The sequence below is a fragment of the Amphibalanus amphitrite genome, unplaced genomic scaffold (assembly GCF_019059575.1).
Source record: "Amphibalanus amphitrite isolate SeventyFive unplaced genomic scaffold, NRLGWU_Aamphi_draft 000216F_arrow, whole genome shotgun sequence".
In the NCBI taxonomy this organism is placed as follows: Eukaryota; Metazoa; Arthropoda; class Thecostraca; order Balanomorpha; family Balanidae; genus Amphibalanus; species Amphibalanus amphitrite.
The window spans coordinates 31911-289753 of NW_024881711.1; the positions used below are offsets into that span (position 1 = coordinate 31911).

At 50.0% G+C, this 257843-nt stretch overlaps 4 protein-coding genes and 3 long non-coding RNA genes across 8 annotated transcripts; 4 read left to right on the top strand and 3 right to left on the bottom strand.

The window, feature by feature from the left end:
* Positions 1 to 2017: 2017 nt before the first annotated feature.
* On the top strand, positions 2018 to 115872 carry LOC122385365 (excitatory amino acid transporter 1-like). The gene is made up of 9 exons (XM_043373593.1): positions 2018 to 2251; positions 32670 to 33123; positions 50869 to 50911; positions 87581 to 87656; positions 91025 to 91211; positions 101191 to 101424; positions 102558 to 102752; positions 103469 to 103603; positions 114355 to 115872. Exons 2-9 carry the CDS (start codon positions 32684 to 32686, stop codon positions 114503 to 114505), a joined length of 1461 nt encoding a protein of 486 aa, XP_043229528.1. The 5' UTR covers positions 2018 to 2251; positions 32670 to 32683; the 3' UTR covers positions 114506 to 115872.
* LOC122385368 lies at positions 16248 to 16701 on the bottom strand. Its single transcript, XR_006257190.1, has 2 exons — positions 16511 to 16701; positions 16248 to 16399 (listed from the first exon to the last, which is right to left on the bottom strand). It is a non-coding gene; the product is annotated as an uncharacterized LOC122385368 (long non-coding RNA).
* Positions 57960 to 59877, top strand: LOC122385367. Its single transcript, XR_006257189.1, has 3 exons — positions 57960 to 58254; positions 58494 to 58629; positions 59315 to 59877. It is a non-coding gene; the product is annotated as an uncharacterized LOC122385367 (long non-coding RNA).
* Positions 115873 to 117072: 1200 nt separating the features above from the next.
* Positions 117073 to 177567, bottom strand: LOC122385366 (betaine--homocysteine S-methyltransferase 1-like). The gene is made up of 8 exons (XM_043373594.1): positions 177184 to 177567; positions 143394 to 143526; positions 142346 to 142481; positions 139323 to 139485; positions 131833 to 131992; positions 129197 to 129364; positions 128818 to 128932; positions 117073 to 117824 (listed from the first exon to the last, which is right to left on the bottom strand). The coding sequence occupies exons 1-8, from the start codon at positions 177217 to 177219 to the stop codon at positions 117584 to 117586; spliced, it is 1152 nt and encodes a 383-aa protein (XP_043229529.1). The 5' UTR covers positions 177220 to 177567; the 3' UTR covers positions 117073 to 117583.
* Positions 177568 to 187479: 9912 nt separating this feature from the next.
* Positions 187480 to 188382, top strand: LOC122385376. Its single transcript, XR_006257193.1, has 2 exons — positions 187480 to 187766; positions 188011 to 188382. It is a non-coding gene; the product is annotated as an uncharacterized LOC122385376 (long non-coding RNA).
* Positions 188383 to 211082: 22700 nt separating this feature from the next.
* LOC122385377 lies at positions 211083 to 213209 on the top strand. 2 transcript variants are annotated; one of them, XM_043373601.1, is made up of 2 exons: positions 211083 to 211239; positions 211615 to 213209. In XM_043373601.1, exons 1-2 carry the CDS (start codon positions 211183 to 211185, stop codon positions 212362 to 212364), a joined length of 807 nt encoding a protein of 268 aa, XP_043229536.1. In that variant the 5' UTR covers positions 211083 to 211182; the 3' UTR covers positions 212365 to 213209. Both variants share the same exon structure in this region, with proteins under 2 accessions (XP_043229536.1, XP_043229537.1).
* A 21728-nt stretch (positions 213210 to 234937) lies between these two features.
* Positions 234938 to 235600, bottom strand: LOC122385373. Its single transcript, XM_043373598.1, has 2 exons — positions 235531 to 235600; positions 234938 to 235407 (listed from the first exon to the last, which is right to left on the bottom strand). The coding sequence occupies exons 1-2, from the start codon at positions 235598 to 235600 to the stop codon at positions 234938 to 234940; spliced, it is 540 nt and encodes a 179-aa protein (XP_043229533.1).
* Between the last annotated feature and the right edge of the window lie 22243 nt (positions 235601 to 257843).

A 257843-nucleotide genomic window follows, 5' to 3' on the forward strand; every position in this document is an offset into this window, starting at 1 on the left:
ACCGGTCAAAAGTAGGTCAAATGTTGACCTAGGACCAAAAAATATACCACCAATCGCGAGATCTCGTTGAGAGCAATCCGTTGGTTTTTTCCGCTAAGCTCTACGACCTTCCGTTTCGAAACGCCAGGGGGGGGGTCGTAACAACCCCCCCCCCTGGTCGTTCGTGTTATGAGAAATGGCCTGGTCGTGCGAGGGTTAAGCGGCGCTGCGCGCCGCCGTTTTCTTGTTATTCAAGAAAAACCACAGGGGGGCCAAATTGCCCCCCCCCCTAGCGGGGCGAGGGTTAATAGCTCCCACACCGGTCTTCAAGCGTACTCTCTGAAGGCCCTTCATTGGCGGTCAAGCGTCCACATTGACCGCTAAGAGCCCACGTCGACCTCTGAGGGCCCTTCACTGGCCTTTGAGGATCATAAACCGGCCTCAGGGGCCCCAACTGGCGTCTGGGGACGGGGGACCTCACTACGGTCTCTGAATGACAATCGAACCCGGTTCAGTAGTTTTGGAGTTAGAAGTGGCTATGAATAGCAGCTCCATAAAGGGGCGCGGGATATTGGCGAACAGTGCATTGTAAAATCTTGCATAGCTGCCGAGGTGCACGTTTGCGCACCTTTATACCGTCTGACTATAATGGCGAACTATACTATAACTATAAATGAATTATATGTAGAACTATAAATGGCGCAAGTTTGCGCACTTTTTTATTGCTTGGCCAGTTCAATAGCATTCCAATTTCCAGTGCGTATTGTAATGCACGATTTAGAGCGGGACCTGGTGGTCCTCAAAAGATCGGCTCTAACTTAGCTATCGACATTATGTAGTTTTTAAAATTTGAGACGATGTAATGATATGTTGATCTCTCATGATGCTTAATGACCAACCCTATTTCATTTCTCTTTTTGCTGAATCGATCGTCATATGTCACAGAACAACTCATAAAAACAAAGACCTGGAAAACTCACGCATATAGGATTCACATGGCATATACCTACTTTGACTGTTAAAAGACCCACTTATTAGTCCACGGCCCAAATAAAACTTTGTGTTTGAGGCCCTTTTATTCCTATACCAATAGGTTGCATCATGCATGACCAAGTACTTGTCATGTATGTAATATAAGGAATTTTGTAGTCGATTGGTATGCTTTTTGTTTTCATAACAGCGAGTAACTTTTTTTTTTGGGGGGGGGGGGAGTTCTGATATCTAGACTGGCCCGAACACCTACAGTGCGCCGGCGTCGGGACACCGTCCGATACACTGCCGACGCGTCGGCGGCGCATACCATTACGGGTCACGGGGCCGGGCGACGGACCACTTCAGCGGCCGGCGGAGCCCGGCTTTCCTAACTATGCCAATCAAGACGGGGTGGGATCAGCGCGGCGCCGGCCGGCCCGGCGCCCGCGCGCCAATAGGAAGTGGCCGCAGAGGGGGGCCATAGCCGCCGGCCTCGCCGTCATCGGCGCCACAGAAATGTCGCCTCTGAGTGGCTGTGCAGCGCAGCTCCCGGTCAGTCATCGGGAGTCCCGAGAAGAAGAGAAGATTTCCACCGTACAGGACAGACCAAGGGGGCAAGAAGCTACGGCCGTGGCAGGAAGGTCCGTATAGGACAGACCAAGGGGACAAGAAGGTCCGCAGGGAAACCGTGGAATCAGGAAGGCTCGCAAGGGGGACGTGGGTTCAGAGAAGTTCATAAGGGGGACGGTTGGGCTGCTGAGACCGGAAGTTTTCTTTTCGCCACTGGCACCCGTGAAGGCAGCCAGCCGACCACAGAGCCCCTGAGGTGTGTCGTCCGCTCTAGCTTCCTGGCACACGCCGCAGTCTCCGAGCAGCCTCAGCTGCTGACCTGTAATCGGCCGGCGCGACAGTCGATAGTCGCTGACCGGGCGCAACAGCGTCCGACATCCGGCCCGTCGCCCGGTCCGAGCGGCCCGCCGACCAAAATGGCACGCAGCCCCCCGCCCTGTCGGCTGGGCGTGTCGCCGCCGGAGCGCACGGCTCGGCGCGGCGCGGGACAGGTCGCGGCCCGGGCGCGGCGCCAGGGGTGCGTTTCGTCCGGCGTCTGCCTGTGTCGGCCGGCGGTGGTGCCCTCTGCCGAGCAGGTGCCGCCGCGGCCTCGGCCTCTAGCAGCGCTGGGCGGCGCGGTCCGCCGCCGGCGGCGCAGTGCTCGGTAGTGGCCGGTGCGGAGCGCGGCGGGACGGTCTCGGAACGGCACCCATCGGAGCAGCCCGGAGCAGCGCGTCCACAGAGGGATCAGGTGGGAACACGGGGCCGGGGCAGAGTCAGGCGGCAACTGCAGGCACAATGCTATGTCGTTAATAGGATTCAGCAGCACTGGCCGAATTTAGTTACATAAAACGGCTATCAAATTCTAAAGAGTGATATTGCGCATTGCCGTCCATCGTATATTGACGTACAGCCCACAGCTAAAGTAATGTAGGGTTTTACCAATCTCAACGGTTGGCTTTGACTGGCGATTGTTTAATGCGGAGTGATCGAAAAGAAGATGTCAATAGCTAAAGTCGCAGCTGCAAGGGTGACGATACATATAAGCTACATTTAAAGTTTCATTGTAGTCTAGCTAATCGTTCCTAAGCTTCAGAAGCAGAACATACCCATGACTGAAACCCCACATTACTTCTGCTGTGGACTGTACCTACCCTGGAATCTTTTAGTTGATTCTTATGCTTATTTGCTAACATGTGTCATCATACATGCTACTTTATGCATGAATAGGGACGTAGGGCCTGTATGAGATCGGGCAGGCCGGTTCAGGTTGGTACCGGGTCCAGCGGCGGCGGGTGGGATCGGGGTCGCGCTCGCAGCCCGCCGGCCTCGTTCGGTGCCGATTCAGACAGTGCGCCGTCACGTCGAGCCGCGCCACCGCATCTGGGAAGGCCCTCTATCGCCCGACAGTCTGCTGGATGCAGAACGACGTCTCATAACAGCGACTCAACTCATGACTGAGCTATGTAGAACTACACTATGTCCTGTAGAAACTACTACGATGTCCGGGTAGACTCTTGTTTTTGCCCGTCGAAGCGATCGACACTAGTGATGTCAATTACAGAAAATCGGAATACCGATACTAAACCAAATACCAACCAAAACCGTGAGGAAATACCGAAACCGAACCAACCTAGGAACATGAGGCAAATACCAAATCTATACCAATTTATCAGCCTCTTATACAGGGTGTCTCACAAAAAGTGTACATATTTGTTTTGTAAATAGCTCCGTAAGTTAAAAACATACGTAAAAAACACAAATATCGCTGGAAAGCACAAAGCTTGCAAATTTATTCGCATATCATTTGCACGTCTTTATATTCACATACCGAATCAGTTTCCCATACTCTAGCTATGCGCTCATTTTTTTAGATGCTCAAAATGACAGCCTTTGCGCTCAGCGCACGTGGTGGCGCGCCTCATGGTCTCCTGGGCTACACGGGCGCATGTCTCCATGGTTATCCCGCGTATGGCTCCTCTGATGGCCTTTTTGAGCTCGTCTAGCGTGTGCGGCGTCTTCACGTACACGACATCCTTCAGATACCCCCATAGATAGAAATCCATGGGGGTGAGGTCGGGTGAGTGGGGTGGCCAGCTGTGGGGGGCCCGCCTGGAGATCAGCCGGCTTCCCAGGCGCTCGGTCAGCCAGGCCAGCGTGGCTCTTGACGTGTGCGCTGGAGCGCCGTCCTGCTGGAACCATTGCAGGCAAATGGTGTCCGCGCACTTGCTGTTGAGAGACCGCCAAAAGCGCTTCAACACTGCCAGATAACGGTCTGAAGTCACCGTCACTGGTTCTCCGTCACCGTCTTCAAAGAAGATCGGTCCGATTATGCCCTGGGCGCTAAGCGCGCACCAGACCGTCACTTTTGGAGAATGTAATGGGACTTCCAAAATCTTCTCTGGCGGGTGTTTGCCCCAGTGTCTGTGGTTTTGACGATTAGGTAAGCCGTGAAGGTAAAAGTGTGCCTCGTCGGACCACCAAATGTTGCCGATGAAACTGGGGCAAGACGAGCACTTTCCTAAAAACCAACGGCAAAACTCCAACCGTTGTAGGCAATCAGACTTGGAAAGCTCTTGAGATGTTGATAACCTGTATGCCTTAAGCTTCAGGTCCTTCCTAAGAATCCGATGCGTGGAGCAGCGGCTGAGTCCAACTTGTTGCGCAAGGTGCCGCACGGACACTCCAGGCTTTTCCTCAACTCGCCGAATGACTTGTCCGATTTTCAAAGGTGTTCGGGCAGTTATCTTGCGGCCGCTGTTTCCAGTGTTTTGATTTCCGACTGTTCCGTGAGCCAAGAAATGTTCAGTAAGCCGTTTTATTGTGTTTGCCGGCGGTTTCTCTCTTATTGTAGGGAAATGAGCCCTAAATTTCCTCTGAGTCAATACCAGGGAACCGGTTTGAAGGTAAAATTTCACGATTATTTTCCTTTCCTCTTCACTTAACTGTCTCATGACTCTCACTAACAAATTGTATGTCAAATAAATTTGCACGAGCTAAGCTTCAATATAAGCCTGCATTTGACGTGAGCGCGTGCTTATATGCTGAAATATCTTCATTTTAAATCTGTACACTTTTTGTGAGACACCCTGTATATTAGTGAGGGTTCATTATACCAACAAAATACCAAATATAGGAGGATTGCAATACCAAATACCAAGTTGGTATTGGTTTGGTATCGGTATACCAAAATGTTGGTATCCGATTGACATCTCTAATCGACACCGACTCGGGCTCTGTCTGTTTCGCCCGTTTGCTGGCCTCGATTCGTCAGGCTTGCGTGCTCGGGTGAGCTCACCATGACAGATACAATCGTACCTGGCCGCCGGGCGGCCACTGTTTTCTTTTATCGCCTCGTACCGCGTCCTGTGACTACCCAGGAGTCATGCAGCTATAAATGCCTATTGCCTATGTATTTGTAAAATTGACAAATGTTATATTAAATGATGGTATTTACCTAGACTGCTACAGAAGTCTTAACTGTACCTAAACTGCTTCACTCTTTGCTGACGGTTACCACATAGGTACCAGATACGGACTCTTTCTCGATTTTTCTTCTCGGCATAGTTGCGGTGACGGAGACTGGCTGTGTGTATTTATCGATACTTACCTAGTTATATGCACAAAAGCTGATTGTGATTGCGCCGAAAATGTGTAATTTACTATTTAACCTTCGCCCCAGTGGGGGGGGGGGGCATATGTTACCACCCTGTCGCGTTTTTTGCGTGTAAATAAAAAACCGCGGCGCGTAGCACCGCGCCGCTTGGGGTAGCTTTTGGTACATCAATTTTGGACAATGTGTGAAATTTTTGACCCCAGGTCATGTCAGGTCAGGTCACCAGGTCAAGTTAACTGACCAAGCCTGAAAAAAAGTTTGCGATCATGTCCAGCCTGCAGTGTTTGTCAGAAAGGTTTCAAACTTGGTGGATTGCATGATGTTATAGACGCCTACAATTTGTATATCTCGGATTTTTTATATCTGTGACCTAAGGTCAGGTCAGTGTCGTGATCTTACCATTATAAGGCAATGGAGAAAAATGAAAATGTCTCTAGATCCGTGTGTATGCATAGGAACAGTCCAAATATTTCAGAATCACAATGATTTGGACCACCCGTGATGACCAAGGTGTCATTTTTGCTGATAGCCTCTAGAAAGGTCATCCGAGGTCATTTGAGGCTACCAACAGATTTTTGCCAATAACTCTCGATTGGAAAGAGATAGAACGCTGGGGATGGCTTCATTGTGTTTGTCTTGCCGAGACGCATCGACTGATATGCAACATGACCTTTTCCGGTCAGATCATGACCTTGACCTGAGGTCAAATTTTCAAGTTGACCTTTCAAGGTCAAATTATAGTTCATTCGACGCGTCTCGGCGAGAGGAACACGATTCTGGCAATAGAAATGTCGTGGCTTTTTTTAGTCGAAAGTTATTGTCGAAAAACACTTTTCGTAAAAACAGCTATTTTTTATTTATTTATTTATTTATTTATTTATTTTACATCGTGAGCAATTCCGTCAAAACAAGAGGCTATTACATGCTCGTGTCATCATATAGCAATGGACTGGGGAAACGAGACTACATAACGCACATACTTGACACATGCTAACAGGAACAACACTACATCATCGCAGAATGTAGGGGAAGGAGGGTGAATTGCGCCACCTTAAGGAAAAACGCTAATTGTAAGAAAACCGCTGGAGATATAAGCATGCACTGGTAACCACTTCAAAGAGGAACTCATTAGCTACGATTTAAGAGCCTCCCGATCAATTAAGAATGTTTCGTTTGCTTCCGACAGCTGCTTTTCAGAAACATGCAAAAGGGCGCATTTACCGACAACTGCTGTAAATTGCGCCAGGGGGATGGCGCAATTAGAATCAAATTGCGCCCTATACCTAAACATGGCTAAGCGAATGAGACGGAATGCATACACCCCGGCAGTGTAATGTCAATGCGGCTTACTTATACATTTTTAATGTTAATCAGGCTGGATAAATAATAAATGTAGATATAAATAGCGATGTTTTTTTGCCCAGGTAAATAACTTTACATGTGTCCGTATGTTTGTAAGAGTGCAACGAAAACGTTTTATGTAACCGACTAGATATATGTGAAAGTATGGTTAAATTTTCAATCGTTTCTCTCAAAATTATTAATTTTTATCGTTTCGACAACTTGTTGACATCAGTTTTTACTTTTTGATCATAGCTGTCACCTCTCACGCCCGAGTCCATGTTGAAAATGCCGTATTTTGTCAATTACACCACAAATTGGCAGCCTGAATGGCAGCTGCATTATAAGTTTGACGAGAGAAATAATTTGCAGACTGGCGACAGCGGGCTGCTCCCCTGCCTGGCATTAAACTCCTTCTTTATTGCAATCAGTTAATGGTGCATTCGTACTGTCGTGATACAATAGCTACACCATTATTCTATTTGCGCCCCCATGGCGCAATTACCATGGGCGCAATTAGAATTGAGGTACTTTTTAATAAAAGCGTAGAAGTTATTCATAAATATGCTGAAGGAAGTTGACTGTTTAAGTGAAATATAATGAAAAAATGGGCTTTCTTTCTAAATATCACTCTGAAAATCACACACGTATCACATATTTTTATAGCGAACGGTTCAAAATACTGCAAAAAAGCTAAGAAAACGCCGTAATATCTTTGATGGCGTAACTGAGCCCTGCTGATTGGCTTCGTCGGAGAGCTTGGGCCATAAAATGAACTATCAGGTGGTGAAAATATTGTTTTCGAACACAAAATTATAAACATGCCATTGAATTCGTGGGAATGTTGGTGGGCGCAATTGGTTAGGAGGGCGCAATACACCCACTTTCCCCTAGCATTTTTGGAGTTTTTGCCCTCTGGAGGCTAAACCGTTGACCTGAGGTCAATTTTGATGATGACCTTTTCATAAGAAGAGTTTAAAAGCTATCGATTGCTTTGCCATTCGTTTTTCTAGCTATCATAGTTCCCGAGATAAATGCATGTTTTCTGAGAAATATAATGACATTTGGCAAATTTTGACCTTTGATGACCTCCAGTGACCCCAATATTGTTCTAAGATGAAAATAACCTAAGTACTTTCAAACGTACGCATTGAGAGCTATCGACTGCTTTTTACCGCGTCTTCCTAGCCCTCTTAGTTTTTGAGTTAGAGGTGGGTGGTAACATATGCCCCCCCCCCCCACTAGGGCGAAGTTGGCTGAGACCGCCACTGGGGCGCGGGTTAAAGGGACACTCCCACCTTAGCATTAGTTTTGAGTTGAGATAGCCAAATTGGTGGCCATGGCCTGCAAATACCGGTTTGGGCACTCACAACATCGACAAATGCTTTAATTCGGAGATATGGAATTTCAAACTTGCAGTTTTCGGATTCTAAGGGGCTAGTGCATTGGTATGCCCCCTTAGAATTTGTGACGTCAGCGGAGATCTAACGATTTTTAAATCTTTTACTAAAACGTTTGGTAGCACGCGGTGGTATATGCTGCTTTGCGCGCAACAAATGCCGCACTTTCAAATAAAGTCGCTAGGAACAGCGGAGATCCCAAAAAGTAAACAAAAGTAAAAGTCTAATATCTTGAAAACCGGTGAATATTTTTCGATGAAATTTGGTAGATATTCGTTTTCGCTCTTTCTGAACCGAGCGACATCACTTTCGTGCCAATTCATTAACTTTTTTGAAGGTGGGAGGGTCCCTTTAATGATTGATCAGGAGTATTTCTACCTTCCAACAAATTTAAGATAGTGTGGTGGTAAAACTGGTGCCAAAATTCGCTCTGAATACTTTGCAATTGTCACTGAAACACCGAAACTCTTTTTATTATTTTGTAGCACATTATGACATGTCTCAGTCTTTTGCTTATCCGCTGTCAACCTTCACCTTTTTTAGTACATGTTCCATAACGTTTAAAGTGAGTTGAGTACCTATAGTACATTTCCCATGTAAAATGAAGCGAGTAGCGTAAGCACCCCACCTTTAGTCCGAGCCGTGATAACGCCCTGTCCTTATCAAAAATATTCCTTTTAAAAAACGGTGGGCCTAAATGACTAGCCGGTAGGTAATTGAACTTGGCGGTAATCGACATATTATGGCGCCGTTGTGACCAAATGACTTAATCTGCATTTTTGAACCGAAGAGGGACAGTGTCCAAAATAGGTATATTCATTTTGTAAATAATTTTAAAACCTTTCGTAGTCATTGATCATGTGGTTATCTTGCAATACATGCCATTATGCTGTTCATTCATGTACTTCGTCATTTAACTGCAAACAAGAAAGGGGCATTAAAACGCCCCTTCAAGAAAAAGGGAATTTGGCAAACATATAAAATCTCAGGTAATTAAAAATAATATGGTGAGGTTAATAAAAATACAACGTTAATTGTACCAGACGCGCGGACATAAATGTTGGGTTCAATGATGTCACTATTTATTTGGATTCTCCTGCCACCTTTTTATGAGCCCAGCAGTTCGACTGTTTTGTACAGAGTACCTACCTATACAGTTAACGAGTTGACCACAGAATGATGTTCCACTTTTCACGGGCAATCGGTTGCCTGGAGTGGTGGACTGTGCCGCATCACACGGACCGAGCTCACAGTTTAATGCTGTAACCCAAACCTAACCATCGACAGGCATAACTGCGTGATAAACGGCACAACTTAGCGTTCTAGCCAACTGATGCCGGGCAAAAAAAAAATGATGTGAAAAATATTGGGCATCAGTAACGGCCGCCCCACACCGGACCTCGCATGCGGGTTGCGGGTTTTTGGGTTTTCGGGTTTCTTCCAAATTAAATAATACAATCTATGCTGAGTGACCCATACTACCATGTAACAAGCGAGTCTGCATGTTTTTAGCTTGCAAGCGACCTTGCATCGCATTCCAAAAGTTGATTTTGAGCCAACTTTCGATTCTCCTCGCTGCGAGGTCTGCGAGTTCTGCGAGGTTTGCGGGTTTTTCGTTGGAGTCGAATTTTGGCTCGTTGCGCTGGTATTGCGACGTTTCTGAAGGTGTACCGGCGGCCGGAAGTGTCGGCGGCCCGCTGCGGCTGCCGGTCGGTCGGCTCCACGGCGCACCGGGCCGGCCGAGTCGAGTCCGACCGATCCCCTCACGTCCCGTCCTAATCGCCCCGAGCATCGTCGCGTCGCGGCCGATGGGGCTCGCCCGTCGACGGCGACTGGCCGACCAGTGGGCGGCGGGTCGCGGAGCGGCGGAGCTGGGAGCGGGCCGCGCCGAGACGGCTCGTCCAGCCGCTGCGCGCTGGGGAAGGTCGCCGTGTTGTCGCGGTGAGCGGTGTGGGCGACCGTCGGCTGCTCGCGGACCGCTGCCTGGATCGCGCTCGGAGCGAGCCGTCGGCAGAGGGGACGGCAGTGACCGCCGCGAGCGACAGGATCTCTGCGATGATCCCTGAAATTCGATGTGGACTCTCCCCGAGGCACAGGGGCTCAGATTGATGCGACTGTCCGCCAGCTGAAATAAGATTTCGAGAAGGATCACGCTCGATAAATAAGCCAATGGATATCTGATAAATTGGTTGACGTGATTTCGATGGTTTCGTAGATACAGACTTGAGAAGGAATGGATAATTGAGCTAAAAGTTTAAACTATTATTGTTTTGCTTTCTACCGAGTACACTCAGAGTGAAAATTATAACGGACATACCGACCTGTATCTTGGAGTGTACCTACTCCATTTCCTCAGCCGACCTGTGGTTGGGAATGTGACCTTTGCAGCCGCCCTATAGGGATCGACTGGTGCCGCCCTGCAGGGGTGGGCCCCTAGCGCCCTGAAGGGGTTGGCCCCTGCCGCCCGCTCGCCGGCGGCGCTGCGGTGAGTGGCCGCCGGCGGTGTAGGGTTCAGATGAGGCCGATCTCTGTGTAGGGTTCAGCTGAGGCCGATCTATGTGTAGGGTTCAGATGAGGCCGATCTCTGTGTAGGGTTCAGATGAGGCCGATCTCTGTGTAGGGTTCAGCTGAGGCCGATCTCTGTGTAGGGTTCAGATGAGGCCGATGTCTGTGTAGGGTTCAGATGAGGCCGATCTATGTAGGGTTCAGATGAGGCCGATCTCTGTGTAGGGTTCAGATAAGGCCGATCTCTGTGTAGGGTTCAGCTGAGGCCGATGTCTGTGTAGGGTTCAGATAATTCCGATCTCTATGTAGGGTTCAGATGAGGCCGATCTCTGTGTAGGGTTCAGATGAGACCGATGTCTGCGTAGGGTTCAGCTGAGGCCGATGTCTGTGGGGTTCAGCTGAGGCCGATGTCTGTGTAGGGTTCAGCTGAGGCCGATGTCCGTGTAGGGTTCAGCCGAGGCCGATCTCTGTGTAGGGTTCAGATAACGCCGATCTCTGTGTAGGGTTCAGCTGAGGCCGATGTCTGCGTAGGGTTCAGCTGAGGCCGATGTCTGTGTAGGGTTCAGATGGGGCCGATGTCTGTGTAGGGTTCAGATGGGGCCGATCTCTGTGTAGGGTTCAGCTGAGGCCGATCTCTGTGTAGGGTTCAGATGAGGCCGATGTCTGTGTAGGGTTCAGATGGGGCCGATGTCTGTGCTAACGAGCGCGCCGCGGCCGCCAGCCTCAGCCGGACCTCATCAGAGGCTGGCTGTGGCAGCGCTCTGTGTCGGATGGCAGTCGGCGACCCTCCCTGCCCCTTCACCGGCCCCGCCCGCACCATGCCGACTTAATTAACAGAGCCTTCCAGATTGTGGAAGCTCTCGCGATCCATGTTCCCCAAATGGAAAAGGCGATTGGTCACTGATACGTACTTGTGGTATAGGTACCTATACGTATTTTGATATCTATGTATATGAATTATGAACACTCTATTGAAACTCGCATTGGCTTGACATTCATTTCGTTATTCTGTGAATCGAATGGACGGATGGTCCATAATGGACCATTTGACGGCGAGTGTGGTGGCACAGCGGAATCGACGTAAGGCCGCCATTTCGTCCCGACTCGGTGGAAGTCTTGGCCTGTTTTGGTCTCTCGGTTGGAGGACTCGGTCGTCCCGGCCCGCGCTCCGGGGGGGGGGGGGGGGCGCCCCCTCTCCTTTTCTGTCGATATCTCCTTAAGTGCAGCGGATATCGTCACCAAACTCGCAGGACCGCTCCGGGCATCAGTTTTACACCTTAGGGCCAAACATTTCCCAGAGGCTATGATTGGTTGGCTACAAATGACGTCAGAATGACGTCATGTTCTGCCATTGGCGACCAGAAAAAGTTTTGCGTTCCGCTCTTCCCGTTTCAAACCTAGGTCTCATCCTGATAGTTCCTCGGTGGGGCTATCTAATGCCGTCTGAATTTTGAAAATCGGTCGGTAGCTTTCCGAGATGCTCCCCCCCCCCTTACGTATGACAGGCTCCGCCAATTAGCCCTCCGGGGCGCGGTTTAAAGGGACCCTCCCGACTCCCACCTTCAGAAAAGTAAATGAACGGGCATTAAAAAGATGTCTCTCGGTTCAGCATGAGCAAAAACGAATATCTACCAAATTTCACTGAAACATATTCACTGGTTTTCAAGATATTAGGTACATTTAATATTTGTTTACTTTTTTGGACCTACGCTGTTCCTGTGACGTCATTTGGAAGCAATAATTTGGCATCCTAAAAGTGCGGCAGATGTTGCGCGAAAAGCAGCATATACCACCCCGTTTTACCAAAGGGTTTAGTATACGATTTAACATAGATAACATGAATCGATAGATTCATGTATGGATTTAAAAATCGTTAGATTTGCGCTCACGTCACAAATTCTAAGGGGGCATTCAAATGCATTAGCCCCTTGAGAATCCGAAAACTGCAGACTTTGAAATTAAATATCTCGGAATCAAAGCATTTTTCGATGTTGTGAGTGCTCAAACCGGTAGTGCAAGCCAGGGACCCAAATTTGGCTATCTCAACTCAAACTAACGTTAAGGTGGGATGGAGTTCAAAAGCCTTGTAGCCTTGGGCGGGATGGTCACTTTTAAGTGGGCCTCATAGAAGCCTGCCTTAGCGGGCGCGCCGGGATCCGGAGTCCGGACCTCTCAAACCCCGCCGGGATCCGGAGTCCGGACCTCTGAAACCCCGCAGAATTCCGCTGCAGGCCGAAACTCCGCAAAATGCTAAACAGAACCTCATTCCTCGAGGAGATAAAAATGTCAAATTTTCTTGCTATAGGTAAAAATATGTAATCAATCCGTCATTTTTTCGCAATATTACTGTAAAACAAATCTCAGAAGTCAGACTGTCAAAACTAATTGAGTGTTAAGCGTATTCAACAAACCACTTATGTTCAACGCGAACGACCATTTACGAAGGCCTAACTCCTGCTTGGCTGCTCTGATTATGGTGCACCAGGAACCAAGTCCTGATTTGGATGCCTCAGACCGACTAGAGATTGCATTCGAAAAAGACCTCAGTGTTGACTGTGAGCGAAACCATTGAGAGTTGAGACACACACCCGTCCCACACCGCTGTCTATGTCTATGCCTCAATAGGCCTAGTGGCTGGACAGAACTTTGTGGAGCAAATTATGGCCAAACCACTGCACAGCTGCAGTGCTGAAAACGATACCTTATCAAATATAACTTGTGCGAACGAACCACGTTGTATTATTCACCTCTCAAGATCAGTCCATAATCTATAGGGTGAACTAAATATATTAGGTACAATTAAATGCAGCAATTGCTGCAATGAAAGTAGGTTAAATTACAATTAAGCAAAATATCCTTATAAATATAGCTCATCCATCATTGGTAGGTATTTCGTACCAGGGCATATTAAATTACGTTTCGTACCTAATGCTTGGTTTTCTCTGCAAGACTTTTGCAGTCATTTCATGGAGGAGGATGACGATAATAAGGAGTTTCTACAGGTGTGAGAACTGGAGCAGCAATCAGCTTGGCTTCCAACTGGCTCCGACTGACACTGCCCGCCAGCACGGCCAGCGCGCATTCCCAGCGTGCATTACGCGGGTCTGCATTCTGAAATATCGTAGGTACTATACTTTTCCATACCAATGTTTTTATTGTCTCCTTTTACATTGACTGCAGTAATGGCATCATATACCTATGCAATATGCATTGAGTAAGCCTATTAGCAATGCGAGACAAGCGTGATTTGGACCATGTAACTTGCGGCCTATCAGTCTCGTCGAGTTGGAGCTCTGCAGCCCACATTGACGGGCTAAGTCATCCTAACATTTAGCATATTCAGTCGACTGAAACAACGCCGACACGTTTTCTCGGGACCTTTGACGGTTCGGCTCATGACATTATCGCTGCCTAATCAAACACTACTGTTCGGGTGCGTCGGCAGGATACAGCTATATTTGCCGCTCTTTGCCTCCGCTGGTGCGCTGTGCGACCTTACCACTCCCTGTGTCTCTGCCGCAGCCCCTCTGCCACTCTCTGTGTCTCTGCCGCAGCCCTCTGCCACTCTCTGTGTCTCTGCCGCAGCCCTCTGCCACTCTCTGGGCTTACCTGCAGCCCCTCTGCCAATCTCTGGGCCTCGGCCGCAGCCCTCTGCCACTCTATGGGCTTACCCGCAGCCCCTCTGCCACTCTATGGGCTTACCCGCAGCCCCTCTGCCTCTCTGGGCTTACCCGCAGCCCCTCTGCCACTCTATGGGCTTACCCGCAGCCCCTTTGCCACTCTCTGGGCTTACCCGCAGCCCCTCTGCCACTCTGTGGGCCTCTGCCGCTGCCCTCTGCCAGTCCAGTCACGGACCTGTTTGCTCTATTGCGCCGCGCCCGACGCGGTGCGCCCTGCATGTGATGGTCATTCTCTGGCGTTTCGGCCGGCACCATGCGGACATGCCGAGGCGTTCGGTGCCATGACGACGGATTAATGAGCAGCCGGTCAGAGGTGCTGGCACGGCACTTTAATTGGCACCAGAACGGCACCAGCCCCCACGGCAATTTAATCGCCGAGGGGGCTGGCGCGACGGATGGCAGTTTTTGCTTTGGAATCGTAAGCAGGACGTGTGAACTGAATGTGAGGAGTCGCGGAGGTGGGGTGCATGGCCGCCGACTCTCCGCCGTTCGCTGGTGACGGGCCGCAGCTGACCGGCGCGCGGCGGGGACGTGGTGACTCCGCGCCGCTGCTCGCCGCACAGGGACACCTGCGCCACAACTGGCAGCCAGCCCATCTCTCACCGGCCGACCGGCCGGCGCCGCGTCACGGCGCCCGTGCAGCTCCGAGCAGCGTCAGCGGCCGGCGGCGGCGACATCAGCGGTCAGCGGGCGGCGTCAGCGGTCAGCGGCGGCATCAGCGGGCGGCGGCGGTGTCAGCGGGCAGCGGGCGCCGTCAGCGGTCAGCGGGCGGCGACATCAGCGGTCAGCGGGCGGCGTCAGCGGTCAGCGGTCAGCGGGCGGCGGCATCAGCGGGCGGACGGCGGTGTCAGCGGTCAGCGGGCAGCGACATCAGCGGTCAGCGGTCAGCGGGCAGCGACGTCAGCGGTCAGCGGGCGGCGACATCAGCGGTCAGCGGGCGACATCAGCGGGCAGCGGGCGGCGTCAGCGGTCAGCAGGCAGCGGGCGGCGCGTCGAGGTGGCCACACTCAGCGTCAGCTGAAATGCTGCTCGGGTCCGGTGTATGACCGCGCACAGTTCAGGCGCCGCTCGTTTTCGGTTTTTGGCCGCCGCTGCTTGAGTCCCCCCCCCCTCCCCCCGTGTCGCGCCGGTCCTCCTGGTGTATAGTCTGACTACAGAATGATGTTCCACTTTTCACAGGCAATTATTTGCCTGGAGTGGTAGGCTGTGCCGCCACACGTGCTGAGTTCACAAATGATAGCTTTGTCCCAATGGCCAATGCTCACAATCGACACGCTTGATTGCGTGATAAACGGCACAACTTAGCGCTCCGGTCAACTGATAGCTTCTGAGGAGTGGAACATCATTCTGTAGTCGACTACACCAATGGTCCGCTCGGGTCCGGTCAGTGGCGCAGCCAGGATTTGGTTTCGGGGGGGTCATCGCCTCCAAAGCGGGCCCCCTAGTGTGCGGGCCCCCACCCATTTTTCAGAATTTTTCCATATTTCATACGCATTCTGCTGAGCGGGCCCCCTTTACCTACACGATAACCCTAAGCGAGTTTGAATCGGAAAATTTTGATAGAGCAATAGCTCGGTAATCACCCGACCGGTGTTCAATTTCTACGCGAATTGACCATGACAGAAATATGTTACCATGAGATACGAATTCGTATCTTTCGAGGCCGAAATGTGCCCCTTCCGCAATATGCATAGCATATACGCTAACAGAGCTGTTGCCTGCTTCTATCGGACAATATTTAAGTAGTCCCATGTGCCTGTCCTAAGTCATCTATTGGCTGCTGTGGTAGATTGTTGTAAAAGGTAATCTTTGCCAGATTGCTTTGTATTGCTCGCTCACCCTCACACACCACCGTGCGGTCCCATGGCTCGGACACGACTCCCCCTCTGTCCTATCCGACGCGCCGGCATGGCCCCGAAACTGGGACGAACGGCCGCCGGGACCGCTCCGACACCAGATGTGCCCTCCGTCCACACCGGAGGGGACGGGGCAGACGGCGGCCGGCCGACGCTCCCCGCGGCGCCGAGACGACAGCCTCCAAAACCCAACTCTCACACTACACCTTCCCCTGATTCTCAAGAATCAACCACTGAAATTTTAACACAAACACGCACACAACCAGGCAAGCAATCCTAAGCCATTCTCTTAAACGCTCCTAATCAGCACGCATAATGTCCACGTGCCTTCCCCAATCATTTAAGAATCTTTTTACGTGCAGCGCCCGGCATGAAGAAATGCGCTTGGCCAGGCTCACCAATTTTGTCACGGACCACAGATGCCACGAAACTACCAGCTCTCTCATTCAACCACTTGCCCTCTCCTGTCCATCAACGGCACACACAAAATCAATTGGTCACCTTAAATCAAATGCACACACGGACCACAGATGCCACGAAACTACCAGCTCTCTCATTCAACCACTTGCCCTCTCCTGTCCATCAAAGGCGCACACAAAATCAATTGGTCACCTTAAATCAAATGCACACAAAAACCACGAGCTCACAAACAATCAGACACTTATTCTAAAAAGTCCCGGTCACTGCCACCACACGGCCCTCCTGTGGAATTTCTAGTGCAGTGCCGGCGACTGCCACCACACGGCTCCTGTGGAATTTCCAGTGCAGTGCCGGCGACTGCCACCACACGGCCCTCCTGTGGAATTTCCATTGCAGTGCTGGCGACTGCCACCACACGGCCCTCCTGCGGAATTTCCAGTGCAGTGCCGGCAACTGCCACCACCTCCACAGCCCACCGGCTGCCACCACCTCCACAGCCCCACCGGCTGTCACCTTCACCGCTGCGAGCATCACTCGCCAGCGCACTAACTGCGAGCATCACTCGCCAACACGTTCACTGCGAGCACCACTCGCCACCACCCTCACTGCGAGCATCACTCGCCAGCGCACTCACTGCGAGCATCACTCGCCAGCACCCTCACTGCGAGCATCACTCGCCAGAGCATTGCACAGAGCGGCCCAGCCGCTCAGTGTCCAGTTAGTCCAGCGGCACTAGGTTCTTCTGCCGGTCGCAGTCCACCTCGCCGTATCTGCCGATCCTCCCGGCCGGCTGTGTATGGGCCGGTCCAGCAGCAGCCACCGGGACAGACGAGGTGACGGGCGGGGTCCACGGCAGACGCCACGGCTCCTGGGCGACCCCTGCTTCTCACTGCCTCGACAGCTCCGTTGCAAGTCGTTGCAAACGGTGCCGATCACTGCCGCGTCACTGCACCATCGCTCTCTTCAGGCATGTTGCCGAAATAGCTTGTAAAAGGTAATCTTTGCCAGATTGCTTTGTATTGCTCGCTCACCCTCACACACCACCGTGCGGTCCCATGGCTCGGACACGACTCCCCCTCTGTCCTATCCGACGCGCCGGCATGGCCCCGAAACTGGGACGAACGGCCGCCGGGACCGCTCCGACACCAGATGTGCCCTCCGTCCACACCGGAGGGGACGGGGCAGACGGCGGCCGGCCGACGCTCCCCGCGGCGCCGAGACGACAGCCTCCAAAACCCAACTCTCACACTACAATTGTATCGACAGAAATATGTTACTACCAGTAAAACGCCTTTTGGGCGAAGAACGAGCGAGCGAGATAGTGAGCCCTGCACGTGCGGAAGGGCGAGAGGGTACTTCCAACAGGCTTGTGCATTTGCAAAGCACCCTTCTAACCGGTCGCTAGCGGTGCGCCAAATTTGAACGCGATCGGCCCAGCCGTTCCTGAGATCAGGAAGCGGCATTCTGCACGTGCGCACGTGCGAACGGGGTCCAAACTGACTTTTGCACGGCACCCTACTAACCGATCCCCAACCGTGTACCAAATTTGAGCGCAATCGGCCCAGCCGTTCTCGAGATCTGGAAGCACCCCGCTGCACGTGCGCACGTGCAGTAACACCCTAACCGCAACACATGGGATCGCATTGCCTGTTGGGTGCCTACCTGTATGCCAAGTTTCAGCGAAATCGCCCCAGTAATTACCGAGTTATTGAAATGGGAACAAATTTGGCACCTCTTCTTTTTGTATTTTGCACGTGCAGTGGGGGTCACTCACATAGATCAACAGTACCCGACCTTTGGTAGAAGGGATGCAGCTACCCTACAAAAATTACAGCGAAACAATCGCCCAAGCGGCCCAGTTCTCCCGGGGCCCCGGACCCATCCACGGGAAGCCCGGGCCCTATCTACAAAGGGGGGCCCGGCCCCGTTCTCCCAGGGGCCCGGGCCAGTTCTCCCGGGGGCCGGGGCCCCATCCAACCGGGGTCCGGGCCCCGTCCACCCGGGGCCCGGGGCCCGTTCGCCCGGGGGCCCGGACCCATCCACGGGGGCCCGGGCCCCATCCACCCAGGGGGTCCGGGCTCGTTCTCCCAGGGGCCCGAGCCAGTTCTCCCGGGGGCCCGGGCGCCATCCAACCGGGAGTCCGGACCCCGTCCACCCGAGGCCCGGGGCCCGTTCTCCCGGGGGCCCGGACCCATCCACGGGGGGCCCGGGCCCCATCCACACAGGGGCCCGGACCCGTTCTCCCAGGGGCCCGGGCCAGTTCTCCCGGGGGCCCGGACCCGTTCTCCCAGGGGCCCGGGCCAGTTCTCCCGGGGGCCCGGGCCCGTTCTCCGGGAGGCCCGGGCCCGTTCTCCCGGGGGCCGGGGCCCCATCCAACCGGGGTCCGGGCCCCGTCCACCCGGGGCCCGGGGCCCGTTCGCCCGGGGGCCCGGACCCATCCACGGGGGCCCGGGCCCCATCCACCCAGGGGGTCCGGGCTCGTTCTCCCAGGGGCCCGAGCCAGTTCTCCCGGGGGCCCGGGCGCCATCCAACCGGGAGTCCGGACCCCGTCCACCCGAGGCCCGGGGCCCGTTCTCCCGGGGGCCCGGACCCATCCACGGGGGGCCCGGGCCCCATCCACTCAGTGGGCCCGGGCCAGTTTTCTCGTCCGGTTAGATTAGGACCTCTCTCCTCCCTCCCTCCCTCCCTCTCTCTCTCTCTCTCTCTCTCTCTCTCTCTCTCTCTCTCTCTCTCTCTCTCTCTCTCTCTCTCTCGAGCGGGCCCCTGACAGAAATTTCGGGGGGGTCAGCTGACCCTCTGACCCCCCCCCCCCCTGGCTGCGCCACTGGGTCCGGTCCGCTCGGTGTACTGCCGAGCTTGTGCGGCCGGTCCGCTGCTGGCGATCGGTGCTCTGTTGCCGCTGTGATCCCAGGGGAGACTCTCACAAAGTCGGTCTGCGGGCCGGAGCCTGGCGGTCAGCTGCCGGCCCTGCCCTGCAGATGGCCGGCAGCCGGAGGGCGCGGCACCTATAGCCAGGGGTGCGGAGCTGGCCCTCTCCGGGGCTGGTGCTGCGCGCCGGCCGCAGGCAGGTAGGGCCTGTGGAACACGAGTCGGTGATCAATGCGGTCGCACGCCGCCACCCTGGAGATCAATTTGCCGACACTCTGTCTGGACCGTCCTGCACGGCACTGCCGCGCCGGTCCGGGCAGGGGTAGGGCCGGTCCAGTCCGGCGGTCCGGAGTCCGGGCCAGGGCAGGGTAGGACCAGGCCGGGCATATAGGGTAGGGCCGGTCCGGGCCGGCGCGGCGGTCCGGAGTCCGGACAGGGCATGGCAGGGCAGGGTAAGCTGCAGGGTAGGACCAGACCGGACAGGGCCGGGTAGGGCAGGCGCTGGCTCTCCTGGTGAGCCTCTGTAATTGGCGCAATTGCTTGTATGTACATGTAATTGCGTAGAATATGTGCGCAAATGCACGTTTGCATGTTTTGCACCACCTTTATTCCTAATGGTACAAGTCGCAACTGACTACAATACTACAATGCATTTGGAAGCTGTCAAGCTTTGGTGAAGTCATCAACATCACATATTGATGACTTTTCTTGTGTGTTCTGATGTTCCCGCTTGTTCTATCTTAGAATGTGGGGCGTCGCATAGTTTCCGTTCCGGCGATCATAGAAATCGGCTATTGGTCCTTACCAATGCTATTGACCCTCAGCGATTAATGGAACAAATGACCTCGGCCCTAAAAACCAATGACCTCGCCTGTCAGCATTACCTGCATATAAGATGCGCTCCATCTTACGTGTTGTTGACTAAGGTCAAGCTAGTTTAGCTTGGATGATAATTTTACTGCAGGCGTACCTATTTGTGGCAAAGGTGTACTAGAATTCACTGTCGCTAGGTGTCCTATGCGGCATGCGCTGCATTCAAGATCACTCGGTTAAGGCATAATCTTTTTAAGCGTATTGCAAAGACTTGTTCGCCATGCGGGTGGCTGTGTTTTCAGTCAGGTGGTGTGCTCAGGTACCCGTGCTGCGAACTGGAGCCCGCCGCCGCTGAGCCGGCGTTTCGCCGCGCCCGTCGCCCGTCGGTGCCTTACGGCTCCATTGCCGAGGTCAGCATCGTGTCGTAGAACGTTGTGCCCGTGGCAACGGCTGTGTGAGCATATCGAAGGAGGGCGATCCAATTGAGTCGCCAGCTCGACTCTTCTAAAGCGATATCTTTAACCATTCACCTGTCATTCCCGGACAGTGTATTCATTCAGCAGAGCCCGATCGGGCGTTTTTGCTCCGTGACGGAACTGTTTATTGAGTGGCGCCGGTCCGGTTTCTACCACAGCACTGGCGCTGGGTGCCTCTGGTCCCCTTGCCGCTGGATGGATCTGATATAGCGCTGGGTGCCCCTGGTCTCTGCACTACTGGGTGGACCTGAAAAGTGCGTACGGAAGGACGCTCACGCTTTTAACCCGCGCCCTGCTGGGGGTCCTGGATTTCCACGCCCTGCTGGGGGGGGGGGGGTGTTTGAACACCCCCCCTTGTAACTCGGCTCCTGGGCCACGTAGCGATACGCGGAAGGCGGCGTTCGAAAGAGCGTAAAAAATAATGACGAAATCACTTCGGTCAATTTTTTGGTCAGGTCAAAGGTCAGGTCACCAGAGGTCATTGAAGGCAAAATTTCGCCGATTTCCAGGTCGAATGTCGAAAATTTCCAAGAAGCCAACGCATAACTCGGGAACCAATAGAGCTACAGCGCCGCGGAAAAGCGCATTCGATAGCCCTATTAACGCCCTTTCTGAGTAATTCTCTCAGATTTGACCTAACGTCAACGGTTTTGCCTGCAGGGGGCAAAAACTGCAAAAATAGCCGATTTTTTCGAAAACAGTTTTTCTGCAATAACTTTTGACCCAAGCCTTGTACGAGCTTACTTTTACGGGCATCGTGTTCCTCTCGTCAAGACGCATCGAATGAACTATAACTTGACCTTGAAAGGTCAACTTGAAAATTTGACCTCAGGTCAAGGTCATGACCTGACCGGAAAGGGTCATGTTGCATATCAGTCGATCCGTATCGTCGAGCTGAACACATCTAAGGCGTTTTCATCGCTCTAGCATGCCTCTATCAAAAGTTATTTGCGAAAAACTGATAGATACCATTCGTGACCTAAGATGACCTCAGGGCATAAACAAGGGTCACGGACACCATTTTCAAGTTCAGTGTGTCTAAACCACTTGTAATTCGGTGTTTGGGAGTGTTTATAATGTCTTTCATCCAAAAGAGGCGCATTTCAATTTTCTCCCATTGACTTATAATGGGGAGGTCGCAAAATTGACCTGACCTTAGGTCATCGATATCAAAATTCTGAGATATACATTTTGTACATGCTATTGCTCTTAGCAATCGCTGAAAGTTTCAAAGCGATCGGTCACTCGGTGTAGCTATGACAGACATTGAAAGTTTTTATGAGGTGAGGTCACTTCAAGTGACCTGGTGACCTGACCTTGAATGACCTTGGTCTGAAATTTTCACAACATGTGTAGAATTGATGTGTGATAAGGTATACCAAAAACGGCGGCGCTCCGCGCCGCCGTTTTTGAGATATTCGCGAAAAACCACAAGGGGGGTGTTCAAACACCCCCCAGCAGGGCGCGGGTTAAGTAGGTATCTTACAACCAGGATTCAGGTATCTAGGTATCTATAGTGAAAGGCATCTACAAGGTCTTTGGGTAGGTTGTAGGGATCTACACCAGGCTACCTTCCTTCGGCTGTCTTCTGTCCCATGTCACTGCAGTCACTGTCTACTGTCCCATGTCACTGTAGTCACTGTCTACTGTCCTATGTCATTGCAGTCACTGTCTGCTGTCACTGTCTACTGTCCCATGTCACTGCAGTCACTGTCTACTGTCCCATGTCACTGTAGTCACTGTCTACTGTCCCATGTCACTGCAGTCACTGTCTTCTGTCACTGTCTACTGTCCCATGTCACTGTAGTCATTGTCTACTGTCCCATGTCACTGCAGTCACTGTCTACTGTCACTGTCTACTGTCCCTTGTCACTGCAGTCACTGTCTACTGTCCCATGTCACTGCAGAGTGTCTACTGTCTACTTACTGTCCCATGTCACCGTAGTCCGTCCGTCGACTGTCTACTGTCCCATGTCACCGTAGTCCGTCCGTCGACTGCCCCCGAGTGCCCCGTGTCACCGTGCGTGTTATTAGACTCTTGTCGTATTGGGCACTGGACGGGTGACAGCCCATCGATTCCGGTTACACGTACTGTCAATAATGCACACGCATACACTCATCATGGACACTCATGGATGCGTACACCCACTCACGGATGCACAGAGTCATTCATTCCCGGGTCTGGAGGCGGCCAAAGCGAACCGACGCCCTTTCAGTCGAGCCAGACTGCGTGGAGAGCCGATGGATGACCGGGAGGCGAGGCGCCCTGAGGACAGCTCCCGACAGCGGCGCCCTGAGGACGGCGCCCTGAGGACAGCGCCCTGAGGACAGCGCCCTGAGGACGGCGCCCTGAGGACGGCGCCCTGAGGACGGCGCCCTGAGGACAGCGCCCTGACAGCGCGCCGTCATGTAGCCGTCATAATTTTTGAGTCCCCATGGTCATTCGCACATGTTCTTAAACCGCGCTCCATAGGGCTATTCCCGGACCCTACCGCCCGTAGGGGGAGGAGGGACATTTCTCCCCCAAGATCTCGGAAAGCTACCGACTGCTTTTCAAAATTTAAGCGACGCTCGATAGCCCCACATAACAACAAGCATATGACCCAATTTCATTGACCTTGGTGCAACCGATCAGATCAGGTCAAATATCGCATTTTTTACCATTTGCAGACCTATGAAATGTGACTTCATCAAGTATGTAGGAGGCATGTTATAAAAATCATTGAGAAAACACCGTTTTTCCTAATACATATTTTGCTAAATAAGGTCACTGCTACCAGGTCAGGCCATTTCTGTTGTCAGGTCATTTCAGGTCAGGTCGGCTGTTATTTCTCACTGCGGTTCGGTGGTGCGACCGTGCGGCTGACGCGCGGTCCTGTGCCGCGGTTCGGTGGCGCGGCTGACGCGCGGTCCTGTGCTGCGGCTGACGCGCGGTTCGGTGGCGCGGCTGACGCGCGGTCCTGTGCCGCGGTTCGGTGGCGCGGCTGACGCGCGGTCCTGTGCTGCGGTTCGGTGGCGCGGCTGACGCGCGGTCCTGTGCCGCGGCCGGTTCGGTGGTGCGGCTGACGCGCGGTCCTGTCGGCCGGTCGGCAGCAGCTCTCGAGGTGTCGGACGCACGGCCGCTGACCGGGGCCGGAGGCGTCCACTGGCCCGCCCCATATCACAGCCGGCGCTCAGCCGCAGCCCGTCTGACAGAGCGGCTCACGGCCGCCGAAAAAAAAACGGACCGACCGCGGCCGCCGCGCCTGTCGCCGACGGGCCTTTCCACTGAAAACGACGCGCGTGGGATGATCGGTTTGTTTGGCCTGTCGCCGAACTGGGCTGACGTCTCACTCTGCCTCCGGCGATGGGACAGGGTGGCGTGCTCGGGGGGGGGGGAGGCTGAACACGCAGTCAGCTGTAAAACAGGGCAGCCGCATCGGGCCGGGTGCCGGCTGTGGTGACCCCGCGCTGTCATAGGGCCTGCGGCCGTCACACAGTGTCGGCGTCCGACCGTCACACAGGGCCGGCGTCCGGCCGTCACACAGGGCCGGCGTCCGGCCGCCGACGGCGGACGCACACCCAGCGGTGACCGCTCAGCTGTGCATCACAGCTCTGATCGCAGGTTAACCCGCGCCCTGATGGGGGCCATTTTGGCCCCCCTGTGGTTTTTCTTAAATAGTGAAAAAAACGGCGGCGCGCGCCGCCAAATTTTGGGTACCTTCCCGGGCATCAATTTCACACCTTCACACCAAATTTTAAGTCACAGGTCACCTTGGGTCAAGCGTTATTGAGGTCAAACTGAGGTCATGTTCAAGTAAAAATGAGCAAAAAAACATGACATCTTTAAAGGCTCACCAAATCTACAGTTTACAAGCAATTTTTTAAAGTTATTTATGTGGTTGTGTAGAGAAAAGACGGCGCTACAAAACTGCCATCTCGGATTTTCAAAATTTTGGGTTTTTGACCCCAAATAGAAAAAAAATATATATTTTTTTTAGAAAAACTCGAAAAATTCCCCCAAAAATCGAATTTCGAAAAACCGGAATATATGTGATAGTCCCTGCGCTTTTCGATATACATACCTACCAAATTTTAGATCGATACTTCTTTTTTGGCCAAGTTATAGCGGAAAAACTTCAAAATTGATGACGTCAAATTTTGGAACTCAATTTTTTTTTTAAACAATTCTAGGCCACGTAGCGCAAAACAAAGACCACCATTGAACTCCCCGTGACGAACTGCATCGAAACGATACCCATTTTATGCAAAAATATCAACTTTGAAATTTGACCTCATTTGACCTGACCTTGACCTGACCTTCTCCAACACATAATTTCAACTGACCCCAAGGGCTGCCTGTCCCACATACTCGCATTTGGCATATAAAATGGACCATAAAACATGCATCACATGATATTTTTATATTGTGACCTATGTGACCTGACCTCTGTGACCTGACCTAGTATCAGTGACCTCAAATAGCAAAATATGTGTTTGGCGAACATTTACCCATCGATGATTTTCAATGAAATGCATTTTACTCGATTTTACAACGCATTTCTTGAAATGCCTGTAAACGGTGAAAATTTGACATTTAACCTGACCTGTGACGTCATCGGTTAGACCGAGGTCAATGAAATTGGGTCACATGGTAGTTCCCCGTTGGGGCTATCCAACGCCATTTGCCGCTTGTCGCTATGTTGCGTGGTTCTCGAGATCTTAGGGGGGGGGGCAAATGCCCCCCTATCAGACCGCGTTGCTCGGCAGACCCCATCAGGGCGCGGGTTAAAGGGACCCTCCCACCTTCAAAATAGTTTATTGAATTGGCATAAAAGTGGTGTCCCTTGGTTCGGAAAGATCTAAAACGAATATCTACCAAATTTCACCGAAAAATATTCACTGATTTTCAATATATTAGGCTTTTACTTTTGTTTACTTTTCGGGATCTCCGCTGTTCCTAGCGACTTATTTGGAAGCAATAATTTGGCAGCCTCGAAGTGCGGCAGACGTTGCGCACAAAGCAGTGTATACCATTCAGTGGTATACCACTTCATGTTAGCGATGGTTTTAGTCTAAGATTTAAAGATTGTTAGATCTCCGCTGACGTCACAAATTCTAAGGGGGCATTCCAATGCATTAGCCCATTAGAATCCGAAAACTGCAAGTTTGAAGTTCCATATCTCCGAATTAAAGCATTTTCCGATGTTGTGAGTGCCCAAACCGGTATTTGCAGGCCATGGCCACCAATTTGGCTATCTCAACTCAAAACTAATGTTAAAGGGACCCTCCCACCTTAACATTAGTTTTGAGTTGAGATAGCCAAGTTTGCGGCCAGGCTCAGAAACCACCATTTATCCTGGTCGCAACCCCCGCAGCTTTATGGTGTTCAAGAAATTTCTTCCCTTTACTTGCAGGGTGGGACCAGCGTGGTCCCTATCTCTTAACCATTACGGGAATCTGATGACGTCATCAGGCTTTCGAACGTCCGTTAAATGTTTGACTAAAACGTTTTGTAGCACGCGGTGGTATATGCTGCTTTGCGCGCAACAAATGCCGCACTTTCAAATAAAGTCGCTAGGAACAGCGGAGATCCCAAAAAGTAAACAAAAGTAAAAGTCTAATATCTTGAAAACCGGTGAATATTTTTCGATGAAATTTGGTAGATATTCGTTTTTGCTCTTTCTGAACCGAGTGACATCACTTTCATGTCAATTCATTAACTTTTTTGAAGGTGGGAGGGCAGGGGCGTAGGCAGGGGGGGCCACTGGGCCATGGCCCCCCCCCCTTGGGCGCCGAAGGCGCCCTTTGCGATTGGAGGGCGCCGAAGGCGCCCTCCAATCGCAAATGCAATTGTGATATCGAATCGAAAAACAATCGCGACTGGAGGGCGCCCTCCAATCGCGAATGTGTTTACAGGGAAAATACGGATGGAGGGCGCCCTCGGAGGACGCCCATTCCAAATACGCCCTCCAAATACGGTTGGAGGGCTCCCTCGGGCGCCCTTCAACCACATTTGTAGGCTGTAGCTCTCTAAGCGTAACGGTGGTCGCCTATGTAAGCCGCTGTCCCGTAAATAAGCGCCCTCTCACCCGAAGGCGCCCTCCTGTAGGTCGCCACCCTGCTACATATTGCCGCCCTTCTGCTGATCGGCGTCCTCATAATTATTGGCGCTCTCCTACCTATTGCGCCCTCATGTGAAATTTTCAAGGCCGCCTTTCTCCTTTTTGGCACCCTATTGTTCAGTGCCGCCCTCCTACCTATTGGTTCCCTAGTCCTTCCTGTTGAATGTTAATCGGGGCCCTTCTCTTATTGGCGCCCTCGTGTTGATCGCCGCCCTCCTAACCACTGGCACCCTCCTGTTGATCACCGCCCTCCTATCCACTGGTACCTTCCTGTTGACCAGCGCCCTCCGCACAGACGCCCTCCTGTTCGTGTCATCCTCTTGAGCAAAGGCGCCCTCCTCACCATTGCCACCCCCATTTTAATCGTCACCCTTCCGCTCATTAACGACTTCCAGTTGATGACCGCCCTCCCACCTATTGGCGACCTCTTGTTGATCGCCACCCTCCTATTGGTGCTCTCCTGTTCCTCGCCACCCTCTTACCTGGTGGCACCCTCCTGTTGATTGTTGATCGGGGCCCTCCTACCTATTGGTGCCCTCCTGTTGATCGCTGCCCTTCTATCCATTGGCGCCCTCCTGCTGCTCGCCAACTTCCTACCTATCGGTGCCCTACTATCGAAACTCGGGATGTTGATCGGGGCTCTCCTACCTATTAGCGCCCTCCTGTGGATCGCAGCCCTTCTACCTATTGGCAACATCCGTTGATCGCTGCCCTCTTATCATTTATTTACTCCTTTGGCATGCTTTTCAAATTAGTCGTTCTATTGCACATAGTTGATGTCTTGCCTGTGAAAACTGCCACAAATGAACGTGCATTCAGCACAATGAATGAAGTACCTATACCTACCAAAACTATCTACGCTCTACGATGCATAAAACACGTCTTTGGTCTTAACGGATTGATCCTACTTTACGTGCATCATGGCATCGGTATGGATTACGATTAAGTATTGTCAACAGGTTCGGCCGCAACAGCAGGCATCTGAAGTTTCGGTGATTGAAACTGGTTATGTGGGTACACTGTATGCATCTGTGAGAAGGCTATGAAGGCTGGTCTGAGGTAATTTGGATGATGTTTACGCATCTCGCGCTCCGGTATCAATCCGATACGGTGATCTGGTGCGTAGATATGCCACCGCCAATAAACTTTTATACATCGACACCCATGAGCCAAGCTTTCTATACAGTTTGTGTGGCAGCGGCCCTACCAAACCTTCGGTATTTTTTACACCTTCAAATTTGGTAAAAGAGCGAGAGGAGCTTTGAACGGTGATCGTATAAAAGGCGTGCCTAAAAAGCGGAGGAAAAGGTTGTTTTCAAAAATTTCGCGCGCCTTCGGCGCAGCATTTCAAGAACACTTGACCTTTTGTGACCTGGAGTATAAAGAATACACACGATGCAAAATCAATGCAGCACGACCTATACGAGGTTACGCAAAAAAAAAACTGGTGGCATGGTAAAAAACGCCTCCCAACCCCCCCCCCCCCCTCCACCCCGCTGAGCGATTTTTTATCTCGCGACCGTATGGCGCCCTCCTTGGGTGAGGTGGCGCCCTCCAAACCCTTGGCCCCCCCCTTCGCGATTTTCTAAATACGCCGCTGTGGGAGGGTCCCTTTAAGGTGGGATGGTCACTTTAATTATTGCAAGTTGCACGTGCCGTATGAATTGCACCGATAATGATAGCATACTGAATACTGTTGTTTGTGGGTAATTGATTCGCACGACTGTAGCTGATTATGTGTGACGCAATTTTCACACCATTTATGCTCGTTCCTTCACCTTACGGCCTAAGTCCCTTGGTAGCTGGTATTTTGCTGTTGGCTTTATTATGCCATTCCTGGCAGGTAACAGCCACTAAATGGCTTTTAATGTGGTCAGCTAATCCCTTGTTGCCGGCCGTAATCCCTGTGATGTCTGTCATCACGTGCGTAACCGGGTTCGGCCGCATCGCGCGCCATCAGCCGGAGACTCGGTGCCTGAGACCGGTTTGCCCGCCTGTGCAGCTGTATATGATTCAGCGGCCGGCCGGCCGGACAGCAGGGACTGCGGGGGAATCCCCGGGTCCGCCGCCGAGACGGCTCGGTCCCGTCCCGTGGACGCCGGCTCCCGTTCTCACTCCGGGCCCGGGCCCAGTTCCCCCGTCCATTCCAATGTGCGGGCTCAGTCCGACCCTCCAGCGCCCAGCGCCGGGTGTCCAGGGCTCAGTCCGACCCTCCAGTGTCCAGCGCCGCGTGTCCAGGGCTCAGTCCGACCCTCCAGTGCCGGGTGTCCCGGGCTCAGTCCGACCCTCCAGTGCCGGGTGTCCCGGGCTCAGTCCGACCCTCCAGCGCCGGGTGTCCAGGGCTCAGTCCGACCCTCCAGTGTCCAGCGCCGGGTGTCCAGGGCTCAGTCAGACCCTCCAGTGCCGGGTGTCCCGGGCTCAGTCCGATCCTCCAGTGTCCAGCGCCGGGTGTCCAGGGCTCAGTCAAACCCTCCAGTGCCGGGTGTCCCGGGCTCAGTCCGACCCTCCAGCGCCGGGTGTCCCGGGCTCAGTCCGACCCTCCAGTGCCGGGTGTCCCGGGTTCAGTCCGACCCTCCAGCGCCGGGTGTCCAGGGCCCAGTCCGACCCTCCAGTGTCCAGCGCCGGGGTCCGACCCTCCAGTGCCGGGTGTCCAGGGCTCAGTCCGACCCTCCAGCGCCGGGTGTCCAGGGCTCAGTCCGACCCTCCAGAGCCCAGTGCCGGGTGTCCAGGGCTCAGTCCGACCCTCCAGCGCCGGGTGTCCCGGGCTCAGTCCGACCCTCCAGCGCCGGGTGTCCCGGGCTCAGTCCGACCCTCCAGAGCCCAGTGCCGAGTGTCTCGGGCTCATCCGACCCTCCAGTGTCCAGCGCCGGGGTCCGACCCTCCAGTGCCGGGTGTCCCGGGCTCAGTCCGACCCTCCAGCGCCGGGTGTCCAGGGCTCAGTCCGACCCTCCAGTGCCGGGTGTCCAGGGCTCAGTCCGACCCTCCAGTGCCGGGTGTCCAGGGCTCAGTCCGACCCTCCAGTGCCGGGTGTCCCGGGCTCAGTCCGACCCTCCAGCGCCGGGTGTCCGACTCCCGAGCTGAGCTGGAGCCGGCGCCGCAGCGCCGCCGCTGCTCCCGCTGAATGTAATCGCCGTCCGACGGGGCCGGGGCCGGGCGGCGACTCAGCACCCCTCCCCCAGCTGAAGGCGAGAGATTCGAAGAGCAATTCCCATCGAGGTGTTCGGAAGCCGAGTCGTCGGTGTGGAAATATAAATTGAGGCGTGAGTCCAACAGGGACTGGGCGTCAAACGTGACCGACGAGCTGTCGCAGTCCGACAACTGTGGCGGGGACCGTCGGACGGTCCTTCGGACTCTCGCTGCACACCTTTGGTGGCGGAAATCGGTATGCGCTGCAGGATTAAGAGAAAAAATCGAAAAATAGATGCATTGCGTCCCCAGCGTAACGATGGGAAAGGGCGAAACATATTGCAGTGCGCAAAATTAAAGTTGACTTTGACTTACGACGATGTACCATTTTTTTGTGATATGACGACCTGACTTGGGCCAACGGGATCTGAAACTTGCAGGAAGTGCTTATGGCTTATGAAAATGGTGCCATTGGGTATGCCAGATTTGCTGTCGGTATGCTTTGCATTTTCTTCCTTACATCTTTCGCGAATAATCGTTGGTGTAGCTGCTTCAGCTAATCTTGACCCAGGACCCAATTTCACCAAGTGCGGTAAACTCAATTTGGGGTAAACTACCAAACTACCCCACTACGTAACTACAAAAACTACCCCAAAATTGAGCTTACCGCACTTGGTGAAATTGGACCCAGGCGAGCGAGTTGATTAATGAAAGCATGATTTGCAAGGGCATTCTTGTGGTCATATTTCTCCAGTAGATCTTGTACATTGCATAGGGGTACATATCGTTCGAATTGGGACACTTCAGACAGATGGAGAGTGAAAGGACCAATGCCAGACTCATTATCTAAATGTGGGCATCCCTTTGGCCTTCATTGAAAAGTGCAGCTCACCGGGGATGTGGCGGCTGTCAGAGTCTCGCTCCCCGACCGGGAAACACGTCCGCGAAGAACCCTGGGAGGAAGAGCCGCGTCACGGTGTCCAATGGCGGCGCGGCGCCTTCAGCAAACAGCTGCGACGCGCGTCTTCTTTGTGCCGTCAGGTATTACAGGCGACCCGCTGTCAGCGCTGAACGGCCGCTGGTGCGTGTCGCGCAACTGAATGCGGCCATGTCCTCGTCACTGGATGGCGTAGGCTGCGAGGCGGCAAATGTACAATGAGTTGGCGCAAAATGATACCCGTCAGCGTACCCGGAGACGGCCAGTGGCGTGGCCATTTCGTCATTGTTTGTTGATCAAGGCCTCTGTGGACGGTCTCTTGAGTTCCAATCACTAATCACCATGCATGTGAATGGTGCGTCGTCAGGCTCTATCAGCAGTGCGCTCCGCTCCGCTGGAAACTGCTGGCGCTACATTTGTGATCAGCGGGTGTCATATACTGCGAGCTCACAGCACCGGTATTGGTTCTGCGAGGTGCTGAGCTTTGAGCCGACGTTGGGGCTGCTGCTACGGTCTTATATATGTAGGATAACGTCCAATGTATCTTATAGGCATTTACTGACATTACACCAACTGGCACTGACAAACATAAACACCCGTACCCAACATATAAGTACAGTCCACAGCAGAAGTAATGTGTGGTTTCAGTCATGGGTATGTTCTGCTTCTGAAGCCTAGGAACGATTAGCCAGACCGCAACGAGACTTTAAATGTAGCTTACATGTATCTTCACCCTTGCAGCTACAACTTTATCTATTGACGTCTTCTTTTCAATCAGTCCGCATTTAAAAATTGTCGGTCAAAGCCATCCGTTGAGATTGGTAAAACCACACATTACTTTAGCGGTGGGCTGTACATAGGTACATACGTTACATAAGTAGGATAGCCTCCGGGGCAAGACGTCCCAGATAATATATTTTGCTAAATACCTTTTGTCCTACATCACCTGAATGTGGAATATGAACCTAAATGAGCACAAATTTGTGCTCGGTGCGTTCTTTGGACATCTTACTTCAAATTCCCTCCCTCAAATTCCTTGACTTCTGATCGGACTCCCAGCTAGGGAGTGATTTATTAACCCGCGCCGGGCCGGTGCTCAGAGATTCCTCGCCGGGCCGGGCGGGGTCTATTCTGAGTCCTCTCATGCAAATAAATTGGATCTAGCTTAAAAACTGAGCTGTTGAGAGCCGTAGTTCAATGTTTTGCGTCGAAATCGGCCGAACATGACGTCACTCTGACGTCATTTCCGGCGCCGAGCTATGGTAGCTACGAAGTTCATATTTTGACACAAGGTGTCAATTTAATGCAGCCGAAGGTACTAAAAGTTTTGTGTTGATACGTCAAGCGGTTTGGAAATTATTGCAGAAAACGAGAAGGGTGCTATGAATAACCCCCCCCCCCCCCAGTGGGGCGCGGGATAATGATCATACAGTGTACTTCTTATTGAACAGAGGATGTTTCTTCAGAACCTTGCCTGTTTCAAGAAACATCGGTGGGGCGTTTTGCCTCGGCGGGGCGACTTGCCCGGTATACACGACATTGTGAGGATACTTGTGGGGTAGCGAAATTGCATTCAATCTGTAAATGTCACGTTGGTTCTGTCGTCTATAATGTAAAACATGACATCAGATTTCAACTTTTCCGAGTTTCTGAATCGCGTTCTATAAATAGCGTAGTTTTAGTTGATTTATTGGAATGGAGCTTATCAGCTGATGCAATGCACAACCACTGTCCTTTCAGAACAAACCAGGCTTTTGCCAATTGTTCATGACTGAGCATTATTCGGGGCCATCAGTTGAGAGTCGCGGGCCACGACAGCGCCTCCCCCTCCCCCCCCCCCCAGCTGCCGGGAGGCGGCCCGCTCAGTTACCGGGACACGGCCTCTGACAGCCCCCCCGCCCCAGTCACTGGGGCTCAGCCCCCCAGTTACCGGGACGCGGCCTCTGACAGCCCCCCGCCCCAGTCACTGGGGCTCAGCCCCCTCAGTTGCCCAGACCCGGCCGTCTGACGGCGCCTCCCGCCCGCAGAGTCGCCCGCCAGGATGTCGGGCCGCGTGGTGACCAACATCAAGGGCTGCCTGAAGACGAACGTGCTGACGCTGCTGACGCTGGCCGGCGTGTTCGGCGGCGTCATCCTGGGGATCGCGCTGCGCCCGCCGGGCTCGGAGAAGTGGGCGCAGCGCGATGCCATGTACGTCGGCTTCCTGGGCGAGCTGTTCCTGCGCATGCTGAAGGCGCTCATCCTGCCGCTCATCGTCTCCAGCCTGATCTCGGCCGTCGGAAACCTCGACCTCAGCCTGTCGGGCAAGATCGGCGCGCGGGCTATCGCCTACTACATGGTGACCACGGTGATAGCCGTCATCATCGGTATCATCCTGGTGGTGAGCATCCACCCGGGCCAGGGCAACGACGAGGGCATCCACAAGGACGAGGCGTCCTCGCGAGACACCACCACCGCCGACACTCTCATGGACCTCGTCAGGTGAGTGTCGACACGCTCATGGACCTCGTCAGGTGAGTGCCGACACTCTCACAGACTTCGTCAGGTGAGTGTCGACACGCGCACGGACCTCGTCAGGTGAGTGTCGACACTCTCATAGACTTCGTCAGGTGAGTGTCGACACTCTCATGGACCTCGTCAGGTGAGTGTCGACACCCTCATAGACTTCGTCAGGTGAGTGCCGACGCTCTCCTAGACTTCGTCAGGTGAGTGCCGACACTCTCCTAGACTTCGTCAGGTAAGTGTCGACACGCGCATGGACCTCGTCAGGTGAGTGTCGACACGCGCATGGACCTCGTCAGGTGAGTGTCGACACGCTCATGGACCTCGTCAGGTGAGTGCCGACACTCTCACAGACTTCGTCAGGTGAGTGTCGACACGCGCACGGACCTCGTCAGGTGAGTGTCGACACTCTCATAGACTTCGTCAGGTGAGTGTCGACACTCTCATGGACCTCGTCAGGTGAGTGTCGACACCCTCATAGACTTCGTCAGGTGAGTGCCGACACTCTCATAGACTTCTTCAGGTGAGTGCCGACACCCTCATAGACTTCGTCAGGTGAGTGCCGACACTCTCATAGACTTCGTCAGGTGAGTGTCGACACGCGCATGGACCTCGTCAGGTGAGTGCCGAGTCCCGAATGCCAACTGCAACTGCTGACCCAGTCCTAGATCATGTCGTAGGTGATAGGACTGGGCGTAATTGAAATATTTGAATTTTAGGCTTTTTAGGTGCGTATGTGCTGAATAGATATGATCGGATTTTGTCTTGCCTTATCATTCAACATTTGCGATCATTCTAGAGCCTTCACCTTGCAATCAACTTTGTGGTTGGTATGATTTTTACGAATCACACTTAGGTGGGTGTGTCCAAATTCCAAGGAAAAGGCATCGAGACGCCAAAGAAAACGCAGGGGAGAGTGGGGAAAGCGGCCACCCTAACGCTTTTTACGATGCCGACGCTTGATTTTTAACCTGGGAAAGAATTTTTTATGCCAATGTGATCCCAATTAGATTGCCTTTTATTTCAACTGCGTTTCATTTCCAAAGGCATTCACATATGAGAGATATTGATAAAACTTTAAACCTATGCATTTTGGCCACTTTGCCCCATACTATGTGGCAAAGCGGCCACCGGCGACTTCTAAAGTCCCAATATGAGAAACAGAATAGTTTCCTCATTAACGTCGAGGCTATATATTTGATGGTGACAAGGTTTAATCGAGGATGAATGTTTAATCTGTCATCTTCCCACCCGTAGGTAAACAAAGACAGGATATTCATCGAAAAGCATTTAATTGCATTATTTGGTAACTCATGTAACGGAAAAGTGGCCGAGATGAATGCATGACGACACATTTCAATATCAGCAACGTTTGTTGTCCAGGGGGAAACAACTTATGGCCAATTAGGTGCTGGCCACTTTGCCCCGTCCACTTTGCCCGCGTATACCGGCAAAGACAAAAACATTCCAGCTCAGCTATAAATGAGGCAAAAAGCATTGGAATTGGTAGAAGACATGTACGATAAAGTGCACGAACAAGAACGCTTAACTGAAATTCTAAACGGTTATGGAATACAACAAAAGTAAAGATCGTAAAAATAGTAAGTAACCTGGCAAGAAATGTTTTTCCCGTGTTTCACAGAGCAATGGCAATGGGCCGGAAACCCCGGTCTGGCTCATTCGAACGACCGTGAAGAGAAGTATAATTGGCAACCATAAATTGGAGCTGACGCCAGCTGTGGAGGGCTAAAACGATGGGTGGCCGCTTTGTCCCACTCTTCCCTACATAGTACATAAGTATCTATTAATTATGTGCGATGTGTCGCCATATAAACATTATATGGCCACAGAAATGAAAGATGGCTGCCGAGGATTTGAGGCCGGTGAAAAATGTCCCTGCGCCTGCTCTCTGAATACCTACCGAGACCTTGGTGGCTTGAACAGTTTTGCTATGTCATCCACAATTCAAATATCATCCCATGCAAGCCAACGAGATCTCCTTGGGCTTGTAGGCCTCTCATTTTAAGGCAGCTCTGTGTTTATATGTACCCTAAAGACTCAGGCTTGCTGACTACGAACGCCACATTGTCTCACTGACACAGGCTGGGGCATTCCACGATAGATCGTACCAGGCCCGTGAGTCACCCTCATCTCTCAGATTTTAATGAAAATCGGTCCTATGGGTACCTAATCATAGGCCCCAAAGACGCCTGGCAAAATATCAGACTTCTCAGATCAAAACTTTTTGAGTTATATTGCATTACATTTTTTTTTTTAACTTCGGTATGTAACGGTGCGTTTGATGGCCTATAACTCAAGAACGGGTCAAGCAATCAACAAAAAATAAACAACACTAAGCTTGCGATGAATCAAAAATTAATATTACTATTTAAAAATTCCAAAGAAAAAATTTCATTGTTGAGCAAAAACCTTAATCTTTTTTCATTTGCTTCTAATGACTTTTGGGACCAAAATTTTTCACATTTTTATTTTATCAAAATAAACTTCATGTCATTGCAAATCGACATGCAAGAAATTAGAAAGGTGTTCTTTCTATAAGTTCCTCATTTTCCCGCGAACAAAATGGGTTTCGGAGGGGTTGATACGACCCCAGCACGCCGTTTCACTTCTAATAGAGCTAGAGCCTCGCAGAAAAAACGAGCGTGTGTGCCGTTACAAGTCGCAGCGATTGGTACCCGATTTTAAGGTCTCAGGTTAACCGGTAGCGTCTGAGGTCAGGTCACGTGACTGAAGTCACGGGTTCGGTTTTTAGTAAATAACTTCGCAAAAAATGGCCTCAGAGCCGCGATTTTGGCATCATTGTGTTTCCCTAGCTCAGGTGCATCGAATGGTATACTTTTTTGCTAGGGTGAGGTCAACTTAGTAGTTGACCTCGGGTCAAGGTCAGGTCAGAGCCCCTCAGGTCACGAAGCTGGGCAAAGGGTATCATGTGGCATATCATTCGATTCGAAAGGTCTTCCCGAGTCCATTGGTGGCTTTCCCGACTCTCTAGCTCCATTTGATCGGGAGTTATTGACGAAAAACTCACACGACCCTGTGTGACGTCATAAATGACGTCACACAAGGTTAACAATGCAAAAGTAAAGCATTGGACTTTGCAAGGAGTGCATGAAATCACGATACCATGTACGTGGGATAGTTTTAGATCATTCTCGGCGCCAAAATAACAGTTTTTATATTTCCCCATTGATTTATAACAGTGATGTCACGTGACCGACCTGACCTCATGTAACCTTGAAAAATTCCCAGATATACAAGTTGTGAGACCTCTGGAGGACACCATGTATGCGTCCTGTAACTTTGATCTCGGACAGCTATGGTCATTGGCGTCCAAAACAATGTCAGAACCAAACACCTTTTTCACCCTCGCGCTTATAGGAAAGAGGGTTGGATGAACCCTCTTTTCACTTTTTCGGATGACTCAGACTTAAATTGAAATTTCAGTAACCTGTGATGTCACTAGGCAGCTTTACCACGCCATTTGTAAGCTCCCCTCCCGAAATCACTATTGGAAACCGTTATCGTGACGTAAAATAAATACATTTATAGAAAGAACACCTTCCTATTTTTTTGCATACTTCTTTACAATGAGCCAAATATTTTTTTTTTAAGAAATAAAAATTCAAAAAAAAAATTGGTCCCAAAGTCCAAAAAATACAAATGGAAGAAAATTCGATATGTCATATATAAAAAAGCGTATTTTTCGAAATTTAAAAAATACATATTAATCTCTGTTTCATTGCAAGTTCAATGTTATATAACATTTGGCTTTTGAATAATCCGTCTTAGAGTTACAGCCCGCCAAACTTATCGCTGCAAAGCAAGATCCAAAAAATGTTATACACCATAACTCAAAAAATACTTACCTGATAAGCCTAAAAAAATTGTTACAGGTGGATTCAGAGTCCCTGATTACCCCTCAGACCAATTCTCGTCAAATTCCGAGAGATGAGGGTGTCAAATTGGAAAAAGTGGTACGATCTATCGTGGAATGCCCCACCTGTGCAAAGTATCGTGTTTGGGGCTCAAAGAATCGGACGGCTCGTGATGGCGCGAAAGCATACATTTTTGCTGATGATTTATCGTCATCACTTTTGACATTTGACGACATTAATTCACCAACATGAAGTTTATCAAATTTACAGCTAGCGAACTTTAGTGTGACCATGATAAACAAACTGGCATCGTTTTTTACTTTTGCTCATTTTCAGGATATTGTGAAGCTGCTTGGTGTGATGCACATAAATCATCTAAGTGCCATTGATGATATAACCATTTGATGTATAACTACGTGAATATTAAATGCGTTTTCTCCGTTTGGGACAATGTACGCATTCAATCATATCGCAGTACTGCGTCTGATTTAGCGGCCTGGCGTGGTCTCGTCTGTCGCCGCACAGCGCCGTGCCGCTGATTCACGGCGGTCGCGCTGCGCTGCACCGTGCACCCTCTGCACGTGACCCCGACCCCGCAATCAGCCGGTGACGGGCCAGCCTGCCGAGCAGCTAATGCCATGTTTATACTGCCGCGTCTTGTGCTGCAAACATCCGGCGGCGGAGTTCAGGAGTATCGGCGGTGTCACCCGCGTGCCGCCGAGTTGGACAACTCCGTCACGCCGCTGCAGCCGGGCCGAGCTCAGATGTCAACACACGGCCGATTGCACCGTCTGTCACAGCTCGGCGAGTCGCGGAGAGCCCCCGCGGGGTGCCTGCAGCAGGGCGCGCTCATTAAGCCGTCTGACGGCAGCGGTGGGCCATTCCTCTCCGGCCGCACTTCTAAACAGCATGTGACTGTGAAGTGTTGCACACAGTGCCGTCTGGACAGTGGCTGCCCTGACCGGCAGCGGATGACACCCAGAGCTGGGGGCGCTGGTCACCGATCTGAGAGGTGAATGGGGTCACTAGAGAGAATGTTTCTGGTCCGTCCAACTTGATGATGTCAATCCGAAATCGTCACCTACACGACCTGCAATAATTCATGCATTTGATTAACGTTGGATGTTGTCAACTTCTTCAAAGCCAGTAGCCACCAATTTATAAAGTGCAGTCATCATCTATCATTTTGAAGTTGTTATTCTTCCCATGTTTCTTTAAGGGGCCTGATAATCACCAATTCTGAGTATAAGGAATGATTGACAGCCGGTGCCAGCTCCCAAGTCTGAGCCGCCGACTAGCTCAGCACTGTTCGGCTATCCCTTCCGTCGCGATCGATCCGATCGGGTTTCCGACGGGACACGCTCTCAGAAGCGCGCCGTCTAATCCGCCGGCCAGGTACCGTGCCGGCCGGCATCGAACGGCCGTCCCCGTGCGGAGGACACGGACTGACTCCACGCCCCGTGTGGGGAGCACGGACCGACGGTCCCCGTGCGGAGGACCCGACCAGCGCTCGACCTTCAGCCGGCGACTGGTGCGTCTCGGCGGCAGCTGAACTAACTGCTGTGCAGGACGGCGGCTGGTGCTTCTCGGCGGCAGCTGAACTAACTGCGCCAGAACCGTGGGTGGTGCGTTCTCAGCGGTCTCGTATGTCGCGATGTTACGCCACTGTCAGCTGTGTCATCGGTCCGCTGTCTCTGGAGGCACGGCGTGCAGCCGCGGCGACGCGTCACCACCCGATGGCGTGACTGCACATACACTCTCCTCAGCGCTCCGCCGCGGGGACCTGCACTCCGTCCTCGGCAATGTACGCACCGCTGGCGATCCACCAGCAGTAGCGGATCGGAGCTGTCCGCCAGATGCTCTCCGGCTAACTGGCGGTCGGTATGTAACTGGGGAGAACTCAACCAAAAGTATTGTTTAGGTGCTTATGTGCCGTTTTTCCCATACACATACCTGTTCGGACGAAGTTGTTTGTCTCTTGGATAGGTGCCTATTTTCCATTCAATGGCAAATGCTGGAGCAAACCCCAGAATTCTTTGCCGGTCAGTGTCGGACCTGTTTGACGACCGGCGCCATTTTACCGCGCCGGTAGCCGCGGCGCCGCAGGGGCATCGAACCATGTCGTGGTGTGACGCAAACGGACCGCGGTCAGCGGTGGTCTCTGAGGAGCCCCGCGCCACAGAGCCCGCCGGGAGTCCCGCACTCCCGCGCTACGGAGCGCGGAAGCCCCGCTCACCGCTGGTCGCCAGATGCGTGTCAGTTCCTCTCGGACTCTCGAACTGGAGTGCGCTGGCGGCTGCTACGGTGTGCCCCGGCCACCTTCCGATAAAAGTGCTGACAGCTTTTTAAAACCCAAAGTTCCCACCCTCTTTGTTTGGGTGTTAATTGTTATGCCGACTGCAGGACGCAGGGTTTTGTCAGGCCCTTCACCTTTCCTCGGCGCTCACCATACACCATCACCCCCCCCCCCCTCCCAGCCGTGGAGCACCGCACCCGAACGCCTCTTATTGGTGCTGATCAGCGCGTCGCCGGCATATACGGGTGTGAATTGTGAACCATGGTGCGGCTGTAGTTCATAATTGTGGTTCCTTGAATATGAATTCCTCTTTAATGATGCCGTGAACTAATAAATTTAAATCTATCATAGCAAAACTTCGAAGTTCCATAATAGCAATTGCAATGTCTCCCGCGGTGGCAGCCATGGGAGAGAAGAGCAGGGTATCCGTGTGGATATGCACGGATTTGACGTATGTAAAAGCGACGTGGTCCTGCCTCACACGGTTATACCCTCTCTCACATACCTGTAGCCATTACGCAGTGTACAATTACCTACATCTGATCAGCCCCTGCGCCATCTGACTTGTCCTCCGCGCGTGTATGTTTGAGTGCGTGAGGTGAGTGCAAGTGATGGTCCGTGTGTGGTCCCCCAGGGGTCCGTGCGTGGTCCTGCAGGGGTCCGTGTGTGGTCCCCCAGGGATCCGTGCGTGGTCCTAGAGGTCCGTGCGTGGTCCTAGTGGTCCGTGCGTGGTCCTACAGGGGTCCGTGCGTGGCCCCATTGCTCCACGTCAGTGTCAGTGTCAGTATGCCGGTCTCGGTGTCTGTGTCAGTATATGGCTCTCGGTGTCTGTGTCAGTGTCAGTGTCAGTGTCAGTGTCAGTATGCCGGTCGCAGTTTTGTGTCAGTATGTCTCGGTCGCGGTGTTTGTGTCAGTGTCAGTGTCAGTGTCAGTGTCAGTATGTTGGTCACGGTGTTTGTGTCAGTGTCTGTGTCACTGTCAGTGTCATGGTCAGTTTCGGTGGCGGTCTCGCTGCCTGTGTCAGTATGTCTGTCTTGGTGTCAGTGTCAGTATGTTGGTGTCACTGTCAGTGTCATGGTCAGTGTCGGTGGCGGTCTCGGTGTCTGTGTCAGTATGTCGGTCTTGGTGTCGGTGTCGGTGTCAGTGTCAGTCTCGGTGTCGGTGTCAGTATGCCGGTCTCGGTGTCAGTGTCAGTATATGGCTCTCGGTGTCTGTGTCAGTATGCCGGTGTCTGTGTCAGTGTCAGTGTCAGTATGCCGGTCTCGGTGTCAGTGTCAGTATATGGCTCTCGTTGTATGTGTCTGTATCAGTGTCGGTGTCGGTGTCAGTATGTTGGTCGCGGTTTTTGTGTCAGTATGTCTTAGTCGCGGTGTTTGTGTCAGTGTCAGTGTCAGTGTCAGTGTCAGTATGTCTCGGTCGCGGTGTTTGTGTCAGTATGTCTCGGTCGCGGTGTTTGTGTCAGTGTCAATGTCAGTGTCAGTATGTTGGTCGCGGTGTTTGTGTCAGTGTCTGTGTCAGGGTCAGTGTCATGGTCAGTGTCGGTGGCGGTCTCGGTGTCTGTGTCAGTATGTCGGTCTTGGTGTCAGTGTCGGTGTCAGTGTCAGTCTCGGTGTCGGTGTCACTATGTCGGTCGCGGTTTCAGTGGGGGGAGGGGGCGGAGCGGAGCGCCGGGGACGTGATCCCTGATCAGCACGTGTGTGTGTGGACGCGCGCCGAGTGACTGTATGTACTGTATAGTTGGTATGTTGGCGCCCCCCCCCCCCCGGGCGCCAGCTGCCGTGGCCGTGGCCGTGGCCGGGTGGTCACGCGTCCAGAGGTGCCGGGGCGCACCGACTGGACGTATACAGATGAGCTCAGCGGTGGTCTGTGACGGGCCGGACCACACCAGCGGCGGCGCGCCGACACCGACACGGGCGCCGACACGGACAGGGGCGCCGACACGGACACGGGCGCCGACACGGGCAGGCGCGCCTCGACTCAGCGCGGGGCTTTGATCTCATCTCCCACGTCACTGCTATCGATTTGATGAAATGCATAACTGGTGGGGGGGGGGGGGGAGAGGTATTACTGGACATGAATGATTTTCAATACTTCAAAAGGTCACCTTTTTCGGCAGCGTCACATTGTGGATACAAATTAGGAAGTATAGGACACCCGGTATCCTTACATGATCCGTGTTGCTGTCGGCTAGGTCAGCTGAAGCGCTTCCCCGGGGTAGCTGATAGGGGAAGTGACGCGTGGGCATGTTCAGTTGCAGGCCGCCGGCGCGCCTGTGGCCGCCCGTCTGACGGCCCTGGTGCCGCAGTGTGTGCCGTGCGCGCTGCTATTGCGGCGGCCTGGCCGCAGTGTGCGCGGTGCGCCGCCCGTCTGGGCGCTGCGGGTGGGGGACGGCTGACGTGCAGACGGTCACTGACTGGTAACGCCGCCAGGGAGCTGACCGAGGAACCCGGCTGACTGTGTACAGGTCGACCAATCCGCTGGAAGTCCTCCTCCCAGGTTGGACAGTCCGCTGGAAGTCCTCCTCCCTGGTCGGACAGTCCGCTGGAAGTCCTCCCCCGGCCGGCCGGCCCGCCGGCGCGTGGGTCGCTCTCTGAGAGGCTGGGGTCGTTGGTAGCCGGCGGACGGGCGCCACCGCGGACCGCTCGCGCTGCCGCAGCCGACAGTCGCCGCGTGTCACGCTCAGGTCAACAGCGGATTTCCGTGCCCGCTGTTGATAAAGAGCTCCAGGGCACCTATCAACTATAAACGTGAGCACGCGACGTCTATTTAAACGCCGGCAATTCACCTTTCTGCTTATGGGAACTACTACGGCCAGTGCTGTCGGCTGACCGACATCGACCGGGTGTGCCCGAGCTGAGCACACACCCTGTCTGGGTCCCAGAGCCACCGCGTCCTATCCCGGAGGCCCGCCCTATACCGTACCTCGCCCTACACCCAAATGAACACACAGTTTCAGTTTCAGTTTGTTTTGATTTGGGGCATATGAACACACAGTCCCTGTGTGGGTAACTGGTAAATACAGAATCTTGGGTAAATCCATTCGTCTTACCTATGTATATTTCAAGCTGCCTGATGACGGCGGGCCACTGAACAGCCACTGAACAGCTCCTGAACAGCCACTGAGCAGCCGCTGATCACTGAACAGCCCCCTGAACAGCCCCTGAACAGTGAACAGTCACTGACCGTGAGCAGCCCCTGAACAGCCCCTGAACAGCCATTGTAGAGCCGCTGAACAGCTCCTGAACAGCCACTGAACAGCCACTGAACAGCCACTGAACAGCCACTGAACAGCTCCTGAACAGCCATTGTAGAGCCGCTGAACAGCTCCTGAACAGCCACTGAACAGCCGCTGAACAGCCCCTGAACAGTGAACAGTCACTGACCGTGAGCAGCCACTGAGCAGCCCCTGAACAGCCGCTGAACAGCCACTGAACAGCCACTGAACAGCCGCTGAACAGCCACTGAACAGCCGCTGATCACTGAACAGCCCCCTGAACAGCCCCTGAACAGTGAACAGTCACTGACCGTGAGCAGCCCCTGAACAGCCCCTGAACAGCCCCTGAACAGTGCACAGTCACTGGACGTGAGCAGCCACTGAGCAGCCTGAACAGTCACCGACCCGGCGCGCCCGGTCAGACGCGGAGGCTCTCCACTGATCCAGCATTCCAGCCAACCAGACAGTTCCCAGCCACCACCCCAGCCACCCAGACGAGTCCCAGCCAACCAGACAGAGTTCCCAGCCACCAACCCAGCCAACCAGACAGTTCCCAGCCACCCCACCCAACCAGACGGGTCCCAGCCACCGCAGCCAACCAGACGGGTCCCAGCCAACCAGACGGGTCCTAGCTACCCCAGCCACCCAGACGGGTCCCAGCTACCCCAGCCAACCACAGTTCCCAGCCACCCCAGCCAACCAGACGGGTCCTAGCTACCCCAGCCACCCAGACGGGTCCCAGCCACCCCAGCCAACCAGACGGGCCCCAGCCACAAACCCAGCCAACAGACAGTTCCCAGCCACCACCCCAGCCACCCGGACGGGTCCTAGCCACCGCAGCCAACCAGACGGGTCCCAGCTACCCCAGTCAACCAAACGGGTCCCAGCCTGAGTGAGCCACCCCAGCCAACCAAACGTGTCCCAGCCGCCATGGCCACCCAGCTGCGGCAACTCGCTGGTAAACACTTATCGCCCTGAGGACTGTTTGAGTAGCTAGCTGGCTATTGATCATACCCACCAAGTTCACAGCTCGGGGCTCTAACGCTGAATGGGTAGCGACATGCGCAACGTGGGGTGGGCCGGGGTGACATCAGCCCTTTCCACCACGGAGCATGGGGCACCTATCCCGTCCGTTTGATCCGTTTGGTCTCTGGCAAATTTAAATAGTTTTCTAGTAGGGTTTCCACCTTTTGAATGAATTGTCGATTGCTTTGGCCTTTGTTTCTTAGGTTTTAAATTCAGTCATCAATTGGTGTCCGCGATGTTCCGTCGTGAAAAGGGCTAACGGCAATTGGGAGCGTAGTGGCGCCCCCCCCCCCCCTAACGCCGATATCGCCCAGGCCCCGGACGCACACTCTAGCCCGTCCTGCACCCAAGCGCCTGCCCTACCCTAACCGGTCCCTGCCGATCGCCTACCCTACCCTAACCGGTCCCTGCCAAGCGCCTGCCCTTCCCTAGCCGGTCCCTGCCGATCGCCTACCCTACCCTAACCCGTCCCACCCAGTCGCCTACCCTATCCTAGCCGGTCCCAGTCGAGCGCCTACCCTACCCTAGCCGGTCCGTGCCGGTCGCCTACCCTACCCTAGCCGGTGCCACCCGGTCGCCGGCAGCGCTCCTAGGGAACCCGCTGTTCACTGTTCACGTTGTACCCGGCGCTCGGCCTCGCGTGTCGGTCGCGCCGCGCGCCCGTGACCTTGAGCAGCGGCGGCGCGGTGTAACTGCAGCAGACAGCCTCACGGCCCTGTGCGTATACGTCGCTCACTGCACACTCAGATGCACTCAGTGCCCCGTCACAACACAATGTAGGCACGAATACGTGCTCCGAGCGGCATGGCCATGCATTTACGCCGTAAGCATGCGAGCGTTGGCTGGAACCGTCCCAAAGAATTACCACTGTACCAGAGTCCAGAGTTGCAGGCCGATTTGGCGTGTCCTGAATGGACGGCGCTCCGCCTGTCGGTGATGTCTCCTTTGGCCGCGGGCCATGTGCGCCGCTTTGTGTCGCTCGTCGGCCGGTCTGTGCCTTTGGAGCGCACGCCGCCGAGTGGCACCTAAGGGTGTCGGCGCCGACGGGCTGGTCTGAGGGCGTCACTACCGACAGGCCAGTCGGGCCGCCGGGCGCTCGTTTACCGGCCGGCCATTGAGGCGCGGAACGGTCATTCACGGCTGCGCGTGTGGCGGCCGCGCTCCGCCAGCGTCCGCACTATACAACTGCAGCGGCCAGCCGCCTTTGATTTGGCCCGTGACGCGGGACGGCTATGTGCAGCCGCGTCTGTCCCCGCGAACTGTCACACAGCTGCCAAATGGGACTGTCTGTCCGCCGTACAATTGAGTGTGTTGGACTGCCTGTCCGCTGCACTGTGTGTCTTGGACTGCCTGTCCGCCGTACTGAGTGTGTTGGACTGCCTGTCAGCCGTACTGAGTGTGTTAGACTGTCTGTCCTCCTTACTAAGTGTGTTAGACTGCCTGTCCTCCTTACGGAGTGTGTTGGACTGTCTGTCCGCCGTACAATTGAGTGTGTTGGACTGTCTGTCCGCCGTACAATTGAGTGTGTTGGACTGTCTGTCCGCCGTATTGTGTGTGTTAGACTGTCTGTCCTCCGTACTGAGTGTGTTGGACTGCCTGTCCGCCGTACTGAGTGTGTTGGACTGCCTGTCCGCCGTACAACTGAGTGTCAGTGATGGGCTGACGGACTGACAGACTGACGGACTGACGGACTGACGTACTGACGGACTGCAGACTGACAGACTGATAAACCAATATACTGACGGACTGACGGACTTGCTGGTCGAGTGCGATAGGTTTCTCCAGAAGGCTGTTACGAGTATGTGCGCTGCCGTAATTGCGCAGTGCGCACTGCCGGCTGCCCAGAAACAGTGCGCAATTACGGGCCCTTGGTTACATGAAATTAAGATGGCATTGCTGCGCTGCACGCGGCATATGCACGAGTCTGAACACTCTACCTTCCTGTCGTATCGTGTAAGTAGTCCTCATGCAGGTATGACACTTAACTGTGAGTTTACGAAAACTGTACCTACTCAATGAACAGTGAATTGTCTTTAAAGTCCCTCATATTCGTCAACGCATCATCTCTCGAATTAAAAAAAAAAACACCTCAGTGTGTTCGCGGATTCATTTTCAATAGTGACAGTCGAAAACATTTTTCTGTAGGTATGTTTTGGTTCATGAGAACAGATTTAATTTGTACACGCCTTCTGAAACTGAGCCGCTCAAGGCTAGGTCAGCTAACAGTAGCAAACCAGACACGCTAAAGTGTGTATTTTTGCACTTGTAGGTGCCTATTTCTGCTACACACACTTGACATTGCACAGTAATTGAACAACGCATTACCGGCCTGAGAAAGTTTTGACAAGGTTTGTAGGCAGCTCGGACCGGAGCGGTGCGTGTCCGGTTGTGCCGGGGCGGGGCGGGGCTTGCCGTGGCAGCGCATCACTGCAGCCCCCCCCCCGTCCAGACCCGGCCCCCTCCCCACCGCGCCCCGCGGCGGCCGGCCTGTGTGACCGCGCGTGGACCGGCCGGCCTGTGTGACCGCGCATGGACCGGCTGAGCTGTGTGACCGCGCGTGGACCGGCCGGCCTGTGTGACCGCGCATGGACCGGCTCGTCGAGACCGTGTCGATATGGTCGTGTGGTCCGATCATCCGATCACGTGGCCGTGTGGTCTGGTCCACGGTCGCAGGGTCTGGCCGTGTGGTCTGGCTGCGTGGTCTGGCTGCGTGGTCTGGCCGCGTGGTCTGGCCGCGTGGTCGGGTCGTGCCGTCGTGGACCACACAATCCGACTTCATGGTCAGATGTGCCCTATGCGCCACACTGCAGAATCCTGGGAACACAACTGCTGAGCTGCCGCCCAGAATCCAATACCTACCGCGCCACGTGGGGACGCCGCCGGGGCACCGGCTGCACGCTGGGCCGGCGGACCGGAAAAGCGCTAGAAATACCCCCAAGAGTGACTTTCCACACTATGAACAAAATATGTATCATTCGATCCCAAATTGATCAAAGCCTACGATTCTGATGCCATTTTTGCCCTAAGGTCGAAACTGAGGTGGTCAGTTGTCACCAAACACAAGACTATTTAGACCCGCTAGTGGCCACCACATTCGCCGATTTTAATGCCAATCTTTAGTTGATATTTATTAGTTGACCAGCTGTCGTTTTGAACGCAATTTTCTGTCAGACTAGTTCAGGGCACTGTTGTCCACTGTACCAACAACATTCTTACATATTGCATCGCTTTTCTGCAAGATAACCTAGCTTTTTGCAAGCAGCTGCAAGACCTAAATAAAAATCATATCTAAATTTTTAAATAGACTTTTATAAAAACGTTATTTCGAGCGGCTAAAAATGAACATCTTATACTAGCCTCTGATTACTCATCTTTCGTTCCATATAGGTGCTTTGCTGCTTTTCCCTGCTACTTTTCGAGATATGCGCCAGTCAACCATATGATGTAGGGGCAATTGTCACCTCGCCGCTCTACTGACGGCCCGGCGCTCTTTAAAGCGCCGAAATTAATAAAAACGAATGTTTATAATCTGAATAAAATATATGTCCCTGAGCTCAGAATTGATCAACGCACACAATGCTGTCAAAATTGTTGGGCCAAAGTCAATAATTAAGTCATTATGAACCCCCAAACACAAGTCAGTGATAATCAACAACAACTTGCTCTCTAGTTAGACTTTTTGAGAAATGTGATTTCGAGCCGCTAAAGATGAGCATGTCATGCAAACAACTAGTCAATTGTCTGCCATGCCCTATTGACGATTATTGCCTATATTACTGCTACTTTTCGAGATATCGTCTGCTTAGTCGCCTGAAATAGCTGCTGTAGGGTGGCATAGCAGCTATATCAGGTGACTTAGCAGACGATATCTCGAAAAGTAGCAGTAATAGGCAATAATCGTCAATAGGGCATGGCAGACAATTGACTAGTTGTTTGCATGACATGCTCATCTTTAGCGGCTCCAAATCACATTTCTCAAAAAGTCTAACTAGAGAGCAAATTGTTGTTGATTATCACTGACTTGTGTTTGGGGGTTCATAATGACTTAATTATTGACTTTGGCCCAAAAATTTTGACAGAATTGTGTGCGTTGATCAATTCTGAGCTCAGGGACATATATTTTATTCAGATTATAAACATTCGTTTTTCATAAATTTCGGCGCTTTAAAGAGCGCCGGGCCGTCAGTAGAGCGGCGAGGTGACAATTGCCCCTACATCATATGGTTGACTGGCGCATATCTCGAAAAGTAGCAGGGAAAAGCAGCAAAGCACCTATATGGAACGAAAGATGAGTAATCAGAGGCTAGTATAAGATGTTCATTTTTAGCCGCTCGAAATAACGTTTTTATAAAAGTCTATTTAAAAATTTAGATATGATTTTTATTTAGGTCTTGCAGCTGCTTGCAAAAAGCTAGCTTATCTTGCAGAAAAGTGATGCAATATGTAAGAATGTTGTTGGTAGAGTGAACAACAGTGCCCTGAACTAGTCTGACAGAAAATTGCGTTCAAAACGACAACTGGTCAACTAATAAATATCAACTAAAGATTGGCATTAAAATCGGCGAATGTGGTGGCCACTAGCGGGTCTAAATAGTCTTGTGTTTGGTGACAACTGACCACCTCAATTTCGACCTTAGGGCAAAAATGGCATCAGAATCGTAGGCTTTGATCAATTTGGGATCGAATGATACATATTTTGTTCATAGTGTGGAAAGTCACTCTTGGGGTATTTCTAGCGCTTTTCCGGTCCGCCGGCCCAGCGTGGGCTGGGTGCTGAGCGGTCGCCGCCGCGCCGGCGGCCGCTCTGTTCCGTCACTGAGGTGTCCGTGTGTGGCGAAGTGGATGATGTTAGCCGTATGATTGGCCTCCAGTCTCCACCTAATATAAACAAGCTCCTACCGCGCTGTAGCTCGCCAAACCAGAACATATACATTATACACATTACGTAGCACCTACGCTTAAGTTTTTTTTTTGTATCATCGATGGCAGGAAAGAGGCATTTTGCTTGTCGTATGTTTATGAGTATTTATGTATTTGACAGTGACGACGAATATTCAAAAGGTATTCTTCGATTGTCGATGATCATGCAGTCTCAGCGAGTTGGATGTTCTTATTTGGATCGGCCCTCGTAAGCAGTTGAAACACAGAATCCGTATTTGGCAGTGATGCTTTATAGTTAGATTGATTTATCGATTTACAGACCCTTGAGCAGTGTATAGTCGGTCAAATATGTATCTTTCCCGGCCGCCAAGTGGCGCTACGGTCTGGATTCGATAGTTGGCTGAGCCCACACCCCAGCTGCCCTGGCGGCTCTGGCGGCCCTGTGACGTCACGCGCGGGGGGCGGAGCTACACAGCGGCCGGCTGGAGAGTGACCGCAGACCAGCACTGGACGGCCTCGCCGCCGGGTGCTCCGGCGGGTCTGGCCGGGAGAGGCGAGCAAGCGGATGCGTTAGGAATCTAACGAATGTGAGGGCAGCGCGATGGTCTAATGATGGCTGTGCTTTCATGCGCCGTGTAAATTGTAGACTGAGTGCTATGAGATATCAAAGGATTATCTGGTGTTTCAACAGGGGTCGCTGACCTAAAAATTAAGATGGTTGCTCTTGATACGATCGAATGCTTGGTGATATGATGATTAGCGCAAGAGAAATATTTAATCGAATTATGACCGGTTATTTTTTGATAAAGCAAAAACTTTTTTCATTTTTTTTTTTGGCATTAACGGGAAAGCGTTAAGCCATATCTACTGAAAATCTTAACCTGCGCCGGGCCGGGGGGGGGGGGGGCGATTTGCGCCCCCCCCAGGTTTTTCGCAGATAGCCGAAAAACGGCGGCGTGCAGCGCCACCAAATTTTGCATACCTGTTTTTCCATCTATTGCGCATACTGTGTGCGAATTTTGACCTTATATGACTTAAGGTCAGGTCAACAGGTCGGTTTGAGTGACCTAACGTCACAAAAAGTTTGAACTTGCACCAAAGCTACAACTGTTAACCGATCGATATGAAACTTTCAGGAGTTAGTAAGGGTGACAATATCCACAAAATGTATGTCTCGGATTTTTTATCTATGACCTGAGGTCAGGTCAATCTCACAACCTCCCCATTATAAGTCAATGGGATAAATTTCAACTTCATCTGAATGCCACCCGATCCACACAATATATTCAGGATCATGGTGTTGCAGGTCCCTGGTGGTCATTCTACCGAAAGATGTCACCGGTGACCTTTGGAAGGTGTCGCTAGGTCATCCGAGGTCACCTGAGGTCACCAGCGGGGGTTTTCTGCAATAACTTTTGAGTGAATAGAAATAGAGACTCCGTTCGACGTTTATCATGTTTGTCTGATCAATGCGGATCGAATGATATGCAACATGACCTATTTCAGTCAGGTCATGACCTTGACCTTAGGTCAAATTTTCAACTTGACCTTTCGAGGTCACATGATATAGCTTTCGATGCGCTTTGACAAGCTAAGAACGATGACGTTTGAATCGATCCTTTATCTTGTCTGGATCAAAAGCTATTTAAGAAAAAGTATCAGAAGTAAAAACGTTTTTTATCGCTCTTTCGAACGCCGCCTACCGCTTGTCTCTACGACGCTCAGGAGTCGAGTTAGACGGGGGGGGGCGTAAAACCGCCCCCTCCTAAAACCGCCTGTTGTGTTACAGATAGAGCACCGGCCCGGCGCAGATTAAACGTTTTCCTTGATTTTTTTGTCGTTTCATAATGATATATTTTATAAAATTTTAATATCATTATATCAAAAATAGGTAAATGTATTAATAGCGCTATGGCATCGCGAGAAATCTGCAAGGCCAGCCTAGTCATGACGACCAGCCGGCCACTCGCTAAAGAATAACTCTCCCCTTTTCAAAAACGGTGCAGTGATACGGCATCTCAAACCTAGAGCGACTACACTCAAGTTCAAGCTAACGGTCTCCACTCTCCAATTCAGATACCTATCGAAACCTTTCCGCGACCCGGTGCTGTGGCTCAATCAGTGGGCCAGCTGGCCGCAGACCATACCCGCAGGGCATGAACCTTTGACCATATTAGGTCAACACGCCGTGGCCCCAGCCCGCTCGCCAGGTCCGCGCTCATTGGCCGACGCGGCAACCGCACAACCTGTCCCCTCCCCTCCGTAGTACTCGCAGCGGCCGGCGGATTCAGCCAAGTTACCGACCTGCCCAGCGTGGGGAGGGCCGGCCGGGAAAGATACATATTTGACCGACTATACATCCCATTAGAAATATGTTCGTCAGTAACAGACGATGTTTTTGCTTGTTTCAGAAACATGTTCCCGCCAAACCTGGTGCAGGCTGCTGGTTTCCAGGTACGTAGTATACAACCATATATGAACATTTGTAGGTATGCGTGGGTCTGAGATCTCTGCCGATCGGCCTGTTCCCGCTCATACGAGCTCATGCCATGGGTCCCTGCACGTAGACATAGACATACATACACTGGCGGATCCAGGGGGGGGGGGGCGGCAGGGGCTAAAGCCCCCCCCCCCCCCCATTCGAAACTCGACAGGGGCGGCAATATAAATTAGCCCCCCCAAATACACCGGGATTGGTCATTAAAATGATTTATTACTGGTAAGTTACAGCCTTCGATAGTGAAGTTCCTTTAGAAATTCCTTTCCGCTGTTAAATTGGTAGCGATTTGGCAGTTATTCAAGGATGGAAAAGTGGCGCCCAACTGACTTTCAGCGTCGGAGATTTATCCTAGGTAAACTTTTTTGGGACACCCTGTCAGTGGCGCGGGAACTTCTTCCAGACTGGGGGGGGGGGGGGGGGCTGAACCATCATAGAGATCAACCTAGGGTACCCCCAAATCTAGTTTTCTCATCGGTTTTAGGCCACTTATTTTTCAGACCTTGGCCTTTTCAACGAAAAAAAGAGAAAATATTTGCAAAAAAAGTGAGGTATTTCGTCTCAGCTGAGTGAAGAAACTTCCGTTTTGGCAACCTGGAATAAAGGTTTTAAGCTGCCAAATGAGCTGCCGAGTCAGTAAAATAGGTAGATTTTTCACTCACATGCTTTCTTCCTTTGTGACTCACAACCCATAATTTGGGGACGACAAGCTGCCCCAACGGTTCCTGGCCTCATGAAAAGTTGTGAGGCACCGCCCCCACGGCCCCAGAGTTGTGAGGGCAAGCTTCCCCCACTGCCCTCTCCCCCGGTTCCCGCGCCTATGTATGAATCTATGAAATTGTGTTGGTAGATTTCCGATTTCGATTCCTCCAGCTGGGGGGCTCAAATACATTACGAGCCCCCCCCCCCCAGCCGAAAAGTTGGAGGGGCTCAGCCCCCCCTAGCCCCCCCGGTTCCCGCGCCACTGCACCCTGTACAATTGTGACAGATTGCAGGATGTAAAACGACCAATGACCATCGACGCAAATGCTTACTGTCAGTAAAATTGGAAGTGGGAAATAGCTCTTAAAAAATGGGGATGAGAGTGCAAAATGATTTTCATTTGGATGTCAGTTCGCACCCAAATCGACAAATTTTGGGATACTGCTGTGACCTGGACTGGAAGGTCAACCAATGACCACGAACCCTAAAATCGGGTATCATCGGCTTCCTCTCGTTACTCACGGGCGACACGCTTGTTTTTTCCGCGAAGCTCTAGCTTGATCAGGGGCCGAACGGCATGGGGGTGTCCAACCGTCACCTCCCGGCCCGCGAAGGCTGCGCCAAACACCGACCCGGAGTGGGCTAACTGGTCAACAAAAGCAATTTGAAGTGTTTTTAAAGTAATATAAAGGCACGGGTCGGGTGGGCTACCATTTCTATATTTTTTATTTATTTATTTATTTCTAGTTTAAAAAATATCGTTTCAGGGCTGTGACGAAAAGTAAATCTGGCCTAAATCCGATGAGAAAACAGGATTTGGGGGTACCCTAGGTTTGGCTCCTGGCATGAGTTGCCCCCTCCCCCCCAAAAAAACGCAGGTCTGGATCCGCCAGTGTAGACTGGCGGATCGTATACATAGACATGAAAATAGACATAGACATATATTGTGACATTCCGAACAAAACATACAAGAATTAAGGTACGGATTAAGGTAGTTAGGATGGTCCCTTTAACCCGCGCCCCGCTGGGCTATTCAGCCATACGCGCCCTGCTGGGGGGGGGGGGGGGGCAGATTCTGCCCCCCCCTGTCTAACTTCCGAACCGATGGTCGTAGAAAGACGGGGAAAACGGCAATCGAAAGCTCTCAACAAGGCGGATCTTAAGAGCCCAAATTTTTTTGCTTAAGTAGGTCAGAGGTCAGGTCAAGGTCAGGTCAAGGGTACAAAATGCAAGTTTCTACAGTATCGGCCTTGCACCGTAGTTGCCGAAGAATGGACTGAGACTGATTGCCCAAAACGTGTTCTTAGACTACCAAGACAATATTCGTTGCACAAAATGTCATTCAAAGGTCAAGGTCAAGGTCAGGTCAGGTCAGGTCAGGTCACCAAAAACAAAATATAGAAAAGGGCATGTGCGACACATGTTTTATGGGTCATTTTACTCATGGAATTCAATAGGCACACTCAATAAGTGATATGGACCACCCCTGGATGAATTTCAGGTCGAGGTCAGGTCAAGGTCAGGTCAAGTGAGGTCAAATTTTGAAGGTGGTTGTTAAGGCCTAAAAAGGTGTCTATCCGATGCAGTTTTTCACGGCAAATCGAATGGTGCTATTTTCGTTTCCGTACGAGGTCTAGAACTTGCAAAAAAATCATTTTTCAAAAAAGTTGTGTGTCGTGACGTCATAACATTTTGAATAACTCCCACATTTTTAAACCGATTCTTCTAAAAATTGGTATGTAGGTGCACATAGACCACTTCTTTGACATATATTCCGGTTTTTTAGATAAACTCAAAATTTTGGATTTTATAAATATTTTCCCAAAAAAGTCAGTTTTTTGGAAAATTTTGGCCAAAATCCAAAATTTTCAAAAAACCGAGATAGCCATTTGATAGACAAAGTAGAATCACGTATAACATTTTTTGTTACGTCTTGATTCCTTTAAAAATGAAGATGTTAGCGGCGTTTGAAATTTTGCCGTTTTTGAGGCGAAAATGGCGAACATGACGTCACTAAAACGTCAATTTCTCAAAAAATTTCCGACGGATTTCGCTCAAATTTTCAGGGAACGTGTCAAATTGATTTGTAATAAGGTAATGAAAGTTTGACGTTGCTGGCGTAACGCGTTTAGAAGTTATTGGCGAAAAACGGGAGGGGGGCAGATTCTGCCCCCCCCCCCAGCGGGGCGCGGGTTAAGTGACCCCGTCCTACTTGCCGGCCGAGGGGGGTGCCTCCCATAAGTTTTTTCGCGATAGCTCCGAACACGCCGGCGATAGAAAGCTGAAACTTAGCATACCTGACCTTTGATTCAAGCCGGATCTTTTGACACCATCTGCATTTTCGTATCTGGTCAGGTCACTAACCTATGACGTTATAAGTGAACCTCTGCACGGTCTTCAGATGTCGCAACTTCGCAACGCCCTCACTGCCAGAGGAGCTTTCACAGGGAAATGGAACTTGCAGAACTTAGTATCCATTAGGAGTCTCACAACTTCAATATCTCGGATTTTTTTTCCTAAAGGTCATATGAGGTCAGATCATTTTCGTGGCCTCACCATTACCTAAGTCTATGGGGATAAATGAAAACTACTATTCTGACGCCGGGAACGATCTCCAACTATCACAACTAACTATCCAACTATCACAACTAGCACACAGAATCGTGATTTCATGCACTCCTTGTAAGCTTCGATGCGTCACTTTTGCAATTTTGACCTTGCGTGACGTCATTTATGACGTCATTAGGGTCATATTAGATTTTCGTCAGTAACTCCCGATCAAATTGAGCTAGCGAGTCGGGAAAGCCACCAATGGACTCAGGAAAGACCTGCTGAATCGAATGATATGCAACATGACCTTTTCCGGTCAGGTCATGACCTTGACCTGAGGTCAAATAATAGTTCATTCTCGACGCGTCTCGACGAGAGGAACACGATGCTGGCAAAAGTAATGTCGTGGCTTTTGTGAGTCAGAAGTTATTGCCGAAAAACACTTTTCGTAAAAACAGCTATTTTGGAGTTTTTGCCCTCTGGAGGCTAAACCAGTGACCTGATGTCAATTTTGAGGATATGTTGGCGAAAGAGCATTAAAAGAGCTATCGAATGCGATTTTCCGCAGCGCTATAGCTCCATCGGTTCCCGAGTTAGCAGTCGGCAGTTTCAAAAATGTTGAAATAGCCAACATTTATCTTCGGTGACCTCTGGTGACCTGACCTTTGACCTGATCCAAAAATGACCCGAAGTCGTTTTCTTTAACCTTCGCCCCAGTGGGGGGGGGGGGGGGCATATGTTACCACCCTGTCGCGTTTTTTTTGCGTGTGAATAAAACCGCGGCGCTACACCGCTCGGGTTAGCTTTTGGTACATCAATTTTGGACAATGTGTGAAATTTTTGACCCCAGGTCATGTCAGGTCAGGTCACCAGGTCAAGTTAACTGACCAAGCCTAACAAAGTTTGCAATGATGTCCAGCCTGCAGTGTTTGTCAGAAAGGTTTTAAACTTGGTGGATTGCATGCTGTTATGGGTGCCTACAATTTGTGTATCTCGGATTTTTTATATCCGTGACCTAAGGTCAGGTCAGTGGCGTGACCTTTCCATTACAAGTCAATGGAGAAAAATGAGCTAGTTCCGTGTGTACGCATAGGAACAGTCCAAATATTTCAGAATAACAATGATTTAGACCACCCGTGATGACCTAGGTGTCATTTTTGCTGATAGCCTCTAGAAAGGTCATCCGAGGTCATTTGAGGCTACAAACAGATTTTTGCCAATGACTCGCGATTGGAAAGAGATAGAACGCTGGGGGATGGTCTCATTGTGTTCGTCTTGTTGAGACGCATCGACTGATATGCAACATGACCTTTTCCGGTCAGGTCATGACCTTGACCTGAGGTCAAATTTTCAAGTTGACCTTTCAAGGTCAAATTATAGTTCATTCGACGCGTCTCGGCGAGAGGAACACGATTCTGGCAATAGAAATGTCGTGGCTTTTTGTAGTCGAAAGTTATTGTCGAAAAACCCTTTTGTAAGAACAGCTATTTTTGGAGTTTTTGCCCTCTGGAGGCTAAACCGTTGACCTGAGGTCAATTTTGATTATGACTTTATCAAAAGAAGAGTTCAAAAGCTATCGACTGCTGTTCCATGCGTTTTTCTAGCTACCATAGTTCCTGAGATAACGGCATGTTTTCTGAAAATAAAATGACAATTGGCAAATATTGACCTTTGATGACCTCTGGTGACCCCAATATTGCTCTAAGATGAAAAATGACTAAAATGCTTTCAAACGTACGCATTGAGAGCTATCGACTGCTTTTTACCGCGTCTTTCTAGCCCTCTTAGTTTTTGAGTTAAAGGTGGGTGGTAACATATGCCCCCCCCCCACTAGGGTGAAGTTGGCTGAGACCGCCACTGGGGCGCGGGTTAACATTTGAACATCATTTTCCTTAACCCTCGCATGTGTAGGGGGGGGGCCGGATGGACCCCCCCATGGTTTTTCGCGAATAACTCGCGTAAAAAGCGGCCGATCGCGACGAAACTTTCAGTACCCTCGCATTGATCAATTTTACACCTACCCTGAAAATTTCATGACCCTGACCCAAATGACCTTTGACCTGTGACCTCTTTTCCGAGACCATGTTTGGCCGGAATCGCGATTTCGCGTATGTCGGCTCGCACTAGCCACGTGTTTGCAAGCTTTTCGTGGTTTCAAACGTTCAAACATGTGATTTGATGTTACTCCCGTGTGTGTCAAGGTCACCTGAAGGTCAGGTCAGGTCATTGACCTTTGGTGACCTCGGGTGACCTCGGTTCACTTTTTCGAGTTTTACATGTTTCTAGGCTAGTTTTTGGAGCTGAATTCGAATTTAGCAACCATTTGAACATTTACGAAGTAGTTTTGGTGACTTCGTAACATGTTACGAAGCTGTCAGAGGCGGTTGACACGTACTACGAATACCCGTCACGACGCCTACTGGTTGACCTGACCTGACCTGACCCGACCTGGTCTAAATGCTTCAAGACATCATCTTTGATCAAAACTAACACGATATTCGTGATCAGCACCCCGAAAAACCCCTTAGCAGCCACCCCAGCCAGCAATTCGGTTGGGGAAAGTGCGGGGACAGTGTTGGGGAAAGCTTGGGGAGAACGTACAATTCCCCTATCGGATCGGGGAACGGTCCGTGTTCCCCATCCCTTCCCCGACTGTATTGGTAATATGTTCAAAAGACATGGGGAAATTACACCGATCCCCGTACGGGGAAAGAGCAGCATTCCCCAATCAAACCCCACTGTTGGGGTTCGGTCGGGTAAAAGATCAGATTCCCCAAACGGGGAAGGGTGCGTTATCCCCGACCCATTTTCAAGAACAGTTTGATTGGGGAAAAGTAGGGGAACTGTTGAAATTCCCCGCTCGGGATTTTACACTTAATCCCCAGACGAATCCCAACCGCCAGTAGGACGTCTTGAGATCGACTTCCAGCATGTAATTCCACAAGTATTCAATAAAGAAAAATGCATCTTGGGAATGCTAAAAGCAGTCTTAGGAGCAGTTCTAGAGCTATAGGTTCAAGCATCGATTGAAGGGAGATTAATAAAAAAAATTAGCGATATAACGATTTTATAACGATATAACGATAAAACGATACCTATAACGATATAATTTTTTTATAATCGTTTTCATGACAGGTGATCTGGCGAATGCATCAAACCTGACCAAATTTGCACCAAATTTCTTTTTAATATCTTTATATCATATACCTATTTATTTCAGTGTTTTAATCGAAAATAATGTATGATATAATTGATCAAATCGGCACCGCATCTGGACCAAATGCCTACCAATTGTGTACCAGTTACCTATCATGAAAACGGTTATTCGCAGACATTTGATTGAGGCATTTGATGTATGTAATTTCCGACCTAAAAGAGAGGTAAAGCCGTCTTGGTTTACGGGTCCTGCTAAGCCGTGAGGATGAGGACACGCACACGTCATTATTTTGAACGAACGTTGGTGCCCTTATTTCATGAGGTAAAAACAACTTTGACAACTTTCAGGATCTTTGTTTCTTCTCGCACTGCTGTGGCATAAACATTACGTTTTCTTTCTTCTGTCATCACTCATCGCATTGAAATTACAAAAGCATCAAAATTTCAACAACACACTGCCTACGACATACATGTGTCGCCTCAACGCAGCGAGGGGAGGGGAGGGAGGGGTAGCAACGACCGGCCGCCGTCGGTTCCGTTCGCACATCTGGTTGAGGGGCGTCTCCTGTCGCCATCTGTCATCGTGAATGGGGCCGTGACGACGTGTCAGACGGGACGAACGGGGGAAGTCGGTCCAGAGTCACTGCGCCGCGCGGTTGTGTGAGCAAGCCGTGGGCTAGGTACCGCTCCAGGTCAGACCATGGTTGGCACTGAAGAGTGCGGCGACACTACAGAGCTGTGAACGAAGACGGTGAACGGCGAGATGTGGTGACCGCTTGACTGACCTGTGCTCAAAGTCGTGATCTACCGCTGGCCGCTGGGGTCAGTGCGTGAGAAGCTGGACTCGGCAACAACGGAGGACGCAGCTCGACGAGGAAGCTATGCTGTGTTGGTAAGGAACTAAAGCACTTAATTGTAACGAATCCATGACAGATATAAAATGACGATACTAACTCAAGTTTATTGTAAAAGACAAAGCTTTCGATACACACAATATCTTGATAACTGTCTAGGATATGCAGAATATGACGTAAAAATGACTAAGGTCATCAACCTCCGTCTGAGATTATCCTTAAATTGCCCGGACAATATAATGTCATCAGCCTAATGCTTCATCTGCTTCTGTTCTAGAGGGACGTCTGCCGGTTACGACCGGAAGGTTTCCGACGGGACTTGGCAGAACCCACAACAGCAGTATGAACCCGGCGTGGAGTTAATGCGTAATTGCTCGCATGAGCAACCGAAGAGCGACTTCCAGGCGAAGATGGTAAGCAGTTTATGGGGGTGGGGGCTAGTTTAGAGCTGTTGAACAACCTGTCCTTCACCCAAGTCTAAAGGCTGAGACACACTCTTTCTACAGCCAGAAAATCTCATGCGAGAGCCCATTAATTAAACACATGAGATCACGATCGCATCAACCACTTACAGGGATGTGCGAACAATTGACGCGATTGTAATAAATAACATGCATTTGAATAGGCTCTCGCATTCCATTTTCTGTCTTCGGGAAGAGCCTGTTTCAGCGGCTCTACTAGACAGCTCTGCTTGTGAAAGGGATTGTTATCTTGAAAAACTATATAGCAACCGATTTTAATTGTCAAACGGCGTTCATTTATCTGTCAAGTGCTTTCGCGAGGAACTTCGTAAGGCGTAATATAGACGTAAAACATTTATTACCTAATGACTTTTCCTGGAATGAGAAATGTTTAGAAGTACAAATCTAATTATTGAATTTTATTTCCTGATTTAATTAATTATTCTAAGTATATCACATTCAATTTTTAAGCACTTTTCGTGGAAAAAAGTTATAAATAAGTGTAATTTTATAAAATGGCATTCAACATGTTTCAGCGTAAGCTGACGTTTCCATATAAGGACATTTCATGTAGTAGCTAGCTGTAAAACCTGATTGATATACCTACAAGTGCACATATTTTTGTTTTTGTCCACAGCCGCAGAATTCCTGGAGATGCGCTGGGACATGGATCATAGCAAGGTGGCTCTCAGCGGCAGCTGACCGCTGAGATGTGTCTGAAACAGCCAGAAGGAAGACTCGAGTTGTGGATCCAGGGCACTACTGATCGGAAGGCGGGACCAGCTGTAGGGAGACTACAGCAAAGCCGTCGTACTCAATCTGCTGAACAGACTCCTACTGCAGAGGAAAAACTGGGGTTCGACGTGTTAGAACTGGGGTTAGACCGGTTACCAGTGCTCGTGTTCGTCACCTGTTGTTTGTCACTGCTGTGCTGCTGCTGTATGTCATGTTTGCCACCTGCTAAGCGTTCACAATGTATTTTAAGTGAATAATAACCTTTTTAGTGTTTGTCTTGATTTGTAACGAGTATATCAAGTACCTATGTTAACCTTTCATCAAATGAAGGACTCCACATAAAAATAGGATAGGCTGTGGTGGTACATACCATGCTTGGCCGACTGTTGTGTAGTGATCTAGTCGCTGAAGCGTCCTGAAAGTCTGGAAATAAACAGGCATAGCCAATTGGATTGGTTCTAATTATTTTCCTGTGTGGTTTTATCATTTTCCTATTGCGGGGAAACAAGTGGACAATTTTGTTTGTATTTATACAAGTATGTGTATACAAATATTTGTATGTTTACGGACAAAATAAATAGTCATTGTCAATTTTAATGGGACCCGGATGTTTCCCAGTGCGGTTTTTACTGGCTTCTCCGTACGGGGAAAAAAGCAGACAAGGCAGTGGGGCCATTGCCAAGTCGGGGAACGGCCGGGGTTCGCGCGGGGGAAAGGTCTTGGAACGTTAGGGGAAATCACGGTTTCCCCGATCGGGGAAGGTCTCCAGTAAGCATAAACCCGTATAGCCGGGTGGGGGAATGTGCGGGGCTCGCACAGGATCTTCTTGGGGAAAATGTTCGAAAGCCCCGTACGGGGAACCGACCTTAACAACGGGTTTTAACCATAGTCGGCGCGGGGGTAGCTTGGGGGACGTTTGGGGAACGCTTGGGCAGTTATACCGTTTCCCCGTACGAATCCCGCATAAAGTTCCCCGTACAAAGTGTCTCAAATCCCAAGCGAACGCTCCGTTTTCCCCAGGAGAACGGTTGGGGTTTCCCCGAGCCTGCCCCAAGCTCGCCACAGGCCTTCCCCGTACGGGGAAAGCTCCGATTTGCTGGCTGGGACACTTTACGACTTTCTAACAGGTCCCGATTTTCCCGACTTGAGGTCATTGACCTGACCTGGAAGGTCAACCAATGACCTAGGACCTTAAAATTGGGTATCATCGGCTTCCTCTCGTCACGGGCAACACGCTCGTTTTTTTCGCGAAGCTCTAGCTCGATCAGGGGCCAAACGGCAAGGGGGGGTCCAACCGACCCCCCCTACACATTAGAAGCTGGCAAACGCCGCACACATGCGAGGGTTAACCCGCGCCCCACTGGGGGGGGGGGGCTATTTATAGCTCCCCCTCCCGTTTTTCTGCAATAAGTTCCAAACCGCTTGACGTATCAACGCCAAACTTTCAGTACCTTCGGCTGCATCAATTTGACACCTTTTGTCAAAGTTGAACTTCGTACCTAATATAGGTCGGCCGAAAATGACGTCAGAGTGACGTCATGTTCGGCCGATTTCGACGCAAAACATTGAACCACGGCAATCGCTCCCAAGAGCTCAGTTTGTAAGCTAGATCCAATTTCTTTGCATGAGAGGACTCATAATAGACTGCGCTATCAAACTGCTATCTCAGATTTTCGAAATTTTGAAATTTTTGGAAATTTTATAGAATAAAATTCAAAATTTATATTTTTACATTTTTTCAATTTTTTTTTTTACTTTTCGAAAAAAAAACGGAATAAATGTGATAGAACGCATTATTATGACTAACTCTAGCAAGTTTTAGCTAAATGTCTTCAAAAATGGCCAAATTATACGCATTATTGCAAAAAATTAACAATTATTAATTTTTCAAATCAATTTTTCAGCACGAATTTGACATCGTACGCCAATATAAATAGCACCATCGTGTTCCTGAGCGGAGCTCAAACTGCATCCAATAGACACCTTTTTTTGTTGAAAAATTTTAACTTCAAAATTTGACCTTTTTTTGACCTGAAAGTGACCTGACCTAAGCTAAATTTGACTCAAAATGACCTCGAATGACACAGACGACATCAAATTCGAAATGTTTGGCCTAAATGGACCATAAAACATGTGTCACGTGACCGACGGCTGATATAATATTTTCGTGACCTGTGATGACCTGACCTTGACCTGAAAATCAAAGTACAAGTTTGGTACCCTCAGAGTATCTAGAGCATCTGTTCACGAGTGTTTGAACCAAAAATGAGCCTGATCTGACTTGTAAGACGGCGGCCAGAGCCCCAAACGTGAAGAAGCCAAAATGCTAACAATTTTTACTTTGACCTGACCTGTGACGTCATCGGTGACCTCGAGGTCAATGAAATTAGGTTTCTTTCGACAGTTTTTCCGGGGCTATCAGACGCCGTTTGAATTTTGACGATCGGCCCAGTAGTTTCGGAGTTAGGAGGGGGGGCTATGAATAGCCCCCCCCCCCAGTAGGGCGTGTTATACGCAGACCCCAGTGGGGCGCGGGTTAATATCATTTTCCTTAACAAAACGTTCTTATTTTGGGCGTTCTTTCGATTGCCGCTTACCGCGTGTCGCTACGTGGCCCAGGAGCCAAGTTAGGAGGGGGGGGGGGTGTTCAACCCCCCGCCCCCCCGGCCCGGCGCGGAAGTCTCGGGCACCGGCCCGGCGCGGGCTAACACATGGTTTCCCGTGTGTAAATGGTTTTAACGTACGACGTGGATGGGTTGGAGCACGAGTGCGTCAATGCACGAGTGAAACGAGTGCCTTAAAGGGACCCTCCCACCTTCAAAAAAGTTTATGAATTGGCATGAAAGTGATGTCGCTCGGTTCAGAAAGAGCGAAAACGAATATCTACCAAATTTCACCGAAAAATATTCACCGGTTTTCAAGATATTAGACTTTTGCTTTTGTTCACTTTTTGGGATCTCCGCTGTTCCTAGCGACTTTATTTGGAAGCAATAGTTTGGCAGCTGAAAGAGCGGCATTTGTTGCGCGCAAAGCAGCATATACCACCGCGTGCTACAAAACGTTTTAGTCAAACATTTAAAAATCGTTAGATATCTGCGCTGACGTCACACATTCAGAGGGGTATTCCTATGCATTAGCCCTTCTGAATCAAAATGCTGCAATTTTGAAATTCAGTATTTCCGATTTAAAGGGACTATCCCACCTTTAACATGGGGTTTGAGTTGAGATAGCCAAGTTTGCGGCGAGGTTCAGAAACCACTATCTATCTAGGTTGCAACCCCCGCGGCCTCTTGGTGTTGAAGAAATTCGTTCCTTTCATTTGAAAATGGGCCTTGCGCAAGGCCCTATCTTCAACATGGAGCGACCGTTAGTGTGACGTCACCTCGTTTAGTCATTCTGATTTAAATGGGTTTGTTCGTTGAAAAATCGCTTAAAACTTGGTCTGAACTCTGTTGTGGTGCCTACAGAGTAAAAGGAATCAGCTTTATGACAGTAATGTGGCCTGGGGAAGGAGGTAATTTTGGGCTGTGACGTCACATATTTGAAAGTTTGTGTTTGGAATATGGGAAGCCTAAGATGTTTAATGAAAAATGAATGCCAGAACCGTGTTCCTGGTCATCCAATCTATAAAGTCGGGCACAATTTAACTGGTTCTAACAACATTTTAGAAGGTGGGATAGTCCCTTTAAGGCATATCTCGATGTTGTGAGTGCCGAAACCGGTAATTGTGAGCCAGGGACCCCATTTTGGCTATCTCAACTCAAATCTAATGTTAAGGTGGGAGGGTCCCTTTAACGCACAAGTGCTCCAATCCCTCCACGAGTGTGGTATTGCCGCCGTCGGACGGCCCGGTCCGGCCCGGCTCGGAGCGCCGCAGTGGGGGTGACTGCCAGCGGCGGCGCGCCGCTTCCGTCCCGACCCGGAAGGACGGAGGCAGGCGCCCCGGTCGGGCCGCCGCCGCGGTCGTCAACAGAGCTGTGCGAATTCCTCTGGTCGGCGGACAGCGTGGCGGCCGGCGGCTCGACGAGCCGGGACACATTTTCCGCGCCGTCGCCCAGGGTATTATAGAACAACGGATACACCAACGACGCGGAAAGCGCCCATTTTACCTGGATGAGTTACATGGTAGGTGATATATTTTTTGAATATGGAAAAAAATGGAGTATATTCTATTCTGACGAGTAAAGCCAAATTCATAAAACAGTTATTTTTAAATTATATGTACCAGAAATAACATACTAACCATACATTAACCCTCGCATGTGTAGGGGGTCGGATGGACCCCCCACCCCCCATGGTTTTTCGCGAATAACTTGCGTAAAAGGGGCAGATCGCAACGAAACTTTGAGTACCCTCGCACTGATCAATTTTACACCTACCTTGAAAATTTCATGACCCTGACCCCAATGACCTTTGACCTGTGACCTCTTTTCCGAGACCATGTTTGGCCGGAATCGCGATTCCGCGTATGTCGGCTCGCATTAGCCGCGCGTTTGCAAGCTTTTCGTGGTTTCAAACGTTCAAACATGTGATTTGATGTTGCTCCCATGCATTAGGGTGGGTGTCAAGGTCACCTGAAGGTCAGGTCAGGTCACTGACCTTTGGTGACCTCGGCTCACTTTTTCGAGTTTTACATGTTTCCAGGCTAGTTTTGGGCAGTGGCGGCGGAATAGGGGGTGCAGGGGGTGCAGCTGCACCCCCATCGAAAAACATGGGGGTGCAAACATATCTTTTTGCACCCCCAAAATCCGTACAAGGGGCCCGTCGCACCATCCAATACATTTCTCCTAAAAACCAGTGATCGGGAAACGAACACTGATGTGGAATCATCCGGGATGTCCAATTATGGCCAGGAGCGCCCCATGCTAGTCTTTGGGGCCCCCACACCGGCTAGAAGTGTCCCGAGCCGCGTTTGGTGCTCCACGCGGCATCTGAGGGCCTCCACGACGGCCTCAGAGGGCCCTTTTATGACGATCTCTGAGGGCTCCCACCTGGGGGCTGTGTCCCCTGGGCCCTACTACGGCCACTAAGGGCCCTCATGACGACCGCTGAGGGCCCCACAGAGACTCCAGGGCCCCAAGGAGACTCCAGGGGCCACGCTGACCTCTGAGGGCCCCTATGACGGCCTCTGAGGGCCCTTACGATGATCTCTGAGGGCTCTCACGACGAACTCTGTCCCCTGGGGCCCTATAACGACCACTAAGGGCCCTCATGACGACCGCTGAGGGTCCCACAGGACTCCAGGGGCCCCACTGACCTCTGAGGGCCTCTACGACAGTCTCTGAGGGCCCTTGTGACGGCCCTAGACCCAACTCAAGTCTGAGGGCCCAGTTGGCTTCAGACGGCCCAGCGACGGCCTGTGAGGGCCTCAACACAACCAGGCTGCAGGGGCTATGCTGGCATCGGAGGGCTCTGCAACGGTCTATTGAGGGCCCTAACAACGATGGCCTCTAGCGGTCTTACCAAGGCCTCTGAGAGCCCTGCAAAGGAATCTGAGGGACCATGAAAACCCTCAATATGGCCAAGGACCCTCATGACGACCTCTGATGATCCTCTCGAAGGCTTCTAAAGGCCCTCACAACAACTTCTGAGGACCCCAGGACGGTCCCAGAGGGGCTGAGGGCCCTGACGACGACCTCTCTGGGCCCTCACGATGGTCTCTAAGACCCAACGCAAGCTCCAAAGGCCGACACTGGCGACTGAGGGCCCCACGACGGCCTCTGAGGGCCTCGATGCAGACAGGCTCCAGGGGCCATGCTGACCTCTGAGGGCCCTCTTGACGGCTGCTAGGGCCTAACGAAGGTTTCAAGGGCCAACGCTGGCCTCTGAAGAACCCTACGACGGCCTCGGAGGGTCTCAACTCAACGCAGGCAGGTGCCAGGAGACATGCTGGCCTCTGAGGGCCCCGCAGAGTTCAGATTCAGAGGAACCAACGACCTTTGTGGACCTTACGAAATACGAAGGTCTCCGAGAGCTCACGCAGGCTCCTAGAATTCCACACTGATTCTCAGGCCCCATGTCCGCTTGTTGAGGCACTTTATCTGCTCATTGGTGCCCCGTCGCCGGCCTCTGAGAGTCTCAATGTCGGAACTTATGCAGGGGCCATGGGCCCTACACCGGCTTTTATGGCCCCTACATCGACTCTTGGGACTCATGACCCATGAAATGTGGGTCTAAGCAGCTTCTAAGAATCCCCATGCTGGTTCTAGTAGCCGCCAGCCAAATATTAGGGCTCACACGCGAGCTCCTGGGACCCCGTGCATACCCCAGGGGTCCAGGGGCGCACCCAGGATTTTCCAGGGGAGGGGGCCCGGGCTCAAAGGGGCCTCCGTGTTCCGCTTGCCAGGGGGCCTTTTCTCTATCGAGGGGGCCTCCAAATGGCTTACTTTTTGACGGCCTCTGTATGTTTGGTGACGTTCTTAGCGTTATTAGTAAAGCTTAACCCTCACCCTGGCAGGGGGGTCGATGCGACCCCCCTAAGGTTTTTCAAAGATAGCGTAAAATTGGCGGCGCGCAACGCCGCTAAATTTGGCACAACCTATGGGGCAACCTTTTTTCATGTGATCTGCAAATTTCAGGTCCGGTCGACCTTGGGTCAGGCCACCATGTCAGAAAAACGGGTACAAGGTTATGGTCAAATTTAATTTATTATGTACCTGTCCAACGCACAGTTTTGGACTGATTTCCTTCAAACTTTCAGGATGTGCTAAGTTCACCGAGCTGTATAATATATAGTTCGTTTTTTATGTCACTGACCTGAGGTCAGTTAGGGGTCATTACGTCGTAATGTTAAGCCTATGGGAAAATATTCAAATAACTCCTATTCGGAAAATATAGAGATGTCCGCTTCGTTGTATCCCTTTTGTTCTTTGATACCACAGTACTTAACATAATGTCACTCGGTGTTTCTTTGTTTGGTGTACTTATCTAAGGTTCAGGTCAAATGAGGTCAACTCAGGTCAAATGACGTTTGTGCCGATAACTTGTCACATAATAGAACAGGTTTCAAAATGGTATCATTCTGTTCCTCTTGAACAGCTGAGTCGAATGATATGCAACATTAAGCATTTCAACCATTCCTAAGACTTAAGTTTTACTTAAGTTGTGCACTTAAGTACACTTTAATACCTACACTTTTAAGTACACTTAAGCAAACAAAAAAAGTATATCATTCGACACGCCTTGACGTGCTGAGTTCACTGGTGCTTTTGTTTTGCTCTATCTTAACCCGCGCCGGGCCGGGGGGTGTTTGAACACCCCCCCCCCCCCCGGCGGCTTTTCGCAGCTCCGCGCCGCCGTTTTTAACACACCTGTTCGTGCATCTTTTCCTGTGAAAATTTCAGACCCAGGTCTCTCAAGGTCAGGTCAGAAACAAATTAGAATGTTCGTCATGGCTACACCGACCGCACGATTGCCTTGAAACTTTCAGCGATTGATGAGAGTAACAGTGTATCTCGTGTATCCTATAAAAGCGTGTATAAAAACCTATTAAACGTGTATCTCGGAATTTCGATATCGGTGACCTAAGGTCAGGTCAATTTTGCGGCCTCTCTATTATAATTCAATGGGAGAAAATTGAAAGGCATCTGTTTTGCACGGACGCCATTCTAGACACTCTCAAACATCGGGATGTAGGTAAAATGGACACACTGAACCCGAAAATTGCACCTGTGACCCGGAGTGTGACCCCTCGTTCTGAGATGTCCCCGAGGTCATCTCAGGTCACGAATAGTATCTAACAGTTTTTTGCTAATAACTTCTGATAGAGGCATGATAGAGCGATGAAAACGCCTTAGATGTGTTCGGCTCGACGATGCGGATCGACTGATATGCAACATGACCTTTTCCGGTCAGGTCCTGAGGTCAAATTTTTAAGTTGACTTTTCAAGGTCAACTTATAGTTCATTCGACGCGTTTTGACAAGAGGAACACGATTCTGGCAAAAGTAATGTCGTGGTTTTTTTGAGTCAGAAGTTATTGCCGAAAAACACTGTTCGTAAAAAACGGCTATTTTTGGAGTTTTTGCCCTCTGGAGGCTAAACCGTTGACCTGAGGTCAAATCTGAGGACATATTGGCGAAAGAGCGTCAAAAGAGCTATCGAATGCGCTTTTCCGCGGCGCTGTAGCTCTATCGGTTCCCGAGTTAGCCGTTGGCAGTTTCCAAAATGTTGAAATAGCCAACATTTTACCTTTGGTGACCTCTGGTAACCTGACCTTTGACCTGACCCAAAAAATGACTGAAGTGTTTTCGTACTTATTTTGGACGCTCTTTTGAATGCCGCTTACCGCGTGTCGCTACGTGACCCAGGAGCCGAGTTAGAAGGGGGGTTTTCAGACACCCCCCCCCCGGCCCGGCGCGGAAGTCGCGGAGCACCTGCCCGGCGCGGGTTAATTAGATCAAAAGTTATCAGCGAAAACTTTTGACCTGTTTTAGCAATTTTTTTACAATTATACCTCCCAAAAACCCCTAAATATTGACCTAGAGCAACCAAATTTGCACAGGGACGAGGATTTTAAGAGGGCCACCTACCTACCAAATTTGGTATTTCTAGGTGCCATAGGATCCAATCGCGAGGGGGGTCGCATCGACCCCCCCCCCTCTGCCAGGCCGCGTTATGAAAAATGCCCTGCCAGGGCGAGGCGCTGCCCGGATAGGACCTCTTGTGAAGAGGGGCCTCCTATCCAGAGATGGCCTCTTTCCCAGAGACGGTCTCCTTCCAGAGGGGATCCAGAGAGAGTCCTGCCAGAAGGGGCCTCTTGTGCAGAGGGAGCCTTCCATCAGGAGAGGGCATAAAGGGTCTCGTTCAAGAGGCCAGAGGGGCCTCCTGACTCCTGCCCAGAAAGGGCCCCTGTGCAGAGGAAGCCTCGGGGTCTCCTGCCCATAAAGGAGCTCCTGCCAGATGGGGCCTCCTGGCTCCTGCCTAGATAGGGCCCTCTGTGCAGAAGGGAGCGTCCCATCCAGAAGGGGCCTCCTAAGCATAAAAGGTCCTCTGCCAGAGGGGACTCCTGCCCATAAAGGGTCTCCTGCCAGAGGGGGCCTCCTGGCTCCTGCCCACAAAGGGCCTCCTGTGCAGAGGGAGTCTCGGGGCCTCCTGCCCATATAGGATCTCCTGCCAGAGGGGGCCTCCTGGCTCCTACCCAGATAGGACATTTTGTGCAGAGGGGGCCTCCTGACTGCTGCCAAGATATGTCCTCTTATGCAGAGAGAGACTCCCATCCAGAGAGGGCCTCCTGCCCAGAAAGGGTCTCCTGCAAGAGGCCAGAGGGGCCCCCTGACTCCGGCCCAGAAAGGGCCCCTAAGTAGAGGAAACCTCGGGGCCTCCTGCCCAGTATAAGATTTCCTGCCAGAGGGGGCCTCCTGCCCAGTATAAGATTTCCTGCCAGAGGGGGCCTCCTGGCTCCCACCCAGATAGGGCCATCTGTGCAGAAGGGAGCCTCCCATGCAGAAGGGGCCTACTAAGCAGAAAAGGTTTCCTGCCAGAGGGGCCTCCTGCCTATAAAGGCTTTCCTGCCAGAGGGGGCCTCCTGCTCCTGTCCAGAAAGGGCCTCCTGTGAAGAGCGAGCCTCGGGGGCCTCCTGCTCATGAATGATCTCCTGCCAGAGGGGGCCTCTTGATTCCTGCCCAGATAGGGCCTCTTGTGAGAGGTGCCTCAAATCCAGAAGGGGCCTCCTGTGCATAAAAGGTCCCCTGCCAGACGGGGCCTCCTGCCCATCAAGGGTCGCTTACCAGAGGGGGCCTCCTGTGCAGAGGGAGCCTCGGGGGCCTCCTGCCCATGAAGGATCTCCTGCCAGAGGGGGCCTCTTGATTCCTGCCCAGATAGGGCCTCCTGTGAGAAGGTGCCTCACATCCAGAAGGGGCCTCCTGCCCATCAAGGGTCGCCTACCAGAGGGGGCCTCCTGGCCTCTGCCCAGATAGTGCATCTTGTGCAGAATTATAGTAGGTTAGGCAGGAAAGTCAAGTGTAAAAGTACCCTAAGCGGTGCTCAGGGGGCCTCCTAATTATGACCGAGCGGGGGGGGCCGGGCCCCAAGGCCCCCCCTTGGGTGCGCCACTGCAGGGGTCTACGTGCCTCTTAGACCCCACACATACTTTTGGGGCTCAAACGCTTGCCCCTGAAGGCCCCACTGAGACACCTTTCCTCTATTCAGTCCTCCATACCGGCTCTTTAGGCTAAACATCGGCTCCTGTGGCCTCCATTCCGGCTTTGGAAAGCCTCCATACAGGCTTTTTTGGGGGTCCGATGCCGGTTTCTGAGAGCCCTCAAAAGACTTTCGAGCCTATACTGCCTTCTGAAACCTTTCAGCAACTTTCAAGGGACCGACCCTGATCGGAGGGCTCATTCAGTCTGGGGAGTCATGTAGGTCTCTGGAGGAGTCCCTATGTGGTCGGTTTCCAAGGGGCTTCTAAACACGGTCTTCTTGGAACGGTCTCGTAGGGCCCTCAATGGTCCTCTGCGGATCCAGAAAAGTGGTTTGGGACGCTGCGGGTGGTGGCTAGACAAAAAAAACTAGCTGCATTTGCTTCCTTATGCTTTCATTATTTGAGACAGGTAGGTACACTGCAATTTCAAACCTTTTACAGAACTTGTGTGTATGGGGATAGTTTTCCAAAATCTTTGTTTTTCATAAATCAATAATAATCACTCAAAAAAAAAACTGAAGGGGGCCCAAAACTTCCAGAAGGGCCTCTTGAGAAAACTTTGCACCCCCATCCAAAATTACCTTCCGCCGCCACTGGTTTTGGGAGCTGAATTCGAATTTAGCTACCATTTCAACATTTACGAAATAGTTTTGGTGACTTAGTAACATGTTACGAAGCTGTCAGAGGCGGTTGACACGTAGGTACTACGAATACCCGTCACGACGCCTACTGGTTGACCTGACCTGACCTGACCCGACCTGGTCTAAATGCTTAAAGACATCATCTGTGATAAAAACTAACACGATATTCGTGATCAGCACCCCGAAAAACCCTCAGCAGCCACACTTTACGACTTTCTAACAGGTCCCGATTTTCCCGAATTTGGGTCATTGACCTGACCTGGAAGGTCAACCAATGACCTAGGACCTTAAAATTGGGTATTATCGGCTTCCTCTTGTCACGGGCAACACGCTCGTTTTTTCCGCGAAGCTCTAGTTCGATCAAGGGCCAAACGGCAAGGGGGGGGGTGTCCAACCGACCCCCCCCCACACACACACATTAGAAGCTGGCAAACGCCGCACACATGCGAGGGTTAAAACTTAGTCCATAGTTGACACTAAGATGGAAGGAATCAATGGAAGGCAGAAATAGCGCAGCTGTTTCATTCTCAAAACGTGTTCGCAAGCAGGATTTACGTGATGCTATCATGCTAGCGACATCTATTAACCCGCGCCCTGCTGGGGGGGGGGGGGGGTGTTTGAACACCCCCCTTGCGGTTTTTCGCGAATATCTCAAAAACGGCGGCGCTCCGCGCCGCCGATTTTGGTACACCTTATCATACATCAATTCTACACATGTTGTGAAAATTTCAGACCAAGGTCATTCAAGGTCAGGTCACCAGGTCACTTGAAGTGACCTCACCTCATAAAAAGTTTCAATGTCTGTCATAGCTACACCGAGTGACTGATCGCTTTGAAACTTTCAGCGATTGCTAACAGCAATAGCATGTACAAAATGTATATCTCAGAATTTTGATATCGATGACCTAAGGTCAGGTCAATTTTGCGACCTCCCCATTATAAGTCAATGGGAGAAAATTGAAATGCGCCTCTTTTGGACGAAAGACATTATAAACACTCCCAAACACTGAATTACAAGTGGTTTAGACACACTGAACATGAAAATGGTCTCCGTGACCCCTGTTTATGCCCTGAGGTCATCTTAGGTCACGAATGGTATCTAGCAGTTTTTCGCAAATAACTTTTGATACAGGCATGCTAGAGCAATAAAAACGCCTTAGATGTGTTCAGCTCGACGATACGGATTGACTGATATGCAACACGACCCTTTCCGGTCAGGTCATGACCTTGACCTGAGGTCAAATTTTCAAGTTGACGTTTCAAGGTCAAGTTATAGTTCATTCGATGCGTCTTGACGAGAGGAACACGATGCCGGTAAAAGTAAGCTCGTACAAGGCTTGGGTCAAAAGTTATTGCAGAAAAACTGTTTCCGAAAAAATCGGCTATTTTTGCAGTTTTTGCCCCCTGTAGGCAAAACCGTTGAAGTTAGGTCAAATCTGAGAAAATTACTCAGAAAGGGCGTTAATAGGGCTATCGAATGCGCTTTTCCGCGGCGCTGTAGCTCTATTGGTTCCCGAGTTATGCGTTGGCTTCTTGGAAATTGTCGACATTCGACCTGGAAATCGGCGAAATTTTGCCTTCAATGACCTCTGGTGACCTGACCTTTGACCTGACTAAAAAATTGACCGAAGTGATTTCCTCATTATTTTTGACGCTCTTTCGAACGCCGCCTTCCGCGTATCGCTACGTGGCCCAGGAGCCGAGTTAGAAGGGGGAGGTGTCCAAACACCCCCCAGCAGGGCGTGGAAATCCAGGACCCCCAGCCGGGCGCGGGTTAATGCAATCGGGGACGCTGATTGGCTGATCGAGTCCGTGAGCAGTGTCACTAACTTACGCCGGTGCAGGGTTGAGGCAATGTGCGCATGCGCAGGAACTTGTGCTCTCATGGGGCGGCTTTTTGCACCTCGGGCAGCGCCCAATGCTTTTTGGCATAGGCGTAGGAACGTTTTCGAAAGTGGGGGGGCCAAGATCCCAGAGGTCCAAAACCTAACCTACCCCCAAAATCCGATTTCTCCTCGGATTTCGGCCACTTTGTTTTCGCAAACATGATCAGAGATAAAAAAAAAATCGAGACAAAAACAAAAACAAAATTGGTTAAAATTTCAGGGAGACTCTCGTCCATAAACTCAAACTGATGGACGGGTTCCCCTGTCCTCCGCAGCCGTTGGCACCCATGCAAATTCCAGAGGCATCCAGCAACTTTTTCATTACGAGCAAGCGTGAAACGTGCAAAGCGAGTCTTTTCAATATACCTATAAAAATCAGCATGAACGGCCCAGCTAGGCTCAGCCAGACCTATAACGTTTTTAAGAGGTTTTATATCAGCGACCACTGCAACTGGGCTGATTGACTATCAGAGGCCGGTGTGGGACTTTTAGAGGTCGGTCTGGGCCATCAGAGGCCAGTTTAACCCTCGCCGGACCGGACCTATAGGTTTTCTACATACGCGCCGGCCGAGGGGGTGGGGGGCGGGTACGACCCCCCTCGCCGTTGCGCTCCAGGTTGAGCTAGCGCGTCGCGGAAAACGAGCGTGTGCGCCGTTACAAGACGCAGAGATCGATACCCGATTTTAAGGTTCTAGGTCAACCGGTGACCTCTGAGGTCAGGTCAAGTGCCTCAAGGCACGGTTCCGGTTTTGGTGAATAACTTCGCAAAAAACGGCCGCAGAGCCGCGATTTTGCCAGCATCGTGTTCGCCTCTCTCAGGCGCGTCGAATGATGTACTTTTTGTTTGGGTGAGGTAAACTGAGGGTGTTGACCACGGGTCACGGTCAGGTCAGCGCCCCTAGGTCACGAAATTGGTCGAAGGAGGTCATGTCGCATATCATTCGATTCGGCAGGTCTTCCTGAGTCCATTGATGGCTTCCCCGACTCGCTAGCTCAATTTGATCGGTAGTTATTGACGACAAACTTATATGACCCTTATAACTTCATAAATGACGTCGCGCAAGGTCAACATTGCAAAAGTGACGCATCGAACCTTGCAAGGAGTGCATGAAAGATTCAGTGTGATTGAGATAGTTGAAGATCGTTTACGGCGCCAGAAAAAGTTTTCAGTTTATCCCCATTGACTTGTACCTAATGGTGAGGTCACGAAAATGACCTTAAGAAAAATCCGAGATGTACAAGTTGTGAGACTCCTAATGGATACTAGGTCCTCCAAGGTTCATTTCCCTGTGAAATCTCCTCTGGCAGTGAGGGCGTTGCGAAGTTGCGACATCTGAAGACCGTGCAGAGGTTCACTTATGACCTCATGGGTCAGTGACCTGATCTGACCCGAAAATGCGGTTGGTGTCAAAAGATCCGGCTTGATTCAAAGGTCAGGTATGCAAAGCTTCAGCTCTCTATCACCGGCGTGTTCGGAGCTATCACGAAAAAAAAACTATGGAGGGGCGGCACCCGCCCCCCCCCCCGCCATCGGCCGGTGAGGGTTGAGGCCCTCAGAGACCAGTACAGGGCCTGCAAAGGGCAGGATGAGACATTTAGATGCCGACTTGGGCCATCAGAGGCTAATGTGGGCCCTTACAGGCCAGCATGGGCCCTCAGAGGTCAGTGTGGGACCCTAAAATGCCGGCATGGGCCGGTGTTGGACCCCAGAGGCCAGCAGAAGGCCCTCAAAAACCAAGATGGGCCTCAGAGGCCAGCATCGGGTCTTCAGAATCCAGTGCAAGGCCCTCAGAGGCTAATGCAGGTCCTTACAGGCCTCATGGGCCCTTAGAGGTCAGTGTGGGGCCGTAACAGACCGGCATGGGCGGGACCTGGAACCTAGAGACCAGCGGAAGGCCCTCATAGGCCAAGGTGGGCCCTCAGAGGCCGATGCGGACCCTTAGAGACCGGCATAGGATCTTCAGAATCCAGTGCGGGGCCCTTAGAGGTCAATGTGGGACCCTAAAATACCAGCATGGGCCGGTGTTGGACCCCAGAGACCAGCAGAAGACCCTCAAAAACAAAGATGGGCCTCAGAGGCCGGCATCAGGTCTTCAGAATCCCGTACAATGCCCTCATAGGCTAATGACGGGTCCTTACAGGCCAGCATGGGCCCTTAGAGGTCAGTGTGGGGCCCTAAAAGACCGGCATGGGCCGGCGTTGGACCTCTAAGGCCAAGATGGACCCTCAGAGGCCGATGCGGACCTTAGAGGCCGGCATTGGGTCTTCAGAAATCAGAATTCAGTGCAGGATCCTCAGAGGCACCTAAAGGTTAGTCTTGGGACCCCAGAGACAGAAATGAGGCCACCAGAGGCCGGTGTGAGGCCCTCAGACGCCGACTGGGTCCTTGAGGCCGGTTTAGGGGCCCTCAAATGAGGTCAATGTGGGTTCTCAGCGGTCAATGTCGGCGCTTGACCGCCACTGAAGTGCCCTCCAAGATCAGTGTAGGACCCTCAAAGACTGGCTTGGGAGCTGTTAATAGCTAGCGTGGGATTCTTGAGCCTCGTGACAATCGAATAAGGGCCAGAGCCCCATACGCCCATGGGGGCCCATTGGTTGTTTGGGGGGGGGCAAATGATATGATGGCCCCCTGATTAGCCTTTGGAGGGGGGAAGGGCATGGCCCTGATCCCCCTCTGCGACCGCCACTGCACTGAAAGTGGAAGGGAAGGGGCAGATACAGACATTGCTGGCCCCCAGCCTGTTTGAGCCGAGGCGGGGGCATGGTCACCCTGGCCCCCAGCTAGTACGCCTTTGACGAACTATGCCGACCCCAAGCAGATCCGGTCAAGCGTTGGTCGCTTGTATACGCATTCTCCTGCACCGTGCTAGTATTGTCTTATACCTTTTCAGTGCTCGCTGTCCCGTGCCTCGTATTCAACAAAATGCTGTCACCAGGACCCACAGTCTTGTCTCTGATATGGTTTCCTTCATTGAGTGAAGGAAATTGCGGTCAATAATGCTGTAGAAACAAAGGGGAATCTTCATTAAAGGGCAAGCTGAATTGTTAAGTTACCGGGTGGTAGCACTGGTACCTAGGTACAGACAGACACTTAAGTCAGCAAAAAGTGGGGGGGGCCAGTTAACATTGCTGGCCCCCCCACCTCCGAAAGTGGGGGGGCCATGGCCCCCCCGGCCCCCCCTGTTCCTACGCCTATGCTTTTTGGACCTGTTATGGCCTCCGCATCGAAAAGCGCTATATAAAAAGGTTGTAGAGGAAGCTTGAGGCTACCTTTCCCCACAATAATATTGGCACTTTATCTTTAGCTTACGTGTGAGGCTCGCTTGAAAAAGGTCGATTTAACATGGAAACTCTATGGGGCAGTACTTTTTGAGCGCCCATTTGGCCTAATGCTACCAACTGTTACTGGCTACCCCTGCCGTCGCCTGCCTGTGGCGGCCTGGCGGGGCCGGGACCGGGGCAGAGGCCGGGGCGCCAGCCGTTCACGAGTTCCAGAGACCGGTACAGCCAGCGCCCGCGCCCGCGGTCGGGACTCTGTCCCACAGAGGCCGCTGACCGTCTGTTTGGGGCCAGTTACAGGAAAAACCTGGACTAGGCGAAATAGAGCTCACCCCTCCCCCATTCAGGTTTTTACGAGAACTTACACGCAATAGCGATCGAGTTCGTAATCCGGCCATTGATGTCTGTGCCCAGCCGGCGCCATCCGGCGGGCTGCTGGCGGCCGCGCGGCGGCGCCGGGCGCCTCGGTCCGCTGTCGCACGGAGCCGTCCCACTAATCGCCGCAGCTGTTTGCAGCCGATCAGCCACTGTTTGCCGCGGCCATACCGGCTCGACTTTCGCCACCGGCAAACAGATCTGTCAGCGAGGCCGGTGGCTGCGCACGGCGCCCCGACCCGGCACCACTACGAGCCACAGGCACCAATACGAGCCACAGGCACAGGCCGGCGGAGACAGGCCGGCGGAGACAGACACAGGCCGGCGGAGATAGCCACAGGCCGGCGGAGACACAAACACAGGCCGGCGGAGACACAGGATGCAGAGGCCTGTGATTGGTCGGAAGGCGGGGAGGGGGAGGGGGAGAGAACGCTCGGCAATTCAATGACGTGTGTGACTATTGATCAACAAAAATCTAACTTGTGCTCGCAGTTATCAGCTGGATATAGCGCCATCTTGCCTGTGGAGATGCTGAGTGCTCGTTAACCCTCGCGGGCCGGGGGTGAGGGGGGGGCGTTTCTCGCCCCCTAGCGAATATTTGCGATAGCTCCCGAACGCTTAGGGATAAGAAAGCGAAACTTTCAGTACCTTTTCTCCCATCAACTTGAAATATTCTGAAGTAAAAAAATTGGACCTAGTCCCCTTGATGACGTCACAGGGTCGATTTTTCTTGACCCCTGTACGGCAAGCTTCGGCGTCACAGACGCAAACTTCAAATACCTGCTAAAAATAGAGTTTTAGAGATAAAGACAAATTTTGCGAGCACGGTTGTGTAGCGTTTGAGCTACAGAAAAAAAGAAAAATATATTTGGTGACCTGAGGTCAGAGGTCAGGTCAACGACCCTGAAATGTAGTTTTAGTTTTTCGCAAATAACTTCGACAAAAATGGCCCTAGAGCTACGGCAGTGGTACCATCGCATTCGCCTTGTCAATACCTGTCGGGACTCAGGAGGCCCGCAACCATACCTTTTAGAGGGGTGTTCACACACCCCTCAGCGGGGGGTGGAAATCCAGGATTAACTGCGCGGGTTAACTTTTATGGATAAGAAAGAAATGTTCCAATTTTAAGGTGACTCAAATCGCCGAAGTTTCCCCTGCCGATTACTCTAGCTGTTCACACGCTCTGTGATCCATTCGGTTACATCGATTACTCTAGCTGTTCACGCACTGTTTTGGCTCTATGACAATTCTCAGTTTATTTTTCATCGTTCTGACCTCTCGAGAATCCATCTTTCCAGGCCTTTAGTGGACCTCCTTCTGGTCCCGCACTCGGCCCTTTTTGTCTTTTCTGCCGGCGGTCGTATTAACCCTCGCCGGCACAGGCCATTTTGAGTCCTTCGACGGCACAGGGGGGGGGGGGGGTGGTACGACCCCCCTCGCGTTTGGCCCCTGATGGAGCTAGAGCTTCACGGAAAAAACGAGCGTGTTGCCCGTCACGAGAGGAAGCCAATGATACCCAATTTTAAGGTCCTAGGTCATCGGTTGACCTTCCAGGTCAGGTCAATGACAAAAAAATCGGGAATATCGGGACCTGCTAGAAAGTCGTAAAGCGTAGCTTATAAGGGGTTTCCCGGGGTGCTGATCACGAATATCGTGTTAGTTTTGATCACAGATGATGTCGTTAAGCGCGTTTAGACCAGGTTGGGTCAGGTCAGGTCAGGTCAGGTCAACCTGTAGGGGTCGTGACGGGTATTTGTAATACGTGTCAACCGCCTCTGACAGCTTCGTAACATGTTACGAAGGCACCAAAATACTTCGTAAATGTTCAAATGGTTGCTAAATTCGAATTCAGCTCCAAAAACTAGCCTAGAAACATGTAAAACTCGAAAAAGTGAACCGAGGTCACCAAAGGTCAATGACCTGACCTGACCTTCAGGTGACCTTGACACCTACCCTAATGCATGGGAGCAACATCAAATCACATGTTTGAACGTTTGAAACCACGAAAAGCTTGCAAACGCGCGGCTAATGCGAGCCGAATATGTACAGTAGGTCTATTTAAAAAGTCCCCAGCACCAGTGGGCGCTGCCTTCGCTGAGCCGAACCCCCGTCTGCCTGTCCCATATCGCGCCGGGCTCAGGTCAGGTAGGGTCAGCGGGACCGCTCGGTCCGGCCCGCGGGCGGTGGACGGGCGGCCGGTAACGCTTTCCGCCAGCCAGCTGTATAATCCAACAAACGGGACGGCCACCGCTCAGCGCAGCGACACCGGTGTTAAAGAATGGCAGTAGATGTGCATGGCCACAAGGATTATGAGATAGTCTTTGTTAGCCCGTGCCCCACAGGAATGCCTAGACTCTCACTCCCTGTTGCAGGGGAAATGGGGATTTAGCATCATTCTTATAACTCGGCTTTGGCATTTAAGTGGTATTCGAAGTAGCGTCAAAAGTAACAAAAAGAAGAAGAAAATACTTCAGTCAATTTTAGATCGGGTCAGAGCCAGAGGTCATGTCACCAGAGGTCATCGATGGTAAAATTTTGCTTGGACAGGGTGCGTAGCGCGCATCGGTGCATTGGGTTTCCCATTTCCATGGAAACGTCAACAGACTCGGAAGCTCGCAACGCTAGCGTGGAGCCGAATTCATATCAACCGCCGCCACAATGCAGCAGCGCAGCGCAGCGTGCTGCAGAGTGCAGCGCGGGACCATGAAACACCGCCCAGGGCTATCCATGTGTCAGGGCAATCCAACCCACGTGATGGGCTCGGCCCCAGCGGAGCATAAAGTCCAGGACTCCCGCCCAGGCCCCCTGTCTCCCCCTAATTTCTGTCATTCTTCCCACTCTGAAATCGACCAAAAGAGCCTAACCTAACACAACAATCAGCTCGTTTACCGCTATGTCTGAATAATATTGTCAGATTTAGGGTAACTGTGGGGAAGACGCACCCCTGGGTTAAACGCCTCCCCTAAAAAATCGTATTTCTTATCGACGAATAGGTGTTTTTTCCTGTCTTTCAGAACAGTCAGCTGCTTGTTTACGTAGGTCTCTATTTCCGGTTCTGCGTCTTGAGGAGCAGCGTGGGTAGGTGCTGATGTTGGTTTTGGGTGTTGTTTTTGTTGTTTTTACAGAAGATTCCTAATATTTTGATGCCCTCTTTATATCACAAAACTTGCTATTGTGCACATCACTCAAAACTGCGTTTTATTGTCATTCTGTTGAATGTATTATGCTGCGGCGTTAGTGGCGCGTTTTTTGTCAATATTTTGTTGACCAGAAATGGAGTGGATGGGGAAAGACGCCTACTCGATGCATGGGGCAAGACGCCCCCAGTTTTCTGAAAGGGGGGCGTTTTGCACGGTGGTGAGAGTGCAGGGTAGCGCCCTGTAGGTTGGGGCCGAAAAGGCCTCTCCCTGTCCTTTTTTTGCTGATATATCCTAAACGACTGCAGATATCGTCACCAAACTTTCAGGACTCCTCCGGGCATCCATTTTACACATTGCAACAAAATTTTATTCCAAAGGCTATGATAGGTTGACCACAAATGACGTCAGAATGACATCAAGTTCTGCCATGTTCATCATGTTCTGTTGATAGATGGGGTGGGGGCGCTTTGCACATGGGTGTGGGCGTATTACCCAGGGTATGGGGCAAAACGCCCTTTTGTAAGGGTATGCGAAAACCTTTTTGGGGGGTTAAATACCACACGCAGGTGTCTTTTCTTGGTCTCAAAGCGTAGTAAAAAGAATGAGCTACATGATGGTGCCCAAAGGTTTGAGTAATCTGTGTTGGGTTGAGTGTCAGAAGGTTTCGCGCTTAAGGGGGGCGTTTTTGACCTATTCACCCTAATTAAGGTCAACGGCTTAGCATGTAAATAACAACAACTGCCACCATCGGTATTATGAGATAACCAATTGTTTTCCCACAAACACTTAAAAGTTTTTAGCTTAAAACTTGCATGCAATTAATTTTATCAGCCTCGTGTTCCTCTTATCAAAACGCTTCGAATGAATCAAAAGTTGATCTTTAGAGGTCATTTGAAAAATTTGGCCGATGTTCAAAGACATGACCTGACCAGAAATGGTCATGATGCATAGCAGGATATTAGATCCGTATCGTGGAACTTTACAAACACTTCAGACGATTTCATGTCTATCAAAAATAATTATTTCATGGCTCATATGTAAGCTGGGTGTGTGATCATGCTTACGAGTATGTTGAACGCAACTGATAATGTTCTGTTGGCCACAATTTCTATATCTAATTTATCCTTCCGGATTTCATATTTTTATTTATGACACCTTGACGATGTCGAGAAAAAAAACACTTAGGAGATTTAACCCGCGCCCCGCTGGGCTATTCAGCCATACGCGCCCTGCTGGGGGGGGGGGCAGATTCTGCCCCCCCTGTCTAACTTCCGAACCGATGGTCGTAGAAAGACGGGGAAAACGGCAATCGAAAGCTCTCAACAAGGCGGATCTTAAGAGCCCAAATTTTTTTGCTTAAGTAGGTCAGAGGTCAGGTCAAGGTCAGGTCAAGGGTACAAAATGCAAGTTTCTACAGTATCGGCCTTGAACCGTAGTTGCCGAAGAATGGACTGAGACTGATTGTCCAAAACGTGTTCTTAGACTACCAAGACAATATTCGTTGCACACAATGTCATTCAAAGGTCAAGGTCAAGGTCAGGTCAGGTCAGGTCAGGTCACCAAAAACAAAATATAGAAAAGGGCATGTGCGACACATGTTTTATGGGTCAGTTTACTCATGGAATTCAATAGGCACACTCAATAAGTGATATGGACCACCTCTGGATGAATTTCAGGTCAAGGTCAGGTCAAGGTCAGGTCAAGGTCAGGTCAAGTGAGGTCAAATTTTGAAGTTGGTTGTTAAGGCCTAAAAAGATGTCTATCCGATGCAGTTTTTCACGGCGAATCGAATGGTGCTATTTTTGTTTCCGTACGAGGTCTAGAACTTCCAAAAAAATCATTTTTTAAAATTTTTGTGTGTCGTGACGTCATAACATTTTGAATAACTCCCACATTTTTGAACCGATTCTTCTAAAAATTGGTATGTAGGTGCACATAGACCACTTCTTTGACATATATTCCGGTTTTTTCGATAAACTCAAAATTTTGGATTTTATAAATATTTTCCCAAAAAAGTCAGTTTTTTGGAAAATGTTTGGCCAAAATCCAAAATTTTCAAAAAACCGAGATAGCCATTTGATAGACAAAGTGAAATCACGTATAACCTTTTTTGTTACGTCTTGATTCCTTTAAAAATGTAGATGTTAGCGGCGTTTGAAATTTTGCCGTTTTTTAGGCGAAAATGGCGAACATGACGTCACTAAAACGTCAATTTCTCAAAAATTTTCCGACGGATTTCGCTCAAATTTTCAGGATACGTGTCAAATTGATGTATGATAAGGTACTGAAAGTTTGACGTCGCTGGCGTAACGCGTTTAGAAGTTATTGGCGAAAAACGGGAGGGGGGGCAGATTCTGCCCCCCCCAGCGGGGCGCGGGTTAACAGCCTGAAATACATTCAATATAAGGAAGGGTCAAGGGTGCTAGATTCCTTCCGTCCTCGCTATCCTCAGGAAAAACCAATCTGCATCGCCCCTAGTCTTCATGCTTCCCTCTCTGGACTGGAGGTCACCCCACTAGTTAACCTGTAGTTGATGTCGGATCCATTCCAGGACACATAATCCTCTTCGGGTGACCGTTTGGGAGACGACTGGACCGTCCCGACAGGGCAATGATCCCACGGGAACAGTCTCGCTTCCGCAGATCACTGTCGCTGGCACGCACAAGCCAATTACTACACCAGAGCATAGTTATGTCATAGCTCTGCAATGGCCTTTTCAGACCGAAAAAGATGGCTCCCAACAAAACAAACAATTTTCTCATTCAGTATTTTATCTCATCAAGCACCACATGTTTTCAGAGTGTTTATTATGCGTTCCGTCCAAAAAGCGCAGTTCAATTTTCTCCCATTGACTTAAGCGATCTCAAAATTGATCCGGCCTTTCTGTCAACAATGTTAAACTTGCAAAGTAAACGTTTCAAATATATATATATATATATATATATATATATATATATATATATATATATATATATATATATATATATATATATATATATATATATATATATATATATATATATATATATATACTGAGTGCCCATTGAAATCGCTGAAAGTTCTAAAGCGATCGGTTAGTCGGTGTATTTAGATATGATGAGCACAGGAACTTTCTTTGAGGTAAGGTCACTTGACGTGACCTGGTGTTATGACCTTGAATTGAAAGACTTGGGCGGGAACAATGGGTCATTTTAAATCTTAAAATGCTAGATTTTAACAACAATTGCACACACTATCTCGCCCAAAGAGCGAGTGAGAACTGAGAAGGGAGCGATTCCCTAACCCCATGTTTAGCTCCTATAATTGAGCTGGGTGCTAGAGCCTCGCGGAAAAAAACGAGCGCTTGCGTCGTTACGTGACGCAGCGACTGGTACCCCATTTTAAAATATCAGTGACCTCTTAGGGCAAGCCAAGGGCCCCAAGGCATTGGATCGGTTTTTGGTAAATAACTTCGCAAAAATGGTCGCATTATCGTTAGTTCGATACAATCGTGTTTTCTGTTCTCAGACGCGTCGATTTATATGCTTTTGTGTTTAGGTGAAGCAATTTATAATGTTTACCTCAGGTCAATGTCATGTTAGGGCATCACAGGTCACGAATCTGTTGAAAGGAGGACATGTTGCATAACATTTGATTCGGCAAGTCTTGCAAAGTCCATTGGTGGCTGTCCAGACTGGCCAGCTCATTTTGATCGGTAGTTATTGACGAAGCACTCCTATGACCCTAGTGACGTCATAAATGACGTCACGCAAGGCAAACAATGCAAAAGTGAAGCATTAGACCTTACCAAGAATGTATGAAGTCACGATTTCATGTGCTTGAGGTATAGTTTCAGATAATTTCCGACGCCAAATTAACAGTTTCCATATTTCCGCATTATGCTTATATGACACTAAGTGCATTGCGAATTTGCATCATTTTATAACCGACAACCGTGCAGAGGCTTACCCATCGTAGTTAAACCTCATAGTTTTACCGTCATAGTTAACCCTCGCCCGCTGGGAGGGGCAATTGGGCCCCCGCCTGTGGTTTTTCCTGAATGGCAAGAAAACGGCGGCGCGCAGCGCCGCCAAATTTTTAGTACCTTTTGGGCATCAATTTGACACCTTCACACAAAATTTCAAGTCTTAAGTCACCTTAGGTCAGGAGTTATTGAGGTCAAACTGAGGTCACGTTCGAGCAAAAATGAGCAAAAAACATGAAATCTTGAAACGCTCCCAAAAGCTACAGTTACCAAGCAATTTCAAAGTTCTTTATATGGTCATGTAGAAAAAAAGGTGGCGCTACAAAACTGCTATCTCAGATTTTCAGAATTGTGGGATTTTGACCCCAAAAATGAAAAAAATTGTGTTTTAAGAAAAACGTAAAAAATACGAAAATTTTCCGAACTTCGAAAAAAAACGGAATATATGTGATAGTCCCTGAGCCTTTCTGTATACATACCAATTTTAAAATCGATACCTCCTTTTTTTGGCCAAGCTATAGCGAAAAAAAACTGTTCAAAATTGATGACGTCAATTTATTTTAACTCAATTGTTAGCAATTCTAGACTACGTAGCGCAAAACAAAGACCACCATTGAACTCCCCGTGACGAGCTGCATCGAATCGATACCCATTTTGTGCAAAAATATCAACTTTGAAATTTGACCCTATTTGACCTGACCTTAACCTGACCTTCACCAGAACATAATCTTAACTGACCCCAAAGGTTGCCTGACCCACATAATCGTATTTGGTAAATAAAATGGACCATAAAACATTCAACACATGATATTTTCATATTGTGACCCTCAGTGACCTGATCTCTGTGACCTGAACTGGTATCAGTGACCTCAAATAGCAAAATATGTGTTTGACGAACATTTCCCCATCAATGATTTTCAATGAAATGCATTTTACTCGATTTTACAACGCATTTCTTGAAATGCCTGTAACCGGTGAAAATTCGACATTGGACCTGACCTTTGACGTCATCAGTTTGACCTAGGTCAATGAAATTGGGTCACAAGGTAGTTCCTTGTTGGGGCTATCTAACACCGTTTGCCGCTTGTCACTATGTTGCGTGGTTCTCGAGATCTTGGGGGGGGGGGCAAATTGCCCCCCCCCCCCCCCCAGTAGGGCGCGTTGCTCGGCAACCCCAACGGGGCGCGGGTTAAGTGACCTGACCTGAAAGCGTGGTTGATTTCAAATGATCCGGCTTGAATCAAATGTAAGGTATAACTATGAAATGTCAGCCTTCTCAGTGTGCTTTGAGCTACCTACCGCAAAAAAATACATGGTGGTGGCATCCACCCCTCCTTCTCGGCCGGCGAGGGTTAAACACCGCTTCGAATTATTGCAGATAATGATGCGACCGAAAACAAAGCATTTATCTGCGTCTAGAACGCCCGCTGACTTGTTGGACAATATCCCCAATCTTAATTCGCTAGATGTGAATAGAATACTCGGTATGTGATGCATATATACCCCTCGATTTGCCCTCGTGCTAAGTCTATTCTCATCATCAATGTCGCTTTTTTATCCGAGATGATGTCGCCGCTAAACGGTTTGCTTTGTTTGCTTGCTTGCGTTGAATGGTCATTACGGATTATTGAAGGATTATGATAAAATAGGAATGGGGCAAGGGAGGATATGCACTGCAGGTGTTTAATTTAGATCACAAAGGCATCATTTCCGGCATCGTGCCGAGTCCCTATCTTCCCATCCTCTGCACTGCGGCATCTCTGCGCCCCACACACGGCGTCCTCACTCCACGGCCGGCCGCCGCCAACTGACCCACTCGCCGGGCGCCGCGACCTGACCCGTGTCGCTGCCGCGGCCTGCGCAATAGAGTCGGGGCTGGAATCCGGGGGTTCGGCCGGCCGGCCGCCTCTGGAGCGGGGGACTTTTTTAGTAGACCTACTGTACGCCGAATCGCGATTTCGGCCAAACATGGTCACGGAAAAGAGGTCACAGGTCAAAGGTCATTGGGGTCAGGGTCATGAAATTTTCAGGGTACGTGTAAAATTGATCAAATCGAGGGTACTGAAAGTTTCGTCGCGATCGGCCGCTTTTTACGCGAGTTATTCGCGAAAAACCTTAGGGGGATTGCATCAACCCCCCCCTGTGCCGGCGAGGGTTAATCACTATCTACACTGGTTAGTCGAGCATGCATCTTTGGGCGCTTGTCCACGCCTTATCGTTAATTTTGCTCAGGGAGGGCCGAGCGCCGATATCGTATTATCCGCGGTATTCATGGCAGGTTTTCGATAAACTGTCTTTTCCAACGTCCAAAAGGGTGGCCACTGGCCAGAGTGGTATAAAAGACATGCATTTATTGACAGAAAATACGAGCAAAGGCGCTCTGTTCATTATTGATGCTAGTAAGGCACGCCACAAAGCATGCAGCCAAAGCCCCTGAATGCCTCCGCGCAGTCAATCAATGGGCTCTGTGCGGGCCGGGCGCGATGGGTGCCACCGTCTCTGGCCAGCGGCGCGGCGCCCATCTCCGCAATATGCCCGCAGGCCGGCGCGTGCCCGAGCCAGATCAGCGGTCGTAATCGGCGCGTATTGCTGGCGGCGGCGGCCGGGCCGGCACTGCCGCGGGCCGGCCCGGCCCCGCCTGCAGGACTGTCCCGGCCCCGGCTCCTGCCAGTGACTGGCCCCCGCCTGCAGGGCAGTCCCGGCTCCGGGCCCGCCTGCAGGATTGCCCGTGACGGCGGCTCATAGACCTGGGAACAAGGGGGCAGCGGTAGCGCTTGCCCCCCCCCCCCAACTTGAGAGCCGAGGGGGCGGCGCCCCCTCAACATTGAGGCAGCGAGAAAGGATCTTCCCTCTCTTTTCTGAACTTCTTTCCTTCTTGTTTCCTTTATACATCTAAACATCAGCACACGGCATTTTCCTTGCCATCTGAATGGTTTCTGCCGATACAATAGCCGTTTTCACGACAGGCTATCCGGCGAATGCACCTGATTTGACCAAATCTGCACCTAATTTCTTTTACAGAAAATATCTTCATTTTATGAATTTATTTCAGTGCTTTAAGCGATGATGCTCTCTGATAATATGACAAAGCAGGCATATAAGCAATTAGTGCAACCCTAGCTGATAACTGCTAAGAGACACACTGAACCTGATTTGACCAAATCTGCACCTAATCTGTACCAGATGTGCACCAAATGTGTACCAGACGGCCGTCGTGAAAACAGCTATTATCGATCTGACACCATCTGCTGTTGTCATCCCGCTTTGGTTTGGGCCTGACCTTGACCATAAGTTTGGCAGGCCAGATTTTATACTGGACCATTTTGAGTCAACTTTGAGAAATACATAATGTACAACGGTGGTAAAATCGTTGCTTATAGGTATAACACAGTTTACCCGCTCCGGGTGTGAGGGAGGGGTGTGGGCCAATGAGTGCACTGACGTGGTGCCCTCGGAAGGCCGATATGGGATTAAAGCTCAGCGACACTAAGGGCTTGTGTGGTGCCTTCGGTTATCGGTAGCACCTCAGAATCACTGGCGTATGGCCCTCAGAGCCGCCGGTAAGGGGCCTTTAGAGGCACCGGTGTGGGGCCGCCATGCATGTGCCGGTGTGGGCGCGCAGAGGTGCTAGTGTGATTCTCGCAGAGGCTCCGGTGAGGGTCCTTACAGGCGTTGCTGTGGGCCCTCATAGACGCTGGTGTGGAGCCGTTACAGACGGGTGTGGGGCCTTTAGAGCTGCTGACGCGAACCCTCTACAAGCCGGCAGGAGGTTCTCAGTGACCGGCAAGGGGCCCTTAGGCTGGCAGAAGAATTCTTGTGGGGTCCTTAGAGCCCATGGGCCATGGGGCCCTTCTGAGTCGAAATATGGCCATCGTTAACCCTCAGCGGTCAAATGGCGCCGCAGGGCCTCTCAGACCCGAGGGTCCCTTTGAACCCGATTGGGGGGGGGGGGGGTACGTGTCCTCTTAGAACCCTAGCATACGCCACTGTTTCATATGCATCATGTCAGGTATTTTAGGCTCGCCCCCCAACTTGAAAATCGTTCCCGGGCCCCTGCGGTGGCTCAATGGAGGGCTGTGCCCCACCCCGCTAGTACGGTTTCACCCGCGGCCGTTTTAATAAAAGGTGAAATTTACGACTGTCGCAGTTTTCCAGCCATTTGATCGCAAACAAAGGTGGGTATAAGGGCCGCGTGAACGGGGGTGCAGGGGCTCGGAGTTCAAGTCCGTGTATTCACATTAACTCGCCTCGCGACTTTTCATCAACGTAATGTCACATGTGTAAAAATGGTACGGATAAAAGAGCAAGCACACTATCGTTCAGACCCTGACCAGACCCGCTGACTGTCGCTCCCTGCGTTCCAGTACCAGGCGCGCTGGCTGTCGCTCGTTGTACCAGACGCTGCTGACTGTCGCTCGTTGTGTTCCAGTACCAGACGCTGCTGACTGTCGCTCGTTGTACCAGACGCTGCTGACTGTCGCTCGTTGTACCAGACGCTGCTGACTGTCGCTCGTTGTACCAGACGCTGCTGACTGTCGCTCGTTGTACCAGACGCTGCTGACTGTCGCTCGTTGTACGAGACGTTGCTGACTGTCGCTCGTTGTGTTCCAGTACCAGACGCTGCTGACTGTCGCTCGTTGTACAAGACGTTGCTGACTGTCGCTGGTTGTGTTCCAGTACCAGACGCTGCTGACTGTCGCTCGTTGTACCAGACGCTGCTGACTGTCGCTCGTTGTGTTCCAGTACCAGACGCTGCTGACCCGACCCACCGACGAGGAGCTGGCCGCCTACCGTGAAAAGGTCGGCAATGACTCCGCTGGTACGTAGCCTCACTTTACCTTTGTTTTTATTTGCACTCGGTTTTGCTCCTGTTCTCTCCCACTCTCTTGTTCTCCTCTTAGTCTCTGCTCTCGCTGTTTGATATTCCTGTAATAAAGCGCCGATGCTTAGCTTGACTGGTAGTTATTTTCAGACCTATTCTCAAAACCTTTGTCCCTTTGCTTTCAATGTCTATGTATTTGCGTTTTTCATCAAAAGTTTTACATATTTAAATAAAAAAATGTGCCAATGGCCTGAATCATTGAATAATTATCACAAGCCTGAAGCCACACCTCGGAGTTGATCGATCGTTATGCATTCGCTTGTAAAAGCTGACAGTTTCGGATTATCTCTATCCCTTATCAAAGCTTTGAAGAAAATGCAGGCAACGAGAGCACGGCATACGAAATTAATGACATGATGATGCTCTTTTTCAAAATGATGACACGCGCACATGACAACAATTCGCGCACACTTGATCAATCGATTCGAAAGCCTAAGTGTGGTTATTTCATTTATATCTACCTATGTACAGTGTTTAGAAAATACCAATAGGTACGAATGGGGCGATTTGATACGGTGTGCGCCGATCTAGCTAAATCGATATAAAATGAGAACCATTCGATATTTTCTTGTCATTTTTGAGCACGTTGGTGTAGAATTGAGCGGAAACTGTTGTTGGGGATAACCTTTTGGATTTTTGTTGGTAGAAAACTTCGACCAACCTTATGTTTTTGGGCCTTGGTCCGTTCTATATGGTGTTTTTGATCTCTGTAATAGCTGCGGTATGCCATCGCTGAACATGTTGCTGGGTGCAACACGGAAAAAAGGGAACTCCTAGTGAAGTTGTCAGCAGAGTGTTACGTACCAGTAAAACGCCTTTTGGGCGAAGAACGAGCGAGCGAGATAGTGAGCCCTGCACGTGCGGAAGGGCGAGAGGGTGCTTCCAACGGGCTTCCGCAAAGCACCCTTCTAACTGGTCGCTAGCGGTGTGCCAAATTTGAACGCAATCGGCCCAGCCGTTCCTGAGATCTGGAAGCGGCATTCTGCACGTGCGCACGTGCAAACGGGGTCCAAAATGACTTTTGCACGGCACCCTACTAACTGGTCCCCAACCGTGTACCAAATTTGAGCGCAATCGGCCCAGCCGTTCTCGAGATCTGGAAACGCCCCCTGCACGTGCGCACGTGCAGTAGCACCCTAACCGCAACACATGGGAATGCATTGCCTGGTGGGTGCCTACCTGTATGCCAAGTTTCAGCGAAATCGCCCCAGTAATTACCAAGTTACTGAAATGGGAACAAATTTGGCACCTCTTATTGTTGTATTTTGCACGTGCACTGGGAGTGACCCACATGCATCGAGAGTATCCTATTTTGGGTAGAAGGGATGCTGCTACCCTATAAAAATTACCGCAAGTCAATCGCCCAAGCGGCTGCTGAGATATGAGCCTCTCAAAATCACTACTTTTGCAAAACAGCTTGAACACCCTTGACTTTTCACGTGGCACGTGCCACGACGGTCACTGAGATGTATCAAAAGTAGTCAATTACGGGGTAGAAGGGATGGGGCTACCCAACAAAAAAGACCGCAGGCCAATCGGTCCAGCGGTTGCTGAGATATAAGCCTCTCAAAAGCGTTACAGGCCGGGCCGGGCCGGGCCGCTCATACTGAGATTTTTCCGTTATAGTGGGTGCCTACCTGTATGCCAAGTTTCAGCGAAATCGCCCCAGTAATTACCAAGTTACTGAAATGGGAACAAATTTGGCACCTCTTATTGTTGTATTTTGCACGTGCACTGGGAGTGACCCACATGCATCGAGAGTATCCTATTTTGGGTAGAAGGGATGCTGCTACCCTATAAAAATTACCGCAAGTCAATCGCCCAAGCGGCTGCTGAGATATGAGCCTCTCAAAATCACTACTTTTGCAAAACAGCTTGAACACCCTTGACTTTTCACGTGGCACGTGCCACGACGGTCACTGAGATGTATCAAAAGTAGTCAATTACGGGGTAGAAGGGATGGGGCTACCCAACAAAAAAGACCGCAGGCCAATCGGTCCAGCGGTTGCTGAGATATAAGCCTCTCAAAAGCGTTACAGGCCGGGCCGGGCCGGGCCGGGCCGGGCCGCTCATACTGAGATTTTTCCGTTATATTGAAAAGACTCACTTCGCTCGCTGCGCTCGCTCGCTCGTAACCATATTGTTAAATGACAAAAATGAGTTTTTGATTTTTTTTCTGATTTAAAAACATATTCAGCTTAGAAACTTGTACTTCCGAAGCATAAAATAGCATCACATTGACACTATATCTGATGAATTTATATGACGTAGGGTCATATAATTAAGGAACGGGAGATGTTAACCCTAGAACGCCTAGGGGGGGGGGGGTTGTATCAACCCCCCCTGAGGTTTTTTCGAAGTGCACGCTAAACGGCTTGTCGTAGCGGGCTGAAATTTTCAATACCCTCTGGGGCAACCTTTGCGCATCTTTTGCCGAAAAAAATGATCGGGTCATGTCAGGTCACGGAGTTATGACGTCATAAGAGGTACAGCCTCCGGCCGGATTTTCACAAACTGAGTGCCAACGCCCGAGGTTTCCTGCCGGTGGTACGGACATCGGTTGATGGATCGTGATGAAACTTCCCATGCATGTTGGGGCAAGTATTGGCTATCATATGGTATAAGAAATTTGACCGGGTCAGGTCAGGTCACGGAGCTATGACGTCACAAGAGGAACAGCGTCCGGTACTATTTTTGAAAAGCGCCCGAACCACTATTTTGCTAATTCTTGTCACCTCAATGGGAATATGCAGCAATATTAGCTTCTATAGGGAGCAAATGGACCTCCCAAATCCAAAAATACAATCAGATTTCAAAAATTTAAATTTTGATTTTTCGAATTTCTGCCGCCGACTGTGACCTTGCCGACTTCCGGCGCTCCCAACGCGCCATTTTCAGAGCTAGGGAAACGAAATACATACCAAACGATAGAGAATTGATCAAGGAACACGATAGTGAAGGTTTCAAGTCGATATCTCCCACCGTTTTGCCGCAATCGCCGCCGAAAGTTGAAAAAGTATATTTTTCCGAAAATTTGACCTTTGACCGGTCAAAAGTAGGTCAAATGTTGACCTAGGACCAAAAAATATACCACCAATCGCGAGATCTCGTTGAGAGCAATCCGTTGGTTTTTTTCCGCTAAGCTCTACGACCTTCCGTTTCGAAACGCCAGGGGGGGGTCGTAACAACCCCCCCCCCTGGTCGTTCGTGTTATGAGAAATGGCCTGGTCGTGCGAGGGTTAAAAATTGCAGTATTTTAAACTTCCTGTATATGATTAACCGGGCTCCGAAATGCTCCCGTTCAGAGATGCCCAAGGAGATGTTCAAGATCTCAGGCAACTACCGCGAGGGCTCCAACATCATCGGACTGGTGGTGTTCGCCATCGTGTTCGGCATCGTCATCAGCATGATGAAGAAGCAGGGCGAGATCCTGCTGCAGTTCTTCACGGCCATGTCGGAGGCGATGATGTACCTGACCCGCATCGTCATCTGGTAAGGGGCCGATGCGCGCACATCCGGCCGACAGCCGCCCTCGTCGTTGGAATGGCGTCAGGTTATTCCGAATGTATGCTCAAGTTACCTGCCCTGTTGGTAGAATGAGGTAGTTATATTATCCTTCTTGTATTGCTTCTGCGATTGTCAATCCGCAATATTTCAGTCTTTATGCCCACGTGCAAAGACTGCGTCAGGGCATGCTGAATGCTCAAGGTACCCTGTGAGTCGAATGGGGAATATTTTCCTCCTTCTACTCCTTCTGCGATTGACAGTACACGACACTTCAGTCTCTGTGCCCGGGTGGGTGTGCTGATATATTTTTCATATGTGAAGAATGAGATTCGCAATTCCAAGTGATAAAATCGCCGGTAAAATCGGCGTCCGTTACCGGGAAGTGTTCGCTGTATTGTTTTTTTTTTCGCATACGCGTCATTGCTGCTCGTCTTATGATGAAAAGGCTCGACTGATGCCCGGCCCGAACAACGCGTCCCCGCATGTGCTGACATCTTTGGGATCGCTGCCTAAGCCTGAGCTTGCATGCCTATAGTCATGTAGGCGATGACATAGGTATTGCTATTTATCTACTTTTTCTTGTCTCCAGTCCTCATGCCTGCGCTGATGATTTTAGTCTTTAACCCTCGCCGAACCTTTGGAGGATGCTTAACCCGCGCCCCACTGGAGGGGGGGGGGGGCTATTCATAGCCCTCCTCCCGTTTTTCTGCAATAACTTCCAAACCGCTTGACGTATCGACGCCAAAATTTTAGTACCTTCGGCTGCATCGATTTGACACCGTGTGTCAAAATACGAACTTCGTAACTACCATAGGTCGGTCGGAAATGACGTCAGAGTGACGTCATGTTCGGCCGATTTCGACGCAAAACATTAAAACACGGCAATCGCTCCCAAGAGCTCAGTTTTTAAGCTAGATCCAATTTCTTTGCATGAGAGGGCTCAGAATAGACTGCGCTATCAAACTTTTTCTCGGATTTTAAAATTTTTGAAATTTAAAAATATATAATTTAAAAAAAAATATATTTCCATTTTTTTGACTTTTCGAAAAACCGGAATGTATGTGATAGTACACATGGTTATGACTTATTCTAGCAAGTTTTAGTTAAGTATCTTAAAAAATGGCCAAGTTACCTATACCTACGCATTATTGCAAAAAATCACAATTATAAGTTTTTCAAATCAATTTTCGGTACGTTTTTGACATCGTCCACCAATATAAATAGCACCATCGTGTTCCTGAGCTCCAACTGCATCCGATAGACATGTTTTTTGTTGAAAAATTTCAACTTTGAAATTTGACCTTTTTTGACCTGAAAGTGACCTGACCTTAGCTATATTCAGATGAAAATGGCCTCAAATGACACAGGTGACACCGAATTCAACATCTATGGCCTAAATGGACCATAAAACATGTGTCACGTGACCGACCTATGACATAAGATTTCCGTGACCTATGATGACCTGACCCTGACCTGAAAATCAAAGTACAAGTTTGGTTCCCTCAGGGTATCTAAAGCATCTGTTCACGAGTGTGTAAACCAAAAATCAGCCTGATCTGACTTGTAAGACTGCAGCCAGAGCCCCAAAAGTGAACAAGCCAAATATCGATAATTTTTACTTTGACCTGACCTACCTGTGACGTCATCGGTGAGCTCGAGGTCAATGAAATTAGGTTTCGCTCGACAGTTTTTCCGGGACTATCAGATGCCGTTTGAATTTTGCGATCGGCCCAGTAGTTTCGGAGCTAGGAGGGGGCTATGAATAGCCCCCCCCCCCGCCCCCCAGTGGGGCGTGTTATACACAGACCCCAGTGGGGCGCGGGTTAGGTCTTGTAAGTTTCATCTCTCTGTGAAAGCTATTCTGGCATTGTGGTCTGTGGGCGTTGCAAAGTTGCGACATTTTAGAATCATGTTCACTTATGACTTCACACTTCATACCTAGGACAGTGACCTGACCTGACCTGAAAAATCAGTTGGTGTTCCAAGATCTGGCTTGAATCAAACGTCATGCGTGCCAGCTTTTAGTCCTCTATCGCCAGAGTGTTCGGAGCAATCGCGAAAACACTACCCTTCCCCTGCGCCGGCAAGACTAATACCTATTTTAGACTAGCTCGCACGCTCTAACCAGTAGCTATTTGTGATAGCTTCCTTAAACCTATTACAAAAGAACACTTGGCGCACTTTAAGCACTTAGAGATAGAAGCGCGAAATATTCAGTACCAATTATATCAGTCACCAATGATCAATGTCACCCCAATCGCAACCCAATCATTAATTTGGCATCATCTGTAGTAAAAAAGATCGAGCCCCCTGATGACGTTACAAGCTCGGTTTACTAGCCGACACGGCAAATTTTGACTTCATCAAACGAAAATTCGAGCGGCTTCCAAAATGCATTTTTAACCCGCGCCCTGCTGGGGCTACTGGATTTTCACGCCCTGTCGGAAGGAAGGGGGGGGGGGCACAATGAACACCCCATTCTAACTTGACTCCTGGACCACGAAGTGACAAGCGGTAGGCGGCGTTCGAAAAAGCGTGAAAAATAATGACGATATTATACCGGTCATTTTTTAGGTTAGATCAAATGTTAGGTAACCAGGGATCATTAAAGGTCAAAGTTCAGCTATTTCAACGTTTTTGACAAATCTCCGTAGAACTCGACAGTGAATAGAGCTACACCGCCGCAGAAAAGCGAACTTGAGGCCATGTTAGCCGTCTTTCAGAGTGATTTTCAGATCTTTCGATTGGGCCAACTTCGTCGCGTGATGCCCTTAAAAGTAATTGTCCACCTAGTCAATGCCCTTGTTCTTCCTCATATTCGCTTTTGCATGGCTCTCTGGGGAAATTGTAATGTGACACAAGGGAAGAGAATAGGAAAAATAGTTAAATTTGCACAGCGTATCGCAGGTCGCGAAGCTCACAGACTGGCTTAGCGTGGAGATCTTGCCTTACAGCATAAAATCGCGGTATTAAAAACAGTTCGTCAATGTCTACTTATCCCTGAATGTATGCCGCCACTAATTGTGTCTCTCTTTAAAGGTAGTGTGCCACCTTTGAAAGATTTCCCATTTTATTTTTCCTAGGATAAGAAGCTTCTGTTTTTACCTAATATCGCAAAAAAAATCAAAAATGGGCCTGGAATAGTGCCTTTTTCGCCTAAAAGTTTATCGGTTTTTCGATATGTATAACAACTGTAGTGGGCTGACCTGCAAACAGGCGTCGGCAACAATCGCGAATGCGGCGCACATGTGACAATAAGCAAGGGTCATTATAGAGTTACGACGTACGGGAATGAGTTATCAGCTGTCTAATCGTAGACAACACAATGTCGAGCCTTAAACTGTAAGCCTGTATTGGTATTGTTTCTTTTATTTGGCTGTCGAACATTATTTGTGGTTTGAAATATGATTTTATGTAAAATAATTGATATGAAAAAGCCGTCTCTTAACCCGGCCGGGCCCGGGGGGTAATCCCAACCACCGCAGCCCGGGGGGGGGCGTTTTTCGCCCCCCCCCCTGTCTAACTCCGTAAATAAAGGGGCTACGGAAACAAAAGCGATACCAAACGAAAGGTCATTACGAGACGATTCTAAAGCACCTAAAATTTTTGACCTCAGGTCAATTTTCAAGGTCAGAGGTCAAGGTCAAAGGCAAAAACCGGCACATGTGTAGTGATCTCAAAGTAAGCCTTCTAGAGGACGGCAGGCTGCATCAAACCGGCAAAATTGAGTGTCAAACGAAAGAAGAAAATCTGAGGATTCCGAAACTATGCTCAAAATCAAAGGTCAAGGTCAAGGTCACGCTCAAAATTGACCTCAAACTTGGCACTTTTTCGCACATCTTGCGTGCTAACTTCCAAGATGTTTTGAAATGTTTTGAGGCTTATCAGTTCCCTATTTGTGGTTCATCTTACGATACAAGGCTGCTCAAAGGTCAAGGTCACAGAAGAGTATCCCTGCTAGAGGCTATTTCTCTAATTCAAGTTACTTATAATAAATAAGACAATTTTGCCATCCGGAAGCTCTAAATGAAGGCTGAGAGGAAAATAGATGCCAGATTCGTGATCAGCGGATACAAATCCATCATAAACGACCTTTCATGTGTCAAGGTCAACCAGAGGTCATTCGAGGTCACATGAGGTCAACATAAAATTTGACCTTTTCCGAACAAAATATATATCATTCGACGCGGCTTGACAAGGCGAATGCGATGGTACCACTGCCGTAGCTCTAGGACCATTTTTGTCGAAGTTATTTGCGAAAAACTAAAACCACATTTCGGGGTCGTTGACCTGACCTCTGACCTCAGGTCACCAAAACTATTTTTCTATTTTTCTCTAGGTCAAACGCTACACAACCGTGCTCGTAATTTGTCTTTATCTCTAAAACTCTATTTTTAGCAGCTATTTGAAGTTTGCGTCTGTGACGCCGAAGTTTGCCGTGCAGGGGTCTAGAAAAATGGATTTTGTGACGTCATCAAGGGGGCTAGGTCCAAATTTTTTACTTCAGAAGATGTCAAATTGATGGGTGAAAAGGTACTGAAAGTTTCGCTTTCCTATCCCTAAGCGTTCGGGAGCTATCGCAAATATTCGCCAGGGGGGGGGGCGAAAAACGCCCCCCCGGGCCCGCGAGGGTTAACCCGCGCCCCGCTGGGGGGGGGGGGGCAGAATCTGCCCCCCTCCCGTTTTTCGCCAATAACTTCTAAACGCGTTACGCCAGCGACGTCAAACTTTCGGTACCTTATCATACATCAATTTGACACGTTCCCTGAAAATTTGAGCGAAATCCGTCGGAAATTTTTTGAGAAATTGACGTTTTAGTGACGTCATGTTCGCCATTTTCGCCTCAAAAACGGCAAAATTTCAAACGCCGCTAACATCTTCATTTTTAAAGGAATCAAGACGTAACAAAAAAGGTTATGCGTGATTCCACTTTGTCTATCAAATGGCCATCTCGGTTTTTCGAAAATTTTGGATTTTGGCACAATTTTTTTTTTAACTGAGTTTTTTGGGAAAATAATAATAAAATCCAAAATTTTGAGTGTATCGAAAAAACCGGAATATATGTCAGAGAAGTGGTCTATGTGCACCTACATACCAATTTTTAGAAGAATCGGTTCAAAAATGTGGGAATTATTCAAAATTTTATGACGTCACGACACACAAAAATTTTGAAAAATGATTTTTTTGGAAGTTCTAGACCTCGTACGGAAACAAAAATAGCACCATTCGATTCGCCGTGAAAAACTGCATCAGATAGACACCTTTTTAGGCCTTAAAAACCAACTTCAAAATTTGACCTCACTCGACCTGACCCTAACCTGACCTCGACCTGAAATTCATCAAGAGGTGGTCCATATCACTTATTGAGTGTGCCTATTGAATTCTATGAGTAAAATGACCCATAAAACATGTGTCGCACATGCCCTTTACTATATTTTGTTTTTGGTGACCTGACCTGACCTGACCTGACCTTGACCTTGACCTTGACCTTTGAATGACATTGTGTGCAACGAATATTGTCTTGGTAGTCTAAGAACACGTTTTGGGCAATCAGTCTCAGTCCATTCTTTGGCAACTACGGTGCAAGGCCGATACTGTAGAAACTTGCATTTTGTACACTTGACCTGACCTTGACCTGACCTCTGACCTACTTAAGCAAAAAAAATGGGCTCTTAAGATCCGCCTTGTTGAGAGCTTTCGATTGCCGTTTTCCCCGTCTTTCTACGACCATCGGTTCGGAAGTTAGACAGGGGGGGGGGCAGAATTCTGCCCCCCCCCCCCCAGCAGGGCGCGTATGGCTGAATAGCCCAGCGGGGCGCGGGTTAAGTTATGACCCCATTTCACCACACACAAGTGGCAGAAATGACAATGATCAGCTAACGCATTTTTCTTGGCCGAAGTCAGAGCGCGCGGCCCGACGCACCACCACCGCACCACAAAGTATGAGCAGAAGCCGCGCCCAAAGCCAGGGCCCCGGTAACGTGAGGTAGCCGAGTCGGGGCAGCGTGCGCTGACCCAAGCCGGGGCCGCAGCTTTGGGCGCGGTCTACCGCATCCCCGCGGGCAGCCCCGGGCTATCACATGACACCGGGAGGACGCGCGGCCCCGGCTTGGGTCAGCGCACGCTGCCCCGACTCGGCTACCTCACGTTACCGGGGACCTGGCTTTGGGCGCGGTCTACCGCACCACCTAACAGGCGTGTTCGAAACCGCAGGAGATGATGATGAACGGGTTTATCGAAACTTGATTGGATGAGCATACATAGGCGTAGGAACAGGGGGGGGGGGCAGGTGGGCAAGTGCCCACCCACTTTTCGAGGTGGGGGGGGGGGCAACCATGTGTTTTGGCCCACCCACTTTTTACTCGAGGCCCCTCTTCTCGATTTGAGAGGACGTCGTCACCTTCCAGAATAAACAAACTCGGTAAAAATAAGTTCCACGAATCCCTACGCACGGACTCCAAGGGGGCGTGATGGATCCAAGCCCCAAGGAGGCCCTCTGTTCATACTTGTCAGTCGAAGCCCCTGAGACTGATGGCCTGAGAGGCCCTAGTGGATCTGAGGAGGCCCCAATATCCACACTGGTCTGGGGAGGCCCCTCTATCCACACTAGTCAGAGGTCTGAGACTGGTGGTCTGGGAGACCCCTCCATCCACACATGATACTGATGGACTGAGAGGCCCTTCTATTTATACTGGCCACAGGAGACACCCAAAACTTTCGGTCCGGGAGGTCCCTCAATCCGGCACCAGTCAGAAGAGTCCCCTGAGACTGATGGCCTGGAAAGCCCTTATAATCACACTAGGCAGAGGAGGCCCCTGAGGCTGATGGTATGAGAGGCCCTCATATTCACACCAGTCAGAAGAGGCCCCCGAGGCTGATGGCTGTGAGGCCCTTCTGTTCATATAACTGGCCACTGGTGGCCCCTGAAACCGGTGATCTGGGAGGGCCCTCAGCCCTGGGAGGTCAGAGAGGTCCACTCCTAATGAATCTGAGGGGGCCCTCTATCCACATTTACACTTTTCTAGGGAGGCCCCCCGAGACTGATGGTCTGAGAAGTGAGAGCCCTTTTATTTATACTGTCCACAGGAGCCCCCTGAGATTAATGGTCTGAGAGGCTCTTCTATTTATACTAACCAGAGGAGGCCCCTAGGATTGATGATCTAACAGGCCCTTCTATTTATACTAGCCAGAGGAGGCCCATGAGGCTGATGGTCTGAGAGGCCCTTCTATTCAAACTAGGCAGATGAGGCCCCTGAGAATGATAGTCCGAAGAGCCATGCGGCGGCAACTGGCCGTGGCCATATTTCGGCTCGGTAGGGCCCCACAGAGCTCACGAGAGCACCTCAAGGGCTCCTAAGTAGACACGCTTATCCCCACGTGCCACGCCGGCTTCTGAAGGCTCCTTGTAGGCATCTAAGGGCCCTTTCCGGCCTCTAACGGCTCCACCCGCCTGTGATGGCTCCACACCAGTGTTTATGAGCGCCACACAGCGGCGCCTTTGAGGGTCATACTAGTGTCTCTTAGGGCCCTATATCGGTTGCTCTGGGGGCCCCACACCGGCGCCTCTGTGGGCCACCACACCTGTGCATCTCAAGGCTCTATAGGTACATCTGAAGGACCCACACCGACACCTCTGAGGGCCCCAGACCAGTATCTTGGAGCTCGGAAGGCCCCACACCGGTGACTCTGAGGACTCACCGGCTCCTGAGAGCACCATGTTGATGTCTAACGGCTCCACAAGGCCACTGAAGGCACCACACAAGCTCTCATTGAGCTCTTATGTCCATGTACCGGCCTCTGAGGGATTTAAGCCAGCGCATTCATAGCTCCACACCAGCAATTGTAAGGGCTTCACACTGAAGTATCTGAGGGTTCCACACCGGTGTCTCTAAGGGCCACATACCGGCATCTCTGAGGGCCCATATCGGCATCTCTGAGGGCCCCATTACCGGCGTCTCCGAGGGTCCACATCTGGCGGGCACCCATCAGCGACTGAAGGTCCCACACTGTCGACTCCGAGAGCCCCATCTGCGTCTGGGAGCACCATGCCGTCTCTAAGAACCACAGCGGCTCCTCCGTACGAAAGATGGGCGTCTCCATGCCAAAGGGGAGCGGTTCTGAGACAGTAGGGCACCTACGTGCAATAGAGGGGCGCCTATGAAGCCCATAGGGGCGCCTCAATGCGAAAGAGGGGCGCCTCTGAGGCCTACATATATGGGCGTCCACATGCAATAGAGGTCTGCAAATTGCAATTGATCAATGCCAATGGGGGTGCATTCATAAGAAACAGGGGCGCCGGCATGGCAAAGAGAGGTGCCTTCAAGTGTCCATAAAAGAGAGACACCTATGATCAGCGCACATTGTATGCGACAATGGGGCGACTGTGGGACATATAGGGATGTCTCTGATGACTATACATAGGGCGCTTATATGCCAAAGAGGGCGCCTATGAAGCTAATGGGGGCACCTGGGAAACGAGGAAGACATTTGTGTAAGGGTTTTCAGGGGTCATGCGCCGTTTGCGGCAAATACATTCTAAAAAAAATCGGAGGGGGAATAAGTTTTAAAAATGGTGCGGACTTTCTGCACTGTTCGCTTAAGCGGTTACGCCCCTGGGTACATCTGCCCGATCTCAGAAGCTAGATTTGGAGGTCATACTTGAAAGCAGCCAGCAGGACGAGGCAAAAGTTGGAGGCCCCTGAAAATAGGAGGCCCCCTGGAAAAGGAGGCCCCTTGACAGGGTGGCCCACCCACTTTTCATGACGTTCCTACGCCCGTGTCGGTAATAGCGATTTCAGTGTGTGCATTTATTGTTCATAGTGGTGTGAAATGTGGTTGGGGTACGACCGACAACCCGTCGGGGCGAATTTCGCACTGGGGTACTCAAAATTTGAAGAATTTAAGACGTTTCCATGAGTTTTTAAGGAATGGATAAGTTCTAAAAATCCGGTTCTCCTTATCTGGGCCATTAACTCCATACGGTCCAGGAAAGCTGGCACACTACCTTTAAAGAGAGACGGTCAGACCGACAAACAAGGCAATCAGGCAATCTTGACCTAGTTATACCTAGGACTGAAATGAAGAAAGCGTCCTTCTCTTACAGTGGTGCAAAACTATGGAATAGCTTGCCCATTCATGTCCGAAACTATTCGAAAGCTGATATTGTGAAATATATTTTGGAAAATCACGCGGTAAAATGATGCATATGTATGTTGTGTTGTTCCGGTGATATCACATTGTTCGTTGTAATAATTGCCGGTTACTCATGAGGCTTCGCTGTCTCATCAAACTTTTTGTTATAGAAAATCGCTTTTGTTCTGCATTTTGATTTCGTTATACGTGCTTATGAATGACAGGGCACTGCGCTGCCTGTATTGTATGTAGGTATATTGTTTATGTGTGTCAATGTGTTTCCCTCTGTAATGCCCACCGAATGGTGGTTAGTGGGAATATGAAATAATAATAATAATAATAATAATAATAATAATAATAATAATAATAATAATAATCTCATGGGCTAGGTTAGGTGAATTTAGGTTAGATTAGGTCAGGTTAGGTCAGGTTGGGTAAGCCTGCAGGGGCAAAAATCTGCTTGACCGCGACCGCGACAAATTTGCTTGACCGCGACTCAAACCGTCTGATTGACATTATATCCCCGGGGATCATTCTTGTAGCGTCGAAAGGATGTCCTGTAGAGGCCGCACCCCGACCCCGTCTGACCGCTGACCCGACCCCGTCTGACCGCTGAGCCGACCCCGTCTGACCTCTGACCCGACCCCGTCTGACCGCTGACCTCTGGCCGCTGCTGACCCGGGCCGCTGCTGACCTCTGGCTGCTGCTGACCTCTGGCCGCTGCTGACCCGGGCCGCTGCTGACCCGGGCCGCTGCTGACCTCTGGCTGCTGCTGTTCCGGGCCGCTGCTGACCTGTGGCTGCTGCTGACCTGTGGCCACCGTCTGCCGCAGGCTCTCCCCTGTCGGCGTGTGCTTCCTGATCGCGGCCAAGATTCTGGAGCTGGAGTCGTTCTCGGTGCTGCTCGGCCAGCTGGGAATGTACTTCCTGACCGTGCTCATCGGGCTGACCGTGCACGGCTTTGTCGTGCTGCTGCTGCTCTACACGCTCGTGGTGCGCAAGCTGCCGTTCGGCTTCGTGGCCAACATCGTCCAGCCGCTGGCCACCGCCTTCGGCACCTCCTCCAGGTCAGTGGCCTGACCTGTGCCCAGCTCTGTGACCTGGCCTGTGCCCTGCACGGCTCCCCAGCTCTGTGACCTGACCTGCGTCCCGCCCGCTCCCCAGCTCTGTGACCTGACCTGCGTCCCGCCCACTCCCTAGCTCTGTGACCTGACCTGTGTCCCGCCCGCTCCCCAGCACTGTGACCTGACCTGTGTCCCGCCCGCTCCCCAGCTCTGTGACCTGACTTGCGTCCCGCCCGCTCCCCAGCTCTGTGACCTGACCTGTGTCCCGCCCGCTCCCCAGCTCTGTGACCTGACCTGTGTCCCGCCCGCTCCCTAGCTCTGTGACCTGACCTGTGCCCCGCCCGCTCCCCAGCTCTGTGACCTGACCTGTGTCCCGCCCACTCCCCAGCTCTGTGACCTGACCCGTGTCCCGCCCGCTCCCCAGCTCTGTGACCTGACCTGTGTCCCGCCCGCTCCCCAGGTCTGTGACCTGACCTGTGCCCCGCCCGCTCCCCAGCTCTGTGACCTGACTTGCGTCCCGCCCGCTCCCCAGCTCTGTGACCTGACCTGTGTCCCGCCCGCTCCCCAGCTCTGTGACCTGACCTGTGTCCCGCCCGCTCCCCAGCTCTGTGACCTGACCTGCGTCCCGCCCGCTCCCCAGCTCTGTGACCTGACCTGCCGCTCCCCAGCTCTGTGACCTGACCTGTGTCCCGCCCACTCCTCAGCTCTGTGACCTGACCTGTGTCCCGTCCGCTCCCCAGCTCTGTGACCTAACCTGTGTCCCGCCCGCTCCCCAGCTCTGTGACCTGACCTGCGTCCCGCCCGCTACCCAGCTCTGTGACCTGACCTGCGTCCCGCCCGCTACCCAGCTCTGTGACCTGACCTGTGCCCCGCCCGCTCCCCAGCTCTGTGACCTGACCTGTGTCCCGCCCGCTCCCCAGCTCTGTGACCTGACCTGCGTCCCGCCCGCTCCCCAGCTCTGTGACCTGACCTGCGTCCCGCCCGCTCCCCAGCTCTGTGACCTGACCTGTGTCCCGCCCGCTCCCCAGCTCTGTGACCTGACCTGTGTCCCGCCCGCTCCCTAGCTCTGTGACCTGACCTGTGCCCCGCCCGCTCCCCAGCTCTGTGACCTGACCTGTGTCCCGCCCGCTCCCCAGCTCGGCCACGCTGCCACTGACAATCGCCGCGCTGGAGGAGAAGAACGGCGTCGACCCGCGCATCGCCCGGTTCGTGCTGCCCATCGGCGCCACCATCAACATGGACGGCACGGCGCTGTACGAGGCCGTGGCGGCCATCTTCATCGCCCAGGTGCGCGGCGTCACGCTCGGACTCGGCCAGATCATCGCCATCAGGTGAGGATGACGGCGCTGACACGCGGGCTGGCTACTGCCATCAGGTGAGGGTGACGGCGCTGACACGCGGGCTGGCTACTGCTAGGTCCTGACGCCGGGAAGAGGGGGCTCGACTCGGTGTGGGAGTGACGCCCTTTTGCAGTACCTATTGTGATCGATGTTACTACATATCGATACTTGTAACCAATACTCCACACTCCATTGGGCATTGATGCTCAATCAATGAGAGACACTGCTCACATCGGATACTGCTCATGATACTGCTCCTTATGGTTGTTTTCATGCATACCTTCACTCGGGCCATCCATCCTACATTAACATTATTTATAAATTTGTCTGCAGCTGCAGCCTTGCTTAGCTATCATTTATGCTACCTTGGCTCTTCTATCCATCATCTATTGGACCGCAGTTTCTCTAGTTATGATTTGCACACTCGACCATTACAACTTATAACGATTTGGAAATGCTTCCTGTCTGACATCCACACACAGTACCTATTGTGGTACTCACACGTCTGACACACACACACAGTTGGTCTTACACACACGTGAGCCTTACACCATGTGCCGGTGTTGTGTGCCGTGCACTGTGTGCCGGTGTTGTGTGCCGTACACCATGTGCCGGTGTTGTGAGCCGTACACTGTGTGCCGGTGTTGTGAGCCGTACACTGTGTGCCGGTGTGGTGTGTCGGCGGCTGACGCGTGCCTCTGTTGCAGCATCACGGCGACGGCGGCCAGTATCGGCGCGGCCGGCATCCCGCAGGCGGGTCTGGTCACCATGGTGATGGTTCTGGACACGGTCGGACTGCCCGCCGGCGACGTGTCGCTCATCCTGGCCGTCGACTGGCTGCTGTGAGTCGGCCGGCAGCGCGGCCAGCGCCACCGGCCAGCGGGCACGGGTGGTGAATGGCGCCGTCAGCCGCGCCTATGGACTGTCCATATCCCGGTGGCACGGGACCGATTGATGGTCTCGGTGAGGACGGACCGTGCCGGCCGGCGCGGCGCCAATCAGCATCTGTCTCGCGGCTGGCACCGCCACAAGCATAGGCGCGGGAGCCGGGGGGGGGGGGGCAGTGGGGGCAGCTTGCCCCCCCCCCCTACCCAACTCTGGGGCCGTGGGGGCGATGCCCCCACAGCTTTGAGACGGAAAACCACACTTTTTTACTTTTTTTCTTTTTGTTGAAAAAGCCAAGGAATGAAAAATAAGTGGCCTAAAACCGGTGAGAAAACTAGATTTGGGGGTACCCTAGGTTGATCTCTATTATGGTGTGCCCCCCCCCCCCCCAGTCTGAACGTAATTCCCGAGCCCCTGGCCACAAGGTTTGACGTTCTCGATGGCGGTGACTGTGCGTGTTGCCATGGAAACCACGGCTAGAGATCGGAGGGCGGAATGCCCTTATTTTGGGAAATGTCTGATTAGCCGATCGGGCATTGACCAGCGGCTGGACAGAGACGTGGAGCCGATCGGGCATTGACCAGCGGCTGGACAGAGACGCGCTGTTTGCCGGTGCGTGTTCCAGGGATTACGAGCGGCCAGTGATCCGGCCTAGTACCTAATGGTGGCAGACGTGCCCCCCCCCCCCCTGCCGCTGCGCCATTGGCAGCTCTATCGGAACACGTTATTGCTAACTGTGTTGCCGAGCTCAGGATGTATAATCAGTCAACACAGATGCGGATAATACTATGTGAGAATGTGCCTGTTTTACCACGTCAAAGGTCAGGTCTCTAAAAATCATCATAGGTTAACAGAGTTTCACCTACCTGATCTTACTGGCATTGGAAATTGAGTTTTATTTATTTCTCTTACATGTGCCTACCTAGCAGCTAGGTAGGATTTGTTGTCCATTGCGGTCCAGAAGAGACGTTAAAGGGATGGCTGATGAGTTCTATTTAAAAAAGGGGGTTCAAAAATGGTTCATATTTCTTATAGCATATACCTAAATCGCAAAAACGTTGTTTGCAATAACACCTTTCAGGTAGGCGCATTTTGGTGCAGCTAGTGACAGTGATGAAAGTTAGTTTGTTAGGAGAAGCCTTTATAAAATAGTCCCCTAGGGTGGAGCTATTTTATATTGTTTTAGCTGCAAAGAAATGGAAGAATAACGGTCATGTTAAGGATTTTGCATCGCCATTTGATTTGTAATTAAATTTGGATCGTTCTGGCAAAAATCAGTTTTCCAAATCGGCTTACTATACAGGGTGAGTTTTTCAACTGGTAAAAAGTAAACATCAATGGTGGTCTTAAAATCGAAAAACGCGTGGACAAAAACAATGCACGTGTCGAATGCCTCTGGAACATTTTGTATGGTATCATGACTGGTCCGTTTTTACCGACGGTCTTGACCCCACGGGGGGTCTGAAAATGCCCAACCAAACGGGCTCGCCCAGTCCATTGCCGTTCAATAAAGAACAATACGAGTGGGTGATTATGGAGTATGGGGCAGTTCGAAACATGACGATCGTGAGGAGAAACATTAGAAAGACGTAAAATGTAGCTCCAAGAAGTTTAACGCCATACATAACCTTCAAACGGCCCGGCCCATATCAAGCTTGGATGCAGTCCACTGAAGAGGCAGTCTCCAGGGAGAAAAAAGCAGCGAATCAGACTCGCCACCAGGGTCAGCAGGGTATCGAAATCCCCTGATCTGCCCTGCCTAGACTACTGGTTTGTGGACGTCGCCATGACAGAGATAACAAGGAAACAGCGGAAATCCCTGGCAGAGCTGAAAATGGGCCAGCCTTTGCAGCCTGCCCAACAAGTCAGGGAGTGGTTGGTGCTCTCCAACACATACTCAGGCGAGCTGATGATGGCTGATGGCGGGCTGCGTGTCGGCGAGAAAGGGGGTGTCGCCGCCGTAGCGGCTCCAGTGTTTTATGGCACGCGCCATTTTGCATATTTTCACGCAGTCGGAATTTCGTCGGTGCTATTGTTGTCGTGTGAATGAACTCGTTGAAATTAGAAGGAGAAAATGGCGGACAATATAGATTGCAAGGCCCTAAATACAAGGTTGCACGGACTTATTTCTACTAAACCTACCAGAATATAGTTTCACGGTTGATTATTTAAATAATTATTCAATCAAAATTTCTTTATTATTATCTCGTCATCATTTATAAGCAATTTTATAAATCAACTTTTAATTTGCTTGCCTTTTACTAGCAAAATAACTTTTCTAGTATTGGGTCAACATAGTGGTGTAGCAGTAGGAACCACATCTGGCAAAACCCCAATGCCTACATACAGCAGAAAAGCAGCCACCAGGTGTCGCCACAGTCGCCACTTGGTCGCCACACAGATGTCGCGCGCGTCGCCAATCGCCACACTACCGATTTCCATAAGGACGCATATGTACGGATATGTATAGGAAAGTCGCCCTTAAGGATTACGCTTACATCCTTTGCTTATGAGGTCGGTGGTTGGAAATTGGGAGGGGCTCAGCTATTTTCGACCACGGATATGCCTTTATCACATGATGAGGAACATGCTGATAAGCGTTTTATGCGTCATAACAGCACAAAAGTATTTTTAATCATTTTTCAAAAATAGCCGTTCTGCCGTATCTTTCAGTGCAAGGTGCCGTCGGTCATCCCCGACGTGACGTCACGCAGGGAATTTGCCAGATTTTCCTACTAGACTTCGACACCCCCTGATAGATTGATCGATTCGGAACAAGTTTAATTCGACTTTCGTATTATTCGGATTTTGCCTATTCGTAACTTAACCGGTCGATCGGGTCGGAATTCGATTCGTTCGCAACATTTTTTGGTCCTCCGGGCCGGATAACGTAATTTGTGTTGTGTGTCGTCTCGTTCGCTCTAACGTAATGTTCACGAATAACGTAGCCTTTGAGCGTTATATCGTCGTTCGCTCTAACGTCATTATCGTGAATTGAATTACGTTTTTGAGTTTCGCATCGTTCGCACTTAGCGTAATGGCCACAGATAACGTAACGTTCCGCGCATTGGATGGCTTCTAAGCATAACAACGTATGCTCTGAATGATCGTGCTGCTCAACATCAGCAAATAATCAACATGGATCAATCACCCGAAGCAGCAAGATTGAAGCGGATCCGAGCAAACAAGAAGTCGTGTTTGACACGCATCTGCAATCGAGCCGAGAATCTGATGGCAGTTCGAGGCAGTCGTACCATTCTCCAAGAGCTGCTCGGTGATATTGACCGTGCAATGGACACAGTGACTGACTCCAATGAGTCATACTTGCTGGTATTGACGGACGAGGAAGAGAAATCGAAGGCAAACGAATACATGATTGAAATCGAAGCTCAGCGGAACAGTATCGTTCAAAAGATAATGACTTACCTTCAATCGAGATCTGACGAGGCCGCTTCTGAAGCTGGTGTAGCAGCGTCCCATCGTTCGACGGCAGCTGTGGCTCAGTCACATGAGGCTGTGATTCAGGCCCGTCTGACCGCCTTGAAGAGTCGCCAGGAAGAAAAACGACTTCAGTGCGAAAAGGAATTTAACCTGAAGATTCAGGCGGCTAGAGAAGCGGCTGAAACAGCCGAACTTGAAGCTCGACTGCGGCAAGAAGCCACTGAGTCAGGGACAGTCAATCTGGATAGAACTGATGACATCAGAGACGAAGCTGCTGTTGCCGATTGTGAAGTTGAACATGAACGCGCGAACGTTGGTGACAGCAACCTGAGAACAGCAGACTGGATCAGGAGGCTGAACAGTCCTGAGGCCTCACCAGCTCAACAGAGAGAGACGACAGCGCGTCACACCGAGCTCCACAGCGTGCCGCGCATAGCACTGCCGAAGTTCTCGGGTGAGCCTCTGGAGTGGCCAAAGTGGATTGGACTTTTCGAGGCGCTGATTCACAAGCAACCAGGGCTGTCAAACGCAGAAAAAATCGTTCATCTACAGTCGGCAGTCACTGGTCTGGCGCAGAAAACAATCGAAGGCATGCTTTACGATGGCGAGCTCTACCCGCAGGCGCTACAAGCTCTCCAAAGTCGATTCGGCAGGAGTGACGATATCGTTTTTGCACACCTGAGGGCTGTTTTCGAGAGCCAGCCTCTGAAGCACCTCGACGCAGCAGCCCTAGAACAGTTTCAAGCTCGTCTCCATTCCGCGGTTACGACTCTCCAATCGCTCGGCTATCATGGTGACGTCACGAGCCGCGAGAACTTGCGACGAGCAGTCGTGAAGCTGCCGATTCAACTCCGTCACGAGTGGGGAAAACGAGCAGTAGAGCTGGAGCCAAGGCAAGTCACACTGTCGGATTTGGATGACTGGCTAGCTCTACAAGTCCGGATATTGCTCAGCAGCTTAATGTCTGAGCGTGAAGGACACAGCGGCATCAGCGCAGCGGCAGACAGTCAGCGCCGACCGCCGGCATCGCGTCAGAGGCATGGATCGAGTGCGCGTTCGGCTCTCGCCACGGTGGCCACTCAGCATGGCTCCCAGCCGGCGTGCCCCCTCTGCAATCGCCGACACGACTTGGCTCGCTGCAATGCATTTGCCCAAAAGTCGGTGTCGGAACGAGCTCGATACATCGCTGACAATGACAGATGTTTTCGCTGCTTGGAGACGGGACACATCTCGAGAAGGTGCCCGTCCACATCTGTCCAACAGTGCAGTTCTGCCGGCTGTGGAGGCAGACACCACCAGCTACTACATGGCAGCCAGCGTGTTTTCGAGCGTCGTGGAACGGAGCAGGCTGCCGCGCTCGAGCAAACCCAACAAGATATGGATCCAGCAGAGCAGCACTCAACTAATCGCACGATCGGAGCCGCGCTGAATGCGACCAGAACGTCTACACTTCTTCAAGTCGTACCAGTGCGTGTGTACGGGCCAGACGGCGAGTGCAGTGACACGCACGCACTACTGGACGCCGGAGCACAAACCTCTCTCTGCACCGATCGGCTGAGGCAGCGCCTGGGTATCATCGGAGAACGCCAGGAGCTGCAACTCAACAACGTCGAAGGGGCCGGCGAGAAGAGAACTGTGCACCGATTTGAACTGCAGGTATCGCCAATGTCGGATGGAAACGGAAGAGCGGATATTACCGTACAAGAGGTATATTCCGTTCCTAAGCTGAACGTGCAGCCGCAAACAATCGACTGGAGTCGACGACACGAGTGGCTACATCTCTCCGATCTCGATATTCCAGACACTAGTGACAAGCCGATCGAACTACTGTTAGGCGCTAACGTCACTGAAGCAATAGTGCAGCACGAGGCACGCGTTGGTAGGCCAGGCCAGCCAGTGGCCGTTCGTACAGCCTTTGGTTGGTGTCTAAGCGGCAACATCACACAGCTGGTCTCGCCTGGTGCTCGTCACGTCATGCACATGGCACGAGTTGACACTCGAGAAGAAGAGCTGAGCTCTTTGGTGAAGGAATGGTGGTCCACCGAGTCCTTCGGCACCAAATTCAGCGAGAACGTCGCCTCATCAGCTGAAGATAGGCGCGCGGAGAAGCTGCTCGCTGAGACGACGAAATGGCGCGGGGACAGGTACGAGACCGGTCTACTGTGGAGATCAGACGACGTCTCCATGCCAGAGAACTACACAGCAGCACTGAATCGGCTTGAGAGCACGGAAAAAAGACTTCTCCGCCAACCAGGGACGGCAGCTGCATACCAAGATACCTTTCGACAGTATCTGGACAAGGGATACGCTCGAATGCTCTGCCCAGAAGAATTCGAGAGAGCAGACAAGAAACGATGGTTCCTGCCGCACCATGCAGTGGTCAACCAAAACAAGCCAGGAAAGATCCGTGTGGTATTCGATACTGCAGCCAGCTACAGAGGAACCTCGCTGAACAGTCAGCTTCTCACTGGCCCTGACTTCCTTCAGACGATTCCCGGCGTTCTTCTGAGATTCAGGGAGCAGCAAGTCGGTGTTTCGGCCGACATCGAACAGATGTACCATCAGGTGGCGGCAGTGAAGGATGATCAGCCGGCACTCAGCTTTCTTTGGCGAGATCTGGACACCGCCCGGCCTCCTGATGTGTACCAAATGGACCGTATTATCTTTGGAGCCCGGTGCTCACCGGCTTCGGCATCGTATGCTCTTCGCAAGACCGCCAATGACATGGCGGCTGACACTGACTCGGACAGAGCGGCGACAGAAGCGGTCCTCTGCAACTTCTATATGGACGACTTCCTCAGCTCGGAGCCAAACAGCGACTCGGCTATTACTAGCCTCACAGCAGTGACAGCACTCGTATCTCGAGGGGGCTTCAGACTCACCAAATGGCTCAGCAATTCTCGTGACGTCCTCGCCGCTGTGCCAGAGTCCGAACGTACACCATCAGCGGCAGATCTGACCGTGCAGCTGCCGACAGAACGCGTCCTCGGTTTGCTGTGGGACGCAGAGACTGACCTGCTAAGGCTGCATGTTCATCACGGAACTGTGCCTCCTACAAAACGGGGTATCCTTCAGATAGCCGCCTCCATCTACGATCCACTCGGATTCGCCTCTCCATTCACTCTTCTCGCAAGAATCGTGATGCAGAAGCTGTGGGCACTGAAACTCGACTGGGACTGTGAGCTCGCAGGAACGACGGCGGAAGAATGGACTCGTTGGACGGGAGAATTGGCGTGCCTAGAAGCACTCACAGTTCTTCGGAGCTTCAAAGCATGCGACTCACCTGCACATGATCGGCAGCTTCACATAATTTGTGATGCTTTCGAGCTCGCCTTCGGGGCCGTGGCCTACCTCAGAGAGACATCGGCTGACGGCACTATGTCTGTCTCTTTCGTCATGAGCAAGACTCGAGTCGCTCCATTAAAGAAGATGACTATCGTTCGGCTTGAAACTCAAGCGGCTGTGCTAGCCGTTCGACTGGCAGACGCCATCAGAAGAGAACTGAAGCTCGCAATTGATGGAGTCAACTTTTGGAGCGACAGTATGGTGGTTCTCCAATACATCAACAACGAAAGCAGACGCTTCCACACGTTCATCGCCAACCGAATAGCGGAGATTCGCCAAGGCTCAGAACCATCGCGGTGGCGGCACGTCCCAGGATACCTAAACCCGGCGGACGACTGCTCGCGGGGTCTGCCGGCTTCTCAGTTGACACCGGATAGCCGCTGGATTCAAGGACCTGCCTTCCTTCGCCAGCCGCCGGATCAATGGCCTTCAGAGGTTCGCCAAAAGGCCATAAACGATGGTGATCCCGAGGTCAGGGTCGTGAATCTCACCTCCACTGATCTCAGCACAGGGATTGTTCTCCCTGACCCCAGCAGATTCTCAAGCTGGACTCGCTACAAACGCTCCGTCGCCTGGCTGATGCGGTTTCTCTGCAACTTCGTGGCCAGACGCGGCTCTCAAGAAGAGCAAGAATGGCGCCGTGCTGGCACGCTCTCGGTGACAGAGTTGAACGATGCAGAAAACCTTATTCTGCGCAAGATGCAAAATGATCAGTATCATCAGGAACTGATCGACCTGAAGAACGGCAGATCGGTCTCTAGCAAGAGTAGTCTGCTGGCACTCTCACCCTGGCTGGATGAAGACGGTGTCATTCGGGTCGGTGGTCGGCTCCTCAACGCACCACTCCCAGCCACGGCTCGCCATCCAGTGATCCTGTCTCGCAGCAGTGAAGTGACTCGATTAGTAGTCACGCACTTCCACAGCCAGCTTCTGCACGCTGGCGCCGAACACGTCATCAATGAAGCCAGACAGCTGTACTGGATCCCCAGGGCACGGGCGACAGTGCGGAAGATCCTGTCAGCCTGCCCGCTCTGTCGACGAAGACGAGCCCAGCCTCAAACGCCAAGAATGGCTGCGCTTCCGAAAGCGCGCTTAGCTGTGACACACCCATTCTGCAACGTCGGCATCGATTACTTCGGCCCGATACTCACCAAAGTAGGCAGGAAGACGGAGAAGCGATACTGTCTGCTGGTGACATGTATGTCTACCAGAGCAGTCCACCTCGAAATATCGACATCTTTAAGCACCGAATCGTTCCTCATGGCCTTCCAGCGTTTCGTCGCTCGTCGCGGTAGGCCAGCATCGGTGTACTCGGATAACGGAACCAACTTCCGCCGAGGGGAAGCTGAACTCCGACGTCTTCTAACCGACCTAAATCAAGGCTGCATCAGTGATCGGCTCGCCCAAGACAACATCCGCTGGTTTTTCAATCCTCCCACCGCATGCCATATGGGAGGTATTTGGGAGCGAATGGTAGCAACCGTGAAACGAGCACTCCGAGTAGTCCTTGGAAACTTCATCGTTCATGAAGAAGCTCTACTGACCGCTACCGCAGAAGTAGAGGCAGTCATCAACAGTCGACCTTTGACGCATGTCAGCTCAGAGGCCAGTGACTTTGAAGCGCTCACTCCCAGCCACATCCTTCTCGGCAGACCGGCGTGTCTCCTGCCGTCTCAGCTCAGTGACTCATCACGAATGAATGTCAGGAGTCACTGGCGGCAAGCACGAGCCATAGCCACACAGTTCTGGCGAAGATGGCTCAGGGAATACGTCCCCACCCTCGTTCAGCGCACCAAATGGACATCAGACGTTCGGAACCTGCGCGTCGGAGACTTGGTGCTGCTAGCCGGCGACGACACGCCAAAGGGATTGTGGCCGCTGGCTCGAGTCGCTCAGGTGTACCCTGGACCCGATGGTCGTGTCCGTTCTGTGGATATAGTGACCGCTAGAGGACGTCTCCGCCGTCCTGCTAGCAAAGTGTGTCTCCTCGAGGGGAGTGATGATGATGGTGATTAGTGGTGCAACTGCGCTCTGCCCAGTGTGTGTATCGATGGGCATGGTGCCAAGGGTGACGACGGGTCACTCTTGGGGGGGGGGGGGGAGGATGTCGCCGCCGTAGCGGCTCCAGTGTTTTATGGCACGCGCCATTTTGCATATTTTCACGCAGTCGGAATTTCGTCGGTGCTATTGTTGTCGTGTGAATGAACTCGTTGAAATTAGAAGGAGAAAATGGCGGACAATATAGATTGATCGATTCGGAACAAGTTTAATTCGACTTTCGTATTATTCGGATTTTGCTTATTCGTAACTTTACCGGTCGATCGGGTCGGAATTCGATTCGTTCGCAACAGGGGGTACCTAACTGTAACCCGCGCCGTGCTGGGGGGGGGGGCGTTTTTACGCCCTCTCCCTAAGGTTTTTCGCGAATATTAAAAAAACGGCGGCGCGGCACACATATTCATACATCCTTTCCACTCATGTGAAAATTTCAGACTTGGGTCGTTCAAGGTCAAGTCACCAGGTCACGTCAAGTGACCTTACCTCAGAAAAAGTTTGAAGGCTCGCTATAGCTAAACTGACTGAACGATCACTTTGAAACTTTCAGCGATTGATAGGAGTAACAATATGTATAAACTGTTTATCTCAATTTTTTTTATCTGTCACCTAAGGTCAGGTCAATTTTGAGACGTCTCCATTAGTCCATGGGAGAAAATTGAAATCCGCCTCTTTTGGACAAATGTCGTTCAGAACGTTCTCAAACATTGTTTCATTGGTAAAATGACATACTGAATCGAAGAAATGCACCTGTGACCCCTCTGTACATATGCCCCGGAGGTCATCTCAGGTCATGAACGGTCACCAGCAGTTTTTTTTTGCTACAGCTTTTGATAGAGACGTGCTAGAGCGGTGAAAACACGTCAGCTGTGTTCAGCTTGACGTTACGGATCGACTGATATGCAACATACCACTTTCCGGTCAGGTCATGACCTTGACCCGAGGTCAAATTTTCAAAATGACCTTTCAAGGTCAACAAATAATTCATTTGACGCTTCCCGACGAGAGGAACATGATGCCGCCAAAAGTAATATCGTGGCTCTTTTGAATAAAAAGTTATGGCCGAAAAACATTTCTCGTGGAAATTGCTATTTTTACAGTTTTTCCCTCTGGAGGCCAAACCGTTGACCTGAGGTCAAATCTGAGACTATTATTCAGAAACGTCTGTAAAAGGGCTATCGAATGCGCTTTTCTGGGGGGGGGAGGAGGGCGGTGGGCGCCGGGGGAGGGCGGTGGGCGCCGGGCGCCAGGAACCGCGATGAGCGATCGACCACAATGACACGGGGCGGCCATGTATCAGTTTTAGAGCCGAGCCTCGATTTCTCCCGACCCAGCGCACAGATCACTGCCAAAGACGCCGTATTTCGCCAGTGAGACGGAAAAATGATAGCCATTTGCATAATGTCTCAGGGCGGTTTTAGGCCATCTATCTAGACAATGTCCTGTAAGATGCAAAACTATGCATTTGGGCACACACCTTGGCTATTCAAATAATTCTGCCATTTTGTGGAAGTAGGTAGGTATATATATACGCATATACTAGGTATATTCCTACGCCAATATTTGCAGCGCATTGACGGTTAACTCAGCGCTATGTCCGTATAGGACCCACATGGGGGTTGGGACGGACGCCGCCTGTCTCGATAGTCGTCCAATGTTCTACTAATGTTCGTGCGCGGCTTCGAGGATGAATCATGTCACGATTGCAGTTATCAAACGGGGCTCGCTTTACGTTCCGTGCATGAAATAGTAGTGTTCAGTGATAACAGCTAATGGTGTGATGCAGAAGGGGACAGACTGTGAGTTATCTGGCTGCTGTTCGGACCGTGTGCCTGGGTCTGACGGCTGGGACACCGTCCTCCGGCAGGGACCGGTTCCGGACCACCATCAACGTGCTGGGCGACTCACTGGGCGCGGGCATCGTCAACCACCTGAGCAAGCGCGAGCTCGAGAAGATGGGCGCGCACGACGGCGACGTCATCAAGGTGGAAAACGGCATCGAGGCCACGCAGATGTGAGCGGCCGGTATACCGTCCGGCCAGACAGCCGGTCATCGCGGGCGGTCGGTGAACGGAGCCGATGGCGCGGCCAAAACCTGCCCGCGCTGCACTGTGCGCCCCGCGCTGCACTGTGCGCCCCGTGCTGCACTGTGCGCCCGGGCTGCACTGTGTGCCCGGGGCTGCACTGTGTGCCCGGGGCTGCACTGTGTGCCCCGGACTGCACTGTGCGCCCCGGGCTGCTGCACTGTGCGCCCCGGACTGCCCGGGGCTGCACTGTGTGCCCGGGGCTGCACTGTGTGCCCCGCGCTGCACTGTGCGCCCCGGACTGCCCCGGGCTGCACTGTGCGCCCCGGGCTGCGCCGCCGGCAGGGAGTTGTGTGCGGCGCCAGGCCGGCAGAGTTGGACGCATTAGGTCTGTAGTTGGCGTCGCGTCGTGGCCGCCACTCACTGACGAACTGGCCGCTGGTGTCAGGATCTGAGCGGAGTTACGAGCCGTAGCGACTCAGTTGTGGAAGTCCCATATCAATACAGATTACAGGGACACTCGTCCTACGGCACGCGTCCGTGTAGTGTTAGAACATTGGTACCAATACTCGAACTGGATGTATTATTTGTGTAGAGCGAGTGTGCCTATTGTTATTCTCGCGAGCGGCGCGCAGTGTTACAAATAGTTCCACACTCTGGTCCAATTTGGGCGGAAATGGCGCCGCTCCGGCGGCCCAATCCGACGTTTATGAGTGCCCATGAACGCTGCTGTCGGCGGCGCGTGCTCGATGGCGTCGTTAGTGGTTAACTATGGCCGGCAGTCTCCGAGCGGTTGTAGCGCGGGCGGCTCCGCCAGTCTATCAGAGCTCTAACCGACCCGACCAGCGGGCGGCTTGGCCAGTCCATCAGGCCACCAGAGTCCTGACTCCTGACAGACTCGCTGGCACGGTCGACGCAGGCGTCGTACGGCCCGGCCCGGCCACTCTCAGCAGGCTCTCACTTGGCAATAGATACGGCTGGGGCTAGTGTTAGTGAACATTATCTATTGGATGGTTCCGCTCCCGCTGCTGTGGTTGGGGTGCCGTTCGGGTGTCCGTTTCAGTATTGTCCGGTGTGGGGTAGGTGTAGCACCCGGCGGACACCGCCGTGGTTGGCTACTGACCCCGCGGTGTGTAGGTGTAGCCCAGCTGTGATGACCGGCCGCGCTACCAGCCGCTGGTGGAACGCACCCGGTATAGCTCCGACGCCCGTGTGTGACCCGGTGTGCCGTCTCGTCAAGTGTGCCCGCCCTTCCGTCAGCCGGTGAGCCCCGGGCGCCGCCGGCTGGGCCCACACGTCGGTCGTATTTTCTAACACATTGCGTGTAAGCCACACGTAACGAATGTACCTGTACGTAGCGACCGTGGCTTTTCGGGTACTTCAGTGGGGTGTCGTGCCAGCTGTGCAGTAGTATGACCATCCGGCGCGTTTCCCTGTAATCCATACACAGAGTGCGGCCCAGCGCCGCAGCCGATGACAAAAGCCGCGGCCGCGCCCCTGTGGATGTTGTGCACGAGCCTCCAGGTCAGACGCGCACACGGCACGCCGTCCCGGACGGCTGCAATGCCCCCCCCCCCCTCATGGTGCGCGCTCATAGCACCATTGTGACGTACGGGGGCCGGAGCGGTCACATCCGTATTCGTCCATACCTTGGTTGACCAGTGACCAGTGACCAGCCAGTATTGTTTCCCATTCATTAGGATCGTTCTATCCGCTGCGACATTTCCCTTCCATGCTCTTTTATATAGGCCTGGACCGCGGGGCCGCCCGGCTGCGTTGGCATTGCGCGGCGGTAGGGGGGGGGGGGACTACTGCCTAGATGACATAGGTCCCCGCGTTGCTGCGCCCACCCTCACAGCCTTGTCGTCAAGGGCGGCGCTGCTCTTCTGTGTGCGTGGTCGGCTGGTCGTGACGCGGCATTTGTGGTGCGCGTGGCGCTCCCGGCGCTCGTGCGGCGTGACGGCCGAAATAAACGGCGGATCAGATTCGCTCACACGCCAAGCCTGCCGCTCACCGCCCACAGCTCAGCTCACCGCTCACGCTCACGTGCCGCTCACAGCCCGCCACCTTGACCGCCCGGCTGTCGCCCGAAATGAGACTCGTGAGAGGCGGTCCGGACAGAGTCAGGGGCTGACGGAGCTCCTTCTGCCGGCTGGGACAGCTGCACAACAGCTCGGATCGACTCCACCGCGCTCTGCTTGTCAGGCCGGTGGGTTCACCCTGCGTGGGACTTGGGCGGTGGGGAGGATCCCGACTGGGGTGCTCGGGCACACTGGACCCGGAGCGTCAGCCACTCGTTCACACGGCAACAGTGGGGGACATCTGTGACCCGTCACTGCAGCGAGCGGAACCTGCACAGGGGCACGCCGCAATGGACCCAGCCACGCACTGACACCTCCCCGGGAGTGCAGCCGACACCTCCCCGGGAGTGCACCGGTGGCGGGAGGGGGCGTCCAACCAGCACCGCCGTGTCGCGCCACTCCCTGCCCCCCGGCACACGAGGACGATGAAGTGTCTCCGTTTCCGCCGGCATAAGCGTCAGCGGCGATAAAGTCGCTCCCTTTCCTCCTCGCCGGTGTATTGTTGGCGTGGGCAAGGGGGGGGGGGGCGGACACAATCTGTGCGTAATATGATTCATTACCAACAATCGTATACTAGGTACTTGAGCTTAACACGTTACCAGGGCGGACCTAGACGCAACATAGAACGATAAACCACTATTCCAGGGAACGACGACCATGGGTAGGTACCTAATTGCATAGCAACAATATATCAGGGTGGCCTGCAGGCCAACAGCGTTCAAAATTGAACCATCCGGCAGCCAGGTCGCACGGCGACAAACAGAAGATCAGCTATGATTGCCGTCTGAAACCCTCCGTGATAATCACACAGCAATGAAGGAACCCCGTCCGAGCACCATATGCGTTTAACTATGCACCCAGCATGTGCCCGCTGGCTCATGCCCGAGCCTGGTGCCCACGCCAAGGCTCACAGCCCGCCGGCGGCGACTGGCGTCCGTCCGCGCCGCGCTGCAGCAGGCCGGACGGCGGCGGCACGGCGGCGCACCCTCCCTCAGTAGTCCACGCTGACGCTGCGCTTGAGCGCGCTCTTCCAGTCGGCAAAGTGCTGGGCGGGCGACTGGTCGCCGAGTGTGTGCAGGTCGGGCGCCACGTGCGCCCAGTGCTGGCGGCCCACGCGGCTCTGCACCTCCGGCTCCGAGAAACGGTCCAGGCCGCCGCCCCAGCAGCCCAGTCGGGAGGCCGCCTCCGGCTTCCGGCCGCCGCGCTCCTTCGCCAGCTCCTCGGCCATCGCCCTGCCGGTCCAGAGCACCGTCACTGAGCACACTGCCGGTCCAGAGCACCGTCACTGAGCACACTGCCGGTCCAGAGCACCGTCACTGAGCACACTGCCGGTCCAGAGCACCGTCACTGAGCACACTGTCGGTCCAGAGCACCGTCACTGAGCACACTGCCGGTCCAGAGCACCGTCACTGAGCACACTGCCGGTCCAGAGCACCGTCACTGAGCACACTGCCGGTCCAGAGCACCGTCACTGAACACACCACCTAGTTAACCCTCGCCCTGGCAGGGGGGGGGGGGTGACTCAACCTCCCCCTAAGGTTTTTCAAAAACAGCGTAAATACGGCGGTGCGCAGCGCCGCCAAATTTGGCCCAGCCTATGGGGCAACCTTTTTACATATGACCAAAAAAATTCAGGTCCGGGTGACCTTGGTTCAGGTCACCAGGTCTCAGAGAAACTGGTACGTCATGCTCAAATTTCAATTTTCTTTTTGCACCTGTCCAACTCACAGTTGTTTTGGACTGATTTCCTTCAAACTTGCAGGATGTGCTAAGTTCACCGAGCTGTATAGTGTACCTATAACATATAGTTAATTTTTTATGTCACTGTTTTTTGTCACTGTTTTTGTATAGTTTTTGTATGTCACTAACAGGTCAGTTAGAGGTCATTACGTCGTAATGGCCTATAGGAAAATATTCAATTCGGAAAATACTGGAGATATCAGCTTCGTTCTATCACTTTTGTGCTTTGAAACCATAGAACTTAACAGTATATCACTTGGTGCTTTTTTGTTTGATGTACTTATCCATAAGGTCAGGTCAAATGAGGTCAACTGAGGTCAAATGACGTTTGTGCCAAACTTGTCACATAATAAAGACCAGTATAACGCCTTTTGGGGCGACTAACGGAGCGAGCGAGAGAGTGGGCCTTGCACGTGCGAAATTGCGAGGGGGTACCTCCAACTGACTTGTGCATGGCACCCTACTAACCGGTCTCTAGCAATGTGCCAAATTTGGGCACAATCGGCCCAGCCGTTCTCGAGATCTGGAGGCGGCACCCTGCACGTGCGCACGTGCAAAATGGGTCCCAACTGACTTGTGCACGGCACCCTACTAACCGGTCCCTAACTGTGTACCAAATTTGAGCGAAATCGGTCGAGCCGTTCTCGAGATCTGGAAACGACCCCTGCACGTGCGCACGTGCAGCAGCACCCCAACTCTGGCACATGGATATGCAGTGCCTAGTGGGTACCTACCAACATGCCAACTTTCAGCGCAATCGGCCAAGTAGTTACCAAGATATTGCAACAATTACAAAACTGACACCTCTTCGTTTTGCACGTGGCACGTGCATAAGGGGTCACCCACACGCTTTGGGAATAGTCCAATACTTGGTACAAGGATTGGAGCTACCCTACAAAAATTATCGCATGTAAATCGGTCAAGTGGTTGCTGAGATATAAGCTTCGCAAAAGCGTCCGCACGGCCGGCCGGCCGGCCGGCCGCTCATACTCAGAAATTTCCGTTAATCTAAGGAAAGACTACGCTCGCTTCGCTCGCTCCGTAATAAAGATTTCAAAATGGTATCATTCTGTTCCTCTTGAAGAGCCGAGTCGAATGATATGCAACATTAAGCATTTCGACCATTCTAAGACTTAACTTGTAGGTAGGGGAAAGTGGGGCAATGCCGAAACTTTTCTGTTTGAGACTCTGTAGCAGACAAACAAAGCCGGCAGTAGAAAATCCAGCGGCATTTCTGACAAGCCTCATCAATTGACTATACATCGCAAATGTGCTTTTGTGTCATTGATCTTTAACCTTCGCCCCAGTGGGGGGGGGGGCATATGTTACCACCCTGCCGCGTTTTTTGCGAGTGAATAAAAAACCGCGGCGCGTAGCGCCGCGCCGCTTGGGGTAGCTTTTGGTACATCAATTTTGGTCAATGTGTGAAATTTTTGACCCCAGGTCATGTCAGGTCAGGTCACCAGGTCAAGTTAACTGACCAAGCCTAAAAAAGTTTGCAATCCTGTCCAGCCTGCAGTGTTTGTAAGAAAAGTTTTAAACTTGGTGGATTGCATGCTGTTATGGGCGCCTACAATTTGTATATCTCGGATTTTTTATATCCGTGACCTAAGGTCAGGTCAGTGGCGTGACCTTTCCATTAGGGGAGAGCGGGGAGAGTTGTATCATGTCCAAGTTGTATCAGGGCGAATTGTGCCAAACTTATCCAATGGATGGCGCTCGCGACACGACCAGCCGACGAGGTTTTCCGGGCGCCATCTTTCCCTTTTCTGTCTTGTGGCTGAGTGGACGCGTCTCGAGGTGAGAGCCGATTTTATGTTTTTTTAATGTCATTCTAAAAAAATAAGTTGCAAGAAAATGTGTGTTCTGGGCATTTAGATGTGCACGAATTTGAAAGATCTCCGTAGCGGTGGTGAGGGTAGGTTCTAAGGCTGCGTGAGTGAAAACGGATTTCTCCAGCTGTCCGCTGTTTTTTTTTAGCACGAGGATGTTTTTTCCAAGATGGCGGCTAGGTACATGTTGTATCAGAGCCGGGTGGGGTATGTTGTAACATGTATGTATGTATGTATGTATGGGTATGTTGCTTTTGATCGCGAAAGCTAAGCCCTGGCTCGCGTTTGTAGGTAGCTAGTCAATGCTCGTTCCATTTCGGCACAATGTGTTGGCTTCTTTGCTCTTAACGGGCCACTTTTGCGTCTACTGTCTGTTGATGTTTCGTTCGGATTGCATTGACCTAAGTTTGGTCTAATAAAGTGAAGCCTTTGAGCATACCTATACATTGTATTAACCCCATTTAATGTTGTTGCTATGTTCAAAACCAGTAGCAAGCATTCTCCCTGAAACGTGAAATAGTGATACAAATTACCCCACCATGTGATACAACTCACCCAAGCCATGGGGCAAGTTGTATCAAAAACATTGTTCTATTCGGGAGACCGTAGAAGAAAAACTGGTAGAGGTAGCGGAAAAGTTACTTTGCACAAAAAAGCAGAAGAATCAAGGAAGGGGATAGTATGGAAATAATGAGTTTATCACGGATAGTTACGAGGTTATGGGTCTCGGAGTAAAAACTGATACAACCCACCCCACTCTCCCCTACAAGTCAATGGAGAAAAATGAAAATGCCTCTAGATCCGTGTGTACGCATAGGAACAGTCCAAATATTTCAAAATCACAATGATTTAGACCACTGGTGGTGACCAAGGTGTCATTTTTGCTGATAGCCTCTAGAAAGGTCATCCGAGGTCATTTGAGGCTACAAACAGTTTTTTTGCCAATAACTCGCGATTGGAAAGAGATAGAACGCTGGGGATGGTCTCATTGTGTTTGTCTTGTTGAGACGCATCGACTGATATGCAACATGACCTTTTTTGGTCAGGTCATGACCTTGACCTAAGGTCAAATTTTCAAGTTGACCTTTCAAGGTCAAATTATAGTTCATTCGACGCGTCTTGGCGAGGGGAACACGATTCTGGCAATAGAAATGTCGTGGCTTTTTGGAGTCGAAAGTTATTGTCGAAAAACACTTTTCGTAACAACAGCTATTTTTGGAGTTTTTGCCCTCTGGAGGCTAAACCGTTGACCTGAGGTCAATTTTGATAATGACCTTATCAAAAGAAGAGTTCAAAAGCTATCGATTGCTTTTCCAAGCGTTTTTCTAGCTACCATAGTTCCTGAGATAGCGGCATGTTTTCTCAAAAATATAATGACAATTGGCAAATTTTGACCTTTGATGACCTCTGGTGACCCCAATACTGCTCTAAGGTGAAAAATGACCGAAATACTTTCAAATGTACGCATTGAGAGGTATCGACTGCTTTTTACCGCGTCTTTCTAGCCCTCTTAGTTTTTGAGTTAGAGGTGGGTGGTAACATATGCCCCCCCTCACTAGGGCGAAGTTGGCCGAGACCGCCACTGGGGCGCGGGTTAAGTCAGCTGAGATAAAGACAAATGTCCAAAAAGAGAAACTGCGGGGAATGCCGAAAACCTACAGGGAATGCCGAAATGGATCGATAAAGTTTTGCTTAAATTCAGATCAAAGTTAATTGCGCTTGTAACACTACCATTGACGCATTTAGTGCATAACGTGCTTAAAGGTAGTGTGCCAGCTTTCCTGGACCGTATGGAGTTAATGGCCCAGATAAGGAGAACCGGATTTTTAGAACTTATCCATACCTTCAAAACTCATGGAAACGTCTTAAATTCTTCAAATTTTGAGTACCCCAGTGCGAAATTCGCCCCGACGGGTTGTCGGTCGTACCCCAACCACATTTCACACCACTATGAACAATAAATGCACACACTGAAATCGCTATTACCTACCGATATGCTCATCCAATCAAGTTTCGACAAACCCGTTCATCATCAGCTCCTGCGGTTTCGAACACGCCTGTTAGGTGGTGCGGTAGACCACGCCCAAAGCCAGGGCCCCGGTAACGTGAGGTAGCCGAGTCAGGGCAGCGTGCGCTGACCCAAGCCGGAGCCGCGCGTCCTCCCGGTGTCATGTGATAGCCCGGGGCTGCCCGCGGGGATGCGGTAGACCGCGCCCAAAGCTGCGGCCCCGGCTTGGGTCAGCGCACGCTGCCCCGACTCGGCTACCTCACGTTACCGGGGCCCTGGCTTTGGGCGCGGCTTCTGCTCATACTTTGTGGTGCGCGTGTTTCTTTTTTCCAACCAAAGGAAGGCGCTATACCCGAAGATGCTTCTTGGTAAACAAACCAAACAAAAACAAACATAACCTAACCTCACCTGACCTAACCTACAACCTACAAACCTACAACCTACAACCTAACCTACAACCTAACCTACAGACCTACAACCTACAAACCTACAACCTAACCTACAACGCGCCAAAAAGTTCGGCCGGCGGCGGGGATCGAACCCTAGTTATTAGATCACGAGGCGAGTGTGCTCACCACTACACCACGCAGCCAGCTGACCGGTGAGAGGTGTAAGTCACTTTTCAATGACGCAATGGGATATTCTCCGTATAGCGCCTTCCTTTGGGTGGAAAAAAAATTACGCTTGTGGTGCGGTGGTGGTGCGTCGGGCTGCGCGCTCTGACTTCGGCCAAGAAAATGCGTCAGCTGATCATTGTCATTTCTGCCACTTGCGTGTGGTGAAATGGGGTCATAACTTATAAGACGGCTTTTTCATATCAATTATTTTACATAAAATCATATTTCAAACCATAAATAATGTTCGACAGCCAAATAAAAGAAACAATACCAATACGGGCTTACAGTTTAAGGCTCGACATTGTGTTGTCTACGATTAGACAGCTGATAACTCATTCCCGTACGTCGTATGGTCGTAACACTATAATGACCTTTGCTTATTGTCACAAGTGCGCCGCATTCGCGATTGTTGCCCGACGCCTGTTTGCAGGTGAGCCCACTACAGTTGTTATACATATCTAAAAACCGATAAACTTTTAGGCGAAAAAGGCACTATTCCAGGCCCATTTTTATTTTTTTTTGCGATATTAGGTAAAAACAGAAGCTTCTTATCCTAGGAAAAATAAAATGGGAAATCTTTCAAAGGTGGCACACTACCTTTAAAGGGACCCTCCCACCTTTAACAAAGTTAATGAATTGGCAAGAAAGTGATGTCGCTCGGTTCAGAAAGAGCGAAAACCAATATCTACCAAATTTCATCGAAAAATGTTCACCGGTTTTCAAGATATTAGACTTTTACTTTTGTTTACTTTTTGGAATCTCCGCTGTTCCTAGCGACTTTATTTAAAAGTGCGGCATTTGTTGCGCGCAACGCAGCATATACCACCGCGTGCTACAAAACGTTTTAGTAAAACATTTAAAAATCGCAAGATATCTGCGCTGACGTCACACATTCAGAGGGGTATTCCTATGCATTAGCCCCTCTGAATCAAAATGCTGCAATTTTGAAATTCAATATTTCCGATTTAAGGCATTTCTCGATGTTGTGAGTGCAGAAACCGGTAATTGTGAGTCAGGGACCCCATTTTGGCTATCTCAACTCAAATCTAATGTTAAGGTGGGAAAGACCAGAATTATGTGAAGCAGCGGGCAGCGGCCGCGCCTGGTTGAATGGCGGTGCCGCCGTGCCGAGCCCAAGAAAAACGACGGTCCAGTCCGCCGACAGTGTTTTTGCACTGCACAGCAAAATCACAGAACACAGGCATAGGTATGCATCAAAATAACAGGTTGGGACAACGCCGAAAAATTTTCCCACAATTTCGGTTTTACCCCAGTGACCCATATTGGCACCCCGAACAAAAATAAAAATACACATGTGCTAAAATAAGCAATAACACAGCATGTCCCGTTTATATGGATAGTTGACTCCGTAGACAGCAATAATTGAGTTTTAATTTCATACAACTTGGTGAGTTGTAGTAATTTTAATATCGGGATAAGCATTAATCGACGTACAGCCCACCGCTAAAGTAATGTAGGGTTTTACCAATCACAACGGTTGGCTTTGACTGGCGATTATTTAATGCGGAGTGATCGAAAAGAAGATGTCAATGGCTAAAGTTGCAGCTGCAAGGGTGACGATACATAGGTATTAGCTACATTCAAAGTTGCATTGTAGTCTGGCTAATCGTTCCTAAGCTTCAGAAGCAGAACATAGGTACCCATGACTGAAACCCCACATTACTTCTGCTGTGGACTGTACCTCGAAAAACTTCCGTCGTCGCCGCCACCTCGCTAACAACTGTTCGCGCGTGGCGTTTATACTGGTGAATCACTTGAACTGACATCTTGAACTGAGACTTCACTAAAATGCCACCAGAGGACTGCACCTCCCAGTCGCTTGGCCACAATCGAGAATTTCGGCTTTCCCCGTAGTTCGGCATTGCCCCACTTTCCCCTACCTACATAAGATGTGCTTAATTTTTTTAAGTAGGAAAAGTTAAGCAAGCAAAAAAGTACCTATATCGTTCGACGCGCCTTGACGTGCTGAATTCACTGCTGTTTTTGTTTTCGCTCTATCTTAATTAGATCGAAAGTTAAAAACGAAAAATTTTGACCTGTTCTAGCGAAATTTTTACATTTATACCTACCACCCAAAACCTCCCTAAATATTGACCGAATATTTAGCGAGAATTCTAGGGGGCCCACCTACCTACCAAATTTGGTGTTTCTAGGTGTCAAAGGAGCCAACCGCGAGGGGGGTCGTATCAACCCCCCCCCCCCCCCTGCCAGGCCGTGCTAAGAAAAATGCCCTGCCAGGGCGAGGGCTAATGTAGGTGGATGGACATTGCAGGGAAACATTAAGTATCGAGAGCGAATTTTGTAGCGCCCGCCGTCACGCCGGGGCCGAATCAGCGGAGACGGGAAGCAGGATCCAGCTGGCGGCTGGATTGGACAATAAATAGCTTTTAACGACGAAATCAATAAACTTAACCCGCGCCGGGCCGCGGGGGGTGTTTCAAACACCCCCTGCGGCTTTTCGCAGATATCTAAAAAAAATGGCGGCGCGCCGCACACCTGTTCGTGCATCTTTTCCGCACATATTGTGCAAATTTCAGACCCAGGGTGCCTAAGGTCATCTCACCAAGTCACGCCAAAAGACCTCACCCCAGAATAAATAAGAATGCTCGTCATAGCTACACCGACTGAACGATTGCCTTGAAGCTTTCAGCGATTGATAAAAGTAACAGTATCTATAAAATGCATATCTTGGAATTTTGATATCGGTGACCTAAGGTCAGGTCAATTTTGCGGCCTCTCCATTACCTATAAGTCAATGGGAGAAAATTGAAAAGCGTCTGTTTTGCACGAACGCCATTCTAGACACTCTCAAACATCCAGATGCAGGTAAAACTGATACACTGAATCGGAAAATGGCAACTGTGACCCCTCGTTATGTCCCCGAGGTCATCTCGGGTCACGAACAGAATCTAACAGTTTTTTCGCTAATAACTTTTGATAGAGGCATGCTAGAGCGATGAAAACGCCTTACATGTGTTCGGCTCGACGTTGCGGATCGACGTTGCGGACTGATATGCAACATGACCTTTTCCGGTCAGGTCATGACCTTGACCTGAGGTCAAATTTTCAAGTTGACCTTTCAAGGTAAAATTATAGTTCTTTCGACGCGTCTCGACGAGAGGTACACGATGCTGGCAAAAGTAATGTCATGGCTCTTTTGAGTCAAAAGTTGTTGCCGAAAAAAAACACTTTTCGTAAAAACGGCTATTTTTGGAGCCCTCTGGAGGCTAAACCGTTCGCTTGAGGTTAAATTTGAGGACATGTAGCGAAAGAACGTCAAGAGAGCTATCGGATGCGCTTTCCCGCAGCGCTGTAGCTCTATCGGTTCCCGAGATAGCCGTTGGCAGTTTCCAAAATGTTGAAATAGCCAACATTTTACCTTTGGTGACCTCTGGTGACCTGACCTTTGACCTGACCCAAAAAATGACAGATGTGTTTTCGTCCTTATTTTGGACGTTCTTTTGATTGCCGCTTACCGCGTGTCGCTACGTGGCCCAGGAGCCGAGTTAGAAGGAGGGGGTTCAGCCCCCCCCCCGGCCCGGCGCGGAAGTCTCGAAGCACCGGCCCGGCGCGGGTTAATGATGGCAATTTATGGATAACTACTCATATCAATGGAAAGAGCAGGGCAGAAACAAATTAAAGCATTTTACAGTTAGCTTCCAGTAGTACAAATCGGTTGAGAGAAGCCATAGGCGGATCGAGAAAGACAGTCTCGCGGACGCCGCAGGCGAAGCCTAAGACATTTTTCTCCAAATTCAAAAAAAAACTCCTCGGATTTTTAATCCACATCCCCATCCGAGCAGTTTAAATCAACATTTTCCCCATAAAAGAAGTTTTCTTTAGGAAATCCATCAGACTCTCATCGATTTTCAGCCTGCATTTGCCCCAAATGGCACCGGGCCAATGAAAAAAGTAAAGCTTTATCATACCCGAATTTCGCTTTCGTCGTACATGTTTGGTTCATTTCATGATTTGGTCGTTTTCTCAGCTACTTTTGTGCTGACATCTCTTCTTCATTGCCCTCAACAACTCGCAAGAAGTGTGATAAGTGTGATCGCCGCTGATGTAATACCGCGCTCTGCCCTTATAGATATCTCGTCCACATGTATAGTAGGGGAGAGTGGGGAAAGATGCCCAGGGTTTTGCTATGTCATATATTATTCGAAAATGACGATCGGAAAGCAAAAACTTTTCAAAACTCAAAGCAAAAACTTCAAGCAAAAACTTGAAGTTTCAAGGGAAGCCGACTTCATTTTTCTCCCAAAATATCACACTTTCGTGCCTGAAATATGATAACTTTTTTTGCTGTTAAGCATTTTCCCGAAGAAGTGAAAGGGGGCATCTTACCCCACAGGGTGGGAAAGACGCCCACTGGCGTTGGGGAAGATGCCCCCTGCACTATAAGTGACATAAATGGGCACGTGAATCGCCTGAACGAATCAGTGGTCCCTTCGAGCCTGCAGTAGACACAAAACGTCATCGTAAGGGCCCTCAAAAGTAGTCGTAAGGGGCTTCAGAGGTCATCGTTAGGGCCATCATAGTCTAACGCGGCCAAACAAGCCTCCGTGGTGGCGTTCGGAGACAACTGTGGGGCCCTTTTAGGTCTTCATGATGCTTGAGGGCCCTCGAGCCCATCGTGGGGACCTCAGATGCCAGCGCGGCCCGTGGAGCCAACGTGGGAGCCCTCAAAGGATGTCGTGAGGGGCCCTGGAGCCAATAATGGGGCCCACAGAGGCCGTCGTGAGGGCTCTCAGAGTCAGATGCCGCCCAAAAAGTCGCTGTGTGGGCCGAGAGACCGGTATGGGGAGCACCCGACCGTACTGGACTCTCAGTAGTCCCAGATCGGCTTTTGTCTATCATCACAAGTATGTAATAAATGATTTGACGGGCTGCTTGAAAGACAGCCTACGGATTTAGAGGGGCGTCTTTCCCCATCAGGACAGGGGGCATCTAACCCCAAGGTACAGAATTAACATTAAATCGGTATAATTTGTTAGCCATAAAACTACACCCTGAAACAAACTGTTTGGGACACAGTACACGCATGTTAATGTATCACGACCATAGCAAGGAACATAAAAATTATTTACATTCTTGATATTTACAATGTTTGGACACCAAAATATTTTTCGAAAGCAGCAAATAAAAAACATGCAATCACCAGCCAGCCGTTGCCAAACTGAGCTTCGCAAATTTTTGTGCAGTTAACAAGGCAGGCTTCCGCTTTACGCTAAGAACATTAATTTCCAGGTTCGATTCTTTGTTTCGCCGCTAGAGGGGGTGGGGCGTCTTTCCCACCCTGGGCATCTTACCCCACTCTCCCCTAGGTACTCTGGGCGGCCGGACCCGCGACCGACGCCGCCCGGCTCGGCCGCTGTCCGAGGCACAGACACAATTACCGGGGTTACATGAGCAAGTAAATGCGTATCAGGAACGGATTTTCCTATTCGCTCACCATTGTAGTCCGTTTGTATTGCGTATTAACTCTGCTCATGTAACCCCGAGCAGTGAGTCGTTAGGCGGCACGGGCGGACACCGATAGCAGCGCCTCTATCGGTCACTAGGGAAAGCTGGGCTGTAGGCGACGAAATACCGGCTGAGTTGTCACAAGTTAAATAGGTTTATAGACATCTGTCTTGTGAAAAAGTTGAACTTTTGCCTTCAATATTTCTACAGGCAATTTTAGAAGTGCCTTCACATAGATTACAAACCGTTTAAATTATTTTATTCACTTCAAGCCTTCCCTATTGTTCTTGATGATGCGGGAACTATTTCTTATTAGTGTTTCTAGCTTAGTAAAAGAACATATTATGCAAACGATGAAAAAAGCATAAATGGAATATTTTAAATGCAATTTTCTGTAACAAATAATGGTAAATTATCTACACATCAAGGAAAAGGTGCATGCTAACTGATAATTTAAAGTTCTTGGGGCCAGTTGGTTTCTTCTTTTCTTACGTCGCCCCAATGGCCGCGAACACACTTGTGATAACGCCATCGTACTTGCCTGATGTGGTAGGAGCGGAAGTGGCAGCAGCCGCCGATGTACCGGATGCCCTCCTCGTACGCCTCGCGAGCGAACAGGTTGGCTTCGAATCGCGTTATTGTTACCGGCTCACAGGCTGGAGACATAGTCACCGTGTCACGATCAGCCGGCAAATCAACAACGGCAACAGCAAACAACAACAACAACAACAACAACAACAACAACAACAACAACAACAACAACAACAAAGCACAAGGTAATCATATGCACCAACCCTCAGATGGTTACTCCTATAGCATGCAGCACATATGAACTGAGTTCAGGTATTGGTAGTTGTAAGCAGGTTCCGGTGTTGGAGCTGGTTGTGTTGGTTAGCCGCTGGCTGTCCGGCGGCCCTCACCGAGCGGCCAGTACGGCCGGCCGATCATGGTGCGCCCGTCGTCGGGCGTCCTCAGACCGATCGGCTGGCCGATCAGGAACGGCTGCAGGCCCTCCCGCTGCAGCGCTAGCCGCATGCGGTGCAGCGTTTGCAGACAGACGCGCGGACCCACGGCACAGTTGGTGCCCACTGCGGCAGTGGCCGGGGGGGGAGGGGGTGATCAGACACAGCCGGGGGGGGGGAGTGAGGGCGTCTCAAACTATGTATGCTCGTGTCTTATTTATTATTCTTCTCATTATCTTAAATTTCGAGCAGGTCTGATAACTGATAGGCATGTGAAATGAGCTTGTGCAGCGTCCCAATGCTTCGAACGTGTCTGTTTGGTGCCAAGACAAGATGGATCACGGTTAGAAAGATTTGGCGTTGCGGCATTTCGAAAATAGATATGGTCGCTACTTGATTATCCGAGGCATCAATGATTTAAGAATTTCAAACGACAGTTTACGATTCAATCTCAATAAAACTATTTCTTAATGCACATAAGGCATGTATTTAAAGCCATTTAGGTAAGGCATGTAAGGTGGCATTGGAATCTTAGAAACCAGGTGCCGTCTTATCTTGTCATGTCTTTGGAATTTTACCATGCTTTTATGTAGTAACAGCGGCATATCTGAATTCTGATCAATTGACAAACAAAAAGCACTGAATTTGCAGTACTTTTGGTGAGAAATGACTGATGAGCTAGTATTGTTTACCGAAACATCTCGACTCAGATTCAAGTGATAACTGAGCAGCGAATCAGTGTAATTTCTATGACAGACGTATATTTAAGGAATCGCATATAAGTATAACCAATGGTTATACTTATACCATAACCATATTTTTAACCATATTTTTGGCAATAGATTCCCCCAATGATAAGGCGCTTCGTCAATATTTGCTTTAGCATGTTCTGTTTCACCCGTAAGATTAAGAAAATCCAATAACCGATTGTGTCATAAATAAGGGCATGGGGCGTTGTAACTACCCGGGTCGTCTTGGACGGTCCTCCCCTAAAGGTATGTACTATGTACAGTCTGTCTTAAAAGTACCGCGCAAAGTGGCGGTGGATCCATCAAGCCTGACCGAGAAAGGTCTGCTTTAATTTGAAAGTCACCGAACCAATTGAGCTGGGGAATGGACGAGAATGTCCATTGCTTCGGTGACCCAAATTTAGCAGGCCCTTCCTCAGTCAGGCTCGATGGATCCACCGCCACTTTGCGCGGTACTTTTAAGACAGACTGTACATATGAATAAGTGCTCATTTCGCAGTCATAGGACGACACCATAACCAAATCGAGTGTTAAAGGGACAGTATCATGATTTTGATGAAATTTGATGTTGCAAAGGCCCCACCTTTCTGGTATAGGAACTGAAGGGTGAAGACCGATCCTCGAAGCTCCACACTGTTCTCGCCATCGCCGCTCAAAGTGCGAAATGTGTGCACTTTGAATTGCGCACCACTATTCTCACTGTTTAAATGTTTGCGACGTTTTGAATTGACCGCCAGTAATAAAATGTTTTTCCCAGGTCATTTCATCAAATTCTATAAAGTCAAAATGTTTTTCGCACTTTATCATCACCGGTACCACTACCTTTATTTAATAGTCATAGGCAGTTCCCGCTTTCCCTTAGGATTCTAGAAGCTCAACAAAGGAATTCCTCCCGATAGATAAGCTCGTGATTGTGATCTATTTTTCGAGTGCTATTTTATACTTGATTTTATATTTGTGTACAAGCTGCCGGTGATCATTTCTGTCCTCATTTCTGTTTAACACAGTGATCAAGGTATTTTCATACCGAAATCTTTGTGTGTCTAAACATACATTTGACTTGTGACTTGTGTAAATAATCAGACATGATTGAGTTTTATTCACGATCGATGGCAACACAAGTCAAATTCCTAAAACCAGACGTTTCGGCCACAGGGTGCCTTCGTCAGTGGACACTAGTGATTAAATTAAAAACACATAGTACACCGATTGTTTTTGATACTATGTGTTTTTAATTTAATCACTAGTGTCCACTGACGAAGGCACCCTGTGGCCGAAACGTCTGGTTTTAGGAATTTGACTTGTGTTGCCATCGATCGGGAATAAAACTCAATTTGACTTGTTATTGTTATCATTTATCCTAATTCCTCCAACTTGAATCACAATCTCCCTCCAATGTATGACGTTTGTCACGTTATTGTCACGTGCTGTTTTCTGCAATTGTCAATTGTTACCTCCAATTGTCACTCCCTCCAATTGCCACGTGATATTTTCATAGGAAATACCTAAGGCTGCCTCTCGCTGACGACAACTCAATCAGAAGAACGACCGCATACCTAAGCATAGCATCAATAATGTTTTATCTGCGCCAGTTCCGTAGTAATTTCGCAGGCTTCCAAACTGGCGGCCGTGCCGTGCTTTTATAGTGGTGGTTCGGTCATGAAAATGAATTATGATAATGAATTGTGGTTCGCAATACTTTTTAACCGAGTTCGGTCCTCAAACTGTGTTTTTCTTATTAAAAAAGGAGAAATGCTAGTAAAAAATTGCAGCTCCATACAATGACATTTGTCGATGATACTGTCCCTTAAAGTGTCTGGTCCCGACCGGTGATGGCGGCCTTACCGACGTCGGCTCCTGCGCGCGCCATGCGCAGGGCGCACTGCTCGGGCGACACGCCGCACCGGTCTCCGAGCGGACCGATGGTCATACAGGCGACCACCGGCAGGCCGGTCTCGCGGGCCGCTCCGATCGCCAGCTCCATCTCGCGAATGTCGAACAGCCACTGCGGGCAGGGCGCCGGGTCAGTGGCGCTGACCGCTCACTGTTCAGTGGCGGAGCGCCGGCCGCCGGGTCAGTGGCAGGGCGCCGGGTCAGTGGCGCTGACCGCTCACTGTTCAGTGGCGGGGCGCCGGCCGCCGGGTCAGTGGCGCTGACCGCTCACTGTTCAGTGGCGGGGCGCCGGCGGCCGGGTCAGTGGAGCTGACCGCGCAGGGCAACAACCATCGGCTGGGCGACACGTGTAGCCCATGCTTATTACCACAAGCAATACTGATTTATTCATCATAGCCGAACTGCATAGAAAGGACGTGGCTCTAGTGGCGCAGGAACTATCTCCTGTCGGGGGGGGGGACGGAGTTATTTGACATTTAGGAGGTACCCCGGAACTTCCAGCATCCTAGGTCTGACCCAGGGTTGTGCTTGACTCACGAGTCGAGTCAGAAATTTGACTCAACTCTGACTCAAATGAGTCAGATTTGAGTCGAGTCGGATAAAATGTTGAGCTGTTGAGTTGAGTCAGAGTTGAGTCGGACAAAAATATTAAGGTGTTGAGTTGAGTCAGAGTTGAGTCAGTAAAATAACTTTTGACATTGAGTTGAGTCAAAAACATTTGGGAACATGAGTCAGCTGACTCAACTTTCTAGAAACAATATATAGTATAAGTTTTTCATTCTCCCCCCGCTTAACAACTTAGGCCTGGCCCTGCTGCCGGATTTTTTTCACCCCCCCCCCCGCTCAACAACTTTTTTATCTGAGTCAATTTTGAGTCAACACACTTGACTCAACAAAAAAATTTGAGTGAAGTTTGAGTCAACTAATATTTTCATTGAACCGCTTGAGTCATGAGTCGAGTCAAGGGAAAAAATCAGCTCCTTGTTTGAGTCAGAGTTGAGTCAGGACATTCTGAAGTTGAATGATGAGTCGAGTCGGCAAATTTTTTTGAGTCGAGCACAACCCTGGTCTGACCCTATGTCGAATCCCTTAAATCCAGACAAATCACCGGTTTTATGTCGCTTCTTTTTCAACCGTCAAACAAAAGAAAAAATAATCAACGGCTTATTTCCGTGAAAGGAGATATCACAGTACCTACCCTCCTAGTTAATTAGGATTGAGGTTTCATCATTACAGAAAACACATGCCACTCTCATACGCTGGGAGTGGGATTGACCCGCGCATGACTGGGGGGGGGGGGGCTCTACTGAGCCCCCTCCGTTTTCCGTTTTTTGGTAATATCTTCTAAAATCTAGACCGCTTGACGAATCAACACGAAACTTTCAGCGCATGCAGAGACATCAATTTGACACCTTGTGTTCAAATTTAAACTCTTTAGCTACCATAGTCCGGCCAAAAATGACGGCAGAGTGACGGGAGGTCGACCGATTTTTATGCAAAATATTGAACTACGGCAATCGCTCTCAAGAGCTGTTTTTGAGCTAAGTCTAATTTCTTTGCATGAGTGGGCTTTAATTAAATGCGGCTATCAACATCTCATCTCGAATTTTCTCAATTTTGAGAATTTCGAAAAATATTCATATACCTACAATTCAAAAAAAAATCTTTATTTTTCTTTTTCTTTCTTTAAGGTAGTGTGCCAGCTTTCTTGGACCATATGGAGTTATGGACCCGGATAAGGAGAACCGGATTTTTAGACCTTATCCATGCCTTCAAAACTCATGGAAACGTCTTAAATTCTTCAAATTTTGAGTACCCCACTGCGAAATTCGCCCCGACGGGTTGTCGGTCGTACCCCAACCACATTTCACACCACTATCCAATCAAGTTTCGATAAACCCGTTCATCATCATCTCCTGCGGTTTCGAACACGCCTGTTAGGTGGCTTCTGATGCTCGTCGAGGTCGGAATTTCCAAATACGCGTGGTGCGTCGGGCCGCGCGCTCTGGCTTCGGCCAAGAAAAATGCGTCAGCTGATCATTGTCATTTCTGCCACTTGCGTGTGGTGAAATGGGGTCATAACTTGAGAGACGGCTGTTTCATATCAATTATTTTACATAAAATCATATTTCAAACCATAAATTAATGTTTGACAGCCAAAGTTAAGAAACAATACCAATATAGGCTTACAGTTTAAGTTCGACATTGTGTTGTCTACGATTAGACAGCTGATAACTCATTCCCGTACGTCGTAACTCTATAATGACCTTTGCTTATTGTCACATGTGCGCCGCATTCGCGATTGTTGCCGACGCCTGTTTGCAGGTCAGCCCACAACAGTTGTTATTTATAGGTATCGAAAAACCGATAAACTTTTAGGCAAAAAAGGCACTATTCCAGGCCCATTTTTGATTTTTTGCGATATTAGGTAAAAAACAGAAGCTTCTTATCCTAGGAAAAATAAAATGGGAAATCATTGGAAGGTGGCATACTACCTTTAGCCCTCGCCGGACCTATTGGTTTTCTACATACGCGCCGGCCGAGGGGGGGGGGGCGGGTACGACCCCCCCCCTCGCCGTTTCGCTGGTGGAGCTAGCGCGTCGCGGAAAAAACGAGCGTGTGCGCCGTTACGAGACGCAGAGATTGGTACCCGATTTTAAGGTCCTAGGTCAACCGGTGACCTCTGAGGTCAGGTCAAGTGCCCTAAGGTACGGTTCAGTTTTTGGCGAATAACTTCGCAAAAAATGGCCGCAGAGCGCCGATTTTGGCAGCATCGTGTTCGTCTTGCTCAGGCGCGTCGAATGATATACTTTTTGTCCGGGTCAGGTCAACTTGGGGTGTTGACCTCAGGTCAAGGTCAGGTCAGCACCCCCAGGTCACGAAGTTGGTCGAAAGAGGTCATGTCGCATATCATTCGATTCGGCAGGTCTTCCTGAGTCCATTGGTGGCTTTACCAACTCGCTAGCTCAATTTGATCAAGAGTTATTGACGAAAAACTAATATGACCTTGATGACGTCATAAATGACGTCACGCAAGGTCAACATTGTAAAAGTGACGCATCTAACCTTGCAAGGAGTGCATCAAATCACGATTCTGTGAGCTTGAGATAGTTGGAGATCGTTCCCGGCGCCAGAATAGCAATTTGAATTTTTCCCCATTGACTTATAATGGTGAGGTCACGAAAATGACCTGACCTCATATGACCTTTAGGAAAAATCCGAGATATACAAGTTGTGGGACTCATAATGGATACTAGATCCTGCAAGTTTCATTTCCCTGTGACATCTCCTCTGGCAGTGAGGGCGTTGCGAAGTTGCGACATCTGAAGACCGTGCAGAGGTTCACTTATGACGTCATAGGTCAGTGACCTGACCTGACCCAAAAATGCGGTTGGTGTCAAAAGATGCGGCTTGGATCAAAGGTCAGGTATGCCAAGTTTCAGCTCTCTATCGCCAGCGTGTTCGGAGCTATCGCGAAAAAACCCTATGGGGGGGGCGGCATCCGCCCCCCCCCCCTCGGCCGGCGAGGGTTAAAGAATGACTTTTCGAAAAACGGAATTTATGTAACAGAACACCCAACGATGACCTACTCTTGAAAGCTTTGGCTAAATATATTTAAAAAATGGCCAAGTCATACATAAGTGTCAAAATTTCCCAATTATACATTTTTCAAATAAATTTCCTAGTGCGTTTTTTGACATCCTATATACAGCAACATAAATAGCACCATCGTATTCCGGAGCACAAACTGCATCTGATTGATAGCTTTTTAGTTGTACAATTAAATTGTTAAAGTTTGACCTTTTTAACGAGAAAGTGACCTGACCTCACCTAAATTTAGCTGAAAGTGACCTCAAATGATACAGACGACACTGTTTTTCTAACTTTCGGAGTAAAATAGAACATAAAACATGTGTGACGTGACCGATGCATGATATAATTTTTTGTGACCTAACATGACCTTGCCTTGACCTAAAAATTTCAAAGTACAAGTTTGTCACCCTCAGGGTATCTACGGCATATATCAACGAGTGCGTAAACAAAAAGAATGAGCCTCATCCGAGCCGACGTGTTATCCGGCGGCCAGAGCCTAAATTGTGAATAAGCCAAAATGTTGATAATTTTTACTTACTTTGACCTGACCTGTGACGTCATCGGTAACCTCAAGGTCAATAAAATTAGGTTTCGCTCGACATTTTCTCCAAGCTATCAGCCGCCATTCAAATTTTAACAATCGGCCTAGTAGTTTCGCAGATAGGAGCAGAGGCGTAGCCAGGCTTTCCTCCAGGGCGGGGGGGGACTTACAGGGACCCAAGGTAGACCCCCTCTAAATTCAAACACTCATCAGATTTCATCCGCTACTTTTTGGAGGGGCCCAAATTAATAGAAAATATTTATTTAAAAATGGGAAAAATGTTAGAACTAGAACTGCCAGGGGACAAACAGTCTATGGGCCCCTGCTACTTGCTAGATAAGCCCACGAATAGCTTCATAGAGTCGCTCAACCGCCTCTGAAGGCGGTAGGTCGGATGAGAGCCCTTCAGACCGTCAAAGGTCCCTACAGCCCATGAGAGCCTCGTAAGCTGTCTGAGGATCATGTAAGCCGTCTAAGGGCCACTCAGACTGACAAAGGTCCCCCTTGCACTTGCAGAGGGCCCTGTCGGACCGACGCAGGGCCCTCTCAGACAAACTATGGCCCCGTTCAGTTCATTTGATTACGTGACAAAAGATCGTAAGACAAAAGATCGTATCGTAAAGATCGTACGAAAATGATCGTAAGATAAAGATCGTATGTTGTAAAAGATCGTACGGTAAAAAGATCGTAAGCAAAAGATCGTAAAGCAATTGATAGTATGCAAAAGGTCGTACGAAAATGATCGTAAGATAAAGATCGTATGTTGTAAAAGATCGTACGACAAAAAGATCGTAAGCAAAAGATCGTAAAGCAATTGATCGTATGAAAAAGATCGTAGGAAAATGATCGTAAGATAAATATCGTATGTCGCAAAAGATCGTACGACCAAGGATCGTAAGCAAAAGATGGTAAAGCAATGGATCGTACAAAAAAGATCGTAGGAAAATGATCGTAAGATAAAGATCGTATGTTGCAAAAGATCGTTCGACAAAAGATCGTAACGTTACGTTCGTAAAGTAAATAATCGTATAGAATAGTGTTGTTACGAGCGAGCGAGCGCAGCGAGCAAAGTGAGTCTTTTCAATATAACGGGAAAATCTCAGTATGAGCGGCCCGGCCCGGCCCGGCCCGGCCCTGCCTGTAACGCTTTTGAGAGGCTTATATCTCAGCAACCGCTGGACCGATTGGCCTGCGGTCTTTTTTGCTGGGTAGCCCCATCCCTTCTACCCCGTAACGTCATGTTCTGCCATTTTCGACCTCCAAAAATACCTGTTTTATGCAAAAATATCAACTTTAAAATTTGACCTAATTTGACCTCACGTTGACCTGAACTTCACCAGAACGTACCCTAAACTGGCCCCAAAGGCTGCCTGACCCATATAATCGCATTTGTCATGTAAAATGGACCATAAAACATGTATCACACCACACTTTCATATTGTGACCCCCAGTGACCTGACCTCTGTGACCTGACCTGGTAGCAGTAACCTCAGATAGCAAAGTATGTGTTTGACGAACAATTTACAATCGATGATTTTCAATAACTTAATAATTTACTCGATTTCACAACGCATTTCTTGAAATGCCTGTGAGCGGTGAAAATCCTACCTTTGACCTGATCTGTGACGTCATCCGTTGGACCGAGGTCAATGACATTTGGTCACAAGGTAGTTCTCCGGTGGGGCTATCGAACGCCGTTTGAATTTTCAAAATCAGCCGGTTAATTTCCGAGATCTTAGGGGGGGGGGCTGAAACGCTCCCCCCTACGGGTGGTAGGGTCCGCCGATAACCCTACGGGGCGCGGGTTAACCCGCGCCCCACTGGGGTCTGCGTATAACACGCCCTACTGGGGGGGGGGGGGGGGGCTATTCATAGCCCCCTTCCTAACTCCGAAACTACTGGGCCGATCGTCAAAATTCAAACGGCGTCTGATAGCCCCGGAAAAATTGTCGAGCGAAACCTAATTTCATTGACCTCGAGGTCACCGATGACGTCACAGATCAGGTCAAGGTAAAAATTATTAGCATTTTGACTTGTTCACGTTTTGGGCTCTGGTCGCCGTCTTACAAGTCAGACCAGGCTCATTTTTGGTTCACACACTCGTGAACAGATGCTCTAGATACCCTGAGGGTACCAAACTTGTACTTTGATTTTCAGGTCAAGGTCAGGTCATCACAGGTCACGAAAATATTATATCATGCGTCGGTCACGTGACACATGTTTTATGGTCCATTTAGGCCAAATATTTCGAATTTGATGTCGTTTTTGTCATTCGAGGTCATTTTGAGTCGAATTTAGCTTAGGTCAGGTCACTTTCAGGTCAAAAAAGGTCAAATTTTGAAGTTAAAATTTTTCAACAAAAAAGGTACCTATTGGATGTAGTTTGAGCTCAGGATCACGATGGTGCTATTTATATTGGCGTACGATGACAAATACGTGCTGAAAAATTGATTTGAAAAATTAATAATTGTGATTTTTTGCAATAATGCGTATAACTTGGCCATTTTTGAAGATATTTAGTTAAAACTTGCTAGAGTTGTTCATGATAAAGCGTTCTATCACATATATTCCGTTTTTTTTTCGATTAGTCAAAAACTTTTTGAAAAAATGTAAAAATATACATTTTGAATTTAATTATATTAAATTTTCGAAATTTTCAAACTTTCGAAAATCTGAGATAGCAGTTTGATAGCGCCAGTCTATTTTGAGTCCTCTCATGCAAAGAAATTGGATCTAGCTTAAAAACTGAGCTCTTGGGAGCGATTGCCATGATTCAATGTTTTGCTTCAAAATCGGCCGAACATGACGTCACTCTGACGTCATTTCCGGCCGACCTATGGTAGCTACGAAGTTCATATTTTATCACAAGGTGTCAAATTGATGCAGCCGAAGGTACTGAAAGTTTGGCGTCGATACGTCAAGCTGTTGGGAAGTTATTGCAGAAAAACGGGAGGGGGGGGGGGCTATAAATAGCCCCCCCGTGGGGCGCGGGAGGCAATACAACCCCCAACTTACCCAACTAAAAATGCAGGTGTTCAGATCCTTTGACAACGATTTCAGTCCTTATCCCGACCGGGCCCGCAGGTAATCCCAAGCATCGCAGCCCGGGGCGATGGATGGGTAGAGGGCGGGGGCGTTTTCGCCCCCCTATCTAATTCCGTAAATAAAGAAACTCAAGGTCTGAATGTATTAAACTGCATTTATCTGTATTGTTTGTAATGCTGGCGTGTTTTAAACCTCTTAAAAAATCAATGTGTTCCTCAAATATCATAAAAAGAGATGAGCTGCAGGTTTTGCGCACTGTTACCTCGCACATGATGAAGTCGACGCGCTCCTCGACGATCGGCTTCAGCTGCTGCCGGTAAGAGTCGACCACCTCCTGCCGGGAGCCTCCCTTCTCAAACACGGGTGTGGCCGTCAGCGAGGCGGTGAACAGGAGTCCCTTCTCCTCGGCCACCTCCCGACACAGCCTGGGACCACCCGACCCGTCAGAGGGTACAGACACAGCCTGGGACCACCCGACTCGTCAGAGGGTACAGACACAGCCTGGGACCACCCGACCCATCAGAGGGTACAGACACAGCCTGGGGAGACCCGTCAGAGGGTACAGACACAGCCTGGGACCACCCGACCCGTCAGAGGGTACACACACAGCCAGGGACCACCCGACCCGTCAGAGGGTACAGACACAGCCTGGCGAGACCCGTCAGAGGGTACAGACACAGCCTGGGGAGACCCGTCAGAGGGTACAGACACAGCCTGGGACCACCCGACCCGTCAGAGGGTACAGACACAGCCTGGGACCACCCGACCCGTCAGAGGGTACACACACAGCCAGGGACCACCCGACCCGTCAGAGGGTACAGACACAGCCTGGCGAGACCCGTCAGAGGGTACAGACACAGCCTGGGGAGACCCGTCAGAGGGTACAGACACAGCCTGGGGACCACCCGACCCGTCAGAGGGTACAGACACAGCCTGGGGAGACCCGTCAGAGGGTACACACACAGCCAGGGACCACCCGACCCGTCAGAGGGTACAGACACAGCCTGGCGAGACCCGTCAGAGGGTACAGACACAGCCTGGGACCACCCGACCCGTCAGAGGGTACAGACACAGCCTGGGGAGACCCGTCAGAGGGTACACACACAGCCAGGGACCACCCGACCCGTCAGAGGGTACAGACACAGCCTGGTGAGACCCGTCAGAGGGTACAGACACAGCCTGGGGAGACCTGTCAGAAGGTACAGACACAGCCTGGGGAGACCCGTCAGAGGGTACAGACACAGCCTGGGGAGACCCGTCAGAGGGTACAGACACAGCCTGGGACCACCCGACCCGTCAGAGGGTACACACACAGCCAGGGACCACCCGACCCGTCAGAGGGTACAGACACAGCCTGGGGAGACCCGTCAGAGGGTACACACACAGCCAGGGACCACCCGACCCGTCAGAGGGTACAGACACAGCCTGGGGAGACCCGTCAGAGGGTACAGACACAGCCTGGGGAGACCCGTCAGAGGGTACACACACAGCCAGGGACCACCCGACCCGTCAGAGGGTACAGACACAGCCTGGTGAGACCCGTCAGAGGGTACAGACACAGCCTGGGGAGACCTGTCAGAAGGTACAGACACAGCCTGGGGAGACCCGTCAGAGGGTACAGACACAGCCTGGGGAGACCCGTCAGAGGGTGCAGACACAGCCTGGGACCACCCGACCCGTCAGAGGGTACAGACACAGCCTGGGGAGACCCGTCAGAGGGTACAGACACAGCCTGGGACCACCCGACCCGTCAGAGGGTACACACACAGCCAGGGACCACCCGACCCATCAGAGGGTACAGACACAGCCTGGGGAGACCCGTCAGAGGGTACAGACACAGCCTGGGACCACCCGACCGGTCAGAGGGTACAGACAGACACAGCCTGGCGAGAGACCCGTCAGAGGGTACAGACACAGCCTGGGACCACCCGACCCGTCAGAGGGTACAGACACAGCCTGGGGAGACCCGTCAGAGGGTACAGACACAGCCTGGGACCACCCGACCCGTCAGAGGGTACAGACACAGCCTGGGACCACCCGACCCGTCAGAGGGTACAGACACAGCCTGGGGCCACCCGACCCGTCAGAGGGTACAGACACAGCCTGGGGAGTCCCGTCAGAGGGTACAGACACAGCCTGGGGCCACCCGACCCGTCAGAGGGTACAGACACAGCCTGGGGAGTCCCGTCAGAGGGTACAGACACAGCCTGCAGGGAGACCCGTCAGAGGGTACAGACACAGCCTGGGACCACCCGACCCGTCAGAGGGTACAGACACAGCCTGGGGCCACCCGACCCGTCAGAGGGTACAGACACAGCCTGGGGAGACCCGTCAGAGGGTACAGACACAGCCTGGGGAGACCCGTCAGAGGGTACAGACACAGCCTGGGGAGACCCGTCAGAGGGAACAGACACAGCCTGGGACCACCCGACCCGTCAGAGGGTACAGACACAGCCTGGGGAGACCCGTCAGAGGGTACAGACACAGCCTGGGACCACCCGACCCGTCAGAGGGTACAGACACAGCCTGGGGACCACCCGACCCGTCAGAGGGTACAGACACAGCCTGGGGAGTCCCGTCAGAGGGTACAGGCACAGCCTGGGACCACCCGACCCGTCAGAGGGTACAGACACAGCCTGGGGAGACCCGTCAGAGGGTACAGACACAGCCTGGGGAGACCCGACCCGTCAGAGGGTACAGACACAGCCTGGGGACCACCCGACCCGTCAGAGGGTACAGACACAGCCTGGGGAGTCCCGTCAGAGGGTACAGGCACAGCCTGGGACCACCCGACCCGTCAGAGGGTACAGACACAGCCTGGGGAGACCCGTCAGAGGGTACAGGCACAGCCTGGGGAGTCCTGTCAGAGTTGCAATGCACACAATGCACAGTGTTCTTACTGGGAGCCATGTGGCTAACATTTGTTACGGACAACTTTAGAATCAAAAAATAAAAATTCCGGCATTAATAGGATAAGTGTCACTTAGCAGCAAAGGGGCTCTATATATGAACTGGGCCCAGGGCACTTGTCGATTTGTCGTGTAACGCCCCCGATGAACTCGAGTGAATTGACATCCGAGCTGACCAAGAAATTGTCTGGCATACTTTCGTCATAATATTTGACGTTATTTCGAACGCTGTTGAGTGTTAACCCCGTGTCGTTACGTGGCCCAGGAGCCGAGTTAGACGGGGAAGGGGGTGCTCAAACACCGCCTCCCCGGCCCGGCAGGGTGGCGCCTCGGCGCCGGCTCGGCGCGGACTAGTAGTTGTAGTTGGAAAACTCACCGGCAGGCAGCTCTGTTCACCTCCTCGACCGACTGCTTGATGCCCAGCTCCTGCATCAGCGACTCGTTCGCGAAAAAGTTGAGCGCCTGAAGGACATCGGCGCCGGCCCGCGCATACTCGCGGTGCAGCTCTGTCACTGAAACACGGGTACCGAGTACCGTACCGTCACTGAAACACGGGTACCGAGTACCGTACCGTCACCGAAACACGGGTACCGAGTACCGTACCGTCACTGAAACACGGGTACCGAGTACCGTACCGTACCGTCACTGAAACACGGGGTGCCGAGTACCGCGTACCGTCACTGAAACACGGGTACCGAGTACCGTACCGTCACTGAAACACGGGGTGCCGAGTACCGTACCGTCACTGAGTTATAAAAGCACATCTATAGATAGGTGTAATCATATCCCCCTCTGACCCCGGCCGTCCCTCCCTGACCCCTGTGAGCTGGCCGGTCCGGTCGGGGGGCCGGTGCAGCTTCTCTCACCTGCCTGAGGGTGGGTGACGCACACCTCCGGGCTGTGACCTGGTCGGGGGGCCGGTGCAGCTCTCTCACCTGCCTGAGGGTGGGTGACGCACACCTCCGGGCTGTGACCTGGTCGGGGGGCCGGTGCAGCTCTCTCACCTGCCTGAGGGTGGGTGACGCACACCTCCGGGCTGTGACCTGGTCGGGGGGCCGGTGCAGCTCTCTCACCTGCCTGAGGGTGGGTGACGCACACCTCCGGGCTGTGACCTGGTCGGGGGGCCGGTGCAGCTCTCTCACCTGCCTGAGGGTGGGTGACGCACACCTCCGGGCTGTGACCTGGTCGGGGGGCCGGTGCAGCTCTCTCACCTGCCTGAGGGTGGGTGACGCAAACCTCCGGGCTGTGACCTGGTCGGGGGGCCGGTGCAGCTCTCTCACCTGCCTGAGGGTGGGTGACGCACACCTCCGGGCTGTGACCTGGTCGGGAGGCACGTGCAGCTCTCTCACCTGCCTGAGGGTGGGTGACGCACACCTCCGGGCTGTGACCTGGTCGGGGGGGGGGGGCAGGTGCAGCTCTCTCACCTGCCTGAGGGTGGGTGACGCACACCTCCGGCGTCCAGAAGCCCGTCTGCACGTAGCAGCGCTTCTCCATCTCGCAGATCATGCCGCCATCGCCGATAATAGTATCGCCGTCCCGTAGACGCTCCAGCAGGCCCTGGCGACACCGCCTCACCGTCACACTCACCGTCGCACTCACCGTCACCGTCACCGTTTCACCGTCACACTCACACTCACCGTCACCGTCACCGTCACACTCATCGTCACACTCACCGTCACCCACCGCCACACTCACCGTCACACCGTCACCGTCACACTCACCGTCACACTCACCGTCACACTCATCGTCACACTCACCGTCACACTCGTACCGTCACACCCACCGTCACCGTCACCGTCACCGTCACACTCATCGTCGCCGTCACACTCACCGTCACACTCACTCACCGTCACCGTCACACTCACCGTTACCGTCACCCACCGTCACCGTCACACTCATCGTCACCGTCACACTTTTTGTTAGCGTTAACTTTTACGCTGGAGTTACCTCAGCTGCCACGGGGTAGGCGGAAACGGGGTAGCCGGGCTTCCCCCGCGCCCGGGGTTACCCCGGCTTCGCCTAATATTCGTGCGCTTTCCAAACTTTTCTCCAAACATCCATTTTCGTGATCCTGACTCGGAAATGTGGTTCAACTTTTCAAAATTGGGGGCGATGAAGCTCACTCTATTCACGGAACTGCTGCAAGCCTGTTTGTTGAAAAAGTGTCATTTTTTCAACAATAAATTTTGAAATAGATTACAAATAACGTGGGGGGCAGGTTGTGTGCACGCATTCGTGCATATTTTTTGTTTTTGCGCTTTATGACTTAATCTGTAGTAGGTTTCACTTATGACGCTCGCCTGACTTAGTCTCGGCTGCTTGCGACGTCGTGACAAGTAATTCACGCGACCTTGGCGAGGTCACGGAGGCGGGCCGATGGTCGGCAGTTGGCACATTCTTGTTGGCCAGTCCATTCTTTCTATATTTGTTGTGCAATGCATTCTTGTCGAAAGGAATCAAGTGAAATGCCCCCCAGGCCAATTTCTTTTGGTACATTTCTGGTAATGCCCCGTAATTCCTCGAATTTCGCAGGGTGCACGAAAGTGCCCCACCCTTGCACGAATGTGCCCCATGCCTGGGGCAGGTTCGTGCAAACGTTCAGAGTTATTAAAAGTCATTTTCTCTAATACGAGTAGAAGCGATAATTTTAGAGGTAACCTTTAAAAAGGAAACATATCTGCAATAGTTCCTTTCCATACTACAATCAACAATTTTGTCATTGCACCAACCAAAGAACAGATATATGGAGCTATCTATTTTTTTGCACGAATGTGCCCCACTCTTCCCTAATGTACAGTAGGTCTATTAAAAAAGTCCCCAGCACCAGTGGGCGCTGCATTCGCTGAGCCGAACCCCCGTCTGCCTGTTCCATATCGCGCCGGGCTCAGGGTCAGGTAGGGTCAGCGGGACCGCTCGGTCCGGCCCGCGGGCGGTGGACGGGCGGCCGGTAACGCTTTCCGCCAGCCAGCTGTAGAATCCAACAAACGGGACGGCCACCGCTCAGCGCAGCGAAACCGGTGTTAAAGAATGGCAGTAGATGTTCATGGCCACAATGATTATGAGATAGTCATTGTTAGCCCGTGCCCCACAGGAATGCCTAGACTCTCACGCCCTGTTGGAGGGGAAATGGGGATTGAGCATCATTCTTTTAACTCAGCTTTGGGCATTTAAGTGGTATTCGAAGTAGCGTCAAAAGTAGCAAAAAGAAGAAGAAAAATACTTCAGCCAATTTTGGATCGGGTCATAGCCAGAGGTCATGTCACTAGAGGTCATCGATGGTAAAATTTTGCTTAGACAGGGTGCGTTGCGCGCACCGGTGCATTGGTTTTCCTATTTCCATGGAAACATCAACAGACTCGGAAGCTCGCAACGCTAGCGTGGAGCCGAATTCATATCAACCGCCGCAACAATGCAGCAGCGCAGCGCAGCGTGCTGCAGCACGGGGCCGTGAAACACCGCCCAGGGCTATCCATGCGTCAGGGCAATCCAACCCACGTGATGGGCTCGGCCCCAGCGGAGCATGAGGTCCAGGACTCCCGCCCAGGCCCCCTGTCTCCCCCTAATTCCTATCATCCTTCCCACTCTGAAATCGACCGAAAGAGCCTAACCTAACACAACAATCAGCTCGTTTACCGCTATGTCTGAATAATATTGTCAGATTTAATTAAGGTCAACGGCTTAGCATGTAAATAACAACAACTGCCAGTTGCCACCATCGGTAGGTATTATGAGAAAACCAATTGCTTTTCCACAAACACTAAAAAGTTTTTAGCTTAACCCTCGCCCGTATTGGTGTTTTTCCAGCCGCGAACGTATAAGGGGGGTCCGTTGGACCCCCCCCCCCTTGCCGTTTCGCCCCTGATCAAGCTAGAGCTTCGCGGAAAAAACGAGCGTGTTGCCCGTGACGAGAGGAAGCCGATGATACCCAATTTTAAGGTCCTAGGTCATCGGTTGACCTTCCAGGTCAGGTCAATGACCCAAAAGTTGGGAAAATCGGGACCTGTTAGAAAGTCGTAAAGCGTGGCTGCTATGGGGTTTTTCGGGGTGCTGATCACAAATATCATGTTAGTTTTGATCACAGATGATGCCTTCATGCATTTAGGCCAGGTCGGGTCAGGTCAGGTCAGGTCAACCAGTAAGGGTATCCGTAGTAGGTGGCAACCGCCTCTGACAGCTTCGTAACATGCTACGAAGGTGCTAAAACTACTTCGTAAATGTTCATATGGTTGCTAAATTCGAATTCAGCTCCAAAAACTGGCCTAGAAACATGTAAAACTCGAAAAAGTGAGCCGAGGTCATCAAAGGTCAATGACCTGACCTGACCTTCCGGTGACCTTGACACCCACCCTAATGCATGGGAGCAACATCATATCCCATGTTTGAACGCTTAAAACCACGAAAAGACTGCAAACGCACGGCTAATGCGAGCCGACATATGCCGAATCGCGATTCCGGCCAAACATGGTCTCGAAAAGTAGGTTACAGGTCAAAGGTCATTAGGGTCAGGGTCATGAAAATTTCAGGGTAGGTGTAAAATTGATTAACGCGAGGGTACTAAAAGTTTCGTCGCGATCGGCCGCTTTTTACGCGAGTTATTCGCGAAAAACCGAGGCGGGTCCGTTCGACCCCCCTCCCCTATACGGGCGAGGGTTAAAACTTGCATGAAATTAATTTTACCAGCCTCGTGTTCCTCTTATGAAAACGCTTCGAATGAATCAAAAGTTGATCTTTAAAGGTCATTTGAAAAATTTGGCCTATGTTCAAAGACATGACCTGACCAGAAATGGTCAAAATGCATAACAGGATATTATATCCGTATCGTGGAACTTTACAAACACTTCAGATGATTTCATAACTTAAACATGTCTATCAAAAATAATTATTACATGGCTCATATGTAAGCTGGATGCGTGAACATGCTTACGAGTATGTTGAACGCAACTGATACTGTTCTGTTGGCAGGGGCGGACAATTGTGCCGAGTTGGGGTAGCACGAGCCTTTCCAATTCCATGCCGGCTGCGCCGGCTTGGCTTTGGAGCCGCACCGTGCGGTGGAGGTCAAGGTCACCGCTAAGGCGGCGGCGGATTTGCTGCGCCCGTGCAACCCAATTCGGCATATTTCTCCACCCCTGCCCACAATTTCTATATTTAATTTATCCTCCCGGATTTCATATTTTTGTTAATGACACCTTGACGATGTCGAGAAAAAAACGCTTAGGAGATTTAACAGCTTGAGATACATTCAGTATAAGGAAGGTTCAAGGGTGCTAGATTCCTTCCGTCCTCGCTATCCTCAGGAAAAACCAATCCGCATCGCCCCTAGTCTTCATGCTTCCCTCTCTGGACTGGAGGTCACCCCACCAGCCAACTAGTAGTTGATGTCGGATCCATTCCAGGACACATAATCCTCTTCGGGTGACCGTTTGGGAGACGGCTGGACCGTCCCGACAGGGCAATCGTCCCACGGGAACAGTCTCGCTTCCGCAGATCACTGTCGCTGGCTCTCACAACCTAATTACATACTACACCAGAGCATAGTTATGTCATAGCTCTGCAAGGGCCTTTTCAGACCGAAAAAGATGGCCCCCAACAAAACAAACAATTTTCTCATTCAGTATTGTATCTCAGCACCACATGTTTTCAGAGTGTTTATTATGCGTTCTGTCCAAAAAAGCGCAGTTCAATTCAATTTTCTCCCATTGACTTTAGCGATCTCAAAATTGACCTGGCCTTTCTGTCAACATGTCAAACTTGCAAAGTAAACGTTTCAAATACATATACTGTTGCCCATTAAAATCGCTGAAAGTTCTGAAGCGATCGGTTAGTCGGTGTATTTAGATATGATGAGCATAGGCACTTTCCTTGAGGTAAGGTCACTTGACGTGACCTGGTGTTATGACCTTGAATTGAAAGACTTGGGCGGGGAAAATGGGTCATTTGAAATCTTAAAATGCTAGATTTTAACAATAATTGTGTAACGCAGATGCGCTACATTTTTTTCATCTTTCATGCTGAACTGCAAGCTGTGCCACAAGCTGAAACGCGACCATCTACGAGCGCCGCACAGACACGGTCAGCCGGCTAAATCGGCTGTGATACCCTCTCTCCGTCCCAGCTGGCGTCCACACAGACGGCGCAGTCGGCTCTGACAAACAGGGGTCCTCTATAGATGACCACCCCACTTCATGAGAACCCGGATCTGAAGCCAACAAATAGCATACCGAAACGCGCCACTCTGCCAGCCTCGAGCCATTAATCAGTTTAGCCTTTGGAAAACAAGACTCTGTCCCACGCTCGGCACCCCGCCAGAGAACAAGGAGAGGGGAGGGCAGACCGGCCCTGATTTGAACCAAAACAAGAAAGGGGAGCAGAGACCGACCCGGTTTGTACGAAAACAGGATGAAATGGAACTCGGTCGCCAACGACAAAATATAGGACATCTGGCCGGACCTGACTTCAAAACAAGGGGAGCAGAGGGCCAGGCCCGCCACCTGGCGCCTCAGGCGCCGTGAGCGCCGGCGGCGAATTCCACCCGATCGCTGCGTGAAAGGGTGCGACTGCCATGGCCGGAGGGGAACCGAACTTTGTCAGCAAATCACGAACTTTCGAGGGCGGAGCCGAGTGCAGCTTCTGAGAATGGAGGACGGAGATTGGATAAGGTGATGCTGCCCGGCCCTCTGAAGTATGACGCCATCAGAAGTATAAGTTGATGAAACGGAACTGAAAGCTCCCTCTCTGGCACTCCCTCGGACGACGCATTCGACGCCGCTCTTCGCTCTCGGCTCACAGCTGACATCGTGGACAGCCCACGAGACACCAGCGGCTGGCATCACAGCGCCGGCGGCGGCTCCGGCCGCCTGGCCGGGCGCTGGACGGACACGGCCATCATGTCAGCGACTCCATCTCAAGTAAGGTCACGGTGATCACGGGCACACACCTAGTCCCTAAATCCTTCAAATAATCACCCCCCCCCCTTCGTTACTGCTATGTGAGCCACATTATGTTTCCTTTTTTTTGGTGTCATTGCGCAATAAATTAGGCCATTCAGTTAAGGTAGTTCAATTTATTTTGAGAACCTTCAGTCTAGGTAGCCTAATTTAACAATCCGATTTCGGTCAATTATTTAACTATGGGCGTGGTGCGAGACGCGTGCCGACGTGGAATGGACCCTCGTCCGGCGCCCCGTGGTGATTAAGGCGGATGGAGGGGATTATGCTCCGTGGGGAGTCGGGAAAGGGTCGGGCGGCTGTGCACCGCACCGTGCGGCGTGTGAGACTCAGTTGCTGGACGGCCGGGTCCCAGAACGTTTCTTTTAAGTTTGACATGTACAGGATTTTAAAGCATTGTGTCAGAAAATGTCAATAAATGGGACTTGTACATATTGTAATACGAGTGTAAGGAGTGGTGAAAGGAAAGGACCGGAGAGTAAAATGTCACAGACCATATGCCATCTACACAGCCGGAGAGGAAGTCGTTGCGGGAGAGGAAGTGGTTTCGAGGTATCCCATTCGCCATAGTATTTGGTAACAGAACAGTTCTTCTTCTCGTCTGCCTGGTTCTCAAGGGACATCCAAATCCGATAGGGCCCAGGTAGTTTATCGAGCCCGTGGGGCCCGATCCCGCTCAAGGTGGGTGGAGCCGGCCGGCGCGGCCGTCAGTGATTGGCTCAGTGGTTTGGTAGTACAGCGTACGGGACGACCAGAACTATACACGTTTCGGAGACCACGGGAGTGGCCAGGCTGGCCTCAAACATCTGAACCGATTCCACCCCTTTTTGTCGTCTGGTCAGTGCTGGCCGGTTACCCTCCTGCCTAACAAACGTGGCGCCCGCACAGGCGCTGCTTATCCTCCTGTCCTAAGACCAACGCAGCGCCCGCACAGGAGCTGTTTATCCTCCTGCCTAACAAACGTGGCGCCCGCACAGGCGCTGCTTATCCTCCTGTTATAAGACCAACGCAGCGCCCGCACAGGAGCTGTTTATCCTCCTGCCTAACAAACGTGGCGCCCGCACAGGCGCTGCTTATCCTCCTTTCCTAAGACCAACGCAGCGCCCGCACAGGAGCTGTTTATCCTCCTGCCTAACAAACGTGGCGCCTGCACAGGAGCTGCTTATCCTCCTGTCCTAAGACCAACGCAGCGCCCGCACAGGAGCTGTTTATCCTCCTGCCTAACAAACGTGGCGCCCGCACAGGCGCTGCTTATCCTCCTGTCCTAAGACCAACGCAGCGCCCGCACAGGAGCTGTTTATCCTCCTGCCTAACAAACGTGGCGCCCGCACAGGCGCTGCTTATCCTCCTGTCCTAAGACCAACGCAGCGCCCGCACAGGAGCTGTTCATTCTCCTGCCTAACAGCGCCCGCACAGGAGCTGTTCATTCTCCTGCCTAACAGCGCCCGCACAGGAGCTGTTCATTCTCCTGCCTAACAGCGCCCGCACAGGAGCTGTTCATTCTCCTGCCTAACAGCGCCCGCACAGGTGCTGCTTATCCTCCTGTCCTAAGACCAACGCAGCGCCCGCACAGGAGCTGTTCATCCTCCTGCCTAATAGCGCCCGCACAGGAGCTGCTTATCCTCGTCTGGTCAGCACTGGCCGGGTCATACGTTCCCATTTTCCAACCCAGAACGGCCTCAACTAAGGGATTTCCGCTCAGCCTGGTCCGCACTGTCGGTGGCTCAACTTTGAAAAAAGGGGTGACGGTGGAGGACGAGAACGAGAAAGGATGAGTTGTTAGTTCCAGCTAGAGTCTCAGTAAATCATTCCCACTAAAGTCAGCCCACACCTAAGATGAATAAGGAACTCAGGGGGGATAGATGATGCACGTCACGCCCCTGTGCGTGGAAAGTCCACCGACGCGGCTACGGGTTAGGAGGGAGATGAGACGCGAGTGAAAGGGAGGAGGACTGTACAAATAGATAAATCGGGTTTCCCGAATGACGCTAAACTCGGACAGACCCCACTAGATATTAGGCCTCGATTGAGTAAGCCCTGGATGCGTGCAATAAGTCGCGAAATTAAACGTGAGGATGAAGGCGAGTCGGGCACAGACCGCCGAGGAGGGTTTCAAGAAATGTTACCCGGTCAGCCTCGTGTCCTGGCTCGGAGGGGACGACGGGCTGTAGTCTGTCTAACCTCTGGCTAGCGGGACACGGGACCAGTGGCCCGATTGTTCCGGCCCAGGGTAGGCCTGGGTGATAATTAAGGTCACGTGGGCCGTCGCCTGGGATGTGTATCGGCGGGTGGGCCGCCGCGAGATGACGGTGTTCCGTCTCGGATTAACAGCCTCGGAGGCTGGGCAGATTTTAGGCTGCCGGGCTGGCCCGGAAGCCCTGAACTATGACTGGAGCGAGATGCGGTCATCAGTATCACGGATGGACCTTAGTTACCCAGCCCGGTTTCAAAAAGATAGGTAGGCCCGCTATCGGTCCCTCAAGTGGTCGGCGCGGGACGTCATTTGAAGAGCGACATAGATAGTTTCGGAGGTGGTTAGGACCCCGGGCGTCTTAGCGAGGGAATCGTATGCCGCCGGAAGAGTAATGCCCCGCGAAGGAACGTATAATGCCGCAAGACGGGGGTGAACATTAGATACCGAGCATTCGAGTCGGGTGATCGCAGTCAGACGGTGCTGGCCACCCGCAGTCAGTCGAGTAGCTCCGGCCATGCTCTGGTCCTTTCGAATAGGTCTGTGACGACAGCTTAACTACCAGCCACGGATAGATAGGGCTTTGGACGCCTATGTGCTGGTAGTCGACGATGTGTGTTGAGTGCAGGATATCCCCGAGTGGACCTGCGTGCGTGGAAGACGCGTGTCGTCTTTGTAGTTAGCCGACGAGAGCTAACCTTTTTTTAGGTCGCCGGGTTGGCCCGGAAACCCTGAACTATGGCTGGTGCGAGATGCGGTCATTAGTATCACGGACGGACTTTAGTTACCCAACCCGGCTTTCAAATTTTAGATACGTCCGCCGCGGAAAGCCCGGGCTACTGAGTGCCCTGCGAGCTCTAGCTCCGGAACCGTGGGCTGGAGTGTGTTAGAGATGCTGACTGACCACTGGCAGCAGAAGGTAGGTCCACACGTGAGTGGCAGTAAGACAAGGGCTGCGTACGTTGTTGCAAAGGTTTACCGGCCCATGCTGTAAGTCCATTGTTCGCTCAACAACCTGCGTGCGTGTGTGTTTATTATTTGTGTGTAGGTAGTTCGGCATGGTCTTGGACCCGCTATAAGTCGCGTCATTCAAGGGCGGAGTGCCGAAATCTGTGGTGGTTCGTATATTCTATTCGTGTAGCGTGAGAATTATGAAGCGTTTGTCTGATGTACAGAGCATTGTGGTTATGAAGGGATAACGTTTAATGAAATTTAAGGCAAATGACTCAATAAAGACTTGCGCACGCCTTAGCACCACCGGGGGAAGTTAGGCAAAGAGGGAGGGATCGGAGACGGCTAACTCTGATAATTATGAGGTATAACTGGACGTATGACAGAAGTGAGAAGGGATGCACGAGTGGAAGTATGATTGTTGTGTATATCCGGTGGGAGATAGCCCTCAGCTAGGAAGGGCGCTGTTGTTTGAGAGTGGGACTTTCTGTTAAATAGAGTTGATTTTCTATACCAATATGATCGAGGGTAATTGATTATCATTTATCATTATCTCCCATTCCCTAACCCTGGCCTATGTGTTTCCGATGATTGATCGCCCCGGAGAATGTAAAGACCGAGTCGGGACGAGTTCGCGAGGGGCTGAACCAAAGGAAGGGCTTCTAGGAGCGCACCGACGGAGCTCTCTATCTCAATATCGAAAGACATTGCCCGGTTAGCCCCGCAACGCTCTCTCACCTCACTATCGGTCCGCCTGCCCGGTTAGCCCCGCAACGCCGCGAAACCCCGCTACAATTGCAAACACTATCCCGGCCAAATAGCGAGTGAGAAGGGAGCGATTCTCCGACCCCATGTTTAGCTCCTATAAATGTGCTAGCTGCTAGAGCCTCGCGGAAAAAAACGAGCGCTTGCGTCGTTACGTGACGCAGCGACTGGTACCCCATTTTAACCCTCGCCCGTAAACGGCGATCTGCCACCTTCGCCCATGCAGGGGGGGGGGGGTTGGTGCGACCCCCCCCCTTGGCGTTTGAAAACGGAGCGTCGTAGAGCTTAGCGGAAAAAAACCAACGGATTGCTCTCAACGAGATCTCGCGATTGGTGGTATATTTTTTGGTCCTAGGTCAACATTTGACCTACTTTTGACCGGTCAAAGGTCAAATTTTCGGAAAAAATAGACTTTTTCAACTTTCCGCGGCGATTGCGGAAAAACGGTGGGAGATATCGACTTGAAACCTTCACTATCGTGTTCCTTGATCAATTCTCTATCGTTTGGTATGTATTTCGTTTCCCTAGCTCTAAAAATGGCGCGTTGGGAGCGCCGGAAGTCGGCAAGGTCACAGTCGGCGGCAGAAATTCGAAAAATCAAAATTTAAATTTTTGAAATCTGATTGTATTTTTGGATTTGGGAGGTCCATTTGCTCCCTATAGAAGCTAATATTGCTGCATATTCCCATTGAGGTGACAAGAATTAGCAAAATAATGGTTCGGACGCTTTTCAAAAATAGTACCGGACGCTGTTCCTCTTGTGACGTCATAACTCCGTGACCTGACCTGACCCGGTCAAGTTCCTTATACCATATGATAGCCAATACTTGCCCCAACATACATGGGAAGTTTCATCACGATCCATCAACCGATGTCCGTACCACCGGCAGGAAACCTCGGGCGTTGGCACTCAGTTTGTGAAAATCCGGCCGGAGGCTGTTCCCTTTGTGACGTCATAACTCCGTGACCTGACATGACCCGGTCAAATTTTTTTCATCAAAAGATGCGCAAGGTTTGCCCCATAAGGTACCCAAAATTTGGCGGCGCTGCGCGCCGCCGTTTTTGCACTATTTCCGAAAAACCTCAGGGGGGGGGGGTTGCACCAACCCCCCCCCCTACATGGGCGAGGGTTAAAATATCAGTGACCTCTTAGGGCAGGTCAAGGGCCCCTATGGCATTTGATCGGTTTTTGGTAAAAAACTAAACGCATTATCGTCATTTCGATACAATCGTGTTTTCTGTTCTCAGACGCGTCGATTTATATGCTTTTTTGTTTAGGTGAAGCAATTTAGGATGTTTACCTCAGGTCAATGTCATGTTAGAGCAACGCAGGTCACGAAGCTGTTGAAAGGAGGACATGTTGCATAACATTTGATTCGGCAAGTCTTGCAAAGTCCATTGATGGTTGTCCCGACTGGCTAGCTCATTTTGATCGGGAGTTATTGACGAAGCACTCGTATGACCCTAGTGACGTCATAAATGACGTCACGCAAGGTGACCAATGCAAAAGTGAAGCATTAGACCTTGCCAAGAATGCATGAAGTCACGATTTCATGTGCTTGAGGTATAGTTTCAGATCATTTCCGACGCCAAATTAACAGTTTCCATATTTCCCCATTATGCTTATATGACATTAACCCGCGCCCCACTGGGGTCTGTGTATAACACGCCCCTGGGGGGGGGGGGGGCTATTCATAGCCCCCCCCCCTCCTAACTCCGAAACTACTGGGCCGATCGTCAAAATTCAAACGGCGTCTGATAGCCCCGGAAAAACTGTCGAGCGAAACCTAATTTCATTGACCTCGAGGTCACCGATGACGTCACAGGTCAGGTCAAAGTAAAAATTATTAGCATTTTGGCTTGTTCACATTTTGGGCTCTGGCCGCCGTCTTACAAGTCAGGTCAGGCTCATTTTTGGTTTCCACACTCGTGAAGAGATGCTCTAGATACTTTGAGGGTACCAAACTTGTACTTTGATTTTCAGGTCAGGGTCAGGTCATCACAGGTCACGAAAATATTATATCATGCGTCGGTCACGTGACACATGTTTTATGGTCCATTTAGGCCATAGATTTCGAATTTGATGTCGTCTGTGTCATTCGAGGTCATTTGGAGTCGAATTTCGCTTAGGTCAGGTCACTTTCAGGTCAAAAAAGGTCAAATTTTGAAGTTTACATTTTTCAACAAAAAAGGTGTCTAATGGATGCAGTTTGAGCTCAGGAACACGATAATGCCATTTATATTGGTGTACGATGTCAAATACGTACTGAAAAATTGATTTGAAAAATTAATGATTGCGAATTTTTTGCAATAATGCGTATAACTTGGCCATTTTTGAAGATATGTAGCTAAAACTTGCTAGAGTTAGTCAACATCATGCGTGCTGTCACATATATTCCGGTTTTTTCGAAAAGTCAAAAACTTTTTGAAAAAAAAAAATTAAAAATATAAATTTTGAATATTATTATATAAAATTTTCGAAATTTTCAAAATTTTGAAAATCCGAGATAGCAGTTTGATAGCGCGGTCAATTCTGAGTCCTTTCATGCAAAGAAATTGGATCTAGCTTAAAAACTGAGCTCTTGGGAGCGATTGCCGTGGTTCAATGTTTTGCGTCGAAATCGGACGAACATGACGTCACTCTGACGTCATTTCCGGCCGACCTATGGTAGCTACGAAGTTCAAATTTTGACACATTTTTCATGTGTCAAAATTTGTCAAATCATGACAAATTTTGCGGATTGCATCATTCTATAACCGACAACCGTGCAGAGGTTTACCTAATTAAGACGTCATAATTAGGAGTGACCTGACCTGAAAACGTAGTTGATGTCAAGTGATCCGGTTTGAATGAAATGTAAGGCATGTGAAATGTCAGCCTTCTATCATCAGTGTGCTTTGAGCTGCCGCAAAAACAAAATACATGGTGGCGGCATCCACCCCTTCTTCTCGGCCGGCGAGGGTTAAACTTCGCTTCGAATTATTGCAGATAATGATGCGACCGAAAACAAAGCATTTATCTGTGTCTAGAACGGCCGCTGGCTTGTTCGACGAGATCCCCAATCTTAATTCGCTAGATGGGAATAAAATACTCGGTATGTGATACATATAGTTATACCCCTCGATTTGCCCTCGCGCTAAGTCTATTCTAATCATCACTGTCGCTTTTTATCCGAGATGATGTCGCCGCTAAACGGGTTGTTTTGTTTGCTTGCTTGCGTTGAATGGCCATTACGGATTATTGAAGGATTATGATAAAATAGGAATGGGGCAAGGGAGGATATACACTGCAGGCGTTTAATTTAGATCGCAAAGACATCATTTCCGGCATCGTGCAGAGTCATTATCTTCCCCTCCTCTGCACTGCGGCATCTCTGCGCCCCACACACGGCGTCCTCACTCCGCGGCCGGCCACCGCCAACTGACCCACTCGCCGGGCGCCGCGACCTGACACGTGTCGCTGCCGCGGCCTGCGCAATAGAGTCGGGGCTGGAATCCGGGGGTTCGGCCGGCCGGCCGCCTCTGGAGCGGGGGACTTTTTTAGTAGACCTACTGTACAGTAGGTCTATTAAAAAAGTCCCCAGCACCAGTGGGCGCTGCCTTCGCTGAGCCGAACCCCCGTCTGCCCGTCCCATATCGCGCCGGGCTCAGGTCAGGTAGGGTCAGCGGGACCGCTCGGTCCGGCCCGCGGGCGGTGGACGGGTGGCCGGTAACGCTTTCCGCCAGCCAGCTGTAGAATCCAACAAACGAGACGGCCACCGCTCAGCGCAGCGAAATCGGTGTTAAAGAATGGCAGTAGATGTTCATGGCCACAATGCTTATGAGATAGTCATTGTTAGCCTGTGCCCCACAGGCCACAGGAATGCCTAGACTCTCGCGCCCTGTTGGAGGGGAAATGGGGATTGAGCATCATTCTTATAACTCAGCTTTGGGCATTTAGTTTTTCTCACAGACTATAACAATACAAAAACAATGTAATAAGACCAGACGTTTCGACAACAAAGTGCTTTCGTCAACGGAAAACAAGATATAGGCTTTACATCGATAAAAAATATAGAAGATAAAAATATTTTTAAAAAATCTATATTTTTTATCGATGTAAAGCCTATATCTTGTTTTCCACTGACGAAGGCACTTTGTTGTCGAAACGTCTGGTCTTACTGCATTGTTTTTTTATTGTCATTGTCTGTAAGAAAAACAAAATGTCTAACTCTTCTAATTTGGGCATTTAAAGGTAGTGTGCCAGCTTTCCTGGACCGTATGGAGTTAATGGCCCAGATAAGGAGAACCGGATTTTTAGAACTTATCCATACCTTCAAAACTCATGGAAACGTCTTAAATTTTTCAAATTTTGAGTACCCCAGTGCGAAATTCGCCCCGACGGGTTGTCGGTCGTACCCCAACCACATTTCACACCACTATGAACAATAAATGCACGTCTGAAATCGCTATTACCGATAGGCTCATCCAATCAAGTTTCGATAAACCCGTTCACCATCATCTCCTGCGGTTTCGAACACGCCTGTTAGGTGGTGCGGTAGACCGCGCCCAAAGCCAGGGCCCCGGTAACGTGAGGTAGCCGAGTCGGGGCAGCGTGCGCTGACCCAAGCCGGGGCCGCGCGTCCTCCCGGTGTCATGTGATAGCCCGGGGCTGCCCGCGGGGATGCGGTAGACCGCGCCCAAAGCCGCGGCCCCGGCTTGGGTCAGCGCACGCTGCCCCGACTCGGCTACCTCACGTTACCGGGGCCCTGGCTTTGGGCGCGGCTTCTGCTCATACTTTGTGGTGCGGTGGTGGTGCGTCGGGCCGCGCGCTCTGACTTCGGCCAAGAAAAATGCGTCAGCTGATCATTGTCATTTCTGCCACTTGCGTGTGGTGAAATGGGGTCATAACTTAAGAGACGGCTTTTTCATATCAATTATTTTACATAAAATCATATTTCAAACCATAAATAATGTTCGACAGCCAAATAAAAGAAACAATACCAATACAGGCTTACAGTTTAAGGTTCGACATTGTGTTGTCTACGATTAGACAGCTGATAACTCATTCCCGTACGTCGTAACTCTATAATGACCTTTGCTTATTGTCACATGTGCGCCGCATTCGCGATTGTTGCCGACGCCTGTTTGCAGGTCAGCCCACTACAGTTGTTATACATATCGAAAAACCGATAAACTTTTAGGCGAAAAAGGCACTATTCCAGGCCCATTTTTGATTTTTTTGCGATATTAGGTAAAAACAGAAGCTTCTTATCCTAGGAAAAATAAAATGGGAAATCATCGGAAGGTGGCACACTACCTTTAAGTGGTATTCGAAGTAGCGTCGAAAGTAGCAAAAAGAATAAAAATACTTCAGCCAATTTTAGATCGGTTCAGAGCAAAAGGTCATGTCACCAGAGGTCATCGATGGTAAAATTTTGCTTGGACAGGGTGCGTTGTGCGCACCGGTGCATTGGGTTTCCAATTTCCATGGAAACATCAACAGACTCGGAAGCTCGTAACACTAGCGTGGAGCCGAATTCATATCAACCGCCGCTACAATGCATGGCAGCGCAGCGCAGCGTGCTGCAGCGCGGAACCGTGAAACACCGCCCAGGGCTATCCATGTGTCAGGGCAATCCAACCCACGTGATAGGCTCGGCCCCAGCGGAGCATGAGGCTCAGGACTCCCGCCCAGGCCCCCTGTCTCCCCCTAATTCCTGTCATCCTTCCCACTCTGAAATCGACCGAAAGAGCCTAACCTAACACAACAAGCAGCTCGTTTACCGCTATGTCTGAATAATATTGTAAGATTTAATTAAGGTCAACGGCTTAGCACGTAAATAACAGCAACTGCCACCATCGGTATTATGAGAAAACCAATTGCTTTTCCACAAACACTAAAAGTTTTAAGCTAAACTTGCATGAAATTAATTTTACCAGCCTCGTGTTCCTCTTATCAAAACGCTTCGAATGAATCAAAAGTTGATCTTTAACCCTCGCCGGCACACGCTATTTTGCATCCTTCGACGGCACAGGGGGGGGGGGGTGGCACGACCCCACCCGCGCTTGGCCCCTGATTGAGCTAGAGCTTCGCGGAAAAAAACGAGCGTGTTGCCCGTCACGAGAGGAAGCCGATGATACCCAATTTTAAGGTCCTAGGTCATCGGGTGACCTTCCAGGTCAGGTCAATGACCCGATAATCAGGAAAATGGGGACCTGTTAGAAAGTCGTAAAGTGTGGCTGCTATGGGGTTTTCCGGGGTGCTGATCACGAATATCGTGTTAGTTTTATCAGAGATGATGTCTTAAAGCATTTAGACCAGGTCGGTTCAGGTCAGGTCAGGTCAACCGGTAGGGGTCACGACGGGTATTCGTAATACCTGTCATCCGCCTCTGACAGCTTCGTAACATGTTACGAAGGCACCAAAACTACTTCGTAAATGTTCAAATGGTTGCTTAATTCGAATTCAGCTCCAAAAACTAGCGTGGAAACATGTAAAACTCGAAAAAGTGAACCGAGGTCACCAAAGGTCAATGACCTGACCTGACCTTCAGGTGATTCAGATGGTCAAAGGTCATTTGGGTCAGGGTCATGAAATTTTCAGGGTAGGTGTAAAATTTATCAAATCGCGGGTACTGAAAGTTTCGTCGCGATCGGCCGCTTTTTACGCGAGTTATTCGCGAAAAACCTTGGGGGGGGGGGGGTTGCATCAACCCTCCCTCTCTTTGCCGGCGAGGGAGGTCATTTGGAAGAATTTGGCCAATGATCAAAGACATGACCTGACCAGAAATGGTCATGATGGATAGCAGGATATTAGATCCGTATCGTGAAACTTTACAAACACTTTAGATGATTTCATAACTTAAGCATGTCTATCAAAAATATTTATTACATGGCTCATGTGTAAGCTGGGTGTGTGATCATGCTTACGAGTATGTTGAACGCAACTGATAATGTTCTGCTGGCCACAATTTCTATATTTAATTTATCCTCCCGGATTTCATATTTTTAATAATGACACCTTGACGATGTCGAGAAAAAGAAACGCTTAGGAGATTTAACAGCCTGAGATACATTCAATATAAGGAAGGGTCAAGGGTGCTAGATTCCTTCCGTCCTCACTATCCTCAGGAAAAACCAATCCGCATCGCCCCTAGTCTTCATGCTTCCCTCTCTGGACTGGAGGTCACCCCACCAGCCAACCTGTAGTTGATATCGGTTCCATTCCAAGACGCATAACCCTCTTCGGGTGACCGTTGGGGAGACGGCTGGACCGTCCCGACAGGGCAATCGTCCCACGGGAACAGTGACGCTTCCGGAGTCCGCAGATCACTGTCGCTGGCTCGCACAACCAAATTACTACACCAGAGCATAGTTATGTCATAGCTCTGCAAGGGCCTTCTCAGACCGAAAAAGATGGCTCACGACAAAACAAACAATTTTCTCATTCAGTATTGTATCTCATCAGGCACCACATGTTTTCAGAGTGTTTATTATGTGTTCCGTCAAAAAAAAGCGCAGTTCAACTTTCTCCCATTGAATTTAGCGATCTCAAAATTGACCCGACCTTTCTGTCAGCAATGTCAAACTTGCAAAATAAACGTTTCAAATACATATACTGTTGCCCATTGAAATCGCTGAAGGTTCTAAAGCGATGTATTTAGATATAATGAGCACAGGAACTTTCCTTGAGGTAAGGTCACTTGACGTGACCTGGTGACCTTGAATTGAAAGACTTGGGCGGGAGAAATGGATCATTTGAAATCTTAAAATGTTAGATTTTAACAATAATTGCAAACACTATCCCGGCCAAATAGTGAGTGAGAAGGGAGCGATTCCCCAACTCCATGTTTAGCTCCTATAATTGAGCTAATTGCTAGAGCCTCGCGGAAAAAAACGAGCGCTTGCGTCGTTACGTGACGCAGCGACTGTCACCCCATTTAAAAATATCAGTGACCTCTTAGGGCAGGTCAAGGGCCCCAAGGCATTGGGTCGGTTTTTGGTGAATAACTTCACAAAGAAGGTCGCATTATCGTCATTTCGATACAATCGTGTTTTCTGTTCTCAGACGCGTCGATTTATATGCTTTTTTGCTTAGGTGAAGCAATTTAGGATGTTTAGGTCAATGTCATGTTAGGGCAACACAGGTCACAAAGCTTTTGAAAGGAGGACATGCTGCATAACATTTGATTCGACCAGTCTTGCAGAGTCCATTGATGGCTGTCCCGACTGGCTAGCTCATTTTGATCGGTAGTTATTGACGGGCACTCCTATTGACGAGCACTCCGTCACGCAAGGTGAACAATGCAAACGTGAAGCACTAAACCTTGCCAAGAATGTATGAAGTCACGATTTCATGTGCGTGAGGTATAGTTTTAGCTCATTTCCGACACCAAATTAACAGTTTCCATATTTTCCCATTATGCTTGTATGACACTAAGTGCATTACGGAATTGCATCATTTTATAACCGACAACCGTGCAGTCTGCAGAGGATTACTTAAGACGTCATAGTTAAGTGACCTGACATGGAAACGTGGTTGATTTCAAATGATCCGGCTTGAATCAAATGTAAGGCATATGAAATGTCAGCCTTCTATCATCAGTGTGCTTTGAGCTACAGCAAAAAAAAAAAAAAAAATACATGGTGGCGGCACCCACCCCTTCTTCTCGGCCGGCGAGGGTTAAACCTCGCTTCGAATTATTGCAGATAATGATGCGACCGAAAACAAAGCATTTATCTGTGTCTAGAACGGCCGCTGACTTGTTGGACAAGATCCCCAATCTTATTTTGCTAGATGGGAATAAAATACTCGGCATATGATACATATATACCTACCCCTCGGCTTGCCCTCGTGCAAAGTCAATTCTAATCATCACTGTCGCTTTTTTATCCGAGATGATGTCGCCACTAAACGGGTTGTTTTGTTTGCTTGCTTGCGTTGAATGGTCATTACGGATTATTGAAGGATTATGATATAATAGGAACGGGGCAAGGGAGGATATGCACTGCAGTGCAGGTGTTTAATTTAGATCACAAAGGCATCGTTTCCGGCATCGTGCAGAGTCACTATCTTCCCCTCCTCTGCACTGCGGCATCTCTGCGCCCCACACACGGCGTCCTCACTCCACGGCCGGCCGCCGCCAACTGACCCACTCGCCGGGCGCTGCGACCTGACCCGTGTCACTGCCGCGGCCTGCGCAATAGAGTCGGGGCTGGAATCCGGGGGTTCGGCCGGCCGGCCGCCTCTGGAGCGGGGGACTTTTTTAGTAGACCTACTGTACATATATATAGGCGGTGTGTCACGCAGCAATCCGGCGGCTCTGCGCCGGTTGCGGAAAAATCTGTCGGCTCCGGTCATGTGACTCCCGCGGGTCGAGAGCCACCAATCGCTGCGCGCCACGATTGGCCGGCGGGTCGGCCGTCCGGGCCGCGCGGCGGTGACCCCGCCATTCGTGCACTGGTTCTGTGTGGTTCGTGACGTGTGCGTCTGCGTGAACGGTAAGATTTGTTTTTTTGTTACTACGAATTGTTGGAAACCCTTATTTGTTGTTAACTTTACTTTGCTTAGTGGTTATTTTCATCGTTGTCTGCATTTGTGCGTTGTTAAGTTAATTTTAATCTGTTGCAGGACGCGAGCTAATTGTCGAGCTAATGGCGAGCTAATTGTGGAGCTAGTCTGTGGAGCTCATAGCGAGTTGATAGCGGAGCTCAAGCTAATGTCTGAGATTTGAGATTTTGAACTCCGCACCACAATATAAACTTGAAAGCATCAGCACCGTGTCGTGGATGGGAGGCAGCAATCGTGACGCAGGGCTCGGCACCCCGGCCCTACATCTGGTGGCAGCGGTGTGCGTTCTCCTTCGCACCCACGTGGCCGAGTCTGAGCTGCGTCTTGCTGCCCTCCACTCGGGTGCTCGCTTGTTGGCACGTGGTACGTGGATCATGGAGCATCGTTTCCTGTTCGGCTGTCTGCATCCGGCTGTGGCGTGCACGGGCGCTGCTTGCGGGCCCCGCTGAGCGGCTCGCTATTCGGGCCTGTGTCGAGGCTCCGGTGCGGCACAGCTGACTGCGCCGGGCGCGCGGGCGGCCTCCCCGCTGGGACCCGCGGCGAGGCTACGGACTGGACACGGCTGCTTCGGCCGGGCGGGCGACTGGGCGTCTGGGCCCCGAGGGCCGGTCGGTGACTCGGTGCTGTGATTGGCGGACGGTCGGACGGGCGGACGGCCGGCCGTGCGGACGGTTGGTGGGCGCGGCGAGCGCCTACCGGTACCGCGTGGGGAGCGGCTCTGCGCGGCGGACCAGCTGACCAGCTGACGCGGCTGGCGGGCTGCCAACTGTCTCCGTGACAGGGCATATTTTAAGGATTTTTTACTGCGTCCCAAAGGTGGCATAGGGCACATGCTTCGATCGGAAAGGGCACATACCACATTGCAAGCGAAATAATATACAATGCAGGTGAAATACACGTGTCATTGTGTAATGTGCCGGTGGAGGGACAGCAAGCGGGATATTGGGAGCGGGCTGTGATTGCTTTTGGCCAGTCTCGAAATTCGCCCAGTCATAGCGCGTTCTTTTTCCGCATTCAAAGGACGGACCGGCGAGTAAATGATATTTCCATTGCTGTTAGTCATTCGTTTTCCTGAGCGTCGTTGGGCGTGTTTGACCTCCCTTGATGCACCTAAATGTACCTATGTTTAGCGAATAAACATAGGTATGGAGACCCATGGAGGGGGGGGCTGATAATTAGTTGAGCCGGAATTGGGATAGAAGCCGGTATGGGATTGGGATAGAAGCTCAGCGAGACTAGAGATTGTGTGGTGCCTTCGGTACGCCCCTCAAAATCACCCGTGTAGGGCCCTCAGGGCCGCCGGTTATGAAGCCTTTGGAGGCACTGAGGTGGGCCCTCACAGGTACCGGTGTGATGCTCTCAGAGGCATTGGTGCGGGGCCCCCAGAGGTGCCGCTGTGGGCCCTCAGAGGCGCCGGTGAGGGTCCTCACAGTTGCCGTTGTGGGCCCTCAGAGACACTGCAGTGTGGGGTTGTCATAGTCGGGTGTGGGACCCTTAGAGCTGCTGGCTCGAACCCTTTACAGGCTGACAGGGGCTCTCAGAGACCGACAAGGGGCTCTCAAGAGGTCTGCGGTGCCTTCGGGAGCCCTGTGGAGTCCTTAGAGACCAGCAAGGTACACTCAGACGCCAGTGGGGCCCTCAGAGTCGTCGGTGTGGGGCCCTCAAAAGTCACCGGTGAGTGGCCGTCCGATGCGGCTCCGGCGTTGAGCCCCCAGAGCCGCCGATATGTGGCCTTAAGAAGCACTGGTTTCGGGACCTCATTCAGGGGTGCCGGTTGCACTCAGAGGTGGCAGTGTGGGGCCCTCAGCTAGGCACCGGTGTGGGGCATTCACAGCCGCCGGTGAGGGCCCTCGCAGGCGCCGTTGTGGGGGCCTTCAACCATTGGTTTAGGGGGTCATCGCAGGCGTGTGTGGAACCCTTAGAGCTGCTGGTCCCTGATAGGCCGGTAAGGGTCCTCAGAGGCCGGCAAGTAGCCCTCAGAGGTCGCCAATAGGCCCTGAGAAGCCGGCAAAGGGCCCTCAAAGGCCGACAAGGGACACTAAAAAGCCGATGTGGGGCTCTTATGGAGATAAGTGTGGCTCTTTGGAGCACATAAGGTGTTCTTTCGAGCCCTGTGGAGCCCTTCTGAGTCGAAAGATGCCAGCGTGGACCCTCAGCCGCCAATTGGCGTCGCAAGGCCCCTCTGGCCCGAGAGGCCCCCTGATCCGATGGGGGCACGTGCCCCCTGCTTCCCCTCCCCCCGGGTGCAGATGAGAATGCCATCGGCGGTGCGGAACACAACAATTGCAATCGTTCCTCCTCCCGTCGCGAGGCCGCTCATCCGACCCATATCCCATGATTGTCAACCCTGGGGCTCGGGTCGGCAATGTACCGGCAAGGAAATCAGCTTTAGGTGAATAAAAAAGTCATTAAGAGTCATTAGTTGGCGTTACGTTCGTCGTTCATTAATAACAACTATACGGTGCCAAATGTACGTACCCGACGTACAGCTTGGAGCCGGGCGCCGCCCGGTCTCCACCAGTGACGTCACGCTAATGCTTAGCGACCGGTCTATTGGAAATCGCGGGATGATTCTACCTCTCTTATACGGCCTTGGTTTCAATGGCCGAGAATCCCCGGAAGGGTGGGCGCCGATTCCGCCCGGGTCAGCCTAACATCCAGGCTCGCACGTCCGGCTCGGCTCCGACAGGTCCAGCACGGCGACTACGCGAATATCAATCATGAATGGATGGTGGGCGGCGGATGGTGCCACAGGGGAGGGGGAGCGGAGGGGATTAAAGGTGACACTTATGCTGCTTGTGATAACTCGCCTCGCCTCCCTGGGTTCCGCCCAGGTCCAGGGATAATCTTCTCCAGCTTAAGTTAAAGTGTTATATTTGATTTTTTTTATCAATATAAGTATTATTGGATCTGAGGGCAGGGCAAGAAACAGGACTAGACATGCACAATTTTCCCGAAATCCGGGCCCAACACCGAACCGGCAGCAGCACCGAATGGGTCCTTAAGACGGGAAGACAACAAGGTATCGGGTTTGAGGGCACTGGGTAGGGCAGAGAGGGTCACAGGGCCTGAATGCAGATCAGGGCGCAGGACCTGAAGGAAGGGCAGGGCAAGGTACAAGACCTTAGGACAGGGCACTGGGAAGGTCACATATCCTAGGGGTAGGGGGCAGGACATAACAAGGTGTACGACCCTAGGATAGGGCAGGGCACAAGGACTGGAGAGCGCATGTATGTGCTTAGGTGCATAGTAAATCAGGGCACAAAGCAATCAGAAAGACAACATCAGTTGCATAGTAAACGACCGAGGCATGTTAATTATTTTTGCTTGCACTTTTCCGCTGAAACCATAACATTTCAGTGTGGGACGCAGTGGTCCAAATTTCGCAAGGGCTACGTCCCAAAGGCAGGGGGCTGCGTCCCAAAATGGGACGCAGTCAGTATGTTAAAATATGCCCTGCTCCGTGACCTGACGCGTGCGTACGTGGCGCACGGGTGGAGCGAGAGTTATGGACTTCATGGGGTGAGTGTTGAACTGTGTTACCTTGTATCATTGTTACTGTATATTGTACTTTACTTTGTGCGTACGTTACTTTAATTCGTTGTGGGGTCCTCATACATTTGTGACTTTAACTGACTTCTGTGCAACGTTCGTTGTTTAGCTAGATGATTGTGAAAATTCGGGTTATTTTTTTCTATCGATTTTTTTAGATTAGGCGCCTAGAGTTAAGATTTCACTGTGCCTCTGGGACAGAAATTACCTGCCTGAGTATTTGGTCTCTGATCTCTCGAATCCCTTGCTAATTTACCTGCAATCGTCCCGTTCACGTTAGTACCATTTAATATGGCTCATCAGACTTTGGTTACACTGGGATTACCGTCATTTGGGGGTAACACTGGTTCAGTTTCTAGGTTTATTTCTGACTTTACGACGTACGCGGCTTTTCAAAACTGGGATAACGCTAAGCAGGCTAGCCTACTCCCTTTGTGCCTTACCGGTATCGCTCGTGATGCGTATGACTGTCTCCCGGAGGCATCCAAAAAGTCGATTACTTTGGCTTTTGGGGGTCTCCGACAGGCCTTCCCTTCCCATGGCGTGATCGAGGCTCAGGTGCAGCTGAGGGGCTTGAGGTTTGACCCAAGGTCTGACCTGGATGCATTTGTCATCCGACTGAGGGGACTTGTTTGCGCTGCGTTTCCGGACAGTGAGGCTGATTGTCTGCTGTTCAACTACTTTATGCAGGCGCTACCCATGCAGTATCAGTCCCGTTTGATTTCTGACGGCATTGCGTCGTTTGACACCGCACTGGTCGCAGTCCGCAACATGTGTTGCGCGGCCAGGCTGAACGTGAGTCAGCCTGCGCCGGTTCGGCAGGTCCAGTCTGAGAGCGACGTGCTCCGTCAGAGGGTCGAGGAGTTGGAGAAGGAGTTAGCTCGTCTGAAGGGAACCGGAGGTTCCAAGGCTACCGGCTGTTTCTGTTTTTGTTGTGGTGGTGAGGGCCATGTCCGTAGAAACTGTCGTAACAGGAACTCTGTCTGCTATCTCTGCGGCATCAAGGGTCACTTGGCTCGAGTCTGTGGACTTAGGGCTCCGGAAAACACGAGTGGGGCCGCCGGTTCCGCCCCACCGGGTCGGGCCCCGTACCCGCAGAGGGGGGCCAGGGGTGCTCCGGCACCAGGCAGCGCTCAGTGGCCGCCGCCGGTGCCGCTGCAGGCGGACGCAGCTCTGCATCCACCGGGGATGGGTCCCTCGATGCATCAGCCGCGGTTCGTACGGCCGAATCCGGCTCCGGACTCGACGGGTCAACCGAGGACCTCGACCGCGTCGTCCTGCTGAGGCGTGATATGACTTTCGATGGCGTGGTGGGCGGTGTTCGGTGCTCCCTGCTACTTGACACCGGTAGCAGTATTAACTTGCTCAGTAAGTCTGTCTTTGATGTTTTGCCGAATCGTCCTCCACTGATGAAGACGTCTGCTGTGGCGAGCACAGCCACACAGGATCCTCTGCCGCTGCTGGGGAGGGTAAAGGTGTCTCTGAAGTTGGGAGGTCAGACCACAGTTGTGCCTTTCTTTGTTTCAGAGTGTATTGATGTGCCTGTCATGTTAGGTTTAGAGTTTTTGGCTGCGTGCCCATGCGTAATTGACATGTCTGCTGGCCAACTGGTTCTGACGCCATCGCGAGCGGTTCGTTCAGTTTCAGCTTCCGTCATTTCTGTGGGACGGGTGATTCTCCAGAATGACCTGTCTGTTCCTCCGGGACATGAGTTAGTTTTCTCTGGTTTTGTCCCGAATTCAGACTACCGTGGCCCGGCTATGATGGAGCCGTGCGCTGATATTGAGGGCCTTGAGTTTGTCCCCTCAATTGTGTCTGTATCTGGTCAGTCGGTTCCGTGTGTGGTTAGAAATGTGACAACCCAGCCGGTGACGATTCCAAAGCGTTCAGAGGTCGGCCGGCTGGAGGTCGGTATCGCAGAGTGTCCGCTGTCGGGCGATCAGACCGCTGAGCGGGATTGGCGTGATCGGCTCGACCTGTCCGGTAGTGATCTTTCCGACCAACAGCGTGCCGCGCTCACTTCTCTGCTCGCTCGGTACGAGGATATGCTTGATGGTCGCCTTGGATTCACGTCTCTCGTCCAGCATCACATAGACACAGGAGACGCCCCTCCTGTCAGGTGTGCTGCTCGTCGGGTTCCCCCTTTCCTCCAGGAGAAGGTAAAGGCTGAGCTCGATCGTATGGTTGAGGCTGGTATTCTCGAGGAGAACTTTGGGAGTAGTTGGGGTTCTCCAATCTGTGTCGTTACCAAGAAGGACGGCAGTGTTCGGATCTGCGCTGACCTGCGCAAGGTCAATGCAGTGACCCGGATTCCTGCATATGGCATTCCTCGAATTGATACCATTCTTGACTCTCTTGCGGGTCATTCCATGTTTTGTGTACTCGATCTTAAGCAGTGCTATTACCAGATCGGAGTAGCTCCTGAGGACTGCGACAAGACTACCATAGTCACTCCATTTGGTTCATATAAGCACAGGCGGCTTCCACTAGGAATTAATGGCGCCCCGATGACATGCGCTCGACTTCTAGATCTAGTGCTCCGTGATGTGCCTCCAGATACTGCTGTAGCATACTTTGATGATATTTTGATAGGTGGAAAAGATTTTGATGATGTCATGAGCAAACTCGAGCTGGTTTTACAGAGGTTACGTGCCGCAGGCTTGACAATCAACCTGAGCAAATGCTCCCTGTTCCAAAGGTCTGTGAAATTCCTTGGGCACGTCATTTCTGCCGACGGTGTCGCAGTCGACCCTGAGAAGGTCGAAAAAGTCCGTAACTGGCCAGTTCCTCGAACCGCCAAGCAACTCGCTTCATTTCTTGGCATGGCCAGCTTTATGCGTAAGCATGTCAGAGACTTTGCTAGCATTGCAGCCCCATTGCAGCGCCTGCTGCACAAGGACGTTCGTTTCGCGTGGACAGACGAGGCTCAGAACTCGTTCGATAGGCTACGCACAGCCCTATGCGAGGCTCCGGTTCTCACCGTGCCGGATTTCAGTCCCAATGCTGGTGTGTTCATCCTGGAGACTGACGCGTCACAGGAGTCAGCGGGTGCTGTCCTGAAGCAGCGGGTCGGCGATGATGAGAAAGTCATTGCGTATGGCAGTCACAAGTTTTCAAAGGCGCAATCAAATTACAGCGTGACTAAACGTGAGTTACTTGCAGTGGTTTTATTTGTTGATAAATTCGCTCCGTATTTGCTTGGTCGGCAGTTTTTAATCCGGACTGATCATGCCAGCCTCCGATGGTTGCTGAATTTCAAAAATCCATCTGGTATATTGGCCCGGTGGTATGAGATTCTTGGCCAATTTCAGTTCGTCATCGAGCACCGTCCAGGGTCAGAGCACGTTGTGCCTGACGCTCTCAGCCGCAGACCTCCAGATGTGGACGACAAGGCCTGTCAGACTGAAGGTCTTTCTGCCCCCGTGTTTCGTGTCAATGCTTCTGACTGGTCAGTAAGCTACATTCGCGCTGAACAGGACCAGGATCCAGACTTGTCTGAGATCAGGCAAACCGAAGAAGAAAGAATTGTCTGCGGCAGCAGGTCGGTTTCTGTCGCAGTGGCACCGACTACGACTTGTGAATGGGGTACTTTTTCGTCTGTACCGAAGGAGACCGTTTGACTCTGATCAGCTCCAGATTGTGTTGCCCAGAGCTCTCATTTCCAGCGCCCTGGCGTCACTGCACGCTGGGCCTTCCGGTGGCCACTTCGCAGCTGACAAGCTGTTCGAACAGGCCAGACTCCGGTTCTGGTGGCCACAGATGTTCACCGAGATAGAGTCCTTTTGTAAGAAATGTCCCCAGTGTGGTTCACGCAACGCCCCAATTCCGGCTCCGAGGGCTTCGCTTGGTGAGCTCTCAGCAACAGAACCACTCGAGGTAGTGGGTCTGGACATTCTGTCATCATTGCCAGAGACTCCAAGTGGTCACAAGAATCTTCTCGTTGTAGTAGATCACTTTTCACGCTGGGTAGAAGCGTATCCGTTAAAGAGTCAAGAAGCAACTGAAGTTGCTACAGTGTTCGTTCGCGAGTTTGTTTCCCGATTCGGCTGTCCACGCCGGATTCATTCAGACCGCGGTGCTAACTTCACGGGTGAAGTCTTGAAAAAGACTTGCGAGCTTCTGGGTATCGCTCAATCCAAGACTACCGCGTTCCATCCCATGTCCAATTCTATCGTAGAACGCACTAACCGAACTCTGATTAACATGTTTGCAAAATTCCTTGAACAGCATGAGCACGCTGAGTGGGATAGAAATCTCCCGTTACTTTTGCTTGGGCTGCGAGCTCAAGTGCATCGATCTTTAGTTGTGTCACCCTATTGTGTCATGTTTGGAAGAGAGCCCCGGCTACCGATTCAGCTGGAGCTCGACACCCCTCTGAAGGGCCGAACCCGACCCATCACGGAATATCTTGATGAACTGCGATCAAATTTGCAGGCACTTCATCGTCTCGCGTTTGACAATGCCAGGCTCAGTCATCGACGGAACAAGGCGGTTTATGATCGGAAGATAAATGACTTTAAGTTTGCCCCAGGTGACCGTGTTTATTTGCACAAGGGAGTGGTCCCAAAGGGATCATATTATAAGTTCCTCCGACCGTGGAAGCCCGCGGTTGTTATAGCCAAAGTCGGAGATATGAACTATAGGATAAGGTTAGATGGTGCCAAAGCGACACTACTTGTGCACCACAACAGGCTCAAGCCACGAGCTGGACAGGGTCCGGACCAGCCGCGGAGCGGTGTCGCGACCGATCCCGCGACTGATCCTGTGCACCCCACAGGGGGGAGGGGACGTGTGGGTGACTGGTCTCGGGAGGTGGTGGGGGAGTCTCAGTGGAATGGCCATGCTGATGAGCCAGCTGTACTCACTCGTATTGCCCCTGATCAGTCGTATGTCCCATGTATTTCGCATCCGGCACTGAATTTGAGTCCCACTGTGCCGCTCTTGACCAGCGGTGTCCCCGGTGATGCGGGAGATCAGGGACCTGACCCAGGCGCGGGTGACAGACTGAGTCCCGCTGGTAATCGTGAAGAGCAGACGGAGGGTTCGGAGACCACCGCATTAGGCGATGCGCCTCTGAGACGCTCTGCGCGGAGCAACAAAGGTGTGGCTCCTGAGCGGTTGACTTATGGGTAATTTTGTTGGTAACTGCCGTTGAGCCGTGAGCACTGAGCATTGTCATGTGAAAGTTCTAGCCCGAGTCTCTGTGGTGAAAATAAAGTAGAGCGGACAATGTTGGGTCGAGGGCCCCGACTCCTTCATTTGTTATGTCTCTAGTGGGTTGAATGGAGACTCGTTCGATTATTGCCGCAGATTCAGAGGGATTTAGCTGGAATTTGTGCAGTGTTATAATGTGCTCCTCGATGGTGTCAATTGTCCGGCACGTGTGTGATTGATTTCTGAATTGTGCTGCCGCTGTTCCGGCCGGTGTTAAGCTGACGTTGAGAGGACTGTATGCTCGTTAAGGGGGAAGAGTATAGGCGGTGTGTCACGCAGCAATCCGGCGGCTCTGCGCCGGTTGCGGAAAAATCTGTCGGCTCCGGTCATGTGACTCCCGCGGGTCGAGAGCCACCAATCGCTGCGCGCCACGATTGGCCGGCGGGTCGGCCGTCCGGGCCGCGCGGCGGTGACCCCGCCATTCGTGCACTGGTTCTGTGTGGTTCGTGACGTGTGCGTCTGCGTGAACGGTAAGATTTGTTTTTTTGTTACTACGAATTGTTGGAAACCCTTATTTGTTGTTAACTTTACTTTGCTTAGTGGTTATTTTCATCGTTGTCTGCATTTGTGCGTTGTTAAGTTAATTTTAATCTGTTGCAGGACGCGAGCTAATTGTCGAGCTAATGGCGAGCTAATTGTGGAGCTAGTCTGTGGAGCTCATAGCGAGTTGATAGCGGAGCTCAAGCTAATGTCTGAGATTTGAGATTTTGAACTCCGCACCACAATATAAACTTGAAAGCATCAGCACCGTGTCGTGGATGGGAGGCAGCAATCGTGACGCAGGGCTCGGCACCCCGGCCCTACATATATGTAATTACGGTGGATGCAACCGCTTACTCGATACTTATCTCAGTAACAGTAAAAACGAAGTTTTCCTCAAATTCGTTGACACTTTGTGTCATTGTGTGGACATGGGTGCCAGCTGCCACGAATGACGTCATCAAAGTGTGCTCTGCAGTTCCCAGGCATTTACCGAGCATAATTTGAAATGTAATATTCTTGCGGTAAGAAATTTTTGGCCCGACGCTGAAGCTGCTAAACTTGAAGTGAGAATTTCGATGATAAACTTGGAGCCAGAGTCCTTTTGAATAAAAACAGACTATAACTTTGATAGCCCTCCCAGCTACAGCCTCACAGTTTTGGCCTCGCAGTAGGTACATGACAACTTGTCTAGCTTTGAAAGCCCTTCCAGCTATATAAGAATATCAAATATTTCTTTGAAATAATGTTTCGTTTGGTCTGATCAATTTGTGACGCGGAAAGGAAAGAATAACTGGTTTTAAAAATGTCGGAAAATATGGTAATGGCCACTTCTGAACACCGATAGCGGCTGTGTGCGGTGGCGTTGTGTATGTACGTCTCTGCCGACGGTGGCGAGACAGTGGTGTCATGTCATGACATCCTACCGGCCGGCCGGAGGTCTATAGCCTTGGGCCGGTCTGCCCGTCACACCAAACAAACACGCCGGCGAAGTTATGTAAGCAGATTAAACACGGTACTGTACTAAATCAAAATTTTGAATCTAAAATTTCAAACAGATTTTAAACAAATGTTCAACAAAATGAATACAAGGCGCCAAGGATTGCCGTGACTTTCTACAAGGGACATTACGTTGTGAATTAATTAACCCTCGCCGGCATTGCTGTTTTGCCATCTGCTAGCGAACAGAGACTGGGGGTCTTTGAAACCCTATTTGTTCGGCTCCTAATAGAACTAGCACTTGCCCTGGCAGAGCATTTTTCATAACACGGCCTGGCAAGGGGAGGTTAATGCAACCCCCTTCTTGCGATTGGCTCCTATCCTATGGCACCTAGAAACACCAAATTTGGTAGGTAGGTGGACCCCCTGGAATTCTCGCCCCTGAGCAAATTTGGTTGCTCTAGGTCAATATTCAGGGGGTTTTTGGGGTATAAATGTAAAATTTCGCTAAAAAAGGTCAAAAGTTAACTTTAACTTTTGATCAAAATAACACAGAGCAAAAACAAAAGCATCAGTGAACTCAGCACGTCAAGGCGCGTCGAGTGATATACTTTTTTGCTTGCTGAAGTGTACTGAAAAATAAGCACATCTTAAGTACAACTTAAGTCTTAAGAATGGCCGAAATGCTTAATTTTGCATATCATTCGACTCGGCTCTTCAAGAGGAACAGAATGTACCATTTTGAAAGTTTTATCATTATTATGTGATAAGTTATTGGCAAAAACGTCATTTGACCTCAGTTGACCTCATTTGACCTGACCCATGGATAAGTACACCAAACAAAGAAGCACCAAGTGACCTGCTGTTAAGTACTGTAGTTTCAAAGCATAAAAGCGGTAGAACGAAGCGCATATCTCCAGTATTTTCCGAATTTAGTATTTTCCCATAGGCTTAACATTACGACGTAATGACCTCTAGGCTCTAACTGACCTCAGGTCAGTGACATAAAAAAATCCGAACTATATGTTATACAACTCGGTGAACTTAGCACAGCCCGAAAGTTTGAAGGAAATCAGTCTAAAACTGTGAGTTGGACAGGTGCAAAAAGAAAATTGAAATTTGACCATGACCTTGTACCGGTTTTTCTGACCTGGTGACCTGACCCAAGGTCATCTGGACCTGAAATTTTCAGGTCATATGTAAAAAGGTTGCCCCATAGGCTGTGCCAAATGTGGCGACGCTGCGCGTCACCGTTATTACGCTATCTTCGAAAAACCTTAGGGGGTCGCATCGACCCCCCCCCCCCCCACCTGCCAGGGCGAGGGTTAAAGGGACCCTCCCACCTTCAAAAAAGTCAATGAATTGGCATGAAAGTGATGTCGCTCGGTTCAAAAAGAGCAAAAACAAATATCTACCAAATTTCATCGAAAAATATTCACCGGTTTTCAAGATATTAGACTTTTACTTTTGTTTACTTTTTGGGATCTCCGCTGTTCCTAGCAACTTCATTTGAAAGTGCGGCATTTGTTGCGCGCAAAGCAGCATATACCACCGCGTGCTACAAAACGTTTTAGTCAAACATTTAAAAATCGTTAGATATCTGCGCTGACGTCACACATTCAGAGGGGTATTCCTATGCATTGGCCCCTCTGAATCAAAATGCTGCAATTTTGAAATTCAATATTTCCGATTTAAGGCATTTCTCGGTGTTGTGAGTGCCGAAACCGGTAATTGTGAGCCAGGGACCCCATTTTGGCTATCTCAACTCAAATCTAATGTTAAGGTGGGAGGGTCCCTTTAAAATATCATCGCAAAACATTTCATACGATATACAACGGATATATAACGGATATAATATATAACGGATATATGTAAGTTAAGCATATGAAATACTCCCTCCCTTTTTGCCTACCTGAACACGCCTATGATTTTCTAAAACTCTAATTTTTGAAACGTAGTCACACTATTGCTCATGAGAAAGCTAGCCTGAAAATTTGGTTGATATTGTCCATGTCCAAGAAACAACAACGTTCTAGACTTCAGAACAAATACGAAAACTCAGCGACTTTTGCACAATTATTTTTGGCTTTCTGTACGCCAAAACTTGCAATTTTTGTAACTTTTTTGGTTGAGTAATGTTGCTTTTGATTTGAAGAATTGGATGCTGCTTGTTCCACTGTAGTCGGTGGGTGGTTCTCGAGATATCAAGGTGTAACCAAGCCTTCCCTTACTACTCGCCAGCTGACCGTGACGTACCCCAGAAACAGACCAGGAATGTGTTACAAAAAAAGTTAACAACTCGACGAGTCGCAATAAGTGGCAGCTAATTTCTTCAGGATAATGACAACAAGAGTTATGCTATAAGGTAATGGGGTTTTTAATGCCGGATCCCGCTAATGACAAAAGTTGCGCATTGCCAAAGCTTAATTTACTGAATCGGAGCGATGTAATTGAAAAGGTGTAATGCAAATGATATGCAAATGCATACCAGCCGGTCTCGTAGCTCAATTGGTAGAGTGTTGGGCTCCGCGTGGTGAGAGCACGCGTTCCCGGTTACAACGGTCCGGGTTCGAAGCGCAACGGGCGCTTGACGTTTATGGGCCTCCAGACAGGTATGGTTGCGGTTGGTGGCAGGCCGTAGCCGCCAGATGAAGTCAGTGAGGGGACCGGCCGTGCGCGGCTATGTGCGCACGTTTAACTTTCGAGGCTCCAAATTCTGCCATTGAACCGGAATTGCGCGATCGGAGGGTAAAGGGGGCAGGGTCAGCGCAACAAGCTTCGCTTAGCGGGGGCTCTGTCCTTGTGAATCCTTTTATTCAAAAGGTTCGGACTAAATTTATAAAAAAATACGCAATTTCAAAACAAACTTATTTGGCATGACTGATGCTTGAGAAAGTATAAAGTACAAACATGAACTGTATTCAAGCGCATTTTTGCGATATCTCAGTCGGGGGAGGTTTGGTCAATCGTTGTCATTTTTAGCACGTGCTATTTTTGTCACACGTGCCAAAAATGGCAACGATTCTGCTATTTTTGACAACGATGAAGCCGATTTCACTCCTCAGCGAGGAAATCACGATTTTGGAAAGAAAAGCACTGATTTTCGAAAAAAGTGCTGCCATCTGGTGCAAGAAGAAGAAGCCAGCTTTAATATGCCCGTCGTTTGTATGGTAGTTTGTTTGGTGGCCTGAAGTTGGAACTTAAAATTGAAGGATCTGAAAATGATCGATATTGATCGAAAACATGATGTTTATGAAAAAATGATATGTTAAGTTGACAGAGGAAGTCATTTTATCCAGATGCGGTGGTTAACTTCTTGAAATTATTTTTGCTAATTGACGGCCGCGCATCATCCGTCATTGCATGGCGGTCGTCATGAACAAAAATAATTTCAAGAAGTAAACCACCGCATGTGGATGAAATCGCCTCCTCTTTCAACTTAACATATTCTTTTTTCATCAAAATTGTGTTTTCGATCAATATTGATCATTTTCGGATGCTGCAAATTGAAGTTCCAACTTCAGGCCACAAAAAGGGTATACGTCAACGTTGGACTACCATACAAACAACGGCCATATTAAAGCAGGTTCATTCTTCTTGCACCAGGTGGCAGCACTTCTTTTCCAAAATTAGTGCTTGTATTTCCAAAATCGCGATTTCCTCGCTGAGGAGTGAAATCGGCTTCATCGTTGCCAAAAATAGCTGATAACGTTGTCATTCTGGCACATGGTTGCCAAAAATGGCATGTGCTATAAAAATGACAACGCTTGACCAAACCTCCCCCGACTGATCAATGAGTAAAGGAGCACGCAACAACAAGAGTCGGGTCACGGGCCAAGGACAGATAGTTCAGCCTATCGAGCTTAGGTGGCGTTCAGATGGGTATGGTTTGGAAGTGCCTTACGTAATGTCAAAAATAGTATTGCTTTTCACCTGCTAGGATATCTGGCTACAAAATAAACCATCGTTCGGCTATATTTTTTAATTTGGTATCCTGGGTCCCTGAAGCGCTAGAGCGCCCGCCGCCCGGATCGCCTACTGTGCAGCGGTCAATTTAGCAATGACTGGGGAATACCTATGCATTTTGCAAGGTGGTGGTCGGTGGAAGGCGGGCGTTCTTATATATTACAAGCTGTCAGTCTAATTTTAAAAATTCAAGTAACGTTTCATAACTTAGGACTAATCTCAAGCAAAACATATGTTTCAAGGCATCGAGGTCACTAATGACGTCATAGGTCAGGTCGAAGAAAAATAACCAACATTTGGGCATGCGTATATCCATCGGAGATATGTAGCAACAGAGGATGTCCATTGTCCAATGTCCATAGAATTCATTCCGGGCGTTACCGCTGACCTAACAGCGGATGAGAACAGCCCTATATAGAGCCCTGGAGAACAGCAAAACATAATAATGAACTGGTAATGGAGCATGGTCACCAAGCATTAGAATAGCGACTTGTCCATACGTCTGGAGCCTCCCAGGCCATAGCCGACGAGTTGCGCGCCATGTGCGGCGCTGTGACAGCAAACGAATAGCGCTCATATGCCTGTCGACATTTTTCATTTAGCTGGACTATATGTGAACTCAACGTGCGGAGCCGCCGGTCGTTCTTTGCACGTACCTTTTTATTCGGTTGTCCGTTGCCGGGGCGTTCCATGGCTCAGTCGTCAGTTGGCGCAGTGTGGGAGTGCAGGGAGCCGGATGGCGAGGTGGCAGGCCGCAGCAGACCACCCTCCGCTGGACTCTGGAGTCAGGTCAGCCGACAGACGCGCTCGGGCCGCCGCTGCGGTATCGCTGCGGACGGGGCACGCGCAGGCCGGTCGACACCACTTAGAAGATGGCCGGCGCTGTCCATGCATTATATACGGCCCTCGCGCTGAATTAGGGCCCCCGGAGCTGTTCCCGCTGCAGCGTGAAGAGCCATCTACATTGTACACTGATACGAGGTGTTTATTTTCGCCAGTGTCCAAGGTCGCACAACAGCGCTCCGGCGTGGCAGGGCGCCAGAGTGCGCAGCTGGGTCGGCCAGCCGGCAGCTCGGGCGAGGGTCACGGGTCTGGTATGGTGTGCCGTGCGCCGACTACAGCGCCGCGCCAGCTCCGCTCGGCCGTGGGACAGGGCGGCGCGCTGAGCAGCGAGACGGCTACTTCACTGACCACAGGGCGTCAGACGTGGTCAGTGAAGATTTGTGAAGTCGTCAGAAAATTTGCTTGGTACCTTCCCGAGCATCAGTTTGACACATTCACACAAAATTTAAAATCTTAGGTCACCTTAGGTCAGGAGTTATTGAGGTCAAACTGACGTCATGTTCGAGCAAAAATGAGCAAAAAACATGAAATCTTGAAACGCTCACAAAAGCTACAGTTACCAAGCAATTTCAAAGTTCTTGATATGGTCATGTAGACAAAAGGCAGCGCTACAAAACTGCTATCTCGTTCAAAATTTTTGGATTTTGACCCCCAAAAATTAACTAATGATGTTTTTTTTAGAAAAACGCAAAAAAATACCAAAAAAAATCCGAATATCGAAAAACCGGAATATATGTGAGAGTCTTCATCCTCTTCTATCTACATACAAAATTGTAGATCGATAATACCTCCTTTTATGGCCAAGTTATAGCAAAAAAGAAACTTCGAAACTGATGACGTCAAATTTTTTAACTCAATTTTTGGCAATTCTAGACCACTTAGCGCAAAACAAAGACCACCATTGAACTCCTCGTGACGAGATGCATCGAATCGATACCCATTTTATGCAAAAATATCATCATTAAACTTTGACCTAATTTGACCTGACCTTGACCTGACCTTGACCTGACCTTGACCTGACCTTCACCAGAACATAATTTAAACTGACCCCAAAGGCTGTCTGACCCACATAATCGTATTTGGCATATATAATGGACCATAAAACATGCATCACATATTTTCATACTGTGACCCTCAGTGACCTGACCTCTGTGTCCTGACCTGGTATCAGTGACCTCAAAAAGCAGAATATTTGTTTGACGAACATTCCCCCACCGATGATTTTCAATGAAATGCATTTTAATCGATTTTACCACGCATTTCTTGAAATGCCTGTAAACGGTGAAAACTCGACCTTTGACCTGACCTGTGACGTCATCGGTTTGACCTAGGTCAATGAAATTGGGTCACAAGGTAGTTCCCTGGTAGGGCTATACAACACCGTTTGCTGCTTGTCCCTATGTTTCGTGGTTCTCGAGATCTTAGGGGGCAAACTGCCCCCCCCCCAGTAGGGCGCGTTGCTCGGCAGACCCCAGCGGGGCGCGGGTTAACCCTCGCCCTGACAGGGGGGTCGATGCCACCCCCCTTGAGGTTTTTTCGATGGGCACCGAACTATTAGTCGGATCGTGCTGATATTTCCTATAGCCTCTGGGACATCCTTTGTGCAACTTTTGGTTAGAAATTATTTTCGGGGCATGTCAGGTCACCGAGCTATGACGTCTTAATAGGTACAGCCACAGACCTCTGTATACCAGGTCTATGAGGTCTATACAGAGGTCTATGGTACAGCCTCCGACCGTTTTTGACAAAATCGTACATTCCGCGTAACTGGACGTGATCTCATTGACAAGAACGAAACTATTTCGTGCGATTTACGAGTATGTCAGATTTTGACAGGACATGAATCTTTACATTGTATATTGACCTTCCTAAGGTCAACCAAGGTCAATAACCTTGCATGTTCACACACAGACCTCCGTGATATGGAGCTGTGTTTGGTGGTGTTTCTTGAGGTTCTGAATCCGAATCGTCAGTTTTTGATGCTATTGTACTGGCTGTTATTGTACAATATTTAAGGGGAGGAGGGGGGGGGGCACCTCGCTATTGGTAGGGGAAGTTGGGGGAATGCCGAATACTTTTTTCTGACACCCGTAGCACGCAAGGTAGACAACATAAGATATTCTTGTTGGCGTCATTCGAGAGGCCAGTCTTTTGCCTTTCAAACATACCAGGCGCATTTGATGAATTCGCATACCGTTAAGCGCGCAAACTAAAAATATCAAATTAGTGACTTTTTCGGCGTTGCCCCGGACTGCGGTGAAAGCCGAAAATGGGAGAAATGATCTACGAGGAATGCCGACATTAATGTTTTGCCACTTTATCTCAAACTTTATCCAGAATTCATCAAAACTGACACGCGTTTTAAGGGCTTGAGGACGCTTGGTGCACACTGGAAGTTATAATTGTGTGATATAATAAGAAAATGCCAGGTAAATCATTCCTTATAGGTAGCAGGCCGTTGTGTCGGTTGAAAGTGTAATTTGTGTGACTAAAATAACGCGTTGCTATTCTACAGCAGTTAAGTCCATGTAGCGTGCTTTAACGTGCGTAATTGCACGTTTTCGGCATTACCCCAGCCAGCCATACTTTCATTTGCAGGCCCATAACTTTTAAACGTGCTGTATAAATCTCAAATAGGCAGCACACTTATGCAAAGACATGCTGAAGATTACTTGACCGAATTGGCCAGACAAACGGTAGCATAATGAGTAAGAAATGCAGCTTCAAAGGCGCATGTAGTACAAGGGAAACGTACCTTGAAAACGCTCTTGGCACCCTCACAGCCGAAGTGTTCCGAATGACGACTCGTAACAAACATGCGATAATTGTAGTCACTTAAGCTTCAGAACATCACTGACAGGTGGCACCCATGTCGTACAGTTTTCGAAATATCTTGAATTTCGACTTTGCCCTAACTCCGGCATTGCCTCAACTTCCCCTACCCCATTTCAAGAATCAAGGGGGCGGGGCACGCCCCCCCCCCTCCATTCCATTCCGCCGCCTATGCTGCGGGGTGCGAGTTTATACAATACCGGTATTCGTTATCATCGTGGTCGAATGACAGTCTTTGAGAAGCTGAGGCAACTTTGAAGTCGCCGCTGAATGCGTAGGTATAAAAAAAAAAAATACGTTTCGAAGTTCAAAAGGCCATTGGTAGATCGCTGTCACGGTGACTGCACGTGCTGTGTCCGTCATGATCAGTTCACTGTCCTCTCTATCGTTTACACAGGCTGACAGCTGTTTTTCGTTAAGTTTAGCGACGTCTAACCGGACCGTTCCGGTTCGATCCAGTTTGAACGAAGACGCAATAAGGCGCCGTCGGTCGGACGCGCTCGTACCTCGTCACCCGGCCGCGCCGGCGTGGCGCGGGCACGGGTGACGCGCCCGCCTGTACTGTGTCACACTGTGTGTCTGTACTGTGTCACACTGTGTCTGTGCTGTGTCACAGGTGGGCCTCGGTGGATTCAGCAGGGAGGGGAAACATGGCAACATTTAGATTAAAGACCCCTTAAGACCAAAATGTCCATTAGATACCCCAAAACGAAGCCGAGACGCACGTAACAGAGCTGTTACACTACAGACCAACAGACCAACAGGTGTGTGTGGGGCGGCGCGCGGCGCGCTCCAGCCCAGGGCATATTTTAAGGATTTTTTACTGCGTCCCAAAGGTGGCATAGGGCACATGCTTCGATCGGAAAGGGCACATACCACATTGCAAGCGAAATAATATACAATGCAGGTGAAATACACGTGTCATTGTGTAATGTGCCGGTGGAGGGACAGCAAGCGGGATATTGGGAGCGGGCTGTGATTGCTTTTGGCCAGTCTCGAAATTCGCCCAGTCATAGCGCGTTCTTTTTCCGCATTCAAAGGACGGACCGGCGAGTAAATGATATTTCCATTGCTGTTAGTCATTCGTTTTCCTGAGCGTCGTTGGGCGTGTTTGACCTCCCTTGATGCACCTAAATGTACCTATGTTTAGCGAATAAACATAGGTATGGAGACCCATGGAGGGGGGGGGGCTGATAATTAGTTGAGCCGGAATTGGGATAGAAGCCGGTATGGGATTGGGATAGAAGCTCAGCGAGACTAGAGATTGTGTGGTGCCTTCGGTACGCCCCTCAAAATCACCCGTGTAGGGCCCTCAGGGCCGCCGGTTATGAAGCCTTTGGAGGCACTGAGGTGGGCCCTCACAGGTACCGGTGTGATGCTCTCAGAGGCATTGGTGCGGGGCCCCCAGAGGTGCCGCTGTGGGCCCTCAGAGGCGCCGGTGAGGGTCCTCACAGTTGCCGTTGTGGGCCCTCAGAGACACTGCAGTGTGGGGTTGTCATAGTCGGGTGTGGGACCCTTAGAGCTGCTGGCTCGAACCCTTTACAGGCTGACAGGGGCTCTCAGAGACCGACAAGGGGCTCTCAAGAGGTCTGCGGTGCCTTCGGGAGCCCTGTGGAGTCCTTAGAGACCAGCAAGGTACACTCAGACGCCAGTGGGGCCCTCAGAGTCGTCGGTGTGGGGCCCTCAAAAGTCACCGGTGAGTGGCCGTCCGATGCGGCTCCGGCGTTGAGCCCCCAGAGCCGCCGATATGTGGCCTTAAGAAGCACTGGTTTCGGGACCTCATTCAGGGGTGCCGGTTGCACTCAGAGGTGGCAGTGTGGGGCCCTCAGCTAGGCACCGGTGTGGGGCATTCACAGCCGCCGGTGAGGGCCCTCGCAGGCGCCGTTGTGGGGGCCTTCAACCATTGGTTTAGGGGGTCATCGCAGGCGTGTGTGGAACCCTTAGAGCTGCTGGTCCCTGATAGGCCGGTAAGGGTCCTCAGAGGCCGGCAAGTAGCCCTCAGAGGTCGCCAATAGGCCCTGAGAAGCCGGCAAAGGGCCCTCAAAGGCCGACAAGGGACACTAAAAAGCCGATGTGGGGCTCTTATGGAGATAAGTGTGGCTCTTTGGAGCACATAAGGTGTTCTTTCGAGCCCTGTGGAGCCCTTCTGAGTCGAAAGATGCCAGCGTGGACCCTCAGCCGCCAATTGGCGTCGCAAGGCCCCTCTGGCCCGAGAGGCCCCCTGATCCGATGGGGGCACGTGCCCCCTGCTTCCCCTCCCCCCGGGTGCAGATGAGAATGCCATCGGCGGTGCGGAACACAACAATTGCAATCGTTCCTCCTCCCGTCGCGAGGCCGCTCATCCGACCCATATCCCATGATTGTCAACCCTGGGGCTCGGGTCGGCAATGTACCGGCAAGGAAATCAGCTTTAGGTGAATAAAAAAGTCATTAAGAGTCATTAGTTGGCGTTACGTTCGTCGTTCATTAATAACAACTATACGGTGCCAAATGTACGTACCCGACGTACAGCTTGGAGCCGGGCGCCGCCCGGTCTCCACCAGTGACGTCACGCTAATGCTTAGCGACCGGTCTATTGGAAATCGCGGGATGATTCTACCTCTCTTATACGGCCTTGGTTTCAATGGCCGAGAATCCCCGGAAGGGTGGGCGCCGATTCCGCCCGGGTCAGCCTAACATCCAGGCTCGCACGTCCGGCTCGGCTCCGACAGGTCCAGCACGGCGACTACGCGAATATCAATCATGAATGGATGGTGGGCGGCGGATGGTGCCACAGGGGAGGGGGAGCGGAGGGGATTAAAGGTGACACTTATGCTGCTTGTGATAACTCGCCTCGCCTCCCTGGGTTCCGCCCAGGTCCAGGGATAATCTTCTCCAGCTTAAGTTAAAGTGTTATATTTGATTTTTTTTATCAATATAAGTATTATTGGATCTGAGGGCAGGGCAAGAAACAGGACTAGACATGCACAATTTTCCCGAAATCCGGGCCCAACACCGAACCGGCAGCAGCACCGAATGGGTCCTTAACCCGCGCCGTGCTGGGGGGGGGCGTTTTTACGCCCCCCCTCAGGTTTTTTCGCGAATATCTCAAAAACGGCGGCGCGCAGCGCCGCCGTTTTTGGTACACGTGTTCCTACATCATTTCCGCACATGTTGTGAAAATTTCAGACCTAGGCCGTTCAAGGTCAGGTCACCAGGTCACGTCAAGTGACCTTACCTCAGAAAAAGTTCAAAGGCTCGCTATAGCTACACCGACTGAACGATCACTTTGAAACTTTCAGCGATTGATATGAGTAACAGTATGTATAAAATGTATATCTCGGATTTTTGATATCTGTGACCTAAGGTCAGGTCAATTTTGCGACCTCTCCATTATAAGTCAATGGGAGAAAATTGAAATGCGCCTCTTTTGGACGAATATCGTTCAAAACGCTCTCAAACATCGGTTCATAGGTAAACATGACACACTGAATAGGAAAAATGCACCTGTGACCCCTCTGTGTGCCCCTGAGGTCATCTCAGGTCATGAACGGTCGCCAGCAGTTTTTTGGCTATAACTTTTGATAGAGACGTGCTAGAGCGGTGAAAACACGTCAGATGTGTTCAGCTCGACGATACGGATCGACTGATATGCAACATGACCCTTTTCGGTCAGGTCATGACCTTGACCTGAGGTCAAATTTTCAAAATGACCTTTCAAGGTCAACGAATAGTTCATTCGACGCGTCTCGACGAGAGGAACACGATGCTGGCAAAAGTAATGTCATGGCGCTTATGAGTCAAAAGTTATTGACGAAAAAACGTTTTTCGTAAAAACGGCTATTTTTGGAGTTTTTGCCCTCTGGAGGCTAAACCGTTGACCTGAGGTCAAATCTGAGAACATTACTCAGAAAGGTCTGTAAAAGGGCTATCGAATGCGCTTTTCCGCGGCGCTGTAGCTCTATCGGTTCCCGAGATAGCCATTGGCAGTTTCCAAAATGTTGAAATAGTCAACATTTTACCTTTGGTGACCTCTGGTGACCTGACCTTTGACCTGACCCAAGAAATGACCGAAGTGTTTTCGTCCTTATTTTTGACGCTCTTTCGATTGCCGCTTACCGCGTGTCGCTACGTGGCCCAGGAGCCGAGTTAGACGGGGGGGCGTGAAAACGCCCCCCCCCCCAGCACTCGGCGGAAAGTTCAGGCCACCAGCACGGCGCGGGTTAAGACGGGAAGACAACAAGGTATCGGGTTTGAGGGCACTGGGTAGGGCAGAGAGGGTCACAGGGCCTGAATGCAGATCAGGGCGCAGGACCTGAAGGAAGGGCAGGGCAAGGTACAAGACCTTAGGACAGGGCACTGGGAAGGTCACATATCCTAGGGGTAGGGGGCAGGACATAACAAGGTGTACGACCCTAGGATAGGGCAGGGCACAAGGACTGGAGAGCGCATGTATGTGCTTAGGTGCATAGTAAATCAGGGCACAAAGCAATCAGAAAGACAACATCAGTTGCATAGTAAACGACCGAGGCATGTTAATTATTTTTGCTTGCACTTTTCCGCTGAAACCATAACATTTCAGTGTGGGACGCAGTGGTCCAAATTTCGCAAGGGCTACGTCCCAAAGGCAGGGGGCTGCGTCCCAAAATGGGACGCAGTCAGTATGTTAAAATATGCCCTGCTCCAGCCGTCTGGCGAGCGACAGCAGTCGCCACGAGCGACGGCAACGGCGTACGCACTCGGAGGCGACCATGGCCATCACAAGGTTCGCCACGATTGACGGCGGCGACAACCGACTTGAAACGGTCACTTGAGTCGCCACGGGTCGCCACGACTGAGCGGCGACGAACGAAGAGTTTGAAATCTTGAAGGAATCTGCAGCGTCGACAGCAGGTGGGCGGCAACAGATCAAGCCAGCCACTGCCCGCTACTAACACCGAAACTGAAGAGGACCAGCTGGCCACTCACTTCAACAGTACACCTCCGTCGAGCCAGCGCATGGCTAACGGAACGGCTGCTTAAAGTGACCATCCCACCTTAACCCGCGCCCCACTGGGGTCTGTGTATAACACGCCCTACTGGGGGGGGGGCTATTCATAGCCCCCCCCTCCTAACTCCGAAACTACTGGGCCGATCGTCAAAATTCAAACGGCGTCTGATAGCCCCGGAAAAACTGTCGAGCGAAACCTAATTTCATTGACCTCGAGGTCACCGATGACGTCACAGGTCAGGTCAAAGTAAAAATTATTAGCATTTTGGCTTGTTCACATTTTGGGCTCTGGCCGCCGTCTTACAAGTCAGATCAGGCTCATTTTTGGTACACACACTCTTAAACAGATGCTCTAGATACCCTGAGGGTACCAAGCTTTTACTTTGACTTTCAGGTCAAGGTCAGGTCATCACAGGTCACGAAAATATTTTATCATGCGTCGGTCACGTGACACATTTTTTATGGTCCATTTAGGCCATAGATTTCGAATTTGATGTCGTCTGTGTCATTCGAGGTCATTTTGAGTCGAATTTAGCTTAGGTCAGGTCACTTTCAGGTCAAAAAAGGTCAAATTTTGAAGTTAAAATTTTTCAACAAAAAAGGTGTCTATTGGATGCAGTTTGCGCTCAGGAACACGATGGTGCCATTTATATTGGTGTACGATGTCAAATACGTACTGAAAAATTGATTTGAAAAATTAATAATTGTGAATTTTTTGCAATAATGCGTATAACTTGGCCATTTTTGAAGATATCTAGCTAAAACTTGCTAGAGTTAGTCATAATCAAGCGTTCTGTCACATGTATTCCGTTTTTTTTTTTCGAAAAGTCAAAAACTTTTTGAAAAAATATAAAAATACATATTTTGAATATTATTATATCAAATTTTCGAAATTTTCAAAATTTTGAAAAATCGAGATAGCAGTTTGATAGCGCGGTCAATTCTGAGTCCTTTCATGCAAAGAAATTGGATCTAGCTTAAAAACTGAGCTCTTGGGAGCGATTGCCGTGGTTCAATGTTTTGCGTCGAAATCGGCCGAACATGACGTCACTCTGACGTCATTTCCGGCCGACCTATGGTAGCTACGAAGTTCAAATTTTGACACAAGGTGTCAAATTGATGCAGCCAAAGGTACTGTAAGTTTGGCGTCGATCCGTCAAGCGGTTTGGAAGTTATTGCAGAAAAACGGGAGGGGGGGCTATAAATAGCCCCCCCCAGTGGGGCGCGGGTTAACATTAGTTTTGAGTTGAGATAGCCAAATTGGTGGCCATGGCCTGCAAATACCGGTTTGGGCACTCACAACATCGAAAAATGCTTTAATTCGGAGGTATGGAATTTCAAACTTGCAGTTTTCGAATTCTAAGGGGCTAATGCATTGAGATGCCCCCTTAGAATTTGTGACGTCAGCGGTGATCTAACGATTTTAAAACCTTATACTAACATCTTCGTAAAGCAGTGGTGGTATGCTTACGAGACTTCGTAAGCATAGGAGCAGGACGGGGTGGAGAGAGTCATTGCATTTGCGAGCCGAAAGCTTTCAAAATCTCAGCGCAATTACAGTACGACACGCAAAGAGCTCCTCGCGTGCGTATTGTTTGTGCAACATTTTCGGTATTATCTGCTCGGCAGGAAGTTCCGTTTGAGGACGGATCACGCCAGCCTGCAATGGATCATGAACTTCAAACAGCCTACAGGCATGATCGCCCGATGGCTGGAAATTCTTGCAGAATTTGACTTCGACATTATCTACCGTCCTGGGGCTCAGAACGCTGTGGCCGATTCCCTGAGCCGTCGGCCTTCAGACAGGATGGATGTGGCGACTCAGGTTCCTGAGAGTGCAGCCGATGTCGTCCACCGGGTCGGGACGAGTGTCTTTCCACCCGGTAGTAAGGATGCGGCCACCCAGACGGCAGGCGATGGAGCTGACAGTTGCCGCCAGGATTGACCCACCCCGTGTCGAGCAAACATTTGCATCGAACGACAGCCAATGTGGCTTCAAAAGTCATATCCGGTTCCAAAGGGACCCATCTGTCTGGTGCACCCTTATCCCCACCCTTCAGGGCCGCTGAGTCTGTCCCGGTCCCCCCGTTGCCCCCCGGGGAGACCCTTGGTAGTTTCCCGGATATCTGCCACAAACCAAAGCTAAATGCCCACGTCTCCCACACTTTGAGCAAACAGCATTTTTATGTTCACAGCGTGCGCGAAAATGGTCCGAATCTCCGCAAGCAAAACACCCTGAACTCTGGCGGGAGGGTCTTCCGCATATTTACGTCTGGACAACGAGTTGCGGGGAAAAGTGCTGATTTTGTCGCAGTTTTAGGAGTCGGTGATTAGGCTGGTTTTTTGGGTTACTTTTTCGCTCCGATTCCTGTATTTCATAGTGTTTGGCTTTTGAATATTTTAGTTCTTTCAGAGAAATATTACTTGCCTTACAGATTTTGTAAAAATGTTTCAATTTTTATAAGCCGAACGTTAGAGTCCTAAAACAATACATCAGTACTACTATTATTGTAAACAAACAAACGGAGCACCACTTGGCTCTGTTCCAAGGCCTTTTTCGAGTTCATCTGGAGGTTTTCGTACTCGTGTACTCGTGTACGTTTTGTTGGATGTCTTAAATCTCTTGTGATTGACTTATAGCATATTAAAGAAGCATGTTGACTGAAAACAATCCCAAGTATCCAGGAGGAGGCTAAGAGAGGTCCTGATCGTCCTGAGCAAGATCAAGTTGAAGTTATGAAATGTTGGTTGATAAACGCAGGTTGATCTGGCTCACTTATCAGCAATAAAAGTAAAATTAAAAGAGCTTATTGGCTAAAAACAAGCCATATTATTGCAGGAGATCAATACTGAAGAGTACGCCGAGCAGTATCAAGCCAGAAAATGTTTGCTGATGATGATTGCATATTGTCTATTGATGTATTGGGATGAATAATTAATTATAACTTATAACAGCAAGATTATAACTATGAAGCGCTGACTATGAAGTGAAAAAATCTAGAATGAGCGAACTCAGGCAGCTTTACTTTGCTATGCAGATGGTAATGTGCATTACTCAAGTGTCTGGCAAATGAAACTTTGCATTTCTTGAAAAAGGATTTCAGTAAAATTGTGAATGTGACAAGCCATGCAACGATATGATCATATAATACGTGTTAATAGTCATTCGTGACAATGATCTTTGGTCCAATATACAATAGCAAAGCTCTCAGCGCTTCTTTCTGTGGATGGCCAGAAGTGTGACTCAGGATTTAGAAGTATTAGTCTTCTTCACAGGGATGTTATAAAATGTACTGGAGGGTTATCTTCCAGCAAGGAACTTTATTTTGAGTTGGTATGAGATGTAGGCACAAGAACTTAGGTGCTTAGTGCCTATAGTTAGTAGTTGTGTAGGTTTAGTTTGGTCAGGTTAGATTAGGTTATGCTAGTTTTTAGTTAATTTGCCAGGTGTCCATAAAAAATGTGACCAGGGCGGTGTTTCACGGGATGCTGCTACCACGCTGCTATCCAATTGCACGAACTGACGTCACACTTGTGGTAGTGTTGGAGCAATGGGCCTGTTGATGTTTCCATGGAAACCCAATTTGACACGTGTATAAGCAGCGTGCTGCTATCACTGGTGAAACAGGGCCCTGACTAACCTAACCTAACCTCAATCATCACACATATTTGCAATCTACTCATAGCAGAAGCACCCAGTTATATGATAGATACTCACCATGACTCAATCTTACCTGCTAACAACTTAAAAACAGCTCGCGTCAAGCCGTTGCCAAGTTAGCTCACCTTTGCCAAGCCGCATCCATGGAAACAGCCAAATGAGGAACTGGCTCATTGGGTGGCTGGTGTCAGTCTGTGCATTGAAAGTGTTTCTTCTCTGAAGCTGCTCTGCACTGCTGTATTGCCATGTTAGATGCTCAGAAAATGTGGGAAATGATAATTGAGATACTTTAGTGCTTTGTTCATGCTCCAGACATCAACAAGTACAAATTCTGCAGGGTACACCTATGAGCTAGGTGAGTATTTTATGTGAATGTGATGTTTGACTGTAGTAAATACACAAACAAACACAGGGTCACAGTTATATTCAATCTCCACATAAACACAACAAAAACGCCCAAAGCCTCACTCCGCGAGCACACCACAAATAACGCAAGCCTTTGCAGGCACCAAAATGCTTTGATTTACAGGATAGGTATACTTTTTATATCCTTTATCCTCTGGGATCTTGCTGCCAAGTTGAAGTAAGATGACTGAACTTCAGTATTTATCAACCTTTTCTTCTTATAGCCACTGCTATACGAGAATGACTAAATGCTTGGTTTGATTGATTAACTGCCTTGAAAATTTAATGATCGATCTTCAATTCTCAATGAAGGCACAAATAAAATAGTTTCCTCTCCTCTTGGAATACACAAAACAAAATATTTAATAACTTCTTAGTGGATGGACGAGAGCCTGATGCATGTTCGCTTCATATTTTGTAACAAAAGCGCAAAAACTGCAATATAACAGCACTATATGTTTCTGGACAAAATGCAGCGGCAGTAAAACCTTCCCTGATGGCATTCATTCTTAGCCAAATGTAATGACAAAAATATTTTGTAGTAACTATTAAATTCCGGCTAAAAACAGTGCACGGTTTGAAAAAGAATCATTCCAATGACGGTCCATTCTTGCGGTCCAGAAATCGCCACTATTTCCGGCCTCTCCAACGCAACTCGTTGTCCAGACGTAAATGGTCTTCCACGCGCCTCGATCTTTGCCTCAAGCTCAGCTATCCTTCGCTCGAGACGGGCCACTAACGAATCCTCAGCAGTGGCTGCCAGCTGGCGAACCGGTTCTGTTCGAGCCCCTGCATTAGTACGTTTCGCGGCGCTACACATATTCCTAACCTTCGTGACCGCTCCATCAAATGTGCAGATACCATCGGCAATGATAGCGGCACACAGGTCATCGGGGAGAGAAGACAAAAAGTGATTGTACAGCAGCCCCTCTGACGGCTGACCGGGAAAGGCGAGGGCAACTAGCTTTTTAAACTCTATCACGAACGCGTCTAGCGATCCAGACGGGTCAAACTGGAGAGATCGGAGGGCCACATGGTGATCAACAGAGCTACGACTCGAGAAGCTGGCCCGTAGACCAGCAGTGACCTCAGCAAAAGTGGCCCTGTAAGTTACTAAGTCTCGAGGAGACAGACGGCGGAGGCTGGGCCTCGCCCATTTGTCTTGTGAGGAAAAAGTCAGGGAAATATAGGATGTGCGCCGATTTGCGACGACTGAACGCTGTTACCCGTCCGTCGTCATATCCAGTTCCGAGAGTCGATGATACACTCGATGTGCTTTCTGGGTCAAAGATGTGGTGTGTTCTTGATCTGAACAGCGCATATTTCCAAATCAGCATTGACGAACAGGACAGAGACAAAACGACGATAGTTACCCCGTTCGGTTCTCATAGGTTTATTCGCATGCCGTTCGGCTGTCGGTCGGCGCCATCAACGTGTGCCAGATTGTTGGACGTTGTGTTGGGCGACCTGCGCCCGGCCACTTGTGTCAATTATTTTGATGACGTCATTGTGCACGGCTCCGATTTCGATGATGTGTTAAAAAAAAGCTTGATGCCGTGCTTGGTCGTCTCTACCAGGCTGGTCTCACACTGAATCCGGAGAAGTGTGAGCTCTTCCGGACCCGAGTATCGTTCCTCGGCCATGTGCTGACGCCTGAGGGGCTTTCGGCAGATCCAGCGAAGGTCCAGCAGGTGGCGCAGTGGCCTGTGCCAAGAACGCCAAAGGAGCTGAGCAGTTTCCTGGGCCTTGCGTCATTTTTCCGAAAATATGTCAGGTCGTTCGCAGAGATAGCGGCACCGCTATTCTCGCTGACTGCGAAGGATGTGCCTTTTCGCTGGTCGGACGAGGCCCAAACAGCATTCGACAGCTTGAAAGCGGCTCTTGTCAGTGCGCCCATTGTTGCACTACCCAGGTTTGGGTCGGGGGCCGGCATCTTCACTCTCGATTGTGATTGCTCTGACCATGGAGCAGGAGCCGTTCTACTCCAGGAGCAGGACGGGGTGGAGAGAGTCATTGCATTTGCGAGCCGAAAGCTTTCAAAATCTCAGCGCAATTACAGTACGACACGCAAAGAGCTCCTCGCGTGCGTATTGTTTGTGCAACATTTTCGGTATTATCTGCTCGGCAGGAAGTTCCGTTTGAGGACGGATCACGCCAGCCTGCAATGGATCATGAACTTCAAACAGCCTACAGGCATGATCGCCCGATGGCTGGAAATTCTTGCAGAATTTGACTTCGACATTATCTACCGTCCTGGGGCTCAGAACGCTGTGGCCGATTCCCTGAGCCGTCGGCCTTCAGACAGGATGGATGTGGCGACTCAGGTTCCTGAGAGTGCAGCCGATGTCGTCCACCGGGTCGGGACGAGTGTCTTTCCACCCGGTAGTAAGGATGCGGCCACCCAGACGGCAGGCGATGGAGCTGACGTTGCCGCCAGGATTGACCCACCCCGTGTTTCCTCTGATTTGTCTCGGCCTGATGTGCTGGTTGGTCCAACGGACGGATCCAGTGGTGGATCCAATCGTTCCTCTAAAGTGTCTCAGACTAACGTGCTGGTTGGTCCAGCTGACGGATCCCGTGGGGGGTCCAGACGCTCTTCTGTGCCTCAGACTGATGTGCTGGCTGGTCCGGCTGACTGGTCGAGTGGGGAGTCCAGTCGCTCCTCTAAAGTGGCTCAGACTGATGTGTCGGGCGGTCCAGCTGACGGGTCGGACTCGCTCTTGCTGTCTCCGCGGTCCGCTGGAACCGCTCAGGCTGGTGATATCCTGGTCAATCAGGTGACCGCCGAGTCCTGCAGTCTATTGGTTACCTCCGTCAGGAGCAGGACAGGGACTCTGGTATCAGGGAGGTCGCTCAACACCTGTCGCTAGGCAAGAAGCCTCGCAGAGCGGAGGTGTCCGAGCTGGCCCGGGGTCTGTATCAGCAGTGGTCCCGGCTGCAACTTATTGACGGTGTGTTGTACCGCATGTACAAGCAGCGTGCCGGAGAACGAGAGAGATTGCAGCTTGTTGTACCACAACTCATTCCGGGCGTGCTCATGTCGCTGCATTCCGGACCGGCCGGAGGACACTTTGGTCCTGAAAAGTTACTCGAGCAGGCTCGAGTTCGGTTCTGGTGGCCTCAAATGGCGACCGAGGTGGAAGTGTTCTGCAGAAAGTGCGAACGGTGTTGTTCGCACAGCGGACCTGCCCCGAAACCTCGCGCCCGAATGGGAGAGCTGTTCTCGGATGAGCCCTTTGACACAATATCCATAGACTTTTTGACGGGCCTCCCGGCCACCGAGCGTGGGAATAAACACTTACTTGTTGTTTGTGATCATTTTACCCACTGGTGCGAGGTCTACCCACTTCCGAACATGAGGGCTTCTACAGTAGCGACTACTTTGGTAGACGAGTTTATTTCCCGATTTGGCTGCCCCAGGCGGCTGCATTCAGACTGTGCCGCAAACTTCGTGGGTTCCGTGCTCACGGAAACCTGCCGGCTTCTTGGTATAGAGAAATCGAAGATATCTCCTTACCATCCTGAGGGCAACGCAAAAGTGGAGAGATTGATGCGAACTATCATCTCCATGCTGGCGCGCTACTTGGATGAGAACCATGCAGAGTGGGACATCCATTTACCACTGCTCATGCTGGGATACCGATCTCAAATTCACACTTCACTCGGGTATTCGCCATTTTTCCTTGTTTTCGGTCGGGAGCCACGCCTCCCCGCTGAGGTGAATGTAGAGCTCCCGCCCCATCGCAGAGCCGGGAATGTCGTTGAATACGTGGATTCACTGTGCGACAGTCTGCGTATTTCCCGGCAGTTTGGGATCGCGGCGTCCAACAGGCGTCATGAGCGGAACAAGAAGGCTTTCAAGAAAAAATTAAGCGAGTTTAACTTCCAGCCGGGCGACGGAGTTTATGTTTACAAGAATATTGTGCCGAAGGGGCAATATTACAAATTTGTGCGCCCTTGGAAACCGGGCACAGTGCTGAAAAAGATCGGCGATGTCAATTACCGGGTTAAGATTCGTGGGACAGGGAAGTCGATTTTGGTCCATCATAATCGGCTGAAACCCGATTCAGCGGCTTCATTCGGCGATTCAGGGAGCCCCCAGGTAGCTGACTATGCTGGACAGCAGAGGGGCTCCACTCGCGATGCTGTCCCGGAGGGCACCGTGCCGGCTCCTCAGATGACTCTGGGCGACGCTGCCAGGACTGATGACGTGCCGTTGGTCGGTGGCGCATTGGCGGTGGCGCCTTCCCTGGTCCGTGACGCTGCCGTTTCTGGTCCGTCCAACTCTGTTGAGATGGGGTCTGACCTGGCTGCGTCGCCGGTTGACGTTTTCGGCGGGCCCAACAGAGCGTCCCAGGGGACCAGAGTCGGGCTTGAGTTGGCTGGATCCAGTGTTGGGCGTGCTGGGCCATCTGTGGTATCTGAGGACGGACCCAGAGAGCCCAGCGTGGGACCAGAGGATGATGACTCGGACGTGACCTCCGGGGTGGTTGCAGGGACTTCCCTAGGGGAGAGCGGTGAACCGGGTCCCGTGGAAGGTGCCAGGGAGCGCGGTGAGCCGGGTAACGGGGAGAGTCCCGGGGAGAGTGGGGAACCGGGTACCAGGGAGGGTCCCAGGAGATCGGAGAGGAGACGAGCTCCCCCAGATTTCTTTGTTCCCGGTTAGTGATTTATCAGATTATTTAGGGTGTAGCGCGCATTTTGTGTCTGATTGTTATGTGCGAGGATACACTTGATTTTTGTACAGCACCCATTGCGTGTGTTCGATGTGCTGCATTGGTATCTTGTGGGTTTTGTTGTGATATGACTGTGGCGTGGCGTGTGGCTTGCCTTGTTTCACCGGTATATGCTGCCTTACTTTGCGGGGAGTGATGTAGTCGGAGACTGTTGTCGGCTCCCGGAACGGTCCTGCCGCGCCGTCGTGCTGCCGGCCGCGTGATCATCGGCGCGCAGAACGGGCCTTCACGGCGTGGGGTGACCGCTGTGTGTCTGGCGCGAGGTGATTGGTCGGCGTTGGGTCACGTGACCGATCTGACCTCGGTCCGACCCATCGATGACTCGGGATTCTTGGACTGACGTTTGCCTGGTGCGGAGCCAATACAACGACGAGTGAATCGCCATCTTTCTGAGAGAGGAGCACGACTACATATGCTATTTGCGCGCAACATCTGCCGCGAACGCCGCACTTCCATAATGAAGTCGCTAGGAACAGCGGAGATCCCAAAAAAGTAAACAAAAGTAAAAGTCTAATATCTTGAAAACCGGTGGATATTTTTCGGTGAAATTTGGTAGATATTCGTTTTTGCTCTTTCTGAATCGAGCGACATCACTTTCATGCCAATGGGGTTGGGAACTCGATTTTTTAAGAATGCATGAAAATGATCAAACTATTTTCACAGAATTTATGGTGCATACCATTGCCTCATAAAATCAATAAGCTGAGAGAAATGGGGGAAGAAAGATAGGAAACTTGTTTTGAAAAGTTCTTGAAAAAAGATGCTCTTGATGCTGTTACGTCACATGTCACCTTCTGCGGTTGACAAATAATGGCGCATCTGGCGCACCACAGATTACATGTTATATCAATGGGTGAAAGATGTTGTTTGCTTCACTCTGCCATTCGCGCTGTTTTTAACTTTAAATTATGCTAAAACATTTACGGATGAAATGTTCAGTGTCAAAAATTGATGTGTCTGCCGTGTACTATATTCCCACTTAACATGAGCGCGTGATAAACATTTTATGTACCTCGAATTTTCAAATGATAAAGATGATGAATCGGAGGATGCTGAAAAGCAAAAGCTCATTCCAATATTTGGACTACTTTACGATTAAAATGTTTACATTCCTGTCATCTTATTGATCATTTATTTGTTCTTTTTTATGAAAATAACTTAAGGCGTTGAGAACCGAGGTAATTTCTATCTACCGTGCCTTAACTTACCAGCAACAGCAATCTATCTACGCCCTACGGTGGCAAGGGAGACTGTGAAAGAAGCGTAAGATGGATTCTAAACAATTCTTTTGTGATATACTGAAGGGCAAAGTGCAGAGAAGAGCGTACAAGTCCTGTTTTGTGCCAGGCTGTTGCAGTAGCACTTATGAAACTCCGAAAACGATCTTCGTTCATGTCCCGAACAACATTACCCTGAGGAGATGATCGTCTGCAATAGCAGGAAGAGCTGATGCAAGTACTTTGAAATCCACTATCAAGTCGGTGCTATTGTTGTAATGATCACTGTGAGGTGAGATATTTTGTGCAAGGGCTGAGTGTAATGCCCAGGAAATGACCTCCATTCGCCCCCTGACCGGTCAGGGTTATAAAATTTGAGTGGATGGCGGTCCGTTTGGGGTTCAGATGTCAATTGTATTTTGTTACTGTCAAACAATACATGTTATGCTGGCAGCGAATGTGTGTAACGTCGTTTTTCGAAGCAGAAGTTAGAACTGTAACGGCCGAGTGCTTGCTGGTCTCATCGTAAGTATTGTAAGTGTTGCAAGCAAAAGCATTGTCAATATTGTAAGTATTGTGAGCATTGATGTATGGTAGATATCACCTCACATGATCTCGGCTCAGATAACCCTCTCCGGTGTCCCTGTCAGTAAATGGCACCTGGATCATTACAGATAAGATAATTTGTCATAATTCTTAAAGAATTGGGTGGTTTTGACTCGTTTACTCGAGGTGCAGGTCGCATTTCAATACTTTTCCATAGGCTTGCAATGTAAAGGTCACCACTCTGACCTAACCTCAGGTCACAGATAAAAAATTCTGAGCTATACAAACGACACATACTGCAGGTACTGTTTTGAAGACTTGATGAGAGGAAATAACTTCGTGAAAAACTCAAGCTCTGACGTGTTTGCAAACTTTTCTGAGGTGGGGTCAACAAACCCGCTCTGGTTACCTGACCTGACCTGACCCGGCATTTTTTTTTTGCTGAGATGTGTGCAATGAGCATTTAGGAAAAGTCACCAAATATGAGCTGAATGTCTCGCGGCGTTTGGCAATTGTACAAGAAAATCCTGAAAGGTCTCCCGTCCGAAATAGGGTTAATGTGTATATGAAGAGTTGCAGATGCCAAACATACCCAGATCTAAGACTGCAGTTCCCAGCGCCGCTGCAACGTTTTTAAAACAAACATACATAGGACATACAAACATGTACATAGGATACATAGGATACATAGGATGACAGGCGAATAACCGCTCACGCAAGGAGCGGAGCTCCGCCCCGTCCAAAGTGGCCAACAAAGCAGAGACAGAGACAGCATCACATCTTCCATCAAAAAACTGGTTTCTGGCTTGGAAGATGAGCTCCATCTTTGCATCCGAGTCGGTGCTGTCAGGAATCAGCTGGTCTAATGGAGTGAGAGTAGTGAGACGACTAGCTATTGTATCAGAGCTGCCTGGTCTTCGTAGCATTTGCACCGATTCTTCTCGATCGGACTCTGAATTCTGTCCCTCCTGCGTATTACTTGAGGCATTGCTATGTAGCTAAGTCTTTGGCAGAGTTTCATTACCCATGCTTTGCAAACAGTGCCATAACAACACAGTTAATTAATCACCAAGCTTCTTTGCAAGTTCCAATACAGTTGAATCGCACGCGATTTGAGTGCAAAAATCAAGAGAAGTGCCAACTTGTTCCCGTAAAATATTTTGAATATTGACCTAAAAAAATGAGTAATTTCCAGATAAAATAACAGCGAAATCAGTTTTCGCTTGCCAATAAAACTCACAGATATTGAAGCTCCATTATTAAAGGAACATTTTAGTATATGCCATTCTTTATAAAACTTCTTAGCCACGCAATACCAGCGCAAAATAAAGAGACACTGAAAACACGACCAATCACTCCGATTTACCATAGGAAAATACATAGAAAATGTATGTCTCAACTGCGCCAAATATACAGACAGTTATATACCTACATGTGACGTCATGATTAGCCCGACCAATCAGAAGCAAGTTGTTTTCAGCCACAAATAATTAATTTCTGAACTAACTAGGCATTTTTTTAACAAAGTGATTTTAAATTAAATCATTAAAAATTCTGAGCTTTTTTATTTTACCAAAACATACAGAGCATGCAGATAGGTCCCAACCCTATTCATTAACTTTTTTGAAGGTGGGAGGGTCCCTTTAACAAACAGCGGCAGAGGCTGCCCACCGGGGCACCGAAGTGCAGCGTAGCAGCCACCATAGTTGGGCTCGATACGACCATTGGTTCTCGAGATAACAGGGGGGTCGGATCCGACCCCCCCCCCCCCCCAGGCTGTCGTGGGTACGGAAATAGCCCAGGCGATGCCGGGTTAAAAGAATGCAGTCTGTAGATCAATCAACACAACAATGGTGGTATGCAACCACATTACAATATCTCTCCCGCTCCCGCAGCGTTCCAACGCCCCTCCGTTATGCATTCGCCTTATGTATCCGCCGAGCGGGCTTGCCTCCAATGACGTCATCGGCCGGCCGGCGGCGTTCAAGGTCAAACGGCTGGTGTCCTTACCAGGAGTTCTATAGCCTTGCCCGTCTCGAACATGACCTTGAGACGACCTTTGGCACAGAAGGTTCCCGAGGGGAAACCAATCGGCGGCTGCCCTGGCGTTGCAGCGCCAGCCAATCAGCAGCCGCCATCACTCTGCACACCAGCAGTTGCCGCAAGCTCGGCATATAGCCCACGGCGCGTGACCTGCGGCCGCGGGCGCTCTCAGCGGCAGAGTCCCGAGTCCCGAGTACGACTCAAGTCTTGGAGCGGCAGTCCCAAGGCCATCTATAGAAGGTACAGTCACTCCCCCGCCGACCAATCAGAGACAGATCCTGAGTGACGTCATCCCTGATGCTCGCAAGGGGTACTCCATTCCTTTGCAACGTAAAAATGACTAACTTCATTTGAAGATTTTTGATGGCACTCTGCACATACGGCTCAGCCGTTGATGTCAATGGAAAGCCCAACTAATTTTCCAGCGACAAAAAAGAGCAGCAATATGCTAAGAAATGGCCGGTTTTGAAGATATAGACGATTTAAAAACCCTCTGCAACAGCAGGAAAGCAACGTAAAAACGCATCGAGCTTATATTTTTACTATGGATAAATCATTTTTCAGTAAGTTTTTAGATATGGTATAGATTTAAGTTACAACTTTATTACAATATTTTCATTACTTGAAACTTTATTTCAAAATAATATTTTCAAAAATGGCAACTGTTGGCCAGTAGCTTGGGAGCGATTGTGGCGCACCGCGCCATTAATTGTCCTGTGACCCCCTTATGATGTCATCAAAAGTGGAGTGACATGGGCCTGGGCAGTCCAGCGCCAACATGTAGCCGCCCGAACAGTAGGCGGCGGCACAGGAGGAACCCTCCTACATTCCCGTAGAAACCCAACAATAGAATTTCTTTTCGACGACTGCAAAGAGTATATATCACCATTAGAGAGTGTTATGCTTCTTCAAAGCTACATGGAACAAAACGACGATTCAGCCTTTTTCTACACCGATGGCTCGTGCACAGACAATAAGGCTGGTTCTGCAGCCGTGGGACAAGGATTCGAATTCAAAGCTCGCCTCCCTGATTACAGCACCATCTTTACTGCAGAGGTATATGCGATAAGAAAAGTCCTCGCATACATCAAATCGGAAAATATCGAACGTGCTACGATATGCACTGACTCTAAATCGACACTTCAGGCCCTCAAACGGAGAGAAAACGTTACCCATCACGGCATCCATAATATCCACGAAATACTTCTGGAACTGACGGCAGCACAGCATGTTACTTTCCTATGGATACCCAGCCATCACGGCATTGCTGGTACCTAATGAACGAGCGGACGCCCTTGCGAAGGAAGCTACACTGCTCCCTGAGTCGGTAATAGAACCTATGGCGCATGGAGATGTATTGCACATAGTCAAAATTAAGTTTGCGGAGTATTTGCAACGAAAATGGAATCAAACTCACGCGCCACATATCTACGCGATCAAACCAAGGCTCGGAATTTGGCACACTTGCAATCAGCCGAACAGGATAAGAGAAGTTATCCTAACTAGGCTGAGATGCGGTCACACCCGCCTCACCCACAGTCACCTTTTTGACAGAGCAGGCCCGCCTGTATGTCAAAATTGTAACATACGGCTGACCGTCGAACATCTACTAATCGGATGCCAATCATTCCGAAACGAACGCCGGCACAGCACAAGGTACCTCGCTTTACATCGTATAAATTTTGACATGTCGACCATTCTTGGTGATGACCCCACACTAACAGACTTGGTACTCGACTTCATAATAAACTCTAAACTAGTAGAAGAACTCTAGCGCGATGACGACTTAAAGGTTTTTGCAGACCCGCACCTCCCCCTGAGCCTGGAACAGCGGCCGGACTCAGAGACGGGAGTATGTCGTTGATACTGACTGTGCCCGAAAACTCCAAAAGATCCTTGACCCCAGGCCCTGAGCTCAACGATCGGGAGCGATGTGGCCGGGTCGGGGATCGCAAACAGACACGACACAGTTGCCTGAAAAGGCGACCGGAGTCCACCTCGCCCCATACACACGCCTTCGAGCTGCGAAGCGGCGCTGCAACGTTCCTGGCCTCCTCAGCTGCTTTAGCATCTCCAACTTCGGGATGAGGACAACCAGCAGGTAAACCCTAACGTAAATAATAGGGTTTTCCCCACGCACATGTAATCCGAAGCATCCCCCCCCAAATCAGCAGAGTTATTTTGCAATTGGCCCCTCTTTACCTGTTGAAAAGTTACATGTGCGTGGGTTTCCCTATTTTGCTATTAATAAAGTGGCCACCGGTCTCACTTCATGAGCCGGGTTTAGGGAGGGGTCACCTCCTCGCGAGGCGAAAAACGAAAGTTGAGGCCACTAAAAAAAAATACAAAAAAAAAACACCCTGTCGCGCTTTTTGCGTGTGAATAAAAAACCGCGGCGGGTAGCGCCGCGCCGCTTGGAGCAGCTTGCTGTACAGCAATTTTGGTCAATGTGTGAAATTTTTAACCCCAGGTCATGTCAGGAAGGTCATCAGGTCAAGTTACCTGACCAAGCCTTAAAAGTTTGCAATCATGGCCAGCCTGCAGTGTTTATCAGAGCGGGTTTTAAACTTGGTGGATTGCCTGATGTTATGGGCATCTATAATTTGCATATCTCGGATTTTGTATATCCGTGACCTAAGGTCAGGCCATTGGCGTGACCTTTCCATTATAAGTCAATGGAGAAAAATGAAAATGCCTCTAGATCCGTGTGTACGAATAGGAACAGTCCAAATATTTCAGAATCACAATGATTTGGACCACTCGTGACGACCAAGGTGTCTTTTTGCTGCTAGCCACTAGAAAGGTCATCCGAGGTCATGTGAGGCTACAAACAGATTTTTGCCAATAACTCTCGATTGGAAAGAGATGGAACGCTGGGGATGGCTTCATTGTGTTTGTCTTGTCGAGACGCATCAAATGATAGGTATGCAACATGACTTATTTGGGTCACCACGTGACTTTGACCTGAGGTTGAAGTTTGACCTTGACCTTTCCAGGTAAAAATATATATTTTTCGAAGCGACTGTAGGAGAGAAACACGATAGTGTTATTGCCAATTATGTATCTTTGCTGGTTCAAAAGTTATTCGTGAAAAGTGTTATCCAAAAACAGCTATTTTCACAATGTTTGACCTGAGGAGGCTTAACCGTTGACCTGAGGTCAATTTTGATGATGGCCTTATCAAAAGAAGAGTTCAAAAGCTATCGATTGCTTTTCCATGCGTTTTTCTAGCTATATCATAGTTCCTGAGATAACGGCATGTTTTCTGAAAAATATCATGACATTTGGCAAATTTTGACCTTTGATGACCTCTGGTGACCCCAATATTGCTCTAAGATGAAAAATGACTTAAATACTTTCAAACATACGTATTGAAAGCTATCGACTGCTTTTACCGTGTCTTTCTAGCCCTCTTAGTTTTTTTTTAGATAGGGTGGGTGGTAACATATGCCCCCACCCCCCACTGTGGCGAAGTTGTCTGAGACGCCGCTGGGGCGCGAGTTAATGTGCGCGAGTATGAACTTGGGTGGGTGGCTTGGGCACAAACTTGGCTTTGAAACCTTTTTTATGAGGGTACAACATATCATTGCAATGTTTCACCCAGCTCATTCAGTTAGACATTTTGGCACACTTTCAAAGGTATCGAAGCGTTTTTCGAGAGGCAATGAAGCAAATCGCAAGCTTGCCCCAGGGCACACATGCTGAAAAGGATAATCCTTGCTTGCAACACTTGCCCATTAGATATTCACGATTGTTGCAATGAAATATTAGAGTTCCAGCCTAGAAAACATGCAAAATAGGAGCATCGATATGTTTCGCGAGTCTACACAGGCCGAATCGCCCACTGTGCGCTAGCCGCCAGACAGACGCCACATGAGCGTCCTGGCTAAATTATGCCGTTTGGATGTGGCCACAGCGCACACGCCACGTAGCATGAATTGAGCATGACAACTCGGCGGGGGCCGCCTATTTATGCCAATGATGGTCTGCAAGGGGCTGCTTTGGCCACTGAAGGTCGAGCAGGCAGCACGCCCGCGGTGAGTCCGTCTGTGATACCCGGGATACGGGTCCATTCTGTGTCCATGTCTGTGATACCCGGGATACGGGTCCATTATGTGTCCATGTCTGTGATACCCGGGATACGGGTCCATTCTGTGTCCATGTCTGTGATACCCGGGATACGGGTCCATTCTGTGTCCATTTCTGTGATACCCGGGATACGGGTCCATTCTGTGTCCTTGTCTGTGATACCCGGGATACGGGTCCATTCTGTGTCCATGTCTGTGATACCCGGGATACGGGTCCATTCTGTGTCCATGTCTGTGATACCCGGGATACGGGTCCATTCTGTGTCCTTGTCTGTGATACCCGGGATACGGGTCCATTCTGTGTCCATTTCTGTGATACCCGGGATACGGGTCCATTCTGTGTCCATGTCTGTGATACCCGGGATACGGGTCCATTCTGTGTCCATTTCTGTGATACCCGGGATACGGGTCCATTCTGTGTCCATGTCTGTGATACCCGGGATACGGGTCCATTCTGTGTCCATGTCTGTGATACCCGGGATACGGGTCCATTCTGTGTCCATGTCTGTGATACCCGGGATACGGGTCCATTCTGTGTCCATGTCTGTGATACCCGGGATACGGGTCCATTCTGTGTCCATGTCTGTGATACCCGGGATACGGGTCCATTCTGTGTGCATGTCTGTTATGCCTGGGAGCTGGTGACGAGCTGTGTCCATGTCTGGGATACCCGGGATACGGGTCCATTCTGTGTCCATGTCTGTGATACCCGGGATACGGGTCCATTCTGTGTCCATGTCTGAGATACCCGGGATACGGGTCCATTCTGTGTCCATGTCTGTGATACCCGGGATACGGGTCCATTCTGTGTCCATGTCTGTGATACCCGGGATACGGGTCCATTATGTGTCCATGTCTGTGATACCCGGGATACGGGTCCATTCTGTGTCCATGTCTGTGATACCCGGGATACGGGTCCATTCTGTGTCCATGTCTGTGATACCCGGGATACGGGTCCATTCTGTGTGCATGTCTGTTATGCCTGGGAGCTGGTGACGAGCTGTGTCCATGTCTGGGATACCCGGGATACGGGTCCATTCTGTGTCCATGTCTGTGATACCCGGGATACGGGTCCATTCTGTGTCCATGTCTGTGATACCCGGGATACGGGTCCATTCTGTGTCCATGTCTGTGATACCCGGGATACGGGTCCATTCTGTGTCCATGGCTGTTATGCCCGGGAGCTGGTTACGAGCTGTGTCCATGTCTGTGATACCCGGGATACGGGTCCATTCTGTGTCCATGTCTGTGATACCCGGGATACGGATCCATTATGTGTCCATGTCTGTGATACCCGGGATACGGGTCCATTCTGTGTCCATGTCTGTGATACCCGGGATACGGGTCCATTATGTGTCCATGTCTGTGATACCCGGGATACGGGTCCATTCTGTGTCCATGTCTGTGATACCCGGGATACGGGTCCATTCTGTGTCCATATCTGTGATACCCGGGATACGGGTCCATTCTGTGTCCATGTCTGTGATGCCCGGGATACGGGTCCATTCCGTGTGCATGTCTGTGATACCCAGGAGCTGGTGACGAGCTGTGTCCATGTCTGTGATACTCGGGATACGGGTCCATTCTGTGTGCATGTCCGTGATGCCCGGGAGCTGGTTACGAGCTGTGTCCATGTCTGTGATACCCGGGATACGGGTCCATTCTGTGTCCATGTCTGTGATACCCGGGATACGGGTCCATTCTGTGTCCATGGCTGTTATGCCCGGGAGCTGGTTACGAGCTGTGTCCATGTCTGTGATACCCGGGATACGGGTCCATTCTGTGTCCATGTCTGTGATACCCGGGATACGGGTCCATTCCGTGTCCATGTCTGTGATACCCGGGATACGAATCCATTCCGTGTCCATGGCTGTTATGCCCGGGAGCTGGTTACGAGCTGTGTCCATGTCTGTGATACCCGGGATACGGATCCATTCTGTGTCCATGTCTGTGATACCCGGGATACGGGTCCATTCTGTGTCCATGTCTGTGATACCCGGGATACGGGTCCATTCTGTGTCCATGTCTGTGATACCCGGGATACGGGGCCATTCTGTGTCCATGTCTGTGATACCCGGGATACGGGTCCATTATGTGTGCATGTCTGTGATACCCGGGATACGGGTCCATTCTGTGTGCATTTCTGTTATGCCCGGGAGCTGGTGACGAGCTGTGTCCATGTCTGGGATACCCGGGATACGGGTCCATTCTGTGTCCATGTCTGTCATACCCGGGACATGGGTTCATTCTGTTTTCTGGATTCTGGATATGATAAGGATCATAGACAGGATCTATATTCTAAGTCAGTGTCTGCCATATCAGGGACACTGGTATGTACTTACATTCTGCCCCGTGTCTGCCATACCAGGGACACTGGTTCATTTTGTGTCCGTGTCTGCAATACCCAGGACATAGATCCATTCTGCCCCGTATCTGTCATACCCGGGAGGCAGGTCCATTGGTCCAATTTGTCCCATGTCTGTCATAGCCGGGATGCGAGTTTTCGAAGTGTTGTAGTACCGGGAGTCACCGAAAAAAAAAACAGACGGATTTAAATATCGCTTATAATACAACCCCACGTGACCGAGGTTCCGCCCCGGAACCTAACAACTGAAAGGTTCTGGCTACGATCCCAACACCACAACAATACGCATTACACATGGGCATGTCTACCCAAAACATAGTCTATATGATACACCTTTCATATGCACACAACGCCGTTCCCATATACATTGAAGAATACACTTTAAAGGTAGTGTGCCAGCTTTCCTGAACCGTATGGAGTTAATGGTCCAGATAAGGAGAACCGGATTTTTAGAACTTATCCATACCTTCAAAACTCATGGAAACGTCTTAAATTCTTCAAATTTTGAGTACCCCAGTGCGAAATTCGCCCCGACGGGTTGTCGGTCGTACCCCAACCACATTTCACACCACTATGAGCAATAAATGCACACACTGAAATCGCTATTACCGATAGGCTCATCCAATCAAGTTTCGATAAACCCGTTCATCATCATCTCCTGCGGTTTCGAACACGCCTGTTAGGTGGTGCGGTAGACCGCGCCCAAAGCCAGGGCCCCGGTAACGTGAGGTAGCCGAGTCGGGGCAGCGTGCGCTGACCCAAGCCGGGGCCGCGCGTCCTCCCGGTGTCATGTGATAGCCCGGGGCTGCCCGGGGATGCGGTAGACCGCGCCCAAAGCCGCGGCCCCGGCTTGGGTCAGCGCACGCTGCCCCGACTCGGCTACCTCACGTTACCGGGGCCCTGGCTTTGGGCGCGGTCTACCGCAGGTGGCTTTTGCTCATACTTTGTGGTGCGGTGGTGGTGCGTCGGGCCGCGCGCTCTGACTTTGGCCAAGAAAAATGCGTCAGCTGATCATTGTCATTTCTGCCACTTTCATGTGGTGAGATGGGGTCATAACTTTAGAGACGGTTGTTTCATATCAATTATTTTACATAAAATAATATTTCAAACCATAAATTAATGTTCGACAGCCAAATTAAAGAAACAATACCAATACAGCTTACAGTTTAAATTCGACATTGTGTTGTCTACGATTAGACAGCTGATAACTCATTCCCGTACGTCGTAACTCTATAATGACCTTTGCTTATTGTCACATGTGCGCCGCATTCGCGATTGTTGCCGACGCCTGTTTGCAGGTCACCCCACTACAGTTGTTATACATATCGAAAAACCGATAAACTTTAAGGCGAAAAAAAAAACACTATTTTAGGCCCATTTTTGATTTTTACGGAGCGAGCGAAGCGAGCGTAGTCTTTCCTTAGATTAACGGAAATTTCTGAGTATGAGCGGCCGGCCGGCCGTGGTCACGCTTTTGCGAGGCTTATATCTCAGCAACCACTTGACCGATTTACACGCGGTAATTTTTGTAGGGTAGCTTCATTCCTTCTACCAAGTATTGGACTATTCCCGATGCATGTGGGTGACCCCTTATGCACGTGCCACGTGCAAAACGAAGAGGTGTCACTTTTGTAATTGTTGCAATATCTCGGTAACTACTTGGCCGATTGCGCTGAAAGTTGGCATGTAGGTAGGCACCCACTAGGCACTGCATATCCATGTGCCAGAGTTGGGGCGCTGCTGCACGTGCGCACGTGCAGGGGTCGATTCCAGATCTCGAGAACGGCTGGACCGATGGCGCTCAAATTTGGCACATGGTTAGGGACCGGTTAGTAGGGTGCCGTGCAAAAGTCAGTTGGGCCCCATTTTGCACGTGCGCACGTGCAGGGTGCCGCTCCCAGATCTCGAGAACGGCTGGGCCGATTGTGCTCAAATTTGGCACATCGCTAGAGACCGGTTAGTAGGGTGCCGTGCACAGGTCAGCTGGAGGTACCCCCTCGAAATTTCGCACGTGCAAGGCTCACCCTCTCGCTCGCTCCGTTAGTCGCCCCAAAAGGCGTTATACTGGTTGTAAAAACAGAAGCTTCTTATCCTAGGAAAAATAAAATGGGAAATCATTGGAAGGTGGCACACTACCTTTAAACAAGATATTTTGCCCTGATGATCATGTCTCATACCTAACTGGCGGCCGAACCGCACGACCTAACCGCGTTTGTACGAGTACCACCTCTGGAGGAGGCCGTCCGCTCCTGCCTAGAGGGTTCACGGGCACTGTTTGGCCTGGAGAGCTGGTCCCCTGTAATGGGGGTGCACCGTTCCCTGGCTGGGAAGCCCGACTGGAGCAGGTGGGATGGAGGGGAGCTTGAAGAACTGGATGGTTCCGCTCGTTGACAGGAGGCCTACTGCGTCGCCATATGCGGGTGGGGTGGCCCTGTGTAGGCGTGTACGAACTGGTCAGATTTGAATGACTGGGTTTTAGATGGGCTTTAGGGTTTTAGACGGCTGTGATGGGCTGTGGTTTCCACGACTTCTCCCTCACGCGCTATGACATAATTCCAGTTGCGGCGTTTGGCTACGATACGGTAAGGTCTTGATCATTGATGATCAGCGGTACCTACATACCGGCCTGGGGTAGTCGTCCTTACTGCCGGATGTCCAGCCTGGCGGGTGCTCACTGTTGCCGCTGCGTCTGCTGCAGTGTTGTCTGCAGCCCCGGCTCGTGCTGTGACTCGGGAGGGGACGGCTGGTGCAGCGGTATCACTGCGCGGTAGGTTGTTAAAAAAAAAAACGTTTTTTTGGAAAAGTATATGGGCTCATAGCTCATGTGGTGCGATACTCTTTTTTGAGTTTAGCGATACCCAATTTGACGAAAACAAGTAACCCTTAGGGGTTCCGGTGGATCACATTGAAAAGGGAATCTCTTGGTAACCTTAAGAGCAGTATAAAACTCACAAGCAAGTAAGTTACTGAGTTTGTCATAAACTATTATATCGTAAATGTTCGTTCATTCCAAACCGGTTTCGTTTCATACAAGAAACATCATCAGTGGTACACTTCACAAGTGTCAGTGGTAACGGACAAACAGCACAATAATAAATACACACATATACAGTTGGTGCACACGCTAAACATACATGTGGTCCTACAGGGCGCGATCGATAAAAGGTCAATAACATGAAGAGCTACACATTGTAAGCAAGGTTACCTGACAACAGACAGGGGATATGCCGATGTTGTGCCATTAAGCCTTGGCTTCAGTTGATGGATGAAAAGTGATTCCAAGATCCTGAGAGAATGTGATGGCTCGCTGCCTAAAATGGTGAAATCGTTGAAGGAGACAGGGGTGTCACATGTGTGACTGTGATCGCGAATGGACGATTGTTTTGGAGTTGTTAGAATATTACCAGTGCGGTTAGAAATGCCCTTATGTTCACATACCCTGGTGTACAAGCGTACATAGGTGGAACCTATGTACGATTCCTCGCACGAGGAACAACGAAACTGGTACACTACACCAAAGCGGATTCACATAGGGACATTGTCTTTGAATTTAAAGAGACTTCCAATGGTAAATCTATTCCTGAGAACTATCTTGGGGCTTAGGTATGGGTAAAACTTCTTAAACATCTCAGTTAGCTCATTTTGCATATTGATCGAACCCTTACCTAGATATGGGAGGACAAAATACTTCTCCAACTTTGAAACTGTTGGTGCAGTCATACTGCGCTTATTGAACATCTTGTCGAGCACTGTCCGGATAATTGTTTCAATAAACTGCTTGGGGTAGCCGTTCTTTTGGAAGAAATCTCTGATGAAGTTCAGCTCTATATCAAGGGTGCCGGACAAGGGCAAGGGTGTCGTGATTTTGGATCGAAACGATTACCTGGGTAAGCTCACCACTATTCTCTCTGATGCAACTAAGTTTGTTAAGATCAAGGAGCCACTGCATAAGGTATTACTCAAAGTGGAAGGAAAGGTGAACAGGCTTTTGGCTAAACTTAAAGAGACTGCAGCGATCTCAGAAACTGAGTACGGCCATTTATATTGCTCAGGTTCCAATCCCGGCATACTTTATGGACTGCCGAAGGTTCATAAGGCTTTGGTTCCTCTCCGCCCTATCTTCTCGGCATGTAAAACACCCACATATAAACTGGCGAAGTTTCTTGTTCCTATACTTGCTCCTTACACTGAAAATGACTTCACTGTGAAGAACAGCTACCAATTTGCTGAAGACATGTCTAAAGTTACTCTAGATGACAACATGGTTATGGCTAGCTTCGATGTAGAAAACTTGTTTACCAACATACCTGTTCGTGAAACTATCGATATCTGTATCAATCATGTCTTCAATGGAAAGGACTCTGGTGTCAAGTTCACCAAAAACCTTTTTAGACTTATGTTAGAAACAGCGACCCTCAATTCTTACTTTCTTTTCAATGGTGACCTGTTCAAACAGACAGACGGCGTCGGTATAGGCCTGCCGCTTGGACCGACCTTCGCCAACATCTTCCTCTGTTTTCATGAACAGAAGTGGTTACGCGACTGTCCCGTGGCGTTTCGACCTGTTCACTACAGAAGATACGTAGATGATTGCTTTATCATCTTCAGAGACGAGACTCATATAGATCACTTTCTTACTTACCTGAACAGTCAGCACACCAAAATCCGTTTTACAAAAGAGATCGAAAATAATGGCTGTCTGTCATTTCTTGACCTGAACGTAGTGCGTCGAAACAACCGCCTTCAGATATCCGTTTTCCGAAAGCCCACTTTTACAGGCTTGGGATTGAGCTTTTTCAGTTTTATCCCACAAACCGTCAAAAGGGCAATAGTTTATTCGGCTGTGACTCGTGCCTTCCGCCTTTGCTCCAATTACAAATTGATTGATATAGAGCTGAACTTCATCAGAGATTTCTTCCAAAAGAACGGCTACCCCAAGCAGTTTATTGAAACAATTATCCGGACAGTGCTCGACAAGATGTTCAATAAGCGCAGTATGACTGCACCAACAGTTCCAAAGTTGGAGTAGTATTTTGTCCTCCCATATCTAGGTAAGGGTTCGATCAATATGCAAAATGAGCTAACTGAGATGTTTAAGAAGTTTTACCCATACCTAAGCCCCAAGATAGTTCTCAGGAATAGATTTACCATTGGAAGTCTCTTTAAATTCAAAGACAATGTCCCTATGTGCATCCGCTCTGGTGTAGTGTACCAGTTTCGTTGTTCCTCGTGCGAGGAATCGTACATAGGTTCCACCTATGTACGCTTGTACACCAGGGTATGTGAACATAAGGGCATTTCTGACCGCACTGGTAATATTCTAACAACTCCAAAACAATCGTCCATTCGCGATCACAGTCACACATGTGACACCCCTGTCTCCTTCAACGATTTCACCATTTTAGGCAGCGAGCCATCACATTCTCTCAGGATCTTGGAATCACTTTTCATCCATCAACTGAAGCCAAGGCTTAATGGCACAACATCGGCATATCCCCTGTCTGTTGTCAGGTAACCTTGCTTACAATGTGTAGCTCTTCATGTTATTGACCTTTTATCGATCGCGCCCTGTAGGACCACATGTATGTTTAGCGTGTGCACCAACTGTATATGTGTGTATTTATTATTGTGCTGTTTGTCCGTTACCACTGACACTTGTGAAGTGTACCACTGATGATGTTTCTTGTATGACACGAAACCGGTTTGGAATGAACGAACATTTACGATATAATAGTTTATGACAAACTCAGTAACTTACTTGCTTGTGAGTTTTATACTGCTCTTAAGGTTACCAAGAGATTCCCTTTTCAATGTGATCCACCGGAACCATGGAAGACGAGCAACGAAAGACGCTTTCAAACTCACCCTTAGGGGTTCCTCAAACGGCTTGAAGGGAAGCTTGCAGCGCCTGGCCGCTGCCTGGCCAGAGTCAATAAGGGCAATAATTACAGGCTGCGCAGTGCGCCCGGGCGGAAACGACCCAGCGAAGCCTCGCGCTCGGACGGCTGCGGCGGCCGGCCGGCGCGGTGGGGCGAGGGATGGATTTTGGACGAATGCCAATTGCCTGGAGGTGCGTAGGCCGTAGGTCAGTTATCGCATTATCGGGTCGCTAGGCGTCAAGTCGAGTCAGGTCAGGTCAGCTAGTGTTGTGGTGTCAGCGAAGTGTTGCGGGCGAGGACTTCTGTGTTCAGCGAGCGTCAGTGTCAGAGGTCGGCCCTCGTATTTTGATTTGAGATACGTCTTTGCGAGTTTTTTTAACATAAAATGAATCGGAAAGAACTACGCAAAGACACTTATTATTTTATGGTGGGTCGCCCTGAGCCTGACATTTCTGGATCGAAATTGCCTACTGCAAGATCAGTGTTGAAGAATGTATTTCACCTAAAGAAACAGACACCGGAGAGTAGCACCGTTTTTTGCATTGTGGTCGATTTTTTTAACGATGGCAGGAATCCCTACAATGCTGCCACGCAACTGTATGCGAAAGTTGAAGACTCTTTACGAAGAATGGCATGCAGTAGCAAAGAACCAGGCAAGGGAAGGCGATCCCGGCGGCCGCAGGGCCCAGTTCAAGAGCACTCTCGACTCTCTTTGGGACATCGCTGCCGACGACGCCATCGAACAAATAAGGACAAATAGAATGTTAAGAAAAGAAGAGAAGGAGATGGACATACAGTTTTACTTTGACCAAAAGGGCGAAAGAAGAGGATGCATGTCCGGAAAGGATAAGGTATTTGCAAAAAAAATGCCGAGCGAATCGAGCAGAGGAAGCGGCGGAAGCGCATGGAGCCGGGCTCTGAGGGGCCGTCGGTCCTCAACAGCAGCGGCATCGGGTCCGACAGCCAAGCCGAGTCTGCCGACAGTGGCACGGGTCAAGAATTACACCCGGGACCGGCGAAGAAATCTCGCCGTGATACCGAGGTAACGCTGACGTTACCCCGCGGCGCATTATGACGGCTGCGCCTATACTGGACGTCGCTGACCGACTCCGTCTGTCTACATGTCAGGTAAGTTTCAATAATATAGGTACAACATAGTTATCGGCGTTTATCGATTACATCGTATAAATAATTTTGCATTTTACAAATATCTGTGATTTATTAAACGATGATGTCTTGGATATTATATGTTTTATATATGTATGTCCGTATGATTGTCTGACTCGTATCCGAACCAACACTTTTGTAGGTACCCGGTGCCGGTTCATAGAAACAGTACTTATATGCTATTTGGCAGAACGCACGGGAATGGGTGCTCCGTACCAGCATATGCCAGCAGAGGTCCAGCCCATTAAGGCACCACTTTGTCACCGCACTGTGCATTCAGTACCATATAACCATTTTTACGTACAAAATGGTAACCGAACATCATTGCTTTCTCAGATTACGGCGACAGTGGCTGCCGTTTTAAAATCAGCGCAGCCCCCTGCCAACCTCGGCGACTTCAATTTGTCAATGGCAACGTCACGGCGCCAGCGGCGGCTGCATCGCCGGCACCAGGCAGCGGGAGCCCTCCGAGCTTCATTCACTCTGCCGCAACACGCTGTCGTCCATTGGGACGGCAAGATGATCAAGGATTCACTGGGCACCAGCGAACATCGTTTGGCCATCCTCGTCTCCGGTGGGCCCGACCACACGGGCGGGAAGCTGCTGGCGGTGCCGACCATTGCCGATGGCACCGGGCTCGCTCAGGCCGAGGCGACTGCCACAGCTCTGGACGACTGGGGCGTCAGCGACAACGTCGTCGGCCTGTGTTACGACACCACCTCAAGCAACACCGGCCGGCTTAAGGGCGCAGTGGTGAAGCTGGAGGCGATGCTGGAAAAAAGCTGCTTCGGCTCGAATGTCGTCACCACGTGCTCGAGCTCGTGCTGGGAGCCGTCTCTACTGCGCTGTTTGGCCCCACCAGGCGGGCCCGTGGACACCAAGTTTCAAGACTTGAAACGCAGATGGCCGCAGCTGGATACGAGTGAAATGAGGTTCCTTTTCATCGAAGACTCGTGGCTGCAGGAACTACGGGATGCCATTATAGAGCAGCTGCAGGCGATGCTGGCGCGCCCCGGCAAGGACCACGTCTTGAGAGAGGACTACAGGGAGCTGGCGCAGCTCGTGCTGCTGAGTGCTGGTGCTTGATGTGGGACCGTCCCGACCACGGTTTCGCCGCCCCGGCGCGTGTCACCACGCCCGCTGGATGGCAAAGGTGTTGTACTACATCAAGATGTACCTGTTCGCTGGACAGCTCGGCTACGACGCGCGCGAGCAGGAGCGGCTGCGCCGGATGGTGACCTTCATTGCCCTCATCTACGCGCGGGCGTGGCTGACGGCTCCACTGGCCGCTGACGCGCCCGTGCGTGACCTGCAGCTCTGCCGGGACCTGCAGAGGTTGCGGGACGTGAACCAGCCGACGGCTGATCAGCCGCGCTGCCGCGGTGCTACGACGCCACACAGCCTACCTCCAGCCGCAGACGGTGGTGCTGAGCCTGCAGCGTCAGACGCCGTCGGCGAGGGCGAGCGCCAGGCCCTGGCAGAGGCTCTGCTCTCCCAGCCGGAGAGCGCCGACCCAGAGGACGCCGCGCTGTGTCTTAGAGACACACCGACCTCGTAACCGACGCCAGCTGGCATCTGTTCCACCTTCTGAAGCTGGACCCACGATCCTGGCTGTGACAGCCAGCATGTGCATGGGAGGACGACAGCGGCTACACGAGGTTCAAAACATTCGTGCGTGAGCTAAATGTGACGAACGATGTCGCCGAGAGAGGTGTTACTGTTGCTATGATAGAGAGCTTCGCCAACACGGTCACCCACGACGAAGACCAGCTTCAGTGGCTTCTCCAAGCTGTAGAGGACCACCGGAAGCGCCTGCCTTCCTTCAAAAAGAGCGCCCTCGACAGCCTGTGAAGTGGCCGTGGCCGCCTCCACACCCTCCCCACCGCTCTACCCTGCTGCGTGAAAATCAGCCTCGTCACGATGTCAATAAAATCGCTTGTCTGTCCTATGTTGTTTGCTTATCGCCCTTATTGACACCGGCCAACGGCCGGGGGCTGCAGGCTTCCCTTTAAGCCGGTTGAGGAACCCCTAAGGGTTATTTGTTTTCGTTGAATTGGGTATCATTGAATTCAGAAAAGAGAATCGCACCACATGAGGTGTGAGCCCGTAATGCTAAAAGACGTTTTTCAACAACCCTTCTGTGGGGTCTCCATATTCTGTCCTTGAGCATTGCCAGCTCCTGCTGTAGGTACGTAAATCGGGAATTTTCGATTCTCGCAAAGTTGCCATTCGCCGTTAGATTAAAGTTGCGCGGCAGCATATTGAGGCGACGAGCCACCGTCCAAAAGTAACGTAAATTGTCAACAGAAATGCAAAGAGGTGTGCTATTACTCAGATTTTGCTTCTTGAAGAATCGAAAAGTGATACGGTACGTTAGGAAGGCAGATGTATTCTTAAAACGGGTTGTTTCGAGGCAACTACCCGGAATCGTTCAGTCTTTTCTTTGCTCTGTTTGCCTTATTTTCTGTACCACCCATTTACGCCCTTCGTTGCGTTTTCGCAACGCAAGCAAGCGTCGACGTGATCGAAGCTTGAAAAGTGTGTAAAAGAGACTAACCGATGAGACAAGTTTCAGCGTGTGTAGCATGGTTGTGCGCATGATACTACGCAGTTACAAGTCTGTGCGGCCGGTAAGTTACTGCCTAGAGCTCCCAGAGGGAAGTCGAAGGTTTTGTGAGTGATGACGTCACGAAAACCAAGATAAGTAGGCTAATTGCTTAATAATATCGTAATGAAAATTGTGTAAATATATTCTGCAGAGTCCCTACAATAGCGTAGATATGCATTTTGTTAAGAAATAATGCTACAAAAAGGGTTTGTGACTATTTTCAAATATGACTACGGTCGCGTTGCGGGAACGCAACGAAGGGCACATCGGAAAGACAGCGGTGTTGCGAAAACGCAACGATGGGCACATTGGCAGGGTAGCCGAAGTATGAATATCAACAGTAGACTTCACTCGTGATACGCTGTGGGTTCTCTCTTTCTCTCCCCCATCTTCCTCCCTCTCCTCCTCGTTCCCCAACTCTCCCCCCCTCTCTCTCTCTCTCTCTCTCTCTCTCTCTCTCTCTCTCTCTCTCTCTCTCTCTCTCTCTCTCTCTTTCTTTCTCTCTCTCTCTCATTTTGTAGCCATGAGGCTGTAGCGGCGGAACATCTTCAATTAAGGGGGGGGAGCACTGCTGATTTTTGGTCTCATTCTTTCCATTTCCATTTCCATGCAACGCCTATCGGGATAATGTTAAAATTGCAAAATCAAGGGGGGCACGGTGCCCCGGTGCCCCCTCCCCCCGCTCCGCCGCCTATACCATGAGGGACGTATATAAGGTATGTTTAGTGCAAGGTGCGTTCGCACGTAAAATGTTGCGACACATTTCATATTTGCTGGCTCAAACAACCACAAACACTCCTTTCTTTTTCTCTCGCAGATTTTCGGCCTCGGGCTGTTCGTTCACTAAGCAATGTGTTCCCATGCATTTGAAAATCGCATGGTAGGAAAAGGACCCATGCATCAAACGGTCGGCGATGCTAACGGAGCTGAGAGATAATTAGGTCCTTTGGAAATTGGATCTACTATGTACATTGTGCATAAGTAATGAATAACGGGGATGTATTCTGGTATCAGGCGACAGATAGGCATCGCCATTCTCTGGATAGAATCTGCTGACTACCAGCATTTACGTTAGAAAAGATAACTGAGGGTCGGCAAATAGTTGGATAGGCCCCCTCTGAGGGTAGCTGAGCCCTTCGACAGGGGTAATGAGGGCGGACCCATGGGAAAATAATAATTTTTAGGATTCATAACTCGCATCGATTCATAAGCTGCTTGATGTGGAGTATACGCCTGTTTTCTTACTTTGATAGGCTTTTTATCTAATCAGACCATTTTTAGAGCTAGCAGGATTATTGGAATTAGGGAAGACATTTGTCTGACCGGACACGGTCAACCGTAGACTGGAGACTGAGCCCAGCCAGTGGGCAGCCGCCACCCATGACCCACCCCCTTCCCCCCTCCCAAGCCCTCACTGCACCCGGCTACAGGCGCGCTCCTATGTGAGCTGCCCGATTGCGATATACGTTGCCGGTCCAGCCCGGAACAGCTGGGGGATGAGGCGTGGAGGAGGATTCAACTATCCTGAAGATGGAAAGGACGGATTGACGTCGAATCACCATTCTGTCCTGGCATTGTCTCGAGAAAGAGGTTACACGTGAAGGTCACTGAGAGTGGGGCCATGAAAATTTTGGATTAGGTGTAAACATGATAAACTGGGACTTGGGAGTCGATTTGTTGTGATGCGCTACGCCTTACGCGGGTAATTTGTTAGAGCCGGATCGGTCCTTTTTTCTTTTTGCTGAGAGTGGGTACGACTAACCTGCAATGGAATTTAACTTTACTCCTAGGGTGGTTAAAAATGATTGCGGATATACGCGCATACGAGAGGCACTGGTTTACTCCCAATCCTCCGTTTAATTGTATTCAGTGTGCACTGTGCAGGGTCTGATAGGTGGAGGTAATGGATCTGTCTAGCTTCCAAAAAGAAAGCATCACCCTAGATACGTGTCGACCACAACTTTAAATGAACAGCAATGGACAACGTAAATGGTTGATAATGACCGTGTTGCCATCTCCCCGTTCGCGAATCATGAAGTTATGCTTCCTCACTGAGGCTCTTAGGCTGGTTATAGAGCATGACGGATGTGGGCTCCGCATTTTCAAGCAATACTTGTCAACAGTTGATTGATGTTTTGTCAAAACATATTAGCATATACGGCAGTTCAGTGTACTTTATGTCCGTCTGATGTGCCCGTCGTTGCGTTTTCGCAACGCTGATGGCGCCCGGTGTGCCCTTCGTTGCGATTTCGCAACGCATGTTTTTTACGTTTTTCTCGAGAAACTTTTGCTGCAGGCAAAAATTATTTTCGATTCCATACAAGGCCCTGGTAGGAGCATAACATATTTTGATTTTGTCGATTTTCATGATGGTCAATATTCCTGGGCATAAATGGGTTAACACAGATCACCGCGGCAGACGCACCGATGCAGATGCTGCACTGAAACTTTCCGCCCCGAAAACATGGGATAGCGCACCCCGATCGCGTGATAAAGACCATGCACTTATAACTTCCAACCGCCCGGCCGGCCGCCCGGCAGATGTCGTGGCGCGCGCCGCGCGGTGCCGATAAGGCGCTGCCGCCCGTGCGCGGCGTCGAATTCTCGCCCTTATTGACACCGGGCGGTCGGCCGGCGTAGCATGGTCCTCTTTAACCCGCGCCCCACTGGGGGGGGCTATTTATAGCCCCCCTCCCGTTTTTCTGCAATAACTTCCAAACCGCTTGACGGATCAACGCCAAACTTTCAGTACCTTCGGCTGCATCAATTTAACACCTTGTGTCAAAATTTGAACTTCGTAGCTACCATAGGTCGGCCGGAAATGACGTCAGAGTGACGTCATGTTCGTCCGATTTCGACGCAAAACATTGAACCACGGCAATCGCTCCCAAGAGCTCAGTTTTTAAGCTAGATCCAATTTCTTTGCATGAAAGGACTCAGAATTGACCGCGCTATCGAACTGCTATCTCGGATTTTCAAAATTTTTAAAATTTCGAAAAGTTCATATAATAATATTCAAAATTTATATTTTTATATTTTTTCAAAAACTTTTTGACTTTTCGAAAAAACCGGAATATATGTGACAGAACGCATAATTATGACCAACTCTAGCAAATTTTAGCTAAATATCTTCAAAAATGGCCAAGTTATACGCATTATTGCAAAAAATTCACAATTACTAATTGTTCAAATCAATTTTTCAGTACGTATTTGACATCGTACACCAATATAAATGGCACCATCGTGTTCCTGAGCTCAAACTGCATCCAATTGACACTTTTTTTGTTGAAAAATTTCAACTTCAAAATTTGACCTTTTTTTACCTGAAAGTGACCTGACCTAAGCTAAATTCGACTCAAAATGACCTCGAATGACACATACGGCATCAAATTCGAAATCTATGAGCTAAATGGACCATAAAACATGTGTCACGTGACCGACGCATGATATAATATTTCCGTGACCTGTGATGACCTGGCCCTGACCTGAAAATCAAAGTACAAATTTGGTACCTTCAAGGTATCTAGAGCATCTGTTCACGAGTGTGGAAACCAAAAATGAGCCTAATCTGACTTGTAAGACGGCGGCCAGAGCCCAAAATGTGAACAAGCCAAAATGCTAATAATTTTTACTTTGACCTGACCTGTGACGTCATCGGTGACCTCGAGGTCAATGAAATTAGGTTTTGCTCGACAGTTTTTCCGGGGCTATCAGACGCCGTTTGAATTTTGACGATCAGCCCAGTAGTTTCGGAGTTAGAAGGGGGGGCTATGAATAGCCCCCCCCCCCCCTCCTAACTCCGAAACTACTGGGCCGATCGTCAAAATTCAAACAGCGTCTGATAGTCCCGGAACAACTGTCGAGCGAAACCTAATTTCATTGACCTCGAGGTCACCGATGACGTCACAGGTCAGGTCAAAGTAAAAATTATTAGCATTTTGGCTTGTTCACGTTTTGGGCTCTTGCCGCCGTCTTACAAGTCCGATCAGGCTCATTTTTGGTTCACACACTCGTGAACAGATGTTCTAGATACCCTGAGGGTACCAAACTTGTACTTTGATTTTCAGGTCAAGGTCAGGTCATCACAGGTCACGAAAATATTATATCATGCCTCGGTCACGTGACACATGTTTTATGGCCCATTTAGGCCAAAGATTTCGGATTTGATGTCGTCTGTGTCATTCGAGGTCATTTTGAGTCGAATTTAGCTTAGGGTCAGGTCACTTTCAGGTCAAAAAAGGTCAAATTTTGAAGTTAAAATTTTTCAACAAAAAAGGTATCTATAGGATGCAGTTTGAGCTCAGGAACTCGATGATGCTATTTATATTGGCGTACGATGTCCAATACGTGCTGAAAAATTGATTTGAAAAATTAATAATTGTGAAGTTTTTGCAATAATGCGTACACCTTGGCCATTTTTGAAGATATTTAGCTAAAACTTGCTAGAGTTAGTCATAATAACGCGTTCTATGACATATATTCCGGTTTTTCGAAAAGTCAAAAACTTTTTGAAAAAAATGTAAAAATGTAAATTTTGAATTTCATAATATGAAATTTTCAAAATTTTCAAAATTTTGAAAATCCGAGATAGCAGTTTGATAGCGCAGCCTATTCTGAGTCCTCTTATGCAAAGAAATTGGATCTAGCTTAAAAACTGAGCCCTCGGGAACGATTGCCGTGGTTCAATGTTTTGCGTCGAAATCGGCCGAACATGACGTCACTCTGACGTCATTTCCGGCCGACCTATGGTAGCTACGAAGTTCAAATTTTGACACAAGGTGTCAAATTGATGCAGCCGAAGGTACTGAAAGTTTGGCGTTGATACGTCAAGCGGTTTGGAAGTTATTGCAGAAAAACGGGAGGGGGGGCTATAAATAGCCCCCCCCCCAGTAGGGCGCGGGTTAAAGGTAGTGTGCCAGCTTTCCTGGACCGTATGGAGTTAATGGCCCAGATAAGGAGAACCGGATTTTTAGAACTTATCCATACCTTCAAAACTCATGGAAACGTCTTAAATTCTTCAAATTTTGAGTACCCCAGTGCGAAATTCGCCCCGACGGGTTGTCGGTCGTACCCCAACCACATTTCACACCACTATGAACAATAAATGCACACACTGAAATCGCTATTACCGATAGGCTCATCCAATCAAGTTTCGATAAACCCGTTCATCATCATCTCCTGCGGTTTCGAACACGCCTGATAGGTGGCGCGGTAGACCGCGCCCAAAGCCAGGGCCCCGGTAACGTGAGGTAGCCGAGTCGGGGCAGCGTGCGCTGACCCAAGCCGGGGCCGCGCGTCCTCCCGGTGTCATGTGATAGCTTGAGGCTGCCCGCGGGGATGCGGTAGACCGCGCCCAAAGCCGCGGCCCCGGCTTGGGTCAGCGCACGCTGCCCCGACTCGGCTACCTCACGTTACCGGGGCCCTGGCTTTGGGCGCGGTCTACCGCAGGTGGCTTTTGCTCATACTTTGTGGTGCGGTGGTGGTGCGTCGGGCCGCGCGCTCTGACTTCGGCCAAGAAAAATGCGTCAGCTGATCATTGTCATTTCTGCCACTTTCATGTGGTGAGATGGGGTCATAACTTTAGGACGGCTGTTTCATATCAGTTATTTTACATAAAATAATATTTCAAACCATAAATTAATGTTCGACAGCCAAATTAAAGAAACAATACCAATACAGATTTACAGTTTAAATTCGACATTGTGTTGTCTACGATTAGACAGCTGATAACTCATTCCCGTACGTCGTAACTCTATAATGACCTTTGCTTATTGTCACATGTGCGCCGCATTCGCGATTGTTGCCGACGCCTGTTTGCAGGTCAGCCCACTACAGTATATACTACTACATATCGAACATATCGAACTACTACATATCACTACTACATATCGAAAAACCGATAAACTTTTAGGCGAAAAAAGCACTATTTTAGGCCCTTTTTTGGCGATATTAGGTAAAAACAGAAGCTTCTTATCCTAGGAAAAATAAAATGGGAAATCATTGGAAGGTGGCACACTACCTTTAACCCTATTAGTGGCAGGGGGAGGTTGTTTTCATCCACCCCTCAGGTTTTTCGGGAATATCTCCGAAACCGCTGAAGCTACGATGCTGAAATTTTCTGACTTTTCCTAACACTAAATTGGGCACATTCCCTGAAAATTTCAAGTTCATAACTTTACCAGGGGCGGCTCCAGAGCACTGGGAATTGGGGGGTCCTATTCGTGAAGCGAGTCATTTGGGCGAAGATCACGATGCTGATGTATTATAACTGTATGCACCAGTTTTACGAACAGTGAATGAAAGGTATCATGTGATAACATATACAAAGTTATTGTGCATCCTCTTTTGACACGTGTTTGCTATAATAGGCGGATCCAGGCGTCCAAAAAGGGGGGTTATTTTTTACCTCCCAACATAGGTGCCCTGACACCGCCTATGCATGACCAATACAATTGTAGTCGTTCTCTCATAAGAAAATTGTAACATGACGACCATTAGGGGAAGCCGGGGGAAGCCCGGGCGCGGGGGAAGCCCGGCCACCCCGTTTCCGGCTAAATTATTCACAATAAAATGCTCAACTGTTTGTCCTTTCAGCGTGGCAGCTAAGGTAACGCCAGTAAAAAAGTTAAGGCTAACAAAAATTGCATATTGTTAAAGTTATAGAGCAAAAATGATATTTGATATTATTATGGGTTTTTAGCTAAAAAGTGAGATATGTTGCACTGTTAATGTTATACCATACAGTACTAATATTTATACAAATGTTATGTAAGGACCGTTACAGTGTTTGTAGTGAGGGGTGACGAGGCAGGCTGGCTTAAGTATGACATTTTTTCGAACATCGCAGTTCTAAAATAAAAATTAGCACATTGGGGTAGCCCCGGGCGAGTGGCCAAGCTTACCCCCAACCGAGAGCAATGCCACTAAACCACTGTTTTCCATGAGATAATTTAGGTACTGAGCAGGTTTGATTTACACCTAGATCAAAGATAAATTTCGAAAATAAACATGTTATCATAGACAAAGCCAGTCATGTCATTTAAGGTCAACTAGGGTCAAACTACGTTTTTGCAGATAACGCGTCAGATAATGAAGCTAGAGCTTCAAAAATGGTGTCGTTGTGTTCTTCTTCATCAGCCGAGTCGAATGATATGCAATATGATGCATTGAGGTAAAAAGAAAAATAAATTTTAAGGAATTTTGAAATACACATTTTTTGCCAATTTTGCATCACGATTTTCATCGACCTGTACTGTATATGTGGTAGACGCTAGCTAAAATACCAGTAGTGACATAAACTCTAAGATGTCCAGAGCTAATCAGTACCTTAGTATTTCACTTTCCGTTAATATTTGGAAGACACATAATGGTTTCATCAACTCGTTGTAAAGCGCTGGGGAGGTGGCCGGCGTTACCCCTATGCCGGGCTTACCCCAGAAAAATCAACACTTTTTTAAAACTCGATTTTCTCAACCTTATAATTATTCCACGAAACCGAATTTTTGGGAAAACACGGCCAATGAACTTAGCTAGCTAACAGGATATCAACATTTTATACAGCATGTATGGTATGTAATAAAAATGAAAAAGAGCTTACTATGACGGGCTTCCCCCGGCTTCCCCTACCACCCTTTTTAGAAACAGTACCGTAAAGTGGGGCTATTTGAAACGGATTTTACAGTTTTTTGCCTCTCCCTTTAAGACGGCTCATATTTCTTATAGCATGTGAATTGCAAAAATGTAGTTCTCTGTGAGCTCTTTCATATAGGTGTATTTTGGTTCAGCTAGTAACAATGACTGAGGTTATTTTTTATGTTAAAGCCTGTCTCAAATAGCCCCATAGGGTGGGGCTATTTGAGACAGTTTTAGTTGCAAGGAAATTAAAGAAAATCGGTCACGCTAGAGATAATATTTTAAACGCCATGCATTTGGAAATTGAATTTTGATCATTTTGGCATAAATTGTTTTTTCAAAGACTGTTATATGACTTTTATATTCAATCTTTTCCTTTTTCGTAGGACACTTCATTTCGGTAGGGTATAAAATTGCATCACTATATGCTAAGGCTATCATAATATGGTGTGACCCATAGCTTTCAAACTGACGGGATGATCATCAAGGACCATTTTAAAGTCATCGACAGTAAAATTTTGAAAGTAAGTTTTTGTATATAGCCCCGGTGACGTGAAAACAGATATACCGAAAGTCGGTGGGGCTATTTGAGACAGTCTCGCTACCTTATGAAGCACACTGTAATGAATCCAACAAGGCAAAAGGTTTCCCAAAACATTTGAGTGAATGGTCTGCATGATTGTTTGTTCCATTGTACATCTCCATGCGAAGAAATAACAGAAAAATGTTAAACGGTTTTGATTTTATGCCGATTTTCCTCGATCGCTGCATGCCGCAACAATTGGCCGGTTACCCTACCACATCAAGTACTTGGATAGGCTCACCTAACAGTACGTTCATGTGTTAAGTAACATTCGATGGTGTTTTTTGGTCAACCAAGGTAGACATATGTTGATTGTCGAATGAGTCAGTGACTGATGAAGCACATTTTAAGCACATATTCATCAGAATAATTAGTTTGGTCACCAGCTAAAGGGTTATTATGTTACACTACGAACATGTAAATATTGCTTGCTGCTTAAATTACCTACCATGAACCCACTGCACGTTTATGACCACGACCGATTCACCGGTGTTGCTCATGTCGAACGGTCGATGCACTTCAGGTAGATGGCGGCAAGTCTTCTCGGGTGCATCGCATCACCGTTATCATCAGCTATTTGGCATATCCGTTGAGGTTTGACCAGGTGGGCATCATCGGGATTCTGAGACAATGGGTTACGCAATCGGCAGTACCGTTAACAATATATAATATTTTCATGAAAAATGTGCTTAACCTATAAGCAAAAAGGTAGTAGCGATAGATACAGTGGCGAAGCTGTTAAAACTTCACCTTTTTTAAGTTGCAGGTAGGGGTCCTTTTCGAGCAACTTAAATTGTGCGTTTTTCTGTATTTCGTATTTTATTGCAAATTTCTTTCAGAACTTTTCGAAATTTTCAAAAAGGTTATTCAGAGCATTCATTGTTCAATTCCACATCAGCCTAAGCAAAAATGACGAAAAAACATCAAACGGTTTTCATTTTACAGCGATTTTACTATACCATTGCCTTGCTGTCTCAAATAGCCCCACTGTCTCAAATAGCCCCACTTTACGGTACCAACAAAAACCTTATTTACTATACTTTTTGTGTACCCCCAATCTCAATGATCTGTATCCGCCTATGATTTTTGAAAATGCATATTTTTAGGATCGATGTGAATTCCTGGTTCATTCTCTATCGATCAGCAAAAGTTGCGTTTAGATTGGTTCAGAAACCTGGCCGTGATAAACAGTCTAAAATGTATCTGCAATTTGCCCGTTTTTACCCCCCTCTACCCCTCTATTGACATTTTTTAATTTTTATTTTTTAGAAATGTAGATCACGTTGAGAGAAATCGAATGCCGTTTGAATTTTGAAAATCGGCCCGTTAGATCTCGAGATGTCAGGGGGGGGTCGTAAACAGCCCCCCTGCCACTAATAGGGGTAGCCAGGAGCCTGCCACTAATAGGGTTAAGCCATTTGAGGAGCCCGTAACAGTTAATACTTTTCAGAAAAAAGGGCGTCATTGGATTTAGAAAAGAATACCGCACCACAAGAGCCATGAGCCCCAACCCTACTGCGCAGACCGCGCAGTAGGGTTGTTAGAAAAAAAAATTGGAAAAGTATTGTATTTACTACAAGCACCCACAGGCAAACGCCCTTTTAACCCTCGCCCGTAAACGGCGATCTGCCACCTTCGCCCATGCAGGGGGGGGTTGGTGCGACCCCCCCCCCCCCTTGGCGTTTGAAAACGGAGCGTCGTAGAGCTTAGCGGAAAAGACCAACGGATTGCTCTCGCCGAGATCTCGCGATTGGTGGTATATTTTTTGGTCCTAGGTCAACATTTGACCTACTTTTGACCGGTCAAAGGTCAAATTTTCGGAAAAATAGACTTTTTTAAATTTTCCGCGGCGATTGCGGCAAAACGGTGGGAGATATCGACTTGAAACCTTCACTATCGTGTTCCTTGGTCAATTCTCTATCGTTTGGTATGTATTTCGTTTCCCTAGCTCTAAAAATGGCGCGTTGGGAGCGCCGGAAGTCGGCAAGGTCACAGTCGGCGGCAGAAATTCGAAAAATCAAAATTTAAATTTTTGAAATCTGATTGTATTTTTGGATTTGGGATGTCCATTTGCTCCCTATAGAAGCTAATATTGCTGCATATTCCCATTGAGGTGACAAGAATTAGCAAATTAGTGGTTCGGGCGCTTTCAAAAATAGTACCGGACGCTGTTCCACTTGTGACGTCATAGCTCCGTGACCTGACCTGACCCGGTCAAGTTTCTTATACCATATGATAGCCAATACTTGCCCCAACATGCATGGGAAGTTTCATCACGATCCATCAACCGATGTCCGTACCACCGGCAGGAAACCTCGGGCGTTGGCACTCAGTTTGTGAAAATCCGGCCGGAGGCTGTTCCCTTTGTGACGTCATAACTCCGTGACCTGACATGACCCGGTCAAATTTTTTTTATCAAAAGATGCGCAAGGTTTGCCCCATTAGGTACCCAAAATTTGGCGGCGCTGCGCGCCGCCGTTTTTGCACTATTTCCGAAAAACCTCAGGGGGGGGTTGCACCAACCCCCCCCTACATGGGCGAGGGTTAACAGGTGCAGTCAAAACAGTACATAAAATCATAAACAAGATAAGGTGAAAACGCAAACGATTCACAACACTGCAAAAGGTCAGAATGCATATGCAGCAGTTCTGAAGGCTCACGGCAACACTTGGAGTCTTCAGAACTGCTGCATATTCATTCGGTCAGGCCGCCGGTGTGTACTAGCATGTTTCCTTTTAGTGTATACTTTTAGCTTGTTTTCTTTTTAGTGTTGCTTGCAGTAGATATCTACCTATGTTATGCCGTGCTTTTAACTACATACAGTGTTGTGAATCGTTTATGTTTTCACCTCATCTTGTTTATGATTTTATGTACTGTTTTGACTGCACCTGTTAAAAGGGCGTTTGCCCTGTGGGTGCTTGTAGTAAATACAATACTTTTCCAAAAGTCGTTTTTTTTAACAACCCTACCAGGCCCATGTCACTCCACTTTTGATGACATCATAAGGGGGTCTCAGGACAATAATGGCGCGGTGCGCCACAATCGCTTCAAAGCTACTTGCCAACAGTTGCCATTTTTGAAAATATTATTTTGAAATAAAGTTACAAGAAATAAAAATATTGTAATAAAGTTGTTGATTAAATCCATACCATATCTAAAAACTTACTGAAAAATGATTTATTCATAGTAAAAATATAAGCTCGATGCGTTTTTACGTTGCTTTCCTGCAACTGCAGAGGATTTTTAAATCGCCTATATCTTCAAAACCGGCCATTTCTTAGCATATTGCTGCTCTTTTTTATCGCTAGAAAATTAGTTAAACTTTCAAATGACATCAACGGTTGAGCGATATGTGTAGAGTGTCACCAACAACCTTCAAATGAAGTTAGTCATTTTTACGTTGTAAAGGAATTGAGTACCCCTTGCGAGCATCAGGGGTGACGTCACTCAGGATCTGTCTCTGATTGGTCGGCGGGGGAGTGACTGTACCTTCTATAGATGGCCTTGAACCCTACTGCGCGGTCTGCTGCTGTAGCGGCCCCTGGCCGTGCTGCGACTCGGGAGGCGGCGGCTGTTGCAGTGGTATCCAGTCACGGTATCGCTGACTGCAACAGCGGCTCCTGCTGGTGCTGTGTTGGTATCGTCAGTTGGTCCTCTCCGGTCCACGTCAGAGGGGCCACGCTACTGCACTGCCGTTGAAGACAGTCTGCCTCGGGCCCCGTGGGGCAGACCTGGGGCAGACTGTCGATCGTTTCCCCAGCTTCTCTCTGGAACCGATCCGCGTCCAAGCGACTGCCGAGGTCTTCCCCGACACATAGTGCTGATGTGTCCCCGTTTTCGCACTGACCACATATGTCGTTTTGGAATAGACAGGTGCTTCGGACGTGATCGGGCAGACCGCAGACCCCGCAGACATAGAAGGCTCTTGAAGGTGCCGTAGGTTGCGGCTGCGTCGGTTGATGGGCGGTGGAAGTGCTGCTCTGGGTCCTGTTCAGGCCCGCGGGTGGGAGCCGGACAGTGGCATCGGCTCGCTCAAAGGCCCGGATGCGCTCCACCGCGGTGTCTAGCTGGTCTACTCCTGCCCTGATGAGGTCTCGCTGGTACTCGGCAGGTAAAAGCTTCTGAAGGTGGATCCAGGTCATCTGATCTCTGTGAACCTTGTCCGTGATAGTTGGGTACGCCAGCTGGATGAGGTCACCGATGGACAGCAGTGTTTGTCCGACATTGCCGTTGTAGCACACGGCGTCCAGCTGTCGGATGGCAATGATCGGATCCGGCGTCCCACCTAGCAGCTTCACGACGGCTGCAGACACAGTTTCAAACTTTGCTGTGGGTGACTCTGAACATATCTGTCTGACGCAGTTCTTGATGTCACCGGATACAAAGAAACGCAGGTTGGCGACCAGCTTATCTGATTTCCATTTCTTTAGTTGGCCGTAGATGCAGTAATCTTCTAGCCACAATTTCCAATTATGCACCGTACCCACAATGAATCGCTCAATTGTCAGATGGTCCGCCATTCTGACAATCACACACCGCTGCCACCACTTTAATAGGTTCGCTTTTAATACTTAATCTTAAACTTAAATATAACCATGTTTCACATAATGTTCACTGCATTTTTTCCACAACCCCCTTTTTCTGTCATTTTCTCTCGTTCTTTCCATTCATTTTTCACATGCCGTCCACGCGTCCTACATATAAACCGTTTTCACGACGGGCTATCCGGCGCGTGCACCTAATTTGACCACATCTGCACCTTATCTCTTTTACAGCAAATATCTTTATTTTATGAATTTATTTCACTGTTTTAATCGATGATGCTCTCTGATAATATGGCAAAGCAGCCATATAAGCAATTAGTACGTAACCCTAGCTGATAGCTACTAAGAGACACACTGAAACTAATTTGACCACTGGTCAATTTGACCACTGGTGCAGATTTGAAATCTGCACCTAATCTGCACCAGATGTGCATCAAATGTGTACCAGATGGCCGCCGTGAAAACGGCTATTGTCCGTCTCCGAATATATCGAACTCGCTACAAGTGCATAAAGCAGCAGATAACAGCAGCGGTTCAGCCGGGATGCAATGGCTGCCCGTTTTGCTCCACTGGGCCTTACCCCACCTTCCCCTATTATAAGCATTTTTTACAGTACGTATTATTTCTAATTCGCATGTGTATTCTTTAATCTTTGAGCTGCTCATTGAACTGCTTTCATAGTTGAACTGACAAGAATGAGCAATATGTTAGCGTGAACAATGCAACACAAGGGGTGAATGGGTGAACAATGCAACCCAGATTTCCCCGGCCGGAGGTATCCCCCAGCTCTCCCGGGCCGGGACGTTTGGCCCGTGAGCTCCGTCCCGCCTTGGCAGTTGGCCGGACGGGCCGCAGCCCGCACAAACGCACCAATGCGTGAAGGAAGGTGCATGTGTAGGAGGGGGGTCGTCTCTCACTGCGCCGGCCAGTAGCCCCGCGGTCACCCCCTCCCCACCGCTGACCCTCCCCACCCTCCCGTTTCTCGCCTGTGGCAGAGAGAGCCCCTATTGGTCGATGCTGGTGTCCCGCGATCATCAATGGCTACACTCTACTGGAGGGTCCAGGGGTCCAGCAATGGCACTTTACTACGGCGTAGTACGCACGTGCATAGGTTTACAACTCTCTGTTCAGTGGCGGTCACAGAAATTGGACTCCGGGGTGCCCGAATGGAACAAATATTTCCGTTTACAATTACAGCGAGCATTCCGTGGCAGGTGGAACTGTGACGCTTTAGAGAAAGTTGTCCAACTGGAACACGAATATGTGCGATACTCACTTTTGATGATAGACCTCACCCTTAAAGGGACTATCCCACCTTCAACATGGGGTTTGAGTTGAGATAGCCAAGTTTGCGGCGAGGTTCAGAAACCACTATCTCTCTAGGTTGCAACCCCCGCGGCCTCTTGGTGTTGAAGAAATTCGTTCCCTTCATTTGAAAATGGGCCTTGCGCAAGGCCCTATCTTCAACATGGAGCGACCGTTAGTGTGACGTCACCTCATTTAGTCATTCTGATTTAAATGGGTTTGTTCGTTGAAAAATCGCTTAAAACTTGGTCTGAACTTTGTTGTGGTGCCTACAGAGTAAAAAGAATCAGCTTTATGCCAGTAATGTGGCCTGGGGAAGGAGGTAACTTTGGGCTGTGACGTCACATATTTGAAAGTTTGTGTTTGGAATATGGAATATGGAATATGTTTAATGAAAAATAAATGCCAGAACCGTGTTCCTGGTCATCCAATCTATAAAGTCGGGCACAATTTAACTGGTTTTAACAACATTTTAGAAGGTGGTATAGTTCCATTAATGATTGGTGCTAGGTTTCGTCTGATTACAGTATATGCGCTCATTACTTCAGTGGTGACCTGTACCAGAGTTGGTGGTAGCACTGACCTCCTTCTGTGTTTCAGTGTTTCCGTGAAGCGTAGCGCTCTGCGATCCTGAATATCCTATTATCCTTTCCATGCCCCGGACGGTGGTCAGCCAGTCCGGCGGGGCCGACCCACCGCAGTCGTCCCGGCGCAGCCATCCTTATACCCGTCCGGACAGCTCCATCCGCCACCAATCCGCCGACCTAGCTCTCTCCCCCTGCCCCGGCGGCGGACCTCCGCCAGCGGCCGAGTCGGCCTGGGCACCCTGCGCCGCGCCGCCACCCACCTCCGGAGAGCTGGAGCGGCTCTTCTTCGCCGCGCTGGAGCGCGCGCTGCCGCTCCATTTCAGCACCCGGCCTCTGGTCTCGGCGCGGCGCGGCGGCCGCACGCTCATCACCAACGCGCACGTGCTGGTGCGCGGCTGCGCGCCCGGCACCAGCTACTGTGACCTGTTCGGCACGTGGTCTGATCGCGCCGGCTACGCTGGCGGCCCGATCGTACGCACGCTGGACGCGCTGGTACCGTTTTTAAAGGCCCGCAGCGTGGGCGAGCTGCGCGCGGCGCGCGACTACCTGTCCGAGGCGGTGGTAGCGCGCCGGGAGCAGCTGCGGCCGCGGAGCGGCTCCTATGGCCGCCACCTACACATGGTGCGCGTCATGGGCGGCACGCTCCACCACCTGAGGCAGCTGGTGCGCTGGCTGGCGCTCAGCGACGCGCCCGCGTGGCGCCGCCAGCGCGCCGGCGCCGCCTCGGCCACCCTGGATCACACGGCTCTGACCCGGCGCTAGCTGGCCACCGAGGTGGCGTCCCGGCCATAGCATCCTAGGGTCCCGAACGGTCCATAGGGTGCTATGGTAAGACGCTACATGGACTTCGACTTGGTTAAGACGAGAGGCCCATAATCCACAAATTACTGTAATTGCTAATGTCCAGTGACTTGTGCCGCTGCGACTGTGATTGTGGCGAACAACTGGTGTGTCTCCGTCGTTTTCCGGACAGTACGGAGTGCCGCCATGCCGTGATGCACGACATTATATGTACATACTCGTTCATACTCGTATTAGTAAGATTTTCTCACACACCGATCGATTGATCTGTAAACTAATAGCTCTGTCTAACCGCAAGTGGCTACTAAACCATTTCTCGCGTGAAATGATCAGATCATTTTATGCCCCGTGTCTGGCCTCCAAACGAGACTCCATCTGCTGTGCTTATGTGCCCCATCCAGCCTTGTCAGTACGAGTGTGTTCTGGGATCAAATGATCGTGGATCCGCGTGCAGATTGAATCAGGTGCCTTTGATGTGTCGCTGTTTGGATTGAGCCGGTTTCAATCTGTGGTAAGATTGAGAGCTCGATCATCTATCGTCGCTGTAGAGATTCGCGCAGCTATTTTTGCACACTTAAGTTTTTCATTGACGTGCCGTGGCGATGATATGAGATAAGAGATTGTTCCATGTTTAAAGGAAATATACCACTTTTAAGATGAGCTTTTGAACTGGAATAGCAGTTTTGTAGCTTGAGCTAAGACGAGCACAAATCAGGGCTCGATATTTGACAATTTTTGAGCCGGAAAAGATTTGTGTACATATATGTAGTGCTACGCCTCCTCCATGTCGCGTTCTGTGTTTTGTAATGGGCGGGTGAAAGTCATCTAGTGTATACTGGTTGTCAGCCACCGAATTGTCAAGTTTTGTTTCTGTTAGTGCTAGAATCTGTATGTCATTTGTTTGTATGAATTGTTCAAGTTCAGCGATTTTGTTTTCTGAGGTAATGCTATTGATGTTGATATGCGCAATCGTGATCTGTTTCGTCTCGGTAGGGTCTGGATTGAGTTCAATGCCGTGCATGGTGTTGGTGAGCAACATTAGTATGTTCGTGTAGGAGCCGAGTAGTGACCACTGTGAGTTAGTCAAAATAGGGCAAGGTAGGTCATGTCTGGTTGTGTGCACATTTGGTAAGGATAGGACTGGTCTTGGTCTGGTTGGGTACAAGTCGGTATAGGTAATGCAGCAGCAGCAGTCCAAGACGGCGGCAGCGGCCGGTCGGCGGCTGTCAAATATCGAGTCTGGGAACGAGGAATGGGTCTGAGCCAAAATTAAAACACACAAATTCACACTCATAGTCAGTAGTATTTATCTCCCACCTAACCTTCCCAGCGACCGACTACAAACCTTCTTAGACAATTTTTCTGAAATATATTTAATGGAATAACCTTCTGTTCAAAATTCTAAAAAATTGCCAAAAGTTACCAAAAACACTTGAATATATTTCGGAGGCGTTCCTTCATCGGTTCAAGTGACTTGAACCGATGAAGGAACGCCTCCGAAATATATTCAAGTGTTTTTGGTAACTTTTGGCAATCTTTTAGAATTTTGAACAGAAGGTTATTCCATTAAATATATTACATATAATGCTGTTCACCAGAGTGCTTCGTCATTTGATTGCAATTTTTCTGAAACTATATGTAAGGCACAAACACATACACCGACGGCAATAATTTCATTGGGAGACTTTAACGCGGGAAACATTTATCTTGACCACCCTATCGCACAGCACAGTGGAACGACTCTATTTGACCGACTCTATTAATGAGAAAGGTGGGAACTTTATCGTGTGCGAATTTCATGGCCCTAGATCAATATATTCCAGATCAAATGAGGTTAAACGTGATCAAATTTGCTATAGTGACTATTTTGCGTTTATACGCCCATAGCTCCAAGAGATACTGGCCGATTTTCCTATTTCTTCCTTTATACGACATTTGTGGTGTTATGAAAATCTCTAGTTAATCCTACCATAAATTTGGCAGTTAGTGGCTTGCTAAGAGTAAGATGTCGCCGGCAGAGGCGGGGATCGGCCGACGCGGGAAACGTCATAGTCACATATTATGTTTGCACCATAATCAGCGGTAAGAAGCGCGGTGGAAAGATGGCACCGTCCCGTGCCGGCACAGTCTACCATTCAGGCGGCAACGGCCGGCGCCGGCTGCCGAGCTGCTCCGGCAGGAATGTTTGACTTTACACCGCTATAACTAGAAAAGGTGTGGACCGATTTACCTATTTCTTGCACAGGAGGATTTGCAATTCGATTCTGGACAGATACTGAAAGTTTGACGTTAATATAATGATTATGGCGTGAGTTATTGGCGATAAACAGGTGGAGTTAGCGAAATCGGCCCCTTCCACCGCCCGTGCTACGTTGCACTACTTGTTGCTACATCATCCAAAGTTATCGTTGGCCCTCTCTAATTTTCTCAGCACGTGTGCCTTACGTGTAGTGGAAGACAATATCTAAATTTGAGCAAAATCGAGGGGTACCCATTTTTCACAAATTACATTTTAAGAAATAAATTCAAAATAAAATAAATTCAAAATCACCAAAAAATGTAAAATTGTCAAATTGTACTAGCATAACTCCTTATGTACACGTTTCAGTTTGTTTGAAATTAATAGCTTCAAAAATGTTGAAGCTATAGATCTTTCAAGATTGCAATACACGTCCAATTCTGCTAAAAAAGCAGAAGTTTAGCGACTTGTATCTCTGTAGCCCGAGGGCATATGACAAAATCCTTTTGTTCCCAAATAAGTTCCAAAATTATATGTCACTTCCAAAGTTATCTATTCGTTTTCGAAAGTCCATAGGTACACGTTTCACGCGTTTCACAAAATTCCTTCAGTCTAGTCTCTTCGGTCTCTTCTTTTGTCACAGTTCCCCCAAGCCCGTATTCGGAAAAATAATAGCTCGAGAGATAAGCACGAATAATACCGGTCCGAGATACCTCTGATTTGTTTCCTTCTTAACAGCTTAAAGGTAGTGTGCCAGCTTTCTTGGACCGTATGGAGTTAATGGCCCAGATAAGGAGAACCGGATTTTTAGAACTTATCCATACCTTCAAAACTCATGGAAACGTCTTAAATTCTTCAAATTTTGAGTACCCCAGTGCGAAATTCGCCCCGACGGGTTGTCGGTCGTACCCCAACCACATTTCACACCACTATGAACAATAAATGCACACACTGAAATCGCTATTACCGATATGCTCATCCAATCAAGTTTCGATAAACCCGTTCATCATCATCTCCTGCGGTTTCGAACACACCTGTTAGGTGGCTTCTGATGCTCGTCGAGGTCGGAATTTCCAAATACGCGTGGTGCGTCGGGCCGCGCGCTCTGACTTCGGCCAAGAAAAATGCGTCAGCTGATCATTGTCATTTCTGCCACTTGCGTGTGGTGAAATGGGATCATAACTTATAAGACGGCTTTTTCATATCAATTATTTTACATAAAATCATATTTCAAACCATAAATAATGTTCGACAGCCAAATAAAAGAAACAATACCAATACGGGCTTACAGTTTAAGGCTCGACATTGTGTTGTCTACGATTAGACAGCTGATAACTCTTTCCCGTACGTCGTATGGTCGTAACACTATAATGACCTTTGCTTATTGTCACAAGTGCGCCGCATTCGCGATTGTTGCCCGACGCCTGTTTGCAGGTGAGCCCACTACAGTTGTTATACATATCTAAAAACCGAAAAACTTTTAGGCGAAAAAGGCACTATTCCAGGCCCATTTTTGATTTTTTTTGCGATATTAGGTAAAAACAGAAGCTTCTTATCCTAGGAAAAATAAAATGGGAAATCTTTCAAAGGTGGCACACTACCTTTAAGAACGTTTCAACCCTTGGCCACCACATACACATTACACAACATTCTCCCCCGGGGTGGAGCTCAGCCCACCCTTCTTGGATCATGTTCAAGTCAGTCACGTTTCTTTTGCTACAGGATATTTTGTCGGTTTGGTTCAAACCTTTTCTGCCGCCTTTCCAACGGGCTTCTCTGTCTCACAGCTTCCTTGGGAGTCTCTATCCCAGGCTGCTTTACTGACTCCGCGGCCCTGGACTGGCATGGGCGGTGTATTAGTTTCTGCTGGCGCACTGTCAGGGGACGGAAAAGTGTTGGGGGCCGGCTCCTTGGACGGTGTAGCTACCTGTTCTTCCTGCTGCTCCTCTAAGGCGACCTTGGGTACCACCTCCTCTGTCTCCTCCGCTTCAAGCGCAACCTCTGGCACTTCCTCCTGATGATCGTCCTCCACCGCGAATTCCACCTCATCAACTACCCCAACTTCTTCCGCTACTACTGCTCCCTTCGCTACTTCGACTTCTTCTACTACTTCGGCGTGTTCCACGGTCTTTGCCTCCTCTGCGACCTCGCGCGGCTCTTCGACTGCCGGTTCCGTCACGTCCACGCGCTCGTCAGCGTCCGCCACCGGGGTCACCTCTTCAGCCTGCTGCTGGTCCGGCTCAAAGCTGCCTGATCAATTGTTGGTTCATCGGAATCCTGCTCCTGCTGGCCGGCTGGTGCGCCTTCTCCCCGGTCGATGGCAGGTGGTGGTGAGTTGACGCTTTCGACCACGATAGTCTTCACGCGCGGCGCTGCTGCCGGTTGAGGGGCAGGCGTGTCCACGTGGGGGATGCCCTGTGACTGGACGTAGAAGAGCGCCAGAAGGACACCGACGCCGGCCAGCAGGACCAGAAGGACGAGCACGGTCAGACAGCTGCTGCCGCCCTCCGAGTGGTGCTCCTTCACCTCCTCATCACCGGTGCCCTCGTCACACACTGAGTCGTTCTTGAAGACCGCGTGGTGAGAAAGCGCATGCGCCCGACCAGAGGCAACTTCGCAGGTCTTCAGGAGAGAGAGAGAGAGAGAGAGAGAGAGAGAGAGAGAGAGAGAGAGAGAGAGAGAGAGAGAGAGAGAGAGAGAGAGAGAGAGAGAGAGAGAGAGAGAGAGAGAGAGAGAGAGAGAGAGAGATGTGGACTCGTTCGAGGGAAGGTCCCGCCACGGCCAGCGGTTTTGATAGTGGCCTTGTTTGGTAGGGAGACGAGTGCAAGTCTCGTTGAACTGCTTCACAGCCGCTATCTCCAGCAATTCCTTCGAGTTAGCGTCGTCTGCACCCACACTGCTTATGCCAATTCCCTCCAGCGTCGTCTTCACCGACTCCGTGCGCACGAAGTTGGTCATCATCGGCTGCTGTGTCCCAGAAGCTCCGCTCAAGCGGCCGCATAAGATCCACCCTAGCTTCGAACTGATTGCCATTGGTCCAGACCGACCCAGACGCGTCTCACCGTCAAAGACACCCTGCAATAAATCCTGTCCGGTAAGGATTTCTATTTCATCGCCTTCGACTGCTGCACCACTCTGTTCTTCAGCGAGTGTTAAGCCCCCGAGATGCTCGTGCTGCTGCACTTCGTCACGGCTGATGACAGGAGGCGGACTGCAGATTTTGGGGATTTTGTATGCCGTTACTTGGAGCAAAGATCCGTCCTGTATCTTAAGCCCCACCTGTACCTTTGCACTCGTTTGATCTACTGACTGGCCTCCTCCGAACGTGCTCACCCTAAGTGGTTCCACAGCAAGAACTCGTCAACCCAGCTTCTGCGCGGTGTCGGAACGGATGAAGGTCGTGTTGCTCCCTGAGTCACACATGACGCGCACGCGGCGCGTGCCGTTCAGACCTGATGCCTCCACCCTTGCCGTCTGCATGAGGACCACATTGTGGTGCTCGCTGGCTTCGCAGCTCGCGGCTATCACCGTGACAGACTGGCGGGATGGCACGCTGTCATCTGATCTGCTGCCGGTTGCGGCTGTCCCGGCAGGCGACGGGTCACACAGCAGCGGGTGATGTCTGCCGCTACAGACCGAACAGCGCGGCTTACCCTGGCGGCAGTTCGCTGCCCGGTGGGAGGCCGGCTTCAGACACCAGAAACATCCACCCCGGCGCATCAGGCGCTCTCGTCTCTCGGCTGGTGTGAGGTCCCTCACCTTTCTGCACTCTTCAGACGGATGAGGAAATCCACAGAACATACATCCCTCTTGGATGGCTACCGGCAGCGCTGAAGCAGAGGCGTGAGATCGGTTGTCACGCGATGGCGATGAATCACCGCCGGGACCAGAGCGTCTGGCCCAACTGTACAGCGAGCGGCCATGGGCTTCTAATAATTTCGCTGCTTGCTCACCCAGCTCCTTCAAATCATAGTCGACTCGCTCCCTCAGGTGAGTTTCCAGTGGTTTTGGACACACCGTCATGAACTGCTCGTATAAAATCAGGTCTTCGACGTCGGTCCTCGCTAATTTGACCCAGTGGCGTAAATAACCAGCCAGTCGCTCCAGGTACTGAGCGGGACTTTCGTCCGGCTCGGGTCCGCTCTCTCGGAGCTTTCGGCGATAACCCTCCGCCGTCAGCCCGTAGCGCTGCAGTAGGGCTTCTTTTAGCCGGCCGTAATCGTTCGCGTCGCGCTCACTTAGACGCGAATATACATTTAGAGCCCGCCCCGTCAGAAGGGCACACCAGTTAGTGGCCCATTCCTCTCTTGCCCAACCATTAGCAGAAGCCGTCCTCTCAAAGCGCGCTAAGTAGGCATCCAAATCGTCACGGCCGTCGACGAAGGATGGTAACTTCGGTTTCTTGGCCGTCACTGTCGGCGAGTGTTCCGCCGAGTGTTCTCTGTCTGCCCTGAGGCGTTCGAGCTCAAGTTCATGTTGTCTCTCCTTTTCTCTCTCATTTCGCTCTTTTTCTTTCTCTATTCTTTCCCTTTCCTTTGCTTCTCTTTCTCTTTCCAGTGCTTCTCTTTCTCTTTCTCTCGCTGCAGCTCTTTCCGCTCTTTCCTCGGCCTTCTCCTTCTGTTCCGTTGCATATTTCAGCACGTCTGGTCCCGTCAGTCCATATCTCTGCGCCAATTCCAGATATTCTTCCATTAGTATCCTGGCAGGATCGCCAAATGTTCCCAAATAAGTTCCAAAATTATATGTCACTTCCAAAGTTATTTATTCGTTTTCGAAAGTCCATAGGTACACGTTTCACGCGTTTCACAAAATTCCTTCAGTCTAGTCTCTTCGGTCTCTTCTTTTGTCACAGTTCCCCCAAGCCCGTATTCGGAAAAATAATAGCTCGAGAGATAAGCACGAATAATACCGGTCCGAGATACCTCTGATTTGTTTCCCTCTTGACAGCTTAAGAACGTTTCAACCCTTGGCCACCACATACACATTACACAACACCTTTCACCCTCAGAGGTTTCACCCAATAGCCAATAAGTATAGGGGAAGGAGGGTGAATTGCGCCACCTTAAGGAAAAACGCTAATTGTAAGAAAACCGCTGGAGATATAAGCATGCAATGGTAACCACTTCAAAGAGGAACTCATTAGCTACGATTTAAGAGCCTCCCGATCAATTAAGAATGTTTCGTTTGCTTCCGACAGCTGCTTTTCAGAAACATGCAAGAGGGCGCATTTACCGACAACTGCTGTAAATTGCGCCAGGGGGATGGCACAATTAGAATCAAATTGCGCCCTATACTTAAACATGGCTAAGCGAATGCGACGGAATGCATACACCCCGGCAGTGTAATGTCATTGCGGCTTACTTAAACATTTATAATGTTAATCAGGCTGGATAAATAATAAATGTAGATATAAATAGCGATGTTTTTTGCCCAGGTAAATAACTTTACATGTGTCCGTATGTTTGTAAAAGTGCAACGAAAACGTTTTATGTAACCGACTAGATATATGTGAGAGTATGGTTAAATTTTCAATCGTTTCTCTCAAAATTATTAATTTTTATCGTTTCGACAACTTGTTGACATCAGTTTTTACTTTTTGATCATAGCTGTCACCTCTCACGCCGGAGTCCATGTTGAAAATGCCGTATTTTGTCAATTACACCACAAGTTGTCAGCCTAAATGGCAGCTGCATTATAAGTTTGACGAGAGAAATAATTTGCGGACTGGCGACAGCGGGCTGCTCCCCTGCCTGGCATTAAACTCCTTCTTTATTGCAATCAGTTAATGGTGCATTCATACTGTCGTGATACAATAGCTACACCATTATTCTATTTGCGCCCCCATGGCGCAATTGCCATGGGCGCAATTAGAATTGAGGTACTTTTTAATAAAAGCGTAGAAGTTATCATAAATATGCTGAAGGAAGTTTACTGTTTAAGTGAAATATAATTAAAAAATGGGCTTTCTTTCTAAATATCACTCTGAAAATCACACACGTATCACAGATTTTTATAGCCAACGGTTCAAAATACTGCAAAAAAGCTAAGAAAACGCCGTAATATCTTTGATGGCGTAACTGAGCCCTGCTGATTGGCTTCGTCGGAGAGCTTGGGCCATAAAATGAACTATCAAGTGGTGAAAATATTGTTTTCGAACACAAAATTATAAACATGCCATTGAATTCGTGGGAATGTTGGTGGGCGCAATTGGTTAGGAGGGCGCAATACACCCACTTTCCCCTACCAAGTTTGAACAAAATCGCAGAGGCGGCCGATTTTGGCTGTCCCGGTTGACATGGAATACCCCGAACATGAAGTACTTCAAATACTCAACTCTCTAGACACCAACAAATCTACCGGACCAGACGGCCTTCCCGTAAAGTTCTTAATGGCCGTTTTCACGACGGAACTTTCGCAGAGGAACTTATTTGATACCTAAAAAGTACCTACCCTTAGAGGCCTTAACATCCCTCAAACTGAAATATTTTATGTTCAAAATAATTTTAGAAGTTTAAATCCGGGCTTTTTGTGCCCTCAAATCACTTATTTATTTACAAACACAGCAATTTTTGGTTCTAGTAGCCCACCTTTCGACTATGAGGTATTAAATCAGCGTGGCAACTTGCTCCCTCTTTGCTCCCTCGGGTATCTAATTCCGGAATTCTTAAAAACAAGGAAAGTATATATCGAGTTCTCTTTTATACCTATTCAGTTATGTTTTAATGGTGATTAAAATATGACAAATTTTTTAATTACATTTCATATAAGAAAACACGCAAAACAATGAAACAAAAAACCCTACGGCAGATAATTACCTTCAGGTATCTAATTCCGACCAATCAGCACCTCAGTAGGATATGACGTCATACAAGAATGGTGGTGAGGGCCGTTTGCAGTCCCGGCCGGTAGGTCACGTGACCGCCGGGCGCCTCGGGTCACGCGGCGGTCGGGAGTCGGACGCGGGGCGTGGTCGCGGGCGGACGCGCGGGGCATCATGCTTTGCTTTGCTTGCTTTGTCAACTTCATATAACTTACTATCGCATTCGTGTGAAAGCCAAACACTGCTCAGTGCCCTTAGAAATTGAGTTTTGGAAAGCTCAAGTCCCTATAGCTCCTCAGGTCGGCAACAGTTGAAGCCTCATCTGAACCCATGTGAAAAAACGAGGGTAAGGAACCTTGTGTTGCTTTTTCTTTTACCGTCATAATTATCTCAAACCATCACAATTTTGAGTTGCCACATTGTCTGCTTCACTACATTCGTGTAAAACTTGGGTGAAGGCTGGTGGCTCAAAGAAATGTGAAGATATTTCTGTAAGTGCCTAATCCGTGAAATATCCCGGCTTTACAAATCTACACTTTTCATTTTCTCCACGATACATTTGTTAAAATTGTTTAAATTTAATCTACATTTGTTAAAATCGGGGCTTTGGTTTTGTGTAAACTAGATCATAATGTTTACTATAGTTTTGTGTAACCTAATGGCTGAAGAAAATAGTAATTTTGCTTAAATGATGTGCGGAAATGTGTTGCTTTCCAAATCAAATTACTCATACCTATATTTCATTCAAAATTAGGAGGCATTATTACTGTTTTTTCTTGTAACATGAACTGAGTTTGGGTACAGTGCTCCGGAAACGTTGTGGAACTTTAAGAGAGAGAACTAGAGCAGTTTCCATAAAAATTGTTTAGATAGTTGACATGACTTGTTGACAACTGTTTTGCTGTTTCTAAAAAAAAAGTGAAAAATATTTTCCTGCATTAAGCAGACAAGGCATGTTATTCTCATAAGCTATCGAATGTGTGTGCGTGTGCGTTTTTTTTTAAAGCTGTCAATAGTAACTTCAGTTACTTCACTTTAGAACATATTGCCAAGAATGCGTATTGCGTCACTGATCATGAGCTCGTATATCATATCATATGCAGCAAATGCATACATGAGAATAGTGTGTCATGAATTTTTGTGCATGCTTCTGGATCATCTGTAATTACATCAAAGGCTCGGCTCAAGAGTGTCCTGCCGACCAGCTTATGCCCAACCCTTTCTGTCCGCAGAACGTCTTCACTCGCCTGCGACTCCCGCACGCCGTTTGCGCCCCGGCCGTCCGTACCGGTCTTCGCGCTGCGAGCCGCGCTGCTGGAGTTCGCGGCGGCGTCGTGGAGCTCCCATCGGGACGGCGTGGGATGCCCGCGTCGAGCTTATAAGCCGTGACCTTCGATTGGCGGCTCACGCGGTCACCAGCTGTATGTCACCAGCCTCGTATGTCACCAGCCGCGGTCACCAGCCTCGGCCCCGACGACCCCGCTAATGGCCGAGACCGGCATGGGTCCGCTGTCCGGCGCAGCGCTGGCCGCCCGCATGTTACGTTTGGCTGTATCGCTGCCCAGCGGGAGCGCGCTCCACGCTGCGGTAGAGGTACACGTTGCGACCTGACCGAGGACCGCAACCGGATGGTGAGACGTCGGCTTCTACGCCCTGGCCGGGGGAGGCGTGACCGACGTCACAGTGGAGGAACGCCCAAACAAGATAAGCCCACCGTCGGAGCAGCATGGAAATATCATGTTCTGCCTGGACGTCGGACCCGGCGGCCGCAGAGCACCTGCACACGTGCGGAGAGGGGCGCTGGAGGCTACTCTGGAGCTTCTGCCATCCCGCGGCGCGGCTGCTGGCAACACCTGACAACGGCGGCAATGGAGGCGGTTGGGAACAGCTGCAGCAAGGGTGATGGCGGTGATGGCGACATGGCGGTTTGGGACTTCATCTCAGCGCGGCCGCCGCCCAGGCGCCGCTGCGCCCGGCTGCTCAGCCACCTACCGGATGGCGGGGTGGCCCTTACGGCCCTCACGCCCGTTCGGTCTGCGGCCACGTTCTTGGGTGGCGGTCGCGGGGTTAGCGGCGTTGGACTTCGTCCTTTATCCAGACTGCACCGTACCATCTGAACGGATGGATCTGCCAGGAAAGATGACATCCAAGGCGGCTATGAGGCGATCACAAAGCTTCAACAAGAGCTTCTCCTTCATGGGGCCGGCCGGCCGTTAAGTCGCAACACCGGCTGCCGAGTGCCAACAGCTGCGTGCGCTGGCGCCGACGCGTTGTGGGCCGCGCTGCTGACGCCCAAGCTGCGATATCAACGAATAAGTGGCAGCGGTGGCGGCTTTTCAGTTGTTAACGTGCCTTTGCAGACGTGAATAGCCCGCGTTGGAATCGCATGGTTGGCAACACCACGCAAGCTAAAATGGGCTTCCTTGATGAACCTATACTTTTTTAGCATTGTAGCCTTTGTAATTTTGGATGTTTTGCTGCAGGCTACACATATACTATATAGGCACTCACGTGCTTTGAATCGCGCAATGCAATTGAACCATGGTAAAGACAATGATAAATGAACTGAGAGCTGACATGCCCCATGCTTTGTTTTCTTTTCTTTTTGGCGAGTCGATAAAAGTGGTTTTGGACACTGGATGAGTTTTTAGGGGTGTGGTGAGGGGGATGTAATTCCGCAGACCTTTTGTCAGATTCACTAATGCAGTAGGTCTGTGCGGTATTTAGTTATCAGAGCATTCTTTGAAAGTCGTGAATAGGGCCACTGAGTACCTATAGCCGTGATATCCCCCCACAAAAACTTCTTTTAAATAACCGGGGATAGATACATGAGCAGAGTAAATGCTATTACGAACGCCTGTCACAATGCTGAGCGAATAGGAAAATCCATAGATGGAGAATTGTGCCACGTTACGGGTGCTCGGGCGCAGCCAATCCACCGTTACCCCAGCGGTGACCTTGACCCGCATCGTCTGTCTCGGCTCCAAAGCCAAACCGGCGTGGAATTGGGAGCGCTCGAGCACTCATGATCCAGCGCAATTCTCCACCTAAATCCATTCCTGATACACATTTGCTTGCTCATAGTCATGTAACCCCGGTAAATTCACCCAACTTTCATACTGGTCGCTCCATAGACAGATGGCCAGAGATCAGAGGCCATTGTTGCATTCAATTAGTGGAGATCAATAAAGAACCGTGATAGGCCACAAGTCGCGTGATATCATACGTGAAACAACCAATGACGTCGGCCTGCAAAACCCAATGGAAGCGGCTAGCAGCGTGCAATAAAACAGGGCGCTGCTTTCTAAATGTCTGTCGTGCGCCATAAATGAATATATTCTTTGTAGCGTGGCAACTCAGTATCTTTTTTTAACTATTGTACTAGTAATTAATATTTTCATAATTTTATAATTGTGCTTACGCTTTATGTTGATATTAGTGATAAAGCCTTAGATAAAGTAAATCGATGTGATATTTAATAGAAAAATAGCAAACTAACGCACCATTCATTCGAAAGCTGGGAAATCTACTAAAAAGAACTACTAAAATTCCTGAGGAACTAAAGGATTAAATCGGTATCAAATAGATGCCTGCTATTCCGTCGTGAAAACGGCCAATGGCCGTTTTCACGACGGAACTTTCGCAGAGGAACTTATTTGATACCTAAAAAGTACCTACCCTTAGAGGCCTTAACATCCCTCAAACTGAAATATTTTATGTTCAAAATAATTTTAGAAGTTTAAATCCGGGCATTTTTTGCCCTCAAATCACTTATTTATTTACAAACACAGCAATTTTTGGTTCTAGTAGCCCACCTTTCAACTATGAGGTATTAAATCAGCGTGGCAACTTGCTCCCTCTTTGCTCCCTCGGGTATCTAATTCCGGAATTCTTAAAAACAAGGAAAGTATATATCGAGTTCTCTTTTATACCTATTCAGTTATGTTTTAATGGTGATTAAAATATGACAAATTTTTTAATTACATTTCATATAAGAAAACACGCAAAACAATGAAACAAAAATAACTACGGCAGATAATTACCTTCAGGTATCTAATTCCGACCAATCAGCACCTCAGTAGGATATGACGTCATACAAGAATGGTGGTGAGGGCCGTTTGCAGTCCCGGCCGGTAGGTCACGTGACCGCCGGGCGCCTCGGGTCACGCGGCGGTCGGGAGTCGGACGCGGGGCGTGGTCGCGGGCGGACGCGCGGGGCATCATGCTTTGCTTTACTTGCTTTGTCAACTTCATATAACTTACTATCGCATTCGTGTGAAAGCCAAACACTGCTCAGTGCCCTTAGAAATTGAGTTTTGGAAAGCTCAAGTTCCTATAGCTCCTCAGGTCGGCAACAGTTGAAGCCTCATCTGAACCCATGTGAAAAAAACGAGGGTAAGGAACCTTGTGTTGCTTTTTCTTTTACCGTCATAATTATCTCAAACCATCACAATTTTGAGTTGCCACATTGTCTGCTTCACTACATTCGTGTAAAACTTGGGTGAAGGCTGGTGGCTCAAAGAAAGGTGAAGATATTTCTTTAAGTGCCTAATCCGTGAAATTGAAATATCCCGGCTTTACAAATCTACACTTTTCATTTTCTCCACGATACATTTTTTAAAATTGTTTAAATTTTATCTACATTTGTTAAAATCGGGGCTTTGGTTTTGTGTAAACTAGATCATAAAGTTTACTATAGTTTTGTGTAACCTGATGGCTGAAGAAAATAGTAATTTTGCTAAAATGATGTGCGGAAATTTGTTGCTTTCCAAATCAAATTACTCATACCTATATTTCATTCAAAATTAGGAGGCATTATTACTGTTTTTTCTTGTAACATGAACTGAGTTTGGGTACGGTGCTCCGGAAACGTTGTGGAACTTTAAGCTAGCTAGAGCAGCTTCCATAAAAATTGTTAAGATAGTTGACATGGCTTGTTGACAACTCTTTTGCTGTTTCTAAAAAAGTGAAAAAAATATTTCCCTGCATTAAGCACACAAGGCATGTTATTCTCATAAGCTATCGAATGTGTGTGTGTGTTTTTTAAGCTGTTTTTTAAGCTTTTAAGCTGTAACTTCAGTTACTTCACTTTAGAACATATTGCCCAGAATGTGTCACTGATCATGAGCTGGCATATCATATCATATGTAGCAAATACATAAATGAGAATAGTGTGTCATGAATTTTTGTGCATGCTTCTGGATCATCTGTAATTACATCAAAGGCTCGGCTCAAGAGTGTCCTGCCGACCAGCTTATGCCCAACCCTTTCTGTCCGCAGAACGTCGCCTGCGACTCCCGCACGCCGTTTGCCCCGGCCGTCCGTACTGGTCTTCGCGCTGCGAGCCGCGCTGGAGTTCGCGGCGGCGTCGTGGAGCTCCCATCGGGACGGCGTGTGATGCCCGCGTCGAGCTTATAAGCCGTGAGCTTCGATTGGCGGCTCACGCGGTCACCAGCTGTATGTACAGCCTCGGCCCCGACGACCGCGCTAATGGCCGAGACCGGCATACCCCCGGCATGGGTCCGCTGTCCGGCGCAGCGCTGGCCGCCCGCATACTATGCTACTTTTGGCTGTATCGCTGCCCAGCGGGAGCGCGCTCCACGCTGCGGAAGAGGTACACGTTGCGACCCGACTGAGGACTGCAACCGGATGGTGACACGTCGGCCTCTGCGCCCTGGCCGGGGCAGGCGTGACCGACGTCACAGTGGAGGAAAGCCCAAACAAGACCAGCCCACCGTCGGAGCAGCATGGAAATATCATGTTCTGCCTGGACGTCGGACCCGGCGGCCGCAGTGCACCTGCACACGTGCGGAGAGGGGCGCTGGAGGCTACTCTGGAGCTTCTGCCATTCCGCGGCGCGACTGCTGGCAAAACGGCGGCGATTGAGGCGGTTGGGAACAGCTGCAGCAATGGTGATGGCGGTGATGGCGACATGGCGGTTTGGGACTTCATCTCAGCGCGGCCGCCGCCCAGGCGCCGCTGCGCCCGGCTGCTCAGCCACCTACCGGATGGCGGGGTGGCCCTTACGGCCCTCACGCCCGTTCGGTCTGCGGCCACGTTGTGGGGTGGCGGTCGCGGGGTTAGCGGCGTTGGACTTCGTCCTTTATCCAGACTGCACCGTACCATCTGAACGGATGGATCTGCCAAGAAAGATGACATCCAAGGCGGCTATGAGGCGATCACAAAGCTTCACCAAGAGCTTCTCCTTCATAAGGCCGGCCGGCCGTTAAGTCGCAACACCGGCTGCCGAGTGCCAACAGCTGCGTGCGCTGGCGCCGACGCGTTGTGGGCCGCGCTGCTGACGCCCAAGCTGCGATATCAACCATCTATGAATAAGTGGCAGCGGTGGCGGCTTGTCAGTTGTTAACGTGCACGTGCCTCAACAGACGTTGCGAATAGCCTGCGTTGGAATCGCATGGTTGGGAACACAACGCAAGTAAAAATGGGCTTCCTTGATGAACCTACTTTTTAAGCATTGTAGCCTTTGTAATTTTGGATGTTTTGCTGTAGATATTATTTTCTACATATATACTATATAGGCACTCACGTGCTTTAAATCGCGCAATGCAATTGAACCATGGTAAAGACAATGATAAATGAACTTAGAGCTGACATGCCCCATGCTTTGTGTGTGTATGTGTGTGTGTGTGTTTTTTTTTTTTTTTTTTTTGGCGAGTCGATAAAAGTGGTTTTGGACACTGGATGAGTTTTTAGGGGTGTGGTGAGGGGGGATGTAATTCCACAGACCTTCTGTCAGATTCACTAATGCAGTAGGTCTGTGCGGTGTTTAGTTATCGGAGCATTCTTTGAAAGTCGTGAGGGCCACCGAGTACCTTAAGCCGTGATATTCCCCCACAAAAAACTTCTTTTAAATAACCGGGGATAGGTACATGAGCAGAGTAAATGCTATTACGAACGCCTATCACAATGCTGAGCGAATAGGAAAATCCATAGATGGAGAATTGTGCCGCGTTACGGGTGCTCGGGCGCAGCCAATCCACCGTTACCCCAGCGGTGACCTTGACCCGCATCGTCTGTCTCGGCTCCAAAGCCAAACCGGCATGGAATTGGGAGCGTTCGAGCGCTCATGGTCCAGCGCAATTCTCCACCTAAATCCATTCCTGATACACATTTGCTTGCTCATAGTCATGTAACCCCGGTAAATTCACCCAACTTTCATATTGGTCGCTCCATAGACAGATGGCCACAGAGATCAACTTAAAAGGCCATTGTTGCATTCATTTAGTGGAGATCATTAAAGAGCCGTGACAGGCCACAAGTCGCGTGACATCATACGTGTAACGACCAATGACGTCGGCCTGCAAAACCCAATGGAAGCGGCTAGCAGCGTGCAATAAAACAGGGCGCTGCTTTCTAAATGTCTGTCGTGCGCCATAAATGAATATATTCTTTGTAGCCTGGCAACTCAGTATCTTTTTTTAACTATTGTACTAGTATTTAATAATTTCATAATTTTATAATTGTGCTTACGCTTTATGTTGATATTAGTGATAAATCCTTAGATAAAGTAAATCGATGTGATATTTAATAGAAAAATAGCAAACTAACGCACCATTCATTCGAAAGCTGGGGAACCTACTAAAAAGAACTACTAAAATTCCTGAGGAACCAAAGGATCAAATGGGGATTAAATAGATGCCTGCTATTCCGTCGTGAAAACGGCCAATACTAACAGCATTCCTAATTGCAAAACCACTGTCTCAACTATTTAACAAATCATTATCAATAGGCATTTATCCAGACGAGCTAAAAAAGGCGAACATCAAACCAATTTTCAAAAATAAAGGGTCCCCTTCTGATCCAACTTGCTACCGGCCATAAGTATATTATCGGCCATTTCTAAAATTTTCGAAAAAAAAAATGTATAGAGGAATTTACGGACACATTACAGAACACGACCTTTTGACTATAAACAATGTGGCTACCGCAAAAAAAACATGGCACCGAACTTCAACTTCATTACTTAAAGGGACTATCCCACCTTCAAAAAAAGTCCCGTTTAGGATTCGGAAATGTTACTCATGATATTGTGACGAATTCTGCAAGTTTTTACGCGTTTTCATCGTATACTTTTTGAGATATTGCGACTTTTATATTTCATCGTGACGTCATTTAGATCGGATCTGTGACGTAATGAAGGATTTACTTAATATCAGTGTGGGGGAAATTTGGCAGCAAATATAGGTATTTGCTCTCAGATATGACTGGGCTCATACAATAACAAAAGTGTCTCTGATTGGCTTATTCGTAAATCAAGTGATACTTCACTTGAACAGGCGTTCAAATGGCAAATGACGTCATCAGATTACCGTTAATGGTTAAGAGATTGGGCCTTGCGCAGGGCTCATTTTCAAATGAAGGGAACGAATTTCTTCAACACCACGAGGCCGCGGGGGTTGCAACCAAGATAGATAGTGGTTTCTGGACCTCGCCGCAAACTTGGCTACCTCAACTCAAACCTAATGTACCTAAAGGTGGGATAGTCCGTCCCTTTAACACACAACCTATATAAAGCTTTAGATACCGGACAAGACTTCACGGCAATATGCCTAGACATCTCGAAATATTTTGACAAGATCTGGCATAAAGGATTACTATATAAATGCGAAAATAAATTCGGAATTTCAGGAACACTTCTCCACTGGCTAAAATCTTACCTTAGTAACAGATTACAACGAGTACAAATTCGAAATTCCTTTTCTCAGCAACGCAAAAATTGGCGGCAATTGGCAGCGGCGCAGTGGCCCGTCTTGCCTGCTGTCATATCAGAGTTGGACGCGTTGTACGCAAAGGAGGGCACATCCTCATTGGTCCTCTTGAGTTGCTGTCAAGATGCCTCCCAAGGCACAGGGACGTAAAGCAATTGCTGATCCTGGCGCCCGCGGCCGTGGTCGTGCAGGTCGTCAGCTCAAAGACAAGCTGGCAGCTGCCCAGCCTGGAAGTGGACCCATCTCATTCACCACCCTCTTCGCGGAAGGACTCTTTAGTGCCCTGGGCTCCCCCACGCACTCACGGACAGAATCGACTTCATCGCAGGCATCTCAGTCGTCGACAATGGTCAAAAACAAGAGGCAACAGGGGGACTGTCTGATGAGGAGGAGGAGTTGATGGTCACCTTCCTGGAGGCGAACGAAATGCTGTGGAATAAGAAGGCCACGCACTACAGAAGACCTGACCTGAAGGAGGCTGCTTGGAAGAAGCAGGCAGAAGTCATGTCGAAAGAAGTCTCGCAACTGCAAGGATGGTTTACGACCCCTAACGCCCGTCAGCAATGATCCCGATGATGTTCAACCGCTGCGACCCGCCGACTTTCTGCACTGTGCCTTCGAACGGAGCGAGGCCGCCGGGAGGCAATCGGAACAGCTGACGCGGAGGCGCCGCTACCAGAAGAGGATCGTCACCAGCCTGTGGACTCTGTGGCAGCGCGAGTCCCTTCGGAACCTGCGAGACTTCCGTCGTAACTCCTCCAGAGTGGACCTCGAGCCGGCACCGGGCGATGTTGTGCTGATCGAGGGGGAGAGGTCATCCAACCGGCTCGCCTGGACCACGGGCATAGTGAAGACCCTGCACCCTGGCCGGGACGGGCCGGGCGGTCCCGGGCCGCGACCGTCCACACCCTCCGGGGGGACGTGCGGCGTCCTATTCAGAAGCTGTACCTGCTGGAGGCGGCCTCTCCACCTGAGGAATGAATTCCACCCCGGGGGAGAATGTAGATTACCCAAAGATGATTGTGATTGCTAACGGGAGGTGCACATTTATTTAAGCTCTACAGAAAAAAGAGTATGTTTGTCAAAAGTGTACGTGCAGAGAATGTGTGTCACAAGAAATTGAGAATGGAAAGTAGCTGGGGAGAGAGAGAAAATAGAACTGATATTGTTGAATCGTAGACTTTGATTTCGATATTAATTTGAGTAATTTGAGTTGCTAGACACAGCATGACCTAGTACATTGGGCAAAAATGACATTAACGTAATTTACCAAGCTGAAGTTGAATTGAAACATTAATTTAAGGCACAAATAAGTAGAAAGACTCAACACAGCGTCAAAAACTGTACACATTGACCAGTTTTTTTTTAAATATAAAGGGGTCCCCTTGCTCCTCAAAAAAACTTTGAATGCCTCTAGGGGTTAAAGTATAATATGTGGCGAAAAACAGACTTCACCATTGTACAGGGTGTCCGGAAATTGATTGCGCACTGTCCATATTCACGTATCTCGCACGTGCTCCCGCCAAACCGGTTAGGGAGGTTCGCGACCCCGTCCCCGGGCACCCAAGCGTGTCAGGTGATCACGTGACCCAGCAGGTGACCTGACCCCAGCCGCAGTGAGTGGCCACAGGTCGCTTTCCGAGAGGTAGTCTTCGCGCGCGGACCCCATATCGAGAATAGTGAGGGAGCACACTTTGACGACGCGCTACAGCGCGGTTGGAATGGTTGAAGCCGGGATGACGGTAGGCGATGTTGCCCGACAAGTGGGCGTATCTCGCCGGACCCTTCATTACTGACTGGTTCTCGACCGCAGCGGTGCAGCACTGGAGAAGCGCACCGATCGTGGGAGAAAAACTGCGCTGAGCAGAGTGGCCAAAATCGTGCTCGCTAAGGCCAGGCGTGCTGGGGTGCACGGTGCACGTGCGCAAACCTTTTGATGTTGCACTCTGTGTCACATATGCGGGTAGGGCGGGTAGCGCTGGTTAGCTTTAAGTGCCAAATTTACACAGGCCACCCAGAATGCATTCCAGCATAGTCATTGAGCATATCCATCTCCTGGTGGACCCCAAAGGTGCGCTCTGCACGTGCAAAAAATTGTCCGCGCCGGGCGATGGGGATGCTTGGACACCCCATGTTGATTTATATAAATATCTCGAAAACGGCGTTGTGTAGCGCCGCCGTTTTTTGGCACACCTTTTCATACATCTTTTTCACACATGCTGCGTAACATTCAGACTTAGGTCACTCAAGGTTAGGTCATCAGGTTACGTCCAAGTGACCTCACCTTAACCCTATTAGTGGCAGGGGGGGGGGTTGTTTTTATCCACCCCTCAGGTTTTTCGGGAATATCTCCGAAACCGCTGAAGCTACGATGCTGAAATTTTTTGACTTTTCCTAAAACTAAATTGGGCACATTCCCTGAAAATTTCAAGTTCATAACTTTATCAGGGGCGGCTCCAGAGCACTGGGAATTGGGGGGTCCTATTCGTGAAGCGAGTCATTTGGGCGAAGATCACGATGATGCACCGGTTTTACGAACAGTGAATGAAAGATATCATGTGATAACATATACAAAGTTATTGTGCATCCTCTTTTGACACGTGTTTGCTATAATAGGCGGATCCAGGCGTCCAAAAAGGGGGGTTATTTTTACCTCCCAACATAGGTGCCCTGACACCGCCTATGCATGACCAATACAATTTTAGTCGTGCTCTCATAAGAAAATTGTAACATAACAAGACCATTGCAACCCTTTTTAGAAACAGTACCAACAAAAACCTTATTTACTATACTTTTTGTGTACCCCCAATCTCAATGATCTGTATCCGCCTATGATTTTTGAAAATGCATATTTTTAGGATCCATGTGAATTCCTGGTTCATTCTCTATCGATCGGCAAAAGTTGCGTTAAGATTGGTTCAGAAACCTGGCCGTGATAAACAGTCTAAAATGTATCTGCAATTTGCCCGTTTTTACCCCCCTCTATTGACATTTTTTAATTTTTTTTAGAAATGTAGATCTCGTTGAGCCAAATAGAATGCCGTTTGAATTTTGAAAATCGGCCGGTTAGATCTCGAGATATCAAGGGGGGTCGTAAACAGCCCCCCCCCTGCCACTAATATGGGGTAGCCAGGAGCCTGCCACTAATAGGGTTAAGAAAAGTTATAGTGCCCGTCATAGCTACACAGACTGAACAATCGGGTTAAAACGCGCAGCGATTGATAAGAGCAACAGTATATACGTATAGTAGCTCTATCTCGGAACTTCAATATCACTGACCTAGGGTTCTGTTGATTTCGCGATTTTTCTATTACAGTTAAGTCAATGGGAGACAATTAAACTGCGCTTTTGTGCACGAAACTCATATAAACATACTAAACCAGTTTAACGCCTTTTGGGGCGACTAACGGAGCGAGCGAGAGGGTGAGCCTTGCACGTGCGAAATTGCGAGGGGGTACCTCCAACTGAGTTGTGCACGGCACCCTACTAACCGGTCTCTAGCGATGTGCCAAATTTGAGCACAATCGGCCCAGCCGTTCTCGAGATCTGGAAGCGGCACCCTGCACGTGCGCACGTGCAAAATGGGTCCCAACTGACTTTTGCACGGCTCCCTACTAACCGGTCCCTAACCATGTACCAAATTTGAGCGCCATCGGTCCAGCCGTTCTCAAGATCTGGAATCGACCCCTGCACGTGCGCACGTGCAGCAGCACCCCAACTCTGGCACATGGATATGCATTGCCTAGTGGGTGCCTACCTACATACCAACTTTCAGCGCAATCGGCCAAGTAGTTACCGAGATATTGCAACAATTACAAAAGTGACACCTCTTCGTTTTGCACGTGGCACGTGCATAAGGGGTCACCCGCATGCATCGGGAATAGTCCAATACTTGGTAGAAGGAATGAAGCTATCCTACAAAAATTACCGCATGTAAATCGGTCAAGTGGTTGCTGAGATATAAGCCTCGCAAAAGCGTGACCACGGCCGGCCGGCCGGCCGGCCGGCCGCTCATACTCAGAAATTTCCGTTAATCTAAGGAACCAGTACCAGTATAGCGCCTTTTGGGGCGACTAACGGAGCGAGCGGGAGGGTGAGCCTTGCACGTGCGAAATTTCGAGGGGGTACCTCCAACTGACTTGTGCACGGCACCCTACTAACCGGTCTCTAGCGATGTGCCAAATTTGAGCACAATCGGCCCAGCCGTTTTCGAGATCTGGAAGCGGCACCCTGCACGTGCGCACGTGCAGAATGGGTCCCAACTGACTTGTGCACGGCACCCTACTAACTGGTCCCTAACCGTGTACCAAATTTGAGCGCCATCGGTCCAGCCGTTCTCGAGATCTGGAAACGACCCCTGCACGTGCGCACGTGCAGCAGCACCCCAACTCTGGCACATGGATATGCAGTGCCTAGTGGGTGCCTACCTACATGCCAACTTTCAGCGCAATCGGCCGAGTAGTTACCGAGATATTGCAACAATTATAAAACTGACACCTCTTCGTTTTGCGCGTGGCACGTGCATATGGGGTCACCCACATGCATCGGGAATAGTCCAATACTTGGTAGAAGGAATGAAGCTACCCTACAAAAATTACCCCGTGTAAATCGGTCAAGTGGTTGCTGAGATATAAGCCTCGCAAAAGCGTGACCACGGCCGGCCGGCCGGCCGCTCATACTCAGAAATTTCCGTTAATCTAAGGAAAGACTACGCTCGCTTCGCTCGCTCCGTAATAACGCCTTTTGGGGCGACTAACGGAGCGAGCGAGAGGGTGGGCCTTGCACGTGCGAAATTGCGAGGGGGTACCTCCAACTGACTTGTGCACGGCACCCTACTAACTGGTCTCTAGCGATGTGCCAAATTTGGGCACAATCGGCCCAGCCGTTCTCGAGATCTGGAAGCGGCACCCTGCACGTGCGCACGTGCAAGATGGGTCCCAACTGACTTGTGCACGGCACCCTACTAACCGGTCCCTAACCGTGTACCAAATTTGAGCGCAATCGGTCCAGCCGTTCCCGAGATCTGGAAACGACCCCTGCACGTGCGCACGTGCAGCAGCACCCCAACTCTGGCACATGTATATGCAGTGCCTAGTGGGTGCCTACCTACATGCCAACTTCCAGCGCAATCGGCCAAGTAGTTACCGAGATATTGCAACAATTACAAAACTGACACCTCTTCGTTTTGCACGTGGCACGTGCATAAGGGGTCACCCACATGCATCGGGAATAGTCCAATACTTGGTAGAAGGAATGAAGCTACCCTACAAAAATTACCGCGTGTAAATCGGTCAAGTGGTTGCTGAGATATAAGCCTCGCAAAAGCGTGACCACGGCCGGCCGCTCATACTCAGAAATTTCCGTTAATCTAAGGAAAGACTACGCTCGCTTCGCTCGCTCCGTAACCAGTATAACGCCTTTTGGGGCGACTAACGGAGCGAGCGAGAGGGTGGGCCTTGCACGTGCGAACTTTCGAGGGGGTACCTCCAGCTGACTTGTGCATGGCACCCTACTAACCGGTCTCTAGCGCTGTGCCAAATTTGAGCACAATCGGCCCAGCCGTTCTCGAGATCTGGAAGCGGCACCCTGCACGTGCGCACGTGCAAAATGGGTCCCAACTGACTTGTGCACGGCACCCTACTAACTGGTCCCTAACCGTGTACCAAATTTGAGCGCCATCGGTCCAGCCGTTCTCGAGATCTGGAAACGACCCCTGCACGTGCGCACGTGCAGCAACACCCCAACTCTGGCACATGGATATGCATTGCCTAGTGGGTGCTTACCTACATGCCAACTTTCAGCGCAATCGGCCAAGTAGTTACCGAGATATTGCAACAATTACAAAAGTGACACCTCTTCGTTTTGCACGTGGCACGTGCATAAGGGGTCACCCACATGCATCGGGAATAGTCCAATACTTGGTAGAAGGAATGAAGCTACCCTACAAAAATTACCGCATGTAAATCGGTCAAGTGGTTGCTGAGATATAAGCCTCGCAAAAGCGTAACCACGGCCGGCCGGCCGCTCATACTCAGAAATTTCCGTTAATCTACGAAAGACTACGCTTGCTTCGCTCGCTACGTAATAATTTCTTCAGACTAACAATGCCTCAGCCATATTTGCACGCTACTGGCTGAAAATAAGTTGCTTAAAAAGACCCACTGAATCGCCACGATTTTAAGTGCTTGTCATCTCTATGTATATAAGATCTCTATGACTACGCTCGCTTCGCCCGCTCCGTAACAATGCACTCAAATAACGGGACACGGGTGGCAGGGAAACGTGACGAACTTAATCGGGAAATTTCACCTGTGACCTACCTTTATGTCCTATGGTTATTTCCTAGGGTGAACCAAGGTCATCAAAGGCCAGTGACCTTGACCTACCCTTAACGTGACCTTGACACCTACCATATTGCATAGGACCAACAACATTTCACATGTTCGAACGTACAGCCCGTACAGCCCACCGCTAAAGTAAATGTGTGGTTTTACCAATCTCAACGGATGGCTTTGACCGACGATTTTTAAATGCGGACTGATTGAAAAGAAGACGTCAATAGATAAAGTTGTAGCTGCAGGGGTGAAGATACATGTAAGCTACATTTAAAGTCTCGTTGCAGTCTGGCTGATCGTTCCTTGGCTTCAGAAGCAGAACATACCCATGACTGAAACCACACATTACTTCTGCTGTGGACTGTACAACCACAAAAAGACTGGAAACGCGCGGATAATGTGGGCTGACTTACGCCGAATCACGATTTTGACCCAACACGGTCTCGTGAGATATCACATACCGATTTTCCGCTACTCAGTCAAGTTCGAACCATTTCTTGGCCGCGGTCACCGGTCCAGGCCACCACATAGGTAATTGTATTACACCGCGCCTGCTCAATGCTCAGCTCGTATTGTAAGAGCACTGCGGCACAGCATAGATGCAGGCGCTTGGCTACTGCCATCTATGGGTGAAAGATGAAGATAATGGTTATTGCGGTACAGCATCACTGCAGGCGGAAACAACGTGGATAACAAAGATGCCCGTATGCTGCGCTGACCGGCGATTGAGGCGTAAATTTGCGTTGGTGGGTAGCAAAAAGTTTAGGAGCCCGAATTTGACAACATAAATGATTTGCCGTGCTGGTGGTCTGAGGTCGCAAAATCAACAGAACCCTAGACAGTGATTTTGAAATTCCGAGGTAGAGGTAGGTACTCTACGTATATACTATTGATCTTATCAATCACTGCACATTTTAAACCATTTGTTTATAGTGTGCTTAGCTATAACGGGCATTATAATTTTTCCTAAGGTAAGGGCACTTAGACGTAACCTGGTGACCTAACCTTGAGCGACTAAAGTCTGAAAGTTATGCAGCATTTGTGAAAAAGATGTATGAAAAGTGCGCCAAAAAATGGCGGCGCTCCACAACGCCGTTTTCGAGATATTTAGGTACATAAATCCACATGGGGTGGATTTATGTACCACCAGCATCTCGATCCGGTCATCCGTTTAGACGCAATTATAATTCTATTGGCTCGACGACCTTCCAGAGCACGGTATTTTGGCAACGTAAGATGGCGCCTTGTCGGCTTCACCTGAATGGAGGTGGTTGCGGGTCCAGTTTATTCATACGTCCGTGTCCGATACGCTACCGACTGCGCTACCGCGTACTGCGCGCCGACGGCCGGAGAGGCGCGTCGCGGGCGCCGCGCTGGCGTGCAGAGAAATCTTTACCCTGTACGCCGTAGAAGATCGGCTGGGTTTCGTGAAAAATGGTAGAGGAATTGTCAAAAGAAAATTTGTCGATCTATCATCTGAGACTAAGAGCCATTAATTTCTTCAAATATTGGCCGAGATATCGCTCGCCGAAAACAGGCCATTTAACATGTAAACTCTATGGGCTGGTAGGAAATGTACGCCGTGGAGCAGCAGTGCTACCAACTAACTTCGGCGGGGGTCGAGTTGGCCCACCCTTGGGCCCACCTCAAGGCCGCAGGTTTATATCAACCCCGCGTTCGATGTCTCTCGGACGGCAAAGATTCTACGCCGTCCGGCCAATCACGCTCCATAACCGCAGCCGAGCCCCCGCTGACCTTGAACGAGATTGGCCAGACGACGTAGAATCTTCGTCGTCCGTGAGACATCGAACGCGGGGAAAGATTCTTACAGATAATTTATATAGCCTTGGGCCGTACCATGGATTAGGTATTCCTGGATGGGACACTCCGCCGATTTTCCGACCACGCACGACGGCGAGGGCGTAGGCACCATTTAGCATTGCGGGCTATGGGCGAATCGTGTATATATAATGGTTCTGTATGTGATGATAGTGACTAAATGGAGCCATAATTATGATAAGAAAGGACTAAAAAATATACTAAAAAATATGCTTTCAGTGTCTGAAATCGTGTCTTACGAGCTAAAGCTCGCTAATTTCGCTCTCCATTAGGTACCGCGTTTTCAGCACGCAAGCCGCTGCGGCGGCCGCCGGTGCACTCGCCACCGATGTTTCGGCGCTCCGCCACCAGGCGGCCGCATGGTCGCCGGCGCTAGTGTTAGGGAATAGGGAGACTGGAGAGTGTCCTATCCAAGGGCGGCGCCACCGTGGGGGCAGTGGGGGCAGACTGCCCCCACTGGCAGGAGGCCGTGGGGGCAAGACTATGTTTTTGCCCCCACAAAATTTGGCTGATGTTGAAAGGGGAACAGAAGACCGGTGCAACATTTATGATAGGCGGTTAATAACATAATAGTACGCCTGTTTTTGAAGGTCGTCGGACTCGTCGGTCCCCGTATCAAGTGCATCAGCAGAACGTTCGTTCTCGGACCGTCTGTCGCATATCTCCTACTCCCACTCATTCTCCTACTCTTTTTCATTTGCACCCGAAGGCTGCCCTCGAGCTTGACCTCGAGGAGGTTGAGAGGCAGCTTGTCAAAAGTCGGCCAGAGAAGAGATCACCCTGTTTTGGGAACCCTTAGACTGAGCTGAGCTTAGGGAGGTATAGACAAAATGTGATAGGCATGCATATCCGGGTTATCTGGAAATGTGTGTGGGTCGCACTAATGGAGCTTATTCTGGTATCAATCGTGTGTGAGAGAATCGCACATATACAAACGTACTACGGGAAAAAAGAGAACTAGGTACTGACTATTGTTTTGAGGAATACACCATTTTACATCTCAACGAACAACATAACGTTTTCACATGTTTGTGTCTCGCAATCTAGTTCTATAGTTTTATTTGCTCGCAACCGTAACCCGGCCGGGCCCGGGGGTAATCCCAACCACCGCAGCCCGGGGGTAGCCCCCCTCCCCCACCTGTCCAACTCCGTAAATAAGGCAGCTACGGAAACAAAAACGGTACCAAATGAAAGATATCTACGAGAAGATCCTTAAAGCACCTAAACTTTTTGACCTCAGCTTAATTTTCAAGGTCAGTAGTCAAGGTCAAAGGCAAAAACCGGCACTTTTGTAATGGTCTCAAAGTACGTGTTCCAGAGGACGGCATAGTGCATAAAACCGGCTAAAATGCAAATGTTAAACGAAAGAAGAGAGTCCGGAATTCCCGTGATGTGCATAACATTCAAATTCAAGGTCACGGTCATGCTCAAAATTGACCACAAACTTTGCACTTTTCTTATACTTTTTTCTTTCACTTATTCAAGTCAGGGATAATAGTTAAGACACGTTTTGCCATCCTGAGGCTCTAAACGAATGCTTAGAGCAAAATAGATGCCAGAATCGTGATCAGCGGCTACGAAATAATTACAAACGACCTTTCATGTGTCAAAGTAAACCAAAGGTCATTCGGGGTCACATGAGGTCAACATAAAACTTGACCTTTTCCAAACAATATATATGTCATTCGACGCGACTCGACGAGACGAATGCGAAGGTACCACTGCCGTAGCTCTAGGACCATCATTTTTGTTGAAGTTATTTGCGAAAAAAAAATAAAGCCCCAGCTCGGGGTCGTTGACCTGATCTCTGACCTCCGGTCACTAAAGTTACTTAAATATTTTTCTGGGTCAAATGCAACACAACCGTGCTCGTAATTTGTCTTTATCTCTAAAACTCTATTTTTGGCAGCTGGTTGAAGTTCACGTCATGTGGCGCCGAAGTTTGCCTTGAGAAATCGGCCCTGAGACGTTATCGAGGAGGCTAGGTCCAAATTTTTTGTTTCAAAAGATGTAAAATTAATGGGGCATAAGGTACAACAAGTTTCGTCTTTCTATCCCTAAGCGTTCGTGAGGTATCGCAAATATTCGCCAGGGGAGGCGAAAAACGCCCCCCCCCCCGCCTTCCGCGCGGGCCCGCGAGGGTTAATGGTTCAGCTCAATACATATGCATGAAACCTGAAACCATGATAATTTTGAATGGCAACATCTAGGGGCAAGATGCTCATGGATTTTGCAGATCGGCGTATTAGACAACAGTCGGGTCACCTCAAGCTTGCCCCCACTGGCGAAAATTCGTGGCGCCGCCACTGGTCCTATCCAGGAATACTTTATCCATGGCCGTGTACTGAATGTTGCAGATTGCAGATCAGAAGGGCGCCGAGCAGACAGAAGGGCGCTGAAGGTGAGCCCAGGGCGCTATCGATGGTCAGGAGATTGGGAGTGGATATCCGGCATTTCAGGATTGTGGGTGCGTCTTCACCCACAAAGAGATATAAAATTGTAAATCTGGGCGCCAGCACCGCATGATGACGCCGCAATGGCTT

What these genes read in the sequence shown, in the direction of transcription:
- LOC122385365 (XM_043373593.1), top strand. Translation starts at nt 32,684, where the DNA reads ATGTCGGGCCGCGTGGTGACCAACATCAAGGGCTGCCTGAAGACGAAC. An exon ending in ACTCTCATGGACCTCGTCAG is followed by an intron (nt 33,124 to 50,868) that starts GTGAGTGTCGAC and finishes TGCTTGTTTCAG; the next exon opens with AAACATGTTCCCGCCAAACC. An exon ending in GGCCAGATCATCGCCATCAG is followed by an intron (nt 102,753 to 103,468) that starts GTGAGGATGACG and finishes CCTCTGTTGCAG; the next exon opens with CATCACGGCGACGGCGGCCA.
- LOC122385366 (XM_043373594.1), bottom strand. Translation starts at nt 177,219, where the DNA reads ATGGAACGCCCCGGCAACGGACAACCGAATAAAAAG. An exon ending in ACGGACAACCGAATAAAAAG is followed by an intron (nt 143,527 to 177,183) that starts GTACGTGCAAAG and finishes CGGTGTCGCCAG; the next exon opens with GGCCTGCTGGAGCGTCTACG. An exon ending in CGTCACCCACCCTCAGGCAG is followed by an intron (nt 142,482 to 143,393) that starts GTGAGAGAGCTG and finishes CCCGTGTTTCAG; the next exon opens with TGACAGAGCTGCACCGCGAG.
- LOC122385377 (XM_043373601.1), top strand. Translation starts at nt 211,183, where the DNA reads ATGACGGCTGCGCCTATACTGGACGTCGCTGACCGACTCCGTCTGTCT. An exon ending in TCCGTCTGTCTACATGTCAG is followed by an intron (nt 211,240 to 211,614) that starts GTAAGTTTCAAT and finishes TTGCTTTCTCAG; the next exon opens with ATTACGGCGACAGTGGCTGC.
- LOC122385373 (XM_043373598.1), bottom strand. Translation starts at nt 235,600, where the DNA reads ATGACGGTGTGTCCAAAACCACTGGAAACTCACCTGAGGGAGCGAGTC. An exon ending in CTATGATTTGAAGGAGCTGG is followed by an intron (nt 235,408 to 235,530) that starts GTGAGCAAGCAG and finishes CCTCTGCTTCAG; the next exon opens with CGCTGCCGGTAGCCATCCAA.